We start from the raw sequence: 288,358 nt of genomic DNA on the forward strand, positions 1-288,358 counted from the left end.
CTTCAGGTGAATTAGGCAAGTGCTCTACCGCTGAGCCACAATCCCAGCCCTGCGTCAGGTGTATTAGGAGGGTAGTGAGCTGTGGAGCCTGCTTCCTACCACTAGCCCAGAGCTTTGCTTGCCAAATGTAGTTCCTACTTCTACCTACTGATCAGGGCAATGTTTCTGACAAACTTGGTTTGAACTTTGTTCTGATTTTGGTATTGGATGTCACAGGGATTAGGGAGGAAAAAAAGAGGGAAAGCACGATCTTTCAAATACACGGTAATAACAACCAGCTCATGACAGATGACAATAATGAAAACAAATTCTGCCTATGCTCATTTGCACAATATGTGAGTTAGGGAGATGAATGCAAAGAAACGTTGAAATTCAATGGCAAGAAATGAGAAAAGTCTACCTTCTCTACCCTACGTAATCTTTTCCTCTGAGAACTATTTCTGAGAGTTTTTCATTTAAACAGGTGCTTTCGCTGTGCTCCCAATTGTTTTCTGACCACTCTCGGGTTTTTGTTTATAACAATGACAATAATACTTACACTGAATAAACCTTTACTATTTATGAATTACTTCAAATACACCACCCAACTTGACTGCTGGGGAGGTAGATAGAGCAGATACTGCAACCTTCACACTTTTAAATATACAGATTCTGCCTTCTGATGTGTGTCAGGGATGACTTCAGAAGACTCTGATGAGTGTTCACACGAAAGGCAACCTAATCAAATGTGAATGATTACTTTTCTCCCCAGGGCAGTGGCAGCAGTGGTGTTATCAGATGTCATTCCATAAGGTCCGTAGCATAGTACAGATGTTTTTCGTTTTGTCTTTTACCAGGGGTTGTGGGGCAGAGGAGGGAAACTGGATGGTGTTGGAGATACTATGACTCTGGTTGCACCTCTTGATGTTTCTGCATGTTAATTTCCCATGGAAAACCGTGTCCGTGGCAGGAATCAGTTGTCATTAATCATAGCACTTTACAAAGCAGAGACGGCCATAAGTGCAATGAACAATGACTTAAGAAAGCTTTTCTTGCACATTTAATGGTGGTCAGATTCCTTCTTATCACGTGTCTAGGAAAACAGCAAGAAATATCAACTTGGTTTCTCATGGGAGAGTTGAGGTAGAGCTCAGTCCAGCCCATTTCCACCCAAAGCTAAATCCACCAGCAGGTGGCGCTATGACAAAAGCAATCAGGAGAAACCAGGTTGGATGGGTTGGGTCTCTGGGCCCAAAGACTGAACCTGGCACCCCGACAGTGCCAGTACTCCAGGGGTGGCTGAGGGCAGGAGGTTTGGTGGCATGTGGCAAATCCAACACCAACTTCCAGGGCCGTCAACCTGGGGCTTTTTACCAGCAAAGTTGTAAGCTTCATTAGAGCTGTGACATTTCTGCCCTGACCTCTTCCTCCTTTCCACTCCCCTTTAAACCTTTCCCAATCATCTGCAGGAAGCAGAGAATACAGCAGGCAGGGAGGCCCTTCTCCCTAAGACCTCCCTATAGATACCATGGCTTCAGAGACTCTCAAGTATGAAGTACTTTAACATTCAAAAAACCCACTTCAGTTTTTAAGCAGCTCTACACTACTACTAGATGATCTGTGTGAACAGAAACGAAAAATCTTCAGAAAATGACTGGGGATCATGTAGAAGTAGGCATAAATGACCATCTATGCCTCTGGTCATTCCACATGTGCTCAATGAAATGACCTTCTCATCTCCCTGTCCTGTGAACCCCAAGTTCCCACAGGGCGAAATCCTAGCCTTCTTCACAGTACCTTCTACGCACTATGTACACAAGGTTGCTTAATGATGAACTTGACATAGAGGCAAGGAACTGGGACGAGGGGTGGGGGGACTCATGAAAATACCAACTCTGATTCTCCTGTCCCTTCTTCCATATTGGCTACTCAAGTTAGGAAATGAGACAAGTCCTCGAGATTTACTGGTCCTGGTGGCTGCCCTGGGGCACAGTAGTGGCTTTGGACCCATTATGGAATTCTGAAGTACTTGTTGGCATAGTTGGCCATACTCAGCAGGTTCTGACCCCTCCAGAAGCGGACAGCAGTGCAGGAGAGTCATGCTGTTGGCCTGGGTCTGCGCCACTGAGAGGACAGGTGAAGCTGAGCTGTTGGTGTGTGCCCGTAATCCCAGCTACTAAGAAATCAAGAGGCAGGATTGTGAGCTGGAGGCCAGCCTGGGCAACTTAGCCAGACTCTAGTAACAACATAAAAGGTGACAGTTACATCCTTCCCAGTGGGGGATCTAAGTACTGAGGAAGTTAAGACAGCCAGCTCAGACTTCCCGTGGGGAATAAGGCACTGGTGGGAAAACCTGAAGCCTTCCACATCTGCTCTGATACATGGAGTGGATGAGAACTGAGAAAGGGAGTGGATCTGGGACAGGATCCTGAGGGGGCTCTGCTATTGGCTCAGGCAGAGGTCTGCTTATATTTGGGAAATCCAACTCCCTGAGTCTCACCAGGCTGCGATGGGCCAACTCTTCTTCTGTGGCCTTAGTGGTTCCCAACAGACGTTATGTACAAGTAGTACAAAACAGAAATGAAGTCATTAGCAAGACAAGGCCAACTCAGTGGCCACTGAGTGAGAGGTCGAAAGGCCAGCATTGAGTCCACAAATTAAGAAATACTAACTGCCCCATCACTCAACTAGCCAGGTACCATTTGGGGAAGATCTGAGACAGACACGGGAAGTTGGTCCACATGAAACACAGAAGGCAGGAGTCAGTGCAGAGTAGGGAAAGAAAGGGTTTGTGGTGGGGTAGGAGACCCACAGTCTGCCAGTGTGCCTGATGAGAGTCAGGTAGGAACATGGGAGTCCCTGAGGACACCTGATGTGCCCATATTATTTCTGTAGTGGTGGAGAGTGAGCCAACCTGCTGTTTATCTTCAATCTGTTCATATGGCTAGGAGCCTTGAGGAGTAGGGAAAAAAAAAAAAAACTGGCTCTGTGGAGGAGAACTGTTCCAGGTCTCTTCTCTACGCAACCTCGACCTATCCCCCTTTAACATCTACCCTGCGTAACATGAAGAAATAGAAACTCTGAGACCAGCTATTTACACTTCTAGCCTAAAGTCAATTTCATTTCCTCATTGACTGTCATTGAACTGGTTGGGTGTATTTCCATTAAAAAAAAAAAATCCAAATCAGTAATATCCAACATTTCATCTATTTGTTCCAAACCCAAGCAGTTATGATAATCTGCAAGACACATCTGGCTGCTGAGACAAAGGCAGATGGGTCCAAACTTGTAAATTTTGTATTTATTATAACAAAAATTATGACATGTCATTTGCGCATTCTGCTTTAATATAACTCTGGTATGTAAATAGTCTAGTGGAACTCTATACAGTCATGCTGATTGTGGCAGCAGTAAGGAACATAATTAAAAAGTGTCTGCAAAAGTCAAGAGGCTGGGGTTGGGAGAGGAGGCAAGTAGGTTCAGGGTCCCTTAGTGCAGGCTCCTCCAGTGGCCTCAGAGCCACTTATCTGAGCAGCAGCACCTGGCCTCTGCACTGCACTGCAGGTGTGTGGGGGTGGGGGGCTGAGCAGGGAGGGTTGATCAGAGTGGGAGATGTCAGTTATTCAGGTTGTGTCCTTATGCCAAGACTACAAAACATTTTAAGCATCACTATATAACACTGAGCTATTTACAATAGAAATTTCTCAATCAACTGTTCTCTCAGAGAAAATTAGTGAATCCCAGTGACTTAAGTCACCTGACAGAGTAAAGCAACTCCTAGGAGTTAGTCTCCATATTCTACAAATGTCTATCATTTTTCAAGACAAAAAAAAAAGCCTCCCCCCCACAGAGAAATACAGAATTACAATATTATTAAATCATTTAGCAATGGCAACCTGCCCTGGCTTCCAAACAAACACAAAAAGCCATTTTTAAAAAATATTACATTATCATTAACTGTTTCTCTGTAATATATTAAACCTTTTGTTCTTTGTCTTTACACATCTGATATGTTAGGAAAAGAAGTTAACAAATTTAAATCATATTGGTAAAGCATCACTAGAAGAAAAGTAATCATTAAAAAATAACCAACAAGAAAAGAATCTACAGATTAGCTGCAAAGACAGGTTGGGAGAAGTGTCTGGGAGAAGGACATGGAGTAAAACCCCTGGTTTAATGTGAGCCTGGGAGACTCTTACAACTGTCTTTCCTGGTTAGTTTATTCTTAAAACAGTATTCAGACGGGGTCATAATGGCGTGTCATAACAGTCTGGCAGCTGGTCCATCTGAAACTGCCGCTGTGGCGGCTGCTGCTGTTCCTGGTGATGTTTCATGATTTCTTTGACCTCCTCTTCCAGCTCTGGGGGTATGATAAACTGATCATCAGGATCTGGCTGAGCTGGGGCAGCAAAATAGCCTCCAGGCTTTCGGAGAGGTGCGTCTGTAGCAACCTCTATCACATTGTGGCTTCTTTCTTGGGGCGCTACAGAGCCATTGGCCCTTCGGCGCCCAATGGTCCCCACAGCAGAAAAGTCTGCCTTCCTGGGCAGACCTGGCTCATCTTCATTGGCACTGATGACAATGCCCTCGTCGCTGGCCTCGGCTGGTACCTGCAGCAGGTGCTGCTGTTTCTCCTTTTCCTTGGCCCGGGTGCAGTGGATGTCCACTTCCACCTCCACCCGGCTGCCATTGGTGAAAACACCCTCAATTGGTTCTTCATCATCACTGTCAAGGCCGTTGTCAGAGAAGGCGCTAGAGAAAGTGGCGCTGGACAGCTGGCGCTGGAAGGAATTGGACAGACAGACTGGGTGGAGCATGCAGCGCTGCTCGCTGGGGTAGGCAGGGCTGCTCTCATTCAGGGCTCCAGATGGGGGCTCATCAGAGGCGGTAGAGCCCACCTCGCTGCTCATCTCAGAAGTGGAGAGCTCACTGCTGATCTCAGACGCCATGCCACTGCTGGAAGACGGCACTCCAAGCCCATCAGAGGGCCGGTCCTTGATCACCATGTTGACGGAGGGAGGGAAGATGCCTGGGCTGGGTGGTGGCACGCTCCCTCCACCACTGAGCTCGCAGCAGCAGAAGCTGTCCTCTGTGACGCTGAGCTGCACCACCACAGCACTGATGCTGTCGTGGCAGCCATAGCTCTGGGCCAGTGTGCACAGCTTCTTGGCAGCTGCCAGGGCATCGGGCACATTGCGCACGGCCTCCACGGCCTCCTCAATGGACAGGCTGTCCCACAACCCTTTGCTTCCCAGGATGAAGAACTCGTCCTGGGGGGTGAGGAGAATGGACTGCACGTGGGGGCGAGGCACCACACTGGGGTGGAGGAAGGTGTAGCCCAGGATGCGCGTGGACTCAGTCACTCCGTTCACCTTGCCGTCCTGGAAGAAGAAGGGTTCCAGAGTGAACACAGAACACCCATGGCAACTGTGCAGTGTCCCCCTGGGTCCCCTGACTGGAGCACCACAGAGAGAGTGCAGGCCTGACTGGGAAAGAGCAGAATACCTCAGCTCTTCTCTTTACTGGGACCACATTCACACTAGGAGGCAAGACTGTCTTACCTCCAAGGCAAGCGTGCTGGCCAGCTCCTCCTGAGAGGAGGAGCCTCTGTGAGGTAAGCCAGTCCTGAGAAAGACACCTGAGCCAGGTACCATTCAACCTTCCATTACTCTCCACTAGTACATGAACCGCAAGTGGGGGAGGTGCTGGAAGGCCCAGAAGAGGAGACAAACACTGGGAGCTCTTAACTGGTGGAGAAAATCTTGTGTGACTAGCTGGGTCAGAATGCTTATGTTTTGAGAGGCAGATGCCAAAGGAGAAGTGCCAATTCTTATTATTTCCTTGAACTTGACTTCCTGTTGGCAAATGGGGTAGGCAAAGAGTCTCTCCCAGATTTAGTTGAGCTGAGCTCATGCCATTTAAATCAGCAGCCAAAGTTCCAAACCATCTGCCAGCAAAAAAGACCTTTACATTAGTTTTTACCACGTGTCTGCTCACTTCTTTCAGGTTCTCAGGTCCATGACGTGTCTCCTAATGCCCCTGGTTTTAATACCTCTTTCCAGAGAAGGCTCCATGATATCAAATGCAATTTTTTAGTGTGTGTCTTCCAGAAGAGCCTCTTCCTTTCCACCCCTACCACCTGCCTTGACTTGGGCTTGGCAAGGTGCTTGCCTATTCTTAGAGTGCTGTCCCCAACTCCTCACACAACCTCGCCATGCCACCCTTTTAAGAAGGAAACATTCTTAGAAGTAAAATTAGTCAAACAGAGCTTTAAGCATGATTTTGAATTCACTTGACTCTAGTGATGGAATCTGTCCCTAGAGTGTGGATTTGACAAGAACCACCCTTGCTCTTCTGCCCACACTTAAGAATTCTCCACATCAAAACCAATGGTTCTGTGTATTTGTGTGTGTGTTGAGAGCACACTTCAAGTACAGAAGTGAAAAATGAGACCCAAACCCCTCATTGTTGAGCACTCAGCAATGCAGACCAAAGCGATAAGAGGAAAGGCATAGAAAACAAGAGAAAAGGGCTGACCTACACACTGCCTGCTGATTCACACAGCAGAAATCCTTCCCTTCTGATCACACTGGGCCTATTGCTGAGCACTGAATTCAATACATTCTGTACAGTATTAGCTGTCTTTGCTCCTAACATAGTGTCTACTATTGATTTTAATCCTCCTTGCTCCTAGGATAGACAGAGAACTAAATTCACACTCCGACTCATTTCTATGGAATTCCACAGTATTTCTACAGGCCCTTACAATGTCTATCAGAAGTCAGACTTTTTACTATGGAATTAGCCTAGGTGTCCATCAACAGATGAATGGATAAAGAAAATCTGGTATATGTACACACGGAAGTTCTTTTACTTAGCCATAAAGAAGAATGAAATTATATTATTTGCAGGAAAATGGATGGAACTTGAGACCACTCTGTTAAGCAAAATAAGCCAAACTCAGAAGGTCAAGGGTTGCTATGTTTTCTCTCACATGTGGAAGCTGGAGAGGAAAAAAGGACAAGAAAGGTGGGAGGGGATCTCATGAAAATCCAAGGGAGGTTAGTAGAGGAAAAGGACTGGGGGTGGAAGGAGGGAAAGGACAGGGAAGTGCTGGGGAGTGATGGTGACCAAATTATATTGTTATACTGCAAATCCTACCATTACGTTCAACTGGAATGCACCAACAAAAAAATGTGGGAGGGGAGAAAGAGGGAAAACACAGCTTTTCTCTACTGGACCACAAGCTTCACTAGCCTGCCTTGAACTACGCATGGTTCTGTGGGTCTTACTGACAATGTAAGACTAGAAATTTCTTATGGGCAGATTTGTATCTGTCGGGATCACTGCTGTACTGCCTATCATTTTCCAGGCAAATGAGAGGTAACTGACACTGCAGGGTGAATTAGTAAATGGAGCAGAAAGAACTACTGGAGCCCATTTTGGAAGTTTCACTAGTAATGACCTTGATAGGCTATAGATTTACTCCAGTGTTTCTCAACAAAAGCACTATTGCCATTTGGGGTCCAAATAAGTCTTTGTTGTGGGAACTGTTCTGTGCATTATAAGATGTCTAGCAGCATCCCTAGCCTCTAGACACAATGGGCCAATGGCACTCTGCCCAGTTGTGACCAAAAATGTCTTTAGATATTACCTGGTTTTCTGTGAGGGGCAAAACTGCCACTGGGTGAGGCCTGAACCAAAATAACAAGTAGTGAACATGTACACAGACATGTTAAGATAGGAGAGATACACTAAAATTCCCACTGTACAGATGAGGAAGTTAAGGCTAAGAAAAGTTTAAAGGTCAGAGCTTGCAAATAGCAGAGCTGTGAAACCAGCAGTGTGATTTTAGGAGATCACTCAGTCAGCACCTCTGAAGACGGGCTGTGAGGACCAAATGAGATCATGGCCATCAAGCATGATGGCAACTGGCGTTTCATTACTCTATCCCTTATTCCTTGTGTTGATATGTGTATATCACATATCATTGACCTTCTGAGTTTGGCTTATTTTGCCAAACATATGGCACACATATACACATATCAACACAAGGAATAAGGAGGGTATATACATTCCTTGTATGGTATGTATAGATACCATGAGATATTTATTTTGTGAAACTATAGACTTAGAACACTAAATTTTAACTTAGAATCATAATTTTAAGCCAACTTCAAAAATGTCCATTGAAGGCAAAAGCTCCCTTACTGGTTTCTGCCACGACCTGCTGGTCACTCCTCCCACCATTATGAGGGAGATCCCTCTTTCCTCACCTCAGTGATAATGGCCTTGTGCTGCTTTATTCTCTTTAGCTCTTCTTCACAGCTCATGACATAAGATCTGGACAGAGGCAGTGGCTTTCCATTTCGACAAAGAACTGTTTGGCACTTGCCCACATTAGCAGAGGTCAAGGTGAAGGATCCTCCTGGGTCCACAGGGTCATGCTTGATATGACAAAGGACAGCAGCACCTCCAAGTTTCTGCCCAGCAGTTCCAAGTTTCCTAGAATCCAAAAACAGGGGGTGAAAATTCAAACAACCCATCACGTTTCAGTTTTACTAATTCAATGGGAAGACTGTACCACTGGACAGGGCCAGGAGGTAGAAGGAAACTGGAAATTTGACTCAGCTTCTTTCATCAAAGCACAAACCAGTGAACTTCTCAGAGGAAAAGAGACCTTGGAACCTGACATCACACACACTCACATCAAGAGGCATCTGCTCAAAACTAGGGGGGAAAGTGTTACTTTTTCATTAGAAGCCCTAGGAGTTAGTCTGGAATGAAGGAGTCCTGAGACCACTGTGAGAGTCAGCTAACCCCATGTCAATCACACAGCCCCTCCAGCACACACACCTCAAACACCAAGTGCTTATGATCTACTCTTTTACTTATGACCACTAACTCATAGATTAATAAATACATGAAGCCCTTACAAATTTTGACACTCAAAAGGAGCAAAGAACTCCAATTATAAGCCCTGCAAATGGTAATTCCTCCCAGGTCTCTGCTATTTCCAAATGGTACAGGAGCAAAAGAGTTAAGAAAAACACTACCCTGTTTCAGCAAGGCAGACCCTCAGGTACTGTCAACTCCTATCAAACATCTAAGTGAAGCAATTGGTAATAGTGGCTGTGAAAACTAGGGCTGCCTACTCACATGTATTAGTAGATCAAGCACAAAAGAACATACAGTTCCCCTAAGGACTGAAAAGCTCATCACAATCTTGTACCCTGTTAACAAATAAAGAAAACAAGAGGCACACAAAAAGCCCTGGAGATGGGCCGACAATTTGGGTCACTACATTCCAATTTCCCAACATCCACAACCAGATTTGGCTTTAAGGCTCTTCCAAAGCAGCTCTACTTTCTTCCTTTTAAAGGCAGACAGATTTGTGAAAAGTGGAGCTACTAATCAGACTTTGGGGTCCTCGATTCTTATATTTTATTCAGTGCTTGAGTTATAAAGAGCAGACCTATTGGGAGGTTACAAAGGATGTATATGTATGCACGCGCATGTGAAAATGCATGTGATACATCTCAGTTTTTTTCCTAGAACAAGTGTAGCTAGCACAACAGAAGAAATGACAGAGAAGTAGTTCAGGATGTACATAATTAAAATGTTCTGTGAATTAAAGGATGACATAACAGAGCAAATACAGGCAGCAAAAGATCATTTCAATAAATAGCTACATAAGCAAATACAGAAAGCAAAAGATTACTTCAATAAGGAGACAGAGGTTCTAAAAAACAAACAAACAAACAAAAATCCTTGAAATGAAAGAAACAATAAACCAAATTAAAAGCTCAATAGAAAACATCACTAATAGATTGGACCACTTGGAAGACAGGACCTCAGATAATAAAGACAATATATAATCTTGAAACACAATAAAGATGGTAAGAAACCATGAGCAGAACATTCAAGAAATATGGGATAATATATAAAGAACAAACTTAAGAGTCACTGGGATACAGGAAGGCATAGAGTTAAAAACCAAAGAAATGAACAATCTATTCAATGAAATAATAGCAGAAAATTTTCCAAACATGAAGAATGAACTGAAGAACCAAATACAAGAGGCTTATAGAATGCCAAATGTACAAAATCACAACGATCCACACCAAGGCACATTATAATGAAAATGCCTAGCATACAGAATAAGAGAATTTTAAAAGCCACAAGAGAAAGGAATCAGATTATATATAGGGGGGAAAACAATTTGAATGTCTGCAGAATTTTCAACCCAGACCCTGAAACCTAGAAGATCCTAGAACAACATATACCAAGCTCTGAAAGAAAATGGATGCCAATCAAGAATCTTATATCCAACAAAATTAAGCTTAAGATTTGATGAAGAAATAAAACCTTCCACAATAAACAAAAGTTAAAAGAATTTACAGCTACAAAGCCTGCACTACAGAACATCCTCAGCAAAATATACCATGAGGAGGAAATGAAAAACAACAATGAAAATCCACAGAGGGAGGTATTACCACTAAAGGAAAAACTAATCAAAGGAGAAACCAAGTCAAGTTAAATACCAAAAATAAACAAAAATGGCTGGTAATACAAATCATGTCTCAATAATAACCCTAAATATTAATGGCATAAACTCACCAATCAAAAGGCATAGACTGGTAGATTGGATTTAAAAAAGGCAATATGCTGCCTTCAAGAGACTCATCTCATAGGAAAAGATATCCATAGACTGAAGGTGAAAGGTTGGGAAAAAACATACTACTCGCATGGACTATGGAAACAAGCAGGGGTCTCCATCCTTATATCAAATTAAGTAGACTTCAAGCCTAAGTTAATCAAAAGGGATAAAGAAAGACATATACTGCTCAAGGGAATCATATATCAACAAGACATAACAATTATAAAGATATATTCCTCAAACAATGGAGCATCTACATTCATCAAACAAACTCTTCTCAAGTTCAAAAATCAAAGACACCACAACACAATAATTCTGGATGACTTTAACACACCTCTTTCACCCCTGGATAGATCTTCCAAACAAAAGCTAAACAAAGAAACTACAGAACTTAATAATATAATCAATAACTTAGATTTAACAGACATATATAGAATACTTCATCCACCAACAAGCAAATACACTTCTTTTCAGCAGCACATGGATCCTTCTCTAAAACAGACTATATGTTATGCCACAAAGCAACTCTTAGCAAATACAAAAAAGTAGAGATACTACCCAGCATTCTATCAGATCATAATGGAATGAAATTAGAAATCAATGATAAAATAAAAAATAAAAGCTACTCCAACACATGGAGACTAGATAATATGCTATTGAATGAACAATGGGTTGCAAAAGACATCAAAGAGGAGATTAAAAATTCTTAGAGGTAAATGAGAACACAGATACAACATATCAAAATCTCTGGGACACTATGAAGGCAGTACTAAGAGGAAAGTTCATTTCATGCAGTTCATTCCTTAAAAGAAGAAAAAGACTTCTTCTTTTAAATGACCTAACAATACATCTCAAAGCCCTAGAAAAAGAAGAATAAATCAATACCAAAAGCAGTAGAAGACAGAAAATTATTAAAATCAGAGCTGAAATTAATGAAACTGAAACAAAAGAAACAACTGAAAAAACAGACAAAAGAAAACGTTGGTTCTTTGAAAAAATAAATAAAATTGGTAAACCCTTAGCCATGCTAATGAAGAGAAGGAGAGAGAAAACTCAAATTATTAATATCCATGATAAAAAGGAAATATCACAGTATGGAAATACAGAAGATAATTAGAAACTATTTTGAAAATGTGTACTCCAATAAAATAGAAAATATTGAAGGCATTGACAAATTTCTAGAGTCATATGATTTGCCAAAACTGAGTAAGGATGATATACACAAGTTAAACAGATCAATTTCAAGCGACAAAATAGAAGACGCCATCAAAAACCTACAACCAAGAAAAGCCCAGGACCGGATGGATACACAGCGGAGTTCTATAAGAACTTTAAAGAAGAACTAATAGCAATACTCTTTAAATTATTTTGTGAAATAGAAAAAGAGGGAGCACTTCCAAACTCATTCTATGAGGCCAATATCACCTTGATTCAAAAAACAGTCAAAGACACATCAAAGAAAGAAAACTTCAGACCAATATCTCTAACGAACATAGATGCAAAAATTCCCAATAAAATTCTGGATAATCGAATACAAAAACATATCAAAAAGATCAAGTGGGGTTCATCCCAGGGATGCAAGTTTGGTTCAACATACAGAAATTAATAAATGTAATTCATCACATCAGTAGACTTAAAGATAAGAATCATATGATCATCAATAGAGGCATAATAAAAAGCATTCGACAAAATACAGCATCCCTTCATGTTATGTTCAAAACAGTAGAAAAACTGGGAATAACAGAAACATATCTCAACATTGTAAAAGCCATCTATGCTAAGCCCCAGACCAACATCATTCTAAATGGAGAAAAATTGAAAGCATTCCCTCTAAAAATTGGAACAAGGCAGGGATGTCCTTTTTCACCACTTCTATTTAACATAGTTCTTGAAACACTGGCCACAGCAATTAGACAGATAAAAGAAATTAGAGGGATACGAATAGGAAAAGAAGAATTCAAATTAGCACTATTTGCCAACGATATGATTCTTTACCTAGAAGATCCAAAAACTTCTAGAACTAGTAAATGAATTCAGCAAAGTAGCAGGATATAAAATCAACACCCATAAATCAAAGGCATTTCTGTATATCCATGGCAAATCCTCTGAAAGAGAAATGAGGAAAACTACCCCATTTACAATAGCCTAAAAAAAAAAAAAAAAATACTTGGGAATCAACTTAATGAAAGAGGTAAAAGAGCTATATAATGAAAATTACAAAACCCTAAAGAAAGAAATCAAAGAAGATCTTAGAAGATGGAAAGTTTTCCCTTGTTCTTGGATAGGCAGAATTAATATTGTCAAAATGACCATACTACCAAAAGCACTATAGAGATTTAATGCAATTCCAATCAGAATCCCAATGACATTCCTCATAGAAACAGAAAAAGCAGTCATGAAATTGATCTGGAAAAATAAGAGACCCAGAATAGCTAAAGCAAACCTTAGCAAGAAGAGTGAAATAGGTAGCATCACTATATCAGACTTTAAACTATGCTACAGAGCAATAGTAACAAAAACAGTATGGTATTGGCACCAAAATAGACTTGTAGACCAATGGAACAGAATAGAGGACACAGAGACAAACCCCCATAATTATAGTTATCTTGTATTAGACAAAGCATAAAAAACATATATTGGAGAAAAGATAGCCTCTTCAACAAATGGTGCTGAGAAAACTGAAAATCCATATGCAACAAAATGTAATTAAGCTCCTATCTCTCACCATGCAAAAAACTCAACTAAAAGTGGATTAAGGACCTAGGAATTAAACCAGAGACCCTGTGCCTAATAGAAGAAAAAGTAGGCCCAAATCTCCATCATGTCAGAGTAGGCCCCAACTTCCTTAATAAGACTCCTACAGCGCAAGAATCAAAATCAAGAATCAACAAATGTGAACGATTCAAACTAAAAAGCTTCTCAGCAAAGAAACAATCAGTGAGGTGAAGAGAGAGCCACAGAATGGGAGCAAATTTTTACCACATGCACATCAGATAGAGCACTAATCTCTAGGATATATAAAGAACTAAAAAATCTTTACACCAGAAAACCAAATAACCCAATCAATAAATGAACCAAGGAACTGAACAGCCACTTCTTGGAAGATGATATACAATTAATCAACAAATACATGAAAAAATATTCAACATCTCTAGCAATTAGAGAAATGCAAATCAAAACTCCTCTGAGATTTTATCTCACTCCAGTCAGAATGGCAGCTAGTAAGAATACAAAACAAAAATTGTTGGCGAGGATGTGGGGAAAAAGGCACACTCATACATTGCTGGTTGGACTGCAAATTAATGTAGCCAATATGCAAAGCAGTGTGGAGATTCCTAGGAAAACTGGGAATGGAACCATCATTTGACCCAGCTATCCCACTCCTTGGTTTATACCCAAGGACTTAAAAACAGCATACTACATGGACGCAGCCACATGATTCATTGTTTATAGCAGCACAATTCACAATAGCTAAATTGTGGAACCAACCTAGATGCCCTTCAGTAGATGAATGGATAAAGAAAATGTGGTATACATATACAATGGAATATTACTCAGCATTAAAACAGAATAAAACCATGGCATTTGCAGGTAAATTGATGCAGATGGAGAATATAATGCTAAGTGAAGTAAGCCAATCCCCCCAAAAAACAAATGCCCAATGTTTTCTCTGATATAAAGATGCTGATTCACAATGGAGATGCAGGTGGGGAGCATGAGAGGAATAGATGAACTTTAGATAGGGCAAAGGGGAGGGAGGGGAAGGGAGAGGGCATGGGGGTAGGAAGAATGGTCGAATGAGATGGACATCAGTATGAAGACAAGAATGATGTGACTCTACTTTGTGCAAAACCAAAGACATGAAAAATTGTGCTCTATATGTGTAATATGAATTGAATTACATTCTGCTGTCATATATAACAAATTAGAATAAATAATAATTTTTTTTTAAAAAAAGCATGGCTGGTAGTTAGAACACCCTCTGGAGTGTTACTGCTTGAGCCCCAATTCAGGCTGTACAACCAACCAGCTCTTGCTTCACCTCTCTGTACCTCAGTTTTTCATTAGTAAAATAAGAATGGTAACAATACCTATCTCACTTGAAAAAATTTATCACATGTACAGTATTTGGAACAATGACTCTACATATGAAGGGCTTGCTAAGTATTAGCTCTTACCATTGTTCAACTGCTAATTGTTCATGCCCACTGGGAATCTGACACACGAGGTGATTCTGGCAGCAGAGACCCACTCCAGAACCCCTGCATGAGTCTCTCTGCAAGAAGAACCATTCACAACTCAGACACAACTCTGAAAGTTACTGGGAACAGCCTCTGCAGCAGACACTAATACCCTGGTTACAAAGCCACTTCCTCTGGTAGATGATCCGAGGAGAAGAAAAGCAGCAAAAGAGAGGTCATCTCTGTTACCATGAACTTTGAAGCACTAGGACACTCTTCACTTGAAGTCCCAAAGGAGCAATGGTCTGTGGTCCATTATTTATAGATCGGCAATTCCTGTACAACCTACAAATCCCTTAAGATGACTAAATGAGCAATTCCTTGAATGAGGGAGACTAGATTTCAGTCTTAAGGATCCAAACAACAATCCACAACTCCTGGAGCTGTGTGGCAGGTGGAAGTGCCAGGCAACACTGAGGACTCTGTTAGCAATGCTGTCTTAAACATCAAGAAAGGGGGCAAAATAACAAAGAATGCTTTAACTCCTGGTCAAAATTCCACAAAGGAAACCATAAAGGTCAACAAACTGGGATAGAAATGGTACATTTCAATAAGAAGTCCAACACCAGTCCATTCCAGCCTGTGGAGCTCATGTGATTGTGGGGAGGGTGGGTGTTGCAAACACTGAAAATCTAGAAACAAAACAGGCCTGTAAGGTCCAATTCTCTGAGAAACTACATTCCTGCCATGGACTCAGCCTCCTACAAAGCTACCTGAATACCAGCATGTCTCAAACCCAAGCACAGGTCCTCCTTGACCACTGAGGCAACACCTTGAGCATGTACAGTCTAAAACAGTGCCCTGAGATTATTGGGCCCCCACTTTGCTAACCAGAAGGCAAACACTTAAAGAACAAGAGTACACAGAGCAGAAAGTGTTTTACCTTTGCATAACAATGAACGTATTGACCATGTATTCTTCTTCATTTTTTGTTTTCTGCAGTTCTTCAGCCAAAATGTCACTCATGGTACACTGGAGAAGGTACGGCACCTCCACATTGCGGTCTCCATCAAATACACCATACAGGGCCTCTCGGTTGTCACAGAAGTTATTCACAGACAGAGCTGCGACACACAACCTGCAAAGCAAGAACACTTGTGCTGAGTCTGCTCATTTTCCCTTCTCTCTGCCCAACTCAACTCTTATTTTTTTTTCTTTCAGATTTGCCTATTCCAGTTTGGTAGCTCTTCATGACTGCAGACATATTAAGAATAGGTAATTTACCACAGCTAATTTGTATCAGCCACTTTCTACATACAGAGAAGAATAATTAACACATATTATGCCTCACACATGCCTTCCCCATCTTTCTTGTCTGATTTTATTTTATTAATTTTCTTTAGTTGTGGATGGACCTTTATTTAATTTATTTATATATGGTGCTGAGAATCAAACCCGGTGCCTCAGATTTGCTAGGCAAGCACTCTACCACTGAGCTACAATCCCAGCCCCGGATTTTATTTTTAATAACAGTGAAAGAACAGGAAAAGGAGGCATGAGAAATAATATAAAATTGTGAATTCCTATCTATATATTCATTCAATGAACAATTGTTAAGGAGAACATCTATACCGGACCAAAATAAGGTGACGACTAAAACACTAGAATAAAATAGGCAACATGAAAAGCATGTGAAAATATACAAAAGGCCTCAAAAACCACTTTTCAAAGGGTTGAGAAAAAACTGAAACAACTGTGTTCTGGCACGGGACAAAACTGGCTCTGCTTACTCCTGGGAAAATCTGCAACAGGAGGAGCGACCCTGGGTAGAGGCTTGTGGCCTCCCTGTGTTGAGGGGTCAAGCTGGGGGTGCAGGGAGGCCCAGGAGGTTGAATTCCCAGGCAGAGAGCACTGGTGGAAGAAGAGCTTGTCGAGCAAGTGAGTTGCTGAAAATCAGAGATGCCCCACTCAAGCTCAGAGAAATTAAACTATTTCCAAGTAATTTGCGTCTCAGAAATTATCCAAAATTAAACAGAAAAAAAATAAATGGGATGGAGGACCCAGATACAAGAAGCTCAACAAACTGCCAGCAAGAGAAACATGAAGAAACTTAACTAAAGCACATCAAAATCAAACTGCTAAAAACCAGGAACCAAGGCACAGGGGTGCAAAACTGTGAATGAAATAGCACTGAAGACTGTGGGGCATCATCTTTAAACTACTGATTAAACAAACAAACAAACAACCCAACCACTAGAAGAAAGGCCAGATTTCTAACCAGTAAAAATGTCTTTGTAAAGTTAAATTGAAATGAAAACATTTTCAGATGCACAAATCAAATAATTTGACAGCAGAAGGTCAGCCCTATAAGAAATGTAAAAGGAAAACCTTGAGGCGGAAGAAAATGATACCTGATGGAAATCTGGATCTACACACAAGAATGAAATACCCTCTAAATGACAAATAGATGGAGACAATTTTACTGCCGCAATGGGGGTGAGGTGGGGATCATACTACTGGTGAGTAGAGACCCAGGGATATTGCTAACATACTACAAGGCACATGATAGCCTTCTCCCCCACCCAATAACAACAAAGAATTACCTGGCTCAAATGTCAAAGGCATGAAAGTTAAACATTGCTTTAGAAAATAACATACTAAACTAAAAACACTAATGATATACACTAAGAGATGTAGAAATACAACATCTTACAAAAGCAGCATAAAGACAGGGATGGGAGGAATAAAGTACACATTTGCAAGGTTCTTATATGTGAAATAATATAGCATTACTTGAAAGTAAACTAATAAGTTAAATATTATACTATAAACCCTAAACAAATTGCATATGCATGAGCACACACCCATCCACACACTACAGAATAAGAATAAAGAAAAAAGACAAAATGTAATCATAAAAATACTCTAAAAGAATTAGAAATAGAGAAAAAGTAAATACAAAACAAATGAGACAAAAAACTATAGTAAGTTGAAATAAAATGAAGAATATTACATGAAGAAAGACAGTCATTCATAATAATAAAGGGGTCAGTTCCCAAGAGGCCTCAACATTCTAAATGTTAAGTCATTTAATAACAGAGCTTCAAAACGCATAGAGCTAAAACTAGCAGAACTACAAGAAACAGACAGATCCATTAATTATGGCCCATCACTCATCAATAGAAAGTCAGTACAGTATTTGACGTGAACAATTTTATCAACCAGCCGGACCTGACACTCTACCCAACAGCAACTTCAAATGCACTTTATAACCAAGGCAGATCATATTCTGGGCCAAAAAACAAGTTTCAATAAATTTAAAGAATTCTAGTCAAAGTATATCCTTCACTATATTGGAGAAATTGCTTAGAAGGAGTTTTAAAACTCTACAGGTTTATATTATAAAAATTAGAGAAGACTCAAATCAATGATCTAAGATTCCACCTTATGAAACTAAAAAAGTAAGAGCTAAACAAACCCAATAAATGCAGAAAAGAAACATAAAAATAAGAAAAGTGAGTGAAACAAAAAGCAGAAAAATGATAGAGAAAAAAATTAATCAGGAAAAAACAAATTACCAATATCAAGAATGAGAGAGTGGGAGGGACATCACTACAGATTCTACAGATATTTAAAGGCTAGTAACAATACTAAGAACAATTTGAAAATTAGATGAAATAGACTCTTTGAAAGACACAAATTACTGAAGTTCATATAAGAAAAGAGAAAATCCTATACTAAGTGACTGTATTTTTGATTAATAATTAAAGAAAATTCTAGGTTCAATGTCTTTACTGGTGAGTTCTTCCAAATATTTAAGAAACATGTACTATCAATTCTATATAAATTCTTCCAGAGAACGCAAGAAGAGGACACACTCATTTCTATGAAGCCAGCTTTACCTTGATACCAAGAGCAGACAAAGATGTTACAAGAACACTACAGATGGCTATTCATCATGGAATACAAACATCCTTAACATACTACCAGCAAGTTGAGTTCAGAGCATATAAAAATAATAATATATCATAGCCCTGTGGAATTTATACTGAAAATGGGAGGCTAATTCAATATTTAAAAGCCAGTCACTGGCCAGGTGCAGTGGCGCACACCTGTAATCCCAGTGTCTCAGGAAGCTGAGGCCCTATGCAACTCAGCAAGACCCTTTCTCTAAATAAAAATATATTAAAAAAGGGCTGGGGATGTGGCTCAGTGGTTAAGTGTCCCTGGGTTAATCTTAATCTTCAGTACAAAAAAACAAAACAAAAAAACCCAATCACTGTTAACTCACCATATTACAGACTAAAGAAGAAAAATTGCTAGAGATGATGAGCATTTTTTCATATATTTGTCAACTGATTGTATATCCTCTTCTGAGAAGTGTCTGTTCAGGTCCCTGGCCCATTTGTTGATTGGGTTATTTGTTTTTTTGGTGCTTAGCTTTTTGAGTCCTTTATATACCCTAGAGATTAGTGCTCTATCTGATGTGTGAGGGGTAAAAATTTGCTCCCAGGATGTAGGCCCCCTGTTCACCTCACAGATTGTTTCTTTTGCTGAGAAGAAACTTTTTAGTTTGATTCCATCCAATTTATTGATTCTTGGTTTTAATTCTTGCACTATAGGAGTCTTATTAAGGAAGTTGGGGCCTAATCCCATATGATGAAGATAGGGAGGGGGAGCATGGGAGGAATAGATGAATTCTAGATAGGGCAGAGGGGTGGGAGGGAATGGGAGGGGGCAGGGGATTCGCAAGGATGGTGGAGTATGATAAACATCATTATCCAAAGTACATGTATGAAGACACGAATTGGTGTCAACATATTTTATATACAACCAAAGATGTGAAAAATTGTGTTGTGTATGTGTAATAAGAATTGTAATGCATTCTGCTGTCATTTTTTAAAAAATGAATAAAAAAGAAAAAAAAACTAGGTGATCATCTCTATGATGCAGAATAAAGCCTATGACAAAAATTGATATCCATTTATCATTAAAAACTTTTAGCAAACTAGAGAACTTTCTTAACTCAGTAAAAGGCACCTATAAAAATACCTTTAGCTAATATTACACTTAATTGTGGAGGAATAAATTTTCACCGAAGAAGATATATAGATGGTAAATAAGCACATGAAAGGATGTTCAGCATCATTAGCACCGGGAAATGAAAATCAAAACCACAGTGAAATATTACTATTAATGAGAAAGGCCAAAACAATACCACCTCACAATAAAAAATTCTGGCAAGGATTTGGGAGATACTAGAATTCTCAATACATTGCTGCTGGCTACAAAACAGTACAGTCACTTTCAACCTAGTTTGGTAGTCTCTTATGAAAGTAAATATATACTTACTATATAACCCAGCAATCCCGTCCCTAGGCATTTACCCATGAGAAATGAAAACACAGACAAACCCACTCAGATATAGTTATCTGATCCTTGACAAAGGTACCAAAAACACACCAGAGAAAAAAGTCTTTTTAAAAAATGGTGCTGGGAAAACTGGTTCTCCACATGTGGAAGAATGAGACCAGCTCCTTATGTCTCACCCTGCACAAAAATAACTAGAAATGGACTGGGCATGGTGGCACATGCCTGTAATCCCAGGGGTTTGGAAGGCTGAGACAGGAGAATCGCGAGTTCAAAGCCAGCCTCAGTAATGGCAAGGTGCTAAGCAACTCAGTGAGACCCTGTCACAAAATAGGGCTGCGGATGTAGCTCAGTGGTCAAGTGCCCCTGTATTCAATCCCTGGTACCAAAACAAAACCAAAAACAAACAAACAAACAAACAAAAACCTCAAAATGGACCAAAGACCTAAGAATTAGACAAGAAACTATGTAACTCCTACAAGAAAACATAGGGTCTACTCTCCAGCTTTTAGGCACAGGCAACAACTTTCTCAATAGGACCCCTAAAGCTCAGGAAATAATGCCAAGAGTTAATAAATGTATGGCCTCAAATTAAAAAGCTTCTGCACAGCAAAGGAAACTAGTAAGAATGTGAAGAAAGAACTTACAGGATGGGAGAAACTACTCTTCTGACAGATGATTAATAGACAAAATATATAAAGAACTCAAAAAACACCACCAAAAAAAAAAAAAAAAACCCACCAAATAACTTATTTTAAATGGGAATAAATTTTGTTCCTACAGAGCAAACAAAACCAAATAACCCAATTAATAAATAAACAAATGAACTGAACAGACAGTTCTTAAAAGAAGAAATACAAATGGCCAACAAATACATAAAAAAATGTTCAACATAATAAGCAATTAGGGAAATGGAAATCAAAACAACCATGAGATTTCATCTCACTCTAATCAGAAAGGCAGCCATTAAGAAGCATATGAACAATAATAAATGCTGGAAAGGATGTGGAGAAAAAGGAACAGTTTTACACTGTTGGAGGGACTGTAAATTAGTACAACCACTGTGGAATTCAGTATGAAGGTCCTTTAACAAACATGAAACCACCATATGAGCCAGCTATACCACTCCTCAGTATTTATTCTAAAGAGTTAAATTTAGCATACTATACTGATACATACATACCCATGTTTATAACAGCACAATTCACAATATTCAAACTATGGAACCAGCCTAGGTGCCATCAACAGATGAATTAATAAAGAAAATGTGGTATATCTACACAATGGAGTTGTAGTCAATCATAAAGAAGAATGAAATTATGTCATAAAAATGGATGAAACTTGAGACCATTATGTTAAGCAAAATAAGCCAAGCTGAGGTCAGGGGTCACATATTTCTCATATGTGGAAGTTAGAGAGGAAAAAGGGAAAGAAAGGTTAGAGAAGAGGTGGGGGTGTCTCATGAAAATCGAAGAGAGATCAGTAAAGTAGAAGAAAGGGACCAGGGTGAGAGACAGGGGAGAGAAAGGGAAAATACTGGGAAATGATACTGGCCAAACTATGTTGTTACATTATATATATGTATGTATGAATATGTAACAACAAATCCCACCATTATGTACAAATAAATATATGCCCCAATTTAAAAATATGGGGAAAACTCCCTGTATACAACTGTTAATAGCATTTTATTCATAAGTGCTAAAAACTTGAAACAATCTAAATATCCTCCAAATAATAAATGGATAAAATAAATCATGATACATCCATCCATGCAAAGGAATCACACTCAACAACAGAAAGGAATGAACTACTGATACGCTGAACAACACAAATGAATCTCAAATTCATTATGCAGCAAAAGAAGACAGACTGAGAAGTCTACATAGTAATTCCCCTTACATGATATTCTGGAAAAGACAAAACTAATGGGACAACAACAGATCAGGAGTTGCCAAGGACTGGTGGTAGGGGTGAAGAATTAACTAAAAAGGGGTGTGGGTAAATTTGGGGGGGGTGATGAAATGGCTCTATAACTTGATTATGGTAGAGGTTACAAGATGATATTCTTTCATCAAAATTTGTAGAACTATTCACTAAAAAAGATGATTTTTTCTGAATATCTAATATTCCTTCTTAGTATAAGCTAATAGGGGGAAAACCTCAATTAAACACTCGTTATAACCTGTGTGTGTGTGTGTGTGTGTCAAGATTTCCCTTCATTACACAAATGAGGAAATTAAGCTAAAGAACTGAGTAACTGCCCTTGGTCTCACAGCAAGTAAGTATAGAGCCCAGATTCTAAGCTGAGCAGTCTGGGTCTTATCTCAGTACTTTGAAATTCTTGCTTCCATTCATTAAGAAAATTAAGTTATCCTAAATTATATGGTAATTTGTGACAAAGTTAAATTTTATAATCGTCTTGGGGGGGTACTAGGGATTAAACCCTGGGGTGCTTCACCAGTGAATTATATCCCCAGCCCCATATATATATATATGAATGATAGGGCCTTGCTAAGAGCTGGTCTTGAACTTGTAATCCTCTTGCTTCAGCCTCCTGAGCCACTAGGGTTACAGGCATGTGCCACCATATCCAGCTAAATTACATAATCATTTTATATTCTGTCTTCCTTTTGTAAACTCCCCTTGCTAGTCATAAGGCGCTGTATAAACTAGATTTTGGAGGAAAGGAAATGTTTGGTTTTTTTTTTCCTTTTCCTTTTTAAAACTATAGTTTGGGCCTGGGGGTATAACTCAGTGATGGAGTGCTTGCCTAGCAACCCTGGGTTCAATCCCCAGCACTGCAAAAATAAAACAACCTTCAAAGAACCAGTGACCACTCTTAGGATGTCTTTTCCCTGTGTGTTTTTGGTTTGAGGAAGAGCCTAAATTATCCAATTGTAGCTCCCTGCTTCAGTTTCCCCATAGGATCTGAAATGACCTGACAGGGAAGCAACACTACACCCCAGGGAGATGGAAGGGGAGAGAAGAGACATTGAGATCTGGAGGCAGGGACATCACAGTTCTCCCTTTCCTACAAGGTAGAAAGCAGCAAACTTCTTGTTGAAGTGACTACTTTATCTACAATGCCAAAAAAAGAAAAACCAAAAACGAACACTCTTGAAAAACTTCTGCTGGCAAAATCAAAGGGTTAAAAAAGCTAGGAGATATAAAGCAGGGGCAACAGTGGGCTAGGACTTCTGAGGGCTGCTCATCTTCCATCTCTTGATCCAAGTGGTGGTCTGCAAGCAAGTTCACTCCAGGACAATTCACAGAGCTATATGCCTATGTATGCACGTTTTTGAACCCATGTTATACTTCAACATAATAAAAGTTAAAAAAAGTTGTGGAAGGGGGAATTATGCCAGAAAAAAACAGACCTAAGTGGTTAATTGTTAATTCATACACGAGTAGATATTAAGTTTTAATGTCCAGAAATACTTAAAACATAATCTCAGATTTCACATCAGTGTTCTAGAATTAGAAAGCATCTTCACACAAATCCATTAGTCCAAAAAGTGATTACCTCCAGAAAGGAAATTTGAGTAACCTAAAGAATATACTAATCCCCAGCTATTAAGATGACATAGAGTGCTAAGTACCAGAAATACAGCAATAGCTAGGGCCCAGGAAGGACTGAGACAGGCCTGCTCTGTTTATTCTGCCTTTGTTGAGCAAACGGAACAGGGAATCAAGATGGGAACTACTTCTTCTCTGGTCAACACAGACCAAATTACCCTTTAGGAAAAGAGGAAGAGATCATTTGTCAGATCCAGAACTGAAGTTGATGCTGTTTTCTGTCCAAAAGAAGAGCAGTCAGAAAGGCAGCAAAAATCCCACGTTTTATTCTCCATGAAGGATATTTGGCTAGTCAGTACTCAGTGGTCCTCAATCCTGGACACACTTCAGAGCCACCTGGAGAGATTTTAAGATATTCTGATTCCATGGGTCTAGGCTGAGGAATTTTTTATTATTATTATTTTAAAGTTTCTCACCTGACTAATGCACCCAGGGTTGAATACTAATATGAGTTATTATTAGATCTTCCTCCACTTTAGTTCTTCCTCCACTCTCAATACTTTGTGTTCTTACACTTTGGCTATTGAAATTATGACTATAATTTATAGAACTCTTTATTTTCCTATAACTAATTCTTAGCAAAGAAAGCCTAAGAAGCTTGATTACCTTTCTCAGGAAAATCAACACTTGTATTTATGAGAAAAAAGGTTAGTGAAAATAAGAAAGAAAAAGAAATTAGGTTGGACCACTCCTGGTGGGAGACAAGCAGATGATATTACAGGGAATCGACATCAAGCTCCTGCCAAGCTAATTTAGACCGTAAAAAATAGCTCCATAGTCAACGTAAGTGATCTTGAATATGGACAATTAAAGCTACTTCTCCCTTAATACTATCCCTGTTTTAGCTTGGTAAACAGGCTCCAGAGAAAGATAAAGGGGCTTTTCAAAGGGGGAAGGGATGCATTTCAATGCTTAGGCCTTTTCCAAACACTGGAGTCTTACATAGATATAATGTGTCAGTTACACTGTATCCTAGCAACATCTCTCACAAAAGGAGAGTATGTGATGCCAAGCAGGACCTTAGCTTGGTGTTCAAACATAAGTCACAAGGGAGCCCAACACACTCAAAGAAATTTGACATGAGAAAATTATGTGCCACAGCACTGAATTTCTTTCTACTCCACTAAAGGGGGGCAGGCAAGAGGCAGTTCTTGCTCTAAAGTTTCATAGAACTTACTTGTTTTTAACTCCTGAAGCTTCAGTGTAACCATGACTCCATACAGCTGGGGCTCCAGATGCATCTCCTGCCGAAGGCTGATCAATCTTGAAGCAGCGGATATTACTAACAAGAGAAACAGGGAAAACAGGAATCATTGGCACCAAATGTGTGCATTGTTACCTTTATCTAAGAATTGAAAAACACCTGCTAATCACTCTGGACTTCCCAGATTTTACTGTATACTATGTCTGAAATATTTATTAGCAACAAGAACCAGTTACTCATCATAATGAAAACCGAAGAGCATATATACATGGCATGAGAATTAGTTTTCAGGAGCATTATAAAGCAGCTATTAGAGATTGTGATATATTCTACATTCCATGGCTGTTCACTCCTGGGAATGAAAAGAATAGCTTTCAGCCTTGTCATGAGAAAAAAAAAAAAAAAAGATATTAGGTTGAATGTATTCTTACACCACCACCATCTAAACCTGAGATGAACAAATTACACTGAGGTTAGGGTATGTGAGAGAAATCTGCAATATTCATCTCCAAATCCAATTCCTGCCCATATCATCCCTTCAAATATTTAACAAATAACATCGAGAACCAGTCCCTGGACCTGTTAATGCTGCAAAAATAAAATGTACTTGTACAAAGTAAATGAGGGGTATTTTAATAAAGTCAACTACATGCATTTACTAAGAGATTTCAATTCTTATTTTACCTCAGCTTTCAAATTGGTCCAATAGGACCCACATACAAAAACTAAAAACAAAACAAACAAACAAAAAAAACAAACCCAAACAAACCAAAAAACTCTCAAATGGAGTTTTATAAAAATCAGTCTACTAGAAAGCATTTGGTGCCCTCAAACAGGAAGTCATAGCATATGTGAAGTATGTCTGTAGAAAGACTAGATACCATATGGTCAAATAAATCCTGCTTGTTTCTTATAAATTGCTACTGGATTCCCCCCCATATTATCTGAACAAGAGAAAAAGTTTATGTGTCATCTCTTGATAATACCTAAATTCTTTTTTCATGATCCCCCAAACTTCACCTTTTGGCATTCATTAAGTCCTAAATCTAACAAAAACTGAATACTCTTCCTAAGAATCAGTTAAAACTCTTAAGATGTAAACTGATATTTAGTGAATAAATAAATATTCACTTTGATTATAGTACTAGCTGGTGGTAACATCTTTGAAATTTAAAAACATTTGGTTAAAGAAAGTTCTACTCTCAATTACTAGCAAATATTCACCTTCCTCCTTATCCTAAAAAGCTGTAAAACATGGTACCAACAGGAAATCCCCAAACCAAATTAACACTTCATTTTATGGTAGGGCTATATATCTTTTCTTCCAAGTTTTCAATCCTACCACTAAAAACAAGAAGATAATCTGCCATTATTTGCTCTCTCTATAACCTGGCACTAAATTTTATCCATCTAAAATGGTAAGCAATGGGAGGGTTTCTTAAAGCAAATTTTAAGGCTCTCATTAAATCATCTTCCTACCTTCCTGAATTCTAGGGAAAAGTAAAGGATCATGTTTAAAGACACGAATAATTTTTATAGAACAGAGTCTTCAAAAAATGATTCCATTTCCCAGCCTGATCATTAAAAGAAAAATTAATCCTTAACCTCCCCGCCCCACTCAATAATCCCTTCTAGTGAAGCACCAATTAATTTCTTCTCTGCCTACTAGAATTCAGAATGGCTGAGCAGTTATCAGAAGGAATCTGCATGTTTACTCTTGAACATTTTCAAATGATTTTGAGAGTAAGAGCAGGAGTTTAGTCCCACAGGAGAGTGCCCTGGCTCATGTAGAACTAATCGAGTGCCCTGGCCCAGGTAGAACTAAAAAGCCAACCCTTTAAAAGCATAAGCAATATATTAGGACCCACACCCTTCCAAATGTTAAAACATAAGATAACATTTTTAGGATTATAATCCATTGTCTGTTATTAATATTTTTAAGATCTGAGAGCACAATGCCTTCTTCACAGTAGTTCAGCTACCTAGAAACTTTAACAAATAGATTTTTGTTTATGCATATATAATGGATAGGGTCACCCCCCAAATGGTTTTGCACCTTTTTTTCTAGTAATGTTCTGCATATTTTCTCAAGTTGTTTTATATTCATTCTAAATGTAATTAGAAATATTTTTACGACTATCCCTGTGCTTAAAATGAACACTATACTTCTGATTAATTTTTAAGACAAAATTTTGCTAGAGAGAACCTTGGTCTAAGTATGTGAATATTTTGAAAAGCTTGAAACAGTAGACCAGCTGCTTTTAAGCAAAGCTATACCAGTTTGTGCTCCACTAGCATGACCAACTTGAGGAGGAAAGTGTTAAGTACTTTAGTATTTTAATTAAATTATTTTTTTAAGTCTTTTCATGTAACCATTTGCACTTCTTCCATTGGCTCATATTCTGTTCGAATGAGTACTTTTCTTATTGACTATAAGAGCATTTTCTATTAAGAATATTAATGCTTTTTTTGGCCAATGTTTCTTTCTAGCTTGTCATTTGCCTTTTAAACTTACTCTTGGTAATTTAAAAACTTTCATGTGTAAAATTTATGTAAAAACATATACCACATAAACATCGAAGCCAATATATATATATATATATATATATATATATATATATATATATATATATATATATATATATTTTTTTTTTTTTTTTTTTTTTTTTTTCTGGAGACTTTCTACCTACCCACCCATTTTTTTTTTTTTTTACCTAAAAAGACCTTTCTAGTTGGTGAATATATTCATATAACTTCTTTTTACTTTAAAAATAATTTCTTTTTATAGATTTAACTCTTTTAATTCAGCTGGAAATAAATTTGGTTTATTTTGGTATGAGATAAAAAACAATTTATCTGCAAATAGCTAGTTTCATTTAATAACAAATCTTGATAAATTCTTTTTTAATGCAAAAATTGCATATCATTTGTAAAAAAAAAATACTCAAGAAGATGAAAATATATTGATAATCGATGTACCTTTAGTCTTTTAAATTTCCTTAGAGATCATGCAGGCCATATTGCTCATCTTATAGATGAGGTCTGGACAAACTGAAAGAATTAAGCCAAGGTCTCATATACCTGATCAACAGTAGCAAGAACCCGAGGCTGGGCCTGGGGCTGGGGCTCAGTGGTAAAGTGTTCACCTAGCACATGTGAGGCACTGGATTCGAACTTCAGCACCATATAAAAATAAAGGTAGTGTGTCCACCTACAACTAAAAAAAAAAAAAAAAAAAAAAAGTGGCAAAACCCCATGTATTCCCTAGGACACTCTGTTGGGGAGTGTTCTTCAGTTATACACAAAAATCAATTTGGTACTTAAAATGTCAACAAATAGGCATTAACTAGGCCAATTCTATTCAGTAATCCCTGTAAGTGCTCTTAAAGTTCTGGTTCACACAAAACTGAAGTTAGTTTTAATGGACCGTTCACCATAATTCTATTCTTTTTGTCAGTTTTTTTTTTTTTCTGAGATAAAAGATAATGACTTTCAGCAATGAATATTCCAACACTGTATACGCATATATGACAGATACAATGACTAACATGGGTCAATGTTCAAGGCTGCCACTTTAAGATATACTACAAAAACTGGGCTGGAGTTGTGGCTTAGTGGTAGAGGGCTTGCCTCGCACATGTGTGGCACTGGGTTTGATCCACAGCACCACATAAAAACAAATAAAACAAAATAAAGGTATTGAGTCCATCTACAACCAAAAAAACTCTAAAACTCTAGAAAAGTTTAAAGAAGAAAATAAAGACTACCCACAATACAGAGAAAAACACTATTTAAGTTTTTTTTTACATATTCTTTCAGAAAGCATTTTTTTTGCTGTATTCATGCACACTTACCCAAGGTACACACATTTATTTTGTGAAAAATAGGCTTATACTGTACAAATTTCTTTGTAAACTTTTTCATTTAATATACTGTAGAGATTTTCCCTATTAGAATGTAGGTCAGCATGATTTTAATGACAGTATAATATTCAATTGTAGAGTAGAATTATTTAATTCTACCAAGATGTTTAGAGTTCTGTGATGAGCATTCACATAGACATTTTTTCTACCTACGTTACTTTAGCAATCTTCAACCTGTAATTCTTTATCAACATGCAGAATAAAGTAGTGACAATGAACTGTTTCTCAAACACAAAGGGAACTTCAGCAGGATCTAGTTGCTAAAAATCCACATTCCCAGTTTTGCTTAAATAATCTGAATTTTAGCTTCAAATTGTCAATTACTCCCACATCATCCATCTCTTTCAAAATCCTTCCTTAATTTGCATTAAGTGTCACAGCCATGTTATGAGGGACTGCTGAGACTTATGTTGACATCTTGGCTGTTCTTTGCTCTCCCTAGGTCTTCCATATCCTGGGTCTTCTATATCTGCTATGTGTGCAGATATAGCTATGGAGTCTATAGCGGCTTCCCACTTTGTTTCGTGTTTTCACCATGTTATAAATCCCACTGCCAGTGAACAATGGTGGGGCCACAATGCCTAACAAAATACTTACTTCAGCAGTTCCAAGGTTTTATGATCGAGGGCAAGGCGGGGGTTTCCAGTCAGGTCTAGTTCTTGCAGTTTGGGTGGCAGGTTTTCTGGCAAGGTGACTTCACTTAACTCATTGCAGCTCAGGTCCACGCACTGAGGAACAAATGGAAACAAGGAGATGGTCTGGAGAAATCCTTTGGTTCTATATTCCTACCCTCTGCAGATGAATCAGCTCAACCATTTACTGTAATATAACCAGTCAAATGCAGAAAAAGTAGCTCATCAGCCACTCTGCCATACATATTTAAAACTGATTTTGCTAAATAATAATGTTTTACTTTTTTTGAAGAATACAAAAAATGCACAATCATTTCCATTTAAATTTATCTCTACATTTAAATTAAGCACTAATTGAAAAATCCTAATATAGGAGTTTTTCTTATAGTTTACAAAATCTCTGTGCCTATTGTGGACATGAGGACTACAATTGCAACTTTAAAATAAACTTTGAAGGACCTTCTTAAAACAAACAAAAATGCAAAACAGGGGAAAGGCAGACTCAAAATGAGAAGATCCTTAAAAAAAAAAAGCTAAATAAGAAATCGGCTAAAAGATAGACTAACAGGGGAACCTGCCTGTTGTACAAAGAAAGGAAGACTTGCTGGGTCAAGTAAGGATCATGTCCCCAAGACACATCTAACACATATCTGGACTCTCAACAGGTCCTGCATAATCTAATTTACAAGGCAAGCACAAAATGGATCATCATGTTGCACAGAACAAAAATTAGGTGTTACTTGTGATGGGAATAAGGAAGGAAAAAAAAAACCCTCTTCAGGTAAATTCTAAAAAGAGTTACCACTCTTCTGAGAAGGAACCATGCACAGGAGAAAAGAGTGACTGTGAGTGCTCTGGATTCAAGAAAATGGAGCACACTGTTCAACAGAAGAGCTTTCAATGATCTGGCTTGAGAGTTAGCACCCTAGTATAATTAAAAAAAAAAAAAAAAACTTAAAAAAAAGGCCTATTAAAAATCTCAAGATGGCTGGAAAGGAAATTGTATCCAAGAATTTCAGTATCATCAAAGTGGACATCTTCCTTTTACTTAAATTCTTAAAGAATTTAAATCTATTATGGATTGGGCGAGTGTAGAGATTGGATAAAATGAAAACCTACAGTTTTGGAGAACTATATTCTCAACAGACTATGTAATTCAGTGCTTCCAAACAAAATGTTTCATCATATTGTGGCTTCCACATAATAACAATGATATAAAATGATATTACTATTTGAAGTTACATTTTATTATAAGAGCATTAGAGACACATTTTTAAAAGTTCAGAAAATGGGCTGAGGTTGTAGTTTAGTGGTAGAGCACTTGCCTGGCACGTGGAAGCCACTGGGTTTGATCCTCAGCACCACATAAAATTAATAAAAATAAAGCAAAGGCATTTTGTATATCTACAACTAAAATAAAATTTTTAAAAAGTTCAGAAAACAGAGAAGCTCAGAAGACTTACCTCCAAATCTATCACCCAACACAAACCTTGTTAGCATTCTGGGTTCTCCCCCTTTATTTGCCTTACTATTGATATTTTTTAAAAAAACTCTTAAAATGTAGGTATAATTTCATTATATTTCATTTACTCTTTTATTATTCCATTGCAACCATTTTTCCTATCTTCATTTCCATCTTCTACGTTATGAATGTTAGTGTCCCTCCAAATTTATACATCGAAATCTAATCTCAAATGTGACAGTGTGAAGAGGTGGGGCCTTTAGGAAGTCAGCAGGTCATGAGGACTCTGCCCTCGTGACCCACATGGTGCCCTTATAAAAGAGGCCTGAGGAAGTCTGTTCACCCCTCATGCCATGTGAGGACACTGCATCACCATTTATGAGGAAAGGACCTTGTTACCTGTTGACACCTTGATCTTATACTTCCCAGCCTCTGGAACTGTTAAGTTTATGTTGTTTATAAGTTACCCAGCCTAAGGTATTTTGTTATAGTAGTTTGAATAGCCTAAGATACTATCATTTAATAACCCTATACTCTCAGTATATGTTATTAATTCACTTAACCTAAATATTAATAAAAGGAAAATAGTTATTTCCTTTTACTATTATAAATAATGCTGTATGAACAGTTAGCCCGATTTTAATGAAAACTGATAACACTGCTTAATAATGGGCTCTGTTGCCAGCACAGCCAGTACACATCAGCACAGTGAAACAACAAATGGGGGGTAACTGTAATCAACCTACTGACGTTGACAGAATGAGTTAAAGGACTAACAGGTGTGGGTAGTTCAGGAGGTAGTGGCTGACAAATTCAGGAATCAGAGAATGTCTTATAGTATTAAAAACTAAAGATACTCCAGAGCAACACAGAATTTTGTGCAATTGCTAAAAGCAATTTTTAATGTCACCTGAAGATTTAAATTTTCAGAGTTCTGCAGATAGATGAGCTCAGAAGGGTGATTGTTTATAAAGATAATATTGGTGCGTGTAATCTTAAGAGATGAAGCTTCCACACCACCTCCCCGCACAGACCCATCTGCTTCCCATGCTTCTCTGAGTAATTCACTGCAGCTAGCACCCATCTGTCCATCCAGTTCTGCTACCCTGGTTCTGACCCACACCGCATTTCCCCTCACGGAATGTAACTGCATTTTAACTACACTTTCAGTCTTGCCTCCCTCTGATCCACTCCTCACACTGCTGTCAAGGATGTCTCCCTCCCTCTCTCATTCCACACTCCCCAGTACTCGGTCTTGAACCTCAGGAGTGATTTCTCTGATGTGGTTTATTCCAGACAGTCACACCGGAGTTTCAGTCTCTCAGTTGCTACCAACTGCTCTTCCACCCACCCACTAAACTCCTACGAAGGTCTTTTACCCTCACCTTTTATCAAAACCAGTTTGTCAATTTTGAAAGGGAGTGAGACTATACAGTCTTGGGTTTCCTACTAGACTGTTCCTTGTGAACAGGAAGCAAGAAGCAGAAAGCAAAATGGCTTCCATGGCCACCTCCTGATAGACACTGCTTGCTCCCTCTTTCCTGAGCCCTCATACGGAACCCTGTCCCAAACAGGAATTGACAAAAGACTCCCTTGACTGCTAGAAGAGTTCCTGAATGACTATTACATAATCTGAATCCAGGACCAGGGTGGCTATTCCTGGTTTCAATTTGGGGAGTAACTGTGAGTCTACTAGGTCAACTACTCCACCCAGTTCACACCTAATTGGGGTCTCTGATCTGTCTTCATTTCCCAAAAATTTAGTCCTTTTTCTTCTGTCCATTCCAACCCAGCCATCTCCCCTCATTCTTTTGAATTTTTATGTCCAAGCTAATGGTCTCTCTTTTGTTGCACTTTACAGGCAAGAACAACAAACAGAGCTTGCTTGAATTCAACCATGCCAAGTCTGGCCCACATGGTGAGTATGGGATTGCTCTCCTCTCTAGCTGACTGAGAGCTGCTCAGTGCCCAAAGTGAGGGCTGTTTATTTTTTCAGCTTCCAATATCCACTGCCCTCAAGAATACAGCATATTAAAAATACTCATGCCCAGTTAAACAGATTCTAGAGATGAGCTCACTCAACATATCTTAGTTTATTACTGCAAACCAAACTACAAACATGAAATAATCTCCTTAAGAAAAGGTATAACATTGTAAAAGATGGTGACCCAGTAATTTAAGTCAAAAAGTCACAAGAACATAGAAATTTGATACAAAGAAGTTACTTTTTAAATCCCATCACAAATTTTATTCACCATGTTTCCATTGCTTAAAACATACTTCATTTGCTTACAATACACTTCAAAAGGGTTATAATAAGTCACTAACTAGAAATTACTAAACTAAAAGCTTGGGTTTGGGGGCAAGATTATTACATTATCAATCTGGCCATTATGCAGTTCAATGGAGGACCCCAAGGAAGGAGAACAAGTACCTTATCCTCTTGGCATCTCCGGGGTTTGTCAGCCACTAGTAGCCTTGGCATGAGTCAGGTCCAGGTCTAATCAAGCCAAGTTTGGCTTAAGTGGTCATTTGGATCATGTTTTCTCATTAGTTGACTGAGAGCTAACTGGTATCCAGATGGAGATCTATTTCATTTGCTGTTGTTATTTTTTTGAAGTGCTAAAGATTGAACCCCTACACAGGTGAGTACCCTGACACTGAGCTATACCTTACGCCTAAGTTTTTATAACTGAAATGAACTTAATACTTTTATGAGATACTTTAAAATTAATAACTATTGTACTTTATTTTACAGAAGGAATATGAATAAAATTTAGGGATATTAACTCAATAATAATATTGTAATACAGACAGGAATATTAGAAATAATATATCTTTTTCCATTAAAAAATATACTCTAGGGCTCATTTTGCGGTGAAGACTTTCATAGGCATATTTACCATTTGAAATACACTAACTACTTTTACCAGAAATTTTCTTTTTTGAAAAGTTTAAATGTATATAAATACTTATACTACCACTTAAAATATTTTCATATGAAAGAACACTAAAATATCAATTCAGACTTCTAGAATAAGATAACTATCACTTTTTCAAATAATATTTTAAAAATTTTATTGGTTCCTTTTAGTTATACATGACAGTAGAGTCCCTTTTGATATAATTATACAAGCATGGAATATATCTTATTCTAATTCTGATTGGCTATTATGGTGGTGTATGATATTTAATTTAGGTGAGCAAGCAGCGGGTAGTGTGGTACTATTAATTTTTTCAAACTGTTCTCACAACTGACTCATCTTTTGAGTCACATAAGCAACCTGGAAATAAGTGACACAAGTACTACTGGACAGACAGGGGAAGGAGAATTGAGTGGCTAGTGGATAGCCTCGGGTCATTCCAATGGTTAGGGACAAAGCCCAAGAATACAAATTGCCCGAACATCCAGTCCAGTGTTTTGTTTTGAATGGAGGGAGGGGCTGCTGTGAGTCTTCATTGTGAGTCAAATTCAGCAAAGGTGCCAACATTTTGAATTGATGAATTAGGAAAGCCAACTTTCTTTGCTGACCTGAAACCTAGAGTTTATGAAATCAACCCACATACCTTGATTTCTGGGAGCTGCATAACTTCAGGGAAAACTTCAATGCAATTGGAGTGAGCAATCACAGTGTGCATGCGCCTGCAATTCATGATAGTTGTTGGAATGGCTTTCAGTTTATTCCCACTGATGTCAATTTCTTCAAGTTCCTCCAGTTTTGCCATTTTACTGAAAAAGAGAAAATCCATTGGGGAAGGAGTTATAAAATAATTATAGGGCAATTTAAATACACACATATGCACATAATGAGAAACAAAAGAACAATTTATTATGACTTTAAAGACTCACTTTTAATAGTCATTTTCACAAATAATTTTTTCATCATTGTTTTTGGTTATGAAGTATTTTGTCATTTCCTTTCCTATTATAGAACAAAAACTTAACTTCAACTCTTCAAACTTGGCAACAAGAAAGAAAGTGGATGTTCTTTTGTTTTTTGTTTTTTTTTTTTTTTTGGTACTGGGGATTAAACTCATGGGCACTCAACCACTGAGCAATATCCCAAGCCCTAATTTGTGTTTTATTTAGAGACAGGGTCTCCGCACCTCACTGTTGCGGAGGCTGGCTTTGAACTTGCAATCCTTGTGTCTCAGCCTCTCAAACTGCTGGGATTACAGGCATGTGCCACTGTGCCCTACAGTGATATTCTTTATCTCCTAAAAATCTGTGTGTAAATTAAGTTTCCCTGGCAACAATCAGTTTGCTAGGTAGCTTAATCTGAATTCCAAAGAAAATTCTACTTAAACGGGTCAAAAGTCAGCAATAATCTACATAACTGCTTTTAAGAAAGCTTAGTTTGAGTGTATGATTTCTTCGTATAGACAGTGAAAACCCAAAGTGATGTGGGAACAGAGCAATAGCTTCTATTAAGGTATGGTTTCCCCCAGGCACAGTGGCACATGCCTATAATCCCAGCAGCTCAGAAGGCTGAAATAGGAGGATCGCAGGTTCAAAGCCAGACTCAGCAAAAAGTGAGGTGCTAAGCAGCTCAGTGAGACCTTGTCTCTAAGTACAATATAAAATAGGGCTGGGGATGTGGCTCAGTGATCTACTGTCCCTGAAGTCAATCCCCAGTACCAAAAAGAAAAGAAAAAAAAGGTATGGTTTCCTCCTCAAACCCCACATCCAGAGTTTCTCTGACACTGTTCAGGATCACAAGGTGGTGGTGAGGAGCAGGGGTATGTTCAAAGTCGTTCTGATAATTTGTCAGGGCCTGAATTCAAACTGGGCCCAAAAGAAATTTCTTTCAACTCTTGCTACACATCCACAAAGAAGGAATCTCTCTAACCTTACCTTAGTAACATTTTATAATGTAATTTAACACTTTGATTCAAGAATTTTTTATCGTTCAATCATCATCTATAATCTTAATTAATGAAATAACTAAATAAAGAAAAATATGAGAATTAGGGTCTCGTGCCTTCTCTACAAGTTTGGAGGACAAAACAATAGCTCCAACTCTGTAAACATCATCTATTCTTCAGAGCCACTTTCTACCCCTGGTGATGGGGGACTCCAAAAAGCACAGGATTCCTCAGTTATATAAATCAATTTGCAACTGGAGTCATAGTTGACAGTCATCAGTATCTTTTCTACTTGTTATGGATACATTTGTCACAACACACTTTTTTGCTAAAATTTTTATTTTGGCAAAAGCACAATATTTCGCTGTCACTTCTCAAATATTAAAGGTCACCTTATTTGCTTATCTTGAAAATAAATATATGCCTAAGATGTAATAGGAACTAAGTTTTTACCTTATAAAATCAAGTCTTTTTATGTAAGCTCTGAACAGCCTATCAGGACACATTGTAAACATCATTAACACACAGACTGTGAAGTAATCCATCTATGACAGCCTGAATTCATAAGAATATTATTTGAATATGTTGTCGTTATATTTTGAAAGAAATACAGAGAAACCAGTGGTTAATGGAGTGTGAAAAAAATGACAGAAGGAAGAAAAATCAGGCTCAAAGAAGTTTCCATTTCTCAACAAAGAAAGAATGTGGCCAAACAATGACTACCATGGGGAATGCTCGTAACAATTTGCTAAATGTCTATTTACTATAGGACATACGTCACATGTGACACGAAGTGGAAGGAAAAGAGAGTCACAGCCCTGGCTCTTGAGCTCAGGTCTTCTAGGGGAGCTACTGCACCAAATCACATCCCCCCAGAGACAGAGAAATTAGAGTAAGATAAATTTTTCAAAGTGCATAAAAAACTTCTCTGCACTTAGGGTGGGTAATTACACCTGGCAAGGAGCACTGGATGGGGGGGCATGATATGCTTAAGAATCAGATGTAATGCTCACTTCTCTGGCAGGATTTACGTATTTGCCACCTGAAATAGGATCATAAACTCTTTCAGATAGATATGTTATTGTTATATGTAACAAAGCCTTATTGCAATAAAACTCATTGATATGATACCATTTTTCTCCAAAAATATTATCTCTGCATTCCACAGTAAAGTATACATAACTAATAGAGAGTTTAACCATCAACATCAAATGAGGGGGAAATATACTGAAACAAAGCAATACGTGAAGTCACCACATATTTGGGCCTTCCTTCTCTTACAAAGTCTTGAATAGATTGGTAGCCCTAGTAGCAGCAGAAGGAGGCTGTGCTGGTAGTTTTATTTGGTCCCTAATGCTGAGATGCAATTACTAGCAAAATACCAGAAGGGTTAGTGTTTGCTTCTTGATGTGTGGGTATGTGATCCAAGTCCTAACTTGTTAGATGGATAAACGTCAATGAAATGAAGTGGAGTAAGTCCTCGTGGCAGACTCAGTGTGTAGATTCACTCAAAGCCAGACACTGCCACTACTCCCCCAAAATTAGAAATTAAAAAGAAGACAATAAAAAAATGGAATATTCTGAGAGCTATGATTTGTAATGTCACAGTTTCTATGTTTGTTTAGGCCACCCACCACTTTTTTTTTTTGGTGGTAGTGGTTCTGGGGATAAAACCCAGGGCCTTGGACATGATAGGCAAGTACCCTGCCACTGAACTACATTCCTAGGTCCCTCATTGCTTTTTATATCATGAACATGAATACAAAAGCTAGCACCTATTGAAGAACTTTCAGGTCCTAGTTTACATTCTGATTTTCACACATTACCTACTAAACAACACACCTTATTTCAAAATCTTAACAGCATTATAATCATTGAGTCTTTGGACACATTCATGTTAGAAAAACCAGCACATTTCTGTTTAGGGAAGGCTCATCACAGCTTGTATAAAAGAACTACGAATGAGGGAGAAACAAGCTTTATATTACCTGTGAAATAGTTCAGCTTGTATCTTTCCCCCTCCTATGAATTCATTTGTAGAAATGCAACCAAGAACACCATTTTACAACCAACCCTCCGTTACCTTGCTGGAAAACTCTGAAGTCGGTTATAAGCCATGTGAAGGATCTTCAGACGGGGGTGTCCTGTTAATAAGGGCACACACTTATCTGTAAGGTTGTTCTTTGTCAAATACAATTCCTGTAAGATACTGTTTGTCTCTTCAGAAAGTGTGGCTGGAGGAAGGGTTTCCAGTTTGTTTGCAGATGCATTCAGAAATCTCAGGCTACAATGACAAAATGCAATAAAACCCCATTGATAAGTCAGAGCTCTAGTTAAAAAGCCTCAGCAAACTTAGAAGCTCCTTGCCTGATACCAGGTGTACTGGATTTAGAAACATAATGAAAAGACAGATCCTGGCTTTAAAGAATTCAATTTAGTAGATGTGATTCCCTGACCCACTGTCTATGATAAACACAATAGTTACTAACAATTTGTAAAAAGAAACAAATTGGCCCAATGTGGTGACAAAGACCCATAATCCCAGAGACTACAGAAGTTGAAGCAGGAGGACCACAAGTTTGAACTGAAATTGATTTCTATGCATGTATGAATTTGTTGGGATGGACCCAATTACTATGTATAACCATAAAGCTTTAATAAATAAAGAGGGTAAAAAGGGGGCTAGGGCTGTAACTAAGTGGTAGAGTGCCTCTGGGTTCAATCCCCAGTACCAAACAAATAGAGAGAGAGAGAGAGAGATTTTTTTATGGAAGCACAAAGAAGAGGAAGTGATAATTTTTATAGCTTGTGGGGAGTAGAAAAAAAAGTGATAAGATAGTTAATAATCTGATTTAAGGAAGAGAAAAACAATTATCTATTTTTAAAATAAAGGGGTTTTTCAAGTAATAAAACAATTTGTATTAGATCACAATACAACTAAACCACATAGTGAATAAGTCCTTTTCAGCTTAATGTCTAAACCACATGGTACTGCCATGCATTCATAACTGCATGAGGTAATGTGCTCTGGAGTAAAATAATGGAATATACATAGCAGTGAGAAAGAAGAACTACAACCGCAGCATTAACATGATGAATCTCTTAAATGAAAGGCTGAGCTTCTGAGAGAAGCCAGACACAATGGGATATACTGCATAATTCTATTACTATAAAGTCCAAAGTCAGGCAAAATGAATCTCCTGAGACACAAGTCAGGGTGGGGTGACTCAGGTGGAGGGAGGCAGCTTCCGGGAGGGGTGCCTTAATGTTTCTACCATCTGGGTCTAGGTGTGTGTCACTCTGTGGAAAGTCATCATCTGCTACACTTAGGATTTGGTTACTTTTCTATATTTATATTATACTTCAATAAAGTGTGTACTAATGCAAACAAGCAAGACAATATATGTTCTGCCACAGTTTCCAGATGATGAAATGAACAGTGGATAAAACACAAAGAACAGTTTTACTCCTAAGATAACTAAAACTGTCAAAATCCTTCCAGTTATTATAAAACATAGAAATTCACAACGATATCTGGGAATTGGACGAGAATCCTTGAGGTCAGGTTCTAAATCATTCCAAAGGGTCAGGAAGGCCATGGTTTGGGAGTCAGAGGTGGCCCTCCCACCTTGAAGGGTGTCCAACTGTACAGCTGCAGCAACAGGAAAGGGTGAGTGCTCGGTGCACAGGGCTCACTGTGACACCAGGCCACGCCTGCCTTGCCTTCCACACCATTCTCAGTTCAAAATCACTTGGGTTTAAACTTTCAGCAAAGATTCAGGATTGTTCTGCTGCATGTTAAGAAAAAAAATAAAATAAAATAAAATCTTCCTTTAAAAGGATGGATAAGGAAACACCAAGTAGTTATTTTAATCTCAGATTAAAAGAAGGCTTTATATTAGGAGTCTTCCTCAGGACTCATCCCAAGCTCTCAATCTACTAAGTTAACACTCTATAATTTTGCACACTCCCCACGCTTACACACACATACCAACTCCACCACTTATCTGAGGAAAAGCTACTTCCCCAAAATAGAATATTTTCCATTAAAGAAACACGTATTCCATTGACATTTAAAAAAAAAAAAAAAGGGAAGTTCAAGGAGGGCTGTACAGACCATAAATAGTCATGGGAATTATAGTCGTGTGTGCTACAGAAGAAAATAAAGGTCATTCATACAATTTCTGAAATGGTTTAGAATTAGGAAGGAAACCAGTTTCATCACCTCAGTTCTTTTAGTATTTTTATGAACCTGTGTCTTCAGGCTCCATTTAACCACCTGACTTGAATATCCTGTTAAAAATTTCTTCAATGTAGAATTAGAATAAATTAAAACGTAAGAAATACATTTTTATTGCCCTGAAATATCTTGGACTAGGGGTTGCTGGGAAATCATCTGGCAACTTCATTAAAATACAATTCTCTGGGAAATAGGTAAAGACATAAAACAAGAGAAGCAAGAATAATTTTAAGCCAGAAAAAAACCCAAAATATTGTCTTTAAAATATTGACAAGTCAATGCTCACCTCTAAAGCTGCCCAAGGACTTTGAAAACCCCTTGTAGCATCTAAAGAAGGGAAGAAAATAAGTTTCCAAAATGATTTCTCACCCTCTCCTCTTTCTGAAATTTGCTTATACTTAAGGAACTACATATTCTTAATGGTAAATTAAAAGGAAAAAAAAATCCTGCATTGTACTTCTCCAGGAAATGAAACTAAGTTAACTGAAACTACATGGATGCCATCTGATCTGTGTGCAGTCTGATGAGTCACCATGTTTAACAGTCCAAGAGCAAACAATTGGACTAACAAGATTTTTCAATTCTGATGGACTCAAGAAAGTTAAATTCAATACTCTATGTTACAATGCTTCAGGAAGAGACAAAGTAAACCATTTAGTGGATTAGGTGTCATCCTTCCACCAGGATCAATAACTACTTAAGATGTGCAAATTTTTTACAGTATGGATAACAGTTTACTCAACAGATAGGCTCCATAATCGCACTCCCTGTCTTCAACCCTCGAAGAAAGCAACATTCCTAAAGCACTGGGTTTGGTCACAAGTCACTGATGCAATAACCATCCTCAAGCTTCTCCCTTACAGATTTTTTTCTTTTCTTTTTTTTGTAATGACTGTATAAAAAGCTATTTAATATGCCAAAAAATGTTTCAACCATATAATCCTCACTAAGCAACACTCTTCTTATTAGAGAAAAAGCAGTAAAATGGTAATGCTTCTTTCATTTGTGAGGTACTTTGTTGAAACCACAGCTTTTCACTATTTTCTATCTGATCTGAGTCTTCCATCTTTCCAGAGGTAATCCCTCATATTTTAAAGAAGACATTAAATTGAAGCTGAGAAAGTCAAATTGCTTGGCAATGGTTGAAGAGTAACTAGTGGCAAAGCCAGAAATAAATTCCAAATTCCATCAACTTCAACAGTCTATTATTCTCTAACACATCTCTCCGAAACTCAAATGTTTAAATAAAAATAAAAACCTTTTCATGAAGACATTTTCATAGGCCCCTTCTCCAAAACAGCTGGAGGGTACCTGCTGGGGAACTTGAAGATCATATATACACAGCTCTTCAAATTCAATTCTTACAATAAGTTAATCAACAGCATGGTGTTCAAAACCTTTTCTTAGCAGGAAGTACAAAAGTCAGACAAAAGAGAGATACAGTTCTTGTCCAAGAGTACTTGGGGATGTCACCCACATGAGCAATGAGACAAATCTACTTCCTGCTCTGGAGCAACTGCTGTGTTCCTTGTTTTGGCACACCATGTTCATCTGGCTCATCTGGGTTTACTTTGTTTTGTCCTGTTTGTTTTTCAGAAATTTCCATACAGCCTTAGAATTTTACAGCCTGAATTCTGTCCCTGAAAAGGAACACAGGCTTTGGTACCATAATAGATTTATAATTTGTAGGCACAACAGGTATTCTATATTGAAATAATTTTCCTGGAGATCAGTGCTAGCATTTGTATTCCATTAAAAAATCCAAATGGTTAAGGCCATCCAAACCAAGCAGAACTCTTACTTTAGACAATTCCCTTGAGCCAAGCACAATGGCACATGCCTATAATCTCAAGTGACTCGGGAGGCTGAGGCGAGACCCTCAGTAACTTAGTGAGGCCCCATCTCAAAATAAAAAATAAAAACTACTAAAAGTGTACCTCAGTGGTAAAGTATACCTGGGTTCAATCCCCAGTAACAACAACAAGAACAAAACAACACCACAAACAAGTAAACAAACAATTCCATGATTTCTGTCCTCAAAACATTCCAGACGTATCAAACAAAGCCATCATAATTTCTTATTGTTGCTTTTATAACACAGCACTTTTGACAATTTCATCTACCTTCACGAGGCTGATAGTTACGGCAGGGGCTTTCCAACTTTTTATGATAGTAACTAAAAGTACAAAATGCATTTTGCATAACCAGCCACACTACACACGCCATATATATATATATCTGGAACAAAAGTTTCATGAAACTTAACTAAGGTTACTGATTCACACTGATGTTTTCTATACTACTTCTTTCTTTTTATTTTTTTTTTTTTAGTACTGTACATGTGAACCCTTAAGCCTCATATATTATAGGCAAGCACTCCACCTACATCCCCAGCCCTATTTTAATTTATTTTATTGTGAGACAGGGTCTCACTAAATTACCTAGGTTGGGCTCAAACTTTGGATCCTCCTGCCTCAGCTTCTCAAATAGCTGGGGTTATAGGCATACACCACAGCAACCAGCTACTACTTTGGGGGTGGAGGACTGAGGATTAACCTGGGGTGCTTTACCACTGAGCTACATCCCCAGCCCATGTCTTGTGTATCTGAAGGCTTCTGCATATACATCTCGATAATTTACTGTGATGTTTTCTCTTTTGCACTTCAGCACTGAGGTTTCACTATTAAGAACAGGCTTCAGAATCATGGTGTGTAAGGAAGTCACCCTCAATACCTTTTTCTCTTTTAATTAACAGTTTTATTAAGATATAATTCATAATTCACATACACCACATTTTGTTCACTCATTTATCAGGTAATGAACATGGACTATTTCCACTTTTGAGGTGAGTTAAGTTCAATCATATATATTGATATATCTGATGTTTGGTATCAACTGTCTTACTATTTCACAATTATATATATTTGCTATTTCTCTCTCTATAGAATGTACATTTTTCTTCTTTAATACTTTTTTTTTGTACTTAGGGAGTTTGTTCTAGTAGTTACCTTGCATTTATCATCTAGCTTATCACTTTTTTTTTAAACTTTGAAATCTTGTGTTTACTGCTACAGGAATTTAATGGACTACAGTTTTAAATATTAGTTCTCTTCCATTGTTGTATCTTTAGTCTTCAAGGACTTATATACAAGTTTTATTCCTTTGTGGTCAGTTTTGCATTTCCATTCTTTTATTTTCAAATTCTTTATCTCATTTTCATCTAGATTTTTAAAAATTCATATCTTAAAGGATACTTAGCTTGATATAAAAATCTGGGATCATACTTTAATCAAATTTTTAAAAATGTTGCTCAACTATTACCTTGCTTTGTATGTTTCTGATAAATCTGATGACAGTCTACATATTTGCATTTTTAAATGATTTGATCTTTTTTCTTGATTTACTTGAAGACTTTAATCTTCTGAATCTAATAGTTTCACCAAAGTAAGTCTTGAAATAAAACCAGAATTGAAAATTCTGTTTTTTCTAGGTATTCAATCAACAGTCCCTTTAAAATGTACTTTAAGATACTTTGTTTATTAAAAATAGAAAAATTTCTCGGATTACCATTCTGAATGTTAGTTGTGCTCCACTGTTTTGCCTTTGCTCTTCAAGGGCTCACTAAAAAAACTGCTATTCCTATTTGGTCTATCTTGCATTTCTACTATTTTATCTCTTACCTTTTTATTTCTTCTTTGCCTCATTTTCATTCCTTTCATTTTCAGCCTTTCTTTAATGTCCCTTATTAATTTTTTACCTGAGTCTATTCTCCCTTGGGCACCTTCTGATGTATTACTCATTTCTGAGATACTCACTACCCTCTTTCATTTTATGAATTCAAACACTTGTCTTTCCATTCTTTCCTGTTTGTCCATTTGTATTCTTAGTTTCTCAATTTTCTTTTTTCATATCCCAACAAGCTCATTTGAGTATATTTAATTCTGTTTTGAATGTTGTCTTACAGTTCCTTCAGCTTCACAATAGTTTTGGGGAGACTATTCCACAGACGATGTATGTTGTTTTTTGTTTTCTCATTTTAGGGGTTAATAATATAGATGTTCCTCCAATCCTTATTCCTTTTTATGGTATCAGCCTGTTTCACAAGATGCTTAGATCAATGGTGTCATTTGCTGTCAGCAAGGCAAAGACAAGACACACTAAGAGACTTCTTTTTGAGTTGAGTAGGGAAGGACTGTGTGTCCTCTTCTGGTTCACTTTTATTTTGAACTTTCGTTTTCCCTTTTTGCTTCTCTTCCCTTTTACCAAACCAACTGTCAATTTTCTCTAAGTAGCTGTACTTTTTCTGCATGCTACCCCTTCAAATTACATACTTCTACTTAAGCTTTCGATGGTAGTTGTAGGCTACCTCGGCCATGTTGCCAGCTCCTTCTTATCTTTCCCATTGTCTTCTTATTCTGCGTCCACTGGGCACACAGCCTCGTAATGAAGCAGGGACAGAGAAGTGTGTGACCGCTTGCTATCTGGTACTTATTTCTCTTTGTATTTGCACTTTATCCTCTCCTGCTAAAGGAGCAACAGTTCTCACAGAAGATGCCCTAGGCTGGCAGCTCGAAATCTGGCTGCACCTCAGAATCATCTAGGAGTTTTCATCAGAGCATATACTCCTCTTCAACCCTCATGGTAAGCAGGTCAGGGTGAGACCTCAAAAATCTATCTAAAAGACTCTCACCAAGTTGAGAATTATTTCAGGACAAACCCCCCCTGTTCTAATGTACCCTAGTGATTTCCTGAGAACAGATGGAGAACCCACTAGTGGAGAAAACTTGCCCATCTCATCTACTTTGGGAGCACCAGGGAAGTGTCAGTAAGGATTACCAAGCAGCCTCTGGGTACTGGCAGCACTCTGTGATAATCTATGCCTGCTCTCTTCTCAGGTTCTAGGTTCACAGCTGAACTCAGGAGTGCTCAGGACCTCTGGCTAAACCCTTTTGGTTTGTTCTGGTTAACAACACATGGAGTTTGTCGCTAGACTCTAACCCTGCCCTGGTGAGATCACATAATTGTCTGTTCTCCCAAGTTCCACCCTTCCCTTCCCCAGAACTGAAGGGATTGTGGGGCTGAGGAGTGGATGGAAATTATCTTCTTCATAGTGTTCTGAATCCCACTGAGTGATTCTCTAGTTTTGAAAAACTCGCAGTTGATTTTAAGGTAACAATGCTAACAACCACTACTTTAATATATTTGAGAAATACACAATAAAAGGAAGTAATGAGATATATTTGATATCCAGAAATAGACTCACAATTTTTCTATTAATACTCTTCTTTTATATAAATCTGCTTTTTGACAAGCACCTGTTGTCACATTTAGCTTTCATTATGTACAGTGGATCCTCTTGACTGAACCCACAAGAACAGGGGAGCCTTGTAAACATGGTGATTCCCAGTCTATCCTCCTAAGTCTAAGTGAGTAAAACTTAGATTAGAGCCAGGAATATTCATGTTCAGGAAATTTCTGTAAGGGATTCTGAAGATATTCCTTAAATTCTCTAAGGGATTCTGAACACATGCTTTAAAAAATACTCTTTTTCTACCATGGCTCTAAAACATCAGAATGTCACAAGGCAACTCTCTTCATTAAAAAAAAAAAAAAGTGTAGGCATCTTAGCTCTTCAAAATGCCAGAAATATCTGTCTTTGCCAAAAGGCACCAGTTGTCATGCTCAATCAATCACAATTCTTCTAAATTTTCTGTTCCCTTTTAGTCCCTTTGATATTTACACATGTTCTGAGTCACTAAAACTTATGGTCTATAGTGTGACTAATGCTCTGGGGATATTTAATAAATACAAATGAGCAACTACCATGAACCATATTTGCATATACACTACCCCCAACTCCTGCCCCTGAGAATACCTTGCACTACTCCAAGTAGGGATAAAAACAGACCTGGATGCCCACCCACAACATGGAGCTATACCTCTCCTTTAAGAGCATCCATTTTGGCTTTGTTAATCAGGGTGATTCCATCAGGAGAAGCTGTCTGGCCATATCAAATTCGTGCAGATGCTGAGTGGACAAGGAGTCTCTGCCAAGATTTCAGAAAGAAACAGAAGGATGGCAGTACCTCTAGCAGTGCCTTATCCACTCTGGTGAGCCACAGAGAATTACCTACCCCTCCTTTGGCCATCTGTTGATCACAACCAATTATCTCAAACTCTTCCGGGGTTTCCATTAAGAAAATTCTCAACTAAAAGCAGAAATAAGTATGATGAAAAATCCAAGCCAATAAAGTCTAGATTAGAATATTTGCCAGTTAATCCAACAGAACTAAATTCTCTCTTTACTGTAAGATACAAAACCAAAGACAACCTCTCAATAATTTATGATCCATGTATAATTTTTGAGCTGCAAAGTTTTTTATTACTTACTTTTATTCTTAAAAAATTTATTTTTAATTGTCACATAATAATTATGCATATTTATGGAGCATAAGATCATATTTTAATACATGCATACAGTGTAAACTGCCAGGTTTGAAAAGCACGTCAAAATAAACAAAACTCAGAGATGAATATGCACAGGAAACTTGTAAACTAAGATTGCTGATTCAAGTCATAAGAATTTTAATACAATGGGTCTCAAGTTTTCAGAGAAATATGATTTTACTAAAAGCCATCTAATTTATAAAGTAGATCCATCTCTCTTATCTGGTTACCAAATACCTTCCTGCCACCAGGAAAAGCTGATTAATACACACTATCCTAAAGTTGACAGTATCATGTATTTAAAACTATGAGATTGATTTCAGTAGACAAGATTCAGAGCAAAGGAATACTCCCAAGAAAAAGAGTCAAAAGGTCTTCTACTCTCTGTTTAATAATACGTGTTTTTCTGATAGTTCTCTTGAGGCTTCTAAGTACTTGTTTTATTGAGAGCATGAACTAAACCATTTTAATTTATGAAGGCTTGTATTCAGGCACTTTCCTCAGTTACATAACCCAACACAGAACTGATAACACTAATTTATTGTCAGAAAAAAATATTAAAAAAGGAGCAACTACATATTTTTATGATTCGTATTATGGAACAAACTGAATGAAAGAAATATTAAGGCAAAGTTTCATTAATGGCTGAAGCTATTTGCCAAACATGAATAGCAAATTTGTTCTGTCTTACACAAATGGGTTCTTCCTCATACCATGAGGCTAAATTATGCCATTCACCTTATAATTTTCTGTTTCTTCTACCCAATTATTAAGCTTCCTTGAGCAGCTACTTTAAGCTGCAGTAGAAGGTAAGCTTTGGGAGGGTCACACCTATGCTGACTCACTTCTCATTGCCCCACAGCATCCCACACAGTGGCTTAAACCCACTGTGTCAGTAGGATGTTTGCTGTAAAATAAAACAAAGCACAGCTGAAACCGCCCGCAAGAAACCTGTCACACATACTCTTTCCTAAAAAGCCAACTTTAGTGTTAAAACATCATGTTTTCTGGGCTGACCTGCTTCAATTACTGTCAATACTAGTTTACTTCTTTCCCCAAACTCATCAAACGAAATACCCCAAAGCTACACATTTTCCTGATAAAAATTACACCAAAATAAGGACTATTATTAATATCAACTTTCTAAAAATCAGTGGCTTAGTAAAAATAGTCAGAAAATGTTCTGGGGTAGGGATGTAGCTCAGTGGTAGAGAAGTCCTGGGTTCAATACCAGTATACCAGTATCTCCAAAAAGAAAGAGCTAATCAATCTTACCCTGCCTGCTTCAAAAGCCTGTATGCTTGAGATAATTAGCTCTTAAAGTATTCTTTCTAAAAAGAAGAGAGATCAGTTGTTACCATGCTAGAAAGGTAACTGCTATACTGGTTGGAAAACAAAGGCTGTAGAATATGCCTTTTTATAAAAGTTTCTTATTTCTGGGGCTGGGGATGTGGCTCAGTGGTAGAGCGCTCGCCTAACGTGTGAGGCACTGGGTTTGATTCTCAGAACCACATAAAGGTCCATTGACAACTAAAAAAAATGTTTTTTAAAAAAGTTTCTTATTTCTGCCTTATTTCTATAGATTCATCTCTCTTATTTGGTTAACAAATACCTTCCTGCCTTCTGGAAAAGCAGATTAATACACACTATTCTAAAGTTGACAGTATCATTACACACACACACACACACACACACACACACACACATATTTAGAGGAGGGTATTGGAGATTGAACCCAGGGATACTTTACTACTCAGCTACATTCCCAGCCTCATCATCCCCCTTTTTTAAAATTTTGAGACAGGGTCTTCCTAAGTTGCTGAGACTGGCCTCGAACTTTGGGTCCCCCTGCTTCAGTCTCCCTAGTGCTGGAATAACAGGTGTGCACCACTGTACACAGTTGACAACCATATTTTCTTAAATTCCATTAATTTTTTATAATTAGTTCAATTGTAATTCATTGTAACTTACATAAGCACACTAGGATTTTTTTTTTTTTTTTGAGGAAAATAACTAAAGGAAGAGGAAAGGAGTACTAAAAATTTTTTATACCTTGATCTAGGTAATAGTTAAAGGTGTGTGTGTATAAATTTTCTTGAGAAATATGCCAAAGGGTTTTTACACTTTAGTGAGTATAGTTGTATCTGGATAATTTAAAAGAAAAAGAGACAAAAAATATGAAACTGGGAGTGAGGATGGATAATATTTAAAATTCCTTAAGTTCTTTTTTACTCATTGAATAAAAATTCATTGAGCATCTTCCTTAATTCCAGATACAATACAGGATGCTGGGGATAAAACTGTAATTGCAAAGCAGGCACTGGTTTCATAGAGTCAACACTCTAAGGGTGGGGAGGAGAAAGTGGGCAGGAATCGCAACACAATGCACAATGAGTCAGTGAAGGGCTGGACACAGGCCTTGGGAGACAGTGAGGTAACAAATTCAGTTTGGGAGAGCCACAGTTCTTCCCTGGCTATTTCACCCACACAGCATCACACATGCTGAAATATCTAAAATTTCTTTTTAAGTTAAAATATTCATTTCCTTTTTTGTGCTTGTAGAAGCACAAAATTAAATTTATCTTTTAAAAATTTTCATCACGAGGATACACTCATAGTTAGATCCTTCCTGTTGTCTCTAAAGTAATGGTCACTTCCTTAAAAAAAAAAACATTAGCAGAGGTCAAAGTGATTTAGGCACCAGCCTATGGAGCATTTTAGTATATGTAACAAGGACTCTGAAGCAAACAAGATGTTTCAAAGTAAGTTAACACTCACTGTTATTTACTGCTTTCTTTAAAGTTTTCTATGTTGTAGCTCTTCATAGAAAACAGAATTTCACATAGTGGATAAATTAATCCCCTCATCAAAACAACTTCTTCAAAGGCTTACTAATACAAGTTATTTAGAAAAATTCTGTTTGCTCAAAAGAAAATATGTTACTTAAATGTGAGGGGAAAGATTGGTAAAGAAGGACCAATTAAAAAAAAGAAATAAGCAAACTCTGGGAAAACCCATCTCTGTCATGAAAGTCACAAATATGGAAAGCAGGACCAGTGAATGATAAGCTAATTAAGCTAAGCCTGGAGCAGCTGGTGCAAGTTCTGGCCAGGTGGCAATGTGGGCAAGTGCACTTCTCATCCTTGTTTGACACTGGCATCCCCACCACGTATTACATACAACATAATCTACCCCTCTCTCCAGAGAGTAGCAAAGTTAATAAAGAATCTATAGGATATCCCTGGCTCCACCCCCTACAAAATGGTCAGAGATGTGGGTGGCAAAACAATTCTCTTCATAAATCCAAGCTGAATAATCAGAAAACTCTCACACATGGTCTCACTTCAGAGAAGACAAAAAGGCCAGCGAGGGGTACCATACGGATGCAGGTGAACACACAAGACAGACAAAGCACTTTACCTGTCAGCCTTCATGAGGAGGTTAGGTGGTAGCTCGATGAGCTGGTTATGCTGCACATCCAAGACCTCCACCGAGGTTCTTTCTAGCCGCTCAGGCAGCCTTGCCAACCGGTTGTGTCCTGCCAGCAGTTTCCGGAGACTACTGTTACAAAATAAGCTGTACAAAAAGGGACAGAAGACAAAATCCAACTTACTTTAAGCTAATTTGGGATAAAGATTAGAAAATGAGTAAGAGCAGAATACTTTAAAATCCTCCAAAATCTCACATTCATTCAAAGCAACTGCAAGTTCATATAAACTTGGAGATTTAAACTTCAATACTTTCTAGACTTTTAAAAAATGAGGGCAAGGAAAATTATGAAAAGGGATATTGAGCTAAGAAGCTCTTCTTAGAGAAAAACAAGTTTCATAGAGGTAAACACTAAAGAGGTCAATCCAATTTTGTTAGATTCACAGGGTGGGCTTTGAAAGGTTGTATGATTCTCCAAGGTAAGGCTTGTGTCTTATATGGCCCTATACTGCTGGGTGTTCTACCCACAAAGCTACTAAATAAACACAGCACAGCCATCGATCTTTACATAAAGGATCAACATCAAATAAAGGCTTCTTCTAGCCAACTTAAATTTTACAAATGCATCTGAGAAACTGTTACATTTTCTTTCAGTTTTAAAATCATAATCATCTATCCTTTCTTATGCTTCATGTCAATATATTTTTGCTTTCTCTTTGGTTTAATCTTACACCAAGGAAGAGACTCCCTCCTAAAGAGAGCAGAATACCTTTTATCTACGATTTTCTTGTGAGCCTTAAAGAACTGTTTAAAAGATTGACTGCATTTCTTCTAAGGGTTACTGGAACAAAATCAATAATGAATACCTGTTAATCTAATGTAAGTGTGCATTATGACCACTTCAGACTTTTCCAACAGTAATAGAGAATAAACAGGTGCTGGGTTTAAACACAAACATCTGGGAGCTGTGGAAAATGCCAGGTTATAATTTGCATCATGATCACTATAGAGTAAGAATTCATTTATGCTGCAGTGAAAATGAGGCTTCCTCATCCACCTGTTTTCTACCATTCTGATCTTACTTGTAACCCTAATTTTTAAAATTAACTTATTTTTATTTGGTAAGAAAATTATATATATATTTATGGTCTACAACATGATGTTTGATACATGTATACATTATAAAATGGCTAAATCAAGCTGATTAATAGGCATTACCTCACATTACCTCACATACCTATTCATTTTTTGTGGTGAGAACCTTTACCTTCAGTAATTTTCAATATAATACATTATTATTAACTATAGTCAAATTTTACACAAAGGTATCTTAAACTTATTTCCCCTTCCTAACTGAAATTTTGTATTCTTTGACTCACAACTGTTAAAAATCACTCTATATTATGGCATACCTTTATTCACTTTAAATATAAAAATTATATTCTTTCTTACAAAGATGTTAGCAACCTGCCTCAACCCTTCACATTATAGGTCACCACTAAAGATATCTGATTTTACAGGTTTAGACATCAGTGTGACAGGACAGACTATCCAGGCCAGTGTGCAGTCGCTATTGTCACAGGGCAATCTCTAGAATAGTGACTCCAACCCAACAATTCAGGATTTGGAGATATGTATTATTTTTTTCCTTTTATTCTTAACACATGGAAAACTGAAAGACGGGAGTGAAAAATTCTTTATCTTGATTTTTCCAAACAAAACAGTAGATTTTATCAACTACAGCATATTAAATGTTATTAGATTCAGTTCAACTGCTTTTTATGCTAAGCATTATAATACTTTCTTTTCCTTTAATGCATTTCCACTTCTAAATAATAATTTTTGTTAAACCTTTCACATGCCTTACTTAGAGAAATAAAATTTAAGTAATAAATCACTGTCTTGTCTGAATAAGACATCAACAATAGAGCCCTTAGAAAGTTTGCAGCTAAATACCACAAGAGAAAATAATACATATTGTTTTGTCCCACATTAAACACACACACACACACACACACACACAAATTTAAATGCTTTGACAATAGAGCATTTGGTATCTGCTTTGAATAAACTTTTAGATTTCCCCCAAAGCCTGAACTGATACACATTCAATCTTTTTTTTTTTTTTTTTTTTTTTTAAAGATAGAGTGAGAGAGGGAGGGAGGGAGAGAGAGAGAGAGAGAGAATTTTTAATATTTATTTTTTAGTTTTCGGCGGACACAACATCTTTGTTTGTATGTGGTGCTGAGGATCGAACCCGGGCCGCACACATGCCAGGCGAGCGCGCTACCACTTGAGCCACATCCCCAGCCCCCACATTCAATCTTAAGATTAATGAACTTTAGGAAGATTGGGTAAAGTATGAGATATCTTGTAATTATTTTGAGTGTGTGTGTGTAAATATAAAAATTTCTCTTTGGTAGCAAAATAGAGGCCTCAATCACTTATGTGCTGTCTGTTGGATCAAGGGTCAGAAGGGGTAACAGAAGAGAGAAAACAGGAGAAAAGATAATGGTTAAAAAAAAATTGCAACAAATTAATTTCCCCCACTAATAGTAGCCGATTTTTGTTTTCAATCTTCCTCTTCTAAAAGGGCAAGACATAGACACCCAAACACACACATATCCACACATATCTATCCTTTTGATAATGGTGATGGGCTATACAGGGTCACATAAATGCTCAATTTAACACTCCTGGGCTGAGAGTGATTTCAAATGGATCAAATTTATAAGTATGATGTACAGCTGAAGAACAAACAGAAACTACCTGAGCTGTTTTCAGCAACTGAAAATGTAACTTAGATTTCTTTTATGAAAGATTTCTTTTTAGGATTAAACCAAAGAAAAACCAAAAAATACATTGACAAGAGGAGGAAAGGGAGAGGTGATTATGATAATAAAATACAACTGAAGAAAATGTAACATTTTCTTAATTGCATTTGTAAAAGCTTAAATGGACAAAAGAATCTTTTCTTTAATGATTTTATTCTATCACAGTATTATCTAACAGAAATATAACACAAACTAAGTAATTTTAAACTCCAGTAGTTACATTAAAACAAAGTATAAAAAATGATTCTTATATTGTATTTTATTTGACCCAACATATCTAAAATATTTTATAATGCAATTAATATACAATGTTGTTAATATTTTGCATGTAATATATATATCTCACACTTAGAGAACTTCTAAATTAGAACATGTCACACTTCTCAATTAAAACTCAATAACTCAATAGCCACCTGGCTCAATGATGAGTAACCCCCCCATTATTAGACAGCTCAACTCTAAAACATTTACTAGGCTTGTCAAGTAGATAGATAGAACAAGAATAATTTTATTTATATATATATATATATATATATATATATATATATATATATATATATATATAATATTATATATTAAATAATTATATATTTTATACATATATAATTATTCTTGTTCTTTGTGAATACAAATCATATATCTAAAGATCATGTGAAAGTAATCTAAAGTAAAAACTACTCCAAAATGGTGACATGCATTCTACAGTATTTTCACTGATATTCTGGACTGTGCATTGGTAGAAACAATTGACTTTCTCTATTCAGTGATTGGCTAAAAATGTCTGAAATAACTAAACTTAATTGTTGTAGCTACTAGCTTACAAGTGATTACTTAAATTTAAATTATTAAAATAGGATAAGATAAAAAATTCAGTTCCTTAATCACACCAGCCACATTTCAAGTGTTCAACAGCTACATGTGGCTGGACATACCTTACTGGACAGCACAGAAATAGAGCACTTCAGTCCTCACAGGAAGTGTGACAGGACAGTCCTGGGAGAAATTACTCTTTCAGTTATTAATTGCAAGGCTAGTCTAAACAGTCCAATTTTGTTCCACAATTAGTCAACTTGAAAACATTTATCTATATCTATGGATACTAGATATCATAATATGACTATTTTGAAATTCTTAACATTGAAGTGAAAATTATGAAATAAAAATAATAACAAATGTTATGAGAAAAAAGGAAAGAGAATTTCTTGGATCTTCTACTCCAAATTTCATTTCAAAAAAAAAAAAAAAAAGAGAGAGAGAATTGAGTTCACCCTTTAATGATCTAACAATACCCCCACCAAAGTTATAGTATAAGGGGAAAAATTATTTATAGGAAAGGTAGATATGTTAAGTCAATAGACAAAAGTAGAAGATCCTGAAAAAATTAATATACTAGAGGTGAACCATTCATTTATTTGTTGAGCCTTTGAACATTTCTTTTGGTTTATTTAAAAATTTCCACCAAGCACCATCATTTGGCATGTTTGAAGGCCTGCCTGAGAGTCAAAACCTCAGTCTAGTCTTTACTCCATGAAGACACAGATGGGGTAAAGGCACCAAATAAGGTTTTAAAATAAACTCTTTTCTAGGTTCATAAAAACAAGTTAAACACTAAAATCAGCATTTCTATTCATTGCTCATCTATTTTAAGATTCTCTCACTTGATCCACAATGCTTACCGGGCAGGAAGTTCACATATTTGATTATGGCCAATATCCAAAACTTCTAGTTTTCGGCTTTCACATACCCACTCAGGCACATTTTCTAAGTGGTTTCTAAATATAAAAACACATAGTTATTTTTAAAATTAAATTTGGCCTCAAGTGTGATTCTAAATTCAAAATAATTACAAAGAATAAATAAAACTTTAATGGCATACCAAAACACAATGAGATAAATCAAAAGGATATGCGTGTTCACTTTATTCTAGAAGATGAATTGTGAAAGTAAGAAGAAATACAGAACAAGAAGGAACACTGTAAAACCACATGCATCCTCTCTAAAATCCAAATAAAATTAAAATTTAAAAAATCCTAGTTGCCAGAGTACTCTCCTAAAAAATATATAAATACAAGTTAAGGGACAGAATATCTTATACTGAGGAAAAATACATGAACACTTCTGGTAAAGTCAAAGAGTCAAATGACATTAGTTTTATTTTCAAATTTGCATTTTTACCCTTTAACATTAAAATACTTCCCAGTTCCAGCTGGTATCATGAAAACATATCCATGAATAAAGAGAAAGAGTGAGAAGTGACTTTAAAATGGGACCAGTGGGCATTAGATGGTAATTATAATTACTAGAAATAAGTGAACTGAACTAATGATGACTTTAATTATTAAATAAATAGACCATTAGGCAAACACAGGCCCTCAAATATGCTAGGTAAGCATTCTCTACCAGTGAGCTATACCCCAGTCCCAACTATAATTCTTTACAAACAGATGAACAATTCTGTGAAAATGATGCTTGGGCCAAGGACTGTAAGACATTACAGCAAAAGTGAATATAGTTATGATGTTAGGGTGGTAGGAATTATACATGATTTAAAAATCATGTTCCAAAATCTTGCTACTATATCATTTTCCAATTAAAATATAAAAACAGACAACCCACTTGAATCAAAGTGTGAAATATGATATATCAAGAACTATGTAATGTTTTGAACAACCAACAATAAAAATTAAAAAAAAAACAAAAACAGAAGGCATTATTTTTTTTCCTGTCTAGTTTAGATACACACTGTTCTGGTAAAGATTGACACAATAAGAGAGTAAAAGTATTCCATCATGAAAGTAATCTCAACATACAGAAATGAAAACTCTTATAAATGATTAAAATAACTCAAGAACTTTGTCCCAAGGAACTCTAAGGAACTAGTAAACAGCGTGACAAGATGACAGCTTGGGAGGTGGAGCATGTTCCAGTGAGTGTTACAAAAGGAAGGTGAATGACATCTAAGTGGCAGAATTCAAAAACAAGCGTGACACAAAGTGTTGCCAATTCAGGCTGACTTCAGGGTTTCAGTGGGTACACTTATCAATTATATTCTACAAATAAGAGAAAAGAGCTAGCCAGCTCTTTAAAACAAATCTGTTCAAGATATTTATATGCACCAATGTATGCAAACCTCACTCCTGCACTATTCTTATTTAAAAGGTGAAAATAACTTCCAGAGCTGAGGACAGAAAGGAACTTAATCATGTAGTGTCTAACTTCGACTTCATTAAACACAACTGTTTGATGTGTATTTTTGTGGGGAATGCATGAAGCACTCTTCAAAGAATTTTATCATTTTATAATTATAAATATATAATAAATTATAATTGTAATAATTCTTCCAACAGCTAAATACCAACACATTCATACATAACTATGTCTACATTATTAAAATAGCTAAGTATGTGTACTTTCATGATAAAAGGCAAATTCTGTGTATCATGAATCACACTACAGTTGGGATTACAAACTATGGTGACTTTTAAAAACATGAGAATTTACACATTGAAATGACTTAACAGTCATCACCTTGAAAGAGCCACAGACTCCCAGGAGTCCAGAAATCTGTGGTATTTCTTTTGGAATTTCCTTTAATGTAAATTTCAATCAGTGTATTAAAATTATTAAAGTTTAATTTCTGTAAGTACATGCTGTAGACAGATTCATACCTTTGTGTCATCAGGGAAAAGTGTAAATTATAATACTTGTGGGTCTTGGAATAGATATGATATAAGCTGCAGAATCAAATTTTCATAAAAGGTAAGATGGTCAACCTATTGGAAAATGTATTCAGAAACCTAAGCTGGCTTAATGGCTATTTTCTAAGAGTACTTGGCAAGAAAATATATGTACAAAATAACAAAGAGGAGGAATTAAAAGAAATATAGTACTCTAAAAATAAAGAATTAGTATTATTTCAGGGAAAGAAGACATGGTTGATATAATTAAAAGCTACTGGACCTTCAAGTCATGACCCTCAACTCAAAATCTTTCAAGCCTAAACATGATGTTCAAACTGAAGTCCAAAATGACACTCTGATTTTTCTTGTATGAGCTACATTACAGTGTACAGATGTATTTTAATGGAGAAACAATCGCATTTTTTGGAGAAGACCATTAAAATCAATTTTTCATTGTTTACCTTCAAGATCTAAAAAAAGTGTTTATCTTACGAACAGACATAATTATAATTATCCAAACAACTTTAAAGTAGACTCAAGAGTTCTTTGAGACTTGTTTTCTTACCTTGAAACATCCATGTAGGACAGATGATTTGGAACTGGATAAACATCAAGTTGAACTAGTTCTTGGAGAGAAGAGAAAAAAAACAAACCATAAAAACATTACTATCCAAATGACACAAAGACTCTTTATGTATGCAGAATATCATTTTTTGTGTGCTTTATCCTCCACTGTTTAGTTTAGGAACTACAATACATCCAATTGTTCAATATATAAACCACCGGAAAGTAAGGAAAACTTCTTTAACTTAATCAGAAGATTTTTATTCAGGGATTGAAATAAGTCATTCATTCTATCTTCCTACCTCTCTCCTATTCATTTGCTGTGGCTTTTCTCTTGTTATGTGTGCTAAGCTGTATCTAATAGATTAACCAAATGAGTATTGTCTTTTTAACACATAGGGTTCCTTTCCTAAAGCCAAATACCATCTGGCTTTTGCCTTCCTCAACATAAGAACAGCACTCTCTGGAAGGTCACAAATGAATTCCTCTTCTCCAATCTGAAAACTCGTCTTCAAACTTTATGAAATGTGACACCACTGTCCACCTAGGGCTTTGTGGCTTGGACAGAGTCCTTTCTAAATGTCCTGCTGTGTTAAATGCTTGCCAAGTAATTCACAGGTTCAGCTCCTATCTGGTTGCCCACTTGGCCCCAGTCAACTGTGAGGAGCTGATAGGTTAACTTTTCATACCAGCTTTTTTATTTCTTCTAGTTATCATACTTTCAGGCACTAACCTCTGAGAAGATAAGTCTAAAATCCATATCTGTAGTTCTGGCAGCAAATTCCCAATAGCTCACACAAAGTTCATCTCATAACCTGGATTAGCAGAAGAGTGAATCCCTCACTCTCTCCCTTTAATGTACCTATCCAATGCTTTTACTTTAACAGCCTGAAAGCATCACTTCCAACACAATCTCCTCCACTTAAGAATCTCCCCTGGTTCTCTACAGCTTACTATACTAGGTTCAAAGTTTCACTATCTGACTTCAAGCCATGTATCCCACAATAACTGCTATGGAGTTCAGAAATCTGTTTTCTCCTAATTGCTGAAGAAGCCTCATTCAGATTCTTCCCTCCCGTTTCATATGCCTTCACTATCCAAACCCTGTATCTTTTCAGTGCTCAGCCAAACTGATTGTACTAAAACCTGAACCTATTTGAAATTTGGCTCATTTTTCCAGTGAGATGACAGAAGACATTTTTTTTTTTTAAATGTCCTTATCTCATAGAATCTATGAGCTATGGTTATAATATGCATAAAGCAAGTGCTTGATAAATATTTTTACCATGCAGTAGTAAATATAAGTTTTTATTCAGTTTGCTGATTACAGGGGACTGAGATCTTCACCTCAGCAAATGTATGACCATATGATCTTTTCATTTATGGATTGCCATGATTTTCAAATTCTAAAAAAAAATTTATTAAATGACTGACTCTTGCTTTATGGAGTCCCTTTGGATATATCATTCAGGTTTATCTTATGCTGAGTTGCTTGTTAGTGGAACATGAAACTGCCTGGATTCCACAATGGGCTTTCTTTCACTCTCTAATATTACATCAAAGTCCCTGTAGTTTCACAATTTTTATAAGGTAGCCCAAGAAATTATTCATATTTCCCCCTTCCTACTTTCAGCAGAAGAAACAAACCAACCATAATATTTATCACAATATGAGAAAAACAAATTAGAAACAATAAAATCTTCCCTTTCTGTCCCTTTAAATATAAAACCAGCTTTCTTCTTTTATGACTTTTATCTTGGTAATATATTTGACATTTATTTTACTAAATGAGGAAAAGGAAATCAATGAGGCAGAGATGATGGCACTGGGTAAATTCTTAAAAACAGTCCAGCTTTGATATGATCTATGTTACATACCATTATAAGAGGCATAGAGTGCTTTCAGGAAATAGCCACAAATGTTTAATGTCACCAATTGATTCCTTTCACAGTGTAGAACTTCAATGTTGTTGAAGATCATAGCATCTAGATCACCAAGTTTATTATCTCGCAAATCAAGCTGAGTGATGTGCTGCAGAAAGTCTACTTCATCTGCTACAAGCTTCCTAATTATGTTCAGTCTTCAGGGGAAAGACACAAACAGAGACTATAATTAACTACAGTGCTATAAACAAATGGCCACACCCTAATACACAAGGGTAATAAGAAAGGATTCAAGCTTCATGGTGTTATAGTTCTTTATGACTTCTTTAATCTCAGCACTGGCTGTGCTTAACTGGTCAGATTCATTGACCATTTCAGGTACAATTTCAAGAGGTATTAGCCTTCTGTGACACTTGAATGTGACACAATTCCGTGACAGAATTTGGGCCACTAAGTCTGGAAGAGGAGCAAGTAACATGAGAGAAAGGTGTAGTGGTCAAGAGTTATCAAGGACTGCCCCTACCAAGTGCTAACATGGAGAGAGTGCTCAAGGATAAATAAGAGCAGTACATAATCACCATAATCTATGGTGAAGGGCCTATTTTACAAACTTTCTAATTCATCACAGACTAGTATATAGTCCTGCTACATATAACTAGCGCATAACTCACACCACATGTGACTAGTTTTAATCAGATATTATGTCACTGTGACTAAAATACACAACAAGAACAACTTAAAGGAGGGAGAGTTTATTTGGGGCTCAAGGTTTCAGAGGTCTCAGTCTCTAGATGGCCGACTCCGCTGCTCTGAGCCCAAGATGAGGCAGTATATCATGGGTGAAGGACATGAAAAAGGAAAGCCACACAGCTCGAAGTGGGATTGTGAAGCAGAGAGTGAACATGGGGAAAAGGACCTCAAAGATGAACCCTTCTAGGAAAGGCCACCCCACTGACCCAAATCCTCCAACTATGCCCCACCTGCCCATAGTTACCATCCAGACCATCCATTCAAACTAGGATGGATTGACTAGGTTATAGCTCTCATGATATACTCATTTCACCTCTGAACATTCTTGCATTAACAGGAGCTTTGGAGGGACACCTCACATCCAAACTGTATCACAACTTAACAGGTAAGTTTGACAACACTTAAACTAGCTGACTCCCTGCAAAATGAAATAAGTCTATTGCAAAATACTTCCACGTGGGCTGGGGATGTGGCTCAAGTGGTAGCGCGCTCGCCTGGCATGCGTGCGGCCCGGGTTCGACCCTCAGCACCACATACAAACAAAGATGTTGTGTCCGCCAATAACTAAAAAATAAATATTAAAATTCTCCCTCTCTCTCTCTCCCTCTCTCACTCTCTCTTTAAAAAAAAAAAATACTTCCACGTAAAATCACTATACATTTCTAAAATATGAGTCTCAATTTTGAGACATCTCTCATTGTGGAAACGTAGCCAATAATTTGGTTTAGTAACCCACATTAGAGGACAATTTGAGCAGCTCAGACACAGCCTCACCCTCAGGGGGGTTGTATGCTAGCAGAAGGAAACCAGAGATGAGAGCTGGCGAACCCTGAACCAGAGAATTGATGGCTCTGAGCAAGATCGTACTTGCTTGAGAGGATGTGTAATGGAAGCAAATGGCTCAGTTAGGAAACAGCAGCAGCAGGGAAGGAAAAGGAAGGGATGAGAGACAGAAACTGGTATGAAAGAAGAAGTGATCAAATCTGGTGAAAAACTCGAGTCAAATGCTTTGTGTCTGGGTAGCTATCAAGGTGCTATTGCTATCAGCAAAAAGTGAAATCAAGGGGAAAGACCCAATTGAGTAAAGAAAGAAACTGAACTCTGTTCCACATGTATTTCATTAAATATGTCAACAGAGAAACTAAAGAGAAATTATTCAGTGGTCAGCTAAAGTGAAATTGATCCCAAGAAGAGAAAGAAGAGTTAGGAAAGATTGGGGAAGAGAAATACTGAGGAGAGAGAACCAGGTAACAGGCAGATGAGGATGAGTATTAATGATGCCACAGAATAAGCAGCATTAGACTAAAAACATCAGTTTAAAGCAACAGAATAAGATTAAAAGAAAAATGACTGCTATTAATATAATGCAACATTTCCATTTGAAGGAAACTCAAATAATAAAAATCAGTCCATTGTTTAGTGAAATTCCCCTTAAATTATTCTACTAGCTTCTATTTAAAGTATTAAGGCAGAATTACAAGAAAGTATAAGCAGATGTTTCCCTCCTCAGTTCAGGACCTGGAGAGAAGCAGTTATCCACTCACAGTCATTCAGCATTTATAAAATGTTCAATGTCTATTCTGCTATTTAAATATCTTATATCTGATATCATTGAAAGACTCGGGCTAGAGCTTAGAAATCTGAAGAATTCACAAAGCTTTTAATGAGAATTGTTACTTCTAGACATCAGATTGATCTTATTCATAAGCTAATTCAGATCAAGAAAAATGCTATCTTCTTATATGAGTACCAAGTATCCTAGAAATCATCTCAGGCTGTCACCTAAGGTCAGTGAAACCCATCACCTCTTGCTCTACAAAATTTATACCACCAGTGTATGTGTTGAAAAAGGCCTAAATTCGACAATAGGAGGGTTTTCTGAATCCAAGTCACTCAGGGGCAAATAACATTCACAATTTGGAAAGAAAGTTAACAAGATAAAGTGTTTAGTTCCCTATCCTGTCCCATTCCAAAAAAAATTCAGAATCAAATAAATTAGAACTATTTGTAGTCCCCAAATTAAAAATTCTAGATCTGCAAATTACTAACACTACCCTAGGTGGTACAGGCTTGATCGCTTCAGTCTGAGAAAAGTTGAAGTAAAGTAGTTCTTGTAGAACTGGAATATGTGAGTTTAACAGGCCAAACCACATGAAGGGAGAAAAGAGGGGAGGCACATGATGCTACTTCAATATGATGAGACTGACAGGCCTGAGTTAAGGCTTGAGGTTGGCAACAGAGAGGAAAGTGGGAGTGAAGCAAGGACAGACCCATCTTTGACAAACAGTATAAAATGCCAAGAATGACAGTTGAGCAGGTTCCACAAGCAGGGAAGCGTCCTTGGGTAATAATAACAGAACACAATGTTTGCTGGAAATGCTAGGCAATTTAACTCAATTCTCTCCACAACTCTATGAACTAGGTGTGTGTGTGTGTGTGTGTGTGTGTGGTACTGGGGATTGAATCCAGGGCCTTGTGCATGCAAGGCAAGCACCCTACCAACTGGGTTATATCCCCAGCCCTTGAACTAGGTTTTATTAACTGTAATTTATAAAGGAGAACATATTTGCTCAAGATTCAACATGCATGGTATGCAGTCACCTCTGGTTAATAGGGGAATTAGTTTGGTTAGAAAAGTATCCCACTGGACAAGTTAGCATTAAGGACTAACTCCTTCCTATATGTTGCTCTGTAAGTCCCTGCTTTTCCTTAAAAAGAGAAATTTTAAAAAGCTTCCTCCTTGTATACTAGTTCTCTGTGCACTAGAAAAAAAAAGTAAATCTTTTGCTGAGCATCTATCATATAGCAGGGAGATTGTTCTGGTGGTTTCCAGTTGGGATTTAGTGTGATCAGATTCAAAATCCAGGTTTCTTTCTCTTGCCAGAGTGGCCACAGTGAAGGCTATACTCAAACTTCAGTATGATGGATAACAGGTTTTATATATGTGTGCGTGTGTGTGTGTGTGTGTTTGTGCGTGTGCACACGCTAGGCAAGTGCTCTACTGCTGAGCCACAACCCCAGCCCAGGTTTTATATTTTTTAAAGAATGGAAAACTAAGGTTGGAGCCACTAGGATGAAGAGATAGGAAATTTTAAAAAGTATAATAAATAAGTTTAACTTAATGAACAAATTATATTAAGGATGCCAAGAAAAAAAAATTTAAGAAAGGGAGAGATGCTCAATGATGTCAAATGCCTCAGATGAGTCACAAATAAGAAGGAGCAAGAGAAAACAATTTTCCCACTTGTTCTCAATGAAACCATTTTCACTTACTTTAAATAGCTTTCTGACTCAGTGGTCCTATCTATTCACCCAAATTAAAATTGGATTTGAGCCAGGTGCAGTGGCACATACCTGTATTCCCAGAGGCTCAGGGGGCTGAGGCAGGAGGATAACAAGTTCAAAGCCAGCCCCAGGAAAAAAGCAAGGCACTAAGAAACTCAGTGAGACTCCCTGTCTCTAAATAAAATACAAAAAAGGGTTGGGGATATGGTTCAGTGGTAGAATTCCCCTGAGTTCAACTCCCAGTAAACCACCCAGCTACCTGCCAAAAAAAAAAAAACCTGGGTTTGATTTCACATAACAAAGTTAAGACCTTCAAGCCATATAGTCATTCATCAATGAGAACATTTATAAACATATTTCAGGTAAGAGCAAACCCTATTATTAATCATTACTCTTCCCTCTTGGCAGAAATAGAAAAATAGGTCCTAGCTCAACTAACCAGCCTAGTTGGTTTAGCTAATCTCACCAAAAGAGCTATAACGAACCCCCACAAATACAAGCCAATCACTCTGATAGCATGTTTTTCATAAACAGTTACCTGAGATCCACATGTTTAATGTGAGGCATTCTTCTCAGAGCCTGCAGCCTAAGAGTCTCCATACAGTTTCCAGACATACAAAGTTTATCCACAGCAGTCAGTTTCTCCAGTACCTCTGGAATGTCAGTGAATTCATTGAATGAAAGACCAAGATAACTGAGCTGGTGCATGTTCTCCAACTCAGCAGGAAGAGACTGGAGAAAATTTCCATCCAACAAAAATGTCTGCAAGCTATTAAAGAAAACATAAAGAATCACAAAGAGAATTATACATTTCATATTGTTATTATCAATATACATAAAGAACATATTACTAAAAATGTACTACTCTTTGAAAATGCATAAGGACAGGGCTTGAGGCAATAATGGATGAGGGGCAAAAAGGAATCAGAAATAAGCAAATTAACATTTTATTATTGGAACTTGTGATCAATTTTCTCAATTTGGATAGACATCTATGGGAACAATGTGGGTTAACTGTGGTATGAACCAGTCCAAATACCCATCTTTCCTTGTTATTTCTTAAAATTAATTTATTCCCCCCATGTTTAGACACACCTACCCATCAGTTCAAAACAAGGATGTCTTACTTTTTACAAGATTCTAAAGAATGAACTCCTTAACAAAATTTCTACATAGATCACGCAATGTATGATCTCTACTTTTGGGGTAATGACTTACATGACAAACATAACAAGTTAGCTAATCTCATGTGCCACAACCCAGTGCAGCTTCCCTGAGGTTTCTGAGGGATTCCACCACATACTTGTGCATAGCTCCAACGGCTGCTGGGACTGCACGAAGGGCATTGCAGGACACGTTCAGCTCTGCCAGGGTTGGAATACTGCAGACTGCTAATGGGAAGTCCCCTAGATGATTATTGGAAAGGTTAAGACTCTTCAACTTGGTGAACCTATTACAATAAATAAAACAAAAGGAAAGAAAAATATCATAGATGTATAACATCACATGATTTTAACATAGCCTAGCCTCACTCCCAAATTCAACTGAGGTGGAAACGAAGACTTCAGAGGTAAAGGAAGCAGCAGAGCCAGAACACACATCTGATTCTAAGGCTAGTGTCTTTCTTCAACTGTTAACATGATATTTAGAAACAAATGTGTCACTCTGAAATAAAGTTGAATGTTGGAGGAGGTGCTTTCCACTGGAGTAAAATTTTCAGCTGTTTCTCAGTTTGCGTAATGAACACCTGGGTAAATGATCCCTGTGAGGGAAGACAAGAGAGCAGGCAGAGCTGGGAAGCTGGCTATTTTGGATTCTGTCATCTCAAAGAAATCAAAAACTTCTGCCTCTGTTCTCTTAAATATAAATGGAAATTTATCAAAACAACACTCTTTAAAGGTAGCCAAGACTTTGTAGTTCTAAATTTAAGAACCAATTCCATTCGTCTATCTCAACACAGCACTGGATCCAGCGGCCCACACGCCCTTCTTGAAAAGCTCTACTCGGTTCACCTTAGCAACACTTCCCTCACACGGCCTCTTCCAACCCCTTCTCTGTTCTTCTTCATTGTCTCCTCTTCCCATCCCAGACTGAAATACTCCTTGCAGATACATTCTTTGCCAGTTTTGTATTTGCACTACACTGTCTTCCTAGGACATCATCTCACTGAAATGTGAACAATTCTCTGTCTTATCACATGCAGTCTTCCCTCCTGAGCACCCTGCATGTCCAGTCCCAGACTGAATTTACCATCTTTATCCCATCTCAGCACTTCCTTCCTCCTGGTCTATTTTTATTAATGGCTCTTTCACTTTCTCAGTTGCCCAAGCAACTAAAGCAATTGCAGAAGCTATCTTTAATTTTTACTTCTCTGTGTACTCATACATTTGGACCACTGCCATTTTTATATGAGATGAGAATCAGATAACTTTTAAATCTTTAAAAAACTGTACAAGTCTAATACTACACCTAAAACGGACACACATCCTAAATCCAATTCAACCCAATCTGCATTTTTAAGAATTTATCATGTGACCTATTTACTGCATTCTATAAAAAAACACTAAACTTTATTCTAAAAAGATAAATAAAAGTTTATTTTACACAGAAAGTTGACAAGCACCCAACAGTTTGAAAGTGTTGCCCTGATTTTTTTCTAATAGCTGTTTTCTTCAATGGGTGACTGTATACATAGTAGTAATTCAAATTTTTTAAAAATTAGGAAAGCATTACTGCTAAACCTGAAAATCACTTTTAAGTTGTTTTCCATTTTATATTTTGATTCATTAGACCTTCTGAAAACAAAGAATGCATGTCTTCTTCTGATTTTCTATGTCCTATAAAATATAAGCTAAAATTATAGGGACTCTTTATTCCTATTCTAATGTTTCTCAAAGCATGCATGGTAGACCCCAGAAGAGATGCCTGAGACCCTTTCCAAAAATTCCCAAGGTCAAAACTATTAACAATACTAAGATTTCATTTGCTTTTTGCCACTCTCTCTGTCAAAGGTTCAGTGGAGCTCCCAGAAGGTATATGTCCAAAACCAGGATAACTCCACATTATGTTCAACCATAAGAACAGGATCCTAATTAGAATAAGTTATACGCCATCTATGTATAATATGTCAAAATATGCTCTATCATCACGTGTATCTAAAACAACAAATAAAAGAAAACAAAGTGGGGGAGAGGAGAATTTCAAAGCCAATAATTACTCAAGATGGGGAATAGAAGCATTAGTTTTTGGAGAAGGATAGGTCAATAACAGGTTATAATTTATTTGTGCAAACAAATTTACTAGAATCCTATCACTGCTGAAACAAAGAAGCAGAAGTGAGCTGAAAGAGCACAACACAGTTGACAGGTTTACATGGAAGCAAGAGAAAAAACCTCTGAAGAAGTATCCCCATTCATTTTATGTATCTGAATTTTATTTTTTAAAATAGCTACCAGTTCAAAGAGAAAGAGGCATGGTTATTCTCTGCATCAAGTCAATAACAAAACACTTAGACGAAGAGGATGGTCTTCAATCCCAGAGGCCAATAACCTCCTGTACTGGTGAATCTTCAGTCTTAGTTGTGATGCCTCACCCTACCCCAAGTACTTGGGATTGAACCCAGAGCATCACGTATGCTAGGCAAGCACTCTGCCACTGAGCTATATCCCCAGCTCTAGCACCACATAGGCTCCCTTCCCCTACAGCCACAAGGTCCAATATGGTACCACTAGCCCCAGTGGCTACTGAGCACTTGAAATGGGGATAGTCCAAATTGATATATTCTCCAAGTTTAAAATGTATATAGACTGAATATCTTTTATCCAAATGCTTGGAATCAGAAGTGTTTCAGATATTGAAGTTTTTCAGATTTAGGATCTGAAAGTATAGACAGGTTAAGCATCCCTAATCCAAAATTTCAAAATCCAAAATTTTTGAGCATCATGTCAGCACAAAAGTTTTGTATCTCAGAACATTTCAGATTTTGGGTTTTTAGATTAGGGATATCCAAACTGTACTAGATTTCAAAAACAGTACAAAAAAATAAAAGAATATAAACTATCTCATTAATTTTTTATAACTGATAATTGTGACATATTGTCTTAAATGAAATACATTAGTAAAACTAATTTAATCTATTTAACTCTTTCTAAAGTAGATGGCAGAAAACTTAAAGTTATTTATGAGGCCTGCATTATATTTCATTAGGGAAATGCTTTCTACATATTAAGAGTAAGCAAGACCCTGGAGTTTTCTACCAAATGATATCAACCCTCTTTGCAGAGTTTGCATGAATTCTTCCTGGACTCCATCCACCCACTTGTGTTTGTGGACCCATAAGCCATAGGGTACACTGCAGTGTCCACATCCCTACAAGTGGGGAAGGGCACTGGAGATGAAAAGAGAGGAGATACAGACAGCTGGCTCTACATTGTACATGTACACTGTACACTGTACATGCCCCAAGGAATTTGAGGATGTAAATTTTATTACAGAACATAATGAAAATACACTTGTTACAACATATTTGATAGTTTGTTAGCCTGACTATAATTTATGTATTCAAAAATATGACATGTGGCTCTCCATTTACACTTTTATCCTAGACCTGAAAATTTTAACAGCTGATTCTGATTTGCGAGTACCCTTGATTTTTTGTACCCTCTCACCACATTCCCCATATACCCTCATATTCTTCCCTGTACAGCCAATGCCCCAAACTCATCTCAGAGAAAAACAGAAACTTGTTTACCAAATAAAGCATGGGTTATTTCTGAGAACCAAGTGATTTTGTACCAGGGATTGTACCCAGAGGTACTTAACCACTAAGCCATATCCTTGGTCCTTTTTATTTTTTATTGGAAGACAGGGCTTTGCTAGTTGTTTAGGGCCTCACTAAGTTGCTGAGACTAGTTTTAAGCTTATTCTCTTGCCTCAGCCTCCCAAGCCACTGGGAATAGTGGTGTGTCCCACTATGCCTGGCTGAACCCAAGTTCGTGATCACAACACATCAACCAACGTTAAAATTTACTTGTTTTTGGAAACTAACCCCTACTTTTCTTGGAATTTCACTTTTTCTACTTGTAGATGTAGAAGTCAGATTACCAGCACTTGCATATTCAAAAATCCTTTTAGAAAAAAAGGAGGGAAGATCCTCATAAATTAATTTCTCCCTGGTACTTAAAATGGGTGAAACAGACACCTAAAGGCAATATGCAAGTTCTTAGAGAAAGAAGATCAAAATCCTGAGTGGATGACCTTTCTTCATATTACCATCAATTAAAAAAAAAAAAAAAAAAAAAGAATGAAGAGGAAAGAGAAAGGTGCCAGTACAATAGTATAGAAGACCAGAAGCCCCTATTTCTCCATAACAAATATAGTATAAGATTTTTAGCTCTGCCATGCCAATAGGTAAGCCAGATAAATGATCATAGCAGCACAGAGCCAAATTCTAAATAAAACTGGTTGGTCTGAGAAAAAAATATATACATACACATTTAGTGAGATACTTTAAATATACCTATTTTAAACAAATATTTCAGTTCTGTGAATATATTTACTCAGGTACAGATATTTCCTCTTAGTGTTCAATCTAGATAAGATGAATCATAGCATCATAGAATTACAAGATTAGTAAAAAGTATTTTATATATGATGACAATGATAGTGGTTAGTTTAGTAATAACAAAGGATAACTATTTGATAGTTTAGAAGCTAAAAGGACAAGAAAAAAACGTTTCTGGGTTTTATTTAAATATCTCATTATAGTACATACATACACACAAGTGTCAAGGCTAAAGGAAATTAAAGCATATGTTGTGATGTGAATGTTTGTGGACCCCCCACTACCACCAATTCATATATTGAAACTTCACACCCAAATGTGCCAATATTGAGAGTTGGGTCTTTTAGTAGGGGATTAGGTCATGAGGGCTTCATTCTCCTGAATGGGACCAGTGCCCTTAAAAAGAATGCCGAAGAGAGCTATATAAGGACACAGAGAGAAGGCACTGTCTCTGAAGCAGAGAGTAACTCCTCACTCACTCACACTGAATCTGCTGGTGCCTTGATCTTAGGCTACCCAGTCTCTAGAACTGTAAATAATAACTTTATGATACTTATAAATTACCCAACTGTGTAATAAATTACTTTGTTAAGAGAAATCCAAATGGACTAAAACAGTGCATCTTCCTTATTTCTCAGAGGTTATCAAAAATGGAGAGTAGGAGCCATGCATGGTGGTGCACACCTGTTAATTTCGGCAGAGGCTGAGGCAGGAGGATCACCAGTTCAAAGCCAGCCTCAGCAACTTAGCAAATCCCCAAGCAACTTAGTGAGACCCTGTCTCAAAATAAAAAGGGCTGGGCATGTGGGTCATTGGTTGAGCACCCGTGGACTCAATTCTCAATACTAAAGAAGAAAAAAACAAATAGAGTAGAAGGAGGCCTTTCAAGTCATTTTCTTTTATTTCCCAAGCTCACAGATAAACTGAAGTCATGTGACTATTACACACAACCTCAATCTACTGTCTTTCACCATTATTACTACTTTTCATCTCTCCCCTTTCTCCTTTATTACACCTCATTAAAGAGTTTAATCTAAACTGATACCTACTGCACATGATTTTAAGCCACAGGTCAAAGCTGGCCACTCAGTGATGTATGGAAAGTGTTGCCTTTTCATTCTTCTTTCCCCGTCAAGGGTGACATTATCAGCAATAGAGGACAATGAATGTTTTGAAGGGAAAACAAGTCAAGTTTACATTTATGCAGTGCCTAGTAAAGGGTAATCTTCGTTAATCATAAAAATGAAGTTACAAGACACGGTACTACAGTATTCCACTTAGTAAACAGCTTTTTAAAACTGGCAAAGCAAAGCAAGTATACAGTTGATAACTTACAGAGGTAGGAACTATAACTGCAGGTTATTTACAAGCAAATTCCAAAGTCCCTTTCAAGCTAGATATGCTAAGTTTCATATAACAAAGTATATAATTGTTTGCCAGAGTGGGAGCTTGAGATGATAATCGTCAAAAGTGGGGGCAGGAAACAATGGGATCAGGGAGCTAATAATATTACCTACTCTGCCAGGTTAATGACATTTCTTTAATTTGCATTACCTACTCTATTTACCTCATAAAACACAGATATAGTGACAGCAGCACTATATCTAGACAGGAAACATGCTGCAGTATCTAAGGGTGTGAACTATTATTTTTCTCACCTGTTCCTTTCTGCAACTTCAGTCATCTCTAATTAACTGCAAAGCAGGAGCAGCACCCCTTAAAACTGCTATTGAGGAAACAGGCAATCATGGGTTTTGACTCTTTGTCTACTTCTCTGACTACTAGCTGCCAGTAGTTCTATTTTTTTTCATAGCTTTATTGAAGTAAAGTTGAAGTATAATAATAGGCACAATTTGAAGTATGCAATTTGATCAGTCATGACATGTATGTAACCAATACAACCAATATACAAAGCATTTCCATTACATTTTTTAAATTTTCAAATCATGAAGACTGTTTTTTCCTGCATGATTTATTACATTAGAAATCAATCACCTTAAGATATATAGAATCCCATCCCCACCTATCAACTATTTCAAAAGTAGATGCCACACTTATAAATATCTCAGAGGTCAAAGAAGAAAAGCCCAAGAAAAGTAAATAAAAAGTGCTCTGAACTAAGTGATAATAAAAGCTTAAAGTATCAGGATCTCTGGGATGAAACAGTACTCAGATGAACATTTACAACTTAAAGTATTTGTATCAGAAAGAAGCTAAAATAACAAACTATTTGAAATTATGTAGTAGGAAGGTAAAAATAAGAGTAGGAACAGATATATATAAAATAAAGATGAAATAATACAGCTAAAATTTGATAAAAGTCAAATGAGTCTAATCGAGAAAAAAGCAAAAACACAAAAATTGATATCAATGGAAAGGGAGCTATCAAAATAATCCTACAGATGCTAAAAATATATTAAGGTAATATTACAATTGTATAACAACATATGTGATAGCTTACATAACATGGTCTACATTAGCAAAGGATCCATATGCTGCTGACAAGAAAGTATATTAAGCCATTAATGGATGAAATAGTCTAGATATGTCTGTTAAGTCTAAATTATCAATTGTATTTTTTACTTCTATGCCTTCTTTATTTAGTTTTTGTTGAGAGGATCTCTCCAGTGGTGACAGAGGCTTGTTAAAGTTACCCAGTACATTGTATTGTGGTCTATCTGATTCTTGAAAAGTGAGAAAGATCTGTTTGATAAACGTAGATACTCCATTGTTTGGTATACAAATATTTACAATTGTTATATCTTGTTGATGTATAATTCCCTTAAGCAGTATGAAATGTCCTTCTTTGTCCTTTCTGATTAACTTTAGCTTAAAGTTCACTTTATCTGATATGATAGAAACCTGTTTGTTTACTGTATGAGCCATGTGATTTTTTTTTCCCATTCTTTGACCTTTAGTCTGTCTTTGCCTTAAGTCTCTTGGAGACAGTATATTGTTGGGTCTTTTTTTTTAATCCTATCTGCCAGTCTGTGTCTTTTCATTGTTGAGTTTAGGCCATTAATGTTTATAGTTATTACTGAGATATGGATTGTATTCCCAGTCATTTGGGTTTATTTCTACTTTTTAATTTGAATTAGTGTCTCCTTTTGATTGACTATTCCTTTAGTACTCCCTTTGCTGGTTTTCACGTTTTTCCCCATTACATCTTCATGGAATATTTTGTTGAGAATGTTCTGTGTGTGCAGGCTTTCTAGTTGTAAATTCTTTTAACTTTTGTTTATCATGGAAGGTTTTTATTTCATCTTCAAATCTGAAGCTTAATTTTGCTGGATATAAGATTTTTGGTAAACATCCATTTTCTTTCAGAGTTTGGTATATGCTATGCCAGGACCTCCTAGCTTTGAGGGTTGGTGTTGAGAAATCAGCTGGGATCTGAATGGGTGTTCCCCTAATCTGATATTTTTCTCTCATAGCTGTTAAAATTCTATCCATATTCTTTCGTCATAATGTGCCTTGGTGTGGATCTCTTGTAATTTTGTACATTTGGGGTCCTGTAAGCCTCTTGTATTTGATTTTCCATTTCATTCTTAAGGTTTGGGAAATTTTCTATTATTTCATTGAAAAATTTGTGAATTCCTTTGGTTTCTATCTCCACGCCTTCATCTACTCCAATAAATCTGAAATTTGTTTTTTTCATGTTATCCCATATTTCTTGGAAGTTCTGTTCAGGGTTTCTTAACATCTTTTCTCCATGGTCAACTCTATTTTCGAGATTATATACTTTTTCTTCATTGCCTGAGGTTCTGTCTTCCAAGCTGTCTAGTCTATCAGCGATGCTTTCTATTGAATTTTTAATTTGATTTACTGTTCCTCTCATTTCATGGATTCCTTCTTGTGTCCCCCCACCACCACCACACCAAATCTCTGCCTCTTTATTGAGTGGATCCCTCACTTCCTGTATTTCCTCTCTGGTTTCACTCCTGACATTGTCCTTTACTTCGCAGATCAGTTTAACGATGTATATTTTGAAATCAATGTATTCTGTTATTGGAATATCTTGGCTTTTGGGGGGCACTTTGTTCCCTGTATTTTCATGTTGTTTGTGTGTCTACTAATCTAACAGTATGGCTCTGAGGCAGGAGAATTTCTACCCTGTGGACATATAGTGTCCCCTAAAGGTTGCCAGTACCTCACTATTCAGGGGGAGACAAATAACAACAACAACCAATGCAAACAACACATACAGCATTAAACCAAATAGTTCCTACTATGATGTCTATAATGTTAATTAACACAATAAACAGAAATGATATGATTAGTTATTGCCTACAATAAAAACAACAAGTTTGTAAAAGGGTTTACATTTTCAAATGGTGGACAGGGAGAGAACAGAAGTGATATAAGATGTAATGATTATGAGGGAAGTGGAGATTAGAAGTAAAAAAAGGAAGAGTGAAAGAGAGAACAATAGAGATTGGCTGTTAGCAGAAAAAAAGAGAATCAAGGGAAACAGGTAAGAGAAAAAAAATACATATGAAGTAAAAATTCTTACAAAATTAAAGATGAAAATAAAAGAATACAAAACTAAAATATACTAATCAAACATCCTAGTTCACACAAAAACTAATTCATGAAAAATAACGGGCTTCAAAATTGCTAGGAGTGAGAAAAAACAAATATCAATATGTATAAACAAATGTCTGTGTACTGTTAAGGTCACAAGTAAACAGAGAAAAAGAATAGAAAAAGAATTTTTAAAAAATCTCGATGAAAAGTTACAGAATTCTTTCCATTGGAGTTCAAAAGATTCTCAGTTTCTCTTCTCTGCAGTTTTAGGTAGGGTCTTCTGGAGCATGATGCTCTACCCTCTGAATTGCTGGAGTGAGAAAGGTAATTCTATAGGTGGAATTCCTGGAGGCAGGATATAGGCTTAGATGTGCTCCAGGCTCTTCACTGAATGCTAATGGAGATTTTAAATCAGCCCACTTCCAGTACTTACTGGTCTACACTGGAAGACTGTACCCCAGGGATCTCCCCTGGGTTCCACTCGTATGGTGGGGAACCCAATTCTTAGTCCTCTATGTCACCTTCAGACCCCGCATTTTCTAGTCTTGGGTTCAGTCTCCAAACAATGTCTCCCGTCCCTGCCCTTCCAAGTTCCTGTCCAGATGCATCTCTCCCAGCCAGTCCTGCAAGCAGTTGGATTGGAGGGAGTGAGGTAGAGCCAGGTGGGTTTCCACGACCGCTTGTCCACATGTGTAACCTCTCTCCACATTTGATTTTCTCCTGGTCCCTTAAGCACACTCTATGTCATGCAGTGTGTATTTACTGGGCCTGTATTTCAGGCCAAAGTTGGGTTTGCTGGGAATCAGCCCCCTCAATTGCTGGTCCCGGGCAACAGCTCCAGTATGGTTCCTTCCTTTGTCCTCTGCACACTGCCTGGAGAGATGATGGCTTTTTTCCCCTGCACACAGATATTGTGCAGCACGTCTTTCAGGTTTGCAGGACAATGTCCTTGGTCTCTAATTGCTCTGTATCCAAACACACCTCAGTCCTTCCAAAAATGAAGGTTCATTTAATTTCCTTATTTCTCCACTATGTTCACAGAGGGGCCACTCTGGCTGGTGCTTCTGGCCTGGCTGCAGCAGTGGCTGTGCCACTGGGAATTTCTTCCTTGTTTTATTATATCCAACCTCTGGAATCCGCGATCTGCTTTGAATGTCCAGTTTTAAATTCCAGTAAAGTCCTCCTGCTCCCCCCACCCCCTCACCTACCTTGCTAAGAAGTTGCCTGTCTTCTTTCTTGGTTTCACTCCACAGAGCAGCTAGGAAAGCAACCTCCTCTATTCTGCCATCTTGAAAACCTTCTAGTAGTTCAATTTTTAAACATATTCCAAATGTGCTCAAAATGAGGGTCACAAACGATACCAAAGAAGAAATCATACTTGTTTTATTCAATGAGTTCAACGAAGAAAAATCAATATTATTTTCTTGAATTATTATTCACCACACATTGGTCAATTAAAAAAATTGTCCCTAGGTGAAAGGACTTTCATTTCATATTAATAGCCCCTGTTTAACTTGTGCTTTCCCTGTGGGAGAACATGCTAATACACTTTTGGAAATTATTGGGCTACAGTATTAAGTAATGAAGGAGCTGCTTGAATGCTGGGATTAAGTCTAGCTCTGGGCTTAGTCCCCAGCTTTGCAATAATTATGAAAAGCAGCATCCTTAATGGCTTAGAGTAGCTCTACCTTAGTGGAGAGTTTCCAGACTGCTCAATAACACTTAGTATATTTGCTTTAAATAAATAATATTTATTTTTATTTGATAACCAAACAATACATGCTTATTTTAATAGGTCAAAGTATAGAAGCATATAAAGTTAACAGTCTCTCCTACTTCCTTCTATATCCTCCTGGCATAACTATTGTCAATAACTTGGTAGACATCCTTCCAAAACTTTCCCTTCTTATAAAATACACACCCATATAAACAGGAGACAATGCCTCTTTCTGCTTCCTATTTTTCTGAATGGGATCATACCACACATACTTTTCTTCCACTTATTTTCTCATCCAATGCAAACAAATAATCTATCAGTACATAAAAATCTAATTCAATCTTTTTGACAGCTGCAGAACACACAGAATACAAATATACCATAATTTATTAAATTCTTCTATTGACTGACAATAGTGTTCCCAGTTTTTTGTTTGTTGCTGTTATAATTCTTCAAGCAACATCCCAGTCATGTATTCACTTTTACGTTGATTTTTCATTTTGCAAGCACCTGAGTATCTGATGCTTCATCTATAATTCTGAAATTGAAAATTTCCTGAAAACTGAAAGATTTTGCTTTGACTCATGTGGTGCAAGAGCTGATCTGAACTGATGTGCATGTTCAGTTGTCACCTCCAGAGATATGAATGCACTTGCCAATGAGGTACTGTCACAAACCTTACTGGAAGTGTTCTATAATATACAGCACATACACTATATTAATTTTATATAACTTAAAAATCTTTGAAGTCTGAAACACAGAGTTCTGGATAATGGATTGTAAACCTGTATTTCTAAAAGTAAAATTGATGAATTTAAGAGTATATGTAATTTAAATTTTAATATGAACTTCAAAATTTTTTTTAAAAAAGTTATATAAATTAATATTCTCAATCAGCCATGTGGAGAGGGCCCTGTTCCTCAGACTACTTTCACTAGAATTTAGTGTTAGCATCCTTTCAATTGTTGCTAGGCAAAAAATATGGTATCAAGTCACTTCAAGTTATATTTTTCAGTGAAAATGAGCTGCTTCTTGCATGTGTGTGGGGGTGGAATTTGCAAATCTTCTTTGAAATACAAATTCATATCCTTTGCCTATTTTCTACTGGGCTGTTCATCTTCCACTTATCAGTTTGTAGGTTCTCCCTGAATAATAACTGCCATATATTGTTACATGTTGCAAATATTCCCTCCTAGCCCAATGCTTAGGTTTCTCTGCTTTGGTAGTGGCTAACTTTTGCAATACATTCATTTTTAAGTTTATTTGCTCAAATTTAGCAATCTTTTTCTTTATGGAGTCCATTTCTTACCTTGCCTAAAAAAGGTTCTCTTACTCCAAAGTGGTAAAACCACATACTCTTTTGTATTTCCTTCTAATACTTATATTTTTAGTAATTTATGTCTTGATTTTAATTCCATCTGAATTTTTTTTTCATATGATGTTAGGTACAACTTCTGGTAGATAATTATGTTATTAGCAACTTTTACTAACTTAATAGATCATCATTTTTTATACCCATTCAAATTTTTAAAATTCATATACCAGGGGAATGGAGAACAGCAAAATTTTAGTGTTGTTCAAATAAAAGGACAAAGAGAAAAACCTGAATAAAGACAAATTATAGGGCTGGGTTGTCACTCAGTGACAACCTAGAGAGCACTTGCCTAGCATGTATGAACCACTGGGTTCAATCCTCAGCACCACATAATAAATAAATTAATTAAAGGTTTAATTTTTAAAAATTGTATTTACATTGTTTCTCTTTTCTTCAACAGAATTCATAAAACTAAGTGCATGCAATTCCTCCTAAGAGCCCACCCCTTGAGGTTTTAAGCTGGAAAAGTGCTTCAATGGGCCATCAGTTTCATAAAGGAATGTATTTCTTTTACTGTTAGAAGGACCAATCTTGGGAAGAGTATTAAAGGAATTTTTATAACATACATTAAATACACTTGCTTTTAAGAAACAATGGTTGAGTGAATGAAAGACCATGAATCATCAACTTCCTTTTCTTCCATGTATTCTTCAACTATGACTCCCTTAGAGTGATGCTTTATTGGTTTGTGAACTTAAGGTCTACAGCAATGTTTTAATATTTTTGTCCCCTTTCGGTTATGACAAAGAGCAATTTGCACATGTTATAATAGTTTTATAAGGAAGGATGCAGAAAGAAAGAAAAAATACCTTTGGCTATGTGGCACTGGCACGAGAAACACTTGCCTGGACCTGCCTCAGCACTCCTAGGAACACTTAACCTTCAGAAGGCATGACTCAACTCCTCTTAGCTCCTGTGCTGTTCTCCACACCCCCAAACTCTATTGCCCCATAAATGAAATCTCATCTCTTCTCAGTTTCTTGGTGCAGTGCTTTTCCTGCCATTTCCTTAAGACTTCTGAAATGAATCCACATGAATTTATGTATGCCCTTCTGTTCCAAGGGCTGAGCAATTTACCAGCCTCACTCCCAGGGGGTACCTGCCATCATCTTCTGGGAGGCTCAGCAGTAAACAAATGTATGAGACCAGCTTCTCAATACTGGAGCCAAAACAAACAGAAACCACCCGATCTGAATCCTCATCAACATGAATGACTGTTGGAAGGGAAATAAGCATGAAACCTTCCCATATGACTAGAAAACAAAAATAAGTGCATACATAATTTCCTTGGATAAAAGTTAAAATTTATAGCTACAAAAGGATTCAATCAAAATTTGAACAAAAGAATCACTGCAGATGTATGCCAATACCAAAGCTAAAATTTCCAAGTGTCGGGAGAATAGGCAAGTGGTAGCAAAGTGAATGATTTGCAAGTTCTGGATCTTGCATTCTATTCCCAGCACCAAAAATTTCACAAATATGATTTTTCCAAAGTAACATCTAAAGAAACAAAAAACATTCAGTGTTGGCAATAATGACAATGAACATATTGATGTAATGGCAAATTAAAGCATTCCCTAAAGACAGAAATTTAGATTTTAATTAATCTTTTAAAATACTCAGAGGCACTTTCTGGTTACTTTCTATATGTGAGAAAATAAACTAGGTAAGCCCTATGGATACAATGATGAACACGACAGAGCTACTACCCAAAAGACAGGGGAAGCAGGTGTACAGAGGCAGGTTCCCAGGAACCCAGTAAGTATATAGTAAGTATACAGAAAACCACTCCAAATCGTAGACAGACAGTATGTGGAAACAGCAGTTACTACATCTATGGTAACCCTGCACTAACTTAATTCCTGAAAACAGAAGGTCTCATGCAGCACAAATTTGACATTTTCTGATTTTTTTATGAACTGGCAACATGGGAATCAAAAGACAAGAAATATGCTAACATGTTACACTTAAACATCCCTCTTATGAGACGATTGCTTATTTATCCATGACTACATTTTTTTCATTTTCTCATTAACAGATCTGCCCATCATTAGATTTAATTGACAATACAATTTAATTGCCAATACTATTCAAGAGATGTTTAATTATTAACCACTACCTAGTAGGAAAAATAACATAAAAAAAGATTTCTGTAAAAGGCAGAAAATGGATCACTATTTCTACTTCTCAAAGCAAAGAAGCAAAGATCCACACACAGTATACTTGGATAAAATCCCAGTCAAGTCATTTGAGGATATATAAAAATGAAAACCAGCAGAGAGCTTCTATATCAAGGCTATCACATTACCAAAGAAATGAGAAAGTGAGCACAAGCAAAAGCCAGAGAGAAAAACGATGTCATGAAAGCATGCTTAGACATGAGTAGTTAAGCTCCCCATCACAACAGAGCCAGGCATATCTCACAGTGAAACAAAAAAATCCAACATCCACAAGTTTACTCGGTATAATGAAATTCTGGTGCTGGGATCGAACCATTCATTCACCGAACATTTACTGAGTTCTTACAAAGGAGTCTGAGGTGTACCAAAGTGAACTACTGAGAAAAACGCAGAAGATAAAAACTTAGTGTGAGAAAAGAATATCTCTGTTTACAGGATAGAAAACTCATTTTTAGTGGAAGGACAAGGACAAGAAGAATTCAACAGGCAACTCAAAGAAGGAACATTTTAAAGAGAATAGTGTGTTTTGACTGTCCTTAAAGCCCAACCACAGAGCACCTCAAAATGAAACACTGGTATTAACCTGAAAAAAATTCTGAACTAAGTGGAATGATCCATCCCAGCACACACAGTTTGCATATCATGTAAATAACACCTCCCCTCCTCTGTTGTAACATATCCATATAGTATGTTGAAAGTATGCATTCTGACAGAAAGTTTAAAATTGGGGGGAAATTTTATTATTTGTAAAGTTAGACTTTCCCTAAAGACTTCTTCTTAATTATTAAATCCAGAAAACACCAGAAAGGGAGAGTTGGGTGTGCCCTGCTTTCAGAGGCCACTTTCAATATCTTGCCAGCTCTAGTGTCATCATCCTAAACCCACCCATAGGAAATAACACCAGGCATGTGTCTCCTCCCATTCAAAGCTCCATTACTTGGAACTTGGTGAGTGACTTCAAAATTATATTTACTGAGGGAAAAATAGAAACTTTCATGGGTCTTTAGTTTATACAAATTACATTGTGTGTGTTATCCGAATGAGCTCAAGTTTGACACAAGGCAGAAGAGAGTGAGACAAAGCAAAGAAGAATGTTACTGGTCCAGCAGTGTTCTCACAGTGGTTACCAAAAAATTATTTCAGAAGCCATCAGTAATGATGTTAATCATGCTTGGAGTCCCAAGTTATGATGATACCGTAACACTGACAACCACAAAATAAGCATCTGTAGGCCTCTTACATCATGCTCATCACTGTCCTTAGGAGCTATGCAGAGTGAAAAGATGATTACCACTCAGAAGAGCAAATATCTACAAATGCTGTGCTTAGCTTTACACTCTTAAAGAGTTAGGCTAAAGCTAGAGACCATGGCAAAGAGCTCAACTAAATCCAAAAATGAATGGAACTAGGGCAACACAATAACCAAAGTAGAATCAAGCCAAGGCTTTTAAAAAAGACACCATCTTCCCCTCTTATTTTTTTTAGTGGGAAAAAAGGATCATCTTAAATGATTTCAAGAAGTCAACAGGGCAAAGTGTAATTTAATTCAGCTTGGCTGATAGATACATCTTTTATTTCCCCTTGAGCTCCTCTTCAAAATGTGCTGTATGAGGGAAGAAGAAAATAGGTCATTATTGCCAAAAATGAGGTCGGCAGCATTAGCTGAGGAGAAGACCAAAGGCTACATGATCTCAGAGCCCCAGAACCATGTGAAGGCTTTCCTTTGATCAAATGCTCAGGGAAGGAAAGTGGGAATCCTGTGAAATGGAAAGCTTCCCAAGAGGATCAAAATTCCATCTGAAAAGCAGTAATAGGACTTGCAGTAATAGGAATAGTTAACTGAAAAAAGAAAATTCCATACATTCTATGAAATTCTTTAAACATTTGGCAAGTCTCACCAAAGCCCAATAGTATAAATTCCTTCTCCAGGTTCTTTCTGAGCAGCACTTGTGCTAAGTATTTTTTGTTTCTTTTACATGAACTATTTAGCTTTTTATTTCAGCAGTGAGCATCTCACACACTTTTAATTTTTAAAAGAAAATTTTTGTTGGTTTATTTGTTTGAAAGTATTTTAAAAGAAGCTGAAATTATTCTAAGTACTATAGTCTATATCTGGCAAATAACCTGAAAGATATTTTAGCATGCCTCTCCTCACTCCACTATGCTACTGAATTTTTACTATTTCCAGTAAATAGTTCTCAGAAACTACTGAGAAAAACAACAACTAAAATCTCTCTTTCCACATAAATCTGAAAGTGTGAACTTTTGGTAAGGATATATAATTAATATTAATAACTTTCTATCTCTGGAATGCCAAGATCCCCAAAAGAACAGAATAGGAAATAGGTCATTTGTTTTTCCGCTCTACAGGGACTAAAATGTAGGGATTTGAGCTTTCTAAGAAGAAAGGTAACTTGATAAATGCCAGGCATAATTATGAGTTTCTCATTGCTCATTTCTCCATAACTTTCATTCTATTACACCCACATTCTTGCACACCCAAACTCAATTTCATTCCATCTCTCCCACTGTTCTCCAGTTTGAAAAAGTTCACCTTTCCATCTCTCCTACTCTTTTCAGCTAAAACCAATTTGACATCTAGTCAGAGCTGAAAGCACTTCTTTCCTTCAAATCTTTAATTCACATCCTCCTTGACCTAAGGTAATCTCTTATTTTAAAAGTGACATCGTATTCATTTATACTGCAGACTCTAAGACACAATTTACACACTCCTAACTTCATTGAAATTGAACTCTAAATGCCAGATGTTGTTATGTGATTGATCAACAATCATCCTAAATGACCACTGTCCCCTTAAAATAGTCACTGGAATACTTCATATACCTTCCATTGCTCAAGGCGTTTTGGAAATTTTCTTTGATAGTTTTGTGAACACATTCCTTCAATTATCCTTGATGATGGGAAAATCAACCCAATTAAACACACACACACACACACACACACACACACACACACACACACACCCCTCCATCCCTGGGCTAACTGTGGAGTGGGAAGAGGGAAAACAAGCATAAGAAATTTCATCCCACTCTCAATAAATGTATCAATAAACAGCAATTTTAGAAATTTTCAGATATTTATCATAAAAGACAAAACCAAAAAGTGATTAAGTATAAAAAATGCTAGGGCTGGGGTTGTGGCTCAGAGGTTCACCTAGCATGTGCAAGGTGCTGGGTTTGATCCTCAGCACCACATAAAAATAAACAAATTAAATAAGGGTATTGCGCTCAACTATAACTAAAAAAAGAAAGCTGACAGTCCAGAAGAGGAAAGGTCACAAGGAATAGGGAGACAACCAAAGTTTCAAGATGTTTCTTGCCAATATGCTTTGAAGGGCAGGCAGGACTCAGTGGGTTGGGCCTGTGTTTGGCAAGCGGTTAGGAGTACGCAATGGCACATTCTTGTAAGAGGAGTGGCAAGAGAATGTGTGGTGTTTCTAGAGAATGGTGAGCAGACCCAAAGATTTTTTTCTTGAGAAAGTCCAATATCATGCTGTCCATTTAAAACCTAATATCTCCTTTTCTAACTTGTCATCCTTTGTCACAAATCTTTTCCATGTAATATTTTCTCAATCGTCTTATTATGCACATTGTCTTCTCACTATAACTTCAACCAAAGAGAAAAATAATGATAAGTGGTCAGTCTCACTTCTTCCTACAAGTTGGTACAAATACCTCTTGCAAAGAAGGGGATTATACTTAACACATAATTGAATGAATAATTAATGACAGTCCCCACCACCATTCACTCATCTGTTCATTCATACATGGCATATACAATTAATGGTCTACCTAGCAATAGTATTGACTTCCAAAGGAAACCAGATTCCTACCCTCATGGAGTTCAAACCAAAGAAAACAGGATAAACAGATAAAACAGCTAACTAAGAAAGGCAATAGAGTCAACTCTTATGTTGTCTAAACTGAAAGTCACTAAGGCAAAAATCAAATGTAACATCAAATGATTAAAAGTTAAAGCAATATTGCTATTCCTGTGCATTCTAACCTCTGTACAACAAAGGGCTCTTTTTAAATTATTGCATAGAATTCTGTAAAACTGTTACAGGACATTACTAATAAACAATAACAAATTCAGTATTCAAAGGAGAAAGTTTTAAAATGCTGATGATACCTCTGTCGCTTTGGCGGGGGAGGGGGTTCAGAATCATTTATGGTAAACAATCACATTAATAATTCAAACACAATTTTCTAAGCCATTCAAAATACCAACTTCTGGGCTGGGGTTTCGGCTCAGCAGTAGAGCACTTGCCTAGCACATGCAAGGTTCTGGGTTCCATCCTCAGCACCACATAAAAATAAACACATAAAGGTATTGTGTGCAACTACAACTAAAAAATAAATATAAAATAAAAATACCAATTTCTACTGAAATTAAAGTTAGTATTCTCTCTGTAAAAATAATTCCACTCTAGATGTACCACTTTGTACCAATTTACCTATAAATCCCAAGAATGGAAAAGCAGATTCACTTCCCTAATTAATGGGTGGAAGAGACAACTAGCACCCATTAAAACCAAGTAAATATTGTAATAATTTCTATTTATGAAGTAGTTATTTTATAATTTGTTCTTATTTCCCACATACAAAATTAAGCAATTTAAGTGTATTTCAATGATCACCAATTTGTTTTAAGTGTTTACTAAAGCATGTGCTTCTCTCTAAAAGTGGTAGGTAGAAGTGACTAGTAGGTTAAAATACTCTGAGATAAAGACATTTAACTTCAACTTAAGTGATAAATTTTCCAAGTACTATGGATTAAGCTACCAAAAACAGGTACAACCAAATGAGTATCCGACTTAAAATAAATGATTTTGTGTTTATCTTTTGTACTGCTCTTTCTAAATTTTGCAGGACATCATGACCAAAGATCCCCCTGACCTATTATCCCCAAAATGTGCCTCTTTGGCATAAGAATTATTCTGAGCTAAAGAAAAACAGCAGATGTAAGAAGAGTGCTTTGACTTCCCCTTTCCTTTCTGAAAGAAAGAAAACTCCCACGAGAAAGATATCCTCCCTCTACCAGGAGAAAAGAAACATCACCAGAGACAGGGAATCAAGCCTGAGAATTCTATACAAACACACCTTGTAAAAAGAACTGCTACCTCCCTTTGGCCTCCCCATATATTTTAGTTACTTTTTCATAATTGCCTCTCTTTGTTCAATCCAGTGTATATGCACTTAGGTCTTGCCATTTCTTTAGGTATCATTTCCCTATGGGGGCTCCCATAGATGTAAAAGTATGGATGTTTTTTCTCCTGTTTATTGGCTTTATGTCAATTTAATTCTCAGGCCCAGATAGAGATACTTATAGGATACAGGTAAAGTTTTCCTTCCCCAGCACTCACAAATGCTAGCTCCTACAAATGATCCTACCTATAAAACATTAATAAATTATTTAGAAACTGAAAACTTAAAAGTAAAATTTATAGTGTGATAAAAAGTTTTAACACTAGTAAAATTTAGTACAAGTAAATAAATAGATGATCAAAAGCAATAAATGTAAAAGAGCTAAAGACAGGTCCCAAAATTTAAAAAAAGGTTTGGGATATAGCTCAGTGGTAGATTGCTTGTCTAGGATGCCCAAAGCCTTAGGTTTTATCCCCAGTATACACCTTGCCAAAAAAAGCTAAAACTTTTCAATACAGTAAAATGTTTAAGCGTCAATATAAAATGCAGCACAAATAAGTTGAAGTCCTTAAATTCAAACCAGCAAAAAAAATTGTCCACTTGATTGACTCTATCCAAACATATGTCATTAAACTTAAAAACAATCTTGTATTAAGACCATCTGGATCATCTAAATGGAGATATAGTTGCCATATAAGTGAAGTACTATTTACTAATAAAACAGATGTAAATAATACATTACAATTATTAGTGATATATATAATCAGGAAAAAAGCCATTAAAACCACCAAAAATTACTCTGATGCTTGCTTCGCTCTATATTTTGAACACTGACTTGAAGAGTTCCAATGCCAATAAAGGAAAAACAAATAGTGGTAGTTCCAAGAACAACGTTTTCCCTCTAAAACTGCTGACCCGTGTGTGTCCATCAGCATACCATCTTTCCAGATTTAGAATGCTCGTGCAAATACTGAGTTGAAAGTTCTGTCAAAATAGATCACTTGTTTAAGTTGAAAATTTGCAGTAAGAAGAAAAATTAAGGGACTATGTGCTTAAGATAAAAAGTTTCAGAACTCCTCTTTCATAACTGCATTGTACTTAGCATTTCTCTCTGGAAATCTACTCTTTGATACTAATTCTTCTCTCTGATACTAATTTAAAAATTCATTCCTTGAGACTTAGGTGAAAATATAAAATTAAATTACACTTTGGTAGCTGAAACACACACTAGGGATTTATTAGCCTAAGTTCCCTACTCATGTATACATAAATAAGCAATTAAACATATGGCATATCTCAAAATCACTACACTAACTGTATGAACATTAAAAAAGGTACGTTAATGATTTTTCAAGTATAAGTTCCTTAAACATATATTGTAATTTTAATTCCTAGCATTAAATATATGCATTGTGTGTACATGTATGTAGTATGTATCATATACTTACTACTTTGAAAATATCAACAAAAATATCAATAAAATCTTTCTTAAACAATGGGAATGAAAGACAAGCACCTTATAGAAATATGTGGTGAAAAAGGAGTTAATCTAAAAGCCTAGTTTTTTTTTTTTTTTTTTTTTTTTCTGAAAGGCTACACAATAGCAGCTTTACCAGTTCTTTAGATCCTATATACCAAGCCCTCTAAGCCAACCTCCCTCTACTTAAAACAATAGAAAGGACAAAACAAGACACTCTTGTTGCAGTGTAATACTTAAAAACCTTTCTACCTTTAACAAATTAAAGTCGTGCTTTATATAACACACTATCTAGTACAAGCAGACAGTACATTGATTACAATGATGGTTTGCTTTTTAAAAAGCAATGAAATACACAAGCACATATTGTGTGATCCATTTATACCAAGTCAGAAACTGGAAGAGTGAACACCTTGGGATACAGGCACAAGGAAGGTTTCTGGGGTGCTGGTAATACTTTTGGTTGTGGACTGGTCACATGGAGGTGTGCATGTGTTAGAAATCTGCCAAGCTATATACTCCTCTAAGTGACTTTTCTGGTTTTGTTATATTTCAACAAAAAGATTTTCAAAAGGCTATACAAGAAGGAGTTTACAAACTGCAGATTCTCTCCCCAGTTCCAGCAGGAGGATTTATTCCATGAAATAAAATGAATCAGAGAGAAAAAAAAAAAGTCACTGGTTCAGAGACATAAGGCACAGTAAAGAGTCGGGAGGAGTGTTCTGGAAACAGGAAGATTTAAAAAAATCCACACACTAAACCTTGAGATTCCAGCTCTTTCTCAGTTCCCTGAATCTTGCTAAATATCGCCCAGGCCAAAGACCAAAGGATTCCTCTCAAGTAAAACCGACACACCCTAAAGAAAAGATTCACAAATTGATTTTGCTATGTAGCAGGCAAAAACAACAAGTTCCTACATAGGCTCCAGAATAGATGCTGTCTCCAAGAAAAAAGGTATGGATAAGAATGCTAGAGCTCCATCAGAAGGATAAATACTAGAGAGAAAGTATGCAAGTGAAAGAGACTACTCTGAAGCCAGCACAAGAAGAAATGTAATCACTGCATGTAAGGACCTCGCTGTGAATAACTGATCCATGTTCTTTACAATAGAAAAAGTAAAAATCAATACCTGCACATTGAGAGGATAAGGAAAGTAGAAGTTTGTGCATAGGACAGAGAGGGTATAACACAATGTAAAAGAACTAATCTTTATCTTCTTAGTAACAAGTGAACATACAATGTCCAACTAAAAACAAAACATAGCAACATACATGTAATATTTGGAAAAATTAAGGGAAAGAGCCAAATGACTCAAAAGTGGCTGCTTAGGAAGCAAGACTTGAGTGGAGGGATGCATTGGAGCTTTGGACAATTATTTTTATTATAAAAACCTTGTTGTTTTATTAAGATTTTTAAAAATCTATGTTACATTACTTCAATGGGGGAAAAAAAGCATAAACTTCTCAAAATACAGAATAAAACCAAGAAATGAACAAAATTGTAGACAAGAAAAACAGTGGCTGAACTGCAGTGGGGAAATAACTGTAAAACAGTTATTCTCAAAGAATTGCCAGAGTCCAGGTGACAGCTGGGAAGGAATGTTATTATGGCAATGGGAGAAAAGGTATGTATGGCAGAGAACAGGGAGTGGAAAAGAAACGATGAGAGGTTTAAGAGATACAGACACAGAATTACAGATGAAGCGGATAGGTTCAATGTTATAGAGTTACTTTTTTTAAATTTTTTTTTTAGTTGTAGTCGGACACAATACCTTTATTTTATTTATTTTTATGTGGTGCTGAAGATCGAACCCAGCTCTCGCACTGCTAGGCACACGCTCTACCACTGAGCTACAATCCCAGCCCCTATAGAGTTACTTTTATCAAAAGATTATAGATATACGGAATCAATTAGGTGACTGAAAGAATTAAGAGGCAAAACAGGACATGAACCTTCCTGAAGCCAGGTTAATACCCAAAATATCTTTCCACTGGAAAGATAATACTTGTTCTTTGAGGGCACCATATTCCTCACACATAAAGTTAAAACCTCTTCAAATCATTCTCTAATCCCAGCTTTCTATCTCCTTTCCAAGAGACAACCACTAACCTGAATTTGCCATTTAACATCCCTTCCTAATAAAGCCTCATCCCTGAAAAGGGAACATTCATTAGTTTGGATGAATTCTAATGCCCCTTTCTGCTTTAAAACAACAGGACCCTGTGGTATGATGAAAAGTTCCTAATGTTCTGTAATAGAAAGTGGCAAAGTCCACACTTCTGAGAAATATACAAAACTACCTCAAAATAATTTTAAACTTTAAAATTGACTAATGATGCACCCCCTTCAGCAAGAAAATTATAAATTTTATTGTAGAAGTGCCAGTATCAATATTAATATCAATATATAAGACATACAAAAATCTAAGATAAAGAATTCTGTTACAGTTTGATTTCATAGTCCCCATCGGCTACAGGAACAATAAGGAATTGCTTGAGCACAATATCCTTACTGGAGTCTTTACTGCCTATGTAGTTAATTCACTGCAGTAACAAACTGCCCCAGGTGTCAGTGTATTCAACATGACAGTCACTGTAAAAAATCCCTTTAAAATTTTTGTAATGCCACTTTTACTTAAGAATGTTCTTGAAAATGCAGGGAAGTTATTTTTATCACATCTTAATTTTCATGTATATCTTTTTAATTTTCTGGGTCATAAAATTATTAGTATTTGTAAAGCATTTCTGGTAAATACCAAAATATGACAGTTATCTCAAGGAAAACACCTATGTGATAAGTTGGGAGCCAAACTAGTAACCACCTTCATGGAATACCGTTTCTACTTGAAAGAATAACTGGCAAACCATCATTATTTATACTTGGATATTTGGCAGATATTTTCTCAAAAGTAAAGTGAGACAACTCCTTCAGAAAAAAAATACCGACAGTGTTGGTTGTCAATGATAGCCTTCAAGCCTTCAATTTAAAATTTTGGAAAAGATGTTTTTGCAGGAAGTTTGACAAATTCTCAATACTTATATAGACTTTTCTGATTAGATCAGTCATGATATTTTTTTAAAAAGTGGCTTCTTGAAATTGCATAATTAAATGCGTTAACATTTGGAACATTTGTATTATACAATGAACCAGTATTTTCCAAATGACTAATACTTAATGCAAGGAAATGACGCATGAGTAAAAATTCAATCAAAATGCAAGACACCCCAATGGATCTTAAAGAATTGAAAAAATTGATGGAATTTTAGATTCTATATTGGACCTTAAGAAATGAACACCTGTCAAATTTTGGTATAGAATCAAATAAGAATACAATTACCTGAAAAGATAATTAAAATACTATATTTTCCAAATTTATACAAAGTTCTATAATAAACAATTATTAGATCACTTTTTCTGGATGTTAGAAACCATAGACACATCGCAATGGTTAATTACCATAGTTTAATCTCTAATCGTATCACTTAAAAACAAATGAAGTATCCATTATTTATTTAAAAGACTTGTATTCTTTTGCAGCTATAGTCTCAGCTATTTGCAACAAACATGTAAGTATTAGAGTTTAATTTACCATAGAATCAATATTGACCACTGCTCCAAAAAGAAAAGGAAATGAATATGTTAAGTTCTTAGATCTGTTTTAGAGTCGTGCAAATAAGTCCTTTCTCTCTAGTTATAAAGGAGCAGATTCTATTTATTTAACATGTGTGACTCTTGAAATCTATACACTAATACCTAGAAGATAGTGTTAATAAATTTAAAACATGGTTCTTTTTTTTTTGTTGTTTTTGTTTTTTAATATTTATTTTTTAGTTCTCGGCGGACACAACATCTCTGTTGGTATGTGGTGCTGAGGATCGAACCCGGGCCACAGGCATGCCAGGCGAGCGCGCTACCGCTTGAGCCACATCCCCAACCCTAAAACATGGTTCTTAAATTTCTAAGGTAATGTCTTTTCATGGGGAAAAAAAAAACTAATCATCTATAAATTTTGAAAGAGTTTAAGCTGAACAAATTCCTGAAGTTAGAAGAAATACACTAAAGGCTACTGACTGGTTTAAGGAATAAAGATGATTTTTTTAAAAAGTTGTTCTTATATAAATCTATCCCATTAATTCTAAGGGAGGAACCTTGGGAAAATGTTTAGAATGAGAATTAGTAAAGAATGTCCTCAGTAGTCAAAGTGTCCATTACCTTGTCCTCTAAAAGAGGAAGTTTATGCACTATAGATTTTTAGTCAGAATATTCAAGAGAAAACCACCGGCAGCTCTTCCCTAACCCAGATCTGTGAAGACTCACCTTTAGAGAGAACTGGGACCAAAGACAGAGCAGGCCCAGCGGCCTGCTGAGGGGCAGAGCCGCCCCCCACCCCCCTCGCCTGCCAGGTAGGGGAAGGGTGACCACCGACAGAAAAGGCCCAGTGGCCCAGGGCGGGACAGAGCTTCCAATCACTCCTGCAAGGTAGGCGGGCCTGCGACCCACTGGCAGAAGAGGAGCAGCCGCCTGCTGAGAGGCTGAGCCGCCCCCTCCCCCTGTGCCGGCATAGTAGAGGGAACTGGGACCAAAGACAGAGCAGGCCCAGCGGCCTGCTGAGGGGCAGAGCCGCCCCCCACCCCCCTCGCCTGCCAGGTAGGGGAAGGGTGACCACCGACAGAAAAGGCCCAGTGGTCCGCGGCGGGACAGAGCTTCCAATCACTCCTGCAAGGTAGGCGGGCCTGCGACCCACTGGCCCAAGAGGAGCAGCCGCCTGCTGAGAGGCTGAGCCGCCCCCTCCCCCTGCGCCGGCATAGTAGAGGGAACTGGGTCCAAACACAGAGCGGGCCCAGCGGCCTGCTGAGGGGCAGAGCCGCCCCCCACCCCCCTCGCCTGCCAGGTAGGGGAAGGGTGACCACAGACAGAAAAGGCCCAGTGGCCCGCGGCGGGACAGAGCTTCCAATCACTCCTGCAAGGTAGGCGGGCCTGCGACCCACCGGCAGAAGAGGAGCAGCCGCCTGCTGAGAGGCTGAGCTGCCCCCTCCCCCTGCGCTGGCATAGTAGAGGGAACTGGGACCAAAGACAGAGCAGGCCCAGCGGCCTGCTGAGGGGCAGAGCCGCCCCCCAACCCCCTCGCCTGCCAGGTAGGGGAAGGGTGACCACCGACAGAAAAGGCCCAGTGGCCCGCGGCGGGACAGAGCTTCCAATCACTCCTGCAAGGTAGGCGGGCCTGCCACCCACCGGCAGAAGAGGAGTAGCGGCCTGCTGAGAGGCAGAGCTGCCCCCTCCCCCCCGCGCCTGCAAGGTAGTCAGAACTGAGACCACCATCAGAACAGGTCAGACCTGCAACCGAGAGACAGAACAGGCCCAGTGGCCTGAGGAACGGTAGAGCCGCCCCCCCCCCCCCACGCCTGCAAAGTAGGCGGACCTGCGACCCACTGGCAGTACAGCCCCAGAGGCCTGCAGAGGGGCAGTGCCGCTGCCTGCGCCTGCAAAGTAGGCAGAACTGCGACCACCGACAGAACAAGCCTAGCGGCCCGCAGAGGGACAGAGCCGCCGCCCGCGCCTGCAAGGACGGCGGACCTGCTACCGACTGGCAGAGCAGGCCCAGCGGCCTGCCGGCGTGGTAGGCACATTGCCCCAATTGGCGGAGGGGCAGAGCCGCCGCCCGTGCCTGCGAGGGAGACTTTGCAACTATACAAGACCAATATAAATATATAGGGGGAAAATTCAATAGCACAACACTTTCACCAAGAAGAAAGGAACGCGAACAGTATGAAGAGACAAGGAAAGAAAGGACCACAAGCATTGCAGGTCAACTCAACTTTAGAAGAGGTAATAGCTGCAGCTGATGGAATGTCAGATAAAGAATTCAGGATATACATGCTTCAGATGATCTGGAGTCTCAAGGAAGACATCAGACAGCAAAATCAGACAATGAAAGATCACTTCAACAATGAATTACATAAACAAATCCAAGAAGCAAAAGATCAATTATACAGGGAAATAGAGGTTATAAAAAACAAACAGAAATCCTAGAAATGCAGGAAGCAATAAGCCAACTTAAAAACTCAATTGAGAATACTACCAGCAGAGTAGAACACTTAGAAGACAGAACATCAGACAATGAAGATAAAGTATTTCAACTTGAAAAGAACATAGACAGCTCAGCAAGACTGTTAAGAAACCATGAGCAGAACATCCAAGAAATATGGGATAACATCAAGAGACCAAATTTAAGAGTCATTGGGATACAGGAAGGAACAGAGTTTCAAACCAAAGGAATGAACAATCTATTCAAGGAAATAATTCGAGAAAACTTCCCAGACTTGAAGAATGAGACAGAACCCCAAATCCTAGAAGCCTACAGGACGCCGAATGTGCAAAATCATAAGAGACCCACACCTAGACACATTATAATGAAGATGCCCAACATACAGAACAAGGAGAGAATTTTAAAAGCTACAAGAGAAAGGAAGCAGATCACATTTAGGGGTAAGCCAATCAGGATAACAGCTGATCTTTCAACACAGACTCTGAAAGCTAGAAGATCCTGGAATAACATATTTCAAACACTGAAAGAAAATGGGTTCCAACCAAGAATTGTGTTTCCAGCGAAATTAAGCTTCAGGATGGAAGATGAAATTAAAACCTTCCACGATAAACAAAAGTTAAAAGAATTTGCAGCTAGAAAACCATCTCTTCAAAACATCCTTGGCAAAACATTACAGGAAGAGGAAATGAAAAATAACAATGAAAACCAACAGTGGGAGGTAGGACACTAAAGGGGGGAAAATAATCAAAGTGGAAAACAAACCATGTTTAGTAACATAAATAAACAAATATGGCTGGAAGAACAACCCATATCTCAATAATAACCCTAAATGTTAATGGCTTAAACTCACCAATTAAGAGACACAGGCTAGTAGAATGGATCACAAAACAAGACCCAACAATATGCTGCCTACAGGAGACGCATTTGATAGGAAAAGACATACATAGGCTGAAGGTGAAAGGTTGGGAAAAATCATATCACTCATATGGACTTCGGAAACAAGCAGGAGTATCCATACTCATATCAAATAAAATAGATTTTAAGCCAAAGTTAATCAAAAGGGATAAAGAGGGACACTACATACTGCTGAAGGGAACCATACACCAACAAGACATAACAATCATAAATATATATGCCCCAAACAATGGTGCAGCTATGTTCATCAAACAAACTCTTCTCAAGTTCAAGAGTCTAATAGACCACCATACAATAATCATGGGAGACTTCAACACACCTCTCTCACCACTGGACAGATCTTCCAAACAAAAGTTGAATAAGGAAACTATAGAACTCAATAACACAATTAATAACCTAGATTTAATTGACATATATAGAATATACCACCCAACATCAAACAGTTACACTTTTTTCTCAGCAGCACATGGATCCTTCTCAAAAATAGATCATATATTATGTCACAGGGAAACTCTTAGACAATACAAAGGAGTAGAGATAATACCATGCATCCTATCTGATCATAATGGAATGGAACTGAAAATCAACGATAAAAGAAGGAAGGAAAAAGAATATATCACTTGGAGAATGAACAATAGGTTACTGAATGATCAATGGGTTATAGAAGACATCAAGGAGGAAATTAAAAAATTCTTAGAGATTAATGAAAACACAGACACAACATATCGGAATCTATGGGACACATTGAAAGCAGTTCTAAGAGGAAAATTCATTGCTTGGAGTTCATTCCTTAAAAAAAGAAAAAACCAACAAATAAATGATCTCATACTTCATCTCAAAATCCTAGAAAAAGAAGAGCAAAACAACAGCAAAAGAAGTAGAAGGCAAGAAATAATTAAAATCAGAGCTGAAATCAATGAAATCGAAACAAAAGAAACAATTGAAAAAATTGACAAAACTAAAAGTTGGTTCTTTGAAAAAATAAACAAAATCGACAGACCCTTAGCCATGCTAGCGAAGAGAAGAAGAGAGAGAACTCAAATCACTAACATACGGGATGAAAGAGGCAATATCACAACAGACACTTCAGAAATACAGAAGATAATCAAAAATTATTTTGAATCCTTATACTCCAATAAATTAGAAGATAGTGAAGGCATAGATAAATTTCTTAAGTCATATGATCTGCCCAGATTGAGTCAGGAGGATATAGACAACCTAAACAGACCAATATCAATTGAGGAAATAGAAGAAACCATCAAAAGACTACCAACTAAGAAAAGCCCAGGACCGGATGGGTATACAGCAGAGTTTTACAAAACCTTTAAAGAGGAACTAATACCAATACTTTTCAAGCTACTTCGGGAAATAGAAAAAGAGGGAGAACTTCCAAATTCATTCTACGAGGCCAACATCACCCTGATACCTAAACCAGACAAAGACACTTCAAAGAAAGAAAACTACAGACCAATATCTCTAATGAACCTAGATGCAAAAATCCTCAATAAAATTCTGGCCACTCGGATACAAAGGCACATCAAAAAAATTGTGCACCATGATCAAGTAGGATTCATCCCTGGGATGCAAGGCTGGTTCAATATAAGGAAATCAATAAATGTTATTCACCACATCAATAGACTTAAAAATAAGAACCATATGATCATCTCGATAGATGCGGAAAAAGCATTCGACAAAGTACAGCATCCCTTTATGTTCAAAACTCTAGAAAAACTAGGGATAACAGGAACATACCTCAATATTGTAAAAGCAATCTATGCTAAGCCTCAGGCTAGCATCATTCTGAATGGAGAAAAATTGAAGGCATTCCCTCTAAAATCTGGAACAAGACAGGGATGCCCTCTCTCACCACTTCTGTTCAACATAGTTCTCGAAACACTGGCCAGAGCAATTAGACAGACGAAAGAAATTAAAGGCATCAAAATAGGAAAAGAAGAACTTAAATTATCACTATTTGCAGATGACATGATTCTATACCTAGCAGACCCAAAAGGGTCTACAAAGAAACTATTAGAGCTAATAAATGAATTCAGCAAAGTGGCAGGATATAAAATCAACACGCATAAATCAAAGGCATTCCTGTATATCAGCGACAAATCCTCTGAAATGGAAATGAGGACAACCACTCCATTCACAATATCTTCAAAAAAAATAAAATACTTGGGAATCAACCTAACAAAAGAGGTGAAAGACTTATACAATGAAAACTACAGAACCCTAAAGAGAGAAATAGAAGAAGATCTTAGAAGATGGAAAAATATACCCTGTTCATGGATAGGCAGAACTAACATCATCAAAATGGCGATATTACCAAAAGTTCTCTATAGGTTTAATGCAATGCCAATCAAAATCCCAACGGCATTTCTTGTAGAAATAGAGAAAGCAATCATGAAATTCATATGGAAAAATAAAAGACCCAGAATAGCAAAAACAATGCTAAGCAGGAAGTGTGAATCAGGCGGTATAGCGATACCAGACTTCAAACTATATTACAGAGCAATAGTAACAAAAACAGCATGGTACTGGTACCAAAACAGGCGGGTGGACCAATGGTACAGAATAGAGGACACAGAAACCAATCCACAAAACTACAACTATCTTATATTTGATAAAGGGTCTAAAAGCATGCAATGGAGGAAGGATAGCATCTTCAACAAATGGTGCTGGGAAAACTGGAAATCCATATGCAACAAAATGAAACTGAATCCCTTTCTCTCACCATGCACAAAAGTTAATTCAAAATGGATCAAGGAGCTTGATATCAAATCAGAGACGCGCTGTCTGATAGAAGAAAAAGTTGGCTACGATCTACAGTCGGTGGGGTCGGGCTCCAAATTCCTCAATAGGACACCCATAGCACAAAAGTTAATAACTAGAATCAACAAATGGGACTTACTCAAACTAAAAAGTTTTTTCTCAGCAAAAGATACAATAAGAGAGGTAAATAGAGAGCCTACATCCTGGGAACAAATCTTTACTCCTCACACTTCAGATAGAGCCCTAATATCCAGAGTATACAAAGAGCTCAAAAAATTAGACAATAAGAGAACAAACAACCCAATCAACAAATGGGCCAAGGACCTGAACAGACACTTCTCAGAGAAGGACATACAGTCAATCAACAAGTACATGAAAAAATGCTCACCATCTCTAGCAGTCAGAGAAATGCAAATCAAAACCACCCTAAGATACCATCTCACTCCAGTTAGATTGGCAGCCATTATGAAGTCAAACAACAACAAGTGCTGGCGAGGATGTGGGGAAAAGGGTACACTTGTACATTGCTGGTGGGACTGCAAATTGGTGCAGCCAATTTGGAAAGCAGTATGGAGATTTCTTGGAAAGCTGGGAATGGAGCCACCATTTGACCCAGCTATTCCCCTTCTCGGTCTATTCCCTAAAGACCTAAAAAGAGCATGCTACAGGGACACTGCTACATCGATGTTCATAGCAGCACAATTCACAATAGCTAGACTGTGGAACCAACCTAGATGCCCTTCAATGGATGAATGGATAAAAAAAATGTGGCATTTATACACAATGGAGTATTACTCTGCATTAAAAAATGACAAAATCATAGAATTTACAGGGAAATGGATGGCATTAGAGCAGATTATGCTAAGTGAAGCTAGCCAATCCCTAAAAAACAAATGTCAAATGTCTTCTTTGATATAAGGAGAGTAGCTAAGAACAGAGTAGGGTCGAAGAGCATGAGAAGAAGATTAACATTAAACAGGGATGAGAGGTGGGAGGGAAAGGGAGAGAGAAGGGAAAATGCATGGAAATGGAAGGAGACCCTCAGAGGTATACAAAAGTACATACAAGAGGAAGTGAGGGGAAGGGGAAAAATAATACAAGGGGGACAAACGAATGTCAGTAAAGGGGGCAGAGAGAGAAGAGGGGAGGGGAGGGGAGGGGAGGGGAGGGGAGGGGGGATAGTAGAGGATAGGAAAGACAGCAGAATACAACAGACACTAGTATGGCAATATGTAAATCAATGGATGTGTAACTGATGTGATTCTGCAATCTGTATATGGGGTAAAAATGGGAGCTCATAACCCACTTGAATCAAATTGTGAAATATGATATATCAAGAACTATGTAATGTTTTGAACAGCCAACAATAAAAAAAAAAAAAAAAAAAAAGACTCACCTTTGCAGTTCACTGAGTCCCCTAGCAGCTGGGAGGCTGGGGTTTTGCCTTAGGAAGTTTTGTTTTAAATTGAGATGAGTGAGGTCTTGGCTGTAGAAGAGGTTGGCAGGCAGATGTTCCAGACTACAACATGAGAGGTCTACTGAGCTTATGCGCTGGGATGCAACCTAGAAGAAGATAAAATATAATTTAATATCAATACTATCCATTTATCTTGTGACTACTTCTATGGACATAAATAGATGACCCTACATGCAGAGAACCACTGCACAAGTAACACTATTAGTTCAATAATCCAAACCAATAGTATTCATTTAGCATGGAAGTGAACCAAGTTCTATAAAAGCAGAAAACAGTGTATTTGCTGGAAGGTGCTTACAGTAACCTAGCACAGGCATAGCTAGCATAGGCACAGGTTTCAAGGAACACAGATTACCCTATTAGGCTTAGTAATTTCATTATCTCCTCCAAAATAGGAATATTGTTCCTGAAAATATCCACAATAAAGATAATTCAGAGCAAACAGATACAAAAGTTTATAAATATGGAGTTGGGTGACAGACACTAATAAATCTGAACTTTAGAAAGCCCTTACATACACTGATTTAAAACAGTACAATTTTTTTTAAAAAAAGCAGTATCAATAGTTTTGTATGCATCTTAATAATAATATATTGTATCACATATAATTAGATTCCATCACCTACCTGCTACTAAATTCTCAGGTTTTTGTGCTACAAAGTCAGTGTGATGCTTATAAATTCATTGTGCTTTGCTTTATGTAGGTATTTTATGTAAAACTTATTGTATGTCTAAATGTTTACACCTTCCTAGTTAATGACTCCTACCACAGCCAGGATGCCAAGACCAACTTGCATGCTATAGACAGAAAGCGCACTGGGTAACCTACATTTCTTAAATGTTTTCTCAAATGTTCTGAGCAATACAATCCCAGGTTTCATTAAAACACATTATTTCAACCCATTTCCACACATCATGGCCCTTTCTCTCTTCACAAGCCATGAGCATATAGCTCTAAGCCTTTATTTGATTGTCCCTCTTTATCTCTGGCAAAAATTTAATTCAGAAATTTCACTCCTTATCTGTGATCAACTCAGTGTCCTTTTCTGTTACCAAATTCTAGGTTTCTTTTTCCTAATCACAGAGGAAGTAGAACATAGTCCTGAGGTGTGTGGCTCTGGGCTTAGAGTGTGTGGATTCACATCCCAGCACCATCTGTGAGCTGAGCTAAGGTGAGCAGATCACTGATCTCTCTGAACTCCAGTTTTCTTGTCTGTATAACATGGATAAAGATGGTTCCTAGTTCTACTTGCCTGTCACAGAAAAAGCATTCAATATATTACTACTACTACTACTATTAAAAATAGAATCATTCCCATTTTATATCCATTAGAATTCAGGTTTTCCAGCTACTAAAAATGCTTTCAGATGTAAATTTACATAAAATATACTCTGCTGATGATTTGAGGCCAAAAAGAAATTATTATGAACACATGAAAGTTAAAGGATATGCTGAACAGGCCTGGGCAGGGCTCATCTCAAATTATTTTAGAAAGATGGTCTGAATTTGTATTTTAGCAATTTATTTCCTTTTTTCTTCAATTTTCACCATTAAATAAGAAATCCCAAACAGATCAAACCACTCACATAAACCAAAAGATGTGAAAAGAACCAGAATTTTAATGGACCTAAAAGGCAGATACAAAAGCACCAGAGCCAGAGAGAATTCCTGAGCAAGAAATGTACAGGGACCTGTGAATAGGAAATGGGGCTGAAAGTTCGAATCGGTGGAGTCATTCAGTTAAAAATACATGGTGAGCATCTAAAGGTGTGCCAGTTCTTGTATTTCCTGAGGTACATAATAAAACAAGACAATCTCTACCCTGAACGATTACACATCAAGAAGAGAGGGCAATTAAGATATCACATGGTAACTCTCAAAATAATAGAAACTGCAGGAGCACAGAATATAATCTGAGAGTCTAGGTAGCTTCCCTGAGCATATCATGTCCAAGCCTACCTTGAAGTTCAGGTACAAAACTGAGTTTTTGGATGCCCCAAATCCTTTCTCTGCTTTTTCCTCTAATGATGCACACAAATCAGATCCTGGGGGGAGCTGCAAGTATTTTGACCCTTTGGTTATAGGGAAGGTGCTGAGTTTGAGTAACTCCACTGCCCCATCTGCTGAAGCCACTGACTAATCAAATAGGTGTTGACAAGGGACTCAAGCCAGGCTAGTCAGAGGTCTTCGCTGGGATTTATACATTCTGAAGCCAGAACATATAAATCTACTAATAGAGCCACAGTAGAATGAATGGACTGGATCTGTGTGTATTATTCTGAATTGATTTTTAAAAAGATATGAATTAACAAAAGAACAAGTTACAACATGCTACATATACTGTAATACCATTTCTGGAAAACATTTTAATACATGGGGCTAGGGATATAGCTCAGTTGGTAGTGTGCTTGCCTTGCACGCACAAGGCCCTGGATACAAAAAAAAAAAAAGAAAAAAGATAAAGAAAACATTTTAATACACAGCTCCATATATTATTCAAGAATAGCGAAGCTATGAAATCATAGATTGGTCATATACCAAATAAATGACAGCTTCTAAGAAGACAGGTAGAGGAAAATGGAAAACAGGAGATTTCAAGTTTATCTCTAGTGCTTACTTCCTTATCAGAGGGTCAAAAGAAGATGCGAAGCAATTACACTGAGATACTAACAACTTGGGAGGGTAGCCCATGGAAACTATAATATCATCTTTTGTACTCTTCTGTATGAGTATTTAATTGTGGGGTGAGGGGATGAGATCAGTTTTCTGACTTTCCTTCCTCTATGTTTCAGTTTCTACTGTGTGGTACACCTGGAAATCTCTTCCTTCTAATAACCAAAGCACCCCTTAGCCTTTTGTAGTAGGCACATGATGGCCCCCAAAATATATATCCACATTCTAATCCCTGGAATCTGAATAGTATCTTACATGCAAAATAGTAAATTTACCTCATATGCCAAAATATGTGATTAAGTGAAGGATCTTGAGAGGAGGGTGATTAACCGATTATCCAGGTGAGCCCTAAATACAAATCCATGTGTCCTCATATACCAGATAGGAGAGGGGTTTGAGATAGAAGAGGAAAAGGTGACGTGACCACAAAAGCAGAAATGTGAATGATGTGGCTAGAAACCAGGACACTTGGAGCCACTAGAAGCTGGAAAAAGACTCCCTGTGAGCTTTTAGAGGGAGCAAGGCCCTAAGACATCTTGATTTTGAACTTCTAGCCTCTAGACCTATAAGAGAATAAATTTTCATTCTTTTATGTCAGCAGGATTTTGTTAACTTGTTTAAGCAGTTACAGGAAACTAATACAATCCTTCTTTAATTTTCCATGGCAATTTTCATTTCCATGTACTCATGTTTACTGAATACCTACCATGTACCAATTATCATTGTAGGTAGGCACTTAACACAGTTCAGTAAACAAAATGAAGGTCCCTATCCCCATTAAACTTACTTCACAAACAAATATGTTAAAAACTGGTAAGTACTGGGGGTCGGAGGCGGGTGATAGCACAGAAAAGGAGATCAGGGTTGTTGGGAGAATGGTAGACTATCATTTAAATAGGCTGGTCAGGGTGATCCCTACTGAAAGGGCCACTTTTCAGACAGGAGGAGGTGGTTGAAAAATTTATTTAGAATAATATTCCAGGAAGAGGAAGGAGCCAGAATAAGGGTCTTAAAATAGGAGCCTCGCATATTCAAAGAATGTGAGCAATGACTGACAATGAGGTCCGACAAGTAAAGGGGAGAGGCCAACAGCAAATCTCGTGGTGCCCTTTAGGCCACTGTTATGATTCTTATAATGTGAGCAAAAGAGGAAACAGGGAAAGGTTCCGAAAGTGTGACATGATCACCAAAGTACTATGCAACTTCCTTATTTTTTCATCTGTGTCTACACCACACACTCCCTAAGGGCAAGGATTTTTCTGTTTTGTTCACTGAGAAAAGCCCAAGCTTAGTCCTTGGTGAGACCCTCAGGATGCAATGCTGGAAAAAGGGCCAGTGGACTACTTCACAACAACTCCTTCCTTTCTTACCAGTTTTCCTCTGACACTCTTTCACCAGGAGACTACTCTGAAGATAACTTCTATTTCAGCTGAAGCACCCCTAAATACGCCCTTTGGATACCTAAGAGACAATGATTAAAAGTCAAGTTGTATTTGCTCCTTTCCTCATTCTATACTGTAAGCTGTTTCTGCTGGAACAGGGGGCGGAAGCTCCAACAAAAAGGCTACAACCACCTAGAGTGATCTTGTGGGAACCACAGAGGAAGTAGTAAAATCTAAAACATAAAACATAAATAATAAAATAAATTCAATTTATCATGATAGTTCTGGGGCAGAGCTGCCAAGGTGACCACGGAGGCTACCACAAGCTGTGATTCTGCCAGCCCCATTCTCTAAAGCCAGGGCAGGAGATGTAAATGCTTCTACCTAGACCAACCTGGGTACATCAGGTCTCTACTATAAAGAAAGGAAAGCACTCTTACTGGAAGGCTTGCTCCATTCCCAAATGAAAAAACTACCAGCTGGGTTTGCCAAAGAAGCTGTGGCCCTCCTACACCACAGCTATCCACACCACAGCTATTAAAACTAAGATCCTTCTCAAAATAAGGTAGACTTACATAAATAATAAATATTAGTAAGAAAGCCACCTGGATACACCTCATCAGAGCCAGCAGCCTTTATCAACCTAGCTTTTTTTTTTTTTTCCCCAAGTAGTAGTAACAACAGTAACATTTCAACATTCAGAAAGTGCTTCCCTGGTGACAGGCTTTCTTCCAAGAGCTAAAGACCTATTTCACTTAATTTTCATAACTGTTCAGCATAATGAGAACTTTTCCTATCTCAGAGATGAAGGTTAAACTGAGTCAGAGTGAGTGAGCCTAAGGCCATGTGGCTAAAGTGGCAGCAGAACTAGAGTGTGAACAAGAGCTTGAACTGTCAACTCCACACCATCAGGTCAGGGTCTAGAATGCAACTCCGATCTCACCAGAAAGAGGGATCCTCTAACTCTCATACACAATAATATGACTAGAGCAAGGAAAAGCAGACCCTAGGAGAAGCTTAAGCCTTAGGAATAAAGACAAGCTAGAGAGAAGCAAAAGGGACCATCTGCTGACCAAACACAATTTCCCCAAAATGTAAAGGCTCATTGGGGCCATCATTCCTTGAGATCATGGACTTACTTGTCCAATTGGGCCACAGCAATGCCCTCAATCAGTGAACACCTAACCAAACTTCGAAAGATTTAAAGTGCAAAGAGCTACAAAACTTTGGAAATAAAGTTAAAGAATCTGACAAATGTGGGAATGCCTCAAATCTCTGTTGAGGAAAAGGACTTTTAAAGGACCTCACAACCAGAATATAAAATCTTTTTTGGCGGGTTAGGGATATAGCTCTGTGATACACTGCTTGCTTGCATGAAGTCCTGGGTTCAACCCCCAGTAGTGTGGGTGGTGGGGGGATGCTCTGGCAAAAGCTATTGTATTTCTATTACATCCACAAACATCAAGACAATGGAAGACACAAAGATGAGGCCTGAGGATGGACTTAATAAGATGAAGGACGTGTAGAGACAGTTCTAGTACTTACTAGGTATGCAGCTTTGAATAAGTCACTTCATCGAGCTGTCCTTCAATTTCCTCATCTCTTAAGTGGAATAAAGAATACATGCCTGGTCAGCTCAACACTACACTAAAAATAACTTTTCCCATTTTAAGAAATAAGGAGGGGCAGGGGTTGTGGCTCAGTGGTAGAGCACTTGCCTAGCACGAGGCACCGGGTTCGATCCTCAGCACCACATAAATGTAAAATAAAGATAATGTGTCCACCTAAAACTAAAAAATAAATATTTTTTAAAAAAGAAATAAGGAGAAGCTTGTAAACCAAGTATCCCTAAACTAATATCTACAACTACAAGGAATACAAATCTGTAACAACAAGGGCTGGAGATATAGCTCAGATGGTAGAGTGCTTGCCTCACATGCCCAAAGCCCTGGGTTCAATCCCCAGCACCACAAAAAATAAATAAACAAACAAATCTATAAGAAAAAAACAAAACAAAAATACTATAGCATACTGTCCACTGTTAGTGCTATCTTGAGCAGTTAACACAGATAAAGCACAATCAAAGACCATCATGAACTACATATGAATATATTCAAGTGTTAGATCAGTTCAAGGTAACTATGACTTGGGAAATTAGTTCTAGTCTATATTAACAATAACAATAAAAAATTTAAAGCCAATAATTTAGTCAATTAAATGGGACTTTCCCTTCATGAACCTACATGCTTTAGGAGATATATCAACATGAACATGAATCCAAAAACCTGCTTAGGTTGTCTTCTTTTCCAAATGACTTGGAAACATATATGGGGGGAAAGTTCATTCAGACTCAAAATATTCTCCCCAAAGAACACTGCAAAAAATATGAACAGTAAGTTTCAGACTGCTTCATGGGCTTTTTTTTTTTTTTTTTTTAACACATTTCCTTAACATGCGACTCTGCTTGAAACTTTCCTAATTTTTTGCTTACGCTTAGGTCACTTAAGCCTCAAAATTTTATGCTGAGTCGAGCTGAGGTACATTTCTAAACCTACGTATCTGTCCTCTCCCTAACATATGTCCTCATTGCTTTCAAAACTGTCACCTTCCCCTGCAAAAGCACTTGCACTCTGCATTACTCACATTATACTTGATGGCTCCCTTAGGGGACAACAGGCTTTCTTAGACAAGGGAAAGTTCACCATAATATTCATGTGATATTTGGTCCCCTCTGTACTCTAGTAAAGTTGTATTTATCCTTTTTATGTACACAGAATGCTTAAAGTTAAGAAAAATGACTATGAAAGCCTTGGTCAAAGCAGCTGAAATAGCACAAATAATTCTGCTTGTATAAAGTAAAAGACTGTGTGAACTGGCATTATGAGTCATTAATTGCTCTGGTCCAACCTTCAGTGGCTTGGGAAATTATGCCCCTGGCTGAAAGGACAATCTCTGGGGAATTCACTAGACTTCTGTAAACAGTTCTTAACCTCAACTGACCTAGTTTTAATTCTCATTCTCCCCACCCTACAAATGCTTTGAGAAAGCACGATGGGAGAGAATACAATTTTGAAATATAGTTTATTACTCTTTATCAGCTGAGAATTCTAACAACTTTACTTATTTTCAACTTTATCCTTATCCACCCAAAATCTCCAATTTTAATAAAAATTTTAATTACCATTGCTCCACAATATGCAATCATTTTTAAAAAATTCTATAGAAATACCTTATTTGACCATAGACCTTTTCACAATGACATCTCATTTATCTTAGCACTGCTTTTTTCTTAATAGGTAAAATGATGGAGGGGAAATTTTAAAATAGCAAACATGCAAATTTATACAACATTCTAAATTATCAGAGGTAATGAAATGGCAAATCAATGAAGACAACAGGAAATCTGGAGAGGCTATCGATACTAAGCAAAAATTAGAGACAGGATTCTATAAAGGCAAGTGCATTTGGAGGAAGGTATGATTTTAAGATGAAGAGCCACTGGGCTGGGGTGATAGAGCATTTGCCTAGCATGTATGTGGCCCTGGTGATTCTCATCACCACATATAAATAAATAAAATAAACACACACACACACAAAAGGGGAGGGGGAGATGAAGAGCCACAAGGTACCAATTGAAATACAGGTGCAACCTAGAGAAGAAACAAAACATTTGGGCCATTGTTCAAGAATCTGGCTAGAAAAATCAATAAAGAGAAATAAAGACTAAGAGTCCTATTAGGCATTCCTACCTCTCTCTGCCAAGGCATGAACAAGGAGGTGGATGAGAAGTCAGCATCCTCAAGCTATCAAGCTACAATGAGCAAATTGCTCAATGCATGTCTCTATCTTTGTTCTTTATGAACCACGACTGTACTTGGTACTGAGGCAGAATTGTTACTTGAGATGCAGTCTTTATCTTCAAAGGCTTAGCCCCTTGACATGGACATCTAAACTACAATTCAATAATGTTGTGCAAGGGCACAATGAAGACACACATGTCAAGGAACACAGACCTCAGAACTCCCTTTCCACAGTACCAACTACCAACAAGGAGTCAGTCCCTGTCACATAAAAAATGGGCCATGAATTCAAAGACACTTCTGGTGTGTTTGTCCACAGAGCTCACTGTGTAGCCAAAGATGAAAATAGGACCTGGCACCTCACTCATTATAAGTTAGAGACAACTGAGTAGGGTCAGTAGAAATGGCACCAACAGCCTTCCAAAATCATCAGTAATGTCCTAACAGTTATCTCCACTCCACACACATAAACCCCATTGTGCTTCTCAGTAACAATTAAAAAAAAAAAATAGAGCTTGGCTTGGGTGGAGATAAAATCTGAACCCAGAGTTCCTTCCTCCTTCCTTATTGACAAAATATGTGTAAACAAATGTCTTGAGAATGTTACTACCTGAGAATGTTCTGAAAGTCATGGCAGCATTCCTCCATTATGTGGCACCTGCTTGACAAGGAGCAGCAAACCCTGAAACACTTACATTCTAACTTTCAACTTTAATGCACACAAATATACATCTACATTACAAATGTATTTGAAATAAAAACAAAGTTGACATTTAAGTTCCAAGTCTTACACCCAAGGTCCAGTGTGTGTAATATATAGAGTTCATAGATTCTTTTTAATTATTCCATTTTTCCGTATTTTATAATACTCTAGGTTAAAAATACTCTGGACTTCCAAGATAATTAAGCATATATAGAAACTAAACTTTCAAGGATTTTCTAACCTTAAAACCCTCAGGTTAAAGGTATTCAACTTCAAAATATAACATGTCCATATACAGAACATGGTCAATCATATATTAAGTTTCTGATATATGAATGTATTTTTTTATTAGTTACACATGACAGTACAATGATCTTGACATTTCATACATTTGAATCAAATGGGGTATAATTTCTCATTTTTCTGATTGTATAGGTTGCAGAACCACATTGACCAGTTTTCAAAGAAACAGACAATAGTTCCCTCCACACTGAAGCCAATTTAATCTAACTTGGATGACTCTGAAGGCATCTCAGATTCCTTAAATACAATCTGTTCATCATTTATGATGATTAATAACTGAAATATTTAGAGGCTATCAGTGTTCATCATTTAAGATGATCAATAACAGCAATATTTAGAGACTATCAGATGGAAGAGGGAATAGAAGTATTTTGTGTTATTTCAGAGAGCAAAACAGGTTCACTGAGTGGAAGCTATAGAAATAAAGACTTCAGATGACTTATAAGAAAGAACTGTCTTATCTAAAGACACTGTAGACATCTGAAACACTATAGACATGGAGGCGGGGGGAAGTGAGCATCTGGGAGTCTACAAGGTCTTTTTTAAATTCTAAATTTTAGTGAACTAAGAGCCATTTGATGATGACTAGAACTCAAGGTTAAAGAACATTTACAAGTGGCTGGGGTTGTGGCTCAGTGGTAGAGCACTCACCTAGCATGTGAGTGCTAGGTGTAAATCCGTATCACTTAGACCCTTAGTTCCACTGTCGATACTACCATACACTTGGGTAGATTGTCCTTGGTCAAAAAGCCTTTATTCTTTACTTAACAAATGGGTATAAAATATTAAGTAAAGGTTTCCACATAAAGAGAAATAAATAAAATAAAGGTAGTGTGTCCAATTAAAACTAAAAAAATAAATACTTTTTAAAAAAAAGAATACTTACAAAAGAAATGCCAAACTATCATTAGGGCAATTATTTCAGACAACTATAATTAATATCACCTTCTTAGCAAACCTTACAAGGGCCCTTCCCATTCTTAAAACAATGTTATTGTAACTTTAAAGTAGAGTTTTAAGTGCCTAGCTTGAAACCTATAATGTACTTTATTAAAGATAACATAGCCAAAATCCATATGTATTTTAAAGTACTAGTTATAGTAATTCAAATTCCAACCAACCTTCCTTAATAGTTTTTTTGGGAAAATATTTCCAGAGTTCTACCAGGAATATGAGGAACATATTTCCATTTGCTGAGATCCCGAGAATCCAAGAGGACACTAGACTAGTGCCTGGCACAAAGGGAAAAGTGTGTTCTCTCTCTTTCCTCTCTCTCTCTCCATCTCCTAATGGGCAGGGATAGCAACAGCTCTGCTAATTTCAACACAGCTAGAGAGGAAAGCAGGAAGGGTTAAAAAGACAGGAAGAAGGAAGACTCAGGAACAAGGGGTGAGTTTAAAATGGTAACAGCTAAATACACAAACAGTTGCTGCTCCATAAATGCATGATTCTTTGTCATGGGATGGTAAGCTAATGAGGTATCTTCATTATTTATAAAAAACTGAATTACAAAACTTTGGAGGAAACAAGATTATTAAGTTTTAAACTGAAATAACTTAGAACTAAATTAATATATTAACGAGGATTTCAGAATCAACAGTCATCATAAAAAGAACATAGGGATGAGCAGTGTGGAAATGGGACAGGAGGAAATGAAGCTTAATTTTAACAATAGAGAGACTGCTCTACTCTTTCTCCTAACAGCCACAGTTTTATGTTTAACAAAACTAAGATTCAATGCAACCCAATATATTTCATCTTTAGCCTAAATTCAAAGCAGAATTTCTAAGTTCCACAAATTCTTATTATATCTGTAATAAGGAAAGACTCCACAGTACAAATTCTTATATAACAAGGTCAATTGGCAAGTTAATTGTAATATTTGGTAATTTAGTCGAATTTCCACAAGAAAATGAAATGGAACTTGCAGGAAACAATCTATACTGATCAGTACTCTTTCAATTTATCTGGCCTCTTCTTTTATCTCTTTTTCACATTGCTCTGACATCTGTGACACGATCATGGCTTCACATTTTACACATATTTTTGCCTTTGCACATATTTTACCTCACCTTGAAATGAAATTTCCTCTTGTACTCACAGTGAACTCTTATTGAACCTTTAAAACTCAGCTTGCTCCTTTCCACCTTGATTTTCCTATACCCAAATATCCCCTATACTAAATTTCCACTCTTCTATCACAATGTCACTACAGACTTGGTACAAGAGCAATCTTCTCAAGATGGAGGTCACATTTTATAAGTGTAAATCCATATCACTTAGACCCTTAGTTCCACTGTCGATACTACCATACACTTGGTAGATTGTCCTTGGTAAAAAGCCTTTATTCTTTACTTAACAAATGGGTATAAAATATTAAGTAAAGGTTTCCAGAAAAGCCCTGGACTCCTTAGTAGAATGGGTATTAAGAACAAAGCCTATTACTCTTACAGACCCAATGTAACAAACTACGACACAATTCCTAAGGGACAAATGACAGGCCATTTTGACAAAAAAGTAGCAGACTCTCTAAACTACACTTCAAGTTAAGAGGCAAAATACATATATAAAAGATGACAGAGTCATACTAATGGTTTCCTGGCAACTACCTTTAATGACATGAATCTATTTCAGTTCTATTACACTAGAATCACTTGACTCAAGAGGTCAGTGACATGTTCTTTGAGTTCAATCTGGATAATAAAATACTATTTTTAAGCACATGAAACCAAAAGTTCAATTTTATATCTTACTCTTATTTAAAGGGTAATGTTTACTCATCATTTCACATAATCTTTAATTCAGTATAAAATGAGGCTCTTTTTTAAGTCCCTGGCCTAGAATTAAAATATTACAGTGGACACTAGGAGTTACACAGCACAAGAGATAACAGTGATAATCACAGTCACCTACTATTCAACGTAAGGAGACACACAGGCAAGCAAAACAGCCCTGATGAGACCTGACTTGATAACACTGACCTAATCCTCACATGTTATAACTCAAAATGGCCTGGTTTAAGGTTCTTGGAAGAGGTCATGTCATGTCTTTTCCTTTTCTCTATAGAAGAGAACTAGGACAATGGGAGGAGGAGATACCTATTAGAAATAGTACACGTTGAACATCTCCAATCTGAAAATCTAAAATCCAAAATGCTCCTAAATCCAAAAATTTTTGAGTGCCAATATAATGCACAAGTGCAAAATTATACTCCTGTTTTTATGTGATAGGTAAGAACCAAAAATGCAAGCACACTAAATGTTACATAAAATTGCCTTCAAGATATATATATATATATAGGTTTATGAAACCTATGAAAAGTTTAGACTTGGGTCCCATCCCCAATGTGTATATGCAAATATTCCAAAATCAAAAAAATCTAGAACACTTCTGGTCCTTAACATTTTGGATAAGGGAGACTCTATAGTCCTCGTTTTCAATTCAGTCGTTTTACTACCTAAATTCAAAATACCAAACTTTGCATTGTGCCAAGTAGTAAATTGTTTTCATTTTCATTTAGCTAATCAATACTTGAGAACAGTCTGTCTGATAAAACGTTAAAAAATCATTTCATGCCCTTTTCTTCCGCTCTTTGATATCACATCCTACAACATTATTTCAGGAATAGGACACCTGAATCACCTCTCTAATCTTTGTATCCTGAATAGAAGATTTGTAAAAATAATCATAATTATGTGAAATGTTTATTCTTTAAAACACACAAACACAAAATACTTGAGGGTATAATAATAGATATCTGGAGTTTGCTGTGTCATAGAGACATAGAGAGAACAGGGAGTATACAGATAAAACATACTGGCCATGAGTTAATAGCTGGCAGGCTGGGTCACAAGTATGTCAGGGTTAAAACACTATGATCTTGGAGCTGGGGTTGTGGATCAGTGGTAAAGCGCATGCCTAGTGCACATGAGGCACTGAGTTCAATCCTCAGCACCACATAAAAATAAACAAATAAAATAAAGACATTGTGCCCACCTAAAACTAAAAAATATATTTAAAAAAAAAACACTATGGTCTCTACTTCTGAATATTTGACATTTTCCATAATAAAAAGTTAAAAACACATACATACAACATTAAATCAGTGATCTGAATTCACTTTTAATCTTCTATGAAATAAAGAGACAGATTTTAAAATGGCATTAATATAGTGTCACAGAAGTGACTAAGATTTCTAAATTTAAAATAAGACAGGCTAGAGATTCACATGAAACACTAACTTAGAAAAGAATTCACAGGATCAATCAACATGTCTAAAGCAAACATACTCTAAAAAGAGAACCACAAGGATGAACAGCTAGGTGAACATTTCCTTAGTGGTACCCTTATATTTGATAGGGGCTCTTCCACAATTCCAGATGACCCCTCAGCTACTACCTGTATCACTGTCCCTCCAATCACTTTGAAAATATGATGGACATGTGCCTACTGAGCAAAGAAAGCCCTTTTTTACACTGCATACGATGCATGTTTACTCAATTTTTAAAGTACACTGTGCTTCAATATTTAAGGGATGACTTCAAAACCAATACTGTAATCCTCCCAAAGGAGCTCCTCCTTAGTATCCACTGCTAATACACACCCAGCATAACAACTCAAATGGGACCGCCATGTGTATTATTTTGTCAAGCAATATTAAGAGCTAAGATTATGCTTAAAAAAATAAGTCGATTTTGGTAGAACATAACTAATTAATAAGCTTCTAAACTTTCCCCAAACCAAATAAAGAACAGTAACACTTCTCTTTTAGCTAAAATCCAGAAGAATATACTAAACATAAAGAATTTTCCTTTTAAATTACTTATCTAATTCATTTTGACTTAAAATAACCGGAATTTGGTTCTTTGTGTCCTCCTACCATTAGTGGGGTGCAACAGTCATTAAAAATCAGAAACTCATGGGCTGGGGCTGTAGCTCAGTGGTAGAGCAATTGCCTAGCCATGTGTGAGGCACTGGGTTCGATCCTCAGGAGCACATAAAAATAAACAAATAAAATAAGGGCATTCTGTCCATCTACAACTACAAAAAGAAAAATCTTTTTTGAATCAGAAACTCAAATTTTCCTCTCAGTTGTCTATTTTTTCTTTCAGATTCTTATCATAATGAATCTTCACTTAAAAATAAGGATGCTATATCCATGCCAAATTCTCCATAAGCACATGTTCCCAAACATAGTGAGATTCTCTCTCTGTTCTACTCTCCCAAGATGTTGAGTTAAGGTCCAAGATAAGACCATAATATTATCCTCAATATAGTAGGTTTAAAGAGAGGTATGTCTGGGCGCCATGGTGCATGCCTGTAATCCCAGCTGTAACCCCAGCAGCTTGGGAGGCTAAGACAGGAGGATCGCAAGTTCAAAGCCAGCCTCAGTGATGGCAAGGTGCTAAGAAACTCGGTGAGACCCTGTCTCTAAATTAAAATACAAAATAGGGCTGGGGATGCGGTTCAGTGGTTGAGTGCCCCTAAATTCAATTCCCAGTATCAAAAAATTTTAAAAAGAGGGGTGTGACCATATTTTATATGGGATTCCTAACCAAATGGGGAGCTTCTTCACTCATTTATTCTACAATATCTAACATCTTTAATCAGTTCCTTACAGCTCATTTTCTATTTAATTACAATATGTATATGCACTGCACTTCAGCACCTAGATTTTGAATACTTTTTAATGGAGATACAATAATCACTGAAAAGGGAAACTAGCAGAAACACCCTCTCCCCCATCTTTCCACCAGCCCTTCTCCAGGGCCACAACAGTTCCACCATCCTCCACCATCTCCTTCTGAAGAAGTCTGGTATCTGAATCTGCTCATAATTCAAATAATCAGAGTGAGTATTGTTATGACACATTACACTACTAGACCACAGAGATGGCAAATTAGGAATTAGGAAATTAGGATTAGGAAAGAATATTAACCAAGCTAACATCTAACATTTATGATTACCAGCAATAAGGCAGAAATCAGTACTTTCACACCCTATGAGAGAGTTCATCAACCACCTCTTGTGTTTTTGCCTCTCTACCCGCTTTTGGAAGAGAAGCTCTCTGGAGTCCGAAACTATACTTTGCCATAGTTTTAAAGGTATAACTATATCAAGTCTAAGTAGAACTATGGTTTCTTTTCTTTTCTTCTTTTTTTTTTTAGCTATGGGTTTCTTACTGAAGTAACAATCTACCCAGCAATCAAAATAAGAGTCTGGAAAGCATTCTTTATTTCTTCCTTTTCCCACGTCCTATATGTAATTTATCAAAAACACTGTCACTCCATCTCCAAAACATATCTATTCATGTCTCTCCACTTCCACTGCAAAGCTACCCTCACCTCCAACCTAAACTAACAGGAGACTTGAGGGTCAGGCCTACCTACTTCTGCTCTTGCCCTCTACAGTCTAGTTACCACAAATGTCAGATCATACCAGTTTATGCAAGAAAGCTCTTTAGTGGTTTGCCATTTCATAAATAATAAAATCCAAAATCTTTACTATTCTAAAGACCCCTACCAACCTTGAATTCTCATCCTGTAACAGTCCCTCATTACAATCTTAGGGCCTTCACACTATCTTTACCCTCTTCCTAGAAGCTTCATCTGACCAAATCTTCAAATAATGACATTTTTTCACTAAAGTTGCATTTTAAATGTTCCTCCCCCAAAAGTTCTCCTTCCCCTACCATTCTTTGTCACATCATCTTGTATTATACATTATGATTACTTGCAATTTTCTTTCTTGCCTATTTACTTATCATCTGTCTCCCCCCCTATAAGATTTACCAATAAAGAGAAACTGGACTTGTTTTCTGCTATATCCCTAGTACATAAAACACAGCCTGACTAAAAGACGGTGGTTAGCAAATGCTTGATGAATTTAGAACAGTAACTTACCAATTGTGTGTATATTTAACATACAAGACTATTAATCTTTTTGTTACTATAGTTTCAATCAAAATAATCTGCTGCAACATGCTTGATATTTATGATTTTTTTGGAGGGGAGGAGGATACTGGCAATTGAACTCAGGGGCACTTGACCACTGAGTCACATCCTCAGCCTATTTTTTGTATTTTATTTAGAGACAGGGTCTCACTGAGTTGCTTAGCGCCTTGCTTTTGCTGAGGCTGGCTTTTTATGATTTATATTTTTATTCATGTTTAAGAATTTACACCACCAAACTTGTTTCAAAAAGAATATGAAGGGCTAAAGTCATCGCTCAGTGGTAGAGCACTTGCCTCACATGTGTGAGGCACTGGGTTAGATTCTCAGCACCACATATAAATAAATGAATAAAATAAAGGTCCAGAAACAACTACAAAAAAAATTAAAAAAAAAAAAAAAAAGAATGTAAGGCACCAGATATCTGAGCTAAAATGCCATCAAAGAGTGGTATTCCCTTGATAATTCAAACTTGGCCAATACTATAAAAAAAACTTTCTAAACATTATCTTCCAATTTTCTGTAACAATTTCACAAAATTATTCTCTTACTCATCCACTTTACAAATAATTACAGCACAAAGCATTTTTACTCTGTACTTGGCCTAAAAGATCAAAACATCTCCTTATGGAAAGTATAGTATTACACTGTGTGCATGTAAGAATATTTAAGAACAAATTCCACTAGTGTGTCTAATTATAATGTACCGATAAAAAGAAAAAAAATGAAAAAATAAAGATGTTTAAAGAATAAATAAAACAAATAGACAAATGCACCTATCTCCTCTAACATCACTTTAATTCTATTTGCAAATCTGAAGGAAAAGTGTTGCCTTTCCCTTATTCACCTGTAGGGAGGCTGCCCTATACATTCAGAACTTCCATTTGTCTGTTAGATTGGGAGAATCTTCTAAGTGCTATCAAACAAAACCAGGCCACTGCTTCTTCTGTAGGAGGAGAAAGAAACAAATGCTCCTTAATGACATCACACCTTCAAAGAATAGCATCCCCTTGATACTTGGCTAGTACTGTAAAAAGACTTTCTAAACATTATTTTCTAATTTTCTGTAACAATTTCACAAAATTATTCTCTTTCTCATCTACTTCACAAATAATTACAGCATGAAGCAGTGTAAATCATGCTCAACTTGGCTAACAAATTGGATTGTAAATTTTAAATTATGAAAGCAAATTCTGTTGCAATGCTCCTGAACCCTAGGGAAGTCTCATCATTTCAAAAACAAAGCAGTAAAGACTACAATCCACTCCCTCATTTCACACATAATAATAAACAAGATGTAAAAACAGCTTTTCACATAGCACCTGAAAAATCAGCATTCATTCATCTTATTTATAACGTTATTCTAGTTTCCATTACACATACACAAAGGTGCATTATGGGACATAATGATCTTATGAAATCAGGGAAATACAAAATGATCAAAAGAAAATGAAAAAATTATACTACTAAGAAGGCAGAATAAAGGTGAAAGGGAGATGGCACAGAATTAGACTGCTTATATGAAAACAGAGTCAGAGAAAGAGGGGAAATTTGTAACAATTCTTGAGCATTCTGTGGTTTTATAATTGTCCTACCCTGGGATAATCCTTAAAATACTTTCAATGTCATGTTTTGTTTTGTTTTTATCTCTAACACTAGTAAGATAATCAGGCCAGTCTACCCAATGAATTTTTTTTAAAGTATAAACATAACCTGACAATAAATAAATAAATAAAAACAATTTTTTAATGAACTACTTTTCAGCCACAATTGGCATTTTAAAAACTAAAAATTGCTAACCACTGGCAATATCCAGGGGGAAAAATTCTGTATGTTACTATATTTTGAAACTGACAGAAATTTTGCAGAAAGCAAAAAATTGAACTGATTCTTGGGTAGGTGTTTGCTTACCTTAGAGACTTGTCGCAGCCACCTTAGGTATTCTGTGAAAGTATCAAAGCAAATGTAGTAAGTCTGGCTTTGGGGTCCAGAGGAGCTAAATGCTAAACAGTGCTGGTGCTTTTTGACTTCTTCTACCTACAAAAACAAGCAGAGAGGCAAAAATAAATTAAGACAGCAGAACTAAAGACATTTTACTAACTACCCCTTGGATCAGGGGGCCTACACAGACTTGCATCTTTCTCCTTGTATGTTCCTTTTATTGTTTAAAACAACTAAGTTCCTGCATCTGACAACTAATTTGAATCACAAGGAAACCAAAAATGGGAGTTGAATCTTTATTAGCAGCCATGCACACACCTAGAATCCCAGCAATCAGGGAAGCTGAAGCTTAAGGGTACAAGTTTGAGGCAGTCTCAGCAACTTAAAGATCTTACCTCAAAATAATAAAAATAAAGGCTGGGGATGTAGCTAATTCGTAAAGCACCTCTGGGTTGAATCCCTAGTAAACCACACCCCCAACAAAAAATTTTATTAGATTTCCCCACCATGGTGAAATTTTCTTCTTCTTGTTTAAAAGTAGTACAAGTCTCCCTGATTCTTCTATATCCTCACAATAAGGGATTGGGGTTCTTATTTCCTCTTAGGAGAATTTTTCCTTAGGGACTTTGGCATTACTCTGAACAAAAACTTTTTATAAAGAGGTCCTCAAACATGTTAAGGAAGTTCTTAAAAATTTAATGTGAAACTGAGATTAACCTGATAGAAAAATCCCGTGAAAGAACTTTCAAGTTCTAATAATGCAGTAACATAGTCAAAAGAACCAAACAATAAAGTCACATGATCTTACATTACAAACTCCTGTGTTTTCTTTACAAAAAGGACCATAAGCCAACTCATACAGAATATGTTGAACGATTTCAAAAAGGCCATTATCACACAGATTATTTTCTCAAACCAAAATAAAATTAAATTAGAAATCAATAATAAAAAAAAAACATTTAAAATCCAAGTATGTTTAGAAAATTGACTTCATGCTTCTACATAACACATTTTTAAGCTATAAACTTCTAAGCATTCTTAGAACTAGACAACTATAAAAATATTACTTATCAAAATCTATGGAATGTAATAGAAGTTGATATGTGGAGGGAAATTTATATTTCAAAATACTCATGTTGTTAAAGAGGGCAGAAAATTAATTTGCTTAGCACAGATCTGAAGAACCTGGAGAGTAGAAATCAAAGCCAAAAACTGGAAAAACTCAAACTAGAATGAAGGTGTTGATAAAATACAGAAACTGGTGAAGTGAAAAACAAATGTACAACTGAGACCAATGAATAAAACACTGATTCTCTGAAAAGACTAATAAAATTGATAAATCCTCTGACAAGTTCTATCAAGAAAAAAACGAGAAGAGTCATAAAAAATATTAATATCAAAAGGGAGGACATGGCTATAGATTCATCAGAGATTAAAAAGAGATTATAAATAATTTGTGGCAAATTCTTAGAAAACAATACACTTTACCAATACTAAATTGGGGGAAGGGGCTAAACAGTTCATTTAAGAAACTGTATATTTTTACAAATTTTTTTCCTCAAAAAAAAAAAAAAAAAAAAATCAGGCCTAAATGGTTTACAGATGAGTTTTACCAAAATTTCAAGAAACATCATTCCAAGTTTGTACAAACACCCACCAAACAAAAAATGAAGGCCAACACCCACTCTATGAGGTCAGAATAACCAAAACCAGATCAGAACAGTCACAGAAAGGAAAATTAATGGCAACCTCTGTCATGAAGACTTATCTTAAACAAATGGTTGCATCAGAATTCAGTAACAGAAAAATATACCAAGAACATGTTGAATTAACCTCAGATAAGGAAAGAAAGCTTAACATTACTAGCACTCTAAAACCATTAATCACATTTACATACTGAAAAAATCATATTATCATCCCTCTGGTGGCAAAAAAAAAAGCAGTTGATAAAACTCACCACCTGTTCATCATCCATTTTAAGAACTTCCAATAAACTGAGAACGTAAATGACTCATTTAAACTAACCTAAATAGTTATCAAAATCCCAGGTAAACATCAGTGTTAATGAATGAGATATCCCTCTTTGGCCAGAGATCATGGTGCTTACCTATAATCCCAGCAGCACAAGCTTAGGAAGGAGGATCCTAAATTCAAAACCAGCCTCTGCAATTTAAGGAGGCCCTAAGCAATTCAGTGAGACCCTGTGTCTAAATAAAATATAAAAAAGGACTGGGGATGTGGCTCAGTGGTAAAGCACCCCTGGGTTCAATGCCTGGTACCAAAAAAACAAACAAACACACACACACACACAAAAGGTGAGGGTGGATGGACATTACTCTTTAAAATCATCAATAAAACAAATATCTACCGTTTCTATTCAACATTCTATAAGACAGGACAAAAAAAAAGAAAATAATTAAAATTGCATTATTTGAATATGTAAGACTAGCTACATAGTAAACTCAAAAGAATTTATGAACATTCATTAAAAAAACAAAAATGTATCAAGATGGCTGGATATAAGATCAATATTCAAAAATTAACTATATCTCAAGAAAACATTTTTTCAATACCACTTAAACTAATCTATAGTGACATGAATCAGGCAAGTGGTTTCTTGGGAATGGAGAGTAGTAGGAAGAAGTAGAAGGAAGGAGATATACAGAGACACAAGAAAATGCTGGAGAGATGAAGGATATTTTCACTATACCTTGATTGTGGTAATGGTTAAGGGGATGTGCATACCTATCAAACTGTACTCAAGGGAGTTTACAGGTATCATATTATCATCAAAATGTGCAATTTATCGTTGTCATTAATACCTCAGTAAAGTACTGGTGAATATGTAGAAAAACAAGAACACCTGTACATAATGTAAAGATAAAATTATACAATAACCTTGGAAAACAACTGGGTATCATCTTGTAAAAGTAAATATGCACATGCTCTACAGCCCAGTAACTACACTCCTAAGTATCTACCCCAAAAAAGTATTTCTCAAGGAGGTCATTATAGAATTTCTCGAGAATAGTTCTTCACTGTGCCTTGTACAGGACTGTCTAATATTTGCATGGCATTTTAATCTCTAATCCCCTGCCCTTTAAGTGCTTAGAATATCGATTGCTGCAAAGATACTAGTACTCATGGGGCACTCTACCCACTTTTCCACATTTCCCAGAGCCGGCAATAAAGGTGGAATCATGTAACTAGTTCTGGTTGACAGAAATGACTTTTGCATTCAAATATACAGGAGTCGATGAATAATACCTCAGTCACCTCTTTCTCAGCACACATCACAAATGTTAAATTACAAAAGAACAGACTTCTATCAAGTCTGGTCCCTGCATAAGTGTATGAAAAGGGAAATCTCCACTTCCCAACTCTACCAATTTGCAATGGATATATAATGTCAATGAGAAGTAAATGTTAAAAATCACCAAGATGAAAGGAAGCAGGCAAGTCCATGGCATAACCTAGTCCCATATTAACTGATATTTTTATTGTTCAATCTTTTGACCATCAAAAACACTCCCACATATTACCAAATGTCCCTTGGGCACAATAATTCTGCTGCAAACAACTGCCTTAAAAAAAAAAGTACTTGCATACCAGGAGGCATATTACCAAAAGATTATGTCAATGGCACTGTTGATAACAAAAACTTGGAAGCAACCATCAGCAGGAAAATTACTTAAAAAACTAGGGGATGTTTACAGAGTGGAATTATGTAGAAATGAAAACCACATCAATAACATGAAATCTTATTTATGAAATATCATATTGAATGAAGAAATTCAATCACTGAAGACCAAAGTATGATAACAATTTTATTTTATTTTTATTATTGGTACCAGGGATTGAACCCATGTACTTAACCACTGAACCACATCCCCAACACTTTTTATTTTTTATTTGGAGACAGGGTCTTGCTAACTTACTAGGGCTAGACTTTAAAGTTGTGATTCTCCTGCCTCAGCCTCCAGAGCCACTGGGATTACAGGTATGCAACACCAAGCCCAGCTTATAAAATTTCTATACAATTCAAAACAAGAAAAATATAGTAGAATGATAAATTTATGTATGGCCACACATTCTACGACAATAGGTACTGGAGTTAGGGGAAGCAATGGGACAAATGTAAAGAGAATACAAGTAAAAAAAAAAAAAATGGTATTCAGACTACTATAATTTCTAAATTGAGAGACAGATTAACAGTTACTCCATTTGTTATGCTTCATAATTTAACAAATATTAAAGTATTAATTAAAATACATTTTCTAAAAATCTATTTTAAATTCTCAAGGACAAATTAAACATACCATAAATGCACAATGAATAAAAATGTATCTTTATTAAACAAATGTTTTTCAACAACTAAATTTTGAAAGCTTTATTTATTTAACAAAACTATCTGTTGTTTGAAAATGCAAATTAATGAGCATGCTTTAGTATGTATAAATGTGATACCACAGCAATTACAGCTAGACTATAACCATCTATATCACACCTTATTTCTAATTCTCCTATGTACAAATTTTTTTAAAAAAGCTCTTCCATTTACCTTCAATTTTTCCTAACAATGAAACAGAATGAAAAAAAAAACAAACAAACATTAATGAAAGTGCAGATTAAAAAAGTGAATTACTTTTTCCCAACTCAGTCAACAGTTTTCAAAGACTCAATTTTAACATACTCAATTATTTTTAAAGGCATAGCATAAAACAGGTTTTACCAGGTTTACATGTGAAAAGAGGAAGCTATTAACTTTCAATTCATTCAATAGTAAAAGTCCATCCAATAACAAGCCTGGGAAAGAGGACAAGTCTCCAGCTCTGAATGAAAATGCTAATTATAACTGGATCTTCTGACCTTATCTGAACATCCCACATGCTTTTTCCGGCCTCTGCCCCTCTTAGCATAATAATCTTTCTCACCATCTCTCTCCTTTATATGTCAAAAGATTTTTTCACCCTTCAAATTCCATCGTTTATTGTTACCTCTTTCAATACAAAATTCCTTATTCCTCACCACAAAATCAATCTTTCCTTCTACTAATCTCCCACAGTGCTTTTCTATTTTTTGCACTACTCTTACACAAGATATTATTGTGTCCATTCTTCATCTTCTGATATGAAATTATAAGCTATTCAAAGGCAGCGATGATGATTGATCCCCTCTCGATATTTCTGGGGTACCAAGCACAGTGCCTTCCACACAGAGGATATTAATAAATAATGCTAATAGCTTTGCCTATGTAAATCCCCAGCATCACAGAGAAGAAACAGCTATATAGAATTAAACATTAAATATGCATTTTAAAATATTGACCTGCAGTGGTAATGTTATGACTAAGTTTTCAGTAATCTATCTAAAGTACAAAAGTCTTAGTAACAAGTTTTAGTCACTAACTTTTCAATGCTCAAAGGAGGAATGCTTTCAAAACAAAAGACTGACTATAATCTAAATATATTTTCAGGCCAAAACCTGTTTTTGAAAATGATCATTTTAGTGTTTTTAGGAATAGAATGTAGAACAGTAGAGGGAGGAAACAACTGACACAGACAACTTATAAGGAAAGACTAAATGCTAAAAAACTTATGAATGATGAGCAGGTTGCTACACAGCAAAACAACAAAACCATTTATTATTATACACATTTAGTCTTACCATCTTCATTCCCCTGGAACAGATCAGATACTTGTCAATTTTAGAAAGGTCAGTACTTTAACACTTGTCTTATTATTTTTCCTCTTTACATTCTGTATCTCCTGCCTCTTTTCCCTTGCCAATTAGGGGGAGGGGAATATGTGTCCCCAAATTTTAATGTATTTTCTCATCCAAAGCTTCCCTCCTACTTATTAGCAGATTATATCATTTAAAAATCAAGAAACACTGACATATGTAATTATGGTGATGGTACCCGCCTACCAAAACTTGGGAATTTATAATAGTTAACATGCCCCTCCTCACAAAAAAAGCAACCAGCAATGTCAGAAAATATGTCAGGTGTATCTGAAACAAGTTAACATTTCAGGTCTAAAATGTGTGACCAGCCATAGCAATAAACTAAAAATGATAATGCCACTGGTCACTGAACAAACAGAAGTAAGGGAAAGTACAATCCTAAGCATTAGAACACTTTAACCTTCACAGGGTATGCTTTCTATTCCTAGGATCAGACCCAGGGATCATTTTACCTGCTAGAAAATATATGCTCAAATATCAATGTCTACTCAAAAAACTATGACTGTATAATCTATAAACCATAACAGTGAAATCTATCTATTTTCTGTCCAGTAGATAAAATGCACTTACTAATGAAGCTAACATTACATGGCCTTACATGAGCCAAAGGCTCCGCTATTTTCCACAACTCCCATGACCAACAAGGCCCACCAGCGGAGCACAACAGAAACAGAGGAAGTCCTCAACTGAATCACACCTCTACTCTTATCACAGAAAGGGCTCCAAGTAAGGTCCTTACTGATGCTGGGAAACCTTTTTAAACTTATTTTAAAAGTATTTTGTTTGCTTTAAACTTACTTTTCCACCAATTAATGGCAGAACGTGCATCTTTCCGGTTAAGCTGTCTTTCACAGATGACACTATCAAGCAGGTCCCACACAGGATAACTTGGCGTCTTGTCCATCGGTTCACTGGCAACTGCATTTTGCCTTTACGGACATTATACATTCCTGAGAGCTGAATTCGTTCTGAGCTGCTGGTGCTGTGAGGTTTTCCTAAAACAAACACAAGCAAACATGTTATTTTTTTTTTAAAATGAGCTTTGTTTCCTCCTCATCCACATACCAGAAATTAAGTGGAAACCATCTTATAACTGAAACAATATGATGGCTGCAGTCATAGAATTTGGGAAGAACTACTACATCTACTCTACAGGTGCACGTCAGTAGCAGATTAAGAGCCTCTTCCTCAAAAACCGAGGAGAGACCACTCTAATGCCTCTGTTTTAACCCAAATTTTATTTTTGTGTATATTCTTACAGTTAATTTTATATTTAAAAAGAGATGAACTCATGATTGATAGATGGCTAGAGTTGATTTAAGTACACCAAGAAGAAAATATCATAGTACAAGATAGGAAAACAATAATACCTAGCTATTCTATGACCATAGGAGAAATAAATTCTCAAAAATAAACCAGAGAGCAACCCATGAAGAATGGGTACCAGGATGCTCATGATTCATGGAGAAGAATACAAAGACTTGGAAATACAGAGAGGCTAAGAAAGATCTGAAGAGACTTCATTTCCCAAGTGGAACTAAATTTGGCAGAACTATATTCAAGCAGGTCCTATCAACTTAATGGGAGAACTACTGTGATTAACATAACATAGTGAAGGAACTGAACACATAACATTAGAAGTAAATACAGTAGTTCTAGCTACTAAATATGTAATATCAAAGAGTATTAAAGCTCCGAAATTAATAAGGGTTACAAGTCCTTTAGGAGGACCCAAGTCAGTGATGTATTTGTCTGGAAGTCTAACTAGGTGCTAAGAGTCAGGAGAAAAAATGAACTCAAGAGAAAGTATATTTTATACTAACATTAAAAAAAAGTTAATTTTTGTCAACTTGGTTTTAATAGATGTCTAATGCCCATAGGAGAGGGAATAAGAAAACCAACAGCACCAAATATAGATCTCAACAAGATTCAAAGATGACTAAACCCACCTAATCCATACCTTTGGCTGAGATTTAGAAAATAACAAAACCAATAGATTTGATTTTTTTTTACTTGTTTCTATTAGTACATCAACACACTTTAAATACTTTATAGTTCATAATTTTACGAAGGCTGGACCAGAATGAAGTATAACAGTGGTAGACCTATTTGAACCAGTAGCTCAGCAAACAACTACAATGCTAGAACTCTCACTAGAAAGTGCTATGATGTTGTCCATCAAATATTAATTTCCCCTTCAAATAAGTAGGAAGCCAGGAGACTGCCAAAGGCTGCCAATGATGGATCAGATAGTCATTCCATAACCCATTCTGCACAAGCTCATTTATACCCAGAAAGGGTGATGATGCCTAGGCTTCCCATCTTACAGCTCCTTCATACACGATAGACTCTTCCTGAAGGGAAAAACTAAGAAAGAAAAAAAAAACTCAGAGGAAAAAATGAAAAGTGAGGGACTAAAAGCAATGTACCACCCATTGGGTTTACAAAATCCAATTTCCCTGACTGTAAAATAAATAACATTCTCTAACAAAGGATCTGATATATCTATCTCCCTCTCCCCCCCCCTTTACTGTCCCCCCTCTCTTACACACACACACACATGAATACAAAGAAGCAGGCATTTTATTTTAGCCACAGAGAATGGCTTCAAGGACACTTCTTAACCTGTCACATTTATGCACATCAATGAATAACTAGAGCCTGAAGAAAAAGAGCACTCAATACATATGGGACAGCCTTTTGATTGTCCAACTCCATATACATCCTAGATAAAGCCCAAGAGCAAATCACCAAACCAACTGAACCTAAGTCAAAAGGCTCTTTAAGAATGTGGATACATCAGAGAGAGACTGGTACTTTATTCCCTCATCAGAAAAATTCCTAAGAGTTCCAGATAGTCCCAGAACCCAATGGTAAGATCAGTCTGTCCTTGAAAAACCCTAAACACCCCAGTCTGAATCAAATCCCTCATCTTGCACTCAGTGACTTTCAGTATCTTTGTTGTCTGTTCTCTCCTTGGGTGTTCCACACACCCTCAGACTCGGCTGTGTACCAGCTGGACTCTGGGGAATATGGAGATGAATGAGGTAATATATACCTGGGCAACTGCCCAGAAGCACACTCCTTTGTGTCAGGCTTCCTTATTCTATGACATTATCTTAGCTCTTGCTGCCAATGCTCAGTTCAGAATAATTCCCACTATCCAGTATGCTAATAAATGCTGTTAACACCAGTGTAACCAATTCCTGCCAGTTTAAGGGCTGGGTCAATTGGTATAAATTTTACTTAAAAATTTTACTTTAAAAATGTTACTCTAATTCCCTACAAGTTGAAGGCATTTATCAGGAGGACAGTTAGCAAAGCAACACTGCAAACTGAGACAAGAGAAAGGATTATGAACAGAGACAGATTTTAAAATGTACTCATATAGTTTTTCTCCTTTATTAACTCACTTGACACATGAAAGACATCTATATTAGTCTATTTTTTAAAAAGATACTCGCTGCCAGGTGTGGTGGAGCACACCTGTAATCCCAGAGGCTAGGGAGGCTGAGGCAGAGGATCGTGAGTTCAAAGCCAGTCTCAGCAACTTTGTGAGGCCCTAAGTAACTTAACAAGGCCTTAAGCAACTTAACAAGACCCTGTCTCAAATTAAAATATAAAAACAGCTTGGGATATGGCTCAGTGGTTGGGTGATCCTTGATTCAATTCCTGGCACACACACACACACACAAAAACCCAGCCCACTTGTAGAAAATGACAACATGAGGCTAGGGGATCACACTAGGCCTCTGGGTCTTAATTACTCATTCAGACTCTCTCCCACACCAAACTGAAACTTCTTACTTATTTCATGTTGTACAATTATTGTTTAGGTGGTGGTAAAGGTATGAAATGTCCACAGTAAGACAGGCCTATGCCAAATGTAGACATTCAAGAACAGCAAAATTGATTAGATTAAGTTTAGAAGTGTATGCAAATATAACAAAATGAAACCCACCATTCTATGGAAATAATATGTACCAATTAAAAAACATTTTAAGTGTCAGGCATGGTGATACACACCTGTAATCCCAGTGACTGAGGAGGAGGATAGTAAGTTGAAGGCCAGCCTCAACAACTCAGTGAGGCCCTAAAGAATTTAGGAAGCCAATTAAAAAAAAAAAAAAAAAATAGAAAGGGCGGGGGATATGGCTCAGTGTTTAAGCATCCCTGGGTTCAATCCCAGGTACCAAAAATAAATAAATAAATAGATTGATTAATTAATTGAAGTCTTTAAAAAAGAAAATGTTATGGCTAGAGATGTAGCTCAATGGTAGAGTGGCTGCCTTACATGCATGAGGCCCTGGGTTCCATCTCCAGTACTGCAAAAAGAAGTAGGTGGGGGGAGATGTTCTGTGCACCAAACTGCTTAGGGCAGTGTTTCTAAGACCAAATTTAACAGAATCACTTGGATTTCTTTCCACTACAGCAGCCCTTCAGATTTGAAACCTTGGTAGCCAAGGTCTGAGAGCTGCTTTTGGTAATCACCATCAAAGACTGGTATGTTTTGTGGCCGTAAATCTAGAGTGATCTGCAAGTTAGTCCCCAAAGTCAGCTCCTAACAGATGTTTTCCTCACACTCATAGAATTCAGGATTTCAATTCTGTCTTCCTCTTAGGTCAGATGCTTCAGTGTTTTTGTGTCATCTAAAGCCATCTGAAAAATATGATGAAAGCTATGGTCTCTAGGAGAAGAAACATAGAAACATGCACAGACATCCAATTTGGCAGATAAACTGACAGAAAATAAAAGATGGTAAAATTACTCAAAGCGAGGGTCTATTCCTATTTCTACAGCTCACATTCCATTAGTTTTGCTATGAACAGTAAATTGTATAATTTTTTAAATTAATTCTTTTATACTTATTTTCAGTGCTCTTCATTTTTTCATACAGATCTAGTTGATCTGGTATTATTTTCCTTCTGCCTCAATGACTTTTAGCATTTTCTATGATGCAGGTCTTCTAGTAATGAAGTCTGTCAGGTTCTGTATATCCAAAAGTCTTCCTTTCCTTTGTTATTAGATTATATTTTCACTGGGTACAGAATTCAAGTTTAACAGCTTTTTCTTTCAGAATTCTAAAGATGCTCTACAATGTCTTCTAGCAAGCACTGATGCTGATTAAGTCTGTTGCTATTCTTTAATCCTTTATGCAGAGAACATTCCCCGCCTGCCTGTCTTTAAGATTTTCCTTTCACAAGTTTTAAACAATTTGATGTTTTTAGCATACTTTTCTTCATGTTCTTATAATTGAGGTTTGTGAAATTTCTGATTTTTACAATCAAAGTTTTAAAAATTGTCAGCTATTACTTTTCAATACTTTTTCTTATTTCATGAGCCTTTTCAGGGACTCCGATTGTATATATGTGAGGCTACCTGAAGTTATCACACAGCTCACTGATGTTCTGTTCTATCCCCACCCCCATTTCATTATTGGTAATGTCAATTAGTGTTTACTAATCTTTTTAAAAAAAAATTTAGTTGCAGATGGACACAATACCTTTATTTATTTATTTTTATGGGATGCCAAGGATCGAACCCAGTGCCTCACACATACGAGGCAAGCGCTGAGCCACAACCCAGCCCCTAATCTTTTCTTTTGCAGTGTTCTTCCTACTGTAAAATCTATCTAGTACATGGTTCATCTCTACAAGTTCAACTTGGGAATATGCCTTTCCTCCCCACATCTAAATATTTTTGTATTTCTCTTTAACATACTAATGTTTTCTTTTATCTTCAAAATATATAGAACTATAATATATAATAACTGCTTAAATGTCCTTGTCAACTAATTTATCATTTGTGTCAGTTTAATTTCACTGAGTTCTCTCATTATGGGTAATATTTTTCACACAACTGATAAGATTTGTTTAGATGTCTTATTAGCTATGAGTTTTACCTTACTGAGCGCTTGATATATTTGTGTTTCTATAAATATTACAAAGCTCTGTTCTAGGAAATAGTTATTTGAAACTGTTTTGGTTCTTATAAGGCTTGCTTCTAAGATTTGCTATGTAGGACCGAGGCAATCTTAAGATTAATAATAATATTAGCGGGCAATATCCCACTGAGTGCGCTACTGCACACCCTGTAATCATAAGGTTTTCCATTCTGGCTAGAAGGAACATAAACTATTGATAGCCCTGTATGAGCTTCAAGTTTTGTGTCAACCCACGCCTTGCATATTTTCCTCACATATGTGCACTGATGAGCACTTCTCCTTGCCCATTTTCAAAACTCTACCTCCCTGAGCAGCTCTTTCTTCTCCAGCACCTCATCCCTAGAACTCAAGATGCTTATCCTTAAGGACTTCCAGCTGTTTAAATCAGAAGACCACTAAAAACACAGAAATAAGTACAACTATGTTGCCATTCAACATCTTTGCTAAATACTTCCTAGAACCCATCTTCCGGGTAATTTAAAAATATATCCATAAATTCTTTTAAATTCTTCCCTTCAAAAAGTGGTCATTTCAATCCCTTTGTGTATGGACTGCACTCAGTGACTTGCTTCTAACAGAATGTGGTAGAAGTAACAGTGGCAACTTGTGACTTCTGAAACTTGGTCAGAAAAGGCAAAGAAGCTAGCTTCCTCCTGGCTGGCTCTCTCTAGCATCACTGTCTTGAAAGTCAGCTGTCATGTCAATGGGACACTCACACAACCCTATGAAAAATGGCCAACAAAGTGAGCAACTGAAACTTCCTGCTCACAGTCAACAAGGAACTGAGGCTTCCTATCAACTGTTATGTAAAGGACTATAGAAGTGGATTCTCAAGCCACTGCACAGTCCAAAGACAACCTGCAAAAATATTGCAAACCTCATGACAGACCGTGAGCCAGAGCATTCAGCTAAGCCATTTCTGAATTCCTAAGTCAAAGAAACTATGAGATAAATAAATGTTTGGTGATTCGAGCCACTAAGATTTGGAGCAATAACTACTACAACTTTTCTATATTGGTTTCACTTAGTTTCTATTTACTGAACATAGTAAAATTTTAATTCTTCATTTCCCTAAAAAAAAGTCTAAAAAGTTTTTTCTACTTACTCTGTATAATAAACTAGTAGAAAGGGTCTATTGTAACTAGAAAGAGTCAAAAGCAAAAGTAAGAATGATACATTAAGCAATTCCAATAATTTCCCCAATGTTGGAGAATGTAAGACTACATGTTAATACCCCACCAAAGACTAAAAATGTTTGATCTCTACATAGAATTAATGGAAGAAAATAGAGTTGAAAATGGTCTGGAAAGAGTGAAAACACTCAACTCTTACCTCACCATCTCTATCTTTCAAGCTTAGACTGAAAAAACTCTAAAGCTTGTTTCTTATTGCATATAAATCCTTAAATCCTTTTGGACTACTTTCAGTGTCAGAAAGAATGAATTAAATTACTTGCCTAGGGTCATTTCAAGAGCTAGCAGAAGGACTGAAATGACTCCATAAAGAGATCTACAGACCTGAACACTAACTGCACCTGGGAATTTTGTCTCAGAGCTGAGAGGCTAAAGCTCTCAGCCAGAAGTGCTGGCAGGAGCTCTGAAACAAATTTAAGACTAGCTGCTCTTTAGCTAATAGATATAACAACCAGCTATTAATACACTGGGGGAGGGTTAATTTATGTATCAGATCAAAATGTATAAAGTCAACCATCCAGGAAATCATGCTTTTTTTCTGACACGCTACTCAATTTGATTAGGTTTATTTATATCTCTCAAATTACTTTAGACCCTTATCCTTGATAAATGTCATGCTTTAAACCTTTCTCTAACTCCTAAATTCTTGAATACTACTAGAGATTATAATTTCCTTTATAATATTCTTTAAACAGTACTTGAAAAATGTTAAGTTATCCTTCAGTACTTTTAACAACTTAGTAAACACAGAGCTAAAGTAACTTAAGGGGGGTACCCCCACCAAAACACACTTTCACATAAACTATAGCAAAATTAGTTATGAACTTTTAAAATATGCAAAATCAAAGTAATGAACATTATTATTATTATTATAACTGTACATTTGTGTAATATACAGCAAAAATATTAAAAGGAAATGTCCAATGAAGACTAGTTAGAGCAGAAGGCCTCCAACTATAGCACACACCAAAATCACCTGAAAGACTAGCTAAAACACAGACTGCAAGGCTCCGCCCACCCACCCCCATCCCCCAGAGTTTCTTATTCAATAGTTCTCTATGGGGACTGAGATTCTTCTGATACTGCAGATCTGGGGACCATAATTTGAGACCCACCGAGTTACAGTACTACCTGGGTGGAGAGAAATGAGAAAGGCAAAGGGACTGGAGAACAGGTACTGCATTTCCCACTCTCCCTTTTTGCCCCACACTGGTTTCTCATAAGGAACTAGCTTTCGTTCTTGGGCATCTTTAAAGTTTCTCCATTCTATCATTCTATGGACAGCTGAAAATTACTCTTTAATTTTCCTTAATACTTGATGCTCACATCTCTTCTTAGGAAGTATTTTGTTTAAAGAAGGTATCTTCTTCAAATATGGGTTTCATTACAGTTTTGCATTCACAGAGATATAACCCATCCTTCCTTCTCCATGAGTTTCTTTAGTTCAACTCCAGGAGTAATATGTGGGGAGCTAATATGGCTTCCTGGTATTTACTTCATATCTGGCAAAGAAAACAAATTTGAAATTTTCAAATTAACCTTCATATGTCAGTCCAATGTCACCATCTGTTACTTTCTAGAAATGGTAGTTTCACATTCCCTGTTCATAACTTCACACAATACCTTAAGAGCCTTTTCAGTGTTCTCTCAATCCAAAACACTTTTTCAACAAATGAAAAAAAGGAAAAGAAAGATTACTCTACCACATGTCACTACCTGATGTGACTTCAAAGAACAGAAACACACTTAGCAATAAATTTAAAAAAAAAAAAAAATCCCAAACTACAATGGAAAGAAAATACATGCTATTGGCTATCATGGTTTTGCTGTACTTGCTACCATAAAAGCATAATGATATATATGATTCAAGGTCATACTTTTCAATTCTAAATTATCAAAGCAATAATTCTAAATTATCTATTATAATTTTTATAGGGCAATTAATTTTTTTAAATGTCCTTATTCAAAACAATGAAGGGAGCTTGACTGACTTAGAACACACCTAGAAACTGAAATTCCACATCCAAAAATAATACAACAAAAAATATATTTTAAATTTTTTTTTATATGAGAACACCAAATAACAATATGCTGTCTTGGTAGAGACTGGCTAGATGTTTTACAATTTCATTATATCTTCCTGGATACACATAAGAACTACATTTCTTTATCTCACTTGGAAATCAGGAGGAGCCAAACTACTGGTTTTAGCCAACAAAATATAGGCAGCAATATATATGCCACTCCCAGATATGCCTATTAAATGGTACACGCTGTCTTCCACATGCCCTTCATCCATTGACTAGCCAGATGAAGTTGATCCAGAAGATTCTGAGAAGGGGGTAAATGTACCATAAGATGACTAGCTACCTGAGTCAACTGGAATAGAGGTGTCTGACCAGAAACATTAGCAATGAATTGGTCATGAGAATAAAAGAAACTTGTATTATATTAAACTATTAGATTTGTATAGTTGGTTGTTATAGTAGCTATTCCTTAAGGCAGTGACATTTAATTTAAAATTTCACCCTCACTGAAACTAAAATAAAGTGCTAATACATCCTATGAGTCAAATTCTAGAATTAGGAACATCAATATTCACAAATAAGGTACCAAGCTTCCATTCTTCTGATATATAAGCAAAAAGGGCTATGGACATGCTACTCTCCCAAGGGAGGGAAGGAGGACACAATACTAGCACATTTCTTATAGGCAGCATAATGGGCAGCCAACTCTCAAGTGAACAGCAACTCTGAGCAGCAGCTGAAAAATAGGTAGAATGTCCCTGAAGGTAGCCAATGACCTTTCATTGGAAATTAGTCTAGAAACCCTAAGCTATTTATACATATTAGTTGCTTATTACGGTTGAAAACCACAAACTGAGTGGTTTAAAAAAATTTTTGATTTCTCACAGTTACGGAATCTAAAAGTCAAAAATAAAGTGTTGATGAGATTCATTCCTTTTGCTGCACACTAAAGGAGAAGTTCTGCCATTCCTCTCTCTTGACTTGTGGTAGATATAAACAACCCTCTACACTGTGTAGCTTGTGGCAGCAAATTCCAATCCTTCCCTTTGTCTTCACATCAACACCTTCTTGTGTATCTTTACATATTCTAGTCTCTTCTTGTATGGACATCAGTCACTGGATTCAAGGCCTACTCTCATCCAGTCTGATCTCATCTTAATTACATCTGCAAAGATCCTAAGGTCACTCTCTAAGGTTCTGGGTAGACAAGAATTTTGGGACAACAATCCATTATACTACTAACCTCTGATCTAAACAAGTCTAATTTTCTTTGGTTTTTATGTTCAATTCAATATTCAAATATTATGCTGCCACAAGCCACCTTTGCTCTGTATTGCCATATGTATTTTCAATACAGTGAGAGTATTTAGCTTATACTAAAATTCAATCACTAAATATAAGCTAATATCAATCAATCCTTACTTACAGAGCTCTAAATAGATTGCTAGAACACAAATTTGTTTTTGACTTTTAAAAATTAAAGGCAAATGCTTCAAAAGACAAAGTATCATGCTGCTAGGGACCATTCCTGGAAATTCAAGCTACTAAAGATACATGAAATATCCAGTGCATTTTTTGTCCCTAGAAGGGCAGTATCTTGGCTGAAGTCCAAGGATCCTTGATTACTAGACTGTGATGGAGTTAATGATTTGGTTCTCTGTAAGGTAAACAAACCTTATTGTTTAAGCATCTTCAATTAGTTCCTTTGTTTCAACTATTGGCACTTGAAAAGAACCTAAAAATCTCAAAGATTAACCTTGCAAAGTATCACAATCTAACATATTCAACAATTTTACTCTCAACCAACTGGATGATGAACTAAATGTCAACACATGTACAGAAGATCTCTCTTTTACCTGTAAAACACTGAACAGAGCACAATTACTGAGCATACACATTCATGTAGTCAACATACAGGATCTTAAAAGGGAATTAAAAGGAACAGTCCCAAAACGCTGAATTAGTTATGTCCTGAGAAATGACAATCATTTTATTTTTAGTTACTTAAATGTACTCAAGGTCATCCCTATGGAATTAGCAACTATACATCCATAAAAGTAGAAAAGCTCATCCATAATCTCCTCCTGTCTCACACTACCTAAACAAATCTTGTCAACTCTATCCCCAAATATACTTCAAATCTAAAAGCTGCTATCTTTTGCTCTAGAATAACAACCTCCCAATTAGTTCCCTCGCTTCCACTCTTTAGAGTCACTGTGGCAGCTATCCATACCCACTATTGTCAGTTGAACTGTATCCCCCCAAAAGATATGTGGCACCTATGAAAATGACTACATGCAAAATGGCTCTTTGCGGATATAATTAAATTAAAATGAGGTCATACTGGATTAGAGCAGACCCTAATCCAATGACAGTTATCCTTGTAATAAGAGGGGCATTTAGGCTAAGAAAAAGGCTAGTGAAAATAGAGGTGGAGACAGAGTGATGCACTGGAAAACCAAGGAACACCAAGGATTACCAGCAACCCCAAACTAGAGAAGACAAGGAAGGCTCCTCCCCTGGAGTCTAGAGCAGGACCTCTTCTATATCCAGAAGTACAAGAACATAAATTTTTGTTGTTTCTAGACATCCATTGTTGGGTATTTGTTACGGCAATCCAAGGGAAAAGGTTTCAGCAGGGCCACACTCCCTCCAGAGACCTGGGGAGAGAATTCCCTCTTTGCCTCTTCTACCTTCTAGAGGATAATGGCATTTCTTGGCTTGTAGCTACTTTATTCCAACCTCTGTCTGTCTTCACATCTTCCCCATGTCTGCATATATGTGTCGAATCTCTCTCTGGTCTCTAAGAACACTTGTAGTTGAATTTAGCGCCCATCTAGAAAACCCAGGATAATAATCTCCTCATCTCCAAACCCTGAGTTTAATCACATCTGCAAAGAACTTTTTCAAAGCAAAGTCACATTCATAAATTCTAGGGATCAGAATGCAGACACAACCTTTTGGAGTCATTCTTAGCCTACCATATTATACACAGGCCTGAGAAATCCATGAATGTGTCCAGCAAGTAACTACACTCACTGTTTAGAAAGGAGTTGGGAAAGAGGGAGGAAAAGAGGACTTAAGAAATTAAGGAAAGGTGAGAAGGGGAGGAAAACACATTATGAACCAATTCTTCAGTGGCATTATCTTCTCTACCAGGTGAGATGCTACCTATCTTCAAGGCCCAATTCAAATGATGGCTCTTATGCAAAGCCTTTCCAATTCCTGCCTTCCAAAGGCAGAAGTGTTCCTTGTCCCATATCACTATATTCATGTTTACCTTAACCTCTCCCACCTAATCCTCCTCGCTCCCTCATGTCTTGAGGCTCTAAATAGGTATCTATTTGCACATAATTGATGTGATGATTACAAGAATATATGAATGGATGAAATCCACCAACGTATAGATTCGTTACATCAGACTTTCAACTTTCCAAATCTGTATCTCTAGAACAATCCTAGTTTACTGTCCAACAATCTTAACACATACCTCCAACTTAAATGGCTCCTCCTACTATTCTAAAGTAGTCCATCTTCAGAAAAGGAAATTCCATTCATTGCTTATCTTGTGTCAAAACCCAAGGCATCTTCCTTGACTCCTCTCTCTCTCACACCCCAGATCCAATCCAAGCTCCACCTTTGACATATCTTTAAAGTATATCCAGAATCCAACCACTTTTTCAAGCACTCACCGTCATCTACATTGCTAAATATACCATCTTCACCTCTCTCCAGAATTTCATCCATAGCCTCTTATCTGGTTGTCTTCCTTTTGCTCTTTCCCTTTCGCTATAGTTTATTCTTAACACAATACCCAGATACTCCTAAAAGACAGATAAGATCATGTTCACTCCTCTGCCCCCAAACCTTCAATGATTTTCCGATTGTCCATAACAGCCTGGCAGGATTTCCTGATCTGGCCCTCCACTAATTTGCTGACCTACTGTCCTATCACACTTGCCCTTGCCTACCCTTCTCTCCCAGGTAAACAAGACTCCCTGTCTCAAGGTGTTTGAACCAGTTGTACCAAATCATTCTGACCTCCAAATATAATCACAGATTATTTCTGATCAAGTTTACCCCCTCTTCTCCAAATCATTAACGTCTCAGACTAAATAATGCCTAAAAACTTCTATATTGAGACTGGGTTTTCACATTTGGAATCTGGAGACTTATATTAGTAATTATAAGCAGTTTTAAATGATACATACATGCTTAGCTGTAGATACTTAATACCAGCAGAATTAATTAACTAGTAATTAATTGGCTAATGGGTACAAATAAAAAATAGATCATACAATAAAATTAATCTACATTGTATTCATCAGCTTAGATAAAACCTGACAGTTATTAAAAAGGGAAAAAAAATCCTCAATCAACAGAATAGTAAGTAAACACACACATACACACAAAAGCCTATACTTGCAACCAAAAATCTGAAAATTAAATTTATTTTCATAAGAAGCACATGCCTTAAAATTATAGCATAAGTATGGCCCACAACTATAACTGTTATTTTAAAAACTTCAATTCTGGTCAAATCCCTTTTATGGGAACCTTACTGAAAATTATTAAAACTTTTTGTTTAACAGAATATTTTTAAGTTTAAAAGATTACTGACAGGAATTTGGAAATCTGACGGAAGACTTTTTTCAGATTGGTTATAGTAATGAAACTCAGCCTTCTTGTTCTAATAAAACAATTTTCTCTTAAAAGTCTACATTTAAGGGCTGGCGTTGTAGTTCAGTAATTGAGCACTTGACTCACATGCATGAGGCACTGGGTTCAATCCTCAGCACCACATAAAAAATAAATAAAGTGGGGATATTGTGTACATCTACAACTTAAAAAAAAAAAAAAGTCTACATTTAAACCAGAAAAGCAATTCTTGCCTATCCTACAAGACCCAGCTTAAATATTTCATTACATGTGCCTCTTTTTGCCTACCAAGTTAGTTTCTCCTATTTTAGTCTTCCCAAAACACTTTGTACTTCCATGTACTTAGTACTTAAGGCATGATTCATATAATGCTCAAATGAACAATTAGCCTGTCTTCGATGAGCTTCAGGAATAGAATTATGCCATTCACTTTTGTTTTCTCAGAGGACCAACACTAAGGACAAATACACAGTGCTATTCAACAAAAGTTTGATCAAAATAACTGGAGGTAAAAAATAAACTATACTTCTAATGACCAACTGCATATAAAAGAAAATGCCTCAACTACCAAAGACATAAAGGCAATATAATCTATAAAAAAATAAACAATTTAGCTAATACACTGTTCAGAAAGAAGCCTATACTTGCAACCAAGTAAGCTTATTATATAACTTGTAACTCAATTTAAACTCATCATATTTTTAGGAAGAAAAACTACTTGCTAGTTATTAATAACAGTGATCAACAATGAGCATAAAACTTCCTGAGACTGATTATTAAAAATCCATTTATTGGGGTTGGGGCTGTGGCTCAGTAGCAGAGCACTCACCTTGCATGTGTGAGGCCCTGGATTCAATCCTCAGCACCACATAAAAATAAGTAAATAAAATAAAGGTATTGTGTCCAACTACAACTAAAAAATAAATATTTTTTTAAAAATCCATTTCTTATGCTAAAAAGGTAAAAAAAAATACTCTCACTTTTCACATTTACCATTGTTAACTGTGACAAAATTCCTTTAAGGGAACATTATAAAGTTTTAATCATGATTAGCTTTTTTATCACAAAGTTGGAGGAATGGATGCTTTCATTAGCTACTATTTATTAGCCTCCGTTTATCTGCACCTTCAGTTTTACTTTAGCCCTTCAGTGTACAGGTTATAATGGAGAAGAAATGTCTCCAATCCCGATATGAGGACAAATGTTGTCCATCTCTGAAAGTGAATGCATTCTGGAGCTGCCCTGGTGTGTCACCCTATACTACTACTGGGCTCTGTCCTTACCACACTGGACTCATCTTCCTCTGCCTCCTACACAGCAGAAGTAGCATACTGGGATGCATCACTGCATCAACTGTCTCTAACTGTTCACCTCAGAATAATACATGTGTAAAAACACCTTAATCCTATTGTGGTTTATAAACTATATGAATATCAGAATGATCTTTATGCTTCTGCAGAAATCATAAGCCTCAGAACAAATGCTCAGTACATACAAATGGAATTTGTTAAAAACTTTAGAGTATTCCCCAAATTTTATGTCTTTGAATTTTCGAATAAATACAATGAACAGAAAATATAGCTTGCTGGATAAACAGACTGATTATGATAAGGATGCTTCACTATCACCAGCTCTTATATTTTGCCAATAACTATGTAATAAAGAAGACAGAATTTCCTTTTCGTATAATAAAGAAAATTATCTTGTGATTACACACTGCAATAATCCCTAAAGACTATTAACTAGAAAAAAGAAAACCCCACTCAATATATTCATTTTACACAAAACCAGAAAGATTCATTATGAAAGACAGTAAGAGAAATTTTGTTCATTCAAAAAAAGGCATATGAAAAGCTGACAACTTTGAAGTAAATAATTATGATAAACTAAAAATTCATTTCAAAGTTCTTATTTCTTGGAATTTCCTCAAATGCTTCTGATCCTATTTTATCTTCTATGGACAACACTTCAACTCACAAAATCCCAAACAAATTTATAGGGAAAACAAAATGGTATTTAATAGCTTAAGAGTTGAAGAATATAATCTCATACTAAGACCTGAGAACAAAGTTCTTCTTAGATAAACAGAAAATTATGCATTCCAAAACAGATATCAAGCTAATCCCCAAAGATATAACTTCAATAATGCAAACAACATTTAGATATACCAACAATAGGAAGCACTGTACCCACAATACACCACAAAATCTTTATCATCTTTTTCGTTTTCTGACAAAATATTTGTCTTGTAAGTTTTATCTATCTTTCAGAAGAAAAAGGTTTTATCAAAATCTTAGGACCAATAACAATAGCTAAAACAACAAAAAGAATCAACTAACCAAACCACAAGCTTCCCTTAAAGTCTAAGACTTATCCATCACCTCCACAGCTACAATCACTTCTATGCTTTATGCCTTTGAAGAAAAATGGGAAAATCCAGAGGAAAATATAAAGAATAAATACTAGGAAAACAATAACATAAGGTTTCCTTTCTTTCCAAATCTGTAAATAAATTCTTTTTGGAATCACTATTAAGAAACCAGTTAAAAAAGGAAGAAATAGAAGTAAGGTAATATAAATTTTGACAGACTTGAGTAAATTTTTACCTATCAATTCTCCATTCTTCTATATATGTATAAATACACCCAATGACCTCACAGGGACGGTGTATTTCTTGTATTCCACATAAAGACAGGACTCCTCAGAGCAAAGACACTATATAAAAATCCCTGTTTGAGTTTTTAGTTTGTTTTTTCTTTTCTCTATAAATTAAGAGAAGCAGCCCATAGGAAGGCAGGAAAAAGTTTATATGCAATCTAGAATACTGTAATAGAAACAGAACAACCATTACTTCTACTAAAAGACAGCATTTTAAGTCATTTAAAAGTATTTGTACCCGGTACACCAAGGGGGGAAAAAGTATTTCCAGAGGAGACTGAATTAGATAAAAATATATTTGAAATATGTTATATACTATGATTTGAAACTATTTTTTTTAAAACCCACTGGCGGGGCTGACGCTGTAGCTCAGTGGCAGAGTGCTTGCCTAGCATGTGTGAGGCACTGGGTTCGATCCTTAGCATTGCATAAAAATAAACAAATAAAATCAAGGCATGCCGTCCATACACAACTACCCCCCCCCAAAAAAAAAAAAAACCCCCACTGGCTATCCAAGTGGGGAGGGAGTAGATCTTAACCTCAAACCATATCCAAACATCATGACAGGGGAATATTTTCATGACCTTAACACAGGCAACAAACCCTTAAATGTGACACAAAAAGCAAGAACCCTTAAGGAAAAGAGTCACATTAGAATACATTAAAACTAAGACTGTCTGCCATCAAAAGATACCACTAGGTGAGTGGGGGAAAGCAAGCCATAGAACAAACAAACAAAAATCTGCAAAATGTATAACTAGCAAAGGACTAAAATCCAGAATATATAAAAAGGACCCCTACAAATTACTTTTCTTTAAAAAAAAAAAAAAAAAGCGATACAGTACCCGGGCACAGTGGCATATGCCTATAATCCCAGTGGCTCAGGAGGCTGAGACAGGAGGATCATGAGTTCAAAGCCAGTCTCACCTACAGTGAGGCGCTAAGCATCTCAGTGAGACCCTGTCTCTAAATAAAACACAAAATAGGGCTGGGGATGTGGCTCAGTGGTTGAGTGCTCCTGAGTTCAATCCCCTGTACCAAAACAAACAAACAAACAAAGGCAATCCAGAAAAAAAATAGACATAGTGCTGTCCCCCTGTGACCCCCACAGAGTTATCAATAGAGCTGATAAAAAGTGTTATGGGGAAATAAGACTTAAGATCATAGTGAGCTCACTCTATACACACCATCTAGAATGGGTGAATTTAAGACCAACAATACCAGACTCATCCATTCATTCCTAGAGATTTACCTAACAAAAATAAATTTTACATATATATACATATATATATGAATGTGCACTAAATGATATACAAGAATGTCTGTGGTCACATCATTTGTAATTGGAGAGAAAACAACCTGGAAACAACACATAAAGAGCAGTAGTATAAACTGTGGAATAATTATTCAATATCACATAGCAATGAACTCATACATGCAAAAAAGGATTAATTTCAGACCTTAAAATAGAGGTGTTAAATGAAAAAAAAAAAAAAAGAGTACATATGATACAGTTCTGTTTATATAAAGCTCCAAACAAGCAGAACTAATCTACAGTAGTAGAATCAGGAGAGTGGTTACTCCAGAGGATGATGGTGAGTATGATGCCAAGGAGAGACATCTGAGGATGTGAGATGCTAATAATATTCTACCTCTTGCGCTCTACGATAGTCATTCATGGCTATGGCTTGTACACCTTTCTGAATGTATGTTATATTCTAATAAGATGATATTTTTTCAAAACGTAACCTAATTTTAAAAACTAATGATGGGCCAATTTTTAATTAAAATTTTCTTTATGTAAAGTGTTAAGACTAATATGAACCCTTAACATGTATGTCTTCTGGTAACAATAGACTTCTAAAACTAAAAATTTTGAGGTTACTTCTAAATCTGTTTTACTTGAGAGACTTTAAGGCATAAAGTAAATAAAAACAAAAACCATAAGATGATTAAATCACAGTAGCACTCTCCATTCTCTAGCCTAGTCTTAAAATTTATCTTCAGCCACTCAATTTAATATGCAACCCTGACTGGGCTTCTTCCCAGTCCTAACTTGTTCATCTTTTCCCATACTTGCCCCCTGTCTTTTTCAGTCCTACTATTCACCTGCCTGAAATATCTTTTCTGAACTCCAATTGAGTTTTTCATTTGAATTCTGACAAACTGGACTCCCCAACCCAGAAGGCATAATTAGAAGGTTCCAACCTTGTTTATATGCCTTGAAAGACTTTACAAGTTGTTATCTGTCTGCACGACTAAATTTCAGGTTCCTGCAGAGGGTATTTTATTATCCATTTAGCCATTATCTGTGCCTGGCACACAGTAGAAAGTGAATAAAAACATGTATCTATGCATTTATTGAGCAATGGTTATAGAATGAGACCAAATTACTTCCAATTCAACCTATTAGTATTTATTTTTACTGTAAGATATTTAGCCCTAGTTAGGAGATCAGAAATAAAGTTACTTTTGATTCAGCTGCGTTTTGTAGTCCAGACCTAGCAAGCTCTCTATATATACTATTTTGGTTAGCCATATGATGTTCTGGAGCCACAAATACTACAAAGGTGAACCTAGAACAATTTCAGTCATCAAATTTATTCCATACAGGAATAGGTTAATCCCAGTGTGCTCAGGCTCCACTTTGCTCTTTCCCTGCCATGAAATAAAATTTGCCCCCTTCCCCAATCTTCCCCCATTCCAAGAACACTTGGGGTCCTCTCTTTAAAAAAAAAAAAAAATTAAATATTTTTTTAGTTGTAGTTGGACACAATATCTTTATTTTATTTATTTACTTTTATGTGGCGCTGAGGATCAAACCCAGGGCTTCACACATGCTAGGCGAGCGCTCTACCACTGAGCTACAATCCCAGCCCCTGGGGTCCTCTCTTTTACTCCCTGAGTTGCTCCCCTGTCCTCTTGCTGCTCAGACTACAGTTCCAGCAAACTTGCTGCTCCCCAGCTCTGGGCACACAGTATTTTCTCTAATCACTGGTGAGTAACCTTTCTTTTTTCCTCTGGACCTCTCTTCCCATTAAAAGTGGTTATGGTTTGGATATTAAATATCCCCCAAAAGCCATGTGTTAAAGACTTGGTCCCCTACTAATGGTGCTTTTGAGAGGCAGCATAAACATTAGGAAGTGGGGAGGAAGAAGGTCACTGGGGGCACGCCTTTAACAGGTTTATTCTGTCCCTAGTGCATGCTGTCTGTCTCTCTGTCTCTCTCTCTCTCCCTCTCTCTCTCTCCCCTCTCTCTCTTCTTCCTGGCCGTGATGATGTGAGCAGCTTTCCTCCAGCAAGCCCCTTCAATTTCATGTTTCTGCCTCACCACAGGCACAAAAGCAATGCAGCCAGCTGACCATGGACTGGAATCATGAGCCAAAATAAACCTTTAAGTTGGTTTTCTGAAGTGTTTTGTCACAGTGACAGAAAGCTGACCTACAGGATAGAAGGGGTAACCCAGCCCTTCTCTAGATGCTAGCATATACACACTGACCAACTAAAGGAAGGTCATCGGGAGAATGAGGGGGGAAAGTTAACAAGAAAAAGAAGAAAGGTAAAAAGGGGAGGAGGAAAGATGAAGTAAAAATATAAATGGAACTGGACATAAAGCAACAAAAAGCCAATCATGTTCCTGGATACCAGGAGTGATACTCTCAGGGTTTATAGATACGAACATGGCATAAAAGGTTAAGTGTGAAAATGGGTTATAAGAGAAAAACAAGAAAATAGGTGAGAAATGTTAAAATGCTGAAGAGACAGAGGGTAAATACCAAAGATTTAGTAAGAAGAATGGGACGTTATAGAGATAGATAAGAATAAATGGAAGTGTGAAGGGCATGAGCTTTGGAGTCATACTGTCCAAATCCCCAGCCCTGTCTTGCCAGAGGCTGGGCAATTTGGGGCAAGTTCCTTAACAACTCTAAAGACAAATACTCTTAACACTAGAATTGCTTTATTTGTTTTAATGTTTTTATCAATGCCACAACACCTAAAACAATGTCTTATGCACAGTATAAACTCAATAGTTACTGAATAAACTAATGAACACAGTGAACTTCTCTGTGACTCAACTTCTTTAGCTATAAAATAAAGATTATATCAAACCTGAAGGCTATTGTGAAGATTACATGAAACACAGGTAAAGCATATAATACAATGTCAGACACTGCAGAAAGCACTCAATAAAGTATCCTTTTTATTATAATTAAAGAAATCTGAGCAAGCCCACAGAAGTACTTTGACAATCAATATGTTTATAATAAGCAAAGTTAGCAATAATTTACTTTAAAAGGTATAGCGTTGACAACTTCTAAAATCTGGATATAAAATTTATATGAATATTTTGGAATTTACCAAACTGTTAGACTTGGTAAATATGATCACCACTGACACAAATTCTAGTACCTTATTTTACTAATCATTTGAGGAAAATGAACTCAAAAATAATCCTTGAGGCTTAAAATCAACAAGTTTACAACAAAGACTGAATAAGGCAGCTGACTCTGGACACCTGGGACAGCATTTTTTTAACAATAAACAACTGGCACACTTGGCCAAGTAGCTGCTCCCAACTAAACTATCCAAGTACTTTATAATTACTTTTTGGCAAATTTGTCTAATATGTCTAAATGAATTAATAATTTTGGTAGAGAAACTGCATATTACCTAAAAACAATGTCCATGTAATGCATTTTTTTTTAGCTCCAAACCTACCATGTAAAACATGTCACCCTCAGTAAAATTACAGTTAAGAATTCATTGCTCTGTATAATTATGTAAGAAATGAATTCAACTCAACCTAATTTGCACAAATATCAATAAGAGAAATTTCTGATTAAATAAATACTTTCATTTAACAAAAAAAGGACTTTATAAAATTAAATTTCAGCTGATTTTTCTTCTACTTCTGTGCTTCTACTATCAGCAGCGACAAAACATCCTGACTCATTAGCTCTTTTGAGTTCAGAGTTTACAAAACCCCACTACTGAATCATGCAAAGAATGCAGGTAGCTAGCTAGAGAAGCCAACTCAGTATCCAATGCCTACAAGGCATTCCAGAAAATAAGGCTCTATCTTGGTTATTATTAGGATCATAATCAGATTAGACAAACTCCTTAAATACCAAACCAAGTAATTAAAACCAAGTTAAGACCAAAGTGAGAGCCTTTTACAATAGGGTCCCTTCTCCTTTTTTATACACTCCCCTGAGGAAAATGTCCCATTCTTCAGCCACCTTCACCTTCACTTCCCCCTTGAGAATAATTTTAACTGCATATAGTCAAAGAAGTTAGGGCTCAATTTGTATGCACTACACATGATTACTCTAGAGGTAGTTGAGAGCACCACTGTACACTGTACCACTGTACAATGCTACTAATATTAATAAACCTTGAATGAGTTTTAAACATGACTGAAGACTACACTTGCTATTAAATTCTCAAACTACTAAAACCATATGGAGTTGACCCATATAAACTTATTTGCTCTGATTATGGCAGCAAAGGGTGAAAAATGGGCACTTTAAAATTTCAAAATGTATGTTAAATTAACTCAAGAACCAAGAGCTCGTGCAAATATGATGAATGAATGAATACAATATTCAATAAGAGACGGGATACTTACTTTTAAAAAATACTCTCCACAAAATACTTAATAATTACAAAGAAGAAAAAGTAACTTTACAAGAAGCTGGGTAGGGGGCTGGGTTGTGACTCAGCAGTAGAGCACTTGCCAAGCACAGGTGAGGACCTGGGTTCGATTCTCAGCACCACAAAAAAATAAATAAGTAAAATAAAGGTTTGTGTCCAACTACAACTAAAAAATAAATATTAAAAAAATAAGCTGGGTAGACATCATCTTAATCAAGTTATCAAAGTGAACATCATTACTAATGATATAAATAGACGTTGTACAATAGGATCCAATGAAAAACTAACAGCACTGCTTCTGTGATATTCCTGTATAAGATGCATAACCTGAATTTAATCTTGAGGAGACATCAGACCATCCCAAATTATGGGAAATTCTATGAAATAATAGGCCAGGAATATAAAGAAAAGCCTAAGGACTTTTTATTGTTGTTGTTGAACACAATATCTTTATTTTTATGTGGTGCTGAGGATCGAACCCAGAGCTTTGAACATGCTGGCAAGCACTCAACCACTAAGCCACAACCCCAGAACCCCAAGGACTTTTTTTTTAATGGGTTAAATGAGACTTCAGAGGCATGGCAATTAAATCCCACATATGATTCCAGGCTATATTCTACTACTACAAAATTACTGGGACAACTGGTAAAAAGTAAAGTGGACCTGAGGACAGAAAGATAATTTTCTGATTTCAATGATTATCAGATAGTTATATAGGAGGATTTCCTTACTTGTAGGAAAGTATTTGGAGATGATAGGGGCATCATGTAGCAATGTATTCTTAAATAGTTCAAGAAAATAAATTATTTGCATTGTACTTAACTTTGAAATTGTTTCACTGTTTTTTAAAATGAAAAAATTAATACAACAAAATAAGGGTTCCTCAGCATCTTTCAACATCAAGCAACTTAATGCTATTTGAAATATTACAAATAAATTCTAAACCTCACAGGGCTCAAAACACATTACATCATTATACAACAAAGGCATATTTTTTACCTAGGTCAATATCTTATTAAAGTGAATGCTATAAAATAAGCAACAGATATACACAATGACAAAGGTTATTACAAAAATAAAACCAGTACCGTTATCTGATAATAAAATCCAAATGCATCTAAGATTATGTATACAACACATTTGATGACTTAGGAGAAATCCATGACAACTGGAAATGTGTAGATACTGTGAGCTCAATTTTGATTATTTACAGAGCAACAGTATCAAAAACAGCATGGTACTGGTACCAAAACAGGCGGGTGGACCAATGGTACAGAATAGAGGACACAGAGACTAATCCACAAAGTTACAACTATCTTATATTTGATAAAGGGGCTAAAAGCATGCAACGGAGGAAGGATAGCATCTTCAACAAATGGTGCTGGGAAAACTGGAAATCCATATGCAACAAATGAAACTGAATCCCCTTCTCTCACCATGCACAAAAGTTAACTCAAAATGGATCAAGGAGCTTGATATCAAATCAGAGACTCTGCGTCTGATAGAAAAAAAAGTTGGCTCCGATCTACATATTACGGGGTCAGGCTCCAAATTCCTTAATCGGACACCCATAGCACAAGAGTTAATAACAAGAATCAACAAATGGGACTTACTTAAACTAAAAAGTTTTTTCTTAGCAAGAGAAACAATAAGAGAGGTAAATAGGGAGCCTACATCATGGGAACAAATTTTTACTCCTCACACTTCAGATAGAGCCCTAATATCCAGAGTATACAAAGAACTCAAAAAATTAAACAATAAGATAACAAATAACCCAATCAACAAATGGGCCAAGGACCTGAACAGACACTTCTCAGAGGAGGACATACAATCAATCAACAAGTACATGAAAAAATGCTCACCATCTCTAGCAGTCAGAGAAATGCAAATCAAAACCACCCTAAGATACCATCATCTCACTCCAGTAAGACTGGCAGCCATTATGAAGTCAAACAACAAAAGTGCTGGCGAGGATGTAGGGAAAAGGGTACTCTTGTACATTGCTGGTGGGACTGCAAATTGGTGTGGCCAATTTGGAAAGCAGTATGGAGATTCCTAGGAAAGCTTGGAATGGAACCACCATTTGACCCAGCTATTGCCCTTCTCGGACTATTCCCCGAAGACCTTAAAAGAGCGTACTATAGGGATACTGCCACACCAATGTTCATAGCAGCACAATTCACAATAACTAGACTGTGGAACCAACCCAGATGCCCTTCAATAGATGAATGGATAAAAAAAAAAAAAAATGTGGCATTTATACACAATGGAGTATTACTCTGCACTAAAAAATGACAAAATCATGGAATTTGCAGGGAAATGGATGGCACTAGAGCAGATTATGCTAAGTGAAGCTAGCCAATCCCTAAAAAACAAATGCCAAATGTCTTCTTTGATATAATGAGAGCAACTAAGAACAGAGCAGGGAGGAAGAGCAGGAGGAAAAGATTAACATTAAACAGAGACATGAGGTGGGAGGGAAAGGGAGAGAAAAGGGAAATTGCATGGAAATGGAAGGAGACCCTCATTGTTACACAAAATTACATATAAGAGATTGTGAGGGGAATGGGAAAAAAACAAGGAGAGAAATGAATTACAGTAGATGGGGTAGAGAGAGAAGATGGGAGGAGAGGGGAGGGGGGATAGTAGAGGATAGGAAAGGTAGCAGAATACAACAGTTACTAATAGGGCATTATGTAAAAATGTGGATGTGTAACCGATGTGATTCTGCAATCTGTATTTGGGGTAAAAATGGGAGTTCATAACCCACTTGAATCTAATGTATGAAATATGATATGTCAAGAGCTTTGTAATGTTTTGAACAACCAATAAAAAAAAGTTTCTAAAAAAAATTTTGATTATTAATACTATACTCATGGAAGTGAATGGAATGGAAAGTTTTATTATTTTGTACAACACTAATACACATCACACTCTAAGAAGCAGCTCTGAGCAAATTTTTCTAAACTTCTCTACTTAAGCACCATACCCTTCTGACAAAAGGATTCATAAGATCACAAGAACTCAAACACTAATTCTAAGCAGGGTTTGTCAAGTAAACTGTACCAAGAGTGCTCAGAAATTTCCATTAGAGTCCTGAGAATCAGGAACTCCACAGACAGCTGGAACAGAGAAGGGTTTCACAGAACACGCATTTGGGGGGCTGGGTGTTCTAAATACTGAAGGCTTCATTTATGGTCTAAAGTTGCCCACCTGCTCTTTTCGAGAACAACTATTCCACAACTGAAATTAAACAAAAACATTCTGATAGCCCTTGCTGTCTGGACTCTTCCCCACCCTCTCTGCCCCTGAAAGTTGCCCAATACGTAAAGGCCTTCCAATGTGTTCTCCTCCCAGTGAATTCATTCACTGGTGGAGGAGAGGGAAAAGAAGGTATCTATTTCCTGACATGCTCCTCAGAAGGCAGCCTCCCACTGCCTTTGTCACTGGGTCTGAAGATCTCTCAAAATGCAAAAGAAAATTCTCAATAAAGGCTCTTTTCCTTTAGGTTGTATAAACCTACATCTCTCCCTCCACTCATCGATTTAGGCTTTGGGGTAAAAACAGCTGTCCAATGCTAACCTCAGATGCTTAACACTATACTAAGCCTTTCAGTTCCTCTACACCCTACCCATATTCCCCTCAAATTCTCCTGATTCAAGTGTAGTTTCTATTTTCTGTTGGGACCCTAACTGCTATGTTTGTCCATAAAGGGGAAAATGTTTCAATGAGTAAAAGATATGTTCTGTTAATAAACAGTGAGATAAAAATAATGATGCAATTCTCAGCAGTATTTTCAATATAAATAAAGATGAGATAGGGCCAATGAATGATGGTTCTTTTGTATGGCTGTAGAACACACAAAATATAAAATAAATGGGTTAAGAGTTAAATAGACAGACCAGTGACTGGCAGAGGGACAGAGCAGGAAGACCACTTACCATGAGACTACCATTCCATCTATTACAGACAGCCATTAACAAGCTGTGCATCTTGCCCACATCCTCCAAATCTATTTACCAATGTAAAGCTAATACCCCACTATATAAACTCTGAGGACTCTTACAGCTTGAAATTATTCTAAACAGGTTGAGATGGAAAGTTAAAGAGAATGGATGGAGTTTTCCTTCTTTTTTTTTTTAATATTCTTTAAGTTGTAGATGAACACAATATGTTTATTTCATTTGTTTATTTTTATGTGGTGCCAGGGATCGAACCCAGTGCCTCACGCATGCTAGGCAAGCGCTCTACCACTGAGCCACAACACCAGCCCTGAATGGAGTTTTCTACAGGGAATAATACCACAGCATCTCAGTAGCGTTTTGTAATCATGTCTGGATCTGGAGGTTTCTAGCCAGCAGACTATAAGTTCTCAAAGTTTCCCTCCCAGTCATAGCTGCTTGTTAGTAAATGAAAGCACACTGATATAAACCAAATGACATACATTAAATAAAATGTTATTTTTAGGCTCCTTACCGTGTCCATTTCATACATAGCCTATTTATCATTTCCCTGGATTGTTTTTTCTCCTAAAGGGTGACTATCAAAAACTACTACTGTTTTTCTTTCTTTCCTTAAAATCTCCCTCACTGTCTATAAACTCCATTCAACAGAGTATTTCAAGACCAGAGAACTGATGGGAAATTCAAAGAGGTCAATTTAGCTAATTAATAATTCAATCAAAATATTTTGGCTTGGGAAGGATGTTAACCTTAACTCTAATTGCTTGACTAAAATTTGCCAATTCTCTGAGTTCTGTTTTGTTTTTTAAATATCAATATGTCTTTAAACAGATATCAAGTAAATGCACAGGCAAATCTATGATCATCTGTTTTCCTACCACTAGGTCTCATGACTAACCTTTCTGGCTCTTATCAGGTCTGACTTAATCAATGAATCAATTACACACAGTAACCACCCAAAGAGCTCAGCCACCGAGTTCAAAGCAGACTCTAAGGAACAAATGAGCAATTAAAAAAAAAAAAAAAAAGAGCAAACTGATAATAAAATCCAAATTTTATTTTTGCATATAATTTTTTATGGAGTTGTCAAAGCAAGTCTGTAAACTCTCATAATAATGTCAACTCTTCAGCAACATAAATCTAAAATATTTCTGAAGACTCTTCAAAGGGTCATTCCTTTTCTTACCAATTTAATATTATCTACTTTAACAAAAAGAGGGCAATAAATCCTATGGAGACTTCTGTGAGTCAAAAAATGCTTGTGAGCTATCTCAATGTTTAAATTTTGCTACATAAAATATAACAGTGAAGACTAAGAAATTCAGGGAAGCAAGATGATGTATTTTGCTTAGATATTATCTAAGAAAAACAGAATAGGAGAAAATGGACTAGCAGAATCGTGAAGACCTACATTCAAAGTCTTGGGCAAGTTAATTCCCATTGTGAATAATCTGGAAAATATACTGCCAATTTCTATGGTATGTAGTGAGGTTTTAATCCTGGACCCAGTTATCAGGATCACCTGAGAACTTCTTAGAAACACCCATTCATGGGCCTTACCCCTAAACTACTGAATAATAAACTCAGGCTGGATGGGGTCCAGCCATCTGTGTTTCAACAAGCCTTTCAGGTATTCTGATGTATGCTCAAGTTTAAGAAACACTGGAGAAAGGAAGAAATTAAGTCATTTGTTGGGGAAAAGCATCAAGTATTTTTCAAAAGACTTATCAAGACATGTACTAAGTAACAGGAGATAATTAGACTTGAGGGGTCTTACATGACTTCCCACTGGTCAGGCTAACACCGCATAATGAATTAGTGTTCAGTCCAATAGTCTCAGGTTTTATGAATTATATTCCATTGCATCATATTTATACTCCATCTCAGGTAACACTAATCTTAAGATTCTTCATAATTTTTCCCTACCAAGAGAAAACTATATAATTAATGAAGGGAAGACTGAGATACTTAGAAATATATGAAAGTCTTTTAAACAGGGCCTCAAACTAAGTTCCACCCACCACAAGCTGAAGAATATGTATGAGAGAGGTGACAGGTGACAAGCTTTAGAGTTAATTAGCTTCTTGGCTTACTGCCTCATTTCCTTCAAGACTGCTCAAATACCAACAAGGCCTGCCCTGACCACCCGCTCTAATGCTATAACCTGCTCCTCCACCATTCCTTGGTACCTCCTTATCCTGCCCTACACTTTCTTTTTTTCCACAACTATCAATTTATATGTTACATATGTATTGTTTATTGTTTGTTATCTCTTCCTACCACTAGAATATAAGCTTCATGAGGACACAGAGCTTTGTTTTATTTATAGATGTATCCTGAGCATCTACAACAGTGTTTGGGACAAAGAAGTCATTCAACATCTGACACAGTACCCCCAATAAAAAGCTGTGAAGTGAATGGCTGGGTAATATTTAAGGTATATTTTACTCTAGTAAAAAGTATTTTCAATGCAAAAGAATAATTCATTCTTACCCAAACAGGTTGAGAAGTATGAATTTTATGAGGTTTACTTACCTTAAGTATCCAAAAATTTAGTTGAAACAAATGAGATCAAAGTTAATTATTGTTTAATAAGATCAGACATCTGTATCTCACTAGGTCAGCGTTCACAGATAGCCTGCCTATTTACAGAATTCCAAGAAACAGCAATTTGGGCTTGGAGTGCAAATGAACTGGAAAATAAAATTTCTCTTCCCAAGCAATTAACAATCCAGATGACAATATGCAATCCATAAACAAAGTGCTAATCAACAATTTTCTAAAACAAGTGTAAATACTTAACAAGTTTACTTTTATCTTACAGCAGATGGCTGACCAAAACAGTGCTTTGTTCATGTTTTTAACAAGTCTTCTGCAAGGAATAATCATGCTCAAATGCTTTCTCTTGTCTTTGCCTATGGATAGAGTCCCTGACACATACTATCTAAAGGCACCTACCTGATTGGGTTCCAGGAAAGAAACTGAACTTTTTCTACTCTGATAACCTTCAACTCTTCCCTATTTCAAACGTTCAAATACTTCCATCTGCAAAGTTCAGCCAAGTTCACAAACTATCTGCCAAAACAACAAAATACCAACAGACCTGGGACCTTGGCAACGAAAGGGATGAAGGTTAAAGCTATGTTTGAATGATTCCTTCCTCTCCTTCACTAGGTTCAAAGTCTTTCTTTAACCTATCAATTCATTATGGAAGCAATACAACCCAGTAGTTCAAAAACTTGGATTGTGAAGCCAGACAGCCTATTCTACCATTTACTTCCTCTATTCACCTCTAAAGTTTCCTCCCTGTAAAATGGTAATAAACAAAGCACCTTCCTCATTCGTTTGAAGATTAAACAGGTTAATGTGTCTGTAAAGCACAGCGACTGATACTTGATATTTGCCATTAATTACTAAAATCTCTGAATATTATTTCTAAGTCTTACAAGTTAAAATTTACTTTTAACAATGTACTTCCACAAAATCCATTGTGACTAACAAATTTTAGATTTGTCAAGGAATCAATCACAAGCTATAACCTGCTTGATAAATTGAGGGCTCACAAAGGAAACTAATAAGAAAAATGTTCAGTAAATGGAAAGCTATGGGAAGTAAAACAACAAGTGTCAATGTCAAACAAGAATTTAGAAAGCAATTAATACTCCTTGAGTATAAGGATGACAAATGAAACTGTACCCTTGGAATGTTCCTTTTATAGGACAATTTAAACAAGAGCTTGGAAGCAAAAACTAGTAAGAAACTTGCACAGCAGCAACTGGGCAATAATCCAGGTCAGAGAGCAATAAAGGTATAGATTAGAGGACAAAATGACACAGGAATGAGTAGGTAGGCCACAAAGTCTGAGAGTAAGAGGAGGTGGAAAGGGACTTCTATTCTTTCTGGAGGATCAGACAGAAGATTTTAAATTTGTTGGGGAAAAAAAAAATAATATGCAGCAAAGACCTCTGTGACCTCTACTTGAATCCTGTCTCTACCTCTCCCTAACTGTGTGAACTTGGAAAAAGTCTAAAACATTTATTATTAATCCCTTTAAATTAAAAGTCTGCCAACCCTTATTCTAAAGCCCTATCAAAGCAGATTTCAACATGAGCTGGATGGATAATGAAGAGGCTGACAACTGTACAGTGAAGGTCCACAATTCTACTCTATTCCTTACTCTGTTGCTTTAAGAAAGAAGTGTTGCTCCCTTCCTTAATCTTTAATGTGGTTGTTAGAAAAAGTATTGACACTCTTTTTTTATTACTATTATTTTATAGTCGTTGATAGACCTTTATTTATATGTGGTAGTGAGAATCGAACCCAGTGCCTCACACATGCCAGGCAAGTACCTATTGCTGAGCAACAGCTCAGCCCCAAGAATTGACACTCTTTAAAAACTAATCCTTCTCAGCACTGCAAACACTAGACCTAGAGTCTGCTTTGAGCATTTAAATAACAAGGGCAGATCTTATGAGTCCTTTATCCTTTTTGTCAATAACAAACCTACAAATAGGATAAAAGTAGTTTGAATTTAAAAAAATAAAAGATTTGAATTTAAAAAAAAAAGAAACTAGTTCTTTAAATGTTAAAACAGTAATAAACACTCTACCAAAAAAATACTTACAGAATGAAAACTCATTCTCTCATTCTCCAAAATCCCAGACTGGTATACTACAATCTAGGAAAGACTTAAAGATTTAGCCTTTGGGGGTGGGAGTGGGAGGGGCTTAAATACACGGTTTTGTGTGTGTGTGTGTGTGTGTATACAGGTATGTATATGTGTAAGTATATGTATGCATATGCATAATATGCATTTAACACTTTAAAACATTAAGATTTTAGTGTAGGCTTATCACAATCGTAGAGTCCTGTAACCCCCATGTAAAAAATGCTTTTTTTCTCTTTTTCAGAACTGGGGATTGAACTCAGAGCCTTGTACAAGCATGCTAGGCAAGTGCTCTACCACTGACTTAAATCCCCAGCTCTGATTTAGTTTTTTTAACCAAACTTAGTTTTCAAGAAAGCAAATTAATAAGTTATGACAAAGGTCAATATGTCAATAGCAACAACAAAGAAGACTCTTGAATATCAAGAAACCATACTTACAAGACATAGGCTTAATGTAGTATTGGGCATAAAGAAAATTATGACCCAAATAGTAAGCCAATAGACCCTAGTCTGAGATATTCAAACAGCAAGTAGAACAGAGAACTACCAACATGATGTGGGAGTTAAGAATATAGAATTCAGAATTGGAAAAACCTGTGCTTGAATACTCTCCCTGTGAACTTGGGCTCTTCTGTAATACTCTTCTGTAAAATAGATAACACTACCATCCAAATTCTATATCTGTAGCGTTCAGCATAGTGTCTAAAACATAGGCAAGCATTCAATAACTTGTAATTAATGCTGTCATGAATAGAAAGCTTCATGTTCAGTAAATACAGGTTATGGTTATTATGGACAATCAGAAGAACAGTTACAGGAGACTGTGTAGACAAGGACTGATCAGTATCAGGAGGGAATGACCAACACCAAATCTTCAACAGATCAAGCTCTATTACCAAGTAAATCTGAGAGTTAGAATGAGATGGTCCAAACAAGTAGGCAAGCTGACATAAAGTTAATCAGCAGCAGATGGTAAAGAAGCAGCTCTTAAGATTTATTCATTAGAGTTAAAAAGAACCAGAACCAGAATAATTTTTAAGAACTGATTTTTCTATGCAAACATCTAGGTAACTTGCCAATCATGATAAAGCACCTTTGCAACCACATTCCTCAACAAGCCTTTACTTTTTCTAATGGAACCATGTTCTCATATGAAACCGTGTTTCATACCATATATTTTATTCATAATTGCAAAGTATTATCTTTGCCACTTACAAAACAAATATAAGGAAAATCCCCCCCCCCTTTTTTTGTTACTAGGCATTGAACCCCGGGCTGTTTTACAACTGAGCTATACCCCCAATTCATTCATTCATTCTTTTTTCTTTCTTTTTGTTTGTTTTGTTTGTTTTTGAGACAGGGTCTCATTAAACTGCCCAATCTGGCCTCAAATTTGTAATTCTCCTGCTTTAATCTCCCAAATTGCTGGGATTACAAATGTGTAACACAGCACCAGATCCCTATTTCAAAAAGAAGAAGAAGGAGAAGGAGAAGAAGAAGAAAACTGGGATTATTGAATTATTTTTAAATTTTTCAATTCAAACTCAGAGTTTGATAGTAAAAGAGAAGCAATTGTTTTGATTATCAGTGGGTATTCCTATCAGGTTTAAGGGACCAAATATTTCAAAAAAATATCACAATAGAGTCATTAGAGCTGAGGAATGGATTAGAAGAAAGCAAAAAGAGAACACAAGTGGCAATTTAGTCAGAAAAGGGTAGCAAAATCAGAATTTATTTTCCCCAGAAAAAAAGTGACAAAATTTATTTTTTAAAAAAATCATCCTAAAAAGATATTAGCAAAATCAATCATTTCACATCAGTGTCCACAGAGCATAAACATAATAACAAATTATAATTTTACTGTGACTCTGAAAAATAAACATTAGAAATTCAGTAAGTGTGCTTGAGAAAACACTCTTTTCTTAAAATGCCTTTAGTTCCAGCATTTTGGAAGATGGGAAACTATCCAACACTAGAAATAAAGTTTAGTATCATATACTCCCCTGGAGTTCAGTCTCCTATTTCTGTAACATTCACATGGAAATGATAGTTTGTAGCAGAAAGGGGAGTGTGATTCAATTTCTGATTAGAAAAACATATGCTTAAATTTATAATAACTACCAAAATCTCCTTGGTTATAGGAATCCAAGTTGACTATATCCAGACTGGAAAAAGAGAAGTTATTTTTATAATTTCTTTATTCAGAAAAAGAAAAGGTCTCAGTCCAGGAAATAGTAGTGTACTCATTAATTACCTGGGGTAATGATTAGAGTTATAAAACAGAAAAATGTTCTGATCCAAATCAATTAAAGTTGTCTTCCCTCAAATCCATCTATTAACCACAACGATGATTAACCCTTCAATGGCAGTATCTGCCATAAAAAATTAGCCATTTTGACAAAGTGTCATTTTCAGCTGGGTGTAGTGGCACATGCCTGTAATCCTGACACCGAGAGCTGAGACAGTAAGATTGCAAGTTCAAGGCCAGCCTGGGCAACCTATCCAGACCCTGTTCCAAAATTTTTAAGAATAAAAATATTTAAAAGTGAGCGAGGCTGAGGATGCAGCTTAGTGATGAAACATTTGCCTAGCATGAGCAAGGTACTTGGTTCAATCCCCAGAACAAGAGGGAAATATTTTCTATAAAGACAGATGTTTTTAGTGACTTCAGAAGCTCCTTACTCCTCTATTAGAAATCCACTGTAGGGGGAGGGGGATGGACAAGACAACAATAGCATAAAGCTGTACTATCTTGCTTTCCTAACAGCATTTCATAATGCTCAGCTAATAAATTGGAATATTTATCTAAAGATCATGGAAATAACAGAAGAACAGTCAATGATATAGCAAAAGAGCTTTCATATTCAAAGTAGGAAATTGCATTTCCCTTCACAGCTAACACAAAGTCAAGAGCAAAGAAAGCATCCCTATGTAGAAGCAAGAGCCAAGCTGAACCACAAGAGAAACACGTTAGAAACTTTGCATTTGGAATTTATTGTAATGATTAATATCTTTATTTTTTAATTACATTCAAGTAAGCTTTAGGAAGTAGAAATGAAATTTTACAACATTTCAAGGGACAGCATGTAGGTTCAGTGATAGCAAACTAACAGACCTGCCTCTGCTCCCACCCGCATTCCAATCCCTCCAAGTACACAGCCTCATTACTGACTTTACTTGTAAGATAAAAACTGGGTATCTGAAACTGTTTGTGTTCAAGCAAATCCAATCGTCCCCAAAATTCAAAAGAACTATAAATCAACAATAATTATTAAGCGCTTACCAGAGCAACAATGGAAGTATGTCTATCTTTGCTTGCCTTAGAAACTGCTGAAAAGAACCTCTCAGAGCTTCAGGCCCATAAGTCCAAGCTCCTGCCAGATCTCTTGCCAGCTCCTCAACTTAGCACCCCCAAAACAAAGTCAGTTTTCCTCCTTGCAAAACCCACTGCCTGTCCCATTTCTAAATTAGTAAACAACATTCTCCCAGACCCAAAAGCTGCAAAACCTGGGGTCACTTTAAAACAGTCCCTTTTTGCCACATATATCCAATTATTCACTTCACCCTACAGAATCTTCCCAGCATGTCTTATATCCATTCTTTCCTCTGTGGTTTGGATATGAGGTGTCCCTCAAAAGCTCCTGGGTTAATCTAAGAGGTAAACAGCTCATGAGAGCTGTAACTTAATCAGTCCACCTAGTTTAAATAGGGAGGTGGGCATGACGAGGGGAGGTGGGTCACTAGAGGAATAACCTGAAATAGGACATCTTAACTGTGGCCCCTTCTCCACTCCTCCCTGACTGCCATAAGCAGAGCAGCTCTCTTACACCATGCCCTTCCTCCATAATATTCTGCCACAGTTGGGCCCCAGAGCAAAGGAGTCAGCCAACAATGGACTGAACCTCTGAAACCGTGAGCCAAAATAAACTTTTCCTCCTCTACATTATTCTTGTCAGGTATTTTGGTCACTGTGATGAAAAACACAGGAACTGGTACCAAAAAGTGGGGTCACTGATGTAACTAATCTGACCATGTGGTTAAGAAGCCTTTGCAACTGGTATGCAGGAGGAGTTTGAAGTGTAGGAGAAATCTTTGAATGTTCTAAGCAGAGCTAATGGGTGATTCTGGTGGAAGCTCAGAAGAGCTGAATACAGATAAGACTTCAGAGAATAAAGTCTGTGCTCATGAGGTTTCTGAGGGGAATGGGGACACTACTGGAAACTGAAATAGAGGTCATTTGTGTTATATTCTGGCAAAGAATTTATCCACATTTTTCCTAGGTCCTGAGGCTTTCTGTGAAGCTGATTTAAGGGTGATGAACTAATTAATCTGGCTGAAGAAATTTCAAGGCAGCACAGCATTCAGGCAGTGGCATGTATTTTAGTCAGGTTTACTGTGAGAAGCAGGAGCAGAAAGCAGGGCAGAAGAATTTTTAAAACTTGCAGTTTGACCAATAAAGTACACATAATACTGAGGCCAAGGAAGGTGTAGTTTTGAACATATTACCACCAATAAAGAGAAATTATGTACCTTGCACAGAGACAATAAAAAATAATGCCTAATTCCATCTCAGGAATTAGCAAGACTATAACCATTACAAACTCAACCCTGCACACAAAGGGGAGCCTAGGAAGTTGTTTCAGCATGCTCAGCTACCCAAGTACTCAGAAGTCACTACATTCTTGGTGCTAGGGGGCCCAGCTACTGCTCAAACTGGTGTGGACCTTGACAGCCCTATGGTGCTGGTTCTGAGCAATGTAGGAATGAAGAATCAGAAGTTCACAGAGGTTTCCACTGAGATTTTAAACGAAGGCCTGGGAAGGCCAGGCAGAGTATAGCAGAGTTGGAATCCCTGTAGCTACCCAAGAAAGAGGGATGTGTAAAGCTATAAAGATGAAGCCAACACTGCAGTGAAGACCCCCACGATAACAGTAATGTGGACTATCTGCTGAGGAAAGCTGCTGGTTGTGGTGAAAGCCAGGCTAAGACAGAAGCCACAGCACTTCAACCAGCAAGGTCAAAGAGGGAAGCAACAGCCCAAGCCTTTCAGAGATCACATCTCACCATCCCACAATGCCAGATATGGAGCTACAGGACTTGGGTTTTGGTCCTGTTGTGGTTCCATCCCTTCTTTCTATGCACCTATTCCTCCCTTCTGTGCCACTGTATATTGAAAATATTTATATTACAGGGGTTCCCAGTCAAGAATTTGCTTTAAGTCTTAAAGGAGACTTTGAACTTGGGACTTTGGGGCAATTGCTGGAACTGATAAAACTAGGGGCTTCCTTTTGAGATGGACTACATGAATTTTGCAATGTGATACTGACATGAGCTGTTGTGGGCCGGGGTGGAAGGATATGGTTAGATATGAGGTGCCCCCCTAACAAAACTTCTTTGCTAATGCAAGAGGTAAAATGATTAGATCATGTCCCTTCCACTCCCTTTTCTCTGCTTCCTGATCACCATGAGCCCAGTACTTCCTCCACCATGCCCTTCTATAATGATGCCTAATCTCAACTCAGGTCTAAATCTATGGAACCATCCAACCATGAACTGAACCTCTGAAACCATGAACCCAAAATAACCCTTTTCTTCTCTGCTCCCATGTATCCAGGCTCAGGTTCTTGATCTTAGCTCCCCATGTCCTACTCAACTATTGCAACAGTCACCTAACTACTTTTGCTATGTCTGATTTTTCCCCCACTACAGACATTACTGTGTGTGCCTTTCCTTATCCCACTTAAGTCTGTGACTTATTCTTTTGGAAATAAGTCTTATTTCAACATACTTTTTTTAAGGGGGGGTGGTTGCTGGTGACTGAACCCAGGGTGCTTAACCACTGAGCACCATCTTCAGCCCTTTGTGTTTTTATGTTAATATATATACATATATGTATGTGTGTGTATATATATATATGTATGTATGTATGTGTGTGTGTGTATATATATATATATATATATATATATATATATATATATATATATAAATTTTGTTGTTGTTTGTTTATTTTTTTATGTGGTGATGGGGATTGAACCCAGGGCCTCATGCAAGCTAAGCAAGTGCTTTACCACTGAGCTATCTCCCCAGCCCTGCTAGTTTTGTTTTGTTTGTTCCAAAACAGGGTCTTGCTAAGCTGCTAAGGCTGACTTTGAACTCACAATCCTCCTGCCTCAGCCTTATGAGTTGCTTGGATTACAGGTGTATATCACTGCGCCTGGCTCAATTTTACTTCTAGATATTCCATAACTTGTTCTGCCATGACAAGAATCAAATAAACATAAATACTTGTTTTTAAATGACCTTGGGTCATCATTAGTACAAGAATATCAGAAGCATAATAAATAATATTCATAAAAATTTCCACAGACATTACTGAGTTCCCAGGCTGGCTGGATCTCAACTTTATCATTCCTACTTCTGACATACATGAAGCGTTTATATTTAATTTCTACAGTTTCTGTTTGGGCTACTTAAGAGTTTTTTGTTTTTTGGTTTTTTTTGCTGTTCTCCTGGATTAAGGTTGTGTTTTACAGTTGATAATGCTGCCTGACAACTAAATATCAAACATATGAGAGAGATTTAACTTTCTTATTTATAAAGTCTTCCCATTCCAAATTTATTCAAAATTAATGGAAGGCAGGGACTTTCTTTTATGCAATTTATATTTCCTGTTACTCATGGCTACTATTTCGTTATAATTCATGAAATCACTATCTTCACATAGAACTTATATTTTTAAAAAAATTCAGCCAGTAATTAAGTGTACTTACAAACAGGAATTCAACCTCAATAAATTACATATCAAGTTCATTAAAGTTGTTGCTATAAAAAGCATCAAAGGTTTTTATGTTTAGTTTTTCCTATGTTTATGTATATATCTGTGCATATGCATGCACGTATGTGTATATATAAAATTGGACTCAAGTGCAGCCTTGAACTATGTATATTCATCAGCCAGACTTCACAGCCACAGAACTAAACAGCCACTCCAAAAGGTGCCAGGGATTTCCAGCATAAAGAAACAAGTGCCAGACAGTGCAGGATCTTTGTACCTACAGCTAGAAGTCAGAAATGCAGAATATTTTTATGCTGTATGAGAAGATTGAAGAAGAACAAAGGGTTCAGTCCCCATCCTCTGCTGATGCTGGGTTCTTTTATTGTGCCTGTGCCATCATGATTCAAGCAAGATTAGTAGTTCACTTCTGCAATAAAATCTTTTTTAAAACAGCCTAGAAAATTCTGGTAAAGACTCAATTATTTTACAAAATCTGAGATTTTTCTGTTTGGTTTTTCAAAAGCAAAGGTATTATTTTACTTTCATTCAAAAACAACCATATCAGGTGAGGCGAAGGAGCACACGCCTATAATCCCAGCAGTTTAGGAGGCTGAGGCAGGAGGATTCCAAGTTCAAAGCCAGCCTCAGCAACTTAGAGAGATCCTAAAGCAACTTGGTGAGACCCTGTCTCTAAATAAAATATAAAAAAGGGCTGGGGATGTGGCTTATTGATTAAACATCATTGGGTTCAATCCCTGGTACCAATAAAAGAAAAGCAAAAACAACTATATCATTTGATCAATATAGCTGCGCGCACGCACACACACACACACCTGAGATTTTTCAAGCAATGCCTCTCAGGACAACACCTTATATGCCGCCTACTTATATGGAAGTATTTGTTTGTTTCCATGAAAACAAACCAACATAGTCTTACATACTAATGTTTAGTGGGGAAAAAAATTATACAGAGTAGTTCAGACTTTTAGATCATCTTGTTCTATTCCCCCATATGTGTTCCTATGACATGGTTATCAGTGCTTCTCTCCCTATCTGGTTCATTGCTTTGATAACAAAGCCTTTGTTTAATTAAGCTTTATGGGCTTCCCTACCACAATATCAACATTGTCAATGACGGGAAATAAAGCAAGCCACCTCAATGGCAAATAAAAGCCTTTTTTTTTTTTTCGCTCTTCTATTATTTGCTAAAAACCATGACGGAAGGGCCTAGGAGAACTGGTTCTCTTCCCAAAAAATAAATAAACATAAAATTACAAATACACTATGTGTATGATATACACTATGTATTATGATATAAGAAATTTCTGCATACAGTTTAACATGCTAACAGGAAGAAAGACAACCATATGAAATTTCAGACATTCTAAAATAATCTTTTCTCAGGGGTCAGGGGACAGTACTAAGGATTGAACCCAAGAGTGCAGTACCACTGAGGTACATCCCCAACCCTTTTAATTTTTTTCAGACAGAGTCTCACTAAGTTGCCCAGGCTGGCCTTGAACCTTCAATCCTCTTGACTCAGGCTCCTGAGTTCCTGGGATTACAGGCATGGCCATCATGCCCAGCTAAAAAATGATTTTTTTAAATGCTTTGTAATTTTTCTCATGTTTAGACCAGTTCATGAACGTATATAGTATCTAAGGACAACAAGAGAAGAGATACAAGGCAAATAGTGATGGCAGTAACCAAGATATTCTGGAAGTTTCTATTTGCCTAGGTTCCATATACAGATAACTGGGGTAAACCACATTTCAAATTTTGAGTGCAATTTACTAGGGGAGAAAAAGGGCATCCTTTGAAATCCAGAAGGTTTATCCATCCAGTCAGTATCACAAACCAAACTGCCTTACCAAGGACTTGGTATGGTTATTTTAAGCTCAAGACTGATGTTTTTAAACATACAAGATGTAACCAGTTTTAATTACAATTTATAGTAACACATATCACTGGAATGAAGAATAGCCCCTAGGTTTAGATTTTAAAAATTAAAACAAAAACAAAACCACTCTATCCATTTTGAAAGCACACTTGAATCACATAAAATGATGCTCTGTTATGAATACCATACAAAGGGAAAGGACTTTTGCCCTTTGCCAGAAGGCACAATTCCAGTGTAAATTGAGAAGAGGAGGGACTGATTTCATGTTAGATTTGCCTAGTCTAATTACTGTGGGATTACAATTGCACTGCAGGTCCTGCTTGGTCCTGGCTGTCCCTGACAGCAGTCAACCCTCCCATTTCCACTATCTCTGTTCCTGTTTCACTATCTTGGCTTCCTGCACTCTCAGTATCCAGCTCATGTAGAAAAATACAAGTATGCCAAACTACACAACACCTGGGCAATGTAAGAAAACCTTCTCTCAGAAATATAGTCTAGTGTTCTCTATAACAACCAATTCAAAGGAAGGAATTTAAAGAAAACAAACATGAAAAAGGACTCTGCCGAGATTCAGGAGACCAAAGCTTTAGACAGAATATACTATTGGTGTAACTTCACAGACGTTATTATTGAAAAAAATCAAATAACATAAAGCAAGCATGAAATGTACTAGATAAGTACTATGCCACTGAGGTTTGATACAGCTAGACATATTCTCCTAAAGGCAGGAAACTTCCAAAGACTCAACAGAGAAAACACTTTTAACTAACCTCCACTTAACCTACAAGGCTAGCCACACATCTCCATCCTTGGATAAAAGATACCAGGGGAATTCATGGGACTGTGGGGTCTCCCACTGGTATGCACAGCATATTTCTTTCTCCTAATAAATGGTGGGTTCAAATCAAACATGTAATGCTAATTGTAATTATTGATATATGAAGGCAAAAAAATGTATTCTATGAGAATCAGTTAAACTGAGTACTTTGAAGAAAATCAACAAAGTGAATCAATCAAATATTAAAACAGATTTGGCAAGAAATTGAAATAAGGTGGGGAGGCTGAAAACAATCTATAGTTTTGTCTGAAGTAAGAACTAAAATAACAGTTCCATTCCAGATTTCACCAACCTCAGAATGTTGAACCAAGGGCCTTATGCATGCTAAGCACTGAGCTACATTCCCAATACCTCAATTGCAAATTTATACGTTAGCAATATTACCCAGGGAGAGGAAAATGGCAATATTATAGATTAAAATTGTGTATGGAAAAAAAATGGTGAGGAAAAAAGTTTCCTAAGACACAGCAAGAGTCTAACTTAAATGAATTTTCTGAATGCCAAAGGCCTTTTCCATCTGCTGTCCACTGGGCTGTTTTTGCTCAGATTTTGGCACATGTTTTTCCCTGGATCATAAGCCTTCATGTTGGATTTGGGACCCAAATAAAAAAGGAAGATCCTACTTGACAGTTTTCTTTTGGAGATGAGGAAATCATGCCAGCATTTGGTAATAGAAGAAGTGAATCCTGCAGGAGATGAGTAAAACTGTTGCATGTTACTCCTCTCCATTTCTTTAAAATGACAATTTGGAGATATCCTACCTCCTTTGTTCTATAACAATGTCTGGAAGGAGGAAAGTAAAAAAATTATGTTAAACACTTTATGTTGTGTCTTAACCAGCTTTTTTATTTACTGAATTCTAGTCTTTAGATATGAGGTCTTACACTAAATAAACTTAGCATAAACCATTCAAAGGCAAAGAGACAAATGTCATCATTTGTTTGACACAACTGGCACCTTTCAAAAAAGAAGCTGTTCAGTAGGGGAAAGTCAGAGAAAATAGAATGAAAGGGCCATCAGTGCCCTTTTTCCAAATTCATCTCCACAAGTATAGTTACTATTAAAGGCAATATTTTCTGACAGTCTTTAAAGTGAAGTTACAGGCAAAGATAATGATTATTTATTCATTTGCTTTGTAAATAACATTCTTAAATTACAGATAAAGGTATTTCTCCTTAATACTGATCAGGAGAACTAAATATTTAAATAAAAAATTTGTTGAAGAAAAGAAGGAAACAGTAAATCTCAAAGGCCAAAAACTCTGAAAATGAGGCAGAGAGATAAATAACTAACCCACTAAGTTCACAGAGCTAGAAAATAATATAGTCAAGACAGTCTGTAGCTCAGTGGCAGAGTGCTTATCTAACACGTGTGAGGCACTGGTTTCAATCCTTAACACCACATAAAAAAATAAATAAACAAATAAAATAAAGGCATGCTGCCCAACAACAACAAAAAAAGACAGTCTGGTTACAGGGATTTAACTCTCAACCAAAAATAAATGATAGTAAGAATCACAATTTTCAAATGAATAGTAATCATGGCAAATAATAACAATAAACTTGATGATTCAATTCACAAAGTTCAAAAATGAGATGCATTATATTCATCAGCCTACTTGGAGAAATAGAATAAAAATACTGAAAAATGGGTTCTCTTTTAAATATGTCACTCTTTCGATAGTGAGGATCACTTTGAAAAATTACTTCGCAATTAACATCAGCTACAGAAGCTAAATTAAGAAATAGGATGCTTCTCTTACAGAGAGTGGGCTCTGGCATCAGCATACAAAATGGGTAAGAAACTGGGGGCCACAATGGAGGCTACTGGTGACTAGTTAAGTTTACTATGTAACAAGAAATTAATGATGCCCTGAGCTAAGGAGGGCAGGGGCAAAAAGTCAAAGAGGATGACTAGAAACTCATTTAGAAAGTAGTTACCTCCCTGTGATTTACCTATTGTTATTACCTATAAGTTATTATTATTAATGATTAAGCACTTACTGTGGATCATGTACTCAGCCATAACAGAAAATACTGAAATATAATTCAGTAGCGAGCCTAATTTACATAGTCCCCCAGACTTGGTGCTTCCCAATCATCTTCTATAGGATTCACTTCTGCTATTACCAAATGCTGGCATGATTTCCTCATCTCCAAAAGAAAACTATCAGGTAGGATCTTCCTTTTTTATTTGGGTCCCAAATCCAACATGAAGGCTTATGATCCAGGAGAAACATGTGCCAAAATCTGAGCAAAAACAGCCCAGTGGACAGCAGATGGAAAAGGCCTTTGGCATTCAGAAAATTCATTTAAGTCAGACTCTTGCTGTGTATAAGGAAGCTTTTTTCCTCACCATTTTTTTCCATACACAATTTTAATCTATAGTATTGCCATTTTCCTCTTCCTGAAGGGATATTGCTAATGTATACACAGTATTAAAATTTGCAATTGAGGTATTGGGAATGTAGCTCAGTACCTAGTATGCACAAGGCCCTGGTTCCATCCCCAGCACCACCAAAAAAACAAAAACCTTACAACTAAAGTAAGTCAATCCTGCCCAATACTATCATACCAAGTGGCTATGTGCAGGAAGCCACAGTATGGAACCCATTAAAAAAAAAAAAAAAACAGCATTATTATTTCTATTTTAGTCCCAATGTACTGTTATTCCTACTCCAATAACCAGGAAGTACTTCTCCTTGTGTAAACAGTATTTTTTTTTCTTTTCCCTGATGTTTAATAAAACTTGCAAATTATAAATAATTAAATGTTGAGAGCATTATCATTTAAAGCCACAGAACAGAGGAACAGAATGGGAATCTTAATGTTGCTTCAGATTTTGAAAATTCTCTCTGTTCTCTAATGATGATTATAAAGAGTCTTAAATGGCTCTTTATCTGCTGACTGTGACATCACCATTGGCAGCGGCTGCTTTGTAATTGTTTTGGGGAGAAACACTGCTCATCTCTGAGCTGCTATCACATGCATTCTCACTCAACTCCCTCCCTTATCATCCAAACACTGTATTTAGCAAACAATATAAACAATACATCAATTAGAGCCCTTTAAAACTGAGAGTCAAACAAAAAAACATACCAATTATCTGGTTTTCTGTTTTACAACTACATAATTTTAGAGCTAGATTTATTTGCCTTAAAAGTTATAATGAGCTTTCAAATCATTCTCTCTTTCTCTACATTTATATTAATCTTTTTCCCACAAAGATCTATATTTTGACTTCATGACTCATTATGCCCTGAGCAGATAGTGCTTCAAAGTACTAACTTCATCAAAAAAGAAACCACAATTACAAAATTCAAAATAAAGATTCCTATAATCGTTGATTTGAGTATCCGTGAAAATATATTTGTGCTTTGTTGCAATTCCTCTCAAAAAGTCCATTTATTCTGAATGAAATAACAGGATAAATCAGGTCCAAAGATGTTAACACATGTGGAAGAGTATATACAATTTTGCCAACAAATGAGGTTTTATTGGTGATAATAAAATTCTTTTATTTCATCAATACAGAGACAAATTTACAGTTTCAGTAATTTCCAAACTCGTATCACTCACTTAAAGCAAGTTGGTCTGCACTGAAACTAACATAACCCCTAAACTTCTCTTTATTCTAAAGATAAGGATTGTGGATAAGGCCACAAAACCCGACTAGGATTATAAGAGTGCACCAACCTCATTATAAAGCAGTACTAAAAAAAGAATTCTGTTCCTGCTTTTTTTCCTAGAACTTTCCTTCATGGTGACAACATTAGACTAGAAACTTTTGCATTCCTCTGTTCTCATCTTCAAGGATAATAATGCTGTAATACCAGATTTTCCAACCTTGGCATGAAAAATTTAGGGACATATCATTCTTTTTTGAGAGGCTATCCTGTGGATTGTAAGAGGTATCACTGCCCAGTGACAACAGAAGCCGGGAGCAATCCTCCTAGTTTTTGACAACCAAAAACGTCTCCACATGTCCTCTGGGAGGCAAAAATCACCCTAGCTGAGAACTACTACTTTAGAAATCCTATTGTTTGCCTCTCTGTGGAGCCTAGGAGGAGGAAAGTAAGGTTCAAAGAATGAGAGTAACTTCAAAATTCTTCCCATGTCTCCAGTGTTGATAATGAACAACCTGGTACGTCTTGGAGCCATGGAACACTGGACTCTAACCCACCTGCTTCAGCTCTGATTGGCAAACACATGCCCCTCTCCTTGCTGTGGTCTTTTTTTTTTCAATTCTCATGCCTTTGAATGAGAAATGGGGCCAAAATTTGAGAGTTTGAGTCTCCTAAAAGACAATTATAAAAAGTATTTTTTATTTCCACTGTGCCTTTAGTCATTCATTTCACTTTTCATGAATGATGGTTTAGACTAAAACATGAGTTATTAGGTTGTATTCTAAACATAAATTGGTAAATGCTTTAAGAGAAAAACAAGCCATGAAAAAGAAAGGGCAAAGAAAAGCTTTTCTTTAAGGCTTGAAGTCCCCTTGATAATGGTGCTATTCACAGATCAGAAAAGATACTGATTTCATGAGTATAGTACAATAGCTTCTTGTTACAATAACCATTACAATATACTAGTTATCTAAAGACTGGTGGGGAGTAAAATCAAAATCTAGTAATTACAGGTGACTCACCTTTGTTTTTTTTAATAACTCTAAAAAAATATTGTTGATTCAGCAAGGCTTAGCATGAGTATCACTAAGAGTTACCATTTCCATGTTCTGCAAGAATGTTTTATTAATCCCTGTTACAGTCTGGATATAAGGTTTCCCCCAAAAGCTCTTGTATTAATGCAGGAATGTTCAGAGGTAAAAATGGATAGATTATAAGAGTTGTGACCTGATTGGTCCATACTAGTTTCAGTGTACTGACAGGATGGTAACTGTGTACAGGTGGAGCTTGGCTGGAGGAGGTGAGTCATGGGGGGGTGGGGGGGGGGTTGTGCCCTGGAAGAATTGTCTTTCAAGGGTTGTCCCTCTCTCTCACTGCTTCCTTGCTGCCAGGAGGGGAGCAACCTCCCTCTACCTCCCGGCTCCCCCATGATGTTCTGCCTCATCTTGGACCCAGAGCAATGGAGGTAGCCATCTATGGACTCAGACCTCTGAAACTGTGAGCTCCAAATAAACTTTCCCTACCTAAGTTATTCTTGTTGGATATTTTGGTCATAGCAATACAAAAGTTAGTGACTAAAACAATCGCTAAAGTATTTAAAGATTCTCATAAATTTCATCAAAGCTATTTATTTACTTATGAGAGCTGGAATCAACCTAAACTATGATTAAGTGTTAAAAACATTATGAAAGTAAATAAATTCATTTTATTCCAGCACAAATAAATGTCAAAAAAATAGCTCTTTACTACAAAATCATCTGATCTTAATCAGTCAAAAACTACCAGTAGAGGGCTGGAGATGTAACTCAGTAGTAGAGGCCCTGTGTTTAATCACCAGAGTCACCAAAAAAAAAAAAAAAAAACCAATACATTGTTCTTTGCCATGCCATCTTTAATGACACTGAAAGTCATAAGTCTCTGTTACTTCTACCTTCAAAGAATTTATAGGGAAGTTGTATCTTATTCAGGGATAGCTATATTTAAGTCAGTGAACAGTATAAAATCACATTGTTAAAATTATTCTTGTAATATCTTTCATACATACAACATTTATACTTAATACAAAAGATAAAGTACATATAGTTAAATTCATATAAATTAAATTTGTATATGACACATTCAAGCAAGAGTATACATGGCAGGAAGAACTCCAGTGTTATAGTCAATCTTCTGTATTCACGGGTTCTATATCCAAAGATTCAAAACAACTGTGATTGAAATTATTGGGGATGGGGGAGGATGATAAATTACATTTGCACTAAAAGTGCACACACGTCTTTTTCTGGTCATTATTTCCTAAAACCATACAGTATAACAACTACAGCATAGTATTTACATTGTATGAGGTCTTGTAAGTAATCTTAAAATGATTTAAAGTACGTGGGAGGATATGCACAGGCTTTAAGCAAATATAAATCATTTTATATAAAGAACTTGAGAATCCCTGGAAAGACAGTGGGGAGGATTCCCATCCCAATACCTTGCAGATACCAAAGGACAACTATATTCAGTCCTTTGTAAGAAGTCACATCTTTTTAGGCAATAATACTGTGCTCAACCTGGAATTATTCTACCAGATTTAAATATTGAAATTCAGCCAAGTGAAACTGTTATACCTATTCCTTACATCTATCATATACTCCATGTGTAACTATTCTTCTGTATCTGAGGCTTCTGTTTTCTTTCCATGAGTATCACTTGGTCCAGCACACAAAGCTTGCTACATGCTCACAATGCAAACAAAAATCATGATTTGGAGCCAACTGCTCGTTCAGACTCATATATTTGCTGAGACCCTCCAACTGAACCAGGTGAGTACTGTGAAATGAAATGGAAATAGGGAGCAAATTGTTTAAATATGTAACACAGACAAATTGCTCTGAAAAGCATGCATCTGAAAAGCTTGAAATCATGACTGAAAATATATCATTATAATAGGCCTTAAGACAACAGAGACTAATGGTCATGCCCGCCCCCCAAAAAAAGAATGTAAAATAACAATGATAGGTCATCAAATTTCCAAGACTGCCACCAAGCGTGATCTGTGATGGGAACAACTGGCACAGTTTCTTAGGAATTTCCATTTTCTTAGGATTCTCAGTTTCTTAGGAATCTCCATGCCAATGAACAAAATTCACTACTGAAGATTTCCCAAATGTATTTCAAACTAACTAAAATATGGTGTTTTTAGGTACTTTAAGAGAACACAGTAAATCAAAGTTTTCTTCATTGGACTATCTTTCTAATGAATATACAAGCCTTAAAACTGAGCTTATAATGCAGAAAAGTTAGTCTTTTAATCTAATAAATTTTAAATTGAAGGTATTTTGAAAACATACTGAATTTAAAAATTAAAATTGTTAATTCTGTGACCAAAAAAAACACTCTGTCCCAGGTGGGAGGGTACCATGCCTCTACCATAACTCTAACTATACTGGTTTTCCCGTGGAACCAGAAAGAATACACAAAATCATACCAGAACACAGTGAAAATTAGAGTCAGAGAAACAGGCTGCAACAGGTCATCAGAGCAGGAAGGGTCTAATGCAGAACCAGGAACAAAGCTAATGCCCAGGGATACAGTGCCAGGTTAGGCAAGAACAACAAGACATAGCATTTCTAAACAAGCAAGGAGAAGCAGGATCTGTGGGAACACAGCACAAGCCTAACTGCCCACTACCCACAGGTAGGCCCATGAAGCAGGTTAGAAGAGCAAGACATGAACAGTGAGAGAATAACACAAAAACCACACTGAGGTTATAACCATTTAGACTAAAGAAGCTTTTCTAAAACCATCAATTATTGAGTACTTATAAAGTACTTTATATACCTTATCTAATGTAGTTCTCACAAAAATACTATGAGGCAAATATTAACACATAAGAAACAGTTCTAGAAAGGTTACATAGCTTTCCCAACCTCATACAATCAGTTAAATGGTAGCTCTAATGTCCAAGCTGAAAAGCTTTCTGATTCCAAAGTCAGTGTTCTCCAACTGACAACTGACTGTCATTTTCTTTTTTCGTGTACGCTTTTTTCGTTTAAGCAAACAGTCCAAAAGGTTAAAAAGTTTAAAGCTACTGGCAGCACCCTATTGTTAAGGACTCTATTTGCACTTAAAAGTCTGTCATGTGTCACTCTATCAGGTGGCTGAAAAAGAGGTATAATAAAATATGAGGAAATCCAACCATCACAAGGTAAAGGGAGGGGGCAGAATTGTATGCAACATGGAAGAAGCTAGGCTGCTCAGGATCAAAATGCTGCCTGCACATGCAAATAAAAAATCTGACAAACTCAGTGTCAGGTATACTTTTAAGGTTAGGATTAGGACTCGAATTAAGACTATGGTTAGGTCTAGGTGTAGTGTTAGGGTTTGGTTTAAGTTAGATTTAGGGTTAGGGCTAATGCTTGGTTTTGTTTTACTGCTAGTGGCAGGGTTAGGGCTAGTTTTATGATTAGCGTTAGGATTAGGTTTAGTGTTAGTGTGAGGGTTAGGTTTAGGCTTAGGGCTAGGACTAAGGATTGGGCAAGGGTTAGGGCTAGAGTTAGGGTTATGGTAAGGGCTAGGATTAGAACTAGTGATAGGGCTAGTGTGAGAATTATTTAGTCTTAGGGCTAAGGTTAGGGTTAGGGTTAGGGATAAGGCTAAATTAGGGCTAGGATTGGGTTTATGGTTAGTGTTCAGCTTAAGCATAGAATTAGGGTTAGATTTAGAATTTAGTTTATGGTAAGGGATGGTATTATAGCTAGTTTTAGAGGTAGGGTGATGTTTAGAACAAGGGTTAGGATTAGGGTTATGATTAAGGCTAGGTTTAGGGCTAGGATGAGGGCTACGGTTTGTTTTAGGGTTAGGGCTAGGATTAGGAGTATGACTAATTTCAAGTCTAGAATTATGTTTAAAGATAGTTTTAGGGTTAGGATTATGGGTACGTCTAGTGTAAGGTTTAGGTTTAGGGTTAGGGTCAGGTTTAGGGCTAGGGGTATTATTAAGGTGAAAGTCTAGGTTAGGGTTTAGAATAGGTTAAGGCTTAAAGTTAGGGATTGAATTAGCATTAGGGTAAGGGTTTGGGTAATGATAGGCTTAGAATTAGGGTTCATGTTAGGTTTAGGGAAATGGATAGGAATAGGATTAGAGATAGGGTTAGGTTTAGGCCTAGGGTTAGCATTAGGGTTAGGGTTATTTTTATGGTTATGTATAGGGTTAGGGCTAGGGTTATGGTTATGATTAAGGTTAGGGTTAGGGTTAGGGTTAGGGTTAAAGCTCAGGTTAGGGATCGGATTAGGGCTAGGATTTGGGTTAAGTTAATGCTAGGGTTAGGATTACGGCTAATATAAGTACAAGGGTTAGGGCTCATTTTAGGATTAAGATTAGGGCTAGGTTTAGTGTTAGGGTTAGTGTTAGGATTAGGGTGATGTTTAGAGCTAGGATTAGTGTGTGTCAGAGTCAGTGTAAGGGTTAGTTTTAGGGTTCGGCATAAAACTTGAATAAGGGTTAGGGTTAGGGGTAGGTGTATGGTTAGGGTTTGGTTTAGTTTAAGGGTTAGGGATAGAGCTAAAAAAAAAAAAAAAAATCTGACAAACTAACAGCAGTGGAGGTCAAAACATGGCTCTCATACCAGGAACATCAATATAACCAAGAACTTGTTAAAGAATCAAGCTCTCAGATGTATAGAATAGACAAACCAGAGTACGGCCTAGCAATCTGTGTTTTAACAAATCCTAGAGGTGATTCTGATGACCATGCTCAAATCTGAGAACCATGTAACTATAGAATATAGACTAAAATATAGCATTCTGTAATGTTCGTAAAAGCAATACATAACTAATGTCAATGAAGAATTACATAAACCTTGAGTAAAACTAGTATGCTAATATAAGGCAAATTAGGCTAAATTCATTACAAAAATTATAAAACAATTTCCAAAGAAAAAGGTTAAGATCCTTGAATTTGTGTTAAGATCAAAATTGGTATTCCCAAAGACAAACTTTCCTTATCCACTTAAATAATACTGTCTATTTTTAAATCAATACTGCCAATAAATCATATATAGTATTTCTTACTGCAGTCATTACCAAAATCAAAACAATAAAGTAAGATAAAAGAAACCACTTCTTAATCCTTCAGGTATTTTAATGCTCAGCCACATGAAAAAAAAAAATTAAACTTTTCACTCTTTCAAAGGCTGTGAAAACTGGATAACTGTCATATACACTACATATCCACACAACCCATTTAATTCCCAAAAGTGCAAAAATGACTGGTTTATACCAGAATTACATAATTACACACTGTTAAAAGCAGACAGACATCTGAGATAGTTTCATTCAACCCTATTATTTTATAAATTAGGGAACTGAGAGCCAAAAGACTCATGTGAAGAGTTGGCTACTGGCAGATCTAAAACCAGAGTCTGAGCTTCTTGACCTCCAGTTCAGAGCATTCTCAACCCACACCACTCTGCATCAGCCATCACTTAACTTAATACAAAAGAACACATGAATTAATGACATTTTTGGAAGTTCCAAATGCCTCTAGAATTAATATAAACTTTAAAAATATGCTATTCAGCTGTATTAAAGAAATGAAAGGAAAAGAAATCATGACCTGACAAACTTCATACAAAATAAGACCTTATATGTGCATACTACCCTGGCCACAAAACAGTATCTGCTTCTGAATTCTGTACTATGAAAAGATAAATCAATAAGTAAACAGGCAATTGTATAAATTAGTACTCATTTAATCACAAATTGTTTTTGACTATCACTTTATTTCTACAAGTATAATCACAAGTATGACACTCATCTCTCTGAACAATTACAAAGCACCCACTGTGAATTTCCACACACAGAGGATATAACAGTGAGTGGACCAACAACTAGGCAAAGGTTCTCCTGAGAAGTATTGACTAATAAGAGAGTGTGGTGACATGCATTATGGAAACAAACAGTGTAATGGAAAAGGTGACTAGAGAGATGGGGGGAATGGTAAAGATCTTTCTGAGTACGTGACAATGATGTAAGACCTGAAATAGACATACTAGTTCTGGAGGAAGAAGAGCAGAGACAAAGGTGACTGCAAGTATGAAGCCTAAGGCAGGAGTGAACTTGTCTATTTAGAGGCAGAGCTGCTAAAGCAAGGTTACCGAGGGGGAAAAGGGGCGAAGCTAAAACTGAGAGCAGGCAGGAGCAGGTAGGGTGTTTGGATTTCGTTCCAAATGCAATACGAAACTTTTGGAAAGTTTTACATAGGAGCATAACAGGATCTAATTACATATGAATACAACAAAATCATTACAAATCCTAAACAGTGCTTGAATTTCTCACCAGCAGCCATCATTCCCTAAATTAAAGATGTACAAATCCATGGCTAACCTCAAGGGACCACAGAAGTGAGAAGATTTAATTTAACATATCTTCAAAGGATAGTATGAGTAAAATGCTATGGAATGCCTCTAAATCTACACCATATCATCAAGCTATAAACATTTAAAAAATAAACTAAGTTATTCCACATGTTAAATTATTCTACCTCCAGATACTTGCCTGTGTACTATCCAGAATAGCAGCAATAAAACAAGTTTTGTAAGGTGCCTTTAAAAACTCTCCAAAGAGCAAACTTAATTTGGCATGCTTCTATATTTTAAAAACATGTAATCTTACTTAGAAATCTGAATCTCAAAGCAAAACAACAGCAAGGTCCTAACATAATAACCACAGTATACAATAATGTCAGAGAAAAGAGAAATTTCAAAATTATGAATCAGTAATACCTTTATCATTCTCAACACATCCTTCACTTTCAGTTCAACAAAAGCTACTTCTAATTAAAGTGAAAGCTGTATTTCCTTTTAATTAGGAACTCTAAATATAAAATCATATGATTTTTAAAAAATAACAGAGCATCCAAAAACTGGCTGCCTAGCATGCTTGTCAAGTCAATGATTTTCAAAATAATAATAATAATAATAATTCCTGAAGGTTTTCCAATTATTTCTTCAGAAAAATAGATTAACTAAAGTCTATGTCATGATGGTCTGTTAGGTGCCAGGAAGAACATCAAAAGCACTATATGAAAGATTCAGGCTGATAAACAATATTAATTATAACAATAGAATGTGATAAATACAATAAAACAAGATATGCCCAAGTCCTCCAAGTTTGGGTTTATTCCTGTACAAGGAAAACAAACTGATTCACTTTGTCTCCCCTTCCATATCCCAGAATATGGAAATTCCATTAGGGGACATCAACTAGACTTAGGCAATTCCTGGAAGATGGTATTTTGTGAGGATTTTTCAGCAAAAGAGTAACACTAATAGATTGGGCTTTAGAATAACTGTGGCATTATAGAAATAGAATGGAAAAGGAAGACACACATACACAGGATATTTTAATGTGAAGGCCAAATACAATGAACGCTTGAACAAGAACTAGAGTCGAAAAGAGACACCTTCACCCAGGAAAACAAGAGTTTCAAGAATAAGAAATCTGAAACAAATGAAGTTCAGTCGTGGGGAATGTGGAAAAGGGCAACATCAAAAATGAATCATACTAATTAAAACAAGTTTTAAAAAAAGGAAGGACAACAGAATGAAATAGACATTATTATTGCTATGGGTATATACGTGACTGTATGACCAATGTAATTCTGCAATCTGTACACTCAGAAAAATGAGAAATTATAACCCATCTGATTCAAATGTATGATATGTCAAGATCATTGTACTGTCATGTGTAACTAAAACAAATTTTTTTTAAAAATGAATCATATACTATGATGACAAAGGTAATACTACATCTCTAAGAAGAGAAAAATCTTGTGACTTTGGGGCAGGCAAGAAAATATTGAGAAATTAAACCTCATAAAATTTTAACTTTCACTCTTCAAATGACACCATTAAGAAATTAAAAGGGAACCAAAGAACAGGATAAAATATTTTCAACACATACATATATATGTATGTATATATCTAACAAAGATTTATATCCGGCATATATTTAAAAAACACAACTTAGTAACAACCCAATAGGGGAAAAAACAGGCAAAAGATCTATACACACAAATGTATCATAAATGAAAATACTTGAATGACAAATAGGTATATAAGATGCTCTAAGTCACTCACTGAAGAAATGTACATTCAAACCACAGTACCCTTGTGACTAAAATTAAAAAGATTAACTCCAAATATTGGAGAGAATGTAGACCAACTGCAATTCTCATACTCTGCTACTGAGAATGCAAAACTGTATAGTCACTTTATTAAAAAACTACCCAACTACTACTGTGTTGCTAAGTATATACCCACAAGAAATAAAAATACACTCACAGAAAGCTAGATTTTTGTTTTTTTGTTTTGTTTTTTAGTACCAAGATTAAACTGAGGGCACTTAACCACTCAGCCACATCCCCAAGTCCTTTTTCTTTTTTTTTTTTTTAATTATATATGACAGCAGAATGCATTACAATTCTTTTTTTTTTTAATTTTTATATATATATATATATATATATATATTTTTTAGTTATCAGCGGACACAACATCTTTATTTGTATATGGTGCTGAGGATCGAACCCAGGCCGCACGCATGCCAGGCGAGCGCGCTACCACTTGAGCCACATCCACAGCCCCATTACAATTCTTATTACACATATAGAGCACAATTTTTCATATCTCTGGTTGTATACAAAGTATATTCACACCAGTTTGTGTCTTCATACATGTTCTTTGGATAATAATGACCATCACATTCCACCATCATTTCTAACCCCATGCCCCCTCCCCTTCCCCTCCAACCCTCTGCCCTATCTAGAGTTCGTCCATTCCTCCCAAGCTCCCCCTCCCTACCCCACTATGAATCAGCCTCCTTATATCAGTCCTTTTTATAGTTTATTTTGAGACAGGATTTCAATAAGTTGCTTAGAGCCTCCCTAAATTGCTGAGGCTGACTTTGAACTTGCAATCCTCTTGCCTCAGCCTCCAAAGCCACTCTGATTACAGGGGTGCACAGCCAATCCCGGCCATTCACAGAACATTTTAAACACCAATGTTCATAAAGTATTATTCTTCTTAGCAATAAAAAAGGAATGAGCTACTTAACACAGTGTAGATGAATCTTATAGTCATTATGCTGAGTAAAAGCAATTCAAAAAAAGTACATAGTATATGCGATGGTTAAATTTTGAATGTCGACTTTGCTGTGCTGTGGTACCTAACTATTTAGTCAAACATTGGTCTATTTTATGTAATTAATGTCTATGATGGGTTGACTTTAAGTAGACATCCCTGGATAATGTGGGTGGGCCTCATCCACCCAATTATAGGTCATAGAACAAAAACTGGCTGTTTCTTAAAGAAAAAGGAATTCTACCTCAAGACTGAGGTAGAAATCCTACCTCAATTTCCAGTCTGCTACAGACTTTGACTCAAGACTCCAACATCAATTCCTACCTGGACTTCCAGCCTGCCAGTTTGTCCTACAAACTTGAGACTGCAACATGGAAGACTTATAGCAAAGGTTCCAGCCTGTCAGTTTGCCCTAATTTTTTTTCGATTTGCCAGTCCTCACAAGTGAGCCAATTCCTTAAAATAAATCCCTCTATTTATATATTTATACGTTGTTTCAAAAAACAAATCTCTACACATCTGTCTAGGATATCACATTGATTCTCCTTCTCTGGAGAATCCTGACTCACAGAGCAGATTATATAAAATCAAAATTTGTATAATTATATAAATAATTTACATAACATTTATATAAAACTGTAGAAAAATGCAAACCAATCTATGACTGAAATCAATCACTGGTTCCACAGGGCCCAAGGTAGAGAAAGGATGAACTGAAGAAAGCATGAGAAAAATTTCAGTGGTAATAAAAATATTTTACATCTTGGCTATGGTGGTAGTTTCATAGGTATCTATGTGGAAAAAGTGGTCTAATTATATATTTTAAATGGATACAAGTTCACTGTACAATAAATCATATCTCAATAAATTTTAACTAAACTGGGCAACTAGGTAAATGATATTCCACCAGGAGACATTAAAACAAGGAAGAATGTATAGTTAAGTGGCTTTAGCTGGTTTTTTATTGGGGGGGAGGGGTGGTATGTGTGCCAGGGATTGAACTCAGGGGCACTCAACCAATGAGCCACATCCCCAGCCCAATTTGTATTTTATTTAGAGACAAGGTCTCACTGAGTTGCTTAGCACCTCCTCACTGCTGAGCTTGGCTTTGAACTTGGGATCCTTCTGAAAGCCTAGGTGGCTGGGATTACAGGCATGTGTGCCATGGCCCCCCCCCCCAACCCCCGCAGCTTTTGCTTTAATGATGTTAAACTATGGTTCTTTGGGGATGTCTTATGGTAATGCCAAGAAAGCCAACAAATCAGGATTGGTGGTACACATCCATAACACCAGAGGAGGAGGCAAGAGGATCATAAATTGGAAGCCAGCCTCAGCAACTTAATAAGACCCTGTCTCAAAATTTAAAACAACAACAACAACAAAATAAAAATTTTTAAAGACAGGTGGTGTAGTTTAGTGACAAAATGCTTCTCAGTTCAATCTGAAAGGAGAGAAAGGAGAGAAGGAAAGCCAAAGAAAGGTGAATCTAGGTCTCCAGAAACAAATCTGAACTGAATGGAGCTTTTGAAATTGTTTGCATGAAAGCAGTATGAATGGCAAGAGGCAGATTTGATAAAAAAAACAGGATAAGAAAAAGAACACCTGACCATTTCTCAGAATCTGCTACTTGTGACCATAAGGAGCAGTTTTCATAGAGTTGTAGGACTAAACTAAAGAGAGTCAGTTTTAGGAAAGGAAATTTTTAAATATGACAATAGTGATTATGGGTTATGTTTAAAGATGCTACCTATAAAGAGAAAAAGAGGTTGGAATGAAAACCAAGATAGGTTTTGGTTTTTCTGAGGAGGTATTTTTGCTTACTTGAATTCTGTTCTATTCATTTTATCTGACATATTATGTTTTGTTTGTACACTGAAAACTTTCATGCTTTTATAGGCTGAGAAAATCATCCCAAAATATAGACAGGTTGATAAGGGCAGTTTTCTAAATGGTAAATCAACAACACAGGTGGAATCGATGTTACCTTAAATAGTCATCCTTAAATAGTCATTTCAATGTCCACACAAATTCCCAAGACAATTTTCAAATTTGCTCCAACTGTGTGTGTGTTTGTGCGTGTAAAATGTCTCTTTAAAAGGAGGGGTGGGGTCATTATTTTGGCTCAGTCAAGGACCAGGGAATAGTGAATTCTCTGTCAAAGTCTTCATATTAATCATCACATTTAAACAGCATGAATTTCCAATCCGTTTGCAGATAAAGAATCATAGGCTCAGAGAAGTCAAGAAACAAACCTTTCCAAGGTCAAAAGCCCAATGGTAACATACTAAGGTTCAAAATAAAGTTCCTGACTCCAATTCCCTTGTATTTCCCCACGTCATTCTGTGACTAACAATATGGAAGGTTCCTAGAGAACAAAATTCAGCTGAAGTGAACAACTCGTAAAAGGAAGAGGGGGAGAAAAAAAATCACCAAATGCTTGCCTACAAACTTGACTGGTCCGCAGAATACCATTAGGGTACTCAATTTCAGTATTTTGAGTTTCTCTTTTGAATCTAACTATTTGTGACCATATTCAAAATTTTTATTTTTTCTTAGAGGCCTTCTAAAGAACAAAGAAAAAATCTAATTATTTTTAATCTTTCAACTGCCTGATAGACTTATCAAATGGTACAATGTAACCTAAGAAACACTATGGAATCTGATTGATTTTATTTTCCCTGATTATCTTAAAATACTTTGCTACCCATCTTCCTGAAAACCATTTCATTATTACTAACCAATTATTCCCAACTATGCTTTTAAAGTAGGGGAAAAAAGATTAAAACAAGAAAATAGAACCACAGAATCACCTGTGAAAGAACAATAATGAAATAAATTATTACTATTGTATCATCCTTCAGTTTTCTAACTGCATTACCCAAAGTATTACACAATCTTTCAAGAGAATTTCAGATTAAAGACAACTAACTTCATAATCTACTTTTAGCTTCCACTGAACATTCAAAAATTCAGCACTTTTCATTTTCTACTTGTAATGGAAAAGAAAAAAAAAACAACAAAAGAAACATGTCACGATGAAATGAGTAAAGAATGGAAATAGACGGATGACAACACTCTAGAGTCTGATGATGATGATAATTGATAAGCAAAATCCAGCCTATTAGTCTTCAAATGAAGATATTCTACATAGATTTTCTAATATTCAAAAACTGATGTGTGACTAGTATATTTCTAAGTACACAAAGAAAGTAGTGTTCTCATCCAAAAAGTCATTCAACATGAAGAACTATATCATATGATATGATATTTTCCAACAAGAACTTTTGCCTTCCCCTTTGCAAAAAAAAAAAAAAATTGACAGTATTCAGTCATCTATTATGATGTTGATATATCAAGATTTACTTCATATGACTTGCTTATGGACCACAAGTTGACATATACTGAAATGAAATTAAAAGGAAATACAGGATATGGGAATGAAAAATGTTCATCAGATCGGCCATACTAATTGGTTTTTGCAAACCTAAAATTAAAAATGTATTGCAATTATGGAGCAAAGATGTCTCTCTCCTCTTCAATAAAATGAGTTGTCCAAGATTTCTAAATGGCATTCAATGAATCCAAGTGCAAGAACAAGAAGCAATAATAGAAATGTTTGATATCTCAAAATCAATTTTAACAAAACAGATATGTTCTAGATTCATGAATAACTGCTGATGAGCAAAACCTGGTAAATACAGAGTAAGAATATGGGTTTGCTAAATTCTTACTTAAAAATTATAATAAAGTTGTTTTCACTATTTATTGTTCTATAAATTATTTGTAAGCTTAAAAATTCAAAAAAAAAAGGAGTCAGATAGTAAATGGTAAATGAACTATTTTTCCTGGTTTATAGAAAGTAAAGCAGTTTTGAGATGCTTCTGTAAATGTTTAAAATATGCATATTGAGTTTAAAACTCAATAATTTGTTTAAAATTATTGTTGTTTATCTTCCCTCCCCAGAGCAATCACATCTATATAATTCTATTATTTCAAAGTTAGAAATCATGTTTCAATTGTGTTTAACAATTTTCCCTCTAAAATGACATGCTTCAAAACTCTGTAAGATGCCAGGCATAGTGGCACACACATCTGTAATCTCTCACTAAGCTGCTCAGGGCCTAAACTGCAGAGGCTGGCCTTGAACTTGCAATCCTCCTGTCTCGGCCTCCCAAGCCACCGGGATTATAGGTATGTGCCAACTCACCTAACAGTTTCTAAATGTGACAGTTCTAGAGACTTATTTTTAAGGCCTCAATTTATCATCATCATTATTATTAGAAATCATTTTATACATGAGGTATTAAACGTTCAGAAGTTTATTTCCCACCCAACTGATGATCAATAAAAGTAACAAGTCATCACTTTAAAAAGGCCATTTCTATCACCCAGAGAACACAACATTTAAACCATTTTCTTTTTTTTTTAATATTTATTTTTTAGTTTTAGGTGGACACAATATCTTTATTTTTTTTAATGTGGTGCTGAGAATCGAACCCAGTGCCTCACGAATGCCAGGTGAGCACGCTACCAGTTGAGCCACATCCCCCAGCCCCTAAACCATTTTCTTAATGTCTATAAAATAACTGTAATTCTAATATGTAAAGGCTTACTAAGTTATACATTGTTTGCTTTTATCCTAATGGAACCCAGTTTCTGAGACTTTAAGCCCTGGTATTTGCTTTCAATGTTTTTTTCTGCCTCTTTTCTCACTGCCAGATAATCATATAATTTCTCATCCCCACCCACATACTTGCTTGACTCTGTCATTGAACACCTATAGCAGCAGCCGCTTTCCCAGCTGCATACTTGTAATATCACTGCATAGCTAAACTTAGCAGAATTATTCTTAAAGATAATAAAATCTGGTCTAGGTAAGTTTTAGTGCCATCAATTTAGGATATTCAGAGACTCTTCAGCCTACTTCTTATTTTTGCCTATATTCCAGATAAGTACAGTTGTTACAGAGCCTTTTGTTGTATTATTCCTGTTGTTTACAGAGTAATGTAATCATTAAATTCATATTCCAGAGAGTTATAAAATAGACTCCTCCATCGCCAGCCAATGATATCATTGTTAAGTTGTTTTCTATATAAATTCAAGCTGTACTTCCTGCCTCACAGGTCATGTCTGGTTCCGTTTTTGGATCTTCTCCATTGTATTCAATCCTTTGGTTCTCAAGGTGTCTGTTCACTGTCCCAGGGCTTAAGGAATGGGAGACTTACTTTTTTTTTTCTTTCTTCCTTCCTTCCTTTTTTTCTTTCTTTCTTTATTATTTTTATAGTTGTGTATGGACAGCATGCCTTGATTTTATTTAATTTTTTTTTTAACTCATTGCTAAGGATCGAACCCAGTGCCTCACACATGCTAGGCAAGCACTCTGCCACTGAGCTATATAGCCCCAGCCCCGGGGACTTAATTTTTAAGGCTTTTTTTGCTTTGTTTTTCTTTAAACATAGTAGGTAAAATGTTTCATCCAAGCTGTAGCTTCTTTACTACATTGCAGCTTTCAAACTTTTAGGTTTCTTAGGTTAATTTCTAAGACAAATTAAACTGAGTGTCAATGAAACCAAACTTACGAAACAGGGATTCCTGGCAACATCCCCTTTTCCCAGATACAGAGGTGCTAATGGATTCTTGTCCTTCTCCAAGGAGCCCTAAAATGACTTACGCTCTATGTGGCTAACTAGATTCAGCCAAGTACTACATATTAGTATCTTCATTCCAAACCACTCTGTGGATATAAAGAGGGCAGAATTGAAATGGGTCACTCCTGAACTGATTAGTTTTTTGCTGTGGTACTTTATTAAACCAAGAAAAAGAGAAAAAGAGAGCATAATGAATTTGTCTAATGCAAAAAGCAATACACTCTTATCTTCTACCCATGCCTCCAAACACATGCTGCTGCTGTATTCAAACAGCTGTTACCTATTTATCTATTTAGAATGCAATTAAAGACAAATAAATATTTTTCAGAGCCAATTCAATCCCTGCAACCTAAAATTTCATGGCAGCAGTAATTCTCATGAGTCATTACCATTACCTAGGATTTCATGCCTATGCCACAGGTGAGTCATGCTTCAAGCTATTAAATCATTTCATTTAAAGCTCTTAAAAACTGAATTGGGTTTTGCTTTGTATGGGCTGTATCTTTTCATAAGAAATTACCAAATCCAACAAAAAACTGGAAATGAGCTTCCTTCTCTCTATGCATAGTAATGGGTGTATTCTTTCAAATTCTAGGGCTTTTGCAAGTGAATAGCAGGAATTGTAGGGTTGGGCTTTCTTAATCTAATACGACCACATTTTTTTTATTTTAACTTTCCCATTCCTGATGGAAAATTAATTTTATTGATCTGATTTTCCTTGTTTCCATATTTTGTGATATTATAATACTATGATTTTGAACCTGATATCCAGTTTACGTCAAAACTGAGTTGTTGTGTGCGTAGTTTTTTGTTTTTTGTTTGTTCATTTTTTGTGATGCTGGGGATCAAACCTAGACATAACAGGCAAGCCCTCTACCACTAAGCTACATCCCCAGTCATGAGGTATTTTTCATTTTCTTTATCTATGTTCACCCCCTCCCCTTTCTATAATCCAAGGGGTGACTGCAGAAATTAGAACTTAATCTGCAGATAGCATTTAATTATAAAACTTACAGGTCCCAGCTTGTCTCTACCTTCTAGCCCCATAAACATCTATAAATCTATAAACCATAAGAAAGTTTATTTTCAAAATCTTTTCATCTTATATTCTTTACCCTTGATTCTGTGATTAGTAGCTTGATTTCAGAGACGAAGGCTTTTGTGTTGAAGTGAGATTCAGTACTTAACATCCCTAGTTTTCCCACCCAAGTTCATAAACAGTGAAAGACAGTAAAGCCAGACAGAGATAAAAATATCAGCTTTATTATTAGTAAAGCCTAGGTTAGAAAAGGTAGCTTAAGTCAGTTAGTCAAATGGTCTTGGCTAATATATATCCCCAGAATTTGGTTAACTAATCTACCCAGCCACAGGTATAAAACACCTGCCTCTATAAAATTTACAGCTTGAAACTAGCAGGGCAGAGTGCAGCCTTTGGAGGAAATGATGAGCTCAACTAGACAGGCCCACTTCCTTTCTCCAAATTCCAGGAAGATAAGTCACTTCTCCCCTGGGGAAGAGTGAGGCTTCCTAGAGAGGATGGGAGAATTATCCAGAGTATATGCCCATCTCAAGCAAGCAAGCAGAAAGCCAGAGGAAAGACGTTCTAAGTCATTTTGAGAATATTTCCTTATTAAGAACTAACTGATATACTCTGGAAATCCTCTTAAGCAGACACATATAAATCTTAATAGACTGCAATACACTGAGAAGCAATAAATGACAGAGGGCTATTAATTCATCTTTCACTCCTCCCTTGGGCTATTTTAAGATATATGACCAAGCTATTATGACTTATAGAGCCAATGACATTACTAATGTCAATGTACACATAAAATGAGTAAAGCTTAATTTAACTACAAATACAAATTTTACTATTTTCTTCCCACATCCAAATGCATCTATTGGCATACATATATGATGTAAGCACCTGTCTTTGGAGATCACAACCACTTCATGCAATGGGGAGTAACATCAGAGCTAAACTTTAAGAAAGAAAACTCTGGCAGCAAGGAGGAAAGAAAAAGATAAATAACCAGATATCTAAAATGAAACAGTAGCAATGAACATGACAAGACCATACAAGCAATGGCATAATTGACAACATTTGGGAAAAGGTGTTTTAAAAAAGGAAGTGAGGGATAAGGTAGAATTTTGGATGGTTTCAACATTATAATCCTGAGCAAATAGGAAAACATAATAGTACCAAAAATGAAAATGTACAATACAACAGTATAAAGGAAGGACATTTATTTTTTATTATAATTATTAATACATACTAACTGTACCAATTTATGGGTTTCACTGACTTTCCCATATCTGCATAGACTGTGCTTTAGTCACATCTACACTCCCCTTCAACACTTTCTTGTGCTCCCTTCATCCCTCTTCCCTCTCCCTAATAGTCCCCCTTCTACTTTTAGAGCACTTTTTCTTTCTTTTCTCTTTTTTTTAAAGTTAGGGGAAAGAGAGTTGGATGAAACATCTTGATAAATATTTACATTTAAAGGACAAGTAGAAAAAGTGGAATATAAACTAGTGGAGAAGAAAATGGACAATGACCCTGGAAAAGAATAAGGGCAATGAAGTAACAAAGCAGCCAAGGAAAGAGAAAAGTGTTTTAAAGTAGATAAAATGCCCATTTATGTCAATCATTAAAGGAGACAAGGGACAAAGACAAGGGACAGAGTGGATGTGGGAAACAGCTGTTTAGAATGACAGCTAGCATCTACTGAGTGCTTACCACATGCCAGGCACACTGTTTCAAGAGTTTTATGTGTATGATGAACTCACTTAATCCCTCTGAAGAAACCCAGAAGGTAAATGCGGCCATCCCCAATTTGCTGATCATCAATGAAATTATATCCATATAAAGTAAAGACAAAACCCAAATTGGGTGGGAATATGAATAAACGACCTTAACAAGTGCAAGAAATAAAATCAAGAATCAATAAATTAGATAGATTCAAACTAAAAAGCTTCTTAGCAAAAGAAACAATCAATGAGGTGAAGAGAGAGCCTACAGAATGGGAGCAAATTTTTACCATACAGACATCAGATAGAGCACTAATCTCCAGGATATATAAAGAACTTAACTTAAAAAACTTAACACCAAAAATACCAAATAACCCAATCAACAAATAGGCTAAGGAAATAAGCAGACACTTCACTGAAGAAGATACACAATCGATCAATAAAAACGTGAAAAAATGTTCAATATCTCTAGTAATTAGAGAAATGAAAAAACTACTCTTAAGATTTCATCTCACTTCAGTCAGAATGGCCGTTATCAAGAATACAAACAATAATAAGTGTTGGTGAGGATGTGGAGTGAAAGGCACACTCATACATTGCTTATGGAACTGCAAATTGGTGCAGCCAATATGGAAAGTAGTATGGAGATTCCTTAGAAAACTTGGAATGGAACCACTATTTGACCCAGCTATCCCACTCCTTGGTCTATACCCAAAGGACTTAAAAACAGCATACTATAGTGACACAGTCACATCAATGTTTACAGCAACACTATTCACAATAACTAAACTGTGGAACCAACCTAGATGCCCTTCAATAGATGAATGAATAAAGAAACTGTGGCACATATACCCAATGGAATATTATTCAGCATTAAAAGAGAATAAAATTATGGCACTTGCAGGTAAATGCATGGAGTTGCTAAGTAAGTCTATCCCAAAAAACCAAAGGCCAAATGTTTTCTCTGATAAGTGGATGCTAATCCATAATGGGGCAGCAGGGATAGAATAAGAGGAGGAAATTTGGATTGGGCGAGGGAGGGAGGGGTATGAGGGGTAGGAAAGATGGTAAAATTAGATGGGCATCATAACAATAGGTACATGAATGATTGCACAAATTGTGTGGCCCTACTTCATGTACAATTAGCAAAGTGAAAAACTGTGTTCCTTTTGTGCACAATGAATCGGAGAGCATTCTGTTGTTACGTATAACTGATTAGAACAAATTTTTAAAAAAAGAATAAATGAGAAGGAAAGAAAGGAATAAAAGGTAGAACATTGGGTGGAGGTAAGAATGGTCTTGTTTGTAAAAGATGGAAAACTATTTGAACATTCTGAAATGTTAACTGATATGACTAAATCTAGAAAGGACACACAGCAGAGAATAGCACAGCGCTACCAAAGAACAGTGTCACTGAGCCACAGACTGGCTGACTGAAAAGTGAGAAACTAAATAGGAAGGATTAACCAAGAGTGATACCTAAGAGGAGATCCCCAAGAAATGGCAGTTGCACAGCAACCTCAGGCTCCCTTCTGCCCCCACACCTGTGTGGGATGGACAATGGTGGTTTCAAAATAGTCAAATGTGGAACCCAAGAGGCAAACAGGCTGAGGTCCAAGAACAGCTGGAAGACAACAAAATTAGATGAACTGCTGTATCTGTGTAGCCTAAGCTGAAATTAGTGATTAGCTATATGTTTCATTCTTAGTTTTTTTTTTTTAATTTTTAATTTCCCAAAATTAAAGAAAAAGCAAGAAGGAATACGGGAAAGATGATACAGTAATGATTTTAATACCCAAACAATACTGAGTCAAGCCACCAGTTACAAAAACTCACCAATTCTGAACAAGATTAACCTGGGTAAGTGTAAAATTAATCATTTGTATTAATCCTTGATTTTAGATGACAAAGCATAAACAAAGAAAAGCTAAGTATATCCGTGTGATTACATTTCAATCCAAATCTTGAAATTCAGATAAATATTTCATATCTTCAAGAGATTTTGACAAAAATTAGTTAAGCTGAAGATTAGTTAAGTCAATCAGAACAGACCCACTACAACTAACTCTTATCTAATCTCTCCATGAATTCTGTCATGTTTTCAAGGAAATATGTTTACAACTAAATTCAAAACATCTTAGCTGCAAACACAACAGAATCTCTCATAGTGATAAGTGACCTAAGACTGAAGTGAGTGGCAATATTTTTAAATTTTCAAAGGAAATATTTTCCAAACTTTCTATTCAAGGCCTCAAGACATTTTTTTGGTGGTGGTGGTGCTGGGGATGAATCCATGGCCTTGTGCTTGGGGGTCAAGTACTCTACCAACTAAGCTATATACCCAACCCTACCAAGACAATTCTTTTTACTTATGCTCTTTCTGTAGCAATCATCTCAGCAAATGGTATGGCCATTTGATACCCTTGAAGTGGATTCCACCATATCACTTCATCTTCATATTTAAGGGATATTATTTAAATGTACCTGTAAATTTATCTTAAGGTCTATTCTCCCCATCCTCTATATTCCCCACAAAGTAGACTCATAAATTCAACAAATTCCGTATGAATCTTGTTTTTGATTCACAAACATCACAGTCAGTTATATAAATATTACAGAGGAATCAGACACAAATTTTTCCTTTTTGTTAGTTCAGAAAAACTTGAACTCAACAAGAATCTCTATTCTATACGAGTATTTGACCTCACAATCCTCCTCTCTCTGAAATCACCATGTGAAAGAAGTTAATTTGCATTTGGTTCATTATCTTTAAAAGGGAAGAATTTTCAAAGAGGTAGGAGGAAGAGTTTTGTTTTTGTTTTTTTAACTGTTAAAGAACTAATTCACACCAGTAACAGGTTTTCCACATGTGGTCATTAGCTGAAATTTTCTTTTCTGAAACAAGTTTACTAGGGAAAGTTAACCTAACAACAAAATGTCTCCGCTCAGCCTCAAACCAATTCACTAAGTAGTACCAAAGGCTCTTTAGACTAAGGAGGCAAAAAAAAAAAAAAAAAAGATATTGGTTCAATAATTCTGGATTTTCTCTGACTTCTCAGAAATGTACTGAGCAATAAAGGTTTTGTTTTTGTTTTGCCTTCAAAAAAAAAAATCTTATGGTCACTAAAAGAATAAAAATACTAAAGAGGGCTGGGGCTATAGCTCACGGCAGAGTGCTTGTAGAGTGCTTGCCTAGCATGCGTAGGGCACTGGGTTCAGTCCTCAGCAACACATAAAAATAAACAAATAAAATAAAGACATTCTGTCTATCTACAATTACAAAAAACTTTTTTTAAATACTGAAGAAATGATAATTCCAGCTTCCTTTCATTTATGAACTGTATCAAAAGAACAAAGATGAAAACGTAGCTGCAGCAGCAGAGGAGAAAGAAAAGCTAAATGAATGGAGTAAAAAGAGAATACTCTCATATAGCATCTGTTGAGTATAAAAGGATGCCCACTTACTAGCTGAATAATCTTGATCAAGTTACTTAGCCTCCATATGCCCATTTCTTCATCTTGGAAATGTCAGTTTACTGGCCCTAATTTGAAGGGTTTAATTTTATCTTTTAAAAAAAAAAAAACTGTGCTATTAATTACAGAATGCCACGCATATAATTTATTTTGGTAAACGTATCCAAAAAGACTGAAAAAAAAATAAACTTTACATTGGTATTTTTTTAAGTATTTGGAGGAAAAGAACATTTTATACATACAGAAATTCAGTTCATGGAATCAAAGCTCCAACTATCTCTACCACACTATTCCCTGTGAGGTTTTATTTTAAAGTGTCCATAATAACCTGGAATTTTCCACAATGAGACTAATTGAACAAACTTCTTTCCAACTGTTATTGGTGGTTCCGATACCAGCGGGGGGAGTAAGAGGCTGGGCTACAAGGCTAGGTGCTCCAGAAATACTTGGAGTCAAATTGGTAGGAAAACAGGTTTTATTCAGAGTCAGCTTTGAAGGAAGATAGAAGAAAATTATTTCAAAAGTGCCAACTTCAATATCTCTGAAGGTGAGCAGAGCTTTGAAAGGAGAAAAAGGCAGGAAGTGTACATATGCAGATCTCATTAGCCTGTGCCATACAGGTCTGAGGAAGGGCAGTCTCCACTCTGGGCTTCCTTGGCTTTCAGTCAGGGTGGGGGATTGCAGTCCTTCAGCTTCCACTCTCAGCATGAGGAAGTAGTTTTTAATTCAGAGGGGAGTCCCCAAACTGGTTCAAAACCCCAAACACAAATGAAAAAGGCCTTGCTCATAAAAACTAATACCTTAGGACTCAGAGTCAAATGGACAAGATGAAAAGTATTTTGCACAAATATACAAAGTTAAAGAGCAAGCCACAATGAAAGCTGAAAGCTAAAAGACAAAACCAGAAAACAGTAATGGGTAAGGAAGCATCAAAGCAAACAGGTATTCTCTGCCAGCTGGGAATCCCAAGAGTCCTGTTAAAATTTTAGACAAGAAAAACAAAGCTGTAAATGGAGTACACCTCCACTTTCATATTGCCAGTTTTAGGGATCCTCATCCTTTCCAGGCACCTCAGATGCTAGACATAGTAAGAGTGAAGTTTAATCCCCAAGGATTTCAGAAGTTAAAATGGGGCCACCCCATATAAATGGGTCTAGAAGTATCACCATGGCCTCTACTGGAGAGATAAGGGAGAATTTAGAACATCTCTTTTTCAAAACCTCAAAGAAATCCCAAACCTTGTTTGAAACACAGCAGGACAAACCATTGCAACACCACTAATACAGTTCTAATAACAGGAAATGAGATAAACTAACTAAATTCTCCCTTGAGTTTTATCTCACCCAAAAAAGAACTATTTCAGAGATACTAGATGTAGGTTTCTGTTCTTTTCAGTAGTTCAATAAACTAATTACAGATTACATAAATTTGGACCTTGTCTTTCATAAAATGCATAACTTAATATTTACTGCAGTGTTTTGCATAACACATTCACTTTTGTACAAATGATCATATATGATCGCTTGCTGTAGATGTTAACCCTATCTGAAAAAGAGTTTGTTTAAAAGTCAAGGTTATTCATGTCCATTCAAGTCTCCCTTTTATATACTATTTTACACCAATCAGAAATTAGCATCTCTTATCACTCCTACAGACAAAAACTTCCATCCAATGCACTCCCACTGCAATGAACATGGCAGACACTGCTGGTAACTCATTCTACATTCCCCTTCTGGATTAAGCCCCACTTTTTACAAATCCACCTCCTCTGTATACAATCATGTATTTCAAGAAAAGTCAACACTATCCCGGGCTCCAACAAATAGATTCTGATTTCCAAACCAACATGGTAACTGGTTTAGAATGGCTATGATAATTTTTCCCAGTAAAACATGAGAAATCTAACTGAGGACTTCTGGGAAATATTTCCTAAGAAAAAAACATTAGTGTCTTTCTGTAACCCACCCCCCCCTTCTCTAAAAACTATCATTTCTGGAAATGTTATCTGCAATTGCTGAAGCAGCTCATGACCGAGAGAGAAGGCTGCCTGAGAGTAACACTCCAAGTCAGGGATGGCAGAGTAAGAGAAAACTCAAGTTCTTACTGACATCACTGAGTCCCTGATCACACTGCACACTGCCTGGATTCAACCAATTTCTGGATTCTCAGCTCTGTGAAATAATAAATCTCAGTATAGCTGGTTTGATTCGGGGTGTGATTACTTGCAGCCAAAGGTATACTAAATGACCCACACTCTGATATTGGTCTCCTCTCCCACTGGACACATGGCAGGATTAACCGTCCTGAATCCGCTGGGGATAGGTATAAACCATGGCACTTCTGCTCTGTGAATTAAAGCCTTTTAGAAGTCTCTTCCCTCTGGCAAGTACCAACTTTCCAGACAGTGTTTACTCCCATCAGCCCTGGATAATAGTGGTATGAACAGTTCTCTACTCCCCTCATGATGATTATGTACAAAAGGAACAGGAAATAAACCTTTGTTATTTTAAGCCACTAAAATCATTTAACACTTACCAACAAAATTTTTATTTCTCACAGTTCTGGAGGCCAGGAAGTCCAAGACAAGATCTAGTGTCTGGTGAGGCCCTGCTTACTTATAGTTCATAAATGGTACCTTCTCACTATGTCCTCACATGGTGGAAGAGGTGAGGGATTCTCCCAGTCCTCTTTTATAAAAACACTAATCCCATTCTGAACTTAATCACCTCCCCAAAAGCCTACTTTTAATACTACTATCTTAGGAGTTAGAATTTCAACACATAAAATTGGGAGGAAGGAGCCACAATACTCAGATCACAGCACTCTCTAAACATTTCCCTCTTTATTCCCCATGCAAATCTTACAAATACAAAGTAGTATTGGTAAGAACCTAAAAAAAAAGGGAAAAGAGTTAGCTCATTAGCTGACAGAGCTAAAAGATCAAGTTTTGGATGTTCTGATTACTTATGGAAGTGCTTTTCAAATGCATTCATATCTGCACGGAATAATCGTCTATCCAGGGGACAACAAAGAAAGGAATATAAAATGTCTAAACTTCTATATCCTACCAAAAAAATCAGCTCAATTGATTGTATCAGTCATTTCAAACTCCTGTTATCCAGCTGGCTACCTCAAAGATAAAAATCTGTCAACTGTCAATTTCAAGAAACCTACTACGGTAGAACTGGGGTTATGGCTCAGTGGTAGAGTATTCGCTCGCACATGCAAGACCCTGGGTTTGATCCTCAGCACTACATAAAAATAAATAAATAAATATTAAAGTTATTGTGTCCAACTACAAAAAATAAATATATTTTTAAAAAAGAAAAAGAAAAGAAACCTACTATGATCCTGGAGGCACAGATCATGTAACCTAAGAAGACTAAAGCAATTTGATGCTTTCTTTCACACATCACAAAAATTAACAACCTCATCCCAAATTCCTTCTCTTGATTTGTTACATTGCAGGTGTTGGTACCCAAACTGCAAATTAGAAGGGGGAAAAGATGGCTTTTATTACCCTTTGATACAATAACTGAGTAGTCCTGTCTTCTGATACTTCTCAGGGAGGCCCTACATTTCATACTGTGGGTTCAAAGTAGGCTAAGCTTTCTCAAACACCTTTTAGTCCATTCAGTCATACTTCTTATAGCACCATATGTCTCTTTCCCAGCATAGCTACAAAATATAATATACTTGTCCTCCTACCAGGAAGTCTTCTTTGACAGCCAAACACATTTTATGATGGTGATAGGTGACACTGATACTAAGGAAGGGGGAAAAAAAAAAAAAAGGCAGCTCATTAAAATTAAAGTGTGATGGTGTAAAAGCAGCAACTTCCACACCTCTATGAGAATGGCCAATTTGCAGACAGGACCCCTGCACACATTCCTGCATTCCTATACATACACAGACACACATTGTCACCCAACCACCACTAAATGGCCCTGACTCCAAGAACAGTCAGTATACCAGAGTGACAAGACAGGTGATGGGGAATGCCTATCACACAAGGATGAAAGGAATTCCACAGCAAAGAACAGCTGAGCAAGAACTCAGCACAACTGAACAGCCAGAATCTAAGACAGCACAGTGGGCACCTCTCCCCACTGGGAAGAAGGGAAGGTGGTACAGCAGTTCAGAAGAACAACTGCAGTGTTCAAGACAAGAAGGCCAGGAGTGCAGGCTGAATGACTTGTCAGATGGCTGTAACAAAATGCTTTTATCACAATCCTTACTGGGAATAAGAAATAGATGAAAGCCCAAGGTGGGGGGGTCAATCCCACCCCAAAAGAAAAAGAATTATCTTCAAGAAAAACCAATCACCTCAAATCCACAATCAAAAGTTGCTCTTTTTTTTTTTAATATCTTTGTTTTTATGTGGTGCTGATGATCAAACCCAGGACCTCACATGTTGTGAAGCAAGCACTCTACCACTGAGCTTCAACCCCAACCCCAAAAGTTGATCTTTCTCTGTAAAAATCCTAAAAATCATTTTCTCAAATTTGAAGAGAAAAAAGTTATAACCTTGAGAAAATATACTTTTATTAGTCTAATTCATTTGAAGTTGCATCAATAAATTGGAAGGTGCATCAACAATAGTCACAACATGTCATATCTTGAGTAAGAAGGTGAGGTTGAACCAGACAGAGGTGTTAACCTGGGTAGCACACGCATGCTCCTGTTTTCGTGTTTTTGCTGCAAACAGTAACTAATGAATCTCCAAAGTCCCACTACTGAGTACAGCCCGTACATGCAGCTGCACAAATTCCCTAATATCGATCAAATTTTTAGTGGCAATAAACACAGGACTCAAATGCCTCAAAGGGAACAGGACTCAAATACCAATGATACATACAAAGTGCCTAAGTACCTTATGAAACATTATTTGAGTTCAATAAATTATATATATAATAATTACTATTATTAAAGTTAGTCCTTGGTTATTTTCCTCTAATCAAACTGTATATACAATACTGCAAAAGTCTTCTTATATGATTTGGGGACTCAAATGCTTAATAATCAGAAAAAAATCCATTTTTTAAATGATGAAATATTTAGAATAACATAAATACCTTAAACTACATTTTAAAATAAAATATAAATGCATATTGACCTGTCAATTTTATGGGCTATGAGTCAAGTATAAACTCATGGTTCTTACATAAACCACACTTATAATTTATTCTCCAAAATGTTTAGTTTCTGTCTTTTTACAAGTGGGAATCATTCATTTGCTCTACAAATGCTGATAACACACTACAAGCCAAGCACTGTTCTAGGAATTAGGAAAAACTTTGGCTTTTACTCTAAGACAGAAACCACTAGAGGGTTTAGGGATCACTGAGTGATATGATCTGACTTCAGTTTTTATCAAAATCATTTTGGTTGGGAGGGTAGAAGGACAGACACAGAAAGTAAAGAGGCTATTAAAATAAATCCAGGTGCAAGATGATGAGGCCAGACAACTCTTTGTTGAAAGGCGCTGTCTTGTACATTATGGAATGTTTAACAGCATCGCTGGCCTCTACCAACTACATGTGAATATCCCTCCACCACCATCAGCTGTGAAAACCAGTATGTCTCCAGAATACTGCCACATGTTCTGTAGGACACAAAGAGTCCCTGGTTAAGAACTACTAGTCCAAACAATATACATGAAAATGACAAAATATTTCCATTTTAATTTGAAATAAAAAGCTTTAATTCATTGTGATGAAAAATAGAACTTCAATGAGATGAAATAAATAGAAATCTTGGCATTGATATAAAAACATTCCACTCAAAACAATAGAAACCCATTTTCTTTTTCACTTCTACTTCCCAAATGCCTGGTACACAGGAGGTCAATAATTTGGATTTAATTACAGACATCTTGAGAAGCAACCATCCCAGGAAATATCTGTTCACAACTTCAGTTTTTTTTTAATTATTCCTATTTAAGTCTTAATTTAATTCCACTAAATTTAAAGCCAAGAGTGAATGAAAATGAGTATGTGAACAAAATCAGCACTCCTATATATGGGAGGGAGCCTCAACTCAACTCGAGGCAATGGGACTGCAGCAGTGGATAAAACATGCCGAGTTTCTTGGTCCCCATAGCAATTTCACCTCCACTGCTAGACTAGAAAGCCAGAAGAAAGCAGGAGTAGTACAGTGCCTACTCTCTGAGATTTCATCTAACACCTGCCATCTGTATTAGTATATACCCTAGAAGAAAAACAATCATACTATAAATAGCTGTAAACTAGACATATAATAGGTGAGATCCTTTACCACCAGTTATATTTATTAGCAAATATGACTAATGATAAAGAACAAGATAATGTAAAACGGAAAGATGGGAAAAGTAATTTAAACACAAGGGCTTAACTAATAAATTATTTTTTCAAGATATAGAAACATAACTTCTTGAGAATATCATATGAGAATATGAGCTGTTTTCTCTTCCATAACTTATTCTAATACCTATTTCATTAGTATGCTGGAAAACCCCTGGTACAACATGTACTTCAAATTTAACTAGAAACATTCTCATATTAGAAAAGATGACTTTACTTAATTGTGTGCTTAAACTAATAAAGTACTGAAACATATTATCAGTACCAATGACAGGAAACAGACATTCGTGAGCAGTGGGAATGTGAGGTTAAGGGGAAGTCTATAAACTGGGCCCAGTGTGCTGACCCCACATGATCTCTTTTTTGAAAAGCAAATTTACCTGTGGCTGTGCCTGGGATGTGTTACATTCCTCACCAAACAATATGTTATCTGCAGGAGAAATGCAGGCCTCCCAAAACAATAAAAAGAATACACTACTCTGGGGGATTTTTGTGATCCTTACACAGACCAAATCCCAGAACTTAGGAAGATCAGGATAATTCTCCCTAACCATAAAATCTGTAAGAACAGGTTCCAATGAGAACAGGCAAAGAACCTACAGTGTCATGCACAGTGGGGACTTGAAAATCTGATGTCATTCTGCTGTCAGTCAAAAGTCAAGAGGTCAGCAACCTCATATCAAAGAAAACATTCGGCCTTTGGTTTTCTGGGATTGGCTTGCTTCACTTAGCATTATATTCTCCAACTCCTAGATAGGGCAAAGGGGAGGGAGGGGAAGGTGGGGAGCAAGGAGGTAGGAATGATAGGGTAAGTATAGGTTCAAAGACATGAATGGTGTGAAAATACTTTGTATACAAATCAGTGACTTGAAAAATTGTGTTCTATATGTGTAATATGAAACGAATTGCATTCGGCCATCATGTATAACAAATTAGAATAAATAATTTTTTAAAAAATAAAATAAATTTTAAAAATGTCAAGAGGTGGACCGGACTGGACTCTCTGGAAACTTCCTTGTGACCCCCAATAAAAGTGAAGAGTAGGAGAAACATGCCATCCTTCACCTCTCTGGAGGGACCCATTTTCTCCCCTGAGAATGTCCCCTTTTCCTCTTCTCTATCCCTTCTAATAAACTCATGCCTGTTACTCCAAGCAACATGCCTGAAATCTTTCTGGCATGACTGCAAGAATCAGGGTTTAAAGTCAGGGGTACCTATGACTGCCTCAGATTTGTAGCAGGTCTCTGCCTTATAATACTACCTCACCCCAAAACAAAAAGACAAAAATTCTGCCCTATTTCACAATGAAAACTATTGAATATGCAGTCCATCTTTATTCCACTCTATTACTTGGTTTCTTATATATCCAGTCCAGGGTTCCACACATCAGGAATCTTACTGTCATAGGCTATTTTTCTGTCTATTTTTTTAAAAAATTCATTTCATAGGAGGACACATTGTACAACATGCAACTTGTTTGTCACTTTCATTTAGTCTTCATGCAATTATTTACTCTTCTACTGAAGATTTCATATAGATTTTGGTTGATTTGGTTTTTTAATTACATGATCATTTTTAATAAGGATCTAAAACAGGAAGAGATCAAACACTTGAAATGAGACATATCCCAAATTTTTGAAAAAGGCACTAAATATGTAACAAAAGTATAATCTAACTTTGACCACCCCCTGATAACTTCTCCATTCCACTTTTCAAGATTTTACAGCAAACAATATTCGATATAATCAAACTTTCCTTAGGTTACAGAACCATCCTTCATCAAGGCAACATATTACCAACTCAAAACTTGTGCACTACTTATTTACTCTCAGGAGTACACCTACACACCACCAGCAGTCTCTCAGAGCAAAAGAGCACAAATCTATCTTTCCTCCTTATAATATGCATACATGTTTAAAAAACTAAAAACATAATCAACAATTCTACATCCATTGGTAAAAGATTACAGTCTAAAATAATACTCATTTTTTAAAACCCTGTGAAAAGAGAAAGAAAACTGCATTCTTTGGCGTCTCCTTCCCATTTGGATTTTAAGGAGGTCTATGTAACCTCTGCTTCTGTGTCAATTCCCAACTTCACTGCTAATAAAATCTCAAGACAATCTCAAGAACCATTCTATACTCAAAAAGAAAAAGTCATCTAAATGCATTCAATTGAAGGAAATAAATCCTTTGGAGCACATTACCATCTATTCTTCCAATGCCCTCCTACCCTCATCTGACCTGAAATGCTTCTTCTGGGTGTTTTATAAACAGATGCTAGAAGTAGACACATTTTTCTTATATTTACCAAGAGTTACCAATCCATTGAGTCACTTGAGAATCTCCTTTATAGCTATCTTCCTGAGTTTGCTTTTTGTTTGGGGGTTTGGTTTTTATTTTGAAGGGGCAGAGCAGGAAACAGAGGGGGAAAAAGAGATCCACACAGCACCCCCCCCAGTCCCCTCCCCCTCCTGAGAACTTCCTGCAGTGAGAACACTATGAATAGAGCCTGGCATGCAGACAGGAAAGATAGTGCAGGACTAGCAATGCTCTGAATAAAGCTTCTATGCAGCCGCGAAATTAAAAGGATTCAGGAGCAACACAAAGGGCCTGGCTATTTAATGGATTCAGTCTTTTATTTTACAGTATAATTAGGCGGCATACAAATGAAAGCCTTTTTCCAAGAAGCTGGACTGGACTAACAAGGCCAGATGAGTCTCCTCTACATGCTAGCCACTCTCCCCCTTGAGTTGATGTTGTTCTTACTCTTAGACAAACATTTCGGGAAGAAGTTGACCAGATAAAATAATTTAATCCACCCTTCTTAAGAAGAACAAATTATCTCATACCTAGAGGTCAACTTCAAGCTTTCCTCCTTTAGAGGTTCCCTTACACAATTTACCTACCTTTCTCCTAATAAACATTCTATTTGCTTTATTTTTTTTTAAATAATAACACAAATGTTTCCAGACCAATTCTACCTACTAGGCTTATAAATAAGAAAATCTGTAATACTCCTCAGATGTGCAGTTGTTTTAAGCATCAGAAGAATCAAACCAAGGTTCAATTTGGATCATTGACATCTAAGCTGCAGTACACAAAAATCAAAGTCCAGTTAGTACTGTATGTATTTTTTTTATTTTTTTTAAGCATTTATGTTTTAGTTGTAGTTGGGCACAATATCTTTATTTTATTTATTTATTTTTATGTGGTGCTGTGCCTCGCACGTGCTAGGCAAGCGCTCTATGGCTAAGCCACAACCCCAGCCCAGGTATGTATTTGTTTTAAATGCAACTCTCACTCTGGGTACCTGAGGAATCAGGGGTACCTAAGAAACAGCAGTAAAAGTGAAGACATATAAATAAATCAACTCCACAAACTTCTGTTTTCCCCCTCTCTTGGGGTACTTGAACTCCTACTTTCTCTTTACTTTTACTATTCTGCCCAGGTCTTTCATCCATAAAGGGTGATCTGATATCTAAAACTTAAAACGAGGGCAGGTTTGGGGTTTTTTGTTTTGTTTTGTTGTTTTTGAGATGCAGAAGAAAATGTATTAATAAATTACAGGAAAAAATTGGGAACTAAGTAGCTTCATAAAACCTCCCTACATTAAAACTAGAATACAATCTTTCCATAGCAGTAGCAAGTCATACAAGTAACTAGAAACATACAAAAAACAAAAAAGAGCAATAAATGCAAAAGACAAAAGTCCAATAGTCAGAAATATAGAGACAAGTTAAATATGAGCAGAGCTCTTTTAAAAAAACAAAAAGAGCCAGTGTAGTAGTGCACACCTGTATTTCTCAGGGTCTCCCGCTTCTTGGGAGGCTGAAGGAGGAGGATGGGAAATTCAAAATCAGCCTAGGCAACTTAGTGAAACTTAAAAAAAAAAAAAAAAAATTAAAGGGCTAGGGATATATAGTTCAGTGGTACATTTCCTAGTACCATCAAAAAATAATTAGTACCAGGTTTTCAAGACTGTAAAGGCTTTTTTTCCTTTTCCACTGTGTATATAAAATGGAGTGGTTATTAACAACCACAAAGCAACAAATACAATATCATTCCATGCATGCCTGGTGTGTGTGTCTGTGTATGTGTGTATGTGTATGTATGGACGGGGAGAAAGGGAAGTGGAGAGAGAGAGAGAGAGAGACAAATTATCACTGGATCTGTCTAGACTGTAAGCCTCATGAGGACAGGAACAATGTCTGTGTCATTCACTTTTATGTTCCCAATGAGGACACATCTACACATAGGTACAATCAATACCTCTGCCAAAATGAAAAAAAAAAAAAAAAAAAGGAGGGTTGAATTGTGTCCCCTAACTGGGAAAACCCTAACCACTAATTAGTACCTCAGAATATGATGGTATTTGAAGATAGAGGGAAACTGGGAAGGAAAGAGTGAAACTGAGGAAAAAGTTAAAGTCAACCAAAATGCACTTAGTGTTATCTCTAAGTTTCAAAAATTTATACTTCTCCTATATGCCTTTTCCATACTGCAACAATTATTTTTACAAGCATGTATGTTTTTTATAATGTTGAGAAGAGGCTTCTCTTTCCTTTTTCCCACCCTCAGGAGGTTGGGAGTTTGATAAAGTAATAAATGAGACACTAAAAACTTGAATTCTCAAAAAACACTTCTCCTTATATATTTATGTACTTATGAGTATGAATAAACCTATGGGTCCCTCTAAATATGTGCCAACTAAACAATAATGTAATCTAATTTCAGAGGTAAAGTATGAAAAATAAAAAAAGAAGTCAATAATAATACCTATGAATGAATAAGAGTTATCAGAGCTAAAGTATTCTAGGGTCTCTTTTTGTTTCATGGGATTTTTGTTTTTAAGAAGATACTGAAGAAAATGGTAGTTATAGACTCTTCGGGTCACATTTTCAAGTTAAATACTTAAAGATAACCACCAAAATAATAAAACAAATTATAAAACTTTCAGGGGTGTGAAAAAGGAAAATGAGAACTAAAGAAAACTCTATCAAGAAAAGAAAATCAAAACCTTTATTAAAATATACAGGGGGAGGGAAAACACAAAGTTAACAAATAAATCCAAATGTATATAAACAGACTAAATTTATAAAATCTCAAGATTAAATTTTAAGCCTATTTTTTTGCTGTTAAGCTCAACTATAACAATATAGAATGAAATGTAAAAGAACACAAAACATGCATACAAAGTAAACATTATAACCACAGAAAGCTAGCATAATCATATTAATATTCAACAAAATACCAACTAAGGCAAAAGTCACTGCTTGAAATAAAAAGTTACCAAGAATGAAAAAAAAAAAATGAGACAAAAATTCAATCAACAAGATAATTCTGAATTTTTATGAAACTACCAACAGAGCTTCAAAATACATAACTGAATTAAAAGGAAAATCATGACCACAAAAGATATTAAAATATTATTCGTAATGGCTGAGAAGTCAAAAGTTAGACTACCAGAAATCTCAGTATGACATAATTAACAAGGGTGATTTGATGAACACATTAGATCTAAGATATACTCAAAAATTAGAATGCACCTTCTTTTCAAGCACATATGGAACAATTATAAAAAAAAAAATACCAAGGACAAAGTTAACCTCAACTAATACAAATACTCATTATCATACAGGCACACTTTCTTTGACAATTATGCCATAAAAATTCTTAATAAATAATAAAAATTGAACTGAAAATTTCTGATATATTTGCAAATACTAAAATGCCCTTCAATTCACACAATAAAGAAAAAAGTCATAACATTATAAAATATTTAGAACTGAAATGCAAATCAAATAAAAATTAAAGTGCCTCGTAAAACTGGTACCACTGAAGTGATAATAAAGAGCTATTGTTCTTAGTGGTAAAAAAAAAAAAGAAAAAAAGGCTAGAAGTTAATATGATAAACAACTTGTTCTATTTAGGAATAGGAATAAAATGAAAGAACTCCTAAGAAATTGGTTGATATAATTAAAAATCAGGGCATAGATTATTAAATATGGAGGTGCAGGACAACAAAAGTTTCAACAAAACCTATTGCTGATTTTTCCAAAACACTAATAAAAGTTACAAATTCAGGGAACACTTATTCTATTTTACGGAATGAAATATTGCCCAATTCTACAATCCAAAATAAAGCCATTTAAGATTTTTAAGACAAATCATTTTAATATTGTCCCTTGACAATATCCATGGACCCATCTATATTTATAAAAATTACACTCTGATTCTAACACTTCTCCTTATAAATTTATGAAGAGATTATATGATTGAAGAGAAATGAACATCACTCACTACACTACTGCAGTGATATTCTCTCCACTTCCCAAACACCCTTGGGATAGGAAAAGGGAGAAGGGTGCTTAGCCCCTCTCCTCCAGTCAATGAAGAACACTTTCAGAGAACAACTCTGGGGAAGGACAAAAGACACCTGACTCAGACCTGAATTCTCCAGGTTATGGTGACCTGATTTACTGACATTGGAGCTAAAGGAAGGGACTATGCTGAGAATTCCAGTAGAGGATGCATGAGTTAAACAAGAGCCAGGTGTGGACTCAGGTAAGGGATCTGGATTTAGCCAAAGGGATCACTTAGAAGGGTGTGGTGACTCTGGCAGAAAGGTAGGTCACTAGAATCTCATGAAAAGGAGGGGCCAAAGGAAGATCCCACATGTCAGTACTCCCCTCAAAATACCCTTCTCCTAATAACAATGAGAAATGCAACCTTGAAACCTTGGGAGAGAGTATAGAGTAGAAAATAAGAAAGGAAATGACTATGCCCCTTCCCCCCTCCCCAGAGTCTTTAAAACCTGAAACAGATTTGAGTTTGCAGGAGACACACCATAAATGTGAGATCTTAGAGCTGAGATTATTCAAGTGAACTGCCTTTTTATTGTCTGGAAGTGACAGTAAAAATACAAAAAGAAAAAAATTTCAAATCTATGGTAGACCAACATTAAAGAGAAGGAACATCCTTGAAATCTAGTAGACCTCAACAATGTTGAAAACAAGACTCTTGTGGAGTATTTTCTACAAAAACATTATCTTCTCACATCTGACTCTATAAGAATTAGAAAACCTGAATAGATAGGTATTACCTATAAACTGAATCGGTAGTTTAAAAGCTATCAAGTTCAGAAAGTTCAAGCAAGTTCTACCAAACATTTAAGGAACAAATAGGTAACTCTCAACTTACAAAAATTGTTCTGATGCTGGGCAAAATGGCACATGTCTGTAATCCCCGCAGCTCAAAAGGCTCAGGCAGGAGGATCACAAGTTCAAAGCCAGCCTCATCAACTTAGCCAGGACCTAAACAACTTAACAAGATGGTTTTGAAATTTTTAAAAATGCTTAAAAGGGTGTGGGAGCAGAGATGTGATTTAGTGTTTAAGCACCCCTGGGTTCAATCCCCAATACTAGGAAAAAAAAGTGTTCAACAATAACAAAGAAGGTATGCTTCTCCTCAATTCACATTTTGAAGCAAATATAACTTTGAAATAAAAATCAAGGAAGAGATTTTTCAGGAAAGGAGGTTTAAGCGGTTTCACTTTTGTGACATTAATAAAAATATTAAATTAAATATTAGCTAACTAATTAAATTTAGCAAGATAAATTTTAAATCTCAAGAATGCATGATGAGGGGCTGGGGACGTGGCTCAAGTGGTAGCGTGCTTGCCTGGCATGCGCAGGGCGCTGGGTTCAATCCTCAGCACCACATAAAAGTAAAATAAAGATGTTGTGTCCACAGAAAAATACAAAAAAAATTTAAAAAAAAATAATGCATGATGAATCAACATTAGAAAAGCCTAACTATATAATTCATCACATCCCAGAGACTAAATGGGGGGAAAAAAAATCACCATATAACATCAAGAGGTACCAAAAAGTAATCCACAAAAATCAATGATTTTTTTAAATATTTATTTATTTTTTAGTTGTAGTTGGACACGTACCTTTATTTATTTATTTTTATGTGGTGATGAGGATCGAACCCAGGTCCTCGAATGGGCTAGGCGAGTGCTCTACCGCTGAGCCACAACCCCAGCCCCAGAATCAATGATTTTTAAAAACAAAATTTTCACAACATTTTTATCTATTTAAAGTTTAATTACCAGAAACTAAAATTAAGTGGCAAAATACATTATCATTAAAGTAAGGAAGAAAAATTCCATTTCCTACCACCACTTTGTTTCAACACTAAATTGGAAGGCCTAGCCAGTATGAAAAAAAAAAAAAAAATTACATTTATAATACTTGAAAGAATACCACCATTTTCAAGGTATGTGGTTGTCTAAACAAAATAATTCAAATAAATACATATGCAAATTATAAGACCTAACAAAAGTTCAGCAAGATTGCTAGAATGAAGATCAAAATGTAGAAAATAAATCACACTGCTATGCATCAGCAAGTTTTTTAAATTTTAATTGATCATTTCTAATAGACAAAAAAAGAAAGAAAGAAAACAAGAGATATACAGGAATCTTATAAAGCATAGTTCCTGAGACCATCAGGTATACCCAAGTATACAACTTTAAAAAATCACATCTGAAGCAAACAGACAAAATATTAGACTCAACAAAGCTGGGGGATAGTTACACAGGTGATCTCTCTATTACTCTTTGTCGTCAGATTTGAAATCGCCTATAAAAAAATTTTAAGTAGAAAATATTGTAATGTTAAATTAATTTGGGCAAAATCAAACTACAATAATTGCTATTTAAGTACGTATCACTAAAATGTAGCACTCATCTTACAATTTTCAAAGGCTATTATAGGCAACACACAGAAAAGAAGAAAATCAAATTGCAAAAATAAACCCAGACTATTTAACAACAACAGGAAAGTGCTAAACATTTGAGGAAACATCACTATAAAAAAATTACCTGAGCTTTCCTTCCAATTATTTTCCTGCACCAATTAACATATACAGCAATCTGTAAAGCATGCATTTTAGTCCTCCTCTTGGGAGCTCAGGAAAAAAAAAAAAAAACAGCTATCTATATTTAATACCTCTGACTCATTCTTTTTTTGAAACTAGTACAGTATTTTCAGTTTAAATAACAATTTTCCTCCAAATGTAAAGACTCATCATAGATTTATATGTAGAAAGAAACATTGCTAATATTTACTATCAGTAACTAAAAAAGAAATTTTTTGCCAGACTGGGGATTGAACCCAGGGTCTTGCACATACTAGGCAAGCACTCTTTCTAGTTTTGAACTACATTACATCTCCAGCCACTTTAAAAAAAAAAAAGACAGGGTTTTGCTAAACTGCCCAGACTGGCTTCAAGTTTTCTATACTCCTGCCTCAGTCTTCTAAATAGCTGGGTCTAAAGGTATGTGCCACTGTGCCCAGCCCAGTAACTTAACTTTTTAAACACAATCACAAGGGGTGGAAATGCACCTCAGTGGTACACATTTGCTTAGTATGCACAAAGCCTTGGGTTCAATCCCCAGACCACAAATGTTTTGTGTGTGCATATATATATTTACATAATATACACAATCATATATATTATGATTACATATGTAATAAATATATATAATATATAATACATAAATATATATAATCACAAAAAGGGACAACTGTGACATTAACAAATTTTCTTTTAATCAGGAATTTCTCATGGATTTGGTCCAGTGATGATCACTTCATATTGAAATGTTTTGAAAAAAGTAAAATATTTGTGAAGTGCTGATATTAAGATCATTAAAAAAAAAACAAAACTTCTAATTTCTTTTCAACATTACAGCTATTCTTCGTGGTACTCCACACCTCACTATGTGAAAACATCATATGCTGTCAATAAGAATTCATCATTTTTCACTACCCACAAATACCAATGAACAACTCTGCTTAAATATGCATTAGTATAATACAAATAGGATAGTTAAACCCTAAAATGAGATAACACGTTTTATAATTACTGTTCTCCAAACTATGAATGTATTGAAAGCTCTTATTAAGCAATCTATCACCAATTTACATGTAATAGGTATGTGAGTTAAATATTTACATAAATGTGTAAAAATTATTTCTAATATTGTACATTATTTTACTAATACCACACCATGATTACAATCACTTTTTTTTCTGCAATGCTGGGTATCACACCCAGGGCCTTGTACATGATAGGCAAGCCCTGGTTCTACACTGAGCTAGACCCCCAGTCCCTAATTAACTTTCAATTATACATACCAATGGAAGAAATACACATAATAACATCACTGAATTTTCAAACATGGATGTGCATTACATGAGGTTTTTCTCTTCCTATGTTTGCTTTAACTAATAGTTTGTTTACTGTTTTCTTTCCTCCTTCACTCATTCAACAAGAATTTGAATACCTAAATGTAAGCTAAGCATTCTGTTAAGTACTGAAAGTATAAACACTAATTTCCATAGTTCAAATGGAGAGTGACATGAGAATAAATTCGTACAACGCCCTAAGTCTTATGTCAGACATACAAAGCACAAGAGGAAAATCAGCTGGCACTCCCGACCACTAAATAAACTCAATTCTTAACACAGTAAAAACACAATCTTTAAGGTAAACATATAACAAAAAATAAGATGTAAAACTATTGTGTGCTGAGAGCCACAGCTGAAGGGGCCCCAGCAAACTTTCAGACTGCCAGCTGATGATTGGCTCACAGCGACCCCAGCAACTTCTAGCTGATTGGCTCCTCTGCGGTGATGCTCATTGGGCTGTTTCCTCCCCTTTCAGACTATGGAGCTGCTCATTGGGGGACTTTTTTTGGCTCCGCCCACGCGACAGAGCCAGTCGGGCTCTTTGGGCAATTGTGCATGGAATTGAAGATACACCACATAAATATAATGATTTCTGTTGCTCTAAGTATTCACAAACCCATAAGCCCATTTGGGACAAGACCAAAAACAAAACAAAACAAAAAAACTAGGTGAAGCACTGTAGATGGCATAGGAAGGCAGGTTCCTTCTGAAGGGAGATGCCACCACAGACATTGTCAACATAAGCATAGTATGCTATGCCCACATCTTCTGATTTAAAAAAAAAAAAATCTTGATCCTTAGGGGAAACTTTACAATGTTTAAATAATGGCAATTAATTTTAAAATATTTCAAACTGTGACTACCAAACAAAAGAGGTCTGTGAGCCACATACGACCCCTGGGCACCAGTTTTCAACTTTGGTTCTAAGTCCTCCCAAAGAAGATCAATTTAACTCTCTTTTATCAAGATAATAAAAGTTAAGCTAAACTTGGGGGAAAAAAAATCACCAAAGTACATGCTCAAACTTTTTCAATAGTCACCTGTTAAACAGCACCTCAAAGATTTAATCACAAAATAAGGACAAATAACCAGGTTTTGCAACAAATAAAATAAATGCAAGAAAAAGAGGGATGGGAAGGAACTAAAATTAAAAGAAATTTAAATCCTGGCATGGTGGCACAGGGATGCAATCCCAGCCTCTAGGGATGCTGAGGCTGGAGAATCTCAAGTTCAAGGCCAGTCTCAGCAATTTAGCAAAACGCTGTTTCAAAAATAAAATAACGAGGTGGGCGATATAGTTCAAAGGTAGAGCCTCCCTGGGAGGGAGGGAGGCAGAAATTAATTCAAAAGACAGAAATGAATCACAAAGTATGGATCATACTTAGATCTTAGTTCAAATTAAAAATTTAAAATAACTGAAAACTTGTAACATTAACTAGATAGTTAGAAAACAGGAATTAAGCCTAATTTTTTTAGCAAAATAACATCCTTTTTTAAAAAAGAGTACTTATCTTTGGAGGTACTTAAGTTTTTAATGAATGAAACAATATGAGGTCTGGGGTTTGCTTTAAAACCACCTCAGCAGGGGCTGGGGATGTGGCTCAAGGGTAGCGCGCTCGCCTGGCATGCGTGTGGCCCGGGTTGGATCCGCAGCAGCACATGCAAACAAAGATGTTGTGTCCCCCGATAACTAAAAAATAAATATTAAAATTCTTTCTCTCTCTTTAAAAAAAAAAAAACCTTTAAAAAATAAATAAATAAATAAATAAAAATAAAACCACCTTGGCAGTAGAAAGGGGGTCTAGACAAAGCAAGGTAGGTCTTCAGTTGGTAATTGTTGATGCAGGGCAGTGATCACATAGAGTTCATTACATTATATTACCCACTTCTGTAATTATTTTATAATTTTCCACAATAAAAAAACTAAAAAATGTTGTATTTTTCGCATTCACTATCACTTTATCTCTTCAAAAGTGGTGAAATGATTCAAGAGATTACCAAGAAAGGGAAAAAGAAGAGAATAAAAGCTTCAATAATAACTATAAAGAAACTAATTAGCCCACCCCTTAATTTAAAAACAATTAACTTTGTACATAAATGACCCTGGGACTTTTCTTATCTATGGATTAAAAAAGTTAGGGAAAAAATCCTAAGAAGGTACAATATCATTTAATGCCCCCCTATTAGGACATAAAAATTGTAATGTTGTGTTCCAATTTCATTAAAATGGAAGTTGGTTGCTAATGTGCCAAGAGAACACACTGAATTGGTGTTTTTTAATTTCCTCGATCAAACATGCTTGCTGTTGAGCACAGCTTAATATTGCTGGGGTGAGCTAGGGGAAGCTGGAGTGCACAACAGGGAATGTCTGCATACTCATTCAATGAGAGGCACAGATTTTTCTTTCCAAAGAAAGGGAAAATGCGAGTTTTAAGATGGGGCAGAAACAGTGTAAAATAGAGTATCCTGTAATAATTAACATGAAACCAGTAAAATGCCTTTCTGCTCAGACCATGGCCCCTTGAAATTTGGGAGTATGATTTAAATCTCAATAAAGAGTCAATTTAATCAAATAAGGAATTAGGTAGCTAGGGACCCCTATGAAAAAAGTCATATGCACAGAAGGAGAAAAGTGGCTGTCCTTATTGTCTACTGAATTTAGCAAATGTAGAGAAGACATGGTTATTTTTATCCTCCCTTTATTCCTCCTACTAATAAGATAAAAGTAAGTTATAAAATGATAGTCATGGCACCTGCCCTTGAATAAGACAAACCTAAAGAATTCAAAAACACAATGGAATGGTTTCTTATTATTCTTAAAATCAATTCCAAAGCTGTGGTCTCTAAGGCCTTTGAAGTCAGACACAACGGAGAATGCCTATCTACCAATTTTGCATTTGATTTAAGCTATGATGAACAAAATACTCTGACAGTGTGCCCCAGATCACACACCCATGCTGTGGACTTAGGATTTCTTGATACTTTCAGTCTCCCGCACTACACTACATTCTCACTGGTCCTTCCACTTGGGGGTTCCCCTACCTCAAGGCCCTCACACATACTGTTTGTTCCACTATCTGGAGTATTTCCATTCAGCCAAAATAGCAAGCCTCTTCAAACCTCAGCTTACACAAGGATTCACACGTATACTATATTTTCCCCTATTGGCACACATCACAATTACAATTAAATGATTACGTATCTACTAAGTTTCCTCCTTACTGTGAAGTCATGAGAGCAGGGACCATATCTATCTGATGAAAGACTGACACATAGTAGGCACAAAGTCAAGAAAGTTTTGTTAAGAAAATAAAGAGGGAGACTTCTCATTGTATTTGCTCCGTTTTATGATATTTGTGTCCTTGTACAATTTGGCTTAATCTTCTGAAAAAGCAGAGGACATGGCTGACTCATCTTTTCCCTCAACCTTCAAAGCACCTTGTACCACCTTGGGAGGTAAGCAATCCACAACTGTTTAAACAGACTGAGTAGATTAGGAAAAAAAGACAGTACCTCATACCAAAAAAAAAGTTTGTTTACCACTGATCAGTGACTTTTGAACACAAACAAAACTTTGTGCCAATAATTGCTAGCCTAGAAAACATAAAGTTCTAATCAAATAAACAACAAAACTCTCCAGCCATCCCACTAAGACCTGGTGGAATACTCAAGGGCCTCCCATCCCACCCCACTCCCCCACCTCCCACCCCCACACCATTAGCCATTATTTCTGTTTGGGGAATTCATCATGTTTCATATGAAGAGTTAGCAATTATTGTTCTTTCCCAAAAGAGTTTCCACCCTAGTCCTCAAATCTTTATTAAGAATTTACAGAAACCTACTTTGCAATTAGAATATAAAATAGATGATCCAGGGATTTCAGTAAATATTTGAGCAATGACATTCTTAATAACAACAAAATAACACTGGTTTTTATTTGTTTCAATAACCACAATTTGAAACCTCAGTATCTAGAGCAGTAATGAACACTAAACAGAAATTCAATACTTACTACAACTTCCCTGAAGGCTTTTGACTATCCTGTCTCCCCCATTTACCCCTCCTGACCCACACATCCTTAAAAAGATTAGAATGAGAGAACCACAAAAAACAAACCTGCCCATCGCAGGCACTGCAGAACATTTGGCAATCAGTTATCCCAACTCTGCAGTGAAATAGGGTGTATTAGAATGGCCTAAGAAAGGACTGTCCTCAAGAAAATTCAGCATGGGTTGAAATCTGAATTAAGAATTCCCAACAGATGGGTACAAGACAAGGCTGAGACAGTTGACTAGCTCAAGAAAAAGCACAGTACAATGAATATCCTTACCTTCTAATTCACTAAGAAAACTAAAGACAACTGAGGCTCAGCTCTCTGAACTCTTAAAAGAATCTTTATCTTTACTCCTCTTTCCAAAACAGCCTCAGAGAAACAGATGGCCCTCTCCACTGAGTTCTAACTCCATGGATATACATGAAATTTGATTTCTTTCAAGACTTTGATTATTTTTCCTTCCCATTCTCCATCATCTTTAACCCTCAGGATAGATAATATATTCCAGTTTTTTCCTTTAGGACCCTTCCCTTCTTGCACTGAGGTACACCTTAGATGAATACAAAGAACAATATTACAACCTGATAGCTCCTCATGCCCTTTCCCTCCAATGCCACTCTGAAAGGTAACCAACATTACGATCTACCATCAAAAATTAGTTTTCCCTGTTAACTGATCTTCATATAAACATAATCATAGAATATGTAGGTCTCTTTTGCATCTGAATGCTTTCACTGATCATAATCTACCACCACTTTTAAAATGAAGGTATCCCAGCCAGGTGCAAGGGCACATGCCTGTAATCCCAGCAACTTGAGAGACCAAGGCAGGAAAATCACAAGTTCAAGGCCAGCCTGTCTCAAAACAAAAAATAAAAAGGACTGGGAATGTAGCTCAGTAGTAGAGCACCACTGGGTTCAACCCCTAGTACTACAAAAAAATTAAAAAGTAAAATCATTCCTCAGAGTTGCTTCCCCAGGCTTATGCTCACTCTACCTTGCAATTTAATTCAATCCTAAAGCTTCAAATTACTACCTGAATATAGACATCCCCCAGCTCTTCAGATATATCTAGATGTCCTTCAGATACCTGAAACTTAAAACATTCAAATTCTAACTCAACATCTCTCCCTCGTACCTTAAAGCCAATTACTGTTCCTGTATTCTATGCATTGATTAATGGAATTTCAGCCACACACACTAGAAACCACCAAATTATCCTGACAGACAAAACCCGATCAGACTTGTTCACACTGTATCTCTGGTTCTCAACATGGAAGACATACTCAAATCAGTTCTGGAATAAATTTTTTAATCCTAAACTATTTATACACACACACACATACACAAAGTAATCCACTAAGACCTATGTCCATGGTGCTTCATCTGCATTGACCTCATGCAGACATTCCTCATGGAACTCCTAGATAGCCCCAGTGTCCTCCCAAGGTTGTCCTATCTCATTCTCTCCTATTCATGGTTTTTCTTTCTAATCTCCCAGATCATCTCTGACATACACTCAACAGCAGCAGAAGTGATTATTTCCCAACAATTGCACAGTACATACCTCAAAAGTAGCACACTGTGTAGCCATTCTTCCTTCTCCCTACTATGCTGAACTCCTTGAGGCAAGGGCAGCATACCTTCTTTTCACTGGATCTCCAGCTCCTAATAGAAAACTTTGGCACAAAGGAATCCAATAGACATAATTTAAAGGCCCTGCTAAGGCAGCCTCCACCTCTCTAGTAACTTCCTCTCCAAACCATCTTCCAAGTGGCTGCCAATGAACACCTTAGAACACAAATCTAATCATGTCACTCCCCACTTTACTGCCTATGAATTCCTTACTTAGCATGTGAGGCCTTTTATCATGTGACCCCCAACCTCCCTTAGTCTCAGGTGATGACATTAAAATTGGAAAGAGCTAACACTTTACCACTACAAGCTACTCACCATTCCTTATCCACTTCATGCCCTTTCATTCATATTTTAGTTCCTGACATGCCTACTTCATGCATGCTAGTGGCCCATTTACTCAGAGAATCCTTCCAAGGAAACAATCCAGGGTATTTCCACTTACATGGGGTTTATTTGTCTACCTTCTGGGTTACCTTGGCACTATGTAAATATCCATTTAGGTATCTCAGGTTTATTTTAATTGTTTATGTAAATCTTTTCACCACTAGGTAGAAAAGCATCAACATTCAAAAGACATACATCCTGAGAACATTATGAATTAAATGCTCTTTAGACCTCTTCACTTCTGCTCCATAGTCAGCACTAGCATTTATTTTGTATATGAAAAAAATGGCTCTTATAAGAAAATTAAGTTAGTCAATAATATTTACATCACCTTCCAGAAAGTTACCACACATACAGTAACCAGTATACAGCTCACAAAGCTTCAGTGAGATTTGGAAGCCATGTGGTGAGTGTCATCATTTACCAGCTAAACCAATGGCTGCAGTCAGCTCAACCTGTGTTACCATTTCAAACTCATATCTCAGCAAATTTGTCTTCCAGGTTAAATCTGTAAACAGCAAGAGCAGGAGACATTGTGCTCTATATGTGTAATAAGAATTGTAATGTATTCTGCTGTCATATATAAATAAAAATAATAATAAATTTAAAAAAAAAAGAAACAGAAGAAGAGTTTAAAAAAAAAAAAAAAGAGCAGGAGACAAACCTTTACTCACTATGACACCAACTCCTAATTCTGTAGTACTTGTACTCAAGGTTTACTGAATTAATTAATGATATCCCCTGCACATCTTTTGCTTCCTACTATAATAATTAAACTGACTCACAATCCTTCCATTACCCAAACCACAAACTTTCATCTTTGAGCTTCTATCACCAAAACAGCCAATTACTACCAAGTATCAGGATAGTATCAGTCTCCTTTTCTCCCTCCCAATGCTCTCTTAGGCCTTCAGAGTCTCCCCTGAACCACATAAATTTCCCTTCTCCAATTGAAAATCTCTCCCACTCCCAATTGATTCAGCACAAGCACTTCGGAAACTGTATAGTGCTGAGTGAAACACCTAGGGATCTTGTTAAAACTGACATTCAAGTAAGTCTTAGGTGGGACCTGAGATTCTGCATTTCTAAGAGGCTCCCAAGAGAAGCCAAGGATGCAAGTCCATACATCACTTATCAAGGAGCAAGGCTCACACAATGCTGTCCTGGAATAAAAGTGCCTAGCAAGCAGCAACAACCAAGGCCAGATAACCATCACCAGGAACTTACTAAGCACAGGTTTCCATGCTAGGAAAGAAAAGATGCCTTCTGGTCCCTTCTGGTGCTAAAATTCTAAGCCCTCTCTGTGATACCCATAGGTTATCACCCATTTCACACCAAAGGGATGTAGCTCAGTGGTGGAGCGCTTGACTAGCATGTGTGAGGCCCTAGGTTCAATTTCCAGCATGTGTGTGTGTGCGCGCACACACACACACACACACACACACACACACATACACACACACACACACCACGAACTCCTGGCGAAGCTATACTCCAGCACAATATTCTTCAACTACTGGCATTCATCAGATTCTGACTTAGTAACTATCTACAGATAATTCTAGTTTAGTCTATTCCAATTATATAAGCATTTCTAACAGATAATGGAGGCATATCTGAGATAGAAGTATAAATGTGCTTATAAATGTAATTTAAATGACCACTACTATTACCCTTTATTCATCAGTGTTATCTAGATGTGGGTGCCAGCCAGGTTAATGGGTCTGTTTCTTAGAAACAAGATGACTGACAACCATTTTGTTCTGTGTTTTAATTGGAGAAAAGGTATTATACACGTCAACAGAAGAAGCAATGACAACTCCCAATTCTCCGTTAGCAACTATAAGCTGATTCAGGATCTAAAACAAGCATTCTGACTACACTAACTACAAGACAATCCCTACTCTCAGAAATGGTCTTTTGTGTAGTATCTTTAGAATGACCTTATCCACTTCAGCAGTTCCAAGATACATGTTTACAGAATGTTTGTCATCATGTCTTTAGACTTTTAGTAAACACTAAGTCCATCCTGGTTACAGAACAAGGTATGATCTTCTGCTTAGTAGTCACAAGGGCCAGTAACTATTTTCCTTAAGATTACATTGCTGCTAACACTTGGGTGAATATCCCCCATGAAAATCAGCTTGTCAGATACTGATATTGCTCTAATGAGTTAACTGAAGTTTCTGTAAAAATATACACAGAGGGCAAAAAGGTACTAAGGATGGTGGAAAATACACACTGGCAGGTAATTAGCCTGAATGTTGATTAGTTTAAATTAGAAATATGACTTCTTTCATTCAGAGAGGACCTGATTATTTTGTTATTTGCCATAATTTAAAAACTAAGATAAAAAGCTAAATGAAGCTCTTTTCCAGGGTTGTCATGCATGTTATTACATAAGCCAATATTTCACAGAGCCATTTGGCATCTACCTTAGACAAAAATAATTCATAATAACTCATTAGTAAAGACGTAACTTGCTATGTGTGTAGCACAGGTTTTATAGCCATGGATAAAGGAGCTAATAAATTGTTTTCTGCTTACACAAACAAAGAGTTGTTTTTCTTCCTAGACAACACAAGAGATTAAAAAAAAAAAAAAACCTACATTCATGATGGTTCAAAATCTAGACAGATGTTCAGGATTTTTTTAAAAATACCCCCAGGTCATCACCAAAATTCATCATCTTTCAAATTTTACATCAATATGGTCTATATATGACACTAAACTAAAGAACCTGCCTTCAGTAGGGCGCAGTGGCACATGCCTCTAAGCCCAGCAGCTGAAGAGGCTGAGGTAGGAGGATCACAAGTTCAAAAGCCAGCCTCAGCAAAAGGGAGGTGCTAAGCAATTCAGTGAGACCCTGTCTCTAAATGCAATACAAAATACGGCTGGGGATATGGCTCAGTGGTTGAGTGCTCCTGAGTTCAATCTCTGGTACTCATCCCCACAAAAAAAGAACCTGCCTTCAGAAGATAAACACAGTATTTCCCATAAATCCACAGAAAAACAAATGCCACAGGCTTTATTTAAAAAGGAAACAAGTGAATGTCTTTCAGTATACTACAGGCCCACTTTCAGGCTTCAGTGCAACTTCAACATGTGTATGTGTGCATTTTCTTTACAAAAAAGCAAAATAAATACTTAACCCAGAACTCAGATACTCACAAACTATGATACCAAATGGAGCCCAAAATGATTCAAAAGCAGATAAAAAGAACTAGATACCTAAGTGTACTTTGTAAATTTCAAAAATTAAACTAGAATGGAGTAGCCTAAACTCAGTCTGACTGGACCTTGAACCAAAACTCCAGTTTCTCCAAAAACAATTTAGGATCCCAGAATTAAGGCAACAGTCCATCTGGGGATGCACCCAATGGAGTTTGCAATCTCTCTCCTTTTCTGCCATTACAGGAACCTGTGAATACTGCACCTCCATTAGAACATTTTTACACTTTCCTGTAAATGTTAGCTTGTTTGTTTCCAAAAATAAGCCCTCAAATCTACAAATACTTCAAAGGAGTCTAGACCATTCATAGTAGTTACCTTTGAATCAAAAGCACAGTTGACAGAGTAGATACGGATAGGAATGAATGAATGAATGAATGACCAGTCTTCCACATTACTGAGCATCAGTACTCAACCAAAGCGTATCCTATCTTCCTTAAGGAGCCCTAATTAACTCTAATTACATCTGTGGCCATTTACTACTGCTAAAAATAATAAAACCATATTAAATTTATGTAACATCTTCAGAGTTTACAAAGCACTTTCACATATATCATCAAATCTGAACCTCAAAGTTCTTTCAGATAGTCTTTTTTAAATCATGTTTTTTCTCTAATAAATGGGCTGAGGGAGGTTAAGGGTTTTATATAGGTCTCACATCAAGTAAAGAAACCCATAGGCAAACATAGATCTCCAGTTTCTTGATTAGTGCTTTTTACTCTAAGAAAAAGTGACACCATTCATCCCAAAGTGACCAGGACTTGGTCTATAACTGTTACTGTGGTCCTAGGTACCTTCACTCCATTATCTCATTTGATCCTCTCAACACGCTGTGCAGCAGGAAGGAATTACGTCTGTCTATAAAATCAAGTCAGAATCCTAATAAATTCAAAGTCTATACTTCCCAAATGGTGATGGGACCACAGAAGTGTATTTGGGGTAAATTTTCTATATTATGCAAATCAGAGGAGGACACTCATCAGTTAACTCTGGCATCAGATAACTGACTTAAATTCTGCTTCCACCTTGCTCACTGTACAAATCCAGACAAGTTACCAAAATGCTTGGACACTGGGGAGATAAGATCTATTTCATAAGATTGTACTGGGGATTAAATTAGTCAATATTTATAAAGCACTTAAGTGTTTAGCACATAGGGTTCATAAATAACAAAATACTACACAATTTCTTAAACATTATATAGCAGGATACAACTATGCAGTTTAATTCTTTTGCACTTGTTGAAATTAGGAGGAAAAAAAAAAAAAACATGGCCTCTGGTTAGTCATTGTGGAAGAAAGAAGTGTTACAAACACCTAAATAAGTTTAGCAACCATAGTTTTATTTCATTTAGTATCTTTCAGGAATGGGTCAAGAGATTTTCCCTTTAAGTATTAATATATTAAATCTAAATTCTAATCAAAGATGATTTGGAACCTCAGCAATACAACTAAAAGCCCGGTTTGCCACCAAATTGAATCTTACAAGCCACAAAATCCATAATACAATTTGTGTCTTGGTCACTTTATAACCAAGATTCGGTCACTAAACCACAAAAAGCTGCTTTATCAAAGGTGGCAGAAATTGTAATTTCAATTTTTTATATCTGATATCCCCTAAATTGACTTTACCCTTTACTCACCTGCACTAAAAACGACTTCATCTTCACTGGGAGTTTATGTCTTAACAGCACCATAGGTAATATTAGAACAGTGGTCCCAGGGAGGTGGGGGTGTAGTTCAGTGGTAGAACACTTGCCTAGTATGTAGGAGGCCCTGGGTTCAATCCCAGGACCTGGAGTGGGGGTGGGGGGAGAGACAGTAGTCCCAGTATCACAATGTTCTACTGGCTCAAATCAGTTAGTTCAAATTATATTCTTGTAATCAAGAATTATCAGTAAAGCTCAGTGGTACACACCTATAATCCTATAATCCTAGTTACTTGGAAGGCTGAGACAAAAGGATAGCAACTTCAAGGCCAGTCTGGACAATTCAGCCATGACCTTGTCTACAAACAATACTTAAAAAAGGCTAGGATATAGTTAAGTTGTAGAGTGCTTGCCTAGCATGCTTAAGGCCCTGTGTTCCATCCCCCAAACTACCAAAAAAAAAAAAAAAAAAAATCATCACTTCATGATTTACTGAACCTCCTTTCCCAGATCAACCAAAGAAAGCCTCAATGCACCACTAGTAAAGTCTGCAGATTTCAATGGGTATGTCACCCAACTTTTCTTCTTCTCAATTGAAAAGATAAACAACATATGTTTATCTTTAAGTTTACAGTGGCATTCAGGGCAGTCCCAGAATTTCTCTAGAAGGGGAAAAAAAGGAAGTTCTTCAGTATAAATAAGCAGCTAAGATTGCTGCCTAATGAAAAATTAATTATTTAGAGTTCAAAATTTGGAAAATGGGAATCATGCTTTTTAAAAATATACTTCTAGAGCGGGGGTTGTGGCTCAGTGGTAGACCACTTGCCTAGCATGCAGGAGGCACTATGTTCAATCCTCAGCACCACATAAAAATAAATATATTGTATCCATATTTTAAAAATCTTTAAAAAATTAAATAAATAAAGGTATGTGTCCATCTACGATTAAAAAAAAAATACACTTGTAACTGCAAGTTCAAAGCCAACCTCAGCAACTTAGTGAGACCCTGTCTCAAAACTTAAAAAAAATAAATAAAAAGGGCTGGGGATGTGGCTCAGTGGTTAAGAGCCCCTGGGTACCACCCTCCCCCCACTGCCAAAAAAAACACTTCTAATATGTGAAGTAAGAAAACGAGAAAAGTGATGGGAGGGGAGGGGAGGAGATAGGGGAAAAGAAAGGACAGCAAAATAAAACAGACATTATTATTGCTGTGTGTATATACATGACTGCATGACCAATGTGATTCTGCAACCTGTACACTCAGAAAAATGAGAAATTATATCCCATCTGATTCAAATGTATCATATGTCAAGGTCATTGTACTGTCATGTGTAACTAATTAAAACGAATTAAAAAATTTTAAAAAAAGAAAAGAAAATTTTATCTAAGCAGTAGTTTATATATATTCCAGCTGCATCTTAGTCACTTTGAAATGATAAAGAATCCACAAGAAAAGAGCATCATAATAAATTCATGAGTTGCCAGCCCAAAAGTCATGGCAACTCTGGAAAAATTATGTCATAGGAAATTGGAGAGTAAAAGGAAATATAGAGTTGGGTGTAGTGATCTACACCCATAATCCCAACTACTCAGAAAGCTGGGGCAGAAGCACTGCCAAGTTCAAGGCCAGCCTGGGCAATTTAGTAAGACACTTTATCAAAACAAAATTTTAAATAAAAGACTGGGGATGTAACTCAGCAAGGCTCTGGGTTCAATCTTTTGTATTATAAAAAAGAAAAATGTAGTCGTAAATCAGCTAAGGGTCTTCCCTCTCATTTTTCCTCAACAAATGCAAAAGAGCTACTAAACCTATACTATTTTCATATCATAGTAATCATATTATATTAAACAACAGAATTTTATTCCTCTATCAGTTAAAAATATATACAGAAATTCTGAGGAAAAGTAGCATTTTAAATCAGTGGAAAAAGAACACAATTACCCAATAAAAAAATGTCAGGACAATTTAATTTACTACTTCCCATCTTACTCAAAACAGACTAAAATTTAAAGCATATAAGATAAACCTACAAAATACCCCAATAAAATACTGTATAATTTATTTAAATCTTGAGGAAAAGAAGGCCTTAGTAAAGAGACTCTGAAAACCTAAAGGCAAAGGTTGATGTAAAAATGAACACATAAAGAAAACATTAAGGACTTAGAAAACCAAACTAATTTCCCTAATGTGCCTCTAAAGAGATCTATAAATCAGGGAGAAAAAAGAAAAAAAAAAAAATGGTGGGCAAGGGATATGTGAACAGGCCATTCTCAGTATGTTAAATTACCAATAAATGCATGAGAAAAAGTTGAACAAAATTAAGAAACACAAATTTTTTGAGAGATTTTTTTTTCCCCAAGACCATTTCATTTATGCTACCAGTACTCTTCATCCATAAATACAACTACCACCTCCTGTTACTGCCTACCTCAACCCCCAGTGGAGAACATGTGTGAACATGCAAGTGTGTGTGCAAGGAAGTGAATGAGTCTGCCTATTATAGCAGTGCTTATGCAGGAGAGTTCCCTATTAACTTAAATGTCAGCTGTACACCAGGCACACCACCTCAGAGAGATAATCAAGATAAATTTCTCCTATGCTTCAGCATCTGGAGTACATATTTTTCTATGCCAGATGCAATGTAATTTTACCCTTTTGTACTTCTGCACTTTAAAATTTCCTTTCCTCAAATTAAAAATGAACAATAATCTCTGGGGAATTAGTTGACTAAGTAAGTTAATAGGCTAAAACTTTTGCTTAAGGTACATAATTAAATTAAAATGGAAATAAATAGATGTTACAGGAAATTTAAGTATCTAGAAACTTGTTCCCAAGATTCGCAAACTGTCTTTCTGCTTACAGGAGCAGGACATTTCTTTTTATCTCGCTCTAAAAAGAGAATTCAAAGCAATGACAGATTTCATAATACAGACTTACAAAATCAGCACACAACAAAAGCCAAAAGAATACTGAACTGAGTTGTTTCGATTTTTTGTCACATGAAGGCAGTACTGTATATGTATAAATACTAGAATAATATGCTACATACAATTAGTTGTGAGATGACATCTCTTTAAAAAATATAATGTGTCTTTTTAATGCATGTATGTTTGGGATGGGAATTTGTTCTCAAAATCTATTCTTAAATTTTTCCCTCAATTAATTTTTTAAAATTTAATGATTCCTCTTTCCAATATTTCCATTCTTCTAACAATTTCAACTTCAAAGTACTGGATGAATCAACATTGATTTTCTAGCACAGTATCTCTTCTTGGCCAACCGTGTCTTAAAAGTTTTATCATAAATCGCCCAAAGGGTAACATCACTGATGAAATCTAGTTTTCCTCTGTGCAATAAAAGTATCCAGATGTTCCATTAGAAGCTGTCCCCTTAAAATCTGTCAAAGTAATACAAAATCTCTCACTGATTAGAAAGAAAAAAACTAGAAAACCTTGAAGTAATAAAGAAACCACCAAACTAAATAAACGCACAGAGCACAAGATTTTTCTAATTTTCATTTTGAATAATAAATATTTAAAACAATAAGTTTTCTAGTTCACAATGTGGAAAAAAGAACACTAGACAGACTGAAAATCCGTATTCTTAATTCTGAGACTGATATGATGAATGATTCTGGACCACACTTAACCTCTACAGGTTTCTTCATCTATAAAAAAAAAAAAAAAAGATATTGGACTAACTTGACTCTGTGGAATTCTGTAATCTAATGAAAACAGTGCAAAAATTTCATTTTCTTTAAGTGTTTTATTCCCTACTGATTCCAGGCAGAGCAAGAGGACCACTGCTTACCATGAATTAAAGCTAATTAAACCAGGAAATTCCACACATTTGGATCTCTCTAAAACAGTTGTTACAGTAAACTTTGTGCCCTGGATAAAAAAGATACCTTACTTTATAAGTCAATTTTAAGGATTTTATCTGAATTTAAAGAGAATTTTTTTTTTTTGGTAGTACTGGGATTGAACCTAGGACCTTGCAAACACTACTAGGTAAGACTCTGCCACTGAGCTACATCCACAGCCCCATTTGTATTTCTTTAAATTCATTTCTAGCATGTTGAATTGTACTTTGGGGAGTAAGGCTGACAAGGATAGGGTGGACCAAACATTATTCCCTCTTTAGTCCCAATCTCTATTAATAAGGAGGCATCCTTGGGTTGTGAATCTCAGGCTGTCTTGTATTAGGTCTGAACCTGTTCCCTTCCCATAAAATAAAGACAGGAGAGGGACAAGTTCAGGTCTTACAGAATTTAAAATAGACTTTCAAAACCCTTCTAAACAATAGGCTCTCTAAAGGTAGCCTCACAATGTTGAGAGTTGGAAGAGATTATCGATTGGTTCTAATCAAATCCCATTATTTTTACAGATGAGGAAACAAAAGCCCGGGACAGGTTAAAAAGAATGTCCAAGGGGCTGGGGGTGTGGCTCTGTGGTAGAACGCTTGCAAGCGTGAGACACTGGGTTCAATCCCAGCACCACATAAAAATAAACAAATAAAATAAAAGTATTGTATCCATCTACAACTAAGCATGCATATATATATATATATATATATATATATATATATATATATATATATATATTACACACACCATATCCAAAGTCATCTCCCAATTCTCCAACCTGTTTTTGAGGAGTCTGGGGGGGTTTCTTTGTTTGGGTTTGATATGGAGAATTGAATGAAGGGGTGTTTAACTACTAAGCCACATCCCCAGCCCTTTTGTTTTTATTTTTAAGACAGGGTCTCACTAAGCTACTTAGGGCCTCACTAAGTTGCTGAGGCTGATATTGAACTTGTGACTGTCTCCTGCTTCAGCCTCACAAGTGGCTGAGATTACAGGCATGTGCCATAGCACTGGGCTTCCAATTAGTTTTTTAAAAATACAGTATATTTTCTTTCAATCAGACTGTGAGATAAAAGAGTACAAATTTCCCCCCAAAGTTTTGTTTTTTAAAACAATAGAGTTACTTTCACTCAAAACACACACACACACACACAGAGCATCAGCCAAACTCAAGACCCACAAGATATAGCTTCAACATTAAGGTACCAACCTGACAAGCTCTCAAAGCACATGGATGGTAATAAAGAAAGAATTCCTTAGGAATACATTTCTCATAATCTAGTAAAGGTCAAAAACTGGTTCTGTGTATAAAATTTCAATCTTAGGACCATGTTTCAGGAATGAATTAAATGTAAAATACAGATAATTATTAATATTCATTGAAAATGAGTACAAATCATACTTTTTTTGCTATAATCTAAAAACATGCCTGGTATTTGAAAAGAAAGCCCAAATGTTCAAACATATTATTAACTGAGGCAGGTATATGAAAAGATTCATTCTCCAACAGCTCTTCATCAGATATATGAGTCATAAGAAATGATAGCAACAAATACAAATCCCTTCCTGCTTGAAAAGAATGCAGAAAAGAACTAAAGAAAAATATAATTCAAATTATCTCAAACTTCAGATTTCTAAATAGATTTGACTCATATTAAAATGGTCCAAGGGGCTGGGGATGTGGCTCAGGAGTAGAGTGCTTGCCTTAGCACACGTGAGGCACTGGGTTCAAACCTCAGCACCACATAAAAATGAAATAAAGATATTATGTCCACCTACAACTAAAAAATAAATATTAAAAAGAGATGGTCCAAAACTAAATTATTTCAAATTTTATTCAATCTTCAGCTGAATGCTTTCACAAAACCAGAAATGAGACTAATTTACTCTTAGGCAAGCTTCACTTGGGAAAGTATATGCCAAAAATTCTCAATATTTCTTGTTTGTTTTTATTTACTATTTGCAAACTCATATGTACAACATACAAATAAAACATTTCACCCAGTTTCCAACATAACATCTAGATTACGCATGCAGAGTCCACTAGATTGATACTTCAACAAGACACTTTATTCTATCATTAAGTGTATTTTATAACATATAAAAACAATCTCAAACATAAAAATACAATAGGGGGAAAATAATTATAGCACAAATGTGGCATTATGGGATGGTTATGCTTTGTTTCATTTAACGTACTGAAAGGTACACCAGGCCAACTCATGATACAACAAAACCATTCCACCTCTAAAATTAAAGTATAATAATACTTCACTAATCAGTAACTGTTGTTATCTTTGATTAAAAAGAACAATATCAGGGCTGGAGTTGTGGCTCAGCAGTAGTGTGCTTTGCCTAGCACGTGTGAGGCCCTGGGTTCAGTCCTCAGCACCACATAAAAATAAATAAATTAAATAAAGGTATTGTGTCCAACTACAACTGAAAAATAAATATTATTTTTAAAAAAGAACAATATCATACAACTTGAAAGAACTGTTATTTCACAGTTAACCAAATACCCTAATGTTCTTAACCAAAATATCATTAAAGACAATTCTTTCCAGATCCTTGAGTTTCAATTTAAATAAATTTTCTAAATCCTAGAAGTTAAGTTTCACACAAATTCAAACATAGTAAGTCATACAGCCTATGTTATAAATACTTATTATGTCTAAAGATTCCACATGGCCAACTCTTTTTTTAATTATACAATCATTTAGAAGACCAAAGGTAAGTATAAAAAAAGGGTTTGTCCTAGAAGCACAGTGACATTAGGCCAAGATTCAAAACCCCTCATTACCCCTACTCCACCAGATGCATGTGATTAAAGGGGTGGAGTGGGTTTTAGAAGGTGGGATTTTAAAGGGGGAAAAAAAAAAAAGGCTTTATTTTCTCAGTCTGTTTCAGACATTTTGATAACATCTCTTTCTCCTTTTCAAAATGTCAGGTGTCTTTAAAGGAATAGTCTTTCTATTGAATAGGCTGCAGGATCTCTCAACTTTCACAGTACAATTAAACTCCTCTCCTGTCCAACAGATTGAACCATGTTAAACCCTGGCACACAACAAAATCATTAAATCTAAGATGCCTCATTTGACAGATGTCTCATTAAATTCATCTCAAAGTTGAGGTAAGAGATGCCTTTGAAAGGGGAGGGGGGGCTATTAACTCTAAAAAAAACTTTAAGAACTGCTCTCTCAAAGTCCAGAGTTCATTGGTGTGAAATAGAAGATATTAATAGAATGTGGCACATCTAAAATCTTCTGCCATAGGAGAAACACTTCTGTTAACACAACCCTGGGGACCAAATAGGATGCCAGACTGAAGAATCATACACTACCAGTTGCTTGAACAAAATTCCACAAATTCAACAAATGTTAAAAAAAAATGCCAAGTAATCACCATGAGCCTGGATCATATACAATGTTAATAAATCAAAAGGTAAATTCAGACTTCTGAAAATAAGATACAAACACATATTCAACAAAACTCTGGAAAACCAATCACTGAAGGTTGCGGACCTGACAGTCTTATTCTTTTTTGTGGGCTGGGAATACAACTCAGGACTTCACACATGCTAAGTATGTGCTCTCCCACTGAGCTACATCCTAAGCCCCAAAGTGACAATCTTAGAGCAAGAAAAAGATACAACCCTCAACACTAAAATTTTATAAAAAACTCATTTACGCCTCTCTCCTCTCAAACTCATTTACACCTATTCTCCTCACTCTATGGTAATTTTAACAAGTACAAAAGACATACCATATTTTAGGAATAACTATGAAGAAATTCAGGAAGAGCTAACTATATAATATTAATTATAAAAATGGTATAAGAGCACAGCAATACCAATAAAGCAATATTCATGACTAAAGTACAGATAATTCTATTTTAAAATAAAAGGCAGTTAAAATTTTAAATGATGGACTATTTTCAGTACTTTAAAATCTGTTTTAAAGGAACTAAATTAATCACAATCCCCTCTCAAAAGTTATCCTCTCTTTAGGTAAAGTGCTAATTCCCTACTTCCTAATGGAGATTTACAATATTAACAAATTAGACATGTTTGAATAAGAGAATCAAGAATCATCATGTAAACTTTATATCATTTTGACTTAAATGTAAGTATCACTATTTGCAAACAGAATGTTGAGAATACTTTAGTACTTTCTGTATTGTCTACTTTATTTGCCAGTCTTGGTTCTTCATGTTTTTAAAGGCACAGTGACAAAAATAGAATTGTCCACATTTTACAATGAATATCATTCAGGACTAGAGAATTATATCACTTCATTACCAGCAAACACAGCATAGTTTCTAGATGCTTTTAATCAAGTGAAAAAATTCAAGTGCAAATGAAATTCCACTTCGATTCATGGAAAGTGATATGAATTGCAAAATAGAGTATCCTAGCTCTCTCTATTCTCAGCTCTGCCAAGGATTGAAAATCTACAAGCAAGAGTCAAATTTTATCTCTGTGCATCAGTTTCTCCATCTCAAGAGAGGACTGACACCAACTCCTCCGTAATAATGTTTTTAAAAGGGAAAATGAGATAATTTATGTGAAAGTCCTTTAAGATTTTTGAAGATAATAAAATCCAACGTATTACAGATAGTCTCAAACCAGTTACCAAGAAAAAGAGCATGTACTTTATATCAAAAACAACAAATGAAGTATAAATTTTAAAATACATTAAAAAAAAAAAAACCTTTTGCACTTAAAAGCACTGTTCAAGCACATACTGGTGTCACATGTTCAAACCACGATATTCAATACTGCTGTAATTATAGTAATAAGAACCTCCTTGTCAATATTACAGCCTCATGCTGAACTACACCTTCTTGGTTTCCATGTAGGAACCATGTTAAGGACTCCCTCACCCAGAGAGAAAAAAGAGAAGAAATATGAGAGGGTAAGGAGATTGTCTTTCAAACAATCTCAAAGAATCACACACAAAAATATCTTTTTCACTAAGTACAATTTGTGTGCTCTTCTTTCTGTCAACATCCTTTCTCATTATTAAATTTGAAATGAAATAGCTATATTACTAGATCTAAAAGGTGGTAGAAAAAGAGTAAAAAAATATAATTTCATACACCCTTGCTCAATGACACAGACTCCACAGGGAGTCTAAAACACATTCTTGCTTAGGAGTCCATAACTTATGTCAGACAACCTAAGTTTTTAACTGTTTTAATCTAAAATTACTCTTTCAAGTAAAATTTATCTGATTTTAAAAGGAGATTAAATTTGAGCATAATTAGCATATGAAAGTAAACTCAGATAAAGCTATTCAAATTTGCTCATATTTGAAACAGATAAGAGAATGGCTATGTTATTGGCGCAATAACAATCTTCAAAATAACTTTTCATTATCAACTCTGTAATTAGATGGTACCTTTTATCTACCTTCAGCTTCATTAAAGACTTTCATTTTACTCTACCCAAATACATATTTAAGTAGTCAAAGCAACCATAAATGTCTTTCAAAATCTTTAAAAGAACAATCTGAATTGGGTTATAAATATTAAAATTTAAATGAAAGGTGACCCTCAGGAGAAACAAAGTTTTCTTCTAGACAAGAGCTTCTTAAAGAAACAGATTGGATAAACCAGATAGAGAGTAAACAATAAATTCAATTTACATATAAGAATATAGATTCAGGGGCTGGGGCTGCAGCTCAGTGGCAAAGCACCTATCTAGCATGTATGAGGCACTGGGTTCATTCTTAGCACCACATAAAAATAAACAAATAAAATAAAGGCATTCTGTCCATCTACAAGTACAAAAAAAAAAATTTTAAAGAATATATTTAAAAGGCCTCAAGGCAACTTCCTAGCTAGTCTGAACTCCACCTATGCATAAACAAAAAGACATGCAGTAACTTATGAATAATTATATAAAGAATTATAAAAAACAAATAAGGTACAGAATTTTCCAACACTCTTTTAAAGGATGTCATCTAAAACAAACATGAATTTTCTTTTTTCTAAGAGAAAAAATTAACTACCAAAATGTAACATTCTCTTTCTGCAATGTCCTATATTCTACTGGAGCACAGAGATAATTTCTAGGAAACTCTTCATCTTGGTGCAAACCTTCACTATATGCTAAATCCTGACAATGTTCTGGTAAGAGATCAAGGCCCTTTTGTTTGTCAATAAACTTCCCTGCAAAAGTTCAAGTGAATTCACCATATACTAAGTTTTGTTCTTTAGCAAATGAGTATCAGCACTGAGATGTTTGGTATATTCCCTTAGGTTTAAAATAAGCAATTAGACATCTTTTTAACAATCAGCCATCTTCCTTCTAGAACACCTGTACACTAGTTTCATATTCAAAAGCAGCATACATACTGTGTGTGGAATCCCCACTTTATTAGTTATCATTATGAACACATACAAAGAGATATGTGTGTATTCATGCTGTGCATACAGAAATGAAGCAATAAGTTCAGGATAAGGTAGCAATTACAACTTTTCACAAAAATAAAACAAAATTAAAATAACCATGCCAGAAATTTAAGATTTAGCTAGAAAGACTTGTCATTTTTACGTTGAGTTGGGGGAAAAAAATTGCTTATCATCCACTTAGAATGTTTTAGACACTCAATTGAAAAGAGAATCAAAATTTAAATTTTGTAACTGTGACACCCATAAATTTTCCCATAGACAACACATACAATCATAGTTTCTTCCATATAAAGATGTTCAAACATTGCTTATTTTAAATGCTTTACTTTATATCTACTTCCCTCAGTATCATTCAATTTTAAGGACATTTATTGTTCTCATGTTAAAATATTGTCCTTTCAAGTGTGATTACTATTTAATGCTTTTGAAAAATAGTATTTTCCAAATTACATGAGCAATAGGAGAAAAAAATATAGTCATTGCTCCCACATAATAAAACCTCCTATTTTCTGGGCCAAAAACTTTAAAAGACATGTCATACTGCAAAAGCTACCAAGATCTGGTTTTCTTAATACAGCAAAGATTCATGAGAAATTCACTTAAGAATTTCAGAAAAACTTCAATGAAACTCACAAGAACATCTCATCAGAGACATGCTTATCAGTCACCCAGACTTCAATGTGGGAGTAAAGATTTCTTCATTCAAACTAGAAAAACTGCCACTAGGACACAAGTTGGACCAAAACACATTAAATTTGAAAAAATAACTACAGATTAACAGAGCTGATTGTATGATTACTTTTCTACCTTCACCTAAAACCTCAAGTTGGCAAAAAAAAATTAATTCCCCTGATTTAATTCTGCAATGTGAACTTTAAATAAAATTTCTTATGACTAAGAACTCAATTCTTCAAACCAGAGGAGAAAAATGATGCAAACAACTTATAAAAGGCAAATACAATAACCAGGATCTACAGCTCCCTAATTTAATACCAGTCAAGTCTTTAGCCAAAAGAGAAACACTACATTAGTTACTCTTTGTGAAGAATTTGATCTGGTACTGAAAAAAGACTGAGGATTTCAGATCAGATGTGAAGATACAGTAACCATTTCAATTCTTATTGCAAGCCTTATTTCAAGTTCTACTGCAATATATAAAGGCTGAAAGAAACAGACAAAACATTTTTTTGATTTTTTTTTCCAGGAGTCAAACTTGTAATGGAAATTGAAAAAAAAAAGCTTTAAAAAAAAAAGTGCTGGGAGAAAATATCACTAAAAACGAGGATCACATCTGTCAAGTGGCCAGCAAGGACTCCACAGGGAAATAAGTGTGGCAGAGAGTGAAACACACAAGGGTATCAGTTGGCAAGGAATGAGCTCACGGGGGCATGGGGCTGTACTTAACAGTCTATGAAAGGTAACAGGCGGACAGTCAAATGTAGGGAGGGTGCTCTGGAGCACTTCTGCTGGCCATTCCCCTCGGTTGGTGTAATGTCCACGTGAGAGTTGCCTGAAACCCAACAAGCCAGAGGCCTGAAGTAAGCACTTCAGTGTTAAACGTGCTGCTGCCTCTTTCAGGAGTCGGTTTCCCGTAAATTTCCCGGGGACTGGGCCACCACCTCCAACTTGCTTTCCAATCTCAGCCCTTGAGATCTACTAAAACTCGCAGACTTAAAGATGGCCCAACTTAGAACTACACAGACTGCGTGAAAGCTATAAAGACACACCAGACAAAGGCGCACCAAGACGCGCGTTTACTCTGGGGCTGGGCAATCTGAATCATTTCTCGTCCCTGCCAGGGTGTGAGCCCACAGGTCCACACACAGGTGATCTCCTTACCTGCATAGAAGCGAATGAGACAGCCAACCTCCGAGTCCATGCCTTCCTCCTGCACCCTCCACAGCTCCCCAAATCCCAGTTGGAAGAGGTAGTCATTTTGAATCTGCAAAGGCTTCTCGTCGGCCTCCAGGCGCCGGGTGGTCTCTCCGTGGAGCTGCACGTACAGGGTGGGCGGCGAAGGCGCCTTCTCGGCGGTCACCCCACTTTTCCTGGGGGTCGCGGGGGGGCCGCTCGGGGCCGCCGCCGCCTCCTCCTGAGACCCCTCGCGGGCCGCCCCTCCCAGGACGTCGACATCCCTCGGGGCTTTCTGCTGCAGCCGCGGCGGGGAGGCTGACGGGGAGGGCTGCCGGGGATGCCCGGGGCGGCCAGGACGGCGAGGCTGGCCAGTGGCCACCGTCGGGGCCGGCGCGGGGTCGGCCTCCAGCTCCTCCGACGACGAGGAGCCGCCGCCACTGCTGTATGGGTCCAGCCGGTCGGACACGCTCTCGGCGCTGGGGCTCAGGCTGAAGCTCTCCGTGTCGGAGGCCGGGCCCGCGGTCCCGCCGTCTAGACGCCGCGGGCCACACAGCTCTCCGGGGCTGGAGTCCGAAGGCGCAGGGCTGGCACGCGAGGGGCAGCGTATCCAGCCGCCCGGGCCGCCGGGGGGCAGCGGCAGATCGGCGGGAGGCGCGCGCTGAGGGCCCCCGACGGCACCCGGCGCGCTCCTCGCGGGCGGAGTCTCCTGGTCCCGCGGCTCAGGGGGCGCAAGCCGGGACCCGGCATCAAGAGGCGGCTCGGCGCGGGCCGGGGTGACTACCGGTACTGGCCCCTGACCCAACACCTTCACCACGCCTCCGCCTTTGTGGCCCAGCTGCAGCAGGCGGGCGGCCACCTCGCCGGCCGTGGTGTCCAGTGTGCAGAGCACCGGGCGCAAGTAAGTCGAGGCCATGTGGCGATCGAAGACGTGCACGCAGCCCCGCTGGAGCTGGTGCCTCACCCAGTCCCGATCCGACGGCTGCAGCTGCAGCATCTGCCGGTGTTTCAGGAGCAGCGCCTTCCTGTCCAGGCTCCGGGTACACAGCGACGCCGAGGCCGAGCAGGAGGCGGGGAGGCCGGCGGCGCCGGGGGAGTGCGAGGCGGTAGCGGCCGAGGACGAGGACGACGACGAGGACGACGAGGCGGCGGCAGCCGCGGACAGATTCCTCTTCAGCCGCCCTCTCCTCAGCAGTAGGGAGTTGGCGCCGCTGCCGGCACCGGGCCCCGGGTCAGCCCCACCAGCGGTGGGTTGGGGCGCCCCGCGCCGCCTCCTGCGTGCCGTGCCTCCCGCCCTACCGGGCAGCAGCCCCGGCTGCGCCTCGCCGGGGGCCTCTTCCCGCGCGCCGCCGCCGCCGCCGATCCCGCTCGCAATCGCCGGGGTCAACACGGGCTCCGGGCTCCGGCCACCCCCGGCCGCTGCCGCCAGAGCCGCCGCCGCCGCTGCTGCTGCCGCCGCCGCCGCTGCGGCCGCTGCGGCGGCAGCCGCCGGAGCCGAAGCTCGGTCCTCCCTGCTAGTGTCGGGGAGTCGCTGCGCCGCGGCGGCGGGCTCCATTGCAGTGGGGCTTCGCGTTTCCCCCCCAGCTCCGGAGGCAGCGGACAGAAAGGGAGGAGGTGAGGCGAAGGTGGGAGACGGCGGCGGCGCGCCGACAAGGGAGAAGCCAATGGCGTTCGGCGCCGCCGTTCCAAGGGATTATGTGGCAATTCGGAGCATTCCGTCGGTGTCTCGGTGTTCCATCCCGCGCTCCCGCCTCGCCACCACCGCCCCCCCACACGCGCCCTCCCCGCCCAGGTCGCGGGCTCCCTAGCGCCAGGCCCCGCCCGCTCCCCCTCGAGCCAGCCGCGGAGCCCGGGTCATTGAATATTAATCAAGCGCTGGGAGCGGGAAGGCTAGAGGCGGGAAGGGCGGGGGCTCCGCGCGGACCTCATGAATATGCATTGCTAGCATGACGGCATTCCTGGGAGCAACAGGGATGGCGGGGAGGCGGGGCTTCAGGGTAAACAAACGTGAGGCGTGCGTGCGAGGGCGGGGCGGAGCTTTCCCGGGAGGTTCCTGGGCAGGCTCGTAGCGGACAGCGCTGAGGGGCGCGCGGTGCACCTCGGGAGTTGTGTTCTCACTGGGGTCCTGCATGCGGGAGGGAAACTCGGCGAACTACAAGCCCCAGCGGTCTTTGGGCTCTGCCCCTCCTAGGGGCCCTCAGTCCGCCTTGGCCAGCGGGTACTGTGCCCTCTGCTGTTACACTCTGTGCCAGGAACGTTCACTTGGATCTTACTCGCTCACTCCTGCTCGCCGGGTGACTTATTTTCCCCGCTCTTTGGGAGCGAGGACTTTCAGGGCCCCTAACCGTACGAAAGCCATTGGTCCTCCCCTGGGCGGGTTGTGGGGTATAGATACCCACCCCCTGCCCCTGGGGACCACAGGCCCGCAGGGTGGGCCCAGCCTACTTCTTCAGCACTTTCTCAGTGTTGGGGAAGACGGAGGGTCTGGAAATTCTTAGACCGTTATTGAAGATGCTTGGTGGCAGTCGCTCAACCCTGAGCCGTCTTCTCCTTCTCTTTTTAGGGGAAAAATGGCAAAGGAATGTAGTCTCTTTTCCCAAGGATCTCGAAGTTTGGAGTAGCTTAGTGACACAGAAAACAGTAGAAAGTGGAAGGAACGTTGGAACAGAGAAGTAGCTGGATTCGGGATGGGCTGTTCTTGTATGCTTTCTCTTAATGTCTTACCTGTTTTTTGTTTTTTTTTTTTTTTTCTTTCAGCATTCAAGGAGGGAAAATATTTTCTACTGCTACAATGTTTAGTTGTGGTCGGGGTGGGGAGTGTTTTTGTTATTGTTTGATCTATTGAAACGATATTGTCGGCTACATTAGGGCAGTTTGCTATTTAAAATAATTTAGTAAGTCTTTTAAATTGAATTACCACTCTGCCTGAGAATACTGTATAAATCTGGATTTTCATATGTGAGACTTTTCAATAGTTATAACGACCTATACCATACAGGTCCTGCCTTAACTTCAATAAGATTATTAAACTTGAGGTTGAGGAGAGAAAGAGATATCAGCTGGAGCTGTAGCAAGGAAAATTGTATTTAAATTATCCACACAAAGGAATGGAGAAAGCTGCAGGACAAAAAATAAACATTTTTCAGTTATTCTTGAAATTCTCAAAAATGATTTCTTATATTTTTCTTTGAAAGTCTTACCCCTTGGCCTCATGAAACTAAATTCTTATTCCATGTAATTTACATCAACAATAACATTTTTTTAAAATTGGGAAGATTACAAGCTCCTACATGACAAATAATGTTAAAGTCAATTATTTTAACATAAAAATTTATTTAATAGAAATATGTTCCCATCACTGTTACAACAATTGAATAAGTAAACATTGTTCCTGCCTTCATAGAGTTTATAAATTAAAACAACATTCGATAAATGAGACAGAATACATGGGGGGAAGTACGAAAGGAAGCACTTTGGAAAGAAATAAAACAAGGAAGTTAGAGAACATAGACCTAACTTTGAATGAAATATACTGAGATAAAAGAAAATAAGTACCTGTTGAAGTAAATCTCTAAAGAAAAGAGGTAATGCAGCATAAATTTAAACTGTACTAATTTATATGTAGGCCAGCCCCTAACACTATCAGTTGTAGAAGTAGAAAGAATGCTATTTTAATTTAGGCATCCTTTAATAAGATTAAAAACGAAGCACATGTTAAACTTCAGTACTAAAATGGAATTTTTACACCTCTTTATATTCAATAGTTCCTTAGTTGATCTCCTACAAAACCATTGTAATATTATATATATATATATATATATATATATATATATATATATATATATATATATATAAGAAATGTAGGACTAGGGTTGTAGCTCAGTGGTAGAACGGTTGCCTGGCATGTGTGAGGCCCTGGGTTGAATCCTCAGCACCACATATAAACAAACAAAAAATCCATTGGCAACTAAAAAATATAAAAAGAAGTGTATATTAACTCCCATATGTCTCTTTCTAAAGTTATATTTCTTCACCTAATATAACAAGCCCTAGGTAAGTTTCTTCTAATCAAAAATTCAGTCACCATTGGCCCAATGTCCATTAGCATCCTCTCTAAGAAATTATAGTTGGTTATTTAATCTACTTCTGATTCCTGTCAGTTGGGTTTATACAGTCACCATGGCTCTGCCTTTTTAATCCCTTAAGAATTTTATTTATTCTTTCAAGGTATTTATAACCAAAACATATTCTCCAAGGGGTGGGGGGGGGATTAAAGAAAAGCATTGCTCGAAGAATTTAGTTCCAAAATAGTGGAGTTGGGGAAAAGCTGGGGAGATATCTTATACTTGTGGCAGATAGGAACTTGGTGTCAGGATACTTCTTACCAAATTGATGGGGAGTAAGTTAATAAACATTGTTAAAGTATCTCAGCACAAAGAAAAGTAAACACATTCCCACTTAAAAAAGGGAGGTTGAGCTGGGCATGGTGGCATGATTATAGGGCACACACCTGTAATCCCAGCAACTCCAGAGGCTGAAGCAAGAAGATCTTGAGTTCAAAGCCAGCCTTAGCAAGAGCAAAGCCCTTAGCAACTCAGATGTGTGTCTAAATAAAATACAAAATAGGGCTGGGGGTGTCGCTCAGTATTAAGCACCCCTGGGTTCAATCCCTGGTACCAAAAAAAAAAGGGGGGGGAGGTGGTGAGGTTGTAGCTCAGTGGAAGAGCACTTGCCTAACGTGTTCAATTCTCAGCACCATATATGCACCATATATGAATAAATAAAATAAAGATCCATTGTCAACTTTAAAAAGGCGGGGGTATTCAAAGAATACAGTTTTGCTAGATTTCATGCATAGAGTAATCAGAAAGATGGCATTCCATTTTACTCAGAATCATAAAAATCAGTGGAGGGCAGAGCAGAAGGGTCCACAGTGTGATCCTTCCATCCCCACACCTTCATGAAATTACTACACTTGGAGGTGAGACAAAGAAAAAAAAGAGTTCCTAAAACAGAGACAGTCTTCTTAACTCCAGATCAAAGAGAACCTTATAGTTGAAATAACAAATTGATAAAGGGCAAGAATACTTGCATTTAGAGCCTGCCTGTATTATGGAACTGAATCTACACCATCTGTGCCAACCCACACTATACAGTTTCTCTGAATAAAAAGTTTTGATAAAAGACAAATGTTTTCCAGATACCAATGAAATAGCAGCTTCTCCCACTTAAAAAGTAGAGTGGGGAATATGCTTGTATTCCAAACCATGGAATGCTGTCCCCACTTTAAAGTGTTCCAAACATACACTCTAATATCACATTTCTGACTAGCCACTTTTCAAAGAATAACATATTAAAATGCTAAAAGATAATCCTGAAAGGAAACATTAGATGTAAAAGTTGTAAACCCTGATGCCAACTCGTTAAAATATTTTCACAGCTAAGTTGAGAGAAAGAGAACATAATTTTCAATTTACTGCCACAGTTTACTTTCTGCTGTGTGATTTATAACTGACTTGCTATGTTCTGCATCTAGGTTAATCCTGTTTGCATCCTTAGATCTGAGATAAAAGGAACTATCTTTGGTGTTTTTTTCTGATATAAGCAGTTGGAATTTTAATGGAGGCATGAGTTGATAGCTGGGATGGTTTCAATCTGAATTGTTAAGGGCTCAGCTGTGTCCACAAATAAACTCAGAAAGATGTGATATACAATGTAATACATTTAGTTAGTACATTATGAACAAGGAATCTAATTATAGTTTCACATTTTTATATCCCTTGAGCTACTAGTGGTTTACCAAGTCTAAATTGCTCGCTATTTACTCATTCTTTTTTACTATGAGAAACCCATTTAGCAAATTACTGCTCTAGCGCACTAAATGGGTCCCAGGTGGCCAAACTGAATTAATATGTTCCCTGTTCACTGGCAGATGAGACCTTATGGTCTCTCTAAAGTCTTACCCCTCCCTCATAAAACTTACAACTTGAATTCTATAAAGAGTTTAGATTACCTCTCTCATCTCAGGTAGTCCACTTTATAGATATGACTTGATCACTTTTCAGATTTTACTGCACCCTTTTCAATCCGATAATTCTTTATCTTTTTCTTGTTGCTCACATCCCATTTTACAGAAATAAACACTTGTTTTATATGTCACAAAAATGAAGTTTTGGACCAGGAATAAAGGCTATGTAGACCCACCCTCTCCTCTAACAATGTAAATTACCTGTGACACTCATTAAGTATTTAGAGAACTTTTAAGTTCATCATTCACCCTCAGTAAAAAGCATAGGAAAAAATACCTGCCCTGATTATTATGTATGGCATTGTCTGCTTTTTGTTTTTGTTTTTTCCAATCTTCAGTTAAAATCACAGTTGTTGTTTTAGGCGAATGGGGGAAATCTAGATTTACAAATTATGTATGAATCTAAGTATCTCTTCCCAAAGTATTTATTTCCTGTATCAGTTAATTCATCGTGATTATTTTAAATAGTCCTATAATAATGATACATTTTAAATACATTAATTTGTAAAATTGATTTATACCCATATTTTTACAAACACATTTTGGTTCTAACCTATTCTAAGCACCTAATACTTCTCCCATCAAGACTCACATCCATCAAGGCTAACATCTAACAAATATCTTTCCTGCATCATCCCAAAATATTTCTTCTATTTCTTCCATGACTAAAAATGGGAAAGTATTCTCCTGATCATGATTCCCCATACTCACAGTCATCATTTATACCCTGAAGGAGCAGTGACTGTTTATTCTCCTTTTTGCCTCATAGTAGAGAGATTATAAGAGATAACCATCAGTTCCTAGGAATTTTGTCCATTACCCCTCCGCTTTCTGCCACATATAGTAGTCTACATTGGTTTTCCAGGGCTGCTATAACAAAGCACCATGAACTGAGTGGCTCAAAATAACAGAAATATGCTCCTTTCCAGTTCTGGAGATTAGAAGTCCCACATCAAGGAGTTGGCAGGGCCATGTTCTCTGAGAAGGCTCCCTGGAAGTCAAGTCCTTCCTTGACTTCTAGGCTTCTGATGGTCACCAGCATTGCTTGGCGGGTAGCTGCATCATTCCAATCTCTGCCTTCTGGTATCTGCCATCACACAGCCTTCTCCCTGTGTCTGTCTGTCCAAATTACCCTCTTATAAAGACACCAATCACTGGATCAGGGCCCACCCTAATCCATCATGACCTCATCTTAATTACATCATCAAAGACCCTGTTTCTTGAGGTTCTAGATAGATGCAAATCTGCGGGGAACATTTCAGTACACTGGGCGTTTTGAATCACTCTTCAGGAGTACCAGTCTGAAAGTTATCAGACTTTTAGACTGCAGAGATTAGTAAAAATCTCCCTCCCCACCCCACACAATTGATAACCAAACTAGGTTTGCTAACATTTTACTGAGTCATTTAAATATTTGTTGGTTCTCTGTTATATGCCAAGCATTTTACATGTGACTGAGTATATGATTGTAAACAAAACAGTCACAATTATTGCCTTCCAAAACGTTTTTTTGGGGGGGATTGGTACTAGGGATTTAACCCAGGGGAAATTTGCCACCGAGCTTCATCCTAGTCCTTTTTTTGTTGTTGTTAAATATTTAACTCACCAAGTGGCTTAGGGCCTTGCTAAATTATTGAGGCTGGCCTCAAATTTGCAATCTTCCTGCCTCAGCCTCCCAATTCACTGGGATTACAGGCATGTTCCACCATGTGTGTTGCCCTTCAAAATACTTTTAAATATAAATGCCATTAACATAACACTTTTAAAAGGACATTTCAACACACAAAAAGTTAGGAAATACAAATCTCAGCAATAATGATGGTCCTTTCAAATAGAACAAAGTTAACATTAAGGAAAAACTCCTTTAACTTATTCTTACAACAGAAATCCAGAAAAACACCGTCTCAAACTAGAACCAGATCTCAGATTGGCCTTTGTGAATCACAGTGTTGGAGCTTCCAAAGAATGACTGTCTCTCATACCCTTCCATTCTATAGCCAGTAACAGATGGTTAGGGTAAATGTAGAGAGTGGCTTTCAAGAATTTAACAATTTACCACCATCTGTCCTTATATGCATCAAAATACTATGAGGGCTGGGGTTGTGGCTCAGAGGTAAAGTGCTCACGTAGCATATATGAGGCACTGGGTTCAATCCTCAGCATATAAAAACAGAATAAAGATATTGTGTCCACCTATAAATAAAAAATAAATATTTTTTAAAAATACTATGAAACATGACCACTGCACCATTGCCACATCCTAAGTGTGATCTGGCCATATCTCTATGGTAAAAAAAAGAGAGATGCTAAGAAATCAAGCAGAGGGTCTCATGCTCAAGTGGATGTATTAAAAACTGATACCAGAATGATATTCTCAGTCTCCTACACACACCATAGTTTGAAAGGTGGTGCCATGCAATGGTTTTGGAAAATTTTATAGCAGTCAAGGTTAGAAATCAGAATTACTACTTCTATACTAACTAGCTAAGTATGACCTTGAGAAGACATTTGACCTGAGGGAGTCTTCCTTTACTGATTTATAAAATGAAAGGATTGAATGAAATGATGTCTCTAAAATCTCTTCTGGCTCAAAGAAATTTTTGATTCTGGCTTAGAAGCAAGATTGTCTAATTTGGAATATTGGCAAATGTTTCTGTGAGTCACAAAGCAGAGGCCTTCACATTTAGATGCTATTAATTTGAAATTAAAAGACTTCTAAGACACATTCTTGCCATTTAAAAGAATTTTTAATGGATGTAGAATGACAGCAGGTTTACTTGACATTTAAGAAAACTGATGGGTTTTCAGTCCTTTGAAATATGAATTTATCATGAATAGGAACCAATACATGATAACAAGATCTACAACTTCTGATCCCCAAACTCCAGGGGCTTTATTAGTTTTCCCTTATGGTCATGGATGGGTATAAATCTCATTAGCACAAAGCAAACTCAGCTCACAGAAGCTAAAGCCTCCACTCCACTGTGGAGGTGGGCACCAGGAGGTATGGACAAGGATTTGAGAGCAGCAGGCATTCCTGATGCCAAAACTTGGAACTAACCCAAGTACCCAGCAATTGAAAAATGGACAAAGAAATGATGGCAGAGTCCTACCCTAAGATATTAAAATGACAACAAAACTAACAAAATTATCACAGTACCAAGCACTATCAATTAATATTAATAGTGTGTTGGGTAAAGAAGCCTGACAAAGGAGTACAGACAGTCCCTGACTCAGGATGGTTCAACCTAAAATATTTTGATTTTACGATGATACGAAAGTGATAGGCATATTAAGTAGAAACTACACTTGAAATTTTGAACTTGGATCTTCTCCTAGGCTAGTGGTATGTGTATGACATTCTCTTGAGATACTGGGCAGTGGCAGCCCTTGCATCTCCCACACAGCCATGTGGTCCCCGGGCTGAACAGCCAACAAACACTCTGTAGTGTACTGTGTTGCTCAGCTGTGAAAAGCAGGATAGGCATTTTCAGATTGGGATATTTTCAACTTATGATGGGTTTATTGGAACATAACCCCATCACAAGCCAAGAAGCATATGTACTTACCATATGACTCCATTTATATCACAGGAATAAGCCAAACTGATCTCTTTATTTTTAGGGTTTCAATTTAGATGGTAAAATCAAAATGAAAGGAAAAGATGTAAATAATATAAACCAACTTGTGGGGGAAGAGAGAGGATTGTGACTAGGAAAGAGAACCTGGAGCTTGAATATAAAGGAAGGGAAGGAAGAAGGAAAAAAATTAAAGAACATTTTTAAAAGCTTCAGAGATGCTGCCAGTGTCCCATCTTTTGACTTCAGTGGTTACCTATGTCTCTCCTTTATAAAAATATGTTCAGGTGCACATTTGTGTTTTGTATACTTGCCGGTTTGTGTTGTATTTCATGACAAAGGTATTTTTAAAGATCAACGATATGGTTTTTTGTAATCTGAATTTCTGTTTTGTCCATTCTTAAGAATTTAAAGTTATAGTTCCTACAACTTGCTCAATTAAATTTTATTCATAATTTAAAACAACTGAAAAATTATAAATTTAACATAATTTTTAGGAGAACTTTAAAAATTACTTAAATTGTAAAGATAATAATTTCATTATAGGTTTGCCTTTATACCTTCAGAAAGTATAAAGATGAAGGAATGAACAAAACTATCCAATGACATAGTTACTTTCACATATTTCCTCCTTGACTTTTTCTGTGTACTTTCATGTAGTAGTAGTAATCAGAATATAGTCATAATTTTCTACCCTACTTTTCTCACTTAAAACTAGGCTATCAAAAGGTAGCAGAATACAACAGTTACTAATAGGGCATTATGTAAAAATGTGGATGTGTAACCGATGTGATTCTGCAATCTGTATTTGGGGTAAAATTGGGAGTTCATAACCAACTTGAATCTAATGTATGAAATATGAAAAAAAATAAAGTTATAAAAAAAACTAGGCTATCAGTACTTTTCCATGTTATTAAAAACTCTCCAAAAATAATCTTATTATTTATTTATTTTTATTTGTTTATTTTGGTACCCAGGATTGAACTTAGGGACCCTCAACCACTGAGCCACGTCCCCAGCCCTGTTTTTTGTATTTTAGGCAGGATCTCACTGAATTGCCAAGCACCTCGCGGTTGCTGAAGCTGGCTTTAAACTTTTAATCCTCCTGACTCAGCCTCCCAAGCCACTGGGATTACAGGCATGCTCCACTTTGCTCAGCCAGAACAATTTTATTTTTATTTGTTTATTCCTTTTTGTGGTACTGGAAATAAAACCCAGGGCCTCACACATACCAGGCAAGAGTTCTCAACTATTTGAACTACACCTCCATTCCTTAAATTTAAATTTCTAGATAAAAGTGCGTTTGAGCAAGAATCATAATTTATTTAAGCACTTCATAAAGGATTAATTAGAAATCAGACAGGACACTGGTCCTTAGTATTTTTGTACCATTCTTGTTGAATTAAGAATGTGATAATAGCCAATCTTGATAATTTTTTTTCTTTATCCCCCCATGCTTCAAATCACAACATGGCAACATTTAAATCAGACAGTGTCTCAAGCCTTTTTTAGGTGAGTTGTAAGTCAAAATGAGGAAACGTTTACCATGTGCCTATAACATGACAGGATAGGGTGGCCAGGTTTAGCAAATAAAAATACAAGACACCCAGTTTTTTAATATTTGGACATACTTATATGAAAAAAATTATTTGTCTGAGATTTGAATTTAACAGGATGTCCTGTGTTTTATCTGGCATCCCTATGCCAGGGCACTGCCAGGGATGTTTTCTAATGTACTCCCTTTGGCACTTCTGACAGTTATATATGATTCCATTTTAAGGAAGAGCTTAGAAAGTGTCAGTAATTTTTCTAAGGTCACACAGCTAGAAAGGGGCAAAGCAAAGGTAGAAATCCAAGCTTTCTACTACCAAGATTAGGATTTTAAATTTAGTGGCCTACCCTCAGTGCTTACGTAATATGAATCCAACGGTCCCTCAGAGATAAAGGGTATTTGGGGTGTTCACTTGCTGTTATTGTTTTTGTTTTCTCCCCCCAACATTATTTATCACTCTCTTGTACCGCTATGTCAAAAATGGGAACTGAAAAAAAAAAGTACTAGACCCAGGTAACAGGGAAAGCTACTGAATGTGACTGGAAAGAGGCCCAGAAAAAAGGCTTTGGCTCTCACACTCCCTCTCACCCCGCTCTTTGGAGGCAAGGAGATTCACCAGCACCACTCTTTCTGCTGACAATCATATGAGAGAGTTTTATTTCAACCACTCCTAATAATCCAAGTAAAGTAGATTTGGGGTTTGGTGGCCCTTGTTTTTTCCCCATATTGTTTTATGGGTGCTTAAAGTTGTACATAATGGTGGGATTTGTTACATATTCATACATGCACACAATATAACAATATAATTTAACCAACTTTTTAAATTTAAAATAAACAAGGTATATTTTCCAGAACAGGTTCCTCTGGAGAATGGGAGAAAACATGATCAAAACTATGGAAGGTGTCTGCACTTTCTCCATCGGGGCAGGTCCCCAGGCTCCCAGCCAGCCAGAATTGTCTACTTTGCTTCGTCTCATTGATCCCTTTTTACCTTACTCCTTCCCTTGCCCACAGGAGCAGACTCTTACTAACCCAGTTGATGGGGCAAATCCTCCAGAGTCACAACCTCTTTTGTTCAGGAAGTGAAATTTTCTGAGACCCCCCCAAGTGAGGAGGTGACAAAGATAGCAGTGTTTGAAGGCAGAAGTGCAGGGAACCAACGGGTGAAACAGGAAAGATGACAGAACCCCTAAGCCTCAGCTATACTCCTAAGATTTCCTTGTAGTTCTTGTGGTAAGCTCAGGTGAGGTCTGTGGTAGGACTTTGGAGCAAGGCACAGACTCCCACAGAGCCAACCATTAGGCCCCAGACCTCACCCCAGGGTATCTGGTCAATGGCTGAACCAAGTAGGGCCTGAATGTCTCTCTTCTGCACTGAGAGGAAGCAGGTGTCAAACTCACGCCCAGCATCTGGCAGCACTAGCAGCTGCACTTCACTTCCTAAATCCTGAGAACCTCAGGCTTGTATCCTGTCAGCCCTCAAAGCAGTGCAGGGCCCTGGCAATGGCCAAGATGGCTGTCTTGCAAAACTGCCTCCTATCCTAAAGATGAGAGTTAATTTTTCCTTTGGATAAAGTCAATTAACACAGACACATAACATTCTCAGTACTTTTCCACTTTTGAATCCCACCCACCTTTTCTTCAGCAGACTTGAGTTAACCTTGAATAAAGTCCTATTATACTTTGGTACAGTTTTTGCTTTGGAAGAGAAAATCTAGTTTCTGATTTGCCTCCAATTTTTAAACAGTTTATAATTTTTGCATATTGGCATCATGCTTAAAAATTTGAAGTACCCAAGAAAATAATTGGACATAGATTCAAAGCTGAAAAACTGGACACTTAAGAGATATGACTTAAGAAAAAGACTTCTTTCCCCAAAAACATCATCACAGCTTTTCCAAACTTGGAACCTAACTTGACTTAAAATAGCCAAATTAGGATAAATTAATAAATGTGAGGACCACAATCTTTGAGAGACAGAGCACCTCATTCAGGCTAAATTGAAATGCTCTGGGGCACCAAAAATTAAAGATGCTTTTTGTTTGTTTGTTTGTTTGTTTTTGAGACAGGGTCTCACTAAGTTGCTAAAACTGGCCTTGAACTACTAGAGGTTCTCCTGGTCTTGGCCTTCTAAGCTGCTGGGTTAAAGTGTTCCGCCACTCCCCACCCCCTCACATCCCCACCTTGAGATGGATTTTAGATTTGAATGTGAAAGATAAAATAACAAAACTTCCAAAAGTGACCTTGGTGTAGATAAAGTTCTTAAAACACAAAAAGCATTCCAACATAAAAGGAAGACAAATGATAAAGTAGGCTTTTAAACAATAAGTACTTCTCCTCAAAAGATGTAAGAAAGGAATAAAAATGTCAGCCAAGACCACTTGGAGACAAAGGATTTATATTCAGAATGTATAAAGAACTACAAACCAGTAGGGAAAAAGAATCCTTTTAAAATAATGGGTGAAACAAACACTTAAACAGGCAGTTCACAAAAGAAGAAAACATTAACAAGCCAACTGTCAAAGGTGCTCACCATCATTACTCATCAGGAAAAGCAAATTTAAACCACACCAGATACCTTTACGCATTTTAAAAAGTTAAAATTGAGAATGGTGATATCAAATGATGGGAAGGTACAGAGCAACTAGAACTCTCACGCATTCCACTCTGGAAAACTGTCAGCCTACAACAGAGAAACATGCATCTGCCTGATTTCTTTCCAGAAATTCCACTCTCAGGCATGATATTCAAGAGAAATGAGTGAATATGTCCATCAAAAGAGATAAACAAATGTAAATAGGCAGAGTAACTTTATTTATAAGTAACCAAAGATGGAAATCCCAAATGCTCATCAATTGGAGAATGGAAAAAGAAATTGTAGTTGCAAAATGAATACAATTCTTACATTGGACTGTGCACAGATAACTAATTTATTTATTAATATGTAGGGGGTGTACTGAGGGTGTAGCTCAGTGGTAAGCACTTGGCTATCATGCACAAGGGCCTGGGTTCCATTCCCAGTGCTACAAAAAATGAAAGTTAAAAAAAAATTCAGGGATTAAAAACTGGGCAACAATGAAAACTCTTGAGAAATCAGCCTCTACCTCAGAGCAAAGCCTGTCCAAGGAAGGGGGCGTGACCCTTGTCTTTGGAAAGATCCACAGAGCACTCTTAGGCACATACCCACCCTGCTGAGTTGTTTATGTACAAATAACAGGAGAGATCTGCTGCTCCCGGTGTCCCTGACTCAGTCAGGCTAGGTGGGAACCCACAACCCCCTAGCAACCACCAATCAGCATGAGACAGGGAAAATACCTGGGATGCCAGGTGACCCTCCCAGTAGTTTATGGTGGTTGATAACGTGTTGGGAAGCCATGTAGTTCAGCACGTACACCCCTCAAGGCTTAAACCAGTCAGTTCAAAGGAATCCCCCTCTTGTACTAACCAATCACCCCTACCTAAATTGTTCCCACCAGTGAATGTGCTAATCATGTTTTAGAGCTGTTTTATGATTTTCCCATGGTGTGTGATGATTGCTAAGAGATGCTATGATGTATGAGAAGTCCCTGCCTTCCCCAAAGAGTGTATAAAACTGCTGCAAACCCTGGGCTCGGGGCCTCTTAGTGTCACCAGTTGCTGTGTGCGCAGAGGACTGAGCTAGCTCGCAATAAATACCTCTTTGCTGATTACATTGATCTTGGTCTCTGGTGGTCTTTGGGGGTCCCGAATTCGAGCATAACACTCTTAAGCCCGTTGGAGGAGAAATGGAAGAACAAAAAAAATGAACAAAACTCTAGTTGTTGACAGATAAGTAGATGACTTGGATTAAACTTATATCTAAAAATCAATTAAATTTTAGATTTTTTTCCAGACTAAATGTCATTTTATAGCCCATTAAACTTTTTTCCTCGGGATGGACAAATAATATAATATGTTGCAAAAATAATCCCTTAATGTGTCCATAGCACATTCCTGTGGACAAAGTATTTTCATGTAGATCATCTTAGTTGACTGTCCCAACAAGCCCAGGAAGTAGAAGAACAGTGCACAGTAGGGTGCTCCTACTTAGGGGACTGGAGGACAAGTCTTCTGCAGATAAAGAATTATTGAAAGTAGACATTGTAGAAATAGTCCTTACTAAGATTTAAGTATATTGTCACATAAGTTTGAAAACTTCCCAAGTTCAATCAAAGTAATTACAGTGTGTCCCGAATGGAGGGCACCTAAGGAAAGCTGTAGCCTTGCCAGCCATGGAGTGATATGACTATTGGAAAGAAGTTATAATAATAGGACTGCTACAGTTGAAGGGAGCCAAAAAATTAGAATTTATTCATTGTTTAGGGGAAAGGATGTTCTTGTCAATGGTGGAGAAGATCACAAATTGTCTTGGGGAGTCTGATAAAGATCCCTAGATCAACTTAGAAGGGAAGGGGCTGGAGGTGAAGGAAGCTCCCCAAAGACTACACCTGAGCCCAGTTTTAGAGTTTGGAAGTTAGGCATGTCAAGGGGAGGGGCTCCAGCTCCTAAGACTCACTCACTGTACCGGTTTATCTCCCTGGATTTCCCTCTCTCAGCTGTAAACACCTATGACCCCTTCACTCCAGTCTTTTTCATGCTGGGTGATCAAATGCACCAATAAAATATCAGAAACTTTCCTACTTGAGTCCAAAATAAATTTCAGTCCCTTTGAGCTTCTCACCGAGCAAAAACCATAAAAGATGTTTCAATGTATCTTCACCTATTGGAGGGAAGAGTCTCTTTCCAATTTACTAAGTCAAAAGTCCAAGACAAGCCAGGCATGGTGGCGCATGCCCGTAATCCCAGTAGCTCGGGAGACTAAGGCAGGAGGATTGCGAGTTCAAAGCCAGCCTCAGCAATGGAGGGGTGCTGAGCAATGCAGTGAGACCCTGTCTCTAAATAAAATACAAAAATTAGGACTGGGGATGTGGTTCAGTGGTTGAGTGACCCTGAGTTTAATCTCTAATACCAAAAAAAAAAAAAAAAAAGTCCAAGACAATCAAGGACAGTACAAAAGTCAGCAAGTTGACCAGGTATTTTGAATTTGCAAGAAAAATATGGCATCAGCACTGAATGTATGATCTAACATGCTTGGCATGATAAACAACGCAGTGTCTCACAGTACAACTGTCAGGCAGGTATGAACCCCAGAGAGGGAGTCATCACTATAGAATGACAAGAAAAAAATGGAAAAGGACAAATTAAAGGAAGAAACTATCAAGAAAAAACTCATAAAGTCATTTTATATACAACTTGTATTTTTAAAAAACTGCTAAATTGAGATGCTTTTAAAAAAAACACAACAAGAACAATTTCTGGCTAAAACAAGCAGACTAATGTCAGTGGACTTTTAAAAAATAAAGAAAAATTGTGAAGATATGGAAACAACCTAAATATCCATCAATGATAGAATGGAAAAGGAAAATGGGTATACATGTACAGTGGAACATTATTCAGACCTAAAAAAGAAGGAAATTCTGCCATTTGCACCAACATGGATGGACCTGGAGGACATTATGCTAAGTGAAATAAGCTAAGCATGAAAGAAAAACACTGTATGGTCTTACTTATATGAGGAACTAAAATAGTTAAACTCAGAGAAGCAAAGCATAGAACGGGGATTCCCAGGGACTAGGAGATAGGGGGAAAGGGAAGTAATGGTCAAAGGGTATAAAATCTCAGTTTCTCAAGACAATTCAATTCTGAAGATCCACTATACAGCAACACACAGAACTAACAACCCTGTACGGTATTCTTGAAATTTTCTAAGAGGGTAGGTCTCACATTTAGTGTTTTTACCACAGAAATTGGGTAGGAGGAAACTTGGATGGATGTGTATTTGTGGTGATAGTTTCACAGATAGATAGACAGATAGACAGATGATATAGATAGATATATGTGTGTATGTGTATGTGTGTATATATTTAATTTGGCTATATCTATATATGTGTGTATAAAATTTGGCTATATCTATATATGTGGCAGTACCTGAAGAATGAGAGGTGACTCGATTAGCAGGATGAGCTAACTGAATTCTAAGCCAGCAGAGGGGAAAGCTGAGAAGCAACTACTTTGCAATGCAGAACCTCCTAAGGATATAGGACTGGTGGCACCAGTCTGGATATATAAGAAAAGGTGGGACTTAAAAAGAGAAGGCCATTGCTCACTGTGGTGGCACATGCCTGTAATCCCAGTGGCTAAGGAGGCTGAGCAGGAGAATCAGGAGTTCAAAGGCAGCCTCAGAGAAAGAGAGGTATTTGGCAAACTCAGTGAGACCCTGTCTCTAAATACAAAATAAGGCTGGGGATGTGGCTCAGTGGTCAAGTGCCCCTGAGTTCGATCCCCAGTAGCCCCCGCTCCCTGCCCCCCCCAAAAAAAATGAGACTGAAAATCTATTTAAGAGGCAATCATATTGCTAGCTCTCAAATGTCCTTGACCTCCTGGGAAACTGATCGTCCATCAGAGTTTCTTCTCTGAAAAATATGATAGCGTAGAGAGCTCTGGAATAGAGAATGCTGAACTCAACTGAAGTTGGGATTACTGTGCCAAAGACAGGTGGACTGAAATTTTACATGCTCTGCCCTCTTGCTCTGCCAGCTCCCAGACCCAAAGCCACCAAGTGAAGTTGAATGTGGGTAGCCTTGCTTGGGGCACCTGGCCTAAGGAGTGACTGGGGCTGAAGTCCAGCTCCTCTCTCCAGCCAAGTGCCCTGGTGCAGGGTGTGCCCCCCTTCTCCAGAAGGCACCATCTAATGACCAACTACCTCCTGCAGAGAAGCCTCCCCCAGAGAAGGCGCCTTTTCCTAATCTTCATCAAAATCCGGCATGGATTTGCAGTGGCCCTTTCTGGGAGTCTGGCAACCGAATTTATAATCTTCATGAAAGATCCTTCTCAGGGGTATCCAATCAGCCTCTGGTAAAACAGCCAACAGCAGCCCAGCCAGGCCACTCTGCAGCAAGGCCCATAGTTGGAAAGCTGCAAGACATGGCTTCACCCCAGCCATCAGTAGGCTCTGAGCACAAAAGCGCAGGGAAACTTTTTCAAGAAAACTGAAACAATCTGAAAAGGGCCACTTGAAAGGAGCTGAATTTTAAAAGCTACTCATCCAACTCCTCAGAAAAGAGGACTTGTGAATAGCAAGAGGTATACAAAAGAAATGAAGTGGTGCAACCACTCTGGAAAGCAGTATGGAGATTCCTCAGAAAACTTGGAATGGAACTACAACTTGACCCAGCTATACCACTCCTCGACCTATACCTAAAGGACTTAAAATCAGGATACTAGAGTGACGAAGCCACACCAATACTTATAGCAGCTCAGTTCACAATAGTTAAACTATGGAACCAACCTAGCTGTCTTTCAACAGATGAACAGATAAAGAAAATGTGATATATATACACAATGGAATATTACTCAGCCTTAAAGAAGAATGAAATGATGGCATTTGCTGGTAAATAGATACAGCTGGAGAATATCATACTAAGTGAAATAAATCAATCCCCCAAAAAACAAAGTCTGAATGTTTTCTCTGACATGCTAATGCTAGTTCACAATAAGGGGAGGGACAGAGAAGAATAGAGTTACTTTGGATTAGAGAGGAGAGTGAAGGGAGGGAATGAGGCATGAGGATAAAAAGGACAGTAGAATGAATGGGACATTATTACCCTGTGTGCATATATGACTACATGACCAGTGTGATTCTACATCATGTACAACCAGAAGAATGAGAAGTTATACTCCATTTATGTATGATGTGTCAAAGTGCATTCTACTGTCATGTCTAACTAATTAGAACAAATAAAAAATAAAAAAGAAACAAATCAAGAAAGTGTTTTGAAATTAAAGTAGGATAGAAGAAATGAGAATTTCCATAGGAATTTTGTAAGAAAATTTGAAGACATAGGAGAAAAATACAGAAGAAAATTAGGGAAGGTTAATCTCCAAATAATAGGAAACAAAGAAATAAAAGATAATTTTCTAGAATTAAAAGGTGTAAGTTTCTAGGTTGTCAGTAGATGAAAGTATCAAGTACATAGACAGTAAATTTTAAAATAGATCTATATCAAGGTACCTCATCATGACATTTTAGAAAATTAAGGACAAAGAAAACAAAGTCATAAAGCTTCCATAGAGAAAAAAAAAAATCAAGTTATATTCAACCTGAGAAACCAGAATTGCTTCAGAGTTTTCAAGACCCACAGACAATGGCATATGCCCTCACACTTTTGAGGGAAATAACTCCCAATACAATATAATTCAATACCTGGTAAAAATTAATTATAAGTTAGGAAAGAAGTAACTTAAAGCAGACACAAATTAGTTATGGTAGAATAAGGGTGCTTTCTTGGATCCTCCAGGTCCTCCAAATTTTAACCATTATATTATGTTTCCAAGGGAAAGTGCTACAGAATTTATCCTCAAGAAATGAAGGTAGAGGGTCTAGGAAACACAAGCTTCAACTCAAGAACAGGGAAGGTCATCCCCAAGTGGATGGTGAAGGGAGACCCAGGAAATGGGAACTGAGCCTGAGGGCAGCCAGGCTGGGAGGAAAGTTCAGAAGAGTCTCCCCAGAGAAGAAGATAAAATGCCTGGGGGGTTCCACACCACAAGAAAATACCCTCTCTTTTCTTTTTTAGTCGAAGACAGAAACAATACCCATATTTTATTTATTTGTTTTTATGTGGTGCTAAAGATCGAACCCAGTGTCTCACACATGCAAGGTAAACACTCTACCAACTGAGCTACAGCCCCAGCCCAATATTCAATCTTCCAGGGAAGATTTTGGAGCTTACTTAACAAAAAGTATATAGACAACGGAATGAGAAACCAAGACAATTATTAGCTTCCAGAAAGACAAAGTTTTAGAAGAAAGGAAAAGTCATTAAAATACTATTTGCCTAAATGGAGTTACATAGTCATAATAATCGTTGAAAATTGAAATTGTTTTTGAAATTGTTTTTTATTTGTTCTAATTAGTTATACATGACAGCAGGATGCTGTTCAACTTATTGTACATGAATAGAGCACAACTTCTCTTTTTTTCTGGCTGTGCAAGATAAAGAGTGACACCATCTGTGCAATCATACATGTACATAGGGTAATAATTCTATCTCATTCCACCATCCTTCCCAACCCCACACCCTCTCCCCTCCCCTCACTCCCCTCTACCCAACTCAAAGTTCCTCCATTCTTCTCTAGCCTGCCCCCATTATGAAATTATGACATAACTATTTTGGGAGGCTGGGCACATTGGCAGCACACAAAGGCCATGGTAGGAAAATAGAGCATGCCTAGACTGCAAAGGAGTAAGAAGAATCGACGTTCAGAGGTTATTTTCTGCTCTGGAGGAAACACCAAAATAGCTAAAAGGGTCCAAAGATTTTGCCTTTAGGAAGAAGGAGATAAGGGAGCAGAAACTGTTAATTTAGGAAATAAAATTATTGAACTCATTAAAGAAAGCAGATGCATAGTGTTGACCCAAAAAATTAAAACTTAAAAATCAGATGGACCATGTTTTGGGTTGAAAGGAGGGAAGAGGGGAAACAAGTTCACTTTGCAATCCAGTTTCATTTGCAGAAGCAAGATACTCAGGCGTTCAGATATAGGAAACCAGAGCTAAGGAGGCAAGGTGACGTTTGGAAAAGAGGTTTTGTAATTACTTAAACTGGAAGAGAATTAGCTCTATAGGAAAAATGGAGTTGAGAAATAAGAGGGCTCTGAGACATAAGCGTCGTTTAGAGTGTTAGAAGAGATGAAGACTTCATTAAAAGAGCAGATAAGAAACCCAGGAAGATGGGAGTTTCAGTAAGGGGGCAGAGATGGTGATCAAGGTCAAGTATGTGGGGGGTACTCAAGGAGAATCAGATCATTAGAATAAACACTGAAAACATGTCTAAATGGAGAATTCTAATCAAAGGATTAGGTTCACATCCTTTAATGAGCCTTAACTTTCAAAAAGGTTTTGGGTTTTGGAATGATTGTGTGTTTTTCCAGGACACCACACAATAAGTATGCCCTGTTTTCAGTAAATACACAGTTGTCTTTGATGGGGCAGGAACACAAACCCTGCATTAATAAGAAAGTGAATCTTAGGGCAGATTGTCATTACCATCCCCACACAAAGCTCTGTCCCTGTTCTTTGTCCACACAAGGGGTGGCATTGTCTGTCAGAGATGAGCATTCAACTAAAGTTCATGGCTTGGCTGGGATCTTCCTTCTGGCTGGGTTTCCCCAGGATCAGCTGCCTGTCATAGGCTGCGGCATATTGATACCCCAAACAAGACAGAAGCACAGGAAAACAAACAACCGAAGCTGCTTTTCCTTGCTGGAGAGTCAAAACTATATTCAAAATACCAAATGTTATCTTAAATTTCCTTTAAGGACGAAAACACACTTGAAAGATTCCTTATTTCGTTTTGCTGATTTGAATTCACAGCTTGGCTTGAGGACCGGAAGCCTAACTGGTAGCACATGCTGCCTCTCTGCTCCATATACTTTTCTCCTTTTTCTGTTTCTACCCATTTTCACTCCCTCTGAACAGATACAAAATGAACTGAATCATCTAGCTTTGTAGTTTTTAAAAGGCCACCATAACACTTTGTGGCTGAATTTTCCCATTTGCCTATGTAAGTTATTGCTGTCTTCCAGACATTTCCATCTCAGCCATGTCAGAGGCACACATAGTAGGAAGAATGGTACTAATTTAGAATTGATTGCTTTAGTGTCCACACAATTCTGTTAACAACACCCCCAAGAACTTGGTTGGCCAACAGCTTTTGTGCCAGTATATTTAGCAGTTTCCCTGAGGCAAGTATAAACCAAATGAATAGTATTCTGAGGACAGAGAGGTGGCCCTGAGTTCCCAGGTTAGAGCTGCTAGGCACAGCAGGGGGAAGCCCCACAACACCTGTTATCTGCCCATTTCCCCAGACCAATGCCAGGAGCTTCGACAAAGCAGCAAATGACTGAAATGTCATCCTAAAAAGCATATTTTGAAGACAAATGAGGAAGCAATGAAACTGACCCAGATTAATTAGAATTTATGATGCTTGATAAACAGTTCGTGTGACAGAGTGAGGATTTATCTGTGGGGACTATATTATATATAACATACTCTTACACTTCTGTAATCCATTAAAATGCTATTCAAACAAACAGTACAATAATGAGATCTTAAATGACACAGGAATATTTGAAGTGCATTGACAGATCAATAATTGATGGCTTTGGAAATAGAAGACAGAAGAGATTTTTCTAGAATCTAGTTATATTCTTCTTCAGAGTCTACTGAGAACCAACAGAGATGACCAGGAAGGATGAAGAAGCATTGAAGTGATTTACCTCCAACCCCAGCAGCTGTGCAGGTCACTTAGCCAGTGTTCTCCTTGCTAACACTTCCCTTGCTAGAGCTGATCCCATAGGAGTGATGCTTTGAAAATGGAAGGGAAATGAGAGTCAAGGAATTTTGACTGCCCTCTAGAAGCTGCTCTAGAAGCTGCAAAAGGCAATGAAATGCTTCTCCCCAAGAGTCTCAGGGAAAGAATGCAGCCCTGCCAACACCATGATTGTAGAACCTCTGACCTCCCAACTGTAGGATTATGAATTTGTGTTTCAAGCCACGAAGTTAGTGGTAATTTATTGTAGCAGCAATAGGAGAGCAATGCATGTCATCTACAATGTGTTCTTGGTTCCAGTTCTCATCCCTGTTGATTTTTCCCATAACCCAAGGTCAAGTAAGGGGTCAATTATGTGTCCACAGAGACCCCTGACCTAAAGTTGCAAATAGGGTGTTAGTGATTAGCAGTAAAGGAAAAGATTATAAATGCTAATGCTTCTGCCTTTATTTAAGAGCTGAATGCCAATGAATTTCCAAGGATAGAATTCAGTTTTCTCAATAACTCTTGAAAGTAGATATAATTTTTAAAAAGTAACTTAAAACCACAAATAAAGATCATGGGATGGAACATTTTCTTCCTAACATAGACACTGCTTAATAATATCCTTACATGGGTATCTTCTAAAAGAAGGGGAAGGGAGGGATCTGGAAGAGAAAAATTCAACATGATTGCCAAAAGAAACTGATAAAATATTAAAGAATGGGGGTCTGGTTTTCTATAGTGTTTTAAAAATTTTTCTAATGAGCCCCCATCAGCCCCACTCAGTTATTGAGGTGAGATAAAAAGAGTTTTGCAGGAAAATGACCAGGGGACTAGGATTCTTTTCTGAGTCTCCAGGTTCCAAGGCCAATGCTCTTCATAACACATCACTGCTGATTACAGAGGAAAAACAAGCCGACCAACACAACTTCCCCAGAGGCAGCCTTGGGCTGAGTAATTCAGCTCAGAGTCCAGTCCTTGGAACAGACACACCTAGGGGAGTTCTAGTACTTCCCCCTACCAGGATCGTGACCTTGAAAAAGGTCAGCATCCTCTTTTGAAACATGGCCACTCCAACACCTGCCTTAGAGACACCATAGGGAGTCAATGAAATACAGGTGCAGAACACAGCCTGAGGGCAAATACGTAAAAAATAATAACCCTCTCATCTTTCAATCGCTATTTGATCTAGTGCACCATTAGAGAGGATTCATTTAGGTTACTGGCTTAATCTGCTTTAAAACCAAAATACCCTAGCAAGGGTCAGGCACTAAGTGGCGATCAGCTACTCACTACTGAGCAGGAATTCCTTTCTGAGGAGAAGAGGGAGCAGAGGGGAACCAAGGGCAGGGGCAGAGCAGGAGCCATCGAAGGAGCAGAGAAGTGACCTCAAGCGTGATCTTGCCAATTACTAGCTGTGTGATTCCTGAAACTAATGGAAACTTCCAGACCATGTTTTCCTCATTTAAGAATGTGTATGCAGCAGGCTGGGGTTGTGACTCAGGGGTGGAGCGCTCGCCTAGCGTGTGTTAAGCCCTGGGTTCGATCCTCAGCACCACATATAAATAAAATAAAGATACTGTGTTCACCTACAACTAAATATATATATATTGAAAATATTTTTTAAAAAGGAATGTGTATGTAAAATGGTTACCGAGTAAACCAAAGGAGATGGCATGTGAACATGCTTCGTAAACTATAAAGAACTGAGCCATATCCTCAGCCCTTTATATTTTTTGATAGTGAGACAGGGTCCCACCAAATTCTTAGGGCCTCACTAAGTTGCTGAGGCTGGCCTTGAACTCACAATCCTCCCGCCTCAGACACACGAGCTATTGGTATTGCAGGCGTATGCCACCATGCCTGACAATGAAAGCTTTGGAAGTCTTGAGTAATAATACTTTGGGGTTTCACCTGATAACTGATAGAGTCTAAGCCTTAAATTATTTCGTACTATTGTATAAAAACGGATAATATTTTACATCATTATATTAAATATTATAATTTTCTCTTATTAATATAATTCAGTTGAATTCTCATTTTTCTCCTTGGCAGTACGGCTCTGAACTCTCCTGAGGAAAAGGAGTTCTGTTAGAGTATAAAATGCAAAGTTTGTGAGGCAGAGAATAAGAAAAGCAGAGATGTGCTACACTCCCCTGTCAGATACCCTTCCCCCTTCCTCCGCTGCAGTGAGGAGCAGAATCCAGTCATGTATGATTATACAAATATATATGCTTGGCTATGAAGCAGTTTGCCAAGTTATTTCAGCATGTAATGTGGACTATATGTTTTATTTTATGGACAAGTTCAAGATTAAATTCATACACAGGCACATTTCTGTATTCAGATACATTGATTATTCAGAGAAACATTTAATTTTAGCATGAATTCAAAGAAAGCTGCTTAAAAAGGAATTAAGAGGATATACCTTGATTAGAGGCCTTTACCTACTATACTTCATTTTTTTTTTTCCATTTTTCCATGAAATGAAGTCAAAAGCACTGTGACACACTGGAAGTTCTGGCATTTGGCTTTTTGGAGGCTGCGTATAAGAATTATATGATAGTTTATCATCAAGCACATTAATAATGCCCCAGTAAATATAACACAAGGAGGCTGGATCCATCTTTACACAGCCTGCTTTGGAAATAAACTTGCTTGGGAACAGCAGCAAACCTTGTCCTTAAACAAGAAGATCACTTTACTTTCTTTCCTTTGGCTACAACTAATTTGAATAACAAACTCATTTTGAAAACTGGATTAAAGAAACACATTTCTGAGGAAATCACAATCCCCTTCTACAGCCCCACTCCCAGGCCCAACCCCAAATCTCCGTTTGCACACTACAGCAGCTCCCGAATGCCCCCCATCAGCCCCACTCAGTTATTAAGGTGTGATAAAAGGAGTCTCGAGTCCCGAATGCATTTTGATTGCGTGTTCTGCAAGGCTGAGTGACCAGCGGGGATGAGGACCTGCATGACAGTTTGCCCAGTGTGATGCGTGTGATTTCTCTCAGCCATAGAGGATCGTGCAACTACAGAACAGAACTTCAGCAGAGGAGCCTGCCAGCCAAGAGTTCACCTTCCTACAAGAGCCTCCACAACCAGGAAGACACAGTCTTATGGAAAGGATGGAAAGAATGAGTGACTAAATACATTTGGGGTCTCTAAAGTATTCTGAGAAAAAAAGACTATTTTGAGTTTCCTTTGTTTTCTTTAGATGCCAACTACTGAATTATAGGAATCTCTTCTATGATGCCATTTTATTGGACTAAGAAAAAAAGTCACCTTGTTTTCAATTTGCTCGATACCATCAGAACAGGTAAGAGAGAAAAGAGAGAGAAACTAAATAGTAACATAAGCCTCTGACACATGGCCAGTATTGTTAAAAGGAAAGAAAAACAGTGTAACATATTTACCTTTTTAACCAAAGTTAGTACAAATATATAAGTAAGTTCTCTCTACCACTACTACAAATAACATTTATTAGTTTAATGACTCGATGTTTATGTATTTCCTTTCCCTGAAATAGTTTGCATAAGAGAATATCATCCAGTTTCCCCATAAGAGGGTAAGATAGACTAGAAAAACATGAAATCTCTGATCTCAAACATGACCATATAATAAAACTCTACACCTCTTATGGAAACTGGCTCACTGGTGGGGGGCAATGAGCTATTCGTGGTCCTCCAGAGCAAAGGGAAGATCTGGGAGGATCACTTATTAACTGACATTCTTACACATGGGGGAAAATCTACTATTTTCATTTTTTGGAAAAATCTCCAGTGTTGAGCATATATTTTGGCTTGTGGTATACTGATATTCTGAAAAAAAAACATGTAATTATACATTTTTGAAGGAGTAATAGATACATGCAGCATCATACTCAAAAGATATGAAAAGCTGGGCGTGGTGGTGCACACCTGTAATTATAGCTGCTGGGAGGCTGAGGCAGGAGGAGCACAAGTTCAAAGCCAGCCTCAGCAAAAGCAAGGCGCTAAGCAACTCAGTGAGACCCTGTCTCTAAATAAAACACAAAAAATAGGCTGGGGATATGGCTCAGTGGTCGAGTGCCCTGAAAATTTAATCCCTGGTACATCTCCCCGGCCAAAAAAGAAAAAAAGTACAAAAAGATTCATAGGGAAAAGTTCCCATCTCCTCTCTCTCTCCAGGGAAAGCCACTCTTGTCAGTTTGTTATGTTCCTTTCCAGAAATGTTTCTATGCACATATCAGCAAATCCATACTGGTCCATCCCTGCTGGTATTCTTTTTACTTATTCCTTTGTCTTAGATGGTCTTCCACTCTTGTCCACGTGAATGGACTGTGGTCTGTTTAACGTACTGTTGTAGAATATCCTCTACCTGTGCAATGGATTGACTTTTATCTAATGACACAGTTACAAACACACACACACACCTTTATTGAGATATAATTTACAAACCATAAAATTCATTTTTTTTTCAGTCCTGGGGATTGAACCCACAGTGTCACACATGCTAGTCAAGTATTCTACCCCTGAGCTATATTCCCCTTGTTTTGAAACAGGGTCTTGCTAAGTTGCCCGTGCTGGTCTTGAACTTGTGGTTCTCCTGCCTTGGCCTCCTGAATAGCTGGGATTATAGGTGTGTGCCTGGCTAAAATTTGCCCATTTTGAACATACAAGTAATGACTTTTAGTAAATTTACTGACTTGTACAACCATCACTGTAATCCAGTTTTTGAACATTTCCATGGTCCCAATAAAATCCTTCCTGCCTATTTACAGTTAATCCCCATTCCTATTCCCAGGCTAACACAACCACTAATCTACCTTCTGTCTCAGGGGTATTGCATGCAACTATAATTGGCTCCTTCCACTTTGGATAATGTGTTTGGATACACATGGGGATAATGAGATTTATCCATGTCATAGCATACATTTGTTCTTTTTACGGCTGAGTATTATTCCATTAACCACATTGTCCATTCTCAGGTCACAGTTATTTGAATTGTTTCTAGTTTGGGGTCATTGAGAAGAATGCTGTTATGAACTTGAGTATGTGGGAGTTTTTGTGTGGATGTATGTTTTCATATTTCCTGAGCAGATACATAGGAATGGAATGGCTGGCCATATGGTAGGTATACATTTTCCTTTTTAAGGAACTGCCAGATTGTTTTCCAAAGTGTCTGCACCATTTTCCATCCTCTCTGGCAATGAATGAAGATGAGTCTTCAAGTTTACTACTCTAAGTAGGCTTTGCTTTAAACTGTAGATTGGCATTGAATCCTCTTGTGGGTTGAGATGTGACCCCCTTCAGAAAGATTTCAAGTCCTAACTTCTAGTATCTATTGTTAGGACCTTATTTGTAAGTAGAGTCTTTGTAGATGATTCCATGGAGATAAGGTCTTAACCAGTAGGACTGTGACCTTTTAAAAATAAACTCAATCTTGTCAATGCCTTGATGTTGGACTTCTAGCCTCCAGAACTATGAGACAATGAATTTCTGTTGGTTAACCCAATTAGTGGTACGTTGTTAGGGCAGCTCTAATATTAACTAAATCATAGATCTTCAATCTATGACCATAAAATAGAATATAGGGTATTTAAACAAATCCATTCTCATGACAGCGGTGAATTGATTGTATATTTTAAAAAATAACTAGGAAAAATAATAGTGAAACTGTTCCCTAAAGACCAACTCATTTACCCATTAACTACAGAACAGTCTGATTTATGGCTAGCCTTATAATATGAATGGTCTCTTTCTAGACCTTGAAAAACAGTGGGGCTCAAAGTGTAATTATAGCAGAGGAGACTCGAGAAAAGCAAATTATGCAAAGACATGCTTTGATAAGCCTGCTTTTCGAGGGAGAAAGTCGAGATTTAAGTCATTTGAGTTTAAGATACTTTCATTTGGTTCCACCATGAAAACCAAAATGTCAACTATCACTTGTTTTCCCTTTTGATGTTATTTATATAACCGTGTTGAAGGAAAACTCTTTTCTCTTATAGCTCATCTGAGAATATACCAGCACTAGGTGTATATTCCATTTTCCTCTTCAAATCTGTTGACTCCCTTCTGCCCTTTCCTCTACACCTAGGACTGCATTATTGGGGCCTCTCCCCAATGCTTCTGTCTGGGCTCACTAGTGGGAGCACTGGAGGGGCACAGAGGATAGGGTGAGTGGGCTGCCAGGGCTTCTGTTCCCCAATGCCCTCCCCTCAAGCTGCACCTTGGCTGTGCCAACCAAAGGCCACAGCTCCTTTGCCTGGGGTCTCAGAGGTATTTAATACTTATCTATTGCTGCATAATAAACTATCACAAATTTAATGACTTATGGCAACACACACTTGTTATCTCATAGTTTCTGTGGGTCAGAAGTCTGGGCCTGGCTCAGCTAGGCCTGCTGCTCATGGTCTCCCAAGGTGGTAAATTAGGCATTGACCAGATTGCATTCCTTTCTAGAGCCTAAGGTCCTGCTCCAAGTTCATGATATCATTGGCAGAATCCTACAAGAATTCTATTTATTGTGGTGATTGGACTGAGGTCCCTCCTTTCTTGCTCGCTGTCAGCCGAGGGCTGTTCTCAACTTTTAGAACTCACCTACAGTCCCCTCCTACGTGACTCTCTCACAGCATGGCAGCTCACTTCTTCAAGACCACGAGAAGAATCTCTCACTCTGTTATGAAAGATGATCTTCCATAATGTGACTTGATCACAGGAGTAGCATTCCCTCACCTCTGCTAAAATTCTGTTGGCCAGAAACAAATCACAAGTTCCAGCCATATTTAAGGGCACGGGGTTGTATAAGGGTGTCATTTCTTGGAGGTCACCTCAAAATTCTGCCTACCATAGGGTAGAAAGCCTGTCCATTGTTCAGCCATAAACCACCCCCATGAGAGGGTTCCATCTGTTCCTGCCAGGATCCTTACAGATAAAAACCTTCTCTAAATGACCTGCTTCAGTCATGTAGTTTTCTGAGCCCTCTCTGAGCCTGTGCCAGCTGGTGGCTGAACTTGAGAGAAGGCAGGCTGAGCTGAACTGTTTAGCATCTCAAAGCAAAAGATGAGGATGGTTTCTACCTGGCTGCAGATGGCACAGTGAATGAAGAGAGAGCAAGACTCCACAGCTGCAAGCCAAGCAGAGGAAGCAGTAGATGACAAAGGAGGAATTTGGGGAGTGACATGTGGAATGGTATGCAACATAAACCCACTCACAGTCGATAAAATTGACATTGTTCACTCCTGCCTCAGGTTGGCAGATTTTCTCTGGAGAATAAAAGGAAGAATACGGTCCTACTTTGCAGTTGTTTCGGAGCATGAACAAGGTTCACTTCTGTATTTTTTAGAAAATTTGTTTATTAAAAAGTACCCATGTTCCTAGACCACTGGTCACTATGCATATAGAAACCTTAGCTGGATCCAGCTTGAAAACTTGTCCTATTAATCAGCATCTGCATTTGTGATTATTTCATTCACTGTAATGCACTATCTTCAAAGGAGCCAAGGCCTAGAGAAAACTACTAAAAGAAAAATTAAAAAAAAAAAAAAAAGAAACAGTCTAAATACGGTGATTGTTGACATCTTGCATTGATTTACGTGTTGGAGAGACACGGGAGCATTGCCTTCAGTTCTATTTAATTGCATCCTGAAAACAGCTATGTAAACTTCAATGCTTAGAGATGGCATAGAACAGAAGTTCTCAGACTGTGGTCCCCAGGCCAGAAGCACAACCATCACCTGTGGCACTTTATTCTTGTGCCTTCACTCAAACCCACTGAACCAGAAAGTCGAGGTGGGACACGGTGATCTATGGCTTAACAATCCCTCCAAGTGATTCTTACACAGCCCTCAAGTCGAAAACCACCAGCTACAAAGTGAAGGATTAAGGATGTAGTGATTTTTACCTGTATGTTTAAGGGTAGTGTTCTTTTAAAAGAAACATGGAGAGGGAGGGAGAAGTGGAGATGGAAGAGAGAGGAAGAAAGGAGAAGAAGAGAGAGACAAGATGGATAAGAAAGGGGAGAACTACTCTCATTCCTCTAGGAACTGAGAAGCCCCAGTGTGCTAGTGACTGTGCTCTTCAGGATGCAGGGCCCCATTCGTATTTCTGTGGTATAAATCCTGCCACCACAATCTACTCCAAGCTGCCAACATGAGGAAGAGGGAACTGGGACCTTGGAAACCATCTCAGGCAGGCTCTTTTAAGAAAAGGAACTGTGGCCCTTGGTGACTTAGCTAAGCCTCCATGGGCTTGTCTATCAGGTGGGACGAAGCCCTTAGGCCAGGGTCTCTGACACTTGGCCTTAGGGACACCTGGAATTAGATCTTCACCCTGTGGACTCAGGGATGCTTCCCTGCTTCCCCGGCCAATATCCCCATAGGGGCAAAAATCATTCCTGATGAAGAATCAGTGCCTTAGAGCAACTTTCCAGCCTTCTCAGTACTTCATAGCATTCTTTAGGTCTTTTTATTCACATCTGCCCTGTGGAATGATTTAGTTCCGACCCACGGTTCCCACTCTTGACAGAGCTTGCTTTCCTCTGCTATCTCTACCCAGATGACCTCTGGTCAGTGTGTCATTCTGCTTATTGTTATTATTTCTCTGCTCCATGGATAGGTCCTGGTTTTGACACTGGTACCTTACGTGGGATGTTATTTGCATCTTAGTATTTCATTCCCTGAAACCATAAAGTCAATCTCTCTTTCTACCTATTTCTTTTTCTCTGTTCCTTTTAGTCATCTCTGGAGGATTAGACATCACTCTTCCTTCCTCTTTCTCCATTTTAAGGAATAAAATGGTTTATTTGTCTCACGTCTCCCTTTCCTTCTCCACCCCTGCTTTAGGAAAACAATAAACAGGGACTGGGGCTGTAGCTTAGTGGCAGAGCACTTGCCTAGCATGTATGAGGTACTGGCTTCCATCCTCAGCATCATATATAGATAAATAAAATAAAAGTATTGTGTTCAGGACTGGGGCTTTAGCTCAGTGGTACAGCACTTGCCTAGCATGTGTGAGGTACTGGGTTCAAACCTCAGCACTGCATAAAAAAATAAAGAAATAAAATAAAGGCATTCTTGTCCATCTACAACTACAAAAAAAATTTTTTTTAAAGTGTTGTATCTATTTACAACTAAAATAACAACTAAAAAAAGAAAAAAAAACAGCAAACAAATTTTATCTCCTTATAATGTAAAAGTTCCTCCAATTTGTTAGCTATTTAGTAGTACTTAACAAGAACATCTGCTCAGGGTAAATGGACCTAAATTAACAAAATCAAGATGATTTCCCCCACTTCTAATAATTTAAAATCACTGTTAACCAATCTGTTAAATAGCATGGGTGAAAAAGGCAAGAAAACTGGATGCCCTCCTGGTGACAGAGGTACCTTAAAAAGTGAAGTTTCTTGCCCTGGCCACCTGGGTGTCGGGCAGGAGACGCCTGCAGCAGCCTTTGCCTGTAGGTTACTAGGCAACACCTATGCATCTATGCAACAAACTCCTTTCCTTTGAACTTATTTTAGTATTCAGGTTAAGCAGTTTGGGTTCAGCAGATCCAGATATTGGAAGCCTCATTGTCCAGGGATGGTTTAGTATACCACATATGAAACTATTTTTGTTAAATTTCTCCTTTCTTTTCCTGGGGGGGGGGGTGAGCTGGTGGCTGAAGATTGAATTCCTGAAACTATTTTTTAAAGACATCTTTTACTAAAAGAACCATTTGTGCGCCAGGTAGAGTAGCGCTGGCCTATAATCCCAACAATTTGGGAGTCTGAGGCAGGAGAATTGCAAGTTCAAAGCTAGCCTCAGCAATTTAGCTAGGCCCCAAGCAACTTACTGAGACCCTGTCTCTAAATTAAAAAAATAAGAAGGCTTAGGGATGTGGCTCAGTGGTTAAGCACCCCAGGGCCCAACCCCCTGATATAAAAAAAATAAAAATAACTATTTGTGTTTTTTTTTCTTTTAAATTGTACTTGAGTTTGAAATAGATGACCTCTGATAATCCCTCCCAATTTAGAATTCCATAAAGTTCAAATGTTACTCTTTAAAATGCTTTAAATACCATGATTTTTAAGAAAATCTGATTAACCAGTAGTGTAATAATTCTCACAATCATTTCCAGTTATTGCTTCTAACTTCTTTTTAGCTACGCCTTTCCCACAGGAAGATTATCACTGAGAAAATAACTTTAAAATCACAGTTTCACAGTAAAGGGGGCTAGGGATGTGGCTCAAGCGGTAGCATGCTCGCCTGGCTTGCGCGGAGCACTGGGTTCGATCCTCAGTACCACATAAAAATAAAATAAAGATGTTGTGTCCACCGAAAACTAAAAAATAAATATTAAAAAAAAAATATATATATATATCACTAATTAAAAAACAGACTATATATATATATATATATATATATATATATATATATATATATATATATCTGTCTCTGTCTCTGTCTCTCTCTCTTTAAAAAAAATCAATCACAGGAAAGGAAATGAGGAGTGAATCAAAATGGTAAACTGGAAAAAAATAAAATAAAAGGCAAACACAAAAGGCAGAAGCATTGAATGAACAGAGGATCAACCAAAAACTATGCTGTGTAGGAAACAAGCAGCACAATGGCAGAGGTAAAATCTCAGTCATGCATTTGATATGCAATAAGTATTGCATATATCAACACAAATATAATGTATTAAATAGTATAAATTTAAATATAAATGGATTAAACTCACTGTTATTGTTTGGATATGAAGTGTCTTCCAAAAGCTCATATGAGAAAATGCAAGAAGTTTTAGAGGAGAAATGATTGGGTTATAAGAGCCTTAACCCAATCAATGGATTAACCCTCTGATAGGATTAACTGAGTGGTACCTGAAGGCAGGTAGGGTGTAGCTGGAGGAGATGGGCCATTGGGGTATATATTTATATCTGGCAAGTGCAGTCTTCTCTCTCTCTCTGCTTTGTGGTCATATGAGCTTCTTTCTTCCCCCATACTCTTCCACCATGATGTTCAGCCTCATCTTGACCCTAAGGAATGAAACAGGCTCTGAAACTGTGAGCCCTAAAATAAACTTTTCATCCTCTACAATTGTTCTGGTCACATCTTTTAGCCACAGCAGCAAAGAAGCTGACTACAACACTCACTAATTAAAAAACAGACACTGGTAGTGAAACTATTCCGTGTGATACTGTAATGGTAGACAGAGATCATTATTAATTCCTCAGACCCACAGTGTGTACACACAGAGTGAATCTTAAGGTGCCAATAACAGCAGGAGCTGTGCAGTAGGGTGGGAGAGGATGGCGAGGGCATAGGAATTCAGTGCTTTCCACTCAATTTTCTGTAAACCTAAAACTGCTCTAAGAAATAAAGTCTATTAATTTTTAAAAGACCCACTTTAGATCTAAAGACACAAGTAGGTTGAAAATGAAAGGCTGCAGTAGTAACCAAAGAAAAACTGGGGCAGCTATATTGATTGAAGCAAAAGAGACTTTGTGTCAAAAATTGTTATGAGGCAAGGAGGTCTTTATATATTGATAAAAGGGTTGATTCATCAAGAAAATATAAAATTGAAACATATACCCACCTAACAACCACCTAAACAGTGACAGAATAAAAGGGAGAAATAGGCTGTTCTACAATAATAGCTCAAGACTTTAATCCCTAACTTTGAATGATGGGTAGGACATCTAGACAGACATTCTGTATGGAAATAGAAGACTTGAAGGATATTCCAAGCCAATTAGACCCAACAGACCTGTATAGAACATTCCACCAAATCTAGCAGAATACACATTCTTTAAAAGCATATAAGGAGGGGGCTGGAGCTGTGGCCAGGCAGTAGCACACTTCCCTGGCATGTGTGAGGCACTGGGTTTGATTCTCAGAACCACATAGAAATAAATAAAATAAAGGTCTATCAACAAATAAAAAAATATTTTTAAAAAGGGTACAAGGACAAGCTATAGACATTAGGCCACAAAACAGCTTCAATACACTTTAAAACAGTAAGTAATACAAAGTAGCTTCTTGAACCACAACAGAAGATTGTTAAAATTATAACAGTATGGGGCTGGGGATGTGGCTCAAGCAGTAGCGCGCTCGCCTGGCATGCGTGTGGCCCGGGTTCGATCCTCAGCACCACACACCAACAAAGATGTTGTGTCTGCCGAAAACTAAAAAATAAATATTAAAATTCTCTCTCTCAAAAAAATAAATAAAAATAAAATTATAACAGTAGGGTGACTAGAAAAGTCAGGAATATCTGGAAATTAAACAACACACTTTTAAACAACAAAGGACCAAAGAAGATATCACAAGGGAAATAAAAATTCTTTTAAATGAAAAAAAAAATTCCAACATACCAATACTTATAGCAATAGATGTCTACATTTTAAAAGAAGGAAGATCTCAAATCAATAACCTGATTTTCACTTTAAGGAACTGGGAGGTGAAGGCGGGAGAGCAAACCAAACATGAAGCCAGCAGAAGGAAGTATATAAAAAGATTAGAGCACAGATCATTGAAATAGACAACAGGAAAACAACAGAGAGAACCAAGGAATCCCAAAGTTATTTCCACAAAAAAATCAACAAAACTGCAAGGCATGGTGGTACACGCCTGTAATCCTAGTGCTCGGGAGGCTGAGGCAGGAGGATCTGAAGTTCAAAGCCAGGCTCAGCAATGGTGAGGTGCTAAGCAACTCAGTGAGACCCTGTCTCTAAATATAATATTCAATATAGGGCTGGGGATGTGGCTCAGTGGTTGAGTGCCTGAGTTCAATCTCTGGTACCCAAAAAGAAAAAAAAAAGAAATGAAGGAAGAAAAATCAACAAAAATGACAGACCTATACTAGACTGACTGAAAAAATAGAAAATGCAAGTCACAGAAATCAGAAATGAAAGTGGGGGTATCATTCCCAACCTACCAGGGGTGGTGACGTGGTTAACTAAAGAGGAGTTGAACGTCGTGGCATGAATGCAGAATGGTTTGGCCACTACACCAAAAAAAGCCATGCTGGTGTTTCTTCAGTAAGTTGAAAAACAGACTTATCAGTACTTCTACTCCCAGGTATATGTCCAAAATAATTAAAGACAAATATTTAAATAATTATGTACACATACTCATAGTAACATTGTTCACAATAATCAAGAGGAAGAGGCACACAAAGTCTGTATTATCTAATTTAGCTATCATTAACAGCCTAGTCAGATAGTGCCCTGCCTCCCTAGTGCATTGTATACATAGGGACTGACTTTGACAGGCTAAGAGACTAGTTTAAGGTCATACAAGAAGTCAGGGTCACAGCTGACTTCTGCAACCTAGCCAGGCATGGTGGTGTGTCTGTGGACCCAGATACTTGGGAAGCTGAGGCGGGAGGATCACCTGTCCCAAAAGTTCAAGACCAGCCTGGACAACTCATCTCAAGCAAACAAACAAATAATTTCTATGGCCTGGATTCATATCTGGTTCTCTCAAATGCTAGTCCTTCATACTTCTTCTCCTTAGGCCAAAGGGCTGAACTGAGGGCTTTAGGAAACCCAGGACAGGTTGCAAGTGGTGGAAAAGAATCAGAGAAGAAGCCAGTCAAGGTCAAGTGAAAGGAATGATGTCAAAGGCCCAGTGGGCGTCTGAGAACCCTTCTCAGCAAGGTGCTACCCTCTGCCTACCAAGGTGCACACAAAGCTGCCTGGCTGAGTGACGTTCCTCCAGCAGTGTTCAGTCTCCTGAGATTAGAAGAGGAAACATCGGACTTCTAACTTGGGCAGCAGCTGTACTGAGCGTACGTGGTGGAAGACAGGAGTATAGACAACCTCACAAGGGGCCAGGAGTGGGAGGCAGGGTTCAGGAGACTGGACTGAGTCTCCAGGAGGTTGACAGCCATGTATGGAGGGAACAAAGGCAGGAGAAGCCTGGAAAAGGAGACTAGATAGCCAGAAAGCAGGCTCTTTAGACTAATGGTTGGTTTTAGGCAGGGATATTTCCTGTTGAGGATAAGGCCAGGGCATTGTCCATAGAAACAAGTGGCTGAAGGACAATTGATGTGACCTCCTGAGCTTGAGAATACTAAGACTTGTGAAGTCAGCACATTGGATTGGGCATCCCTAGCAACAGAGAAGCTGTTCAGAATAGGGGCAGAACTTCAGGAGGAACCCAGATGTCACAGTCTCTACTGATGGTCAGGGAGTGGCCAGTTATCAGTACAAGACAGAGATGAAGAGGGTGAAAAGTGAGAGAGCTAATGATATAAGCAAAAAATGAGCAGATTTTACTAAAACGATGGTGGTATAATGGCACTGGAGTCCAAAAGTAGTGCCAAGTAGCTGCCGTCCAACTTCTGACAGAATGTACGAAAAGCTGGTTGACTCTTCAGTTACTCTGAATTCTAACTCTGGCTCTAATAATAATGGTGGTGATGTTAACAACAGCAAATGTAACTTTTACTGTGTGCCACACACTCTTCTAAGTATTTTATCTGCATGATCTCATTTAACTACTTTAATGATCCTGTGAGGTAATAATTCTACTATCAGTTCCAAATTACAGATGAAGAAAATAAAACTTGGTGAGATTAAGAAACATCTCAGGTTACACAGTGACAGAGCCTGGATTCCAACCTATTTATATCTGAGCAATACTTTTAATGCCTCACTATTAAACATCAGGGAAGAATCTGGGTTTATTTTCTCAAACTGGAAAGCACTCAAGTTGAGTAATCCTTAACTAAGACCTTAGCGCATAGGGTGCTCTGCTCTGGTTTACAATTTTAATACCCTGAAGAAATTTAATTCAGGCTTTCTATAGCACCCATATTACTTGGTCCACCTTATTTATGGGAATCTTCTTAAAGCATGAATTTACTAAATGTCTTTCCATTTTATTTTCAACAGAGCTGTAGGCCACTTTGTCATGCCTAACATCTTTCTCAAAAAATGACGTCCTTATAATCCAGGGAAGACAAATGGTAAGTGAAATAGTTCCAAGACTCAGAAAAGTGCCACAGAATGACTTCTGTCAGAAAATAGACCAAAATTATTCAAATTTTCTGGTGTAGATAAAGAACACTGTGAAAGGGTCCAAGATTATAACCATGAAGGACAGGGAAATGTTCCATCCTGTTTATTCCCAGTAGTAGGCTAAATAGTGCCCTCCAAAAGCTGTCTGAGTCCCAAAGATGTAGCACCTATGCATGTGACCTAATTTGGAAACGGGTTTTGCGAATGTAATTATGCTAAGGATCTGGAGCTGAAATCATCCTGGCTCTAGAATGGCCCTCAATCCAGTGACTGGGGTCCTTATATGAGAGAAGAGACAGATTTTTGACACACAGAGACAGGGGAGAAGGCCATGTGATGCTGGAAGGATGCGTCTACAGATTCAGGGACATCACATCAAGGATTGGAGAAAGGATAGAATGTTTTTCCCTCAGAGCCTCCAGAAAGAACCAACTCTGTCTGTATACCTTGATTTCAGACTTCCGGCTTCTAGTACTTGGAGAGAAATTAATTTCTGTTTTGTTTGTTGGTTTGTTTTGTGCTAAGGATCGAACCCAGAGGCACTTTACTACTGAGCCACATCCCCAGCCCTTTTTATTTCTTATTTTGAGACAGGGTCTCACCAAGTTGCTTATGGTCTTGCTAATTTTCTGAGGCAGGCTTTGAACTTGCAATCCTCCTACCTCAGCCTCCCAAGTCGTTAGGATTACAGGCATGTGCTGCCATGCCCAGTAATTGCTGCTGTATGAAGCCACCCAGTTTTTGATCACCTTATCTGTGATTTTACTTTCTACAGTTTCGGTTAGGTCAATTGCATGGTCAACCATGGTAGAATATTATTAAATGGAAAATTCCAGAAATCATAAGTTTTAGATTGTACCTTATTCTGAATAACATGATGAAAGCTCAAATCATTCCACTCCATACTGCCTAAGAAGTGAATCATTCTTTTGTTCAAGACTTCCAGGCTGTTAATGCTACCTGCCTATTATGCATTTGGTAGCTGTTTCAGTTATGAGATTGACTGTACAGTATTTCAGGGCTCATATATAGGGTTCAGTACCATCCACTGTTTCAGGATCCACAGGCCGTCTTGGAGCACATCCCCTGAGGATAAAGGGGGACTACTATAATTTGTTATAGCAATCTGAGAAACAAATGCATTCCTTAAAACCAGAATCCTCCTACCTAATGCTGAGGGTGAAACACAGGGGATTTGTTTTCACAAGAGGGAGGTGGTGCAAACAGAACAGCTGCAAGAAATCCTTAAATTAATTCCTGAATTATTAGAAGGAAAAGAGGAGGATCATTACTGTGCTTAATTTGCTAAGATCTTACAAAAAGAAAAAGAAAAGAAAAATCCTTCCATGTTTTCATACAAAATGTCCCTTAATGCCACAATCTGTATTGTCTTGGTAAGAGAAAATTCCCAATTACCAAAAATAAGTAAGTGCCCTTATTTCACACATTTATTTAAAAAAGAATTTCATCCATTCATAAACTACACACTATAATATTTCTATTCCACATTCAACGTCTTGTACAGTTTAGGCTATCAAAGTTAAACAATTTCTCAAGGGTAGCTTAATTCTGGAATATGTTAAGTCCTTTTATATTCTGAGTTATTTCCTGTGTTGCAAAGTCCTCTCTGTATCAGGGTTAGGTAACTGAGGACAAACAATGGTGACGGTAGGGAACTTAGGGGAGTAGAGAAAAAGACTTTCCAACACAGAATCCTGCTGAGAGCTATAGCTGAGTCGGAATGATGCATAGCATTTTTGCCAGAAGGAGTGGTTAAGAGGTGACGCCAGCAGCCATTGAGATGATAATGGTTATGTTAAGCTGTGTATTCAATTGTATATTAGACCCCTGCTGTCCCCCTGGGCCTGCTACTTTGGAGTTCTCTTGGGGATTCCTGGAGAGTTCCCATTGGTTGGGGAAGTGCGGGAGGTGGGATTTCCGGAGGAGGGATTGCCGGTTGGTGTGTGGTGTGTCCTGGGAGAAGGCCGCGTGTGTGGCATTCGCGGGAATGCGGAGAATAAAGGAGTTCCTGTTTTGAACCTACAAGGCTGTGTGGCGGCTTGGTTATTTTGTGCCCAGCCAGACTGCGGCAGAATCCTAATTTTAAAAATGACCAGAGGAGAGAATATTTGGAATAAATATTTGGACATACATATACCATCATGGGCAACTTTAATAAAATGGAGAAGTTTGGGGGAAAAGAATAATGGCCCTCACAGATGTCTATGTCCTTCTCCTGGAACTGTGATTATTTCACCTTATCTGGCAAAGAGGAGCTTTGCAGGTGTGATAAAGTGAAGGATTTTGAATGAGATTTTCCTGATAATTCAGGTACATAGTTTTAAGCACAAGAGTCCTTAGAAAAGAAAAGAAAGCAGGAGAGTGGGAGGAGGTAAGGACAGCAGGCAGAGGTTGAATGATGAGGTCGCTGGCTCTGAGGTGGAAAGGGGCCATGAGCCGGGGAATGCAGGCTGCAGAAAGTGTGAAAAGCAACACTTTCTTCCCTGGATCCTCCAAAAGGAACACACTTTTCAGACACCTGATTTTAGCCCCCTAACACCATGTTCAGACCCATGACCTCCAGAATGGCAAGATAAGAAACCTGTGTTGTTTTAAACCACTAAGTTCAGGGTAATCAGTTACAACAGCAGCAGGAACAAATCTGTACTCTAACCTGCTCTAATGAACACAGAAAGGAGGGAAGGGCTGCAGGAAGAATCCAGCCTTTGGCCTGAGAGACCCTCCATGGCCGTCTTCTGAGTGGTTAGTGGTTCAGACTCAGTTCATTTTCTGGGCAGCAGGCAGCAGGCCCCTCTGACCTAATAACCCTGCATCCCTCCCTCCTCCTTCCATCCCCAGCAAGATTCCTGAGCAAGGCATCTGATCCCAGGAATGTGGCTCCCTCTGGGCAGTCACACAGCTGGGAGGTGTGCTGTGAGGACTGATGGATGTCATGGGCCACAATAATGACTCATCCCTGAATAGCCTTACCTTCTGCCCTGGGGCAGATCCACAGGCCTCTGTTTAGCTCCTGTGCAAGAAGCAGAGAATGCAAATAGCAACTGTTTTCCTGCAGTTTTAAATTCGAATTAAGAAAAGTCCTTCAGTAGGTTTTGCTTTTTAAAAGCTGGTGGGAGGAGGTGTTACAGTCTCTGGGTGATGCAGCTACAGGGTCCCAAGTCTGTGCTGAGCCTGAGGCCTTGGCCTAGTTTCTCATCAACTCATCAAGAAGCTTCTAGAATTTAAAATGGTAGCTCTTTTATCAGATTCTCTCCTAATAAAGGGGTCAGGGTGTGCTCTGTGGTCAGGGGGTAGGTTGGGTTATAAGATTTGTTTAGTTTCTCTCAGGAAAAAAACTAACAAAACAATTTCTGAGCACAAGAAATCCTAGCCTTCTGCATAGAATTTTTACTCTTCTACGATTGCAGAAGATCTAGAAAATCCATGGATTCAAAACCAAAAACCCAAACAAACCTACATTTGATCCCCTCACATAATTAGAATGAACAGAGATAAATGAATAGCTGAATGAATGATTCATATGATTATAATTATTGTAATTCATCAACTAAAAGAGGATATGCCCAGCTCTTAGTCTCGATCAAGTTGGCAAGTGCTTCATTCCAAAAAGATCCCAATTCTGGAAGCCTGTGAAACTCAGAAGACTTCATTAAAGATGACTGATTGCATTAGCTCAGCACATAAGACACTTGCAATGTCATCCTGGGACACAAGCAGCCTGGAACCATAGGAGGTCTGGAGGTTAACAGCTAAACTAGGGCCCTAGCGGCAGAATGAAAGGAAAAGAATTCTTTGGGGAAATCAGCCTTATTTGGACCTGGTGTTCCCTCTGCAAATAGCTCTCAGCTGGCCTCAGACCTGTCATTTGACTCTTTCCGCTCTTGTTAAAGCGTTGGAACTAGGGGCCCCTGCCCATTAAATGTGCAACGTCTGTTATTCCAGGAAATCTCTCTAATTCAATGGCAAATTTTATTCTCTTGTATTTAAGTGGCCTGGATTGTGTACAGAGCCATAAGACAAACTATGGCTACAGAGCCTACTTTCCAACAGCCCCTCACAGAGATCCCTCCACGCCTTGTCCCTCTGTGAGATGCTACCACCATCCGACTCTCTGCTCCTTGCCCCAGCTCTTGTCCACCACCAGCCTCAGAGTGCTGCTGTTACTGTGGTAACAGTGAGTAACATTCTGGCAATTGAGGGCTAGCCTGTGCACTTACTCATCATGACTCAGGTTATTTCTTTGGAAAAATAGTTTGAGTTTTAAGCCAACCATTTACAATTTGCACTCAAGTATTTATGTTGCCTTTGTATCGTCTCTTCTTGGAATCCCATGGAAATGAATGTTCATAGTTACCAAAGTGAACCAGTGAAAGAAGCTTAGGGCTACAACGTACTATAAACCTGAAAATCAGTATAGCAGTGTATCACTCAGTAAAATAGGTAAACCACAGATCTGGGATGGATCATATGGACTTGACTTTCCTCAAGTCATGATGGAACTACAAGGATCAAATGCGATGGTGAGAAAATGCCTTAGAAGTGGTGGGGTGATGCAGACATTCAGGGTTGTTATGTGTCGTGTGCATTTGTAAGAGCCAAGACTGTACTGGGGGACTTCCTTGGTTCAAATCTTGGCTTTGAGTCATTTATTCTGTTTGAGCTATTAACCACTCATTCTATTTGAACTCTTCTGGCTGTGTAAACTTGCACGAGTTACCTAACCGCTATGTGTGATATTATCCTCCTGGGGACGATAATAGTAACCACAGGAAATGATGGTTGTAAGGATTAAAACGTTGAAGTATGTAAAGTGCTTGGCCATACTAAGTGCAGGATACGTGTCGGCTTTCATCAGCATCAGCCGCAGCCACAGCCGCAGCCGCAGCATCTGTGAGAGGCAACCTGGCCTAATGGAAAGATAATGGCCTGGAAAGACAAAGGGCTGGGAATCCGAGTTCTGGGTGGAATGGACGTTTCTCATTGTTGTAATTATATGCAGCTGCTTTATTGGTCACTCAAGAGAAAACCTGGTAGCTATTTTAGATATTTGTTTGCTTCATCTTCGACATCTCTAGATAAAACTGTGAAGTAAATTAAGGGTTTTCTTTGTACTTACTTCCCCCGCCCCCCTCCAAGTGCAGCTCCCAGATGGACGAGGCTCCCAGCCTGAGCATCCCTAGATTGATGCTGGTAAGGATTCGCCCAGGCTTGCCTTCTCCCCGGGAACTGTCCTCCTGCATTAACTCTGTAGACTGAACACAGGCCTGTGTTTGTACCTCTCCAAACCCACTAAGGGAGCCAGCCACTCAGGAATAAAATGAAAGCGTGGATGGCTGGGGATAAGCAAAATCTGGGAAGAAGTATTTACACATCTAATCTCATTTCAGCTACCATTCAGCAGATGACAGAAGATTTGCTATACAACAAAGAGGGGGAACCAGAGATGCGCTAATCCAGGGAACACAAGGCATCACAAGACCCAAAGCCTCAGTGAAATCAGTAAGACTCTCAGAAGTCATGTAAGGCAGGCTCCTGTGTCCATCCCACCTGCTTCTCTGCAGGGCCATTGCAGAACTCTAGGGATCCATCATTCTGTAGACTACAGTGTTAATGGTGCTCCCCGGGGCATCTGGGGAAACCGAGTAGCTCAAGAGGAAAAGCCAGGTGCTCCCCACCATCTCATGGTGAGCCCACCAGGCAACAAATCCTGTGCACACACAGAACTGCTGATCAGCAATTTGATGAACACACCACCCAAGATCACCAGATACTTGATGAAAGCCTGTAATACAAAGGACTAAGAACAAAACAAAAGAGAAAAGGGGGTTCAAAGGAAACAGGGAGTGCAGGATGATTTCCGAACAAATGAGATGAATGATATCCTTAGAAAGGTAAGATAATATGTCCATGACACATGTAGAGCGTCCTCAAAAAGAAACAAAATTCAGAGAACATGAAAGGATTTTTGGAAATCGGGAATACCATGTAGAATCATCCATAAAATGGAATATCATTCAGCTACAAAAAAGAATGAAACACTAATTGATGCTACAACCTGAATGATCCTTGAAAACATTCAGCACAGCAGAAGCAGCCAGACATGAACACACACTGTAAGATTCCTAAAGAGTACGGGATTTCTTTTAGGGTGATGGAAATGTTCTGAAATCAGCTGGGCACGGTGGCACACACCTCTTATCCCAGCCACTTAGCAGTCTGGGGCAGAAGGATCACAAGTTTGAGGTCAGCCTGGGCAACTCAGCGAGACCCTGTCTTGAAACAAAAATAAAACTTTAATGAAAGGCTAGTGTTGTAGCTCAGTGGTAGAGGGCTTGCTGGTCTAGTATGTGCAAGGTTCAATCCCCAGTAGTGCAAAACAAAAAATGAAGAAGAAGGGTATATTCTATAGGCAAAGAGAGATCTCAAATACAGAATACAAAATAGTTTTCCTGGAACTAGATGACTGACTTTCCAGATTTTAAAGGACCCACTGAACACCTAGAACAAAGAATGGGCAAGACCCACAACAAGCTAGAACATGGGAAAATTTAAGAACACCATATAATAGGTCATTGTATGTGTTTCTTATTCTTGCTGCTGTGAGATTTGTAGCTACTGTATTAAGTGAATGTCTGCGCCCCCCCACCCCCCAAAAAAGAATACCATAGAGGTATTTTGGGGTTTGGTTTTATTTTTAAAAATATTATTATTATTATTATTATTATTATTATTATTATTATTTGTACTGGGAATTGAACCCAGGGGTGCTTAACCATGGAGCTACACCCCCAGCCCTTTTTTATTTTGAGACAGGTCTCACTGAGTTGCTTAGGGCCTCACTAAGTAGCTGAGGCTGGCTTTGAACTTGTGAACCTCCTGCCTCAGCTTCCTAAGTCACTAGAATTACAGGCTTGCGCCACTATGCCTAACTTTGTTTTTAAATCCAAAGAGTGTTCATAGAGAACAATCAGGTCACATACAAGCAAGCATAATCAGGATGTATTTGTCTCAATAGTAACACTGGAAGCTATCAGCCACAAGAGGGAAATCTGTTTTCATCCTGGAATCCTACATCTAGCCAAGCCGTCAACCAGGTGCATGGGAAGATTAAAGACCAAAACCATTTCCAGGCAAGCAGGGGCATCACATAAATATCACCTTCCACATCCCCTTTGTAAGGGAAAATGGTGGAGGTAGTGCTCCACCAAAATGAGGGTTCAGGTGGAAAAAAAGGGAAATTGTGGATTTAGAAAAATGGAGACTCCAAAACTGTGTGAGGCAGAAGGGCAACACAGGTTGGCAGCACAGGAAACTTTTAGAACAAGAACTCTGTAGCCAACTAGAGATGGTAAACCAGAGTGTGTTCAACCTCAGAGAGGCTTGGTACATTTGGGACTGTTGTCCTAGTGTCCGTGGTTTAGCATTTGTCCTGAGACTGTCACTTGTTAAGGAGTGTTATTAATAGTTGTTGCAAGTAAGCCTGGACAGGGTGGGGAGGCCTCCATTCAGCTTCTGCCACGATCAAGTACAGCAGCGTGCGAGACACGTGCAGTGAGCCCTCTTGCTCTGACACGTCACTATGTCTGAATGCTGATGGGGGATGATTAATTTCTTTTTCCCTTCGATTTTTTCCAGCTCCTTATTCCATGTTAAATTCACTAATAAAATGGCACGCACTTAGACACGAGTGGTTCAGGATAGCCAACTCCTGGTTTTAGGAGACAGCGGGAGAAAAACCCTGTTTCTCCAGGCGCTTCAGCATCATGCTGTGGCCACTGCTGAGCCCGCACACGGAACCAGCCCAGGCGGTCAGTGGGAAACTGTGAAGTTTAATTTTAGAGGGCCTCATTTTGTTTTTAGAAACACTTTTTTTTTTTTTTAAATTTGCAGTAAACTTTCATCAGCGAGAAGCTAAAACAAGTATGTAAATGCAGGTTGTGTGAAACATTAAGATCAGAATTTTCACGTTATGAAAGTTGTTGCTGAATGTGTAGGTTGGTCAAAATGTTTGTGGACATGTACCGTCTACACGGGAGCTGTCATCCTGTCACAGCCACGCAGAAAGCAGAGGGCACAGACCTGCTGATGGTATTTACTGTGAGCAGTTATTTTAAGTATTCTCAGAGACAACAATTTGATACGTGCAGCTGTCATTTACATCTCATTCAGGGAGTGCGACTTTCTGTTTACATCAAATAACTGTTCTCCTTCGTTGGTTTTGTTTTTTAATTTCTAGTTTTATTGCAGATTTGAAAAATGAGGCGTTAGCTGTTTCTGTTGGCTCCATTATCTGCAGCAGAACTTTGCAAATGGCTAATGATGGTGGTTTGATAATGTCATCAGATGTTCCAAAGAGAGAAGCAGTTCAGCCCAATTACGGCTCTTCATGCCTGTGCAACTTATGGAATCAATGTAAAGGGGTTTCTTCTTTCAGAAGTGAAAGGTCTGTGAATTATTGATGTTCTGTTATAAATTCAGTTTAAAAATTCATGAACAAAAATAGAATGATTTTTTTTTGCAGAAGTAATTTAAATACAATTTTTGGAGGCGCCCTGCTCTATGGAACAAATAACACACTCTTAATGCTGTTAAGAAACCAAATGGTCTTGGCAATGATTTCTTGGCTATGACACCACAGGCAACAAAAGTAAAAATAGACAAGTGGGACCACATCCAACAAGAAAGCTTCTGTAGGCAAAGGACACCAGCAAGAGAGGAAAAGGCAAACTTCAGAGGGGGAGAGAAACACTTGCCAGCCTTATATCTCACTGGGAGTTAACACCCAAAAGATGTCAAGAACTCCTACAAATTAATAGCAAAAATTAAATAAATAATAACTCAAGTCTAGTTCTCAAATAGACATTTCTCCAAAGAAGACATACAAATAAGTAACAGGTATATAAAAAGGTGCTTGACGTCATTAATAAGGGAAATGCAAATCAAAACCAGGAGATGTCATCTCATGCTTGGTAGGATGGCCATTCTCGGAAGGAAGGAAGAAAGGAAGGACAGAACTAGTGTTGGTGAGGATGTGGGAAAACTGGACCTTGTGCACTATTGGTGGGGATATAAAATGGTGCAGCTGCTCAGAAAACAGTATGGAGGTCTCTCTAAAAGTCAAAAATAGCATTCCAATATGATCTAGCAACTTCTGGGTATTTATCGGAAAAATTAAAAATAGGATCTCAAAGAGATATTTGCCTCCCGTGTTCATTGTGGCATTATTCGCAGTAGCTAAGGGGTGGAAACAACTTAAATGCCTGTTGATAGGCCAATGGCTAAAGAAAATGTGATATGTACATACAATGAAATATCATTCAGCCCTACAAAAAGTAGCTGCATATGCTACAACAGGATGACCACTGAAGCCATTACACTAAGTGAAATGTCACACACGGAAGGACAGCGTGGGCAGGATTCCATTCCTATGAGACATCTAAAGTCATCAGACTCGGAAGCAGGAAGTAGAATGAGGGGTGCCAGGGCCTGGGGATGGGAGAAATGAGGTTTTGCTGCTTGATGGGATAGAGTTTCAGTGAAGGAAGATGAGAAAGTTCTAGAGCTTTGCTGCATGACAGTGTGCATTTAGTTAGCAATACTGCACTATGCACTTAAAATTTATAATGATGGCAGATCTCGAGTTATGTGGTTTTTACCACAATTTTTTAAAAAAACCAAAATGGGGCAGAAATATATTTGGAATTGTTCCTGGCATACACATAATTTGTGATTGCATCCAATCAAGCTGTGATAGTCTTTAATTTAAATAGAAGTGACATAGTATACAAATATATATATACACACACATGCACAGAACTACAATAATACACACACACACACACATATGCACACACAATTTTATGATAAAGCTGATACTGAATAAAAAAATGCTTTTGCCTAAAATTTTTTCTCTATGCCCTGGCCAAATCCTACCTGCAGCTGTCTCCACTCTGTGCTTTCTTTCTTATGGTCACATTTCTGTATTTTATTTGGCTTGTTAGCACAATTGATCTCCTCCCACCTCCTCTTGGACTTTTCTCCTTGGCTTTTAAGATAGTTCAGATTTTTGGTGTTGTGCTCCTCAGCCCCCTTTATTGGCTCCTTCTCCTTGGTTTGGCCTCTGATTTTAGGATGGCTCCTTTCTCTTCATCCACAGTTGCTCCCTAGGTAATATTAATCAGTTCTACATTTTAAATACCAAGTATAAGCTGATAGTTCCCCGATTCTTATCTCTATTCCTGAAATCTCTGAACTCCAGGTTGATGTATTCAGACATGTGTTTGACATCTAGACTATTTAATAAATATCACAATGCAACCTGTCCCCAAAGAAACTCAGTTTCATCTGACCAGAATCAATTTCATCCCAGTCTTTTAAAAGTGTCATCAGTCACCACCTTGTTCCCCTGCCCACCCCCGCCTGCCATCAGTCACCAAGTCCTGAATCTACCCATTTCTTCCCATATTCATTCCTACTGCCTGTCCCAGCCTCTGTCACCTCCTCCCTGGACTCCACAACCCTTCCTAACTGACCTCCCTACTCCTCACTCTTGCCTCGTCTACAAATTGCTCTCCTCAATTTGTAGACAAGGAGATATCTTCTAAAACCAAAATCTGATCATTTTGATCTTCTGTGCTCCAAAGTCTCCAGCAAGAGGATAACTCCCTGCTGTGGCCTGCTAAAGCCTCCACTGAGTTTCTCTGTGCTTGCATCTGCCTCCTGCCTCTGGTGCTCTTCTCATCCAGTTCATAGAATACATTAAGAGCTTTCTGAGTTGGGGCACGATGGCATGGACCTGTAGTCCCAGCAGTCGGGAGGCTGAGGCAGGAGGATCACTTGAGCCCAGCCTAGGCAACATAGGGAGATTCTGTCCCAAAACAACAAAACGAACAAAAAAACCACAATGTTCTGTCTTTGAGCCAGGTATGACTGCACATCCCTGCAATCCCAGCTACTTAGGAAGCAGAAGGAGGAGGGTTGAGTTCCAGGCCAGCTTGGGTCACATAGTTAAACCCTGTTGCAAAACCAAAAAGCCACAACATTCTCACCTGAAGGACTTGTGCTTGATGTTCCATTTGTCAGGTGTGTTCTTCCCTCGGATTTACAAATAGCCAGCTCTGGCCTCCCAGAAAGTCATTCCCTAAGCAGCCTGTGCGCTCCACTCTCTACCCTATTACTGTCTCCTTTCCTTTTGTGGTGCAGGGGATTGAACCCAAGACCTTGCACACGCCAGGCAAACACTTCCCCCCTGAATTACAGCCTAGACATGTTTTATTTTCTTAATTGCACATATCACTATTGGAAACCATTGCCACTTCATACATATTAGTTTACTCTCTTATTTTCTATTTCCCAATAGAATGTAAGCACCACAAAAGTAAGGCTGCCACATTTAGCAAGTAAAAAAAACACTCCACTAAATTTGAATTTTAGGTAAGCAAAGGATGATTTTTAGTATAAGCATATCTCATGCAATATTTGGGACATACTTTTACTCAAAATTTATTTTCAGCCAGGTGTTGTGGGGCACACCTGTAATCCCAGCTACTTAGGAGGCTGAGACGGAAGGATCACAAGTTTGAGACCAGCCTGGAAAACTTAGTGAGACCCTGTCTCAAAATAAAATATAAGAAGGACTGGAGATATAGCTCAATGGTAAAGTGTCCTGCAGTTCAATCTCCACTACCAAATATGTATTTTTTTATTAATTATCTGAGATTCAAATGTAACTGAGCATCCTATATTTTATCTGGGAACCCAGTGCAAGAATAGAAATCCTGGCTGCTTTATTTATACCCCTAGACTGATGATGAATGATGATGGATGTCTGACATCTGGCAGGCACTGTCCCCATCCTCACAAAGATGATTAGTGATTGATTGAAAGGAGGTAAATATATCAATTTGTATGATGTTCAATCTAAAAAATTAGTCTTGCTATCTAGACTGTAGCCCAGTGGTTCTCAAACTTGAGCCTGTAGCAGAATCACTCTAGGCTTGTTAAAACACATACTTCCCAGACTGAGAGTTCCTGATTCAACAGGTCTGAGGCAGTTTTGCAAATCTGCATTTCTAGTACATTCACAGATGGGCCTGAGGCTGCTGGTCCTGGGCCGCCTCTTAAGAACCACTGGTCTAGCCCAAGGGAGAAGTCTATGGTCTCTGGCTTACCTATTACGCTGATGACCTTGCCTCAAATTCAATAGACTTAAAAAGATACGGTAGTGAGTATTCCAGTCCATCAGAAGCAAAAATTGGGCCTGTTAAGACAGGATCACCTTTTCCCCATGACCAGCCTTACCTTTGTACAGCCAAGGCAGTGTTTTTAAAAGAACAGCCCTTGGGTGAGTGAGAACTCTCTGGGCGCAAAGAATGTGTGTGAGGACCAGATGCACACTTTAGAGGAAATTCATGTGGCAATCAGCACGTCTCAGGGCAGAAGCAGGAGTCCTGTGACAGTGTCTTAAAAGCTGGGCCAAACGGAATGAAGTCTCAGGAGGCCCCATTTATGTTTTCCAAGTTAATTAAATTTATTTAATCAGTTGTTTCAGAGCGAGTTTTCCCTTTAGGATTGGTAGCCCATGACAACAGACAGACTGAGGACAAAGAATCAGCTCTACCAGGAGGCTACATGAAATGTGTTTCAACACAATTTATGACGCTGAGATACTCCGGAGACCTCATCATTTCCATAAAATATGATTCCTCATCCCTAGCCCTGAGCACCTCTGGCCATATACCTTGGAGATATATATATATATATATATATTTTTTTTTTTTTCCCCCCGTCTCCTTTTCCCTTGGTCCCATGTGGCCAGATTAGTGTCTTGTAATAAATTTTTGTAAGTTTCCACTTTCATTTTATTTTATGAGTTAGGAGACAGAATAGAGAGGTTAACTCTGCTTCAGTTTTGGAGTAACCTTGCCCGGATGGCTGTTTCTTAGGCAATTTTAGCCACAGCTCTATTTTCCCAGTTTCTCAGGTTTCAACCTTGAAACCATCTTCCCACCCCCACTTCCATCCCCCACTGGTTTCCCACTCCTTTCTTTTCCCTTACTTCCCCGGTGTGGCCCTGGGTCGGGTCCTTGCACTCTTCCCTGGCTTCCATACTGTTCTTCCTTTTAGCCACTCAGTATCGACTGTGTGCTCACCACGGCCAGCTTGTGCCAAGCGTGATAGGGACCATGATAATGTCTTTCCCTTTTGCTCCAAGCATTGGTTTGATCATCTCCTGACTATGAACCAGCCGTGCTGGGATGTGCCCTGGACATCCCCCCAGAGAGTATGGATGGGTCTTGCCCGAGTTTCTGTCCATCCTGGGATGCTCTCTGTTGAAGTCCTATCTCAACATGGTTGTTTCGGTTCCCCACAGCACCTTAGTTGAACTGTCTCCTCTCTCCGTCCTCCACTGCCCATGGTCGTCCTTTTTAATTCAAAAGGCATCACACTAGTCAGACTTTGTATTACTGTGGCGTGTCTCAGGTCCATTTCTTGGCCAGAGAATAAGCCCTGGGCTTCACGTGGTATTCATCTGTGGTAGTTCCTCCAGGAACTGTTCCTACAGGATCTGCTCCTAGTTACAGGATTAAAAAGGATCCAGTAGTATGGCCACTCAGTGTTTGAGGAAGAGGATACCTCTTGAGAGAGGTGTTGCTGGGCAATTGTGTCTTTGTGTGAACATCCTAGAGAGCACTTACACAAACACAGATGCTAGAGGACAATCACTCCACACAACCAGTAAACACAGATGTGTGGGGCTGCCGCTGTGGAACACAGTATACTGGTATATGGTAATAACCTTTCTTTTTTATTTTGTTGTTGTTGTTATTATTTGGTACTGGGGCTTGAACTCAGAGGTACTTAACCACTGAGCCACATTCCCAGACCCCATCCCTTTTTTTTTTTTTTAACTTTTGAGACAGGGCCTCACTAAGTCACTTAAGGCCTTGCAAGTTACTGAGCCTGGCCTTGAACTTGTGATCCTCCTGCCTCAGTCTTCCAAATTGCTGGGATTACAGGCATTAGCCACCATATCGGGTACCTTTATTTCTTTAATAAGTAGAAAGAGTAGGGAGGTGAAGGGAGGAGGTAAGGGGGTAAAAAATGATGGTGGAATGATCACTACCCTAAGTACATGTATGAAAAAGACACAAATGATGTGAATATACTTTGTATACAAGCAGAAATATGAAAAATTGTGTTCTATATATGTAATATGAATCATAATGCATTCTGCTGTCATATATAACAATTTAGAATTAAAAAAAATAAGTAGGAGTATACTCCAAAATCATGATACAAAATATAGTCAGCACATGAACCAGTAATTAGTACCATTACCATGTATTGAGCACTGTCCATGACTGTGTGGGCAGTACTTTTATTCAACTGGTAGTGCAGCAGGCCTGTTCACATCAGTATCACCACCAGCAGGTGAGTCATGCATATGCTAGGGCATCACTGAGCCATAGGAATTCTTCAGCTCTATTTCAATTTCATGAGGCCACTGTCATATGCAGGGTCTGTTATCCACTGAGATGTTGTGTGATTGTACTGTGATTAAGTCCAACATAACAAAGGTCATTAGCATATGTGTCTGGAGCAAAAAAATATGACAGCACATCTTCATTACAGCAAAGATGTTGCTACCCAAACCCTAAACACTAACCATGTCCTCTACCAGCTTTAGCCTTCTGCTTTGGAGAATCTGGCATGATGAATGGTACTTAAGCCCTCTTACAGTCAACATGTTGCAAAAGTGACTTAGAACCAAAAAATTTTTGAGATTGACTATAGTCTTATTTTGACTCTCCTCAGTAGTTGCAATCTTGCATTTTATCTTTATTTTTACTTATTATTACAAGATCTCTAATAAATGGGCTCAGTGGTAGAACACCTACCTAGCATGCACAAGGCCCTGTTTACAGAAGCAAACAAATGTCTATTAAATAACATTAACAGGAATTTTGAAAGACCTCTACCCCCACCACTACTATTCATCTCAAGTCCAGCATCTGAATTCATTTATTCTAATTTTCTACATTTCCTCCCAGGCTGTGTTCCCAGACATCAGAGATTTTTACATATTCCTAATCATAGAGCAAGTACAATTTTGATTTCTGTTGTTTGCACTTAATATTATATTATCAACATTTTCCTATGTTATTATATAATTACAATGTTCAATTGCAGCATAAAATTCCACTGGATAATATGCTATAATTTATATAGCTATTCTACTAATACTGAATAATTCATGTGTCCCTTTTTTCACACTCATCCTTCCTTACAGATTCCACTGCAGTCAACATCTCTAAGTACAAAGCTTAACAAAAATATTCATTAGGGTCTGTTTCCAGGAGCAAGTGGGATTATTATGTCAAAGGGGATAAACACTTTAATAGCACTTGATACCACGGTTAAATTGCTGTCCTAAGGGGTATAACCAGTGTAAGAGGTAAATTTTATACTACATTGTTGTTAACAATGAAGGAAATGTTCCATCAGGCAGTGTGCTGTCGGACTTGACATTCATATCCACTATCTGCCAAAAAGCAGGCACCAGGCATGCAAGCCTATGGCGAGTGCTGTCTGTCCCTGAGCAACTTTGAAATACCGTGAGGGTTTTTTTCCTTGCAGATTGACTTTTCTGGACACACAGGCATGCACATAGATTTTCCTTGCTCCTGAGCCAGCTTTCTAAACACTAGAAAAGGAGGCACATGGAAGAAAGGGAGGGAGTGGACATGGAGAGTCCACTGAAACTCAAAACCATGGGAATTCCCAAGTTTTGCCAAGAAATCTCAGCATGTGACAGCATGTTAATCCTTTGTGCTGTGATTGTTCCATTTCTTAAGTGCTTTCTTCAAAGATCACATTGGGCTCCAAAAGCACATGGCTGTATGACAGACAGGGGAAAATCTAAAATTTAAAAAATCTCTGCAGTGGGGACAAAGGGCAGCAGCGTGCCCTCCCTGTCCTCCTCCCCATGTACTTTCTCACCCCATTCTCCATCCCACCCAGGGCTTAGAGGAGCAGCCAATGTACTCTGCAGTCTCCTCTGGAGATGTAAGTCTGGGTGAGACAAACATCCATTTCGTTATCCTTCTGGCTAGTTCCCAGGTAGGTGTGCAGTGAAATCAATATTATGCCTGAAGACTTTTAGAAACTGAAAATAGCACTAAGGTTCAAAATATAAATATTATTAGAGTTATTATCATTTCTAACATTTCCAAAACAGCAAGGAAAAGGGAAATACTCTTGCTAAAAATAGGAGATTGGAAAAATTGCTGATGTAGAGGTCATTTTAAGAATAAAGTTAAATCTCTAGCAGCTAGAGAAATGCAAATTAAAACTACACTGAAGGGGCTGAGGTTGTGGCTCAGCAGTAGAGCGCTCACCTCGCACGTGGAGACCCTGGGTTCGATCCTCAGCACCACATACAAAAAATAAATAAATAATTAAACAAGTGAAAAAAAAATTGAAAACAAAACACTACACTGAAGATTAAAACTGCACTGAGATTTCATCTCATTCCTGTCAGAATGGCAATTACCAAGAATATAAGTAACAATAAATGTTGGTGAGGTTGTGGAGGAAAAGGTACACTCATACATTGCTGGGGGGACTGAGAATTGGTGTAACCACTCTGGAAACAGTGAGGAGATTCCTCGGGAAACTTAGAATAGAACCACCATTTGACCCAGTTATCCCACTTCTCAGTATATACCCAAAAGACTTAAAATCAGCATGCTACAGTGATGCAGCCACATTAATTTTTATAGAAGCTCAATTTATAATAGTTAAACTATGGAACCAGCCTAGGTGTCCTTCAACAGATGAATGGATAAAGAAAAAGTAAAAAAAAAAAAAACAAATATATCTCTATCTCTATCTATCTATCTATCTATCTATCATCAGCCATACAGAGAAATGAAACTACAGTATTTGCTGGTAAATGGAACTAGAGAATATCACGCTAAGTGAAATAAGCCCATTCCCCCAAACGAAAGGCTGAATGTTCTCTCTGTTATGTAGATGCTAACTCACAATAAGAAGGTGGGAGGTAGGTAAGAACAGAAGTACTTTGGATTAGACAAAGGGGAATGAAGGGAAGGAGAATAGAAATAGGAAAGCCAGTGGAATGAATCAGACATTACTTTCCTATGTTCATATATGAATACACAACCAGTGAAACTCCACATCAAGTACAACCTGAACATGTATATATAATATGCCAAAATATATTCAACTATCATGTATGACTAAAAAGAAAAACTACAAAAGAATAAAGCTGAGCCAGGCATGGTGGCAGCTCAGGAGGCTGAGGCATGAGGATCGCAAGTTCAAAGCCAGCCTCTGTGACTTAGTAAGACCCTAAACAACTAGGTGAGACTCTGTCTCAAGATAAAAAAAATAAAAAGGGTTGGGGATGTGGCTCAGTTAAGCACCCTTGGGCTCAATCCCTGATACCAAAAAAAAAAGAATAAAGTTGAACAGAATTTTGGAAGACTGGTCGTAAATATGTCAAGTTGGAAACAAAAATGGTGAATTCAGGTCAGTCCAGATAACTGATATTTTATGGTTTCCCAAGAAAATATTGAAAAATTTAGTAAAAATTTGTGAAAGCCATTGTTGTGAAACATTCTTTTCTCGCTCCACTATGCAGCTAAGACTGTGTGACATTTCAGCAGAAGTATGTTACCACCTTGTTGAGACAGACAAGACTGTGACTGCAGATCCCTTAGCAGCTCACACTCTGGTCTTATTCCTCGGAGTCTGTTTACAACATTCGGCTGCTGAGGTAGTCACTTCAGAGGGTTGAATAAGAAAAAAAGTTCTTATTTCCATTTATGAAAATAACTTTTTCTCATAAGGAAGGATTTGATGTTTAGGTAATTGGTGTTTAAATTGCTTGCTGTTTTATTGAGGGTTGAGGAATGACTCAAAATATCTCTAACCTGGAATTGAATCAGCTAATGAATCAACGGTCATGGCTGTTTTAAATCCCCATCTGCCAATTCTGAAATATTAAAAGAGGGATTCAGAGGATGTTGCAAACCATTATTTGATAATTTGATGTGATGTCTGGGGCACAGGAAAAGCTTCTTTGAGCAACAAACCCACTTGTTTACTGTTCCCTGAAACTTCTAGTTTGGGTGCATAGTTCCTTTGGTTGCAGACCCTGACTGCCTTAAAGTTGAGCTGAAAGTTGTTGACAATCCCTGGAGGGTTCCCGGGAGGTCCCAGAGAAGACCTCACCTCAAAAGGACAGGGTCCTTGACTTTCCTGATGGGAAAGGATTTTAGCATGTGCCAGATATTGAGGCATGAGGACTCACTGAGGAAAGAAAGGAGTATGTTCCAGGGAGAATGCCCCCACCCTGAGGGAGAGCTGCCTCTGTGGTTCCCAGGCTCCTCTTTAAAAGGAAACTTGGGGGCTGGGTTGTGGCTCAGCAGTAGAGTGCTTGCCTAGCATGTGCGAGGCCCTGGGCTCGATTCTCAGCACCACATAAAAATAAATAAAATAAAATAAAGGTATTGTGTCCAACTACAACTAAAAAATAAATATAAAAAAATAAAAGGAAACTTGGTAAGAGGTGGACATGGAAGGAATGGTCATGGCAACGATGAGGGTCTGGTGATCACAAAACAGTTTACAAAATGGTCTGACAATTCTCAGGATCCTTAGGTAGATGCCTTCTCCATTACCTGATGACTAGCTAATGCTGGGAAAGCACCTGATATCCTAGGATTCATCTCTTCCTTTTTTTGATCTTTTCTAAAAATATGTGTATCAGGGGCTAGCGAACAACACACAGGCAATTTTTATAAGTGGGTGAATTTTCTAGTCACTTTAAGACTGGGAATGAAAATGTGTAGATTTCCCAGAAATTTGGGAGTGACAGGCCTGACGGGAAAGCTGGCCTGGGGAGTGAAGGTATGAGAACTTTCTCACAAGGCTTTTAGGTCCAAGTTTAGGTGAAAGCCCTTCCTTTGTCTCCTTTTCTATCTTACCTCAGTCTGACTTGTCTTCTGATTTTGTTTGAGAAGGGTTTTTGTTTGGAAAAAGAACATAAAGACCTAAAATATGGAGCAGAGACCCCAGTGACAGGGTGAAAAATTCCAGAGAAAACTCTGGTTCACACTACAGTTTGGTCTAAGATCAGCACTGCAGAAAACATCAACAACAAATCATGAAAAGCAGGTAAATCTGCCGTCTTTCTATAAAAATGTGGAATGTGACATTCTTCAGGATGACTGGGGAAGAAGAGAACTCACCTCCAAGAGAAACATCTAGACTGCTCTCTGTGGAACATTGCTCTAAGGTGGAACTTGAACCATCCAGAATAAACTAGTAGCCCAGAGAGTCCCAGAGGAGTACACAGTATTGTGCCAGGGCCAAAAGGAAGTGCTGGTGTGGGACAGCTTGCTGGGAACTAGGTCCTCAGTCCTGGCCCAGGTGAGTGTGTGGGTTTTACTTGAGGTGAGAAAGTCTACTTTACACAGTGATATTTGTTTTTCCAACCTGATCTTGACTTTCTTATTTTTATTTTTTAAATTTTGGTACTAGGGTTGAACCCAAGGGTGCTTTACCACTGAGCTACACCTGCATCCCTTTTTATTTTTTATTTTGAGACAGGGTCGCGCTCCTTTGCTTAGGGCCTTGCTAAGTTGCCCAGGCTGGCCTGGAATTTGTCATCCTCTTGCCTCAGCCTCCTGAGTTGCTGGGCCAAACTTGATTTTCAGTAAAACGCTTTGGGACTGAACATTCAGATTGTTAATCACCTTCTTCCCTTCGGATGGGGTTACTCAGGTAGAATACACTCAGGTGGGCGGTGTTCCTGCCCCCTCCTGCTAGGGAGCAGGGGCCCCAGGCTTCCCCAGGGGAGAACCTGTTTCAAAACCCATAATTTGCAGTTCTCAGTCACAGCAGCCTAAGGAATAGTTCTTAGGACTTAAGACTTGTAAAACAGCCAAAACTCCCTTAAATTCCTTCTTGAAAGGGCCTTTAGTATGTGAGGAAGTGCCAACTCCACCCTCAGGCTTGCTTCCTGCTTAGCAATTTAGAAATAAAGCAGAATAGTGTGCGTTCCTAGCCCATTATCAGCCTCTGAAAGGTAATCAAAGGGAATGCCTTTCCTTTCATTATCCTATTGTTCAATTTTATGAAGTTCTGCCTCTGAATACCGATGTTGTCAGAAGAAGCCAAGAACCCAACATGAACAGAATTTCCCTAGTACTTGTTTGAGTTATCTTATTCCCATGACTGGCAATGCCTAATTACTGGAGGACAGGGGACCATCACAACTGGGGCCTCCATGTGACTGAATTCACTGTAACCACTGACCATCTCCTACCTGCTGGACACTCAAATAGGCCACAGGGGCAGGATGCTACCTTTAAACCTGATTAAATGGAATCCTATACAGTGTGTATTCTTTTGCATCCGGCTTCTTTGATCATGCTCGTGTTTATGAGAATTCATCAAGTTTTTATTGCTGTTCATTTTAGTTGCCGTTGAATTTCCCACCAAAGAAATATACCACCATTTACAGGATGGTTCAGCTCATGATGGACATTGAGGCTGTTTCCATTTTGGAGCATGTACCTAGTTTCCTGTTGATGCTGTAACAACTTAACATAAATTTCATGACATTAAATAAATTATCTTAACTCATTATCTTATAGTTCTGTAGGTGAGAAGTCTAAAATGGGTCTGTAGGAGTGTTTGCCTTTGGGAAGCTCTAGAAGAGAACCAATTTCCTTGCCTTTAGGACCATCTAAAGCCACCTAGGTCCTTGGTTCATGGTCCCTTTCTCCATCTTCAAAGCTAGTAAACCTAGTATTTTTTTTCTCCCCTGTGAACTCTGCTTCCAGTCTTACTTCTTCCTAACTTTCATCCTCCTGTATCCCTCTCATAAGGTTCCTTGTGATGATATGGGATCACCTGGATTATCCAAAATAATCTCCCATCTCAACAAAATTTTATCACATCCTCAAAGACTCTTTCACCATGTAAGGTAACATTCACAGTTTCCATATCCACCCCTTGGGGACCGTTATTCAGCCTACCACAAAGCATTATGCATAAACCTTCTATTGATATTAGGCTCCTTGTCTTTTGGTATAAGCTTTCTGCATTTCTTGAGTGTATGCCTAAGAATGGAATTACAAAGTTATAGGACACTCATGTGTTCAGCTTTATTACAGTCCCCAAAGTTGTACCAAGTAATATTCCTACCAGCTTTGCATGAGAGTTGATCTCCGCCCTCTCCAACATTCAGTTTGACAAGTAGCCCTTGTAAGTACAGAAATAAATCTGTTTTTTAACCATTTATTTTAATTAAATATTTATGACAGCATAATGCACTTATTTTGATTCATTATACACAATTGCAGCACAACTTTTCATTTCTCTGATTGTATGTGATGCCTGGGAAAAATGGAGAAAATTTGATTGGGCAAAGGGGAGGGAGGGGTTGGGGTAGGGAGTATGGGGGCAGGAAAAATGGTGGAATGAGATGAACATTATTAACCTAGGTACATGTATGACTGCACATATGGTGTGACGCTACATCTTGTACAATCACTGTGGTTTTAATTTGCACATCTTTGATGACTACTGAGATTGAGCAGCTGTTCATATATTTATTGGCCATTTGGAGATCCTCGCTTGTGAAGATTTGTAACTTTTACCCATTTTTCTATTAAGTTGTCTTTTCCTTATTGATTTTTTTAGAAGTTCTTTATATATCAGGATCCAAGCTCTTTGCAATTTATATGTGCTATAAATAATTTCCTCCACTCTGCATTTATTTGTTATTTTGCTCTTTCAATTCTATTTTTTTGGTGAATAGACGTTCCTAATTTTAATGTAGTCCAATGTCTACAAGGAAATCTCAATAAAAATTTAAAAACTTTTGACTGAATAAATGTAAGCACAGCATTTCAAAATTTATGGATTGAAACCTAATTGCTTAGAGGAAAATTTATAGCATTAAACACTCACATTAGAAAAAATATATCTAAGATCATTAATCTAAGCTTCTTAGAAACTAGACTGAGAATTAATGAAACTAAAAGGAAGCCAAAGGATGAAAATTTGAAGAACAAAAATCAATGAAATTAAGAATAGAAAATAATCGAGAAAATCAATAAAGCCAAAAGTTGATTCGTTGGAAAGATCAATAAAATTCAAAACCTTAATATAAACATTTTGCTAGTTTTATAAAACACAATGTGAAGTGTTTCCTTATTTTTCCATTCTTAGGAGGAAATTCTTTAAATGTTGGAACATTTTAGATATCAGGGAAGTTTCTTGTTTCTGTCTTAGCATTTATTTTTTTTATTTTTTATTTTTTTTTGGAATAGGCAATTAAACCCAGAGGTGCTCTACCACTGAGCTACATCCCTAACCCTTTTGTTTTATTTTGAGACAGGGTCTCACTAAATTGCCCAGGCTGGCCTCAAAATTATGATCCTCCTGCCTCAGCCTTCCAGGTAGCTGGGATTACAGGCATGTGCCACCACTCCTGGCTTGTAATAGCATTTAAAATTAGTGGATTTAATTTCTTTATTAGATACAGGAATGTTAGGATTTTAAAATTCTTTTGTCAGTTTTTTCAAATCAAATATTTTTAAAATTTACTTGTCCACTTTGTTAAAAATTTTCAAATTTGTGGACACAAATTTTTTTTGATATTCTTATTTTTTAAATGTAGGTTTGATGTAATATTCTTCTGATTTAATTTCTTATATTGTGTCTTCTCTGTGTTAATTTGTCTTGTCTTTTTGGCATTGTTGGTGTTTTTCAATTTTAGATTTCTATTTTACTGATTTCTGTTCCTTCCTTTATTTTCCTCTTTTTAGAGTAGATTTGGTGTTCCGATTATTTTAAAATTCTCTACATGGAAATCTCATGATTTTCAGCCTTTTTTTTCTTTCATAATATTTTTATTTTAAAACTGTGTAAATGTACTTCTAAGCTTGGCTTTAACTGCATCCTATAAGTTTTGAAATATAGAAATTTGATTATAACTTAATTCAAAACATTTTCTAATTTGTATAATTTCTAGTTCTTCTTTGACCTGTGGGCATTATAAGTGTTTTGCATAATTTCCAAACATGGGAATTTCTCCTTAATTTTTTCTTACTTATTTGCAGTTTGATTTCACTGTGGTCAGAGAAAACACTCTAATCTTGGTATTGGAAATTTTTAGTACCTTAGTAGCTCTCCAGTGTCTTAAAAAGCTGTTTTATATTTAGTTCAGCTTTCTGTTGTTTTCAGAAACAAGCTTGATAGTAGTAACTTATTTAGCTATTGCCAGAGGCATGACTACCACCAGTAGATAATTTAATTAGTTGTGACGCCATCATGACCCACAGATCACCAGGATCCCATTTTCCATTAGCTTAAAAAAAAAAAAAAAAGCCATCATTGCATTCATGGTCAGAGAGTTCAGCAACTTCATCTCATTATTCCATCTTTTTTTCCTCCAAAGCCCGTGTTCTATTAGCTACATGACATTCATCACACTTGCTACTGATGTCAAGGTCCTCCCTGACAGACCCCACATTTTCTACCTAAACTTACCTTCCTGTGTCCATCTTGGAACCTTGTCGTACTCTTTCCACAGTTTTCTCCCTCTTGTTTACAAATAGCAAACACATGCGTTTTCCTTTGTTCATGGGATTCCCAGCCTCTCCTCCCTTCTTTTTGAAATATCTACCCTTTGATTATTTTCCTCTACACATAAAAAATAAATAAATACCTAAGTATTAAAGTAAAACAAAGGAGGTCATCTGTATGTCACTAAAATCACCTTAAACACCAGCAGAGGCACATGTCCCATTTTTGGAAACTGTGCTGGTGTTAGGAGGAGGGGATTCACCCATGTGGTGGCAATTGGGTGGGGGCACGATCAGGCTCCACAGGGCCTTGTTGGGGACGTTAGCAAAGGACCAACAGGGAACATATCACATGGTCTGTGTAATCCTTTGAGATTACCACTCCAGTTTCATAAACTCAAAAATAGCGCACAATTCTAGAAACAGTTCTTTCATTTAGGTATAATGTTTTAAAAAAGAAACATATACTCTAAGTCACAGCTGGCCATGGCAGGCCTCTAAGAAGGGCAGCCCCCTTGGCTGGAGGTAGAGATAACTGTCATGTTTTTATCCGTGAGCTCCCCAGTGTCGCCTCTGTCTGAGTGGGTCCTGGGAGAAGCCAGTGTGCAGTAATTACTGGACTCCCCAGAGCAAAGCAGAGGCAAAACCACCAACCCCCTCCTGATGAGCAGGAGAACCGGACTTATTGCTTCTTTCTGAGACTTACAGTGCTAGCCGAGCCAGGTGGGCTAAAATCGATCTTAATTGTCAAGCTCTTCAAGAAAAGTCGATTCCACCAAGTCCTGGCATCACCTATCCAAGACACTCAACCCCTCTACACAGCCTAAGGCTGTTTCCTATCTGCCTTTCCTCAGTGGTGACAGACACCAGCCAGCTGGTCACTAATGCTGCGACCACCAAGCTCTGAATGTCACAGTTTCTGTCCTGCGCCTCAAGCTTGTCCCTCCGACAGTTCCCTCCCTTTAACCTATCCTCAGCACTGTATTTGTCAACCTAACCCCAGCTAATCTAGAATCTTCTCTGGTTGTCTCAGCCTTGAAGAAGGCAGAACTGCACAGGGCACTAAGTGCAGGGGCTGTTTCACCCCCATGCACTGTGACCCTCAGGTCAACTCAGCCACGTCTTCAGAAGTAGCAGATCACAACAAAGGAAACAGTTCCTAATGGATGACACACTCGCCGCCGCAGCGTGGCCGACACATGATGTCACACCCAGGGGAGGAAAGCGAGGACCCCAGGGTTTGAAACCAGCTCCCCAGGAGATGCAGCCAACAGAGTACCAGAGTCTCGCCAGCTCAGTTGGCTGTAAACAAACTGAGGTAAACATGACTGTGGCCTTTTGTTCAACTAGATTCTAAGACCCGAGAAAGCCAAGATCAGCTGTATACCTACAATGCTGTCCTATACCTGACAATCCATAAATAGACTCACCAAGTCATATCCAGAGGGACTTCCCTGAGCCTCTCTCCGTTCTATGAATCTGAAGCCACTGATGAGCCAGACAGGAGGGGATTTACCCGAGTTTTGTCCTCAGTCTCCAACTCTGTTCGGGTCTTAAGTGGCGCCAACAGGTACTGCTCACTCCTTGCCTGATCCATGTGCAGTGGAGACTACAGTACCCACCTTATTGCATTTTTGATTCTAAACCTCCCAGCGCTGAGCCCCCTTCTCAGCAGCCTGGGTGGTGGCAGCCTCCAACCTGGACCAACTTTACCCTGCTCCAGCCCTCTCTGACTCAGGTCCCCAGGTGGCAGCATGGCTTAAAGGGGACAGGGAGGGGCAGGGCCAATCACAGCAGTTGGTTCTCTAAATTTCCTGTTAGGCAAATTACTTGATCTCTGAGCAAAGGGAACAGCAAGCCCGGATGTCACATAGAGCCCCTCCTCCTG

At 37.5% G+C, this 288,358-nt stretch overlaps 1 protein-coding gene and 1 long non-coding RNA gene across 2 annotated transcripts; both read right to left on the reverse strand.

The window, feature by feature from the left end:
- Positions 1 to 3,265: 3,265 nt before the first annotated feature.
- On the reverse strand, positions 3,266 to 227,034 carry Phlpp1 (PH domain and leucine rich repeat protein phosphatase 1). The gene is made up of 17 exons (XM_027949099.2): positions 225,268 to 227,034; positions 120,485 to 120,681; positions 113,912 to 114,037; positions 96,108 to 96,274; positions 64,272 to 64,418; positions 63,507 to 63,737; positions 58,928 to 59,130; positions 57,052 to 57,112; positions 54,483 to 54,578; positions 49,964 to 50,119; positions 37,940 to 38,140; positions 34,558 to 34,720; positions 29,494 to 29,624; positions 24,947 to 25,051; positions 15,764 to 15,958; positions 8,256 to 8,484; positions 3,266 to 5,360 (listed from the first exon to the last, which is right to left on the reverse strand). The coding sequence occupies exons 1-17, from the start codon at positions 226,832 to 226,834 to the stop codon at positions 4,227 to 4,229; spliced, it is 5,109 nt and encodes a 1,702-aa protein (XP_027804900.1). The 5' UTR covers positions 226,835 to 227,034; the 3' UTR covers positions 3,266 to 4,226.
- Positions 227,035 to 271,062: 44,028 nt separating this feature from the next.
- Positions 271,063 to 275,083, reverse strand: LOC114103313 (uncharacterized). The gene is made up of 3 exons (XR_003584647.2): positions 275,011 to 275,083; positions 272,774 to 273,003; positions 271,063 to 271,285 (listed from the first exon to the last, which is right to left on the reverse strand). It is a non-coding gene; the product is annotated as an uncharacterized lncRNA (long non-coding RNA).
- Between the last annotated feature and the right edge of the window lie 13,275 nt (positions 275,084 to 288,358).

Source organism: Marmota flaviventris, chromosome 16, assembly GCF_047511675.1.
Source record: "Marmota flaviventris isolate mMarFla1 chromosome 16, mMarFla1.hap1, whole genome shotgun sequence".
In the NCBI taxonomy this organism is placed as follows: Eukaryota; Metazoa; Chordata; class Mammalia; order Rodentia; family Sciuridae; genus Marmota; species Marmota flaviventris.

What these genes read in the sequence shown, in the direction of transcription:
- Phlpp1 (XM_027949099.2), bottom strand. Translation starts at nt 226,834, where the DNA reads ATGGAGCCCGCCGCCGCGGCGCAGCGACTCCCCGACACTAGCAGGGAG. An exon ending in ATTAAACATGTGGATCTCAG is followed by an intron (nt 59,131 to 63,506) that starts GTAACTGTTTAT and finishes TTTCCCCTGAAG; the next exon opens with ACTGAACATAATTAGGAAGC. An exon ending in AAAACCTTGGAACTGCTGAA is followed by an intron (nt 25,052 to 29,493) that starts GTAAGTATTTTG and finishes TTCTCTTGTTAG; the next exon opens with TAATATCCGCTGCTTCAAGA.